The 215,868-nt window shown below is 42.4% G+C and overlaps 6 protein-coding genes, 1 long non-coding RNA gene, 3 other non-coding genes and 1 pseudogene across 24 annotated transcripts; 5 read left to right on the top strand and 6 right to left on the bottom strand.

Annotated features, from left to right (window-relative positions):
• Positions 1-5,450: 5,450 nt before the first annotated feature.
• On the bottom strand, positions 5,451-34,560 carry LOC117023551 (uncharacterized). The gene is made up of 3 exons (XR_004423229.1): positions 34,431-34,560; positions 24,291-24,461; positions 5,451-6,378 (listed from the first exon to the last, which is right to left on the bottom strand). It is a non-coding gene; the product is annotated as an uncharacterized LOC117023551 (long non-coding RNA).
• TRNAI-AAU (transfer RNA isoleucine (anticodon AAU)) lies at positions 7,958-8,031 on the bottom strand. The gene has a single exon. It is a non-coding gene; the product is annotated as a tRNA-Ile (tRNA).
• LOC117030482 (small nucleolar RNA U13) lies at positions 16,504-16,606 on the bottom strand. Its single transcript, XR_004424404.1, has one exon. It is a non-coding gene; the product is annotated as a small nucleolar RNA U13 (small nucleolar RNA).
• On the top strand, positions 23,358-33,794 carry LOC117023541 (rho-related GTP-binding protein RhoG). 4 transcript variants are annotated; one of them, XM_033108450.1, is made up of 3 exons: positions 23,363-24,161; positions 27,641-27,732; positions 27,914-33,794. In XM_033108450.1, the coding sequence occupies exon 3, from the start codon at positions 27,929-27,931 to the stop codon at positions 28,502-28,504; it is 576 nt and encodes a 191-aa protein (XP_032964341.1). In that variant the 5' UTR covers positions 23,363-24,161; positions 27,641-27,732; positions 27,914-27,928; the 3' UTR covers positions 28,505-33,794. The 4 variants fall into 4 exon arrangements, with proteins under 4 accessions (XP_032964369.1, XP_032964341.1, XP_032964360.1 ...); XM_033108469.1 differs by lacking the exon at positions 23,363-24,161 and adding an exon at positions 24,476-26,288; XM_033108478.1 differs by lacking the exon at positions 27,641-27,732 and having other exon boundaries at positions 23,358-24,161.
• A 262-nt stretch (positions 34,561-34,822) lies between the features above and the next one.
• Positions 34,823-116,939, top strand: TAF1 (TATA-box binding protein associated factor 1). Of its 11 annotated transcripts, XR_004423159.1 has the most exons (43): positions 34,823-35,053; positions 36,052-36,166; positions 36,274-36,390; positions 39,248-39,367; positions 40,486-40,727; positions 41,123-41,341; positions 41,734-41,952; positions 42,305-42,512; positions 44,239-44,415; positions 44,789-44,916; positions 45,011-45,118; positions 45,282-45,455; positions 45,906-46,079; positions 46,308-46,412; positions 48,033-48,233; positions 48,401-48,542; positions 48,925-49,055; positions 49,740-49,820; positions 53,732-53,881; positions 54,065-54,184; positions 54,451-54,626; positions 55,257-55,435; positions 56,877-57,090; positions 57,542-57,707; positions 59,030-59,241; positions 61,821-61,929; positions 62,205-62,303; positions 62,635-62,812; positions 66,777-66,844; positions 68,588-68,710; positions 69,516-69,608; positions 69,691-69,775; positions 82,144-82,211; positions 82,508-82,624; positions 82,775-82,780; positions 85,733-85,858; positions 86,970-87,126; positions 87,738-87,915; positions 110,828-110,971; positions 111,364-111,465; positions 112,479-112,703; positions 113,572-113,771; positions 116,881-116,939. XR_004423159.1 is itself a non-coding variant. In XM_033107362.1 (39 exons), the coding sequence occupies exons 1-39, from the start codon at positions 34,874-34,876 to the stop codon at positions 90,265-90,267; spliced, it is 5,691 nt and encodes a 1,896-aa protein (XP_032963253.1). In that variant the 5' UTR covers positions 34,823-34,873; the 3' UTR covers positions 90,268-91,942. The 11 variants fall into 11 exon arrangements, 5 of the variants coding, with proteins under 5 accessions (XP_032963253.1, XP_032963293.1, XP_032963263.1 ...); XR_004423162.1 differs by lacking the exon at positions 110,828-110,971; XR_004423156.1 differs by having other exon boundaries at positions 111,364-112,703.
• Positions 99,504-100,122, bottom strand: LOC117023021 (60S ribosomal protein L17). Its single transcript, XM_033107431.1, has one exon. It carries the CDS (start codon positions 100,089-100,091, stop codon positions 99,537-99,539), a length of 555 nt encoding a protein of 184 aa, XP_032963322.1. The 5' UTR covers positions 100,092-100,122; the 3' UTR covers positions 99,504-99,536.
• A 7,020-nt stretch (positions 116,940-123,959) lies between the features above and the next one.
• LOC117024913 (suppressor of cytokine signaling 6-like) lies at positions 123,960-127,780 on the bottom strand (annotated as a pseudogene).
• On the top strand, positions 127,763-168,196 carry OGT (O-linked N-acetylglucosamine (GlcNAc) transferase). Of its 2 annotated transcripts, none has more exons than XM_033105431.1 (22): positions 127,763-128,013; positions 130,718-130,868; positions 131,692-131,935; positions 138,181-138,249; positions 141,501-141,617; positions 143,911-143,990; positions 144,537-144,732; positions 144,987-145,127; positions 145,707-145,807; positions 145,977-146,130; positions 146,215-146,316; positions 146,522-146,701; positions 147,400-147,558; positions 147,713-147,802; positions 152,514-152,639; positions 153,055-153,225; positions 153,339-153,455; positions 153,558-153,728; positions 155,329-155,481; positions 162,249-162,501; positions 162,757-162,880; positions 165,943-168,196. In XM_033105431.1, exons 1-22 carry the CDS (start codon positions 127,977-127,979, stop codon positions 166,115-166,117), a joined length of 3,111 nt encoding a protein of 1,036 aa, XP_032961322.1. In that variant the 5' UTR covers positions 127,763-127,976; the 3' UTR covers positions 166,118-168,196. The 2 variants fall into 2 exon arrangements, with proteins under 2 accessions (XP_032961322.1, XP_032961234.1); XM_033105343.1 differs by having other exon boundaries at positions 130,688-130,868.
• LOC117030284 (U6 spliceosomal RNA) lies at positions 135,441-135,544 on the top strand. Its single transcript, XR_004424353.1, has one exon. It is a non-coding gene; the product is annotated as a U6 spliceosomal RNA (small nuclear RNA).
• A 1,696-nt stretch (positions 168,197-169,892) lies between the features above and the next one.
• GCNA (germ cell nuclear acidic peptidase) lies at positions 169,893-191,849 on the top strand. The gene is made up of 11 exons (XM_033122552.1): positions 169,893-170,054; positions 172,422-172,471; positions 179,341-179,384; positions 179,774-179,810; positions 180,986-181,068; positions 182,880-183,212; positions 184,082-184,139; positions 188,384-188,528; positions 189,669-189,804; positions 190,638-190,842; positions 191,144-191,849. The coding sequence occupies exons 2-11, from the start codon at positions 172,422-172,424 to the stop codon at positions 191,433-191,435; spliced, it is 1,383 nt and encodes a 460-aa protein (XP_032978443.1). The 5' UTR covers positions 169,893-170,054; the 3' UTR covers positions 191,436-191,849.
• Positions 191,850-194,111: 2,262 nt separating this feature from the next.
• CXCR3 (C-X-C motif chemokine receptor 3) lies at positions 194,112-196,393 on the bottom strand. The gene is made up of 2 exons (XM_033113596.1): positions 196,335-196,393; positions 194,112-195,481 (listed from the first exon to the last, which is right to left on the bottom strand). Exons 1-2 carry the CDS (start codon positions 196,344-196,346, stop codon positions 194,387-194,389), a joined length of 1,107 nt encoding a protein of 368 aa, XP_032969487.1. The 5' UTR covers positions 196,347-196,393; the 3' UTR covers positions 194,112-194,386.
• Between the last annotated feature and the right edge of the window lie 19,475 nt (positions 196,394-215,868).

Here is a 215,868-nt window from a genome sequence, read left to right as displayed (position 1 = left end):
ACATATCCTGTGTGGTCTTTTGTGACAGGCTTCTTTCACTTAGCATGATGCTTTCAAAGTTCACGCATGTTCTAACATGTATCAGTACTTCACTCCACTTTGTGAGGGGGTGCATTGTGTTGATCCATTCATCAGCTGAGGGACATTTGGGTTGTTTCTACTTTTTGGCTATTATAATGAACATTCATTTACAAGTTTTTATGTGGACATATGTTTTCATTTATCTTGGATATATACGTACCGTGTTTCCCCAAAAACAAGACCTAGCCAGACAATCAGCTCTAATGCGTCTTTTCGAGCAACAATTAATATAAGACCTAGTCGTATTTTACTGTAAGACCCGGTCTTATATAATGTAATATAAGACCGGGTCTTCTAGTAATTTTTGCTCCAAAAGACACATTAGAGCTGATTGTCCGGCTAGGTCTTATTTTCGGGGAAACCGGGTAGGGGTGGAATGGCTGGTTCAGGTACTAACTTTAACCTTTTGAGGAACTGCCAGACTGGTTCCCAAAGAGGACGCACCAAGTTCCATACCCACCAGCTGTTCCAGTGTCTCTACAGCCGCAGTAACGTGTGTCCTTTTCGCTGTAGCCCTCCTAGGGTGTGCAAGTGGGATCTCGCTGGGCTTTGATCTGTGTTTCCCTCAGGGCTAAGGACACTGGGCATCTCTGCATGTGCTTATTAGACATTTGTGTCTATTATTTGGAAAAATGTCTATTCATCGCCTTTGCCCATTTGTTTATTAGGTTATTTGTCTTTTTATTGAGTTGTGACTTTTTAAAACATTTTGGAGACAAGCCTCTTGTCGGATACATGATTTGCAAATATTTCTTCCCATTGTGTGTGTTGTCGTTCCATTTCCTTGTGGTGTCTTTTGATACACAAAAGTTTTTCATTTTTATACAGTTCAGTTTGTCTATTTTTCTTTCAGTTTCTGGTGCTTTTGAGGTTGTATCAAGAAACCATTGTCTCGTGCAAGGTTATGAAGATTTGCTCCTATGTATTCTTCCAAGAGTTTTATTTAGGTTGGTGCAAAAGTTATTGTGGTTTTTGCAATTATTTTTAACCTTTTAAGCCACAATTTCTTTTGCACCAACCTAATAGATTTAGCTCTTACATTTAGGACTTTGATCCATCTTGAATTAATTTTTGTATGTGACATGAGGCGGGGGTGGGGCGGTCCAACTTTACGTTTATGTATATGAATATCCAGTTGTCCCAGCACCATTTTTTGAAAAGACTCTTTTGTCCCCATTGAATGGTCTTGGCACCCTAGTTGAAAATCAATTGACCATGAATGTGAAGGGTAAGAAAAAACGTTTTGAATGGAAATTTGAAGAATGAGAAATTTGGATGGGTATGGAAGACAGGGAGAACCATGGGTTGTTTTCCTTTACTTTTCGTGTTTGAATTCTAAAAATAATACATTGTCACTGTAGAAGACTCAGTGCAGAAGTACTGAGAGTGAAAATTAAGTGTTCTTCAGATGCTCTCCAAGTTTAGTCCCTCTGCTGTTTGTGACCACTACTAACATACAGGGGGGTATGTTCAAGGGAGGGGACAAAAAAAGTGCAGTGCAGATAGATTGGGAGTAGCCCGAAATTCTAGATCAAGGATTTTGAACATGATTTAAGAGAGCGTTAAAAGGGCACTATAGGTCTTTTCTTTTTTAAATGCAGATTCTTAATCAGAGGAGACTCTTTTTTGAGTCTCCCTAGCGTCAAATACTCAACAGCATGGCCCAGAATCTGGGCTATTCAAACTCCAAGAAACATGGAACCAGGAAGTTCACCAAACCTCAGATGATCTCAAGTTATTTCCTAGCACCTGTTCCTCTTAGTTCAGACTCAAGGAACAGAAAGTTGCATGGGGAGATAGGTGGAGATGGGGGTGGGAGAAAGGGCAGCGAAGGTGAGGATCACAGCATAGCGTGGCTGAGAATCTGGAGGCGGAGGTAAGATTAGGGGGTCCTAGGGGATGAGTCCAGGGATGCCTCCCAGATCAGAGGTAAAGGGACCTCCTGGACCTCCAGGAGAGTGAACAATTCTCACTCAGATCTCTGCTCTCATTCTATGGATTTGAAGTACAAACAAACTTTCGCCCTTGAATGGAACCCTTCAGATGCTTTCGAACTCTGGCAGCAGTTCACTTTCAATGTCATTTTTCTGTGGGTGAGTTGACATCCGTAGGGGCTCTGGTGGACATTGAAAGTTATAGGGACACATAAAATGCATACAGATAAGTGCATCAAGTGCACTAATCTTAAATGTACAACTTTTTTCTGTCTTCTTATCAAAATCAGTGGACCAGCAACTACCCAGAAATCCTGGAGAGGATGGAGGTAAGGAATTAAAAAGTTCAAGTAACCCTTGCTGTATATGAACTTGATCTATACAATTTCAAGTGTACAGCATTAATAGTAGTATACCAGCTCATTTTACATAATAGCCCAAAGCCTAAAATGTAGCAAGTTTCAAGCAGGGGTATAACAATAACCATAGCTACCATTTCTGATACAAACTAACCTGCCAGGCACTATGCTAAATGCTTTGTGCAAATTATATAATTTATCCCAATTTCCCACCATGAAATCTACATATTTGTTCACATGAGCACAAATCCTCTCCCTACCTCCTTTTCCACTTCTCATTTCTTCCCACCGGGCTTTGTATCCTATCCCCTCACACCTTCCCAGAAACCTTACACTATATTAATTATCCTTCCTTTTTCCTATTTATTCAATCTTTTCCTCTCGGATTTTTTTCATTGGCATTTAAATATACTCGTCTCTTTTTCCTAAAACAATTTCCCGAGTTCACATCCCTCTCTAGCTACTACTTAATTTAACTCCCTTCTCTCCTTTATAACTAAACTTCTTGAAATAACTATTCCTTTCCATTTCCTTCTTTCTCATCCCTTGACAACACACTTCAGTCTGACTTCCAACCCCTCACTCTGTGGTGATAAGGTCATCACTGGCCACTGAGTCACTAAGTCCAATGCATACTTTTAGTCCTCATCTTGCTTGATCTCTGAAGCCACAGTGGACACCCATGATGCTTTCTTCCTTGAACTGCATTTCATACTTTGGCTTCTATGATCCATCGCTCCTCTTGGTTGTCCTCTGACATCTCTGGTCATTCTTTTCAGTCTCCTTTCCAGGCTCCTCCTTTTCTCCCCAGCCATTCAATGATGAAATTCCTCAGGACTCAGCCCTAGGCTTGCTCTCTTTGGACATGGAACTCTCTTCTAGATACTGTCATTTATGCCCATGACTTCCAATACCACCCACATGCAGATGAAACTTAAAAACAATCTCAGAAAACTTACCACTCACAGATTTTTGTCTCGAGGCCCTCTCTTTCCGTTGAGGTCCAGATCTGTGTACTAGAGTAGTGACAGGTAACGTGTATTTGGAACAGTGTCTGGCATATAGTAAGTACTATGTAAGTGTTTGCTGTTGTCAGTATTCCTACTATATCTCTTCACCAAAAGCTTTCACCACCTCAGCCTATTAGGAAAGTTTTGTTTTTCTTTCTTAGGAGGGACACATCTCCAATATCCAATTCTATGATGTTTGAGTAAGAAATGAGGATTTTCTTGACAGTCAGGTTGTGCTCGTCTATAAAGTGAGCACATATTTACCCTAACGTTGCATCAGCTTTGGGGATATTCACCTGCTGAGGGCAAACAGTACCATGTACCACTGGGCTAGGTGCTTTCACCCACATTATTTCACTTCATCTGCACACCTGCTCTGTGAATTTGGTAGATCTCCATTTTTATAGATGAGGAAACCAAGGCTCAAAGAAGGAAATAGCTTGCTCAAGGTCACATGGCTACTGATTAAAACCTCGGTCACTGCCAAGAGCCATCCTAGAGCCATTTGAGAACATCCCAAACCTAAGGACCCCACTGGGATCTGAGAAGAGGAACTTGACACCACACCCCTCTAGCCTCGCAGAGTCCCGGTGACAAGCCTGTCTGGAAACCAGTGAGGCCCTTGGCTGATCAATAATACCTCGCAGTGACAGAACGCTTTGCAAACAACCTGTGTCTGATCACGTCCTCTCTAACCTCAGTGAGCCTCCTGGTTACTTTACCTTTCTCTTCATCCGGATCAGTAGTTCTCCCAGTCACCAGATTCAGAGTTCCTGTCTCTGGGACCCCTGCCTCCACGTCCTCTTTCTTCCTGTCTGCTCCCAGAGTCCCAGAACACTGCTAGAAGGAGAACCCAGCAGACCAGTATGAATTCATGCTGTCCAATTTCAACTTGGCCCTCGCAGCTGCTCAGCACCCCTTCCACTTGTCTCGTACATTCCCTGGCACTGGCCCCACAGAGGCTGTTCCACACCTTCCTCTTTCTCCTCCAACTACAAATTCCAATCTCCCTGCTTCTATTTCCACAGACGTTGGATTAGGTACTTTCATCAGATTAACTGTCCCTCCTGCAACAAATCAATACTATCTTTCTCCCTTCCAGCTCTGTCCTCTGGCCACCCAGTTCCGTTCCCTTCCTGGGAAAGCAATCAATGATCTCTTATTTATCCTTTCAGAAAAATTTTATGACTCTACAAGGAAAAATATGGAACAGAGGGAACTTGCACTGGTTGTGAATGATAAGTAGGACTTGGATAGGGGGAGTGAAAGGAGATGACATTCCAAGAGGAGGAAATACCCTGGGTCAAAGCACAGAGGTGGGAATGAACAAGATATATTTAGAAAAGAGGGTACAGCAAGTAGAGTAATCCCCTGGGAAATAATCCCAGATGCTGCTCAAGTGCCACCTCTCCTTGTCCAGTTCTGACTTCGGCCCAACCGCTCCTCCCCCGCCCATCCCGCTCCACACCAGCAGAGGGGAAATCTGACACTGCATGGCCCCTCACCCGTCCTATCTCGCCTGGCCTTCTGTTACTATTTATTGAGCTTTGACCCCAACCATCTGTTTCAGTCCTGATAAAGAGGTCCTAGCTCCCTCCTGACTCACTCTCCAAGCCAGAATCCTTCCACTTCTTTGGTCCCATGGACAATTTCCTCACACCACTGAAAACAGGACAATGAAATCGAAGATGCATTGTACACATATTATTGATTTTACCAATATATACAACAAACAGAGGTCAAGGAGACATGTAAACTATACAACGGAGATGTAATCAGCAAAACCCAGACTGTGTGAAACTCTACTGAAAAACAATCCAATTTCCTCAACAAAAAATTGTAAGGAAAGGAAGAGATGAAGGGGAACCTTTAGTTTTAAAGTGACATGTAATACATATCCACCAATCACAATGTGTGGACTTTGGAGGCTGATTCAAACCAAAAAACTATAAAAAAATTCTTTGGACATTTATGAAACTAGGGGAAATTTAAACACTCAGACTTGGTATTTGATGATATTAAGGGATTATTGCTTGTTTATTTTATATGTGCTAATGGTATTACAACGGGCATTTTTTAAATAAAAAGATCCTTTTAAAGATACATACTGAAATATTAATATGTATATTAAACCACAATACGTATGTATATTAAACCACAATTACTTTTACACCAACCTAATATTTAGGTATGGAATGATATCACATCTGGGATTTGCTCCAAAACAATATGGGAGGGAGGAAACAGATGAAACAAGAGTACCCAAGAGTTGATGCCAGTTGAAGCTGAGTGGTAAATGGGGATCCATTATACTATCCTGTCTACTTTTGTACATTTTAAGTTCCCCATAAAACAGTTTTATAAAACAGTGTTACTCAGTTGCCACGCATCTGATGAAAGTATGTGTATTGGTCTGAAGGAGTGGAACAGGAGCTGGAATCTGAGAAGAGGAAGGTGTGGAACAGCCTCTGTGGGGCCAGTGCCAGGGAATGTACGAGACAAGTGGAAGGGGTGCTGAGCAGCTGCGAGGGCCAAGTTGAAATTGGACAGCATGAATTCATACTGGTCTGCTGGGTTCTCCTTCTAGCAGTGTTCTGGGACTCTGGGAGCAGACAGGAAGAAAGAGGACGTGGAGGCAGGGGTCCCAGAGACAGGAACTCTGAATCTGGTGACTGGGAGAACTACTGATCCGGATGAAGAGAAAGGTAAAGTAACCAGGAGGCTCACTGAGGTTAGAGAGGACGTGATCAGACACAGGTTGTTTGCAAAGCGTTCTGTCACTGCGAGGTATTATTGATCAGCCAAGGGCCTCACTGGTTTCCAGACAGGCTTGTCACCGGGACTCTGCGAGGCTAGAGGGGTGTGGTGTCAAGTTCCTCTTCTCAGATCCCAGTGGGGTCCTTAGGTTTGGGATGTTCTCAAATGGCTCTAGGATGGCTCTTGGCAGTGACCGAGGTTTTAGGCAGGTGGAATTCACCACTGAAACTGGAGCTTCTGCAAAAGGCATGGTGTAAGGAGTCATTAAAACATTAACAAAACTACTCTTTACTGAGCCTTTACTCTGATCCAAGCACTGTATATATATACATACACACACACACACACACACACACATATATATATATATATTTTTTTCCCCCTGTTCTCTCAGTCTCTATTATATATATACTGGGGTGCCAAAAAATGTATACAAGTGGACACTGGTCAACGTTGCTCAAGCTGTAGTTTGCTGTAATCAGAAGTGTCTGGACGCTGATGGGAACCACTTTGAGCACCTCTTGTAATTGCAGAAGTCACATGTGACTTGTATTCATCTTTTGTTACTGGTATGTATTATTAAAATCTTAATACAGTTTTCCTTTCTTAAAATGTGTATACATTTTTTTGGCGCTCTCTCTCCACACACACACACACACACACACACACACACACACACACACACACGGTGCCAAAAAAACGTATACACATTTTTAAAAAGGAAAAAACTGTATTAATTATAATATATACTGATAAAAGATTGATACAAGTCATGTTTGACTTCTGCAATTACAAGAGGTGCTCAAATTATAAGAGGTGCTGGTTACCATCAGCATAATTTTAATACAGTTTTTTCCTTTCTTAAAATGTTTTTAGATTTTTTTTGGCACCCTCTCTATGTATCTCAAATGAGAATACATATCCTCATTTAATTTTCACAACAGTATATTAAAAGCATTATCATTTTTTTTAATAGATGAGGAAACTGAAGCTCAGGGGAGGTTACATAATTTTCTGTAGGTCACACAGCTATCAAGTGTCAGAGCTGGGACTCAAAATCAGGGTTGACTACAAAGCCTGTGCTCTTTGATGTTCAGCAAACACTCCCCTCCATTAAATAAATCTTATTTTGCCAATGACATCTGTTATAAAATTATAGATTCACTTCCACCAGAGAGAATTACCCACTGAATTGTAAGCTTTTGGTGAGTAAGGAGTTCACTGATCCGGGTGGAAGCGCTGTTTGGAGACAGTGAGAGCAGCTGGACAACTGCAGTGGTTCAGGAGAGAAGATGAGACACCAGACTAATTTGGGGTGGTAGTAAGAATGGAGGAGACAGTAATGGACTTCAGAGATATGTCTTAGTTCAGTCTGCTAGAACAAAGTACCATGGACTGGGTGGTTTATACACAATGGAAATTGACTTCTTCCAGTTTTTGGAAGCTAAAATTCCAAGAGCAAGACGCCAGCATGGTTGAGATCTGGTGAGGGCCCTCTGCCAGGTGGAGAGCAGAAGCAGCACACTCTGTCATGACTTTTAAGGGCACTAATCCCCTTCGTGACCTCATCTAGTCCTAATGGCCCACCAAAGGCTATATACCTCCTAACACCATCACGTTGGGGGATAGGGTTTCAACATGCATTTTAGGGGCCTACATTCAGTCTCTAACAAGACAGTTCCACAGGCAGGAGTGAAAGTAACATGGCTGTGCTGGTCTTCCGTGTTCCCTGAACTAAATGCAGCTTGCTCCTTCCTCAGTGACTCTGTATTTGTTGTTCTTATTTATTTATTTTTAAGAAGGGCACAGCTCATAGTGGCCCATGCGGGGATCGAACCGGCAACCTTGGTGTTATTAGCACCACACTCTAACCAACTGAGCTAACTGGCCGCCTCTAGTGCCTCTGTATCGATCCTCGCCTGAAATAGTCTTCCTGCAGGTCTCTGAATACCTGGCTTCTTCTCGTCATTCATGTCTCAGCTCAAACATCACCTCTCATGATAGGGAACCAAATTATTACCTTGAAAATTCAGCAAAAAGGGGAGAGAACCAAGCAAATTCCTGCCTTTCCTAGATGAACGGGGAAACAGAAGAGTACGATGAGGGGACATGACTTTTTACAAAACTATTCCAATGAATAAAAACAAATAATAAACTTAGAATATCACCACTTTGCAACCCTCGGTAAATAGATAGAGACACTAAAGCATCAATAGCTTCTAAGATTACAGAGAGAGACATCAAACATTATGTCCATCCTATGGTCATACCAAAGGGATGGAGTGCGAGTTTGATTTAGTCTTTGGATCCAGCTGCCAGTTTGCAGGAAATAACAGAGAAACCAACTGCATGATGTCTGTGCAATTAGCAAAACCCAGGGTGAGAAAATGCTTGAGTTCTTCTGCAAAAAAAAAAAAAAAAAAAAAAAAAAAAAAAACACCTCTCAGAGAGGCCTTTCTTGACCATCCTCTAAATTAGTGCCTACTGCCCACGTTACTAACACAGCACCCTGTTTGGTTCTCCCAGAGCCCTTACCCTTATGTGAAGCTCTTACATAAGCAGCAATGTAGCGTGACAGTTAAGAGGACAAACTGTAACATCGGCTGTCCAGGTTCAAATCTTGACTCCTCCACTTACTAGCGATATATATGACCTTAAACTACTCAAGGGCTATGAGCCTCAGTTTCCCCAACTATAAAATGGGATTAAAGACAGTGCCTATATCCTAGGGTCATTAGTATTGAGTTCATGTATCTGAAGAGCTTAGTACGCACCTGGTACAGGATAAGCATTATGAAAAGTGTTACCAATATTATTGCACAATGATTTTGACCTGTACATTATTTCTCCCTTTCACTACAATGTAAGTCTATCTTTCTGCCCTGTTCCCAGCACCTAACACTGCCCAGCACATTCATAATATGTGCTCAAGAAATACTTGTTGAGTGAAGGGTCTGAATTAGGGTGGCAAAACATAGACAGGAAACAGCCGTGTATGGTATTACTTAACAAGAAGGGAAAAACCCTTGGGCTTGCTGATTTTTTCCCCCGATAGGGGAGGGAAGGGTGTAAGACGACTACTCCAAGGCTTCAAGCTTAAGGGACAATACTATCTGAATATTCTGATAATGACTTATTTTAGATATAAGCTTGAAATGATGGCAAAACATATGGAAATGCTAGCGGGGAGTTAACTGTAAATGTAGAATTGAAGTTCAGGAGAAAAGTCAGCACTGAAGATAGATTTGAGTATCATCTGCATCAATGTGACACTTAGATATTCAACTCTCTGATTGAGCATCCGTCCTCTTTAAAAACCAGACACTTGCAGAAGTGAATACAATGGAAAACAAAATATTTGAACCCTTAAATTTATTCTTCAGAGGAAGTCACTGTTAGCAGTTTGGTGTGTATCCTACACATTTTCTATGCATTTGCCAACATATTGGCATATGACATGTAGAGATATAGTAAAAGTCTGAGCGGATACCTACATACGCTCGTACACATGGAACCGTCTGTGTTTTCTTTTTGGCCAATCGGAATCATTCTGTAATATTTTTTTTTCTGTAACTTAATCGTTAAGCATATCACCTTATCGTCCTTGAAGACATTTCCATGTTAATATGTACAGATCTCAAAACAAAATGTACAGCTCTGACATTCTTTGTGCTGTACAGTACTTTATCATATGGATATGCCATAATTGATTTAACTGTTCCCCTATTGATGAACACTTAGGTTTCCAATTTTTATCACAAATTATGCAGAAATGAAAATCGCTGTATCTTTGAATATTTGTGCTAACATTTCTTGATAGATTCATAGAAGGGGGGTGGCTGGAAAAAAAGGATGCACATTCTTACCTATCTAAAATGTTAACAGATATTGCTCAATTTTCCTCCACAAAGGCCACTGCAATTTACATGGCAACGCAACAGTGTGTGAGGTACCAGTTTACCCAATACCCATCAATACTTTATCAATTTAAAAACTTTTTTTACCACCTACATGTGCAAATAATGGTATCTCATTTTTATTTTGCATTTCCTGATTACAGAAAAGGGTAAGAATTTTTTTTTACCGAATATTCATGTACAGACTTTCAATTAAACTCTTCTTTTCAGTCTCGTATGTCATGCCGATCCTCTGCTGTACCTGGTATCTTGGGTCCTGGAGCTTTCCCCAGTTTTAGTGGTAAAATGGCCCCTTCTCATCTGTATCCTTCCCTGCACTAGAGCAACGTTTCTCCCCAGCTACTATTTCAGCTACCATTTTCTAAGCGGCTTTCCTGCCTCTCGAGAACCCCTGCAACTTTTTGCCCTTTGGGATTTGTACATAATTTATGTATTATTTTCAGTGTATTTTTCATGATGTCCCAGAAGAGATTTGAAATGCTGTATTTAAATTCCCATATGTAACTGCTTCTCTATTCAATTCCATTGATCTATTTGTGTATTCTTGAACCATATCACAGCTTTATAGAATAATTTGATATCTGGTAGGCAGATCTTCCCACATGTCTATCTTTTAGAAGTTTCTTGGCTCTTTCTGTATATTCTTCCAGATGAAATTCAAAACCAGCTTGTCGAGTATTCCCACCCTATCCCCCAAAATCCCAATGAGATTGTTACAGCAATTTATAGTTACTTGAAATTCTTTTCAATTATGAAACTTCTCATTCAGGAATAGTGTACATCTATCCATTTCTCCTATCTTCATACTTGTAGCCTTTGGTAATATTTTGTATTTTAACGTAAATGCTTGTCAGGTTTATTCCTATCTTTTTTTTTCCCCCACTACTGTGAATGGGACCTTTCTTCTCCATTTGGATAACTGGGTCTTGTTTTTCTATAGAGAGTTATTGATTTAAAACCTAAACTCTTCTTCTGTTTAGTTTTCATACTCTTAGATTATCTATGTATCATATACAAACAAGGCCATTTTATGACTCTTCCCTTACAACATTTATAACTTTTATCTTCTTTTGTCTTAATGTTTTGACTAGAACCTGCAGAGCACTGCTGAGTAAGTACTTAAGTGTCTTACGTGTCCAATAGTTGTAAAAACAGGGCACCGTGTTTTCCTTCTGACTTTAAGGTGAATGCCCCTAGTAGTTCACTGTTTGATGCTCACAGCTGTTTTCTATATACTCTTTAGCAAGTTATAAAATTCTCCTATTCCTAGCCTACTGAGAAAATATTTTTAAGGTACTACAGACACAAGGTAAAAAATTCTAATAGTACAAAAGGGTATGTGAAGAGTGGCCCATCTCTATTCCCCCGTTTCCTGGTTCCCTTACTGACAGGCAATTCCTATCAACAATTTTTATGTGAACTACCATAAGCGATGCAAATATAAGCATATATGTGAATATGTTATTTTTTATACAAATAGTATAAAATAGTATGAAGCCTGTAACCAGGCTTCAGTGATTATTAACTGATGGCCAATCTCATGTCATTTACTATATACCCCTAAGCGCTGCTCTGCCACCCACACACCAAGGTTATTCTGAAGCAAACATCAAACATCACAGTATTTCATTTCATTCATAAATATTATAGTATATATCTAATATAAGGACTTTTTCTAAACATTACAAAACCACCACCTCTAGAAAATTACCCATTCTTTAATATCATCAAATGTACCAGTCACTGTTCAAATTTTCCTGATTGTCTCCTGTCTGTGTTTTAGTTTGCTTGAATCAGGATCCAAATAAGGACTATACACTGCAGTTGGCTGGTGTGTTTCTTAAATCTCTTACTCTAGGTGCCCCTTCCTTCCTTCCTTCCTATTGAAGAAACCTGGTTGTTTGTCCTATAGTGCTTCCCACAGAGTAGATTTTATTTAGTGCTTGCAGTCCTGTGGTGTTCCCGTACCTTGTGTTTCCCGAAGATTGATTAGATAGATCCAGAGGCCTGATTAGCTTTAGGTCCAGGTTCTAATTTTTTCCTCTTATGGGGGGTAAGGATAAATCATAGGTAGTATCTATACCAAAATATTTATGAATGAAATGAAATGCTGTGATGTTCGATGTTTGATTCAGAATAACCTTGGTGTGGGTGGGGAGCAGGGGTGAGGGGGTACAGTACTGTTACTTCCATAAATAGACAGTCTCTTCTTCCTTTTAAGATCTTCTCTTTGATGTTCTCAAGTTTCACTACAGTGTGTCTGGATGGAGATTTCTTTGTTTTCTTTTTCCTGCTTGGGATTCCTGAATCTTGAAGACTGGCCTCTTTCATCAACTCTCAGCTGCTTTCTCTTCCAGTACCACTGCCCCACTGTTTTCTCTATTCTTCCCCTGAACTCCAGTGAGACATCACCTGTAAGCATGAGGCCTGTACAACCGAGGCTGCAGGCCTCCAGGGATCAGATGCCGTCAGAGCACAAGTCGGCTCCAGCACTTGCCCAGTAGACTTACGGCTCTTTACTGTTTCTCTACTTTTCTGCCAGCGCATCGCGTGTGCGCGCGCGCATGGATGGCGATAGGTAGATCACCACACACACTTAAACATGTATCTTGCAGTTCATTCCATATCACTATGTAATTGACCTTTCGCCTTTTCGTTTTTTTATTTATTGAGGAACAACTTAGATTTATTAAGTTGGTGCAAAAGTAACTGCGGTTTAAAAGGTTAAAAATAATTGCAAAAACTGCAATTACTATTGCACCAACCTAATAGTAAAATGCAGGACTCTTAAGTGTCCATTTTTACATATGTATAAATCTGTGACCTTCCCCCAGGTCAAAATACAGAACATTTCCGGCACCACAAAAGGCTCCTCGTGCCCCCCCCACCCCCAAAGATTTACCACATTCTGCCTTCTAACATCATAGGTTTGTTTTGCCTGTATTTGAACTTCATATAAATGGAATTATACAGAGTATGTACTCTTCTGCCTCTGACTTCTTTCATTCAACACTGTCTGTGATCTTTATCTGTGTTGAAGATACCAATAGTTCTTTTACATTGCTGTATAGAACTCTAGCTTCTTAAACTTCTGTTTTATGTATATATTATAATTTAGTTAACTAATCTGCTGTTGATGGGTATTTCAATGGTTTTCAGTCTTTCATTACTACAAACACTACTGCAGTGCATATGTTTATTTTTTGTTTTAAATTACAATTGACATTCAAAATTACATTAGTCCTCAGGTGTACCGCATAGTGGTTAGACATTTATATAATTTATACATCGATCCCAGGGCATATGTTTGTTTATGCACCTTTGCCAATATATGTAAGCGTACCAGTAGGATAAAAATCCTAGCTGTGTAAGTGCTACGTGCAAGATTAGATACTGCCAAATTGCCTCCCAAAGAGGGTGTATTAATTTATACACCACACACAATATATATGAAGGCCTGCTACAAAACATTCTTGCTGACTATTAACAAATATTTTTATGTCTGACAATCTGATGTGTTAAAAATAGAAACCTATAATTAATAAATACTTTTGTTAACTAAAAATATATACATGGTAAAAAAAATTCAGGCAATATAAAAAGATATACAATGAAAGTTATATGCTACCCCTACTCCTATACCCTAGTTCCCTGGCCTTCCTTTCCAGAGACCACCACTATTGTGAGTACCTTCCAGATCTATTCTATACAAATCATGGATATACGAGTATAAATGGGTGTATATGTGTGTGTGCACGTGTTTGATATTTCCATCTAGTCTGGTTTACTGATGAGAATGGAAATTTACTTTCCTTTTTTTCATTTAAATATATTTATATCTATATATCTATCTTTTCTCCCTTTTTGGCACACATGGTAGCAGGTTGTTCACTCTGCTTTTTCACTTACTGTATCTTTGCAACTGTGTCATGTCAATACATTTAGGAGCTGCCTTACTCTTTCTTATGGCTACATCACAATTTATTGAACAGTCCCAGCCATTTCGGTTGTTTCCAATATCCTATTACAGTCTCCTTGAACATACGTGGTTGTGTACACGTGCCAGTGTATTTGTAGGATAAAGTACTGAAAGTAGAGTTCTAGGTCAAAGTATATCGTGACTGATGGGATTCCCTGCCACACATGCATTCCTGCCTTCCCCACTTGTAGCAGTCATAAAGTTTGAAGGGGTTGAACTGATCTCCCCCCCCCCCCGGCTTCTGGCAGGATGCACCACCTGCGTAACCCAATGGGGTACCCCATCCCCCATGCCTCAGTGTTTGGTTTAGGCAGCCCAAGCCTCAGCCAATAATGCACACCATTGTCCTGTCAAGGGGATTGTTCAGGAATGGGCCAGTGCCCAAATTCAAGTTAATGAAATGTTAGAGGATGTGTGTTGAAGTATTTGGGGGAAGAGGGTTTTTTTGTTTGTTTGTTTTTGTTCTTTGCCCTTTTGAGAAAGATAACAGAAGCCGGCTTTGTCTCTTCTTTTGGCCAGTGTGGTGTGGCTGATGTAAAGCCCTCAAATGCTGCAGCCCTTTTGCTACCAAGAAGGGAGTCAAATTTACGATGAAGCTCATACTGGAAGGCTGAACTGACAGATGGGAGGAAATTAGGCCTTTGGTGATATTGTTGATCCATGGAATCAAACCAACTGCAAAGCCTGCTCATCCCCTGGGATTTGCAGCTGTATGAACCAATAAATCCTCTTTATTGTTTAAGCCTATTGGAGCTGGGTTTTTAGTTACTAATAAGAAAGGCATATGTACTTTTAAAAATTTTTTGATAAGTTGCCTTCCAAAAGTTATACTAATTTACTATCCAACAAAAAAACACGAGAGTGCCTATTTCTCCACACCCTGGCCAAAACAATGTATTATCAAAGTTTCTGATATTGCCATTTTTATAGGAAAAGAGTGGTATCTCATTATATTTTAACACAATCTTTTTATCATGTGTAGAGTTAAGCTTCTCTCTAATATGCTAAGTCACATGTATTTCCTTGGTGTATGTGTGTGCGTCCGTATCCTTCGCCTAGTTTTCTATTTCTATTTATCATTTTCTTATGACTGTGTAAAAGCTATTTTTTAAAAAGAATATATACATTTTATTTATTTATTTAATTAATTTATTTATTTTGGAGGAGGGCGCAGCTCACAGTGGCCCATGTGGGGATCGAACCGGCAACCTTGGTGCTACCAGCACTAACCTCTAACCAACTGAGCCAACCGGCCACCCCCTTTAAAAGCTTTCTGTATACTAAGAAAATCAGGCCTTTATCCTATGGGTTGAGATATATTTTCTGAGTTTCTCCTTTAGCTTTTGATTTTCTTTTTGCATTTTTAAAGGCAAAATACATATAACATAAAATTTACCATTTTTAAGTGTAGAATTCAGTGGCATGAAATACATTCACAATGTATAACCATCACCACTATTTATTTCCAGAACTTTTTCATCATTCCAAAGAGAAACTTTGTACCCATTAAAAATAATTCTCTATTATCCCTTCCCAACAGCCCCTGGTGACCTCTATTCTACATTCTGTCTCTGAATTTGAGTGTTCTAGATACCTTAAATGAGTAGAATTACATATTTGAACTGTTGTGGCTGGTTTAATTTACCTAACATAGTGTTTTCGAGGTTCATATTTACTGTAGCATGGATCAGAATTTCCTTCCTTTTTAAGGCTGAATAATACACCATATTTTATTTATCTATTCATCTGTTAATAGACACGAGTCATTTCTACCTTTTTGCTATTGTGAATACTGCTGCTGCGAACATGGGTGTACAAGTATCTGTTTGAGTCCCTGCTTTCAGTTTCTTTGGATATATACCTAGGAGTGGAACTGTTGGGTCTTAGGGTAATTCTATGTTTAGCTTTCTGAGAAACAATGAAACTGTTTTCCACAGTAGCTGCAAACATTTTATATTTCTGTCAGCAATGCATAAGGGTTCTAATTACTTCACATCCTTACCAATACTTGTTCTTTTCCACTTTAGAAAACATTTTTTTAAATTGGGGAATATTGGGGAACAGCGTGTTTTTTCCAGGACGTGTCAGCTCCAAGTCCAGTTGCCGTTTTCAATCTTAAGTTGCAGGGGGCGCAGCCCACCATCCCATGCGGGAATTGAACCAGCAACCTTGTTGTTAAGAGCTTGCGCTCTAACCAACTGAGCCATCTGGCTGCCCCCTCCACTTTTTTTTTTTTTAATTTTTATCATAGCTATCCTAATGAGTATGATGTTGTATCTCATTGTGATTTGGATTTGCATTTCCCTGATGGCTAATGATGTTGAACATGTTTTTTTTTTCTTTTTTCTTTCTTTTTTCCTTTTTCTCTTTTTTCTTTCTTTTTTCTTTTTTTTCCTTTTTTCTTTTTTTTTCCTTCTTTTTCTTTTTTTTTCTATTTTTTTTTTCCTTTTCACGTCAGATGGGTAATGTCAGATGGGTAATGTGCCGATGTCATAACAAGGTTTGTGGGAGGCACATCTCACGCAAAAGTGTGACCACCCAATCATCACGCTTATAACTACAAAAGGATCTTGAATGTGTTTTTATGGGCTTCTTGGCTGTTTGTGTAGATATTTGAAGCACTACGAATTCTACAATGGATTTTTCTATTTCTTAAAAAAAAAAAAAAGAGCAATCCATTGGGACCTTGATTGGGATTGCATTGAATCTGTAGATTACTTGGAGGAGTATTTTCCTCATAACAATATTAAATCTTTCAATCCATGAACATGGGATGTCTTTCCATTTTTTTATGTCTTTTTTAGTTCAGCAATGTTTTGTGGTTTTCATTGCTTGTGTATAGAAACGCTACTGATTTTTTTGTGTTGATTTTGTATCTTACAACTTTGCTGAATTTGTTTATTAGCAAAGCAGTTTTTGTGGAATTTTTAAGGTTGTCTGCATATGAGGTCATGTCATCTGTGAACAGATACTTTTACTTCTTCCTTTCCAGCCTGGTAACCTTTTATTTTTTTCTTGTCTAATTTGCTGGCTAGAACTTCCATGATGGTGTCAAATAGAAGTGGCAAAGGTAGACATATATTTTTTAAAATTTCTTTTATTGGGGAATATTGGGAACAGTGTGTTTTTCCAGGACCCATCAGCTCCAAGTTAAGTCATTGTTTTCAATCTAGTTGTGGAGGGCACAGCTCACTGGCCCATGTGGGAATTGAACTGGCGACCTTGATATTATGAGCACTGTGCTCTAACCAACTACGCCAACCAGTGCCCTATAAAAGCAGATGTTTCTGATCTTGGGGGAAAAGCTTTAAGTCTTTCCCATTGTGTATGATGTTAGCTGTGGGTTTTTCATACATGACCTTTATCATGTTGAGGAAATGCCCTTCTATTCCTAGTTTTTTGAGTGTTTTTATCATAGACGAGTTTTGGATTATATCAAATGCTTTTTGTGTGCCTATTGAGATGACTGCGTGAGTTTTATCCTTTATAATGCTAATGTGGTGTATCACACTGATTGATTTGCATTATGTTGAGCCATCCTTGCATCCCAGAGATAAATCCCACTTGCTTATGGTATATGATCCTTTTAATGTGCTGTTGAAATAAGCTTGCTAGTATGTTGTTGAGGATTTTTGCATCCATGTTCATCAGGGATATTGGCCTGTAGTTTTCTTTTCTTGTGTTGTCTTTGTCTGGCTTTGGTATTAGTGTGATGCTGGCCTCCTGGAATGAGTTAGGATTTCCTCCTCTTTAAATTTTTTGGAAGAGTCTGAGAAGGATTGGTGTTAATTCTTTCAATTTTGGTAGAATTCACTAGTGACGCCATCTGGTCCTGAGCTTTTCTTTACTGGGAAGTCTTTACTGATTCAATCTTGTTACTAGTTATAGGTCTTCTCAGATTTTCTATTTCTTCAAGGGTTGGTTTTGGTAGCTTGTGTCTGAAAGGGATATACATGGTTCCTCTACCTATAGAACATTTCTGTATTTCCCACACCAAGCAATTCTCTAGGTCTTGGGCCACACCAACTGGGTGTTCTACAATTTAACTCAATTCTGACACTATCTACTTGGAGATAACATCAGATCCCACAAGTTAAGGGCTCAGTCCCACAAGTCTGTCCCCACTTCAGACAGCAATTGCAAGTCCAGGTTGTTATTTGTGCTTCTAACTGATCAGCTACATATTGGGGTTCCCACAACCCACTCCTTGGGTTTGATAATTGGCTAGAATGGCTCACAGACCTCAGAAAATGATTTGCTTACTAGTTTATTATAAAAGGATAAAACTCAAGACTAGCCAGATGGAAGAGATGCATGAAGGTATGGGGGCAGGAGTGCAGGGCTTCCATGCTTTCTCCAGATGTGCCACCCTCAGCACCTCCGTGTGTTCACTAACCTGGAAGCTCTCCGAACCCCTTCAATTAGCATTTTTATGGAGGCTTCATTACATGGTAGGATTGATTAAATCTCTGGCCAGCGGTGATTAAGTCCACCTCCAGCCCCTCTTTCTTCCCCAGAGGTCAACGGATGGGGCTGAGGATTCCAGTCCTTTAATCACAAGATTAGTTCCTCTGGCTACTACCCCTTCCTCAGGCTATTCAGAAGCCCCGAGCTTCCAAGTTGGTGAACACGTGGAGGTGCTGAGGGTGGCACATCTGGAGAAAGCACTCCTGCCCCCATACCTTCATGCGCCTCTTCCATCTGGCTATTCCTGTGTTTTATCCTTTTATAATAAACTACTGATCTAGTAAGCAAAACATTTTTCTGAGCAAACAGTAAGCAAACAGTCACCTGGTTTATTGTCTTGTTCAGGTTTTCTGTTTCTGCAGTACATAGCGACTGAAGGCTCCAACTTCCTGTAGAACTGTCTATTTCGCCCCTCGATTCTGTTAGCTTTTGCTTCCTATATATTATAGGGCTCTGTTGTTAGGTGAATATATGTTTAAAGTTATTATATGTTTTTGCTGGATCAAACCTTTTATTAATATGTAATGTCCTCTTTTTGTTTCTTGTAACCTTTTTTGATTTAAAGCCTATTTTGTCTTACAATAATATAGTCACCCCAGCTCTATTTAAAGTGAGTTTCTTAAAAACAGCATTTTTATTTTCTTATAGACAGCATTTTAAAACTTTTTATTGTGTAAAATGTCAAACATATACAAAAGAGAGAGAACAGTATAATGAACCACCATGTACCCATCACTCGGTTCAATAATAAATAACACCGTGTTACTATTGTTTTATCTTGCCCTCTCACTTACTAAGATTTAGCTGTAGTATTTTAAAACATATTCTAGGCATCACATCATTTCACTTTTAAATATTTTGGCTCTTATCTTTAAAAGATAAACACTAAAAAAATACAACCACAATACCATTAGGACACCCAATCAAATGTGTAATTTCTTAATATCGTCTAATACCTAGCTAGTCTGTGTTTAGTTTTCTCTTAGTATCTCAACAAAGATTTATTTTGCAGTTGCCAACCTATGGATCTTTTTATTGACAACTTCTAAAACTCTGCTTCTCCCACTCCTTGTTTCCCTTAAGCTCTTTTTCCTTTTTGACGTTGCTGGCTATTCCCTCTAAATTTTGAAGCTATTCTCGATGTTCTTCTGTTCTAAACCCTTTTCTATTTCTTTCTTGGCTCCTCTCCTTCCTCCTACTTGCATCTTTGACGGCCAATGTTGAACTCATTTCTCTTTTTCTCTAACTTTCCTTCTTTCAGGTAACAAATACACATTATTGTTTCAACTATCGCCTTTGCTGATGACTCTAAAATCTTCATCTCCAGCCCAGGCCTCTCACCCAAATTCAAGTTCTCTATTTCTAACTGCCTACAGGACATTGCTTTATGAAAACCCCATCATAAACTCAAACTGAAAATATCTAAGACTGAACTTATTATCTCCTCCCCCAAAATAACTCTTCATTTCATCCTCTGATAATGGCAACTTCATTCTCCCCGTTCTTAAACTTAACATCCTAGTTATTTCTAAACCATAATTCTCTTTCATCCTCCTTATTCAGTTAGTTACCAAGTTCTACTGATTCTTCCTTTGTAGTGTCTCGAGCTTCTCTCCAGTCTCTGTTATTCTCTGAAACCTAACCACAGACCTTCATAGGTAACTTAGCTACCATTTAGCATTAGGCTGGAAGTCTTACCCAACACAGTGAAATGAGAAATACTGGCAAGGTAAATATGGAATGGTCTTATTCCTAGTTGATAGGAAAATCTAAGAGAATGAACTTACAAGTTACTAAACACAAAAGAAAGTATAAAATATACCAGAATTAGTAACTTCCCTAAATATAAGTAATAGCTAAGTAGAAAATATTATAAAAAGGAATTCCATTCACAATACTAACAAAAGCTATAAAATACATAGGAATATCAGCAATGACCTCGTACATAGGAAAGGACCGAAATAAGCACTAAGCATAGAAGAAAAATTTGATTGGACATCATCAAAATTAAATTTGCAATTTCACTTAAGAAAATTAAAGGCAAGCCACAGAGTGGGAGAAAATATTCACAATACAAAAGTCTAATAAAGGATTTGTATCCCTAACCTATAAAGAACTTTCACAACTCAAAATAAGAAAACAAAAAACTGGGCTAAAGATTTGAACAGATACTTCTCAAAGAAAGGCATATGAATAGCCATTAAGTAAATGAAAAGCTGCTCAAATCACTAAGCATCAGGGAAATGCAAATAAAAACCACCATGAAATACCAGTATGTACTCACTCGAGTTACTAAAATTAAAAAGATTGACAATACTAAATGGTGGTGAAGATGTAGAGCCACTGGGACTCTCATGCATTAGAGCGTAAAATGGTACAACCACTTTGGTGTTCTGTTTGGTATTTTCTTATGATGTTAAATATACAAAATTAAACATACACCTACCCAAAGACACCTACACACTCCCAGGTATTCCTCAAGAGACATGAAAATGTATGTCTGCAAAAAGACTTATGTACAAATATTCATAGCACCTGTATCCATTATGGCCCCAGACTGGAAACAAACTGCTGTATATCCTTGCAACTGAATACTACTAAGCAATAAAAAGGAATGAACTACTGTTATGCCCAATAACATGAATAAATCTCAGAAACGTTATACTGAGCAAAAGGAGTGGACACAAAAGACTACATGATGTGTGATTCTATTTGTATGAAATTCTAGAAAGACATAATTAATCTTTAGCGACACAAAGCAGAACAGTGACCCTCTGGAGCTAAGGGTAGTGGAGATTGACTGCAAAGGGGTACAAGGGAACTATTTAGGATGATGGAAATGTTATGTTTTGATTGTGGCAGTAGTTACATGAGTGCATACATTTGTCAAAAGTCATCAAACTATAAACTTAAGGTGAGTTTTTTTAATGTCATAAATTATACCTCTATAAATTTGGTCTAAAGAGAAAAAAAAATACAATTCTGCAATAAAAAGGGACGAAATACTGATCCATGCTCCAAAGTGGACGAAACTCAAAAACATTATGCTAAGTGAAAGAAGCCAGATATATTGTGGGATACCATTTATGTGAAATGGTCAGGAAAGACAGCTTTCTACAGACAATAAGTAATAAGTGGTCGCCTGGGGGTTAGGAACAGGGAGTGAGTGACTGCAGCTGGGTGTGAGGGATCTTTTGGAGGTTATGCAAATTGTTCTAAAATTGGATTGTGGTGATAGTAGCACAACATTGTAAATTTACTAAATACCATTTCATTGTATAGTTAAAATGAGTGAATTTATGGTATGTAAATGGTATCTCAAGAAAACCTGTTTGAAAAAGGTAATTGGCCATATGGAGCAACAGTCATGCTCCAGGGTATTTCCCCAAATAAGCTAAAAACTCATGTCCACACAAAAGCCTGTACTTGGATGTTTATGGCACTTTATTCATAATTGCCCAAACTTGTAAACAAGCAAGATGTCGTTTAGCAGGTGATGGATAAATAAACTGTAGTCCATGTAGACCATGGAATATTAGCACTAAAAAGAAATGCGCTGTCAAGCAATGAAAAGACATGGAGGAACCTCAAATGCATGACTAAGTGAAAGAGCCCATCTGAAAAGGCCACACACTCTATGGTGCCAACTATGGGACATTCTGGAAAAGGCAAAACTGTGGAGACAGTAAAAAGATCAGTGGTTGCCAGGGGTCAGAGGGGAGGGGGAAGAATGGGTAGAGCACAGAGGAGTTTTAGGGCAGTGAAACTAACTCTGTATAATACTCTAATGATGGATACCTGTCATGATGCATTTGTCCAAGCCCACAGAAGGTACAACACTAAGAGTGAGCCTCATGTAAACTGTAGGCTTTGGACGATAATGATGTGTTGCTGTAGGTTCATCAATTGTAACATGTGCCACTCTGGTGGTGGGAACATTGAGATAGAGGGGAGGCTGTGCCTGTGTGGGGGCAGGGAGTTTATGGGAAGTCTCTGTACTTTCCACTCAATTTTGCTGGGAACCTAAAACTGCTTTAAAAAATAAGGTCTAGTTAAAAATTAACTGTTTAAACATTAATGGTAAGAAGATAGTGTGGGGTAAAAGTAAAATGCTAGTCCAGGAAGAGAGAAATGGAAATATATTAACATAAGGTTCTTACTCTCTCTGTGAAGTGGTCATTGGAAACATTTGTGCACCTACATAATATAAGAGCTTCAAAATACATGAATCAAAAACTGATAAACTGCAAGGAGAAATAGACAGATCCGCAATTCTAGTCAATTTCAGTACCCTTCTCCGAGTAACTGCTAGAAGAACTAGGCATCCAATCAGCCAAGATATAGTTCAAAGGATTCAAGCCATACAACATATATCCTCTGAAAACAATGGAATGAAATTACATATCAATAACAGAAAGATCTCTGGAAAATCCTCAAATACTGGAAAACTGAATAATCCACTTCTACATAACCCATGGGTCAAAGAAGAAATCAAAAAGGTAATTAGAAAATATTTTGAACTGAGTGAAGATAAAACCACAACATATAATGTATGGCATTCTGCTAAAGCAGTACTTAGGGGGCAATTTTAAAGCACTAAACACCTATATTAGAACAGAAGAAAGGTCTCAAAACAATGACTTCAGCTTTCACTTCAGTAAAAAGAAGAGCAAATAAAATTTACAGTATAAAGAAATATAATGCAGACCAAAGTGGAAATTAGTAAACTAGAAAACAAAAACAACAGAGAAAATCAATAAAACCAGATTCTTGTACCCAGTTACTGTGTTATTCACGCTAGTCGAAAGTTGGAAACAAGCCAAATGTCCAACATTCAATTAAATGGTAGCTAGAAAAGTCAAATTCATGGAAGCAAGAAAGCAGATTAAAGATTCGTTTCCAGGGGCTGTGGGAAGGAGGCAATGAGGGGTTACTGCTTAATGGGTACAGAATTTGTTTGGGGTGATGACAAGGTTTTAGAAATAGACAGGTGCTGATGGTTGCACAGCACTGTGGATGTCCTTAATGCCACTGAATTGTACACATAAAAACGGTTAAAATGGCAAATTTTGTTATATATACATTTACCACAAAAAATAGTTAATATACCCAAACCCATGAATTGTACGGATTAAATGGGTGAAATTCTATGGTATGTGAATTTATGTCAATAAGGCTGTTTTAGAAAGTGCATACTGAATGATTCAATTTATATAAAACTCGAGAAAATGCAAACTAGTATTTGGTGAAAGAGAGCAACCCCAATTTGCTCCTTACCTCATTTTCTTTGATCGCCTCCATCTTTCCTAACACTTTATGGGGGCTGGGAGGAGGGGTGCCTAACCTACAGTGCAAAGGTGAGGCTTGGGATTCCCCGCCCACAGAACCGGTACTGGCGTCAGGCCCTAAGCAATCTTGTTAACGGAGGTGGGAGATGTCGTTTAGGAGCCTGTGACATGCCGATGGCGAGGCGGGGCCCCAGAACTCCACTTCCCAGGAGGTCTTGGGCGCCGAGCGGAGACTGCGTCGACCACGGGGTGGGACTTGGTGGCTGCCGGATGTGGCACTCAGTCCGCCAACCCTGCCCAGCCCAGTGAGAAGCCGGGAGGCTGTGCCAGCGGCGGCTGAACGGCGCGGGAGCACGATCGCTTTGCCCGGTAATCTGTTGAGACCCCCCGGCGGTACCCACGTCTGCTCTCTTCCCCTGGGAAGGGCCGAGGCGTGTGTAATGGGAGGGGGAGCCAGCTCTTCCTATTGGGGCACCTCTGTGTCCCAGAATCACTCACCTTGGCTGGAGGAGGATGAGGGATGTGCCCAGCGGGCTCGTGCTATCTACTGATGGGCCTCTCGAGTTGCCTCTGCTTAAGTTGCTGGGCACAGGGGAGCCCCCGTAGCTCCGGGCTGCGCCTGTCCACTCGGCTGCCTTTGGCCCCAGAGGGCCGAAGTCTTCTTTGCACCTGAACCAAAGAAATCAATTTTCAATGTGGAAATGTCCCTGAATTGGTGACAACTCTGTTACAGAAAGTACTAAATAAAAATGGGGACTTCTGCTGAATTGTTTTGCTTTCAGAAAGTAAGATTTCAAGTGGATTAGACTGAGAGCTGCGGAAAGGGTGAGACTTGGAGAATGTGCTAAAAGACAGTAGTACTCTGAGCTGCATTCTTGTCTTGACTGTTGTTGGGTTTTTCATATTGTGTGTCCAACCTAGGCCAAAAGGGACTGCTGTGCAGAACTGGCCATGTGAAGAAGGATGCTTTGTCAGATGAGGTTGGAAGATTTACAAGAAACTGTAATTCCAAGGTTAACAGTGAATGACTGACGCGGAAGGGAGCCTTCTAGGGAGCTGGTCTATGGGCTCCAGGCCTGTCCCAATTTCCAATCCTAGAGGCCTAAAGATCTCTGAGAGGCCCTGATGCCACCTGACGGCTACTGTGAGGTTTAAATAACAAGATAGGTGGAAGTGCTTCACAGCCTGTGACAAGGCTCTCAATTTTTACTTTCCCTTTGCTTCCCCACAGCAACTTTTCCCCTCTGAGCCACGCATTACTGTGTATTAGTTTGCCTTTTCATCTAAGTCCTGCTTTTACCACAAGGTTGGAAGCTTCTGGCATTCTTTTTCTCTGTTTCTTCGAAGCCCATCTTGAGTCCCTCCTAGCAGTGCACTGCACACAGTCGTACGCGGGAGATTGCTAGATCTCGGAGCTGTGGCGAACACAGTATTTGCCTGTCTGCTCTAATCCCCAGCCTTCTCTCAGAGCTCCTAACCCTTTAAAAAAGTATGATTTTTATTTGTAGTATTTTTAACCATTTTAAGTATGCAGTATAGCAGTGTTAACTATATCCACTTTGCAATGGAGAGCTAGAATTTTTTTCAAAAATCTTGCAAAACTGAAACTCTATACCCATTAGAGAGCTCCCCATTCTCCCCACCCCCAGCCACTGGCAACCACCATTCTACTTTGTTTCTGAGTTTGACTGGTCTAGATACCTTGAATAAAGGGAATCATACAGTATTTGACTTTTTGTGACTGGCTTATTTCACTTAGCATAATGTTCTCAAGGTTCATCCATGGTGTAGCATACGAAAACATTTCCTTCTTTTTAAGGCTGAAATATCTCTATCTATACCTATACACCTCACATTTTCTTTATCTATTCACCTATCGATGGACATTTAGGTTGCTTCTACCTCGCGGCTATTAAGAATAGTGCTGCAGTGAACATGGGGATGCAGAGATCTCTTTGAGACCGTTTTCAGTTGTTTTGGACATATTTTTTAGTATTATTTTGAAACTTTTTAACTCTGGTGAATTTCAAACATACACACAAGTAAAGAAGATAGTATAATGAACATGTGGTCTGAATAAATGAGTCAGTTGTGCAAAGCAGCCCCCCACCCCAAATACCTGGGACTTTTGCTGACCCCTCCCTTTTGTAGAGCTGACTGCGGGTGAGGATGTTTTGAGTTTTCAGACCTAAGAAGTGCCAGCTGCACTCTGTCATCTGGACCCTCAGCCCTCAGTGTGACCTGAGTACCCGTCTACAGACAATATATACCAAGAGTGCTGGTAGACAGACAGAAACAAGTATTAACAGAAATGAGCGTCGATGCCTTCTCCTAGTGATGGACACGAGGGGCTGAGTTTGGGATGCAAAGTGGTCTTTGTGCCTACGAGTTTCGCTCTGGTTCAGCAGCCCTCACATGTACTGTTGGTGTGTCTGAAAGCAGCCACTTTGAGCAGAGATGCTGCACACTGGATGATACCTAGAGGAGGCTGGGAAGGTGAGCTGTACGGTGATGCTGTAGGAATTCAGACAAAGAAACTAATCCCGACTGAGAAAGTCAAGGAAGGAAGGAAGGCTATTGTCAGGAATGTGGTCGTGACTTTGCCCTGTTTCCACTGACCTTGTGCGTTTGATCCTTATGCCTGTTTCCAGATGGGAAAAAAGCAAAGCTGATGGTCAGTGAATACGCTGGGATGGTTGCCTGCTAGTCCTGAATTAAGCTCTGGACTTTGGCTGTGGGGCGTGTGCTAACGTGTGCTAACGAAGGCTTCTGGGGGAATGCCTCGTAGGTCAGAACTGGCTGTGTGGGCGGACAGCTACCCCTAGTGGGCCTATGTGAATCATGCTTGGACGGCCACCTTTTCTTTACCCTGACCCAAAAGGAGTTGCATTGTTTTTGTCTATATGATATGATATGGGCCTAATGTAGACCTACGCTAATAAGACAACAGGATGGAGGATGTCATGTCAAATCCACATGACAATTTACCCCCTTTGCTCCTTGTTCTGACACCTGAAGAAGTTAATGCTGTAAGGATCGGCTCTGAAATGAAGGCAGTAGTTAAGAAGCTAAAGAAATTGGGAGTGCGATGGGGCACTGCCAGGGCATTCACTGGGGCAGAAACATGGGAGCTCATAGTAAACATGCTGGGGGGATCATCTGTGCTGCGCCTCTCACTCCCAAACACTTGATTTATGAAGAAATGGACGGGAGTGTGTTGCTCTTTGATCCGTAGTTTTACTCAGATGATGTGGGAAGGGATGAGACCCCTGGTCTAACGTTGTCACCACATCATGAACTTTTGCCTTCCCCAGCAGAATAGAAGTTATGAAGTCACAGTAGCTTCTGACACTTAAGCACTTTCTATGTGGCAGGCACTACTAATTACTGAACATGCGATCCTTCACTTAAGCCTCAGGTTAAAAATCTGCCCAAGTTCACAAAGCTTAGGAATGGAGGGGACTGGTTTTGACTCCAGGTGGTCTGACTTCGGAGCCTAGACTCTTAACCAGCTCTGTCTCTGGCTCAGTCCAACTAGCCTGCCTTTCTCTCCAATATTATGGTATCGCTGTTTTTTAGGAGCAGAGGTTCCTTTGCTGAGTCTATTGCCACAGACCCAAAGTGAGAGCCTCTTTCTTTTGTTTCTGCTTTGGGAACCTTCTTTCTATACCAATTTTTAAAATTAGTGACCATTTATCGAGCACTTGCTATATTTTAACACCTTTGATGCCCATCTCCAGACCTCGACAACAATAGAACATAAATACCTGTCTACATATGGTGTTTAATCTTTTTGGGCTCACAGCCCTTTTTGAGAATCTGATAATAGCTTTGGATCTTCTTTCCAGAAAAATTCACTTATGCACATACATATACGATTGTACACAACTTCAGAGGTGGTTTTTGGGACCTACTGAAGCCTGTCCTCTAGCAGTCCACGGTAAGAACTCACCCTGTACCGCCCTTCCCAGCTGACTCTTCTGTGGTGTTAAGGGGCCGGGCAGTGGGGGGGAGGGGTGTCTCACCTCCTCTTTCTCCTTCAAGAGAAATGTTTATAAAGCATAGGCTCCCTACATGAACCGAGCCTCTGTGAACATTCGTTATTTCTCTCTTGTGCACAGGACTCCAAGGGAAGAATGCAGACGATCAAATGTGTGGTCGTAGGAGATGGGGCTGTAGGTAAGACCTGTCTCCTCATCAGTTACACAACTAATGCCTTTCCTGAAGAGTATATCCCCACTGTCTTTGACAACTATAGCGCCCAGACATCTGTGGATGGTCAGCTCGTCAGCCTGAACCTGTGGGACACAGCTGGCCAAGAGGAGTATGACCGACTGCGAACACTCTCCTACCCGCTGACCAATATCTTTGTCATTTGTTTTTCCATTGGCAACCCATCCTCTTATGCCAACGTGAGGCATAAGTGGCACCCAGAGGTCTCCCATCATTGCCCCAATGTACCTGTCCTACTGGTAGGCACCAAGAGGGATTTGCGGAGTGACCTGGAGACAGTGAAGAAGCTGAAGGAACAGAGCCTAGTGCCTACAACTCCTCAGCAAGGCACTTCCTTGGCTAAGCAAGTGGGGGCTGTGAAGTATCTAGAATGTTCTGCCCTGACGCAGGATGGGGTACACGAGGTATTTTCGGAAGCTGTCCGGGCTGTCCTTTACCCTGCCACAAAGAAGAACACCAAGAAGTGTGTCCTCTTGTAGCTTTCAGGGTGCTACTTGGGGACTGAACCTGAGGAGAATAAGGGGGGATTCCTTTGGCAGCATTCGGCAATGCCAGCGTGAGCCATTTGTCTCTTCTCCTGGAAACCCTAGGCTCCAGGGTACTTGGCTTTTGGAGGAACCAAGACAGGCTAGTGTGTACATGGCTGCTTTGAAGTTTGGTCTAAACCTTTTGGAGGAAGTTTGAGTGTGTGTGTGTGGTCAGAGCGCTTAGAAGAGACACCACGAGCGCTATTCTTTCCTGTCCTGACTGGGCAACAACTAAGCAGAGCAGCCTCGTACTGTTCTTTGTAGGCGTTTGTCTGCTTTAAAACCAACTCTCAGCTGCCCTGGCTGAAGTTATCACTGAGCAAGTGCCTCGCAGAAGGACAGGGCTCTCCTTTGCAAATCATTGCCTTCAACTTTCTGATATACTGTGTGAAAACCAGCTTGTATGTGATTCCTGGGTGTTACCAATGTTCACATGTTCTTGTCTCATTCTTGAGGCACTTCTGTTAAATTGGCTAAGCAGCATTTCCCAAAGTTCTGTGAGATGGTAACAGGTGTTCCTTAAAAGGGCTCTGTGGTCAAATAAGTCAGGGAGCAGCCATTTAAATAGAACTGAACAGGTTCCTCCACTGCAGGAATTTGTAACTTTTAGTAAGTACGCAACATTTCCCAAACTTATTTCACTGAATTTTTGGGGTCCTATGCAACACCTATTAACGTCTTTGGGAACAGTGTCAGAGATGCTGGTGAACAGGGACTATAATTCCCGTGGAGGCAGCTATGGAGAAGAGCGCAGTGTGGCCCTATTCTTTCTGATGTTTCCCTTTTTGTGCCTTTGAAAAAATCTTTGCCCGCCATGGACTTGTTACTGTTCCTCTTCCATCAAAGGAGGTGGATGTGGGATGTGGTGGTCAGATCCGCTATGTCTCTGAGGCTTCTCTGTGGCTCTTTTTGCCCCGTCACCTCCCATTTTAGGGAAATACCACTGAGGGTTAACCCCCTAAATAAAACCAAGCAAAATGTCCTGCCAGTCACTGTCAGGGAGTTCTGTGATTCCCTGAAACGTCTTTTCTGCCATCATTCCTGAGTCACTCTAATGGCTACCTTGCTCTCTTCCTGTTCTTCCATCCTGTGTGTGCACGCATGTTCAGCCCCGTGTGCCTTTTGAGGTCTTTTAGCTGCTCCAAGAGAGTGGGAGTCTGTTGGGTCTCTAGACCCCAGTGGGGAGTTTGCTGGAGCTGCTCAGCCTGCCTGGGCCCGTGGGAGTCAGGTTCCATATCCCAGTGTGCCTACTTCTCTGCCACCCTCGTATTTCTGACCTTCATTTGGTATGGAAGAAAAACTTACTTGCCCACCTGGCAGATAGCGGGTGACAACTCCACCGTGCACATACACTCGTCCTGCCAAAATAGCACTGGATTTTTGAGTGTGGGAAACGGAGCTGAAGGATCACATACGCCCCCCGTGGTTTGTGAAGTGTATTTTGCTCTGTGACAATCTTGCTGTGGTTTTTTGACAACATGTGATCAGAATGGCCTCCCTCAGACTAACTGAACCTCCCAGATAGGGTTGTCACATAAACCAGAAATATACATGACAGAGGAGACTAGACTTGGGGAGCACACAATGGGATAGACAGTATGGAATATGCAATTTGGGGGACATATTTACACTTACAAATCATTGGCAAAAGTAGATATTATTTGCTATTTATCTGAAATTCAAATTTAGTGGGATAGCCTGTATTTTTTATTTGCTAAGTCTGGCAGCCCTACTCTTGGAGAATCTGGAACCAGGAGGTCAAGCAGAAATCAAGTAATGACAGAAGAGAAAAGGTTATGTCAACTCTCCACTCTTCCTGCTTTGCTTCTCGTTTCCTTTTCCCTCACAAGGGACTCAAGTGTTTTGTTTTGCCTTCATTACCGCACTCCCCCACTTCATACAGTCCTTTGTTGGTGTTTCTACACGTTGTGTGTCTAAAGCCGTGGAGGAGCCAGGATGGACAGCGTTGCCTGGCATGTGCCTTCTCTCACTTGCAATGTACTGTATCTATTTTCCTGTGTGACCCAGGGCCTCCTGTGGTGGGTGGCAGGGATTCTGCAGGAGCAGTGTTAGCTGGGAGGGAGTGAGGGTGGCCCTCCTCAGCTCAGGCCCAGGAGCACTCTGGAAAGTGGGGCTGCTGCTGTCGTGGTGTGGTGACTAGGAGTCGGCTGTTCTTGTGGAGAGTCCCTGCGTTTCCCCACAGGCAGCCAGTGTCTTCCAGTCTCAGAATATTCTGTGGATGCTGCTGGGGTGCTCACAGGACTTCATGGTTCAATGGGGCTACAAACATGGCTGTCCCCTGTGTCTCTGGGAACTCTGTTTAGCTACTGAAAACCTTTTAAGTTGGCTTCGAATAGTGCCTCCTGCTCCCCTTTGCCTGGCCAATCCCCAAATGTAAGCCTAGGTTTGGTGTGGGCAAACTCGGGTCCACTAGGAAATGGAGGTGTGATCCACAAGTCGGAGAGGTTTTGTACTGGACTGATTTGATGGTCCCAAGCATACACTGACATCTTGATGTTTATACTTGAAAGGAATTTGTATGAAGACTAACATGCTAGTGTCCCTTTTAAATTATTCATGACGAATGGTAATAAACTTTTCTGACTTTACTAGCTCTGCTGTTTTCTAAAAATCAAAGCAATTCCTCACCCCCCGCCCTTTGCTTTGAGTGGTTTCTAAGTGCTTCTCAACTTGCAAAGGCTAGAATTACTGTAATTGTCATACTGAACACTGCACCTACCTGTAACTACGTATTTTTCTAGTCAGACAATCAGCGTAGGGAACCATCTGCCCTGCTAACAGGGATCCTCTAGCCGCACCCCACCACTCCCCCCACCCCCGCCCACCTATTCATTTCCAGGATTTAGCTTCATTTCCTGGTTTTCACTAATGACAGACCACTTAGTTCCCTGTCAGGGATCTTCCTCTTATATTACACTGCATTCAGCAAAAAATTACCAAGCTCCTACTGTGTCACAGGTATTACAGTATAAGGGCTGGGGTTGCAAAAATGAGACATTTAATGTCCTCTGCCTCCCCAGTTATCTCAGGAAAATTCCCTTCCTGTTTGCTATAAAAATGAATTAAACCATGGCTGTTAAGTATGCTGAGCTGCACTAGTAAGTGCACTAGCAAGGAAGAGCAAAACCACAATGTGTGTTTGCATGTGTAAATAGCTTTATTGAGGTATCATTTACATACCATACAATCCACCGATTTAAGGATTTGTACTAAATTTACTTACAGAGTCAGGCAACCATCACCCCAGGAGGGTCTTGGGTTAGTTAATTCCTGTCCCCAGCCCTAGGCAACCATTTATCTACTGTCTTTCCTGAACTTTACATATAAAGGGAATGAAACAATAGGTGGTCTTATCCATTTTAAAGCACACATGGGTACTTTAATTCCTTTTGTTGCTGAATACTACTCCATTGAATGGATAAACCATACTTGATCTACTCAGAGATGAGGGGCATTGGCTTGTTTCTACTTTCTAGCTCTTAGGAATGGTGCTGCTGTGAACCTTTGTGTACAAGGTTTTGTGTGGACCATTTCAATTCTCTTGGGTGGACACCTAGGAGTGGAGTTGCTGGGTCATATGGGAAATCTATGCACTTTGAGGCAAGAATGGCATCTTTAGTATTTGTAGTATCTGAAGTCCCTTTCCACATTCTACAAGCCTCCATCTACCTCTCATTGCATCTGCTTTTCCTCAAGCACAAGCACCCAAGAGGCAGGGTAAGGTACATTAAAATACATACTCTATCTTACGTTTTTGCCTTAAGTATTAGTACAGCAATAGTATTCTAACTTTTACTACCCGAGTGCAGCATTTCAGCTACTATGCAGGTTTTGGCAGTCTCTTATCATCTGGCCTAGAAATACAGCTGTTAAAATAGTCCGTTAAACATCCATGTAATGAAGTACTAAGCAGCCATTAAAAAGAATGAGGGAGGGCCTTGTGAAGTGATACAGTGTGACTTCCAGGCTATATTGTTAAGTGAAAACAAGCAAAGTGAAATGAAGAGAGTATATATAGTATGCTACCTTTTGTGTAATGAAAAAGGGAAAATAAGAATATATAGACTCCTTTGCTTAACTTTGCAAAACTAAGTACAGGAAGTACAGACAGTGAATCATGTTGTACACCTGAAACTCATGTTATATATGTCAATTAAGCTTCAATAAAAAATAATAAACACAGGACGGATAAACCAGAAATTAATGCAAATAGTTACTTACAGGGAGTGGGTGGGAATGGGGTAGAGGGTACAGGCACGGCAGCAAGACTTCTCTGGGAATAGCTTTTTATATAGTTTTCACCGGGTAAAGGTTTGCATATTTTAAAAATAAAATCATATAAAATAGGACAATAAAAACAAATCCTAAAGCTGAATACAAACACAAACATCTCCACGGAGGGAAAAAAATGATTCAAGTAATTTTTAGTATGTCCTCAGTAGGATATATTCTAAGGACGAAAAACTGCAAAGAACTTCTGAGCTTTGGTTTATCATTATAAGTGGCATCGGTCTTGTAATTTTGGAAAGGGTAAATATATTATTGCTGTTGGGAACCAGGGTTCTCATTGTAAGAGAAGCAAGATACAAATACGAAATGGGGGAAAGTGAGGGAGAACTCTGCGGCATTGGATCCGAATTGGAGATATCTGTATAAACTCATTACAGGTATTTATTTATTTTTTTACCTCTCTCCACTGATAGGGCATATAAACAATAATGCCCTAGTTTCTAAACACCATCCCACTAAAAGGAACCAGGGCTCCTGGAGAAATGGCTTATATCAGTCAGGTCCTGGACAGTGGATGTACGCAGTAAGCCTGGGACATCTTTCACCAAAAAGCAAGGAAGTGCTCACAGACTAATGGATCGTGTCCAGAGGACACAGAAGCCAAAGTGAAGTGGTTCCCACTGGAAAAATCTGGGACAGCTTGAGCATCAAAAAGGATGATGATGATGCTAGATTATAACACATTAACAATGCGAGAAGGGAGGTAAGAAAAGGGGAAGTTCTTCTTTACTGAGTAAGTCCAGTTAATAAATGTATAATGAATTTAAGAATTAGAAAAATCACCCTTTTGCACTCCCCCAGTATAAATGATTCAGGCAAAGATCATCTATGGATGCTAAACCCATTGTGGGTAAAGGCGATGGGAAACAGAATATTCACACGATCTCTAAGCATCACCCCATAGATTATTTACTGATTACAAAAGGAAAAACGTGCCTTTGCGATGGACAGACGTGGTTGTCACTTTTTGAAGTGATCAAATTTAGCATCACCAATATTGTGAGAACCTGACATTGTGCCTTCTGGCGGCCAGTAAAATATCTAACCTGAATCAATTTGAAGAAACAATCCTACGAATTCAGACTATAGAATATTTAAAGACCACTTGCCTGGATTCTTTTGAAAACGCAGTGCCGTGCAATACAAAGAAAAAGGCCAATGGATTCTGGATTAAGAGACTAAAGGGAGATAACCAAATGCAATGCATGAACCTTGAGTGGGTCCTGGATTGAAATGTAAAATGTTCCAATTAGGACAATTGGGGAAATTTAAACAAGCACTATGTATGTAAATCATAATTGGATTAATGTTAATTTTTAAATATGTGATAATGATATTGTGGTTATGGAGAAAATTGTCTTATTTTTAGGGGTGAAGAATCACGGTATCTGTAACACACTTTCAAATTATTCAGGAAAAAACCCTGGCAAAATGTTTACAATCGTGAATCTAGGTGAAGGATCGGCTATTCATGTTACTTATGTTTTACTTTCACATTTCCCGATATAAAACGGAGGGGACAATCTGGGGGAAATGTCAATTCTAAACAACCAAGTTACAAAGGTACCTCTGGCACAGGGCAATTAACGGCTGGTTTCTCTTTGGGACGCACCGGCGAATCGACGGACAGCACCGACGAGAAGGACGGGTTCTCAGCCGTCCGTGAACTGTAGCGTAGTGACCCGCACTTACGCACTCGTGGGCCACGTGATCCAGGCCCCTCCTCCTGATTGGTGGAAGATCCGGTACAATGAGATACCTCGCGTGCAGATAAGCGGAAGGGGGCGGGACCGAACATTTTGTTTGACCAATCGCTTTCCAGACTTCCAACCTCCTTGTTGCGTATGGTCGAATCAAATTCCGTTAGTAAAGTAGTAACACCAATTCTACTTTCTCGCAGGACGGGCGGTCCTTCCGGTTGTTTCCCTTATTCCGTTTCCGGTAGAGGCTGGTAAGGTCAAGGAGCGCTGTGAGTCACTTCTGAGCGACTAATGTTTTTATTTCCGGCCCATGGGACCCGGCCAGGATTTTATGCTACCCGCATCCGCTGTCAGTGTCGCCGCCGCCATCATGTCAGACACCGACAGCGATGAAGATTCCGCTGGAGGAGGCCCATTTTCTTTAACCGGTTTTCTTTTCGGCAACATCAATGGAGCTGGGCAGCTGGAGGGGGAAAGCGTCTTGGATGATGTGAGGGGGTGGGCATGGGGATAGGTCTGAGGGTGGTGTGACTAGGAGCAAGTGGAGTGAGGAGAGGAGAGGGTGCTTGGGAACCAAGAGTAGAGGGCGATGTCGCCCGCCCTTTGTGAGAGGGCGCCGTGAGTCTAAGAGGGACCGACAAACGGATGCCATCCTCGGAGACCTCACAGCTCAGTTCTGGACGAAGGAGGGGAACAGAGAGAAGGCGAGCCCCCGTAGGTCAGGGGCGCTGGTATGGGTGGCTTTGGAAATAGCCTTCTCTTGTCAGGCTGTAGGAAAAGTAGCAACTTACCCTACTGAGGTTGCTTTCAAACCGTTGCTGTGAGAACCTTCTTGGGGATTCTTGAAACTGCATTTCTGACATCGCTGCCCGGAGATGGCTCTAGAGCAGGAGAACTGGACAGAATCTGCAACAAAATCATGTGGTTCAGGCCCCAGTTCTTAGAACAATGAATGATCCAACCATCTGGGGAAGACCCTTCTGGTCCCAGTGCACTTCTTAGGCAGTTTTCCCAGGATTTACTGACATTCATGAAATCGCGCCCAGTGCCTGGCTGAAACCCACCTGCTTTCATTAAAGCTCATTTTCTGGAGAAAATACTGGCCAATATCCCTCCTCCCTGGCAACAGACAACACACACAAGGGAGCAAAGAAGTTCTTGCCTTTTTTAATCCAGCGTGACCTGTTGCCATAGCCTCTATTCAGAGAACTACTGTTCCATTCATTTACTCTTGCCGATGGTTTTTTTGAATAATCTTCTTACATTGCTTCTAAAGTATGGTGATAAAACTGGCCATGATATGTCAATAAAGATCTGATCAACTGGGAGTGTAGTGGAAGATTGACAGTCTTGAATGTGACGCTCCTTTTAGCATGCTGCGGAGTCATTTTTCATATGTCCAGCTTTGTGGACCAGGGAAGTAAGCCTTGGGGTGTGGGAAGCTTAGGTTTAGTTGTTATCTGCAACTGGTGCTGTCCCTTTTTCCAGGAGTGTAAGAAACATTTGGCAGGCTTGGGGGCTTTGGGTCTGGGCAGCCTGATCACTGAACTGACGGCAAATGAAGAACTGACTGGGACTGATGGTGCTCTGGTAAATGACGAAGGTGAAGTGTGGGTCATGGGGAGCAGGGTGGGGGAAGAGGCTACGTGTACTTCTCAGTGGGAATTACTTGTTCTTCATTGAGATCTGTTCTCCCCCTTTGATTTGTAGGATGGATCCGGAGTACAGAAGATGCGGTGGACTATTCAGACATCAATGAGGTAGCAGAAGATGAAAGTCGAAGATATCAGCAGACAATGGGGACTTTGCAGCCCCTCTGCCACTCAGGTGACTTTTTGGTGTCATTGACAGAACATTCTAGTGCATTTTCTTGCCGTGTACTCCAGTTTGTTTCTGTGCATGCTTTGTGCCGTTGTTCCTGCTCTCTCCCTTTGTCAGCTCAGTTCTAAAGGCTGCTGGCCTCTTGTGTTCTGGGGAAGTGTCACCATACGCAGGCTTTTATTCCTCATACTGGTTAGTCCCAAATTTTTGGTGAATGCCAAGTAAGGATGATAATGTTTTCCTCCTTGTCATCTGGTCAACTCAGTTAATTAGATGTTGATTGAGTACCCGTTATGTGCCCTAAACTGAGATAGGATGGTACAAAGGTAATAAAGTCCATTTTCCGATGTTGAGGAACTCAGTTCTGTGGTCCAGAACCTGGAGTTTATTCCTTCCATTGCCCCACACTACCTCCAGTGGCTTGAAACTTGTACATGAAGTTCATTGTTTATTCGTTGTCCACTGCTTTGAACTAGATTTCAGGCTGCTGCGAAGTGTACATAAAACCTCGGTAAATATTTAAACTTGATTTCTTCAGGGCCAGTTCATGGATTTGAGTGCTGCTTATGTAGAGAATGAACTGCACCTACATACACAAGAAGTAACTCAGAAAAATGGAAGATGTAGGCCTCACTCTCAGGGATATTAGCATTTGGGGGAGATGGGTAAATGAATGTAGTGTGATTATTTATCAGAAGAGGACAAACCAGCTACAAGCTCATGTTTCTGTGTAGAGTGTTGTATTTAGTTTTGAGGCGCTTGCAGAATAGCTAAGTCAAATAACATCGCTGTGATTTTTGAGCACCCTGATTTAGGGTAAGGGGAAGGTGGTAACAGCTCCGAGCTTTCTGGGATGTTGTAATTTTCAGGTTTGGGCTTACTGTCTTGGCTGGGGATGGTAAGAAGAGGATAGGTGGGGGTTTCCCAGTTGGGTTTTATGAGCTGACCTGAAAGAGGAGGATGCTGCATTTGATAAGAGTCTCAGAATTCTGGGATGTTCTTTCCTGAGTTCCTTATCCTCTGTGCCCTTCGCTTCCTCCTTCCCTGGCATTGGCCCCTTCACACAGCTTGATTTCCAAGGGTGCTTCTTTGGAGTAATTGGAAGTGGGTGGAGGTCATCAGAAAAGGCTTCATGGAGGTGAATTTTGAGTAAAATTTTGTAAGACAAGGTTTGATGAAGAAGGAACAGGGCGTTTTGGTTTGGAAACACAGCTTGTCTAAAAGTTTGAAGGTAGAAATAAGCGAGTAGTGTGGGGGAAATTGATCAGGTTTTCTTGAAAGGAGTGGAAAACATTGTCAAATAGCAAGAACCTAGGCTAGAGCGATTTGCCAGCACTTTTATGTATGTATTAGTTGGGGGTTGATGTCACAAAGGATTATAAACCAATACAAGGTTGTTAAGTAAGAGGCAGGGTGGTATAATGAAAAGAAAATGGACTTCGGAGTCAGAATGTCATAGGTTCAACTCCATATTTAGTTTGACCCTGGCGAAAGTTGCTGAATCTGAGGTTTGGATTTCTCGTTTGTAACAGTTCCGCAGTTTTCTTGTCTGCAATAAAGGTGAAAATACCTACCTCATTCATAGGGCTTTTGTGGGGATTTAAGGTTCATTCTCACATGGTGTGAAAGGACCTGCATAATGCAGTGTCATGGTAGATCTCTGTCAATATTAATTGCCTTTCCTTCCCACATGAAATCAAAAGGAACACTTGTTGCTTTGGGATTTTGATTAGCAAAAGGGTAAGGGGGCAGAGTTACTTGGAGACTGTTCTTGCAGTCTGTATGTAAAGTTCCCAAGATCTCGAGTAGGGTGACAATAGTGGAAAATGATAGGCGGTGTCAAACTTGAGGAGTTGCTGATAAAACATCAGTAGGATTTGGTGAGTGAGGAAGTGTGTTGGAAAGCGTACAGGCTTTGTTGTTGAACCAGGCTTGAATTCTGACTTTGTCACTTAAAACTGTATGACCCTGGGTAAGTTGCTTCACTTCTATTTCTCAGAATAATTCCTACATTGCAGCATTATTGGGAGGATTATAGGTAAAATAGCTACAAATACCTGGCACATAATGGGAGCTCAATAAGTGGAAGTTGCTATGATGACTACTTTCAGTGACTGATTGGAAAAGGTGTGTTGAGGGGTAAGAGATTGATGGAGACAGGAGACTAAAGTCATAAGCTGGGAAAATGAGGATGGCGGAGGTATTGGTAATAACAAGGGCATTGAAGAGGGGAAGGGCATTTCAGTGTACAGGGGAGGTGGCTGTTGAATGTTTGAGTGGGAAGGCTCTTCAGGAAGCAGAATGTGTTGCAGCTGTAGAGGGGGTAAGTCAGCAAGACATGCAGATTTGGGTTAAATCTGAAGAAAGGTGATTCTTGAAAAAAGGCATTGGAGAGTGTAGAGAGGAATCAAAGCAGAGTGTTCAGGACCAAGTACTGAGTGAGTGGTTAAAGGGCCGTGAAAACAAGCTGCAGAAGGTAGAAAAAAATGTGTCAGGGACTTGGGAGGTGAGAAGAGAGAAAGTCCAGTCTTAAAGTAAACAGAGAAGGAAGAATGTAAAATTTAATTATGAGATTGAACAGGGTGAAAATAAAAACTAAAACAGGATTTGATGGGGAGAGAGAGCAAAGCTTTTAAACCTTCTTGGGAGCTCCCGAAATTCCCGCGTGAGGTATACATAGCGTTACAGCATTTGGCGATACCATGATACCCTCTCTTTCTGAAGACGGGCTGCATCTCCTGTGTGTTCTTAAGGGGTCTGCATAGTGCTTCGTGTGATGCTTTAAATTCTCAAGTGAAAGGGAGCTCCAGGCTGTTCTGTGACATTCTGGGTATTGAGGAGCTGCCCTGCTTGGTTTTGTCAGATTATGATGATGACGACTATGACGCTGATTGTGAAGACATCGACTGCAAGTTGATGCCTCCGCCCCCTCCTCCCCCAGGACCGTTAAAGAAGGATAAGGACCAGGATGCTATTACCGGTGGTAAGCAGAGACTGGTTACTTTTGTCTAAGGAGCAGGTTCCGTTTCCTAGCCCAGGCCTTTGGCATCTGCACAGGGGGCTTTTAAAATGAAGCTACTGGCAAAGGATACAACTTCTGGAAGTGATTCATACAATTTTCAAATTTCTGTACGAAAGGGAAGTTTTACTTTTAGAACGTTTGGCATCAGTATTTTAGCATGTGCTCAAGAAAAAATTGACGTCAGTGATTCTCAAATCTGGCTGACCCTCAGAACACCACAAGTCTTTGAAAACATACAAATTTCTGCCTCTCACCCCCGGAAGGTCTGATTCAGAAGATTTGGGGTAGGCCCCAGGGATTTCAAAGCGTTCCCCAAGGAATTTCTGAAGCAGCTGATCTGCATACTGGTATCTGGAAGCTCCCTGTTTAGATGACGCTCTTGAAAAGAAGTGACTCAATAGTGAGGGCACTCTAGAATGTGTATGGATCCTATCGAGCCAACTACCAGGTTCAGAGATTTCAAAGACAGGGTCGTCAGTGATCATCTCATCCGTTCCTGTGTCTGCAACAGCAGCCAGCCTGTCCTAGGCTAGAAGGTGGGGGGAGAGCAGTGTCTTTGATCCTCCTGTGTTTTGAGGCTTATGTTATCCTCAATTCCTCCTGTTAGAGTCATTTCCTTTTTAGTCTGCAGGCTAAATAGCATCAGTTAACTTTATGTCATAGAGCATATTCATGCCAATAATTTCATTGTTTTCTTGTGGTCTTAAAAAAATTCTCCAGCTTATGGGTCCCTGAACCGGACATGATAGGCCTGACTGGTACAAAAGGGTTATAGAATTTTGCTATTGGTCACATTCCTTTCACTTGACATACCTACGGAAATCAGTCAAATGCAGTAAGTAATAGTGTCTGTTTTCTCTCATCATAACCCTAGGGTACCCGTTGCAAGGTGAGTTGGGGATGGTGGGAGATACTCAGTTTGAGTGAATTTTCTGGGTTGCATATTACTGGTAATCTGGGTGCTTGGAACTGTATCCCCTGCCATTGGGCCCTGCATATCGCCTAGAGTGGGTGTTGGCTGAATTCGTGGAAATATGCTCACAGTTACATGCCAAAGGGGTTTCTCTTCCTTGTTGCAGTGTCTGAGGATGGAGAAGGCATCATCTTGCCCTCCATCATTGCCCCTTCCTCTTTGGCCTCAGAGAAAGTGGACTTCAGTAGTTCCTCTGACTCAGAATCTGAGATGGGACCTCAGGAAGCAACACAGGCAGAATCTGAGGATGGAAAGCTGACTCTACCATTGGCTGGGATTATGCAGCACGATGCCACCAAGCTGTTGCCGAGTGTCACAGAACTTTTCCCAGAATTTCGGCCTGGGAAGGTACTTTCTATGGAGAATACCCACATTGCAAAGCACTGACCTCTTCTAAATACTGAGTTCTGTTCAGAAGCTGAATATAGAATGGATGAGATCGAGCTTTCCTTATTCAATGACATTATATCAGGTCTTTTTTTAAAGTTGTGTGTACGTTGCAGCACATGTGATTTATACAGTTCTCATTAGAAATTCTTTGTTGTCTTAAAAAAGAACCACTCTAAATTCCTAAGGGGCATGTCTTAACTTTTGGGGTAGATGTCATAAGTGTGAGTTCAGCACTCCTTGATCCCTCCTTGTTTGTTGAGTAGATCCCTTCCTCGAGGGAGTTTCCAGACCCACTTGCTGCTGTTTTCCTATCTGACACTGAGTCTGACACAGTAACGTGTTCTGTGTTCTAGGTGTTACGCTTCCTACGTCTTTTTGGACCAGGGAAGAATGTCCCATCCGTTTGGCGGAGTGCTCGGAGAAAGAGGAAAAAAAAGCACCGCGAGCTGCTACAGGAGGAGCAGATCCAGGAGGCGGAGTGCTCAGTAGAATCAGAAGTCAACCAGAAGTCTTTGTGGAACTACGACTACGCACCCCCACCTCCTCCAGAGCAGTGCCTCTCTGATGATGAAGTAGGCAAAATTGCGACCTGGGGTTAAGACCGACGAGGGGAGCAAATGAGTTCTGCCTAGCTTATGTCCAAATTGCAAATCACACCTTAGCAGGACGAGTCCTGTGCTGATTATCGCTGAGTAGTCATGAGTTCAACCCCAGTGGTGGCCCTTCTGTTGTAAGAGAAAAGTTGGGGGCAGGCAGACGGTAATACACACACTGGTGAATAGGACAGTTTGAATGATAGGCTCAGTGTGCCATGAGGTACCTCATTATTTATATGCGACCTCCAGTCCAGGCCTGTTCAGGAATCATCTTTATAGTTCCTCTGAGTTCCCCGCCTGCCTGTCGACTCCTTACAGCCTTGGGACATGAGGGATCAGGAACTCCTTCTCCCCTTCTTCTGTTACAGATCACAATGATGGCTCCAGTGGAGTCCAAGTTTGCTCAATCAACTGGAGATACAGATAAAGTGACAGATACCAAACCGAGAGTGGCTGAGTGGCGTTATGGGCCTGCTCGACTGTGGTATGATATGCTAGGTGTTCCTGAAGATGGCAGTGGGTTTGACTATGGCTTCAAACTGAAAAAGATGGAACATGAACCTGTGATAAAATGTAGAATGATGGAGGTGAGCAACATGTCTGTCAGGACGGCGTCGGTGTGCCCGGGCCCTTTTGCTGCTACTTGACTCTTCTCAGTTGGGAAGGTAGTGGGTGGGGTTTCTCTGGTGGGAGACAGGCGGCTCGGCCTTTTGCTGGCTGTGGTGTATCACCCTGGCGACTTGGCCCGTTGCTGTAGGACTGTGTTTGTGAACCGAGTGCTGTGCTAGACTAGGAGGAGGAGGAGGAGGCAGATCTTCCTCCATTATCAGGTTCTTCTGTCAAGTCAAGGAGCACATTTGATGTGTCTGATGTGGGATTTGAGGTGCAAACTTTGACCGGTGACCCTTCGGGATTGTTGTCCCTTCCCTACACCTACAGGACTGTAAGAAAGTCGAGGAAAGCAGCAGCACTGATCTTCTGGCTGATGAAAACTTCCTGATGGTGACACAGCTGCATTGGGAGGATGACATCATCTGGGATGGGGAGGATGTCAAACACAAAGGGACAAAACCTCAGCGTGCCAGCCTGGCAGGCTGGCTGCCTTCCAGCATGACGAGGAATGCCATGGCTTACAACGTTCAGCAAGGTGTGCCCTGTGTCCTGTGTCCAGCATGCTGTCCCCCACCTAGGGCACCCCGAGTGGGTGTAGCTGGGGTCTTGGCTGCTGCTGTGGGCCAGTGACGTTGTGTGGGTATGAGCCCTGATTCTAGTCCGTAATGACTTTTTTACACTGTTAACCGAGCTGGGATGGGACTCTGATTTCCCATTAGGAAAATGGGAAAACCGCTTTGAAGTTAAAGGTCTTTCTGAACTATAACAGTGCTTTATCTGTATAGTCCACTTTTGTTTCCACAGCCCCTTTGTCTTTATCATTCTAGAATTTGTTTTGTGTCTGCTTAAATATGGAAAAAAAAGGTACACCAAGTAGAAAACTTTGAAAATGCAATATAGTGTCAAAAATCACTGGTAATCCTATCCAGAGGTTATCACCTATTAACTTTTTGGTGTATTTTGTTTTTGATTTTCTGTCTTCTGTGTGTGTGTATGTAGGTGAGCTCATTTCTGTAGGTACAGTTTTGTATACTGTGCTTTTCTCTTAATGTAAATGTATGTCATTCACAGTTCTTCATAAATAATGTTTAATGCTATGGGAAGCTCATTTTAAATGGAAAAAAGATATTAAGTGGCATATTTAATATCCTTGTATAAATGAAAACGCACTATACAAACATAGAAAGCTGGCCAGAAAGAAATATACTACAGGGGTCACGGTGGTTATTTCTGGTTTGTAAGATCACAAACTAGTTTAGTCTTCTTCTTTATACCTTACTCTATTTTACAGTTTTTTCTCTTAATCTGGATGACTTATAATTTGGGGGAAAAACAAAAATGTCGTATTTTTTAAATCTAAGAAAAATTTCTTTTCTCCCATTCTGTCTAAACGCTTTATTGGTTGCATAGTATTCTTATATGGATGTTCTCATAATTTACAAATGATTAGTGTATTACTAATATATATTTTACTATCATGGTTAAGCATATCTTACCATGTTATTGATTACCATAATTTATTTCACTAGCCCCTAATTAAACAGTTGGTCATTCATATTTTGACTATTGCAAAAAATACTGCCATGAGCATTTTTGTGTGCAACATTTTATTAAAGCGAGAAATACACTATCTGTTAGGTTACTTTTCAGTAACGTGAGTAACTCTAATAATTTGCTCCTTGTCCCTTTGCTGGAATCATGATTGGAAGGAGTGTAAATGTTTTGTCTGTTACTGTTTCTTCCTTGTGGTTTTTTTTTTAAAGATTTTATTGGGGAAGGGGAACAGGACTTTATTGGGGGAACAGTGTGTACTTCCAGGCCTATTTTCCAAGTCAAGTTGTTGTCCTTTCAGTCTTAGTTGTGGAGAGTGCCGTTCAGCTTCAAGTTGTTGTTCTTTCAGTCTTAGTTGTGGAGGGTGCAGCTCAGCTCCAGGTCCAGTTGCCGTTGTTAGTTGCAGGGGGCGCTGCCCACCATCCCTTGCGGGAGTCGAACCGGCAACCTTGTGGTTGAGAGGATGCACTTCAAGCAACTGAGCCATTCGGGAGCTCAGCGGCAGCTCAGCTCAAGGTGCCGTGTTCAATCTTAGTTGCAGGGGGCGGAGCCCACCATCCCTTGCGGGACTCGAGGAGTTGAACCGGCAACCTTGTGTTGAGAGCCCACTGGCCCATGTGGGATTCGAACCGGCAGCCTTCGGAGTTAGGAGCAGGGAGCTCTAACCGCCGGAGCCACCGGGCCAGCCCTCTTCCTTGTGTTTTGACTAGGTTTTGCAGCCACCCTGGATGATGACAAGCCTTGGTACTCCATTTTTCCCATTGACAATGAGGAGCTGGTATATGGACGCTGGGAGGACAATATCATTTGGGATGCTCAGGCGATGCCCCGACTCTTGGAGCCTCCTGTTCTGACCCTTGATCCCAATGATGAGAACCTCATTTTGGGTATGGTACTGGCAGGGCCAATGTTCCTCCTCCATAATTGGCAGTTAGCTTGCTGCTGATGTCAAGGGACAGGAAGAAATCAGAAGGATTGGAAAGGTCAAGACTGGAAGCTTCTAGGTAGCAGTCTGAGAGTACATAGTTGTAGTGGTCTGTTTCTAGAATTTGTGTTGTTTAGGAAAAACTCACCATGTGGGAATGTTGGAAAGTAGTACCTTTGAGATGTCAGGAGTGTAGTTTGTTGGTTCGAGTGAATCACGGAGTAGAAGTGGTCTGGCATGGGGTGACAGATCTGGTTTGTACCTGCAAAGGTATCAGCAGGAAAGGTGGCTCTTCAGGGAAAGCAACTCCAGAGGGACTTTTGTTTCCTCCTCAGAAATTCCTGATGAAAAGGAAGAGGCCACCTCTAACTCCCCCTCCAAGGAGAATAAAAAGGAATCATCTCTGAAGAAGAGTCGAATTCTCTTAGGGAAAACGGGGGTCATCAAGGAGGAACCACAACAGGTCTGTGAAGGGAAAGGGGACTTGGTGTTTAGAACAAAGAAAGGTACTGGAGGAGGGAAGTCTGACTAAGGTTTATTTGATGACCTGTCATTAGAACATGTCTCAGCCAGAAGTGAAAGACCCATGGAATCTCTCCAATGATGAATATTACTACCCCAAGCAGCAGGGTCTCCGAGGTACCTTTGGAGGCAATATCATCCAGGTAAAAGGAGCCTTTGTTTCCTGTGGTGGATGGGAACCACCCATCCACCACATTGTTCTGATGGACGTTGTTCTGATGGGCATTGTTCTGATGGACGATGTGGGTAAGTCTTGCCAAGGCTGGAGGTGGTATATAATTTGAACCCTTGTATTTCCTGTCTTAGCACTCAATTCCTGCTGTGGAATTACGGCAGCCCTTCTTTCCCACTCACATGGGGCCCATCAAACTGCGGCAGTTCCACCGCCCGCCTCTGAAGAAGTACTCCTTTGGGGCACTGTCTCAGCCGGGTCCGCACTCAGTCCAGCCCTTGCTAAAGCACATCAAAAAGAAGGCTAAGGTATGATGGAATCCCAGTTAGGGAAAAAAAAATCTCTAAAAGACATTAAAGTATAAATTGGGAAATGAACTAGATATTAGATGATACTAGGAATTATTATTTCCTCAGCTGTGATAGAATGTTGTGGTTATTTAGGAGAATGTCCTTATTCTTAGATGCATGTGACAACACCTAAGGGCAAAGTGTCGTGATGAGTGCAACTTTAAAAAACGGTTCAGCAAAATCTAGAGAGATAGTTATAGATAAAACAAATATGGCAAAAATATAAAGAGTTAAATCGAGGCTATGGGATGATAAATGTTTATGTGTTTGAAAATTTGTGCAATGAAATTGAAAAACACAAGGCAAGGTAAAACTGTTTTTGGTGTCATTGTCTCAGAGTGAGCAACATCAGTGCATACAGTTGTTGTCCTGTCAGGAGCTGGACTGTATTCTCTTTGTTGTGAGCAGATGAGAGAACAAGAGAGACAAGCTTCAGGTGGTGGAGAGATGTTTTTTATGCGCACACCTCAGGACCTCACTGGCAAAGATGGAGATCTAATTCTGGCAGAATATAGTGAGGAAAATGGACCATTAATGATGCAGGTTGGCATGGCAACCAAGATAAAAAACTACTACAAGCGGGTGAGTCTCTGCTCCGAAAAATTTTTATTCATACAGCTGTAGTTAGATCTCCAGTGATTATCTGTCACTATGTATTTTGTGTCTTTTATATGAATTTCTTGGGAGAAAGGAGTGGTATCTTTTTTTGGAGTTAGTAATATTAGTAAAATGCCATGCTGACGGAATAGCTTGTGTAGGCTTATTGATTATGTTCTGTGATAGTAATTAGTTCTGCTGTTTTCCTTGTAGAAACCTGGGAAAGATCCTGGAGCCCCAGATTGTAAATATGGGGAAACTGTTTACTGCCATACATCTCCTTTCCTGGGCTCTCTCCATCCTGGCCAATTACTGCAGGTGAGGAATTCTTCCCTAAGGAAATTGACAGATGAGGCCCAAGTCAGCCCAGCAAGAGCCAATTCTAGTTGATTGAGATACTATTCATACATCAGTTATGAGGAAGATCAATATAGTCCCCCAGTTTGTTTTGGTCTCTTTTTTATTCAAGCTGGCTCCTAATTATTCATAAGCTAAATTTAAAATTATTGTTTCAAAGTACACATTGGCAAGAAGTCCAGAAACATGTGGGTGGCATAGGGAAGTCAACCTGGATTGATAATTGACTTCATTTTAATTTGTGTGTGTAAAATTGGTATGTTTGGTTATATCAGTTGTCATTTTGAGTATTGAACCACACCTGAACTGAGCAGTCCCCAGCCATAGTGAAATGGTTTGTTTCCCCCTCTTTGTTCTGATGGATGGAGAGAGGCCCTCTGGTAACCTAGCTTTTACATATTTCATTAAGGGCAGCTATGGAGGTCCACAGATGATGTGAGGCAATCTCACTAGCACTTTCCTTCCTTTGGCCTCCACTTTATTTTTCTTAGCAATCTTAACCACTTTCCTGCTTTAATACCATTATTGTGCATTCTCCAAAAGCGTCTGCAAAGTCTTTTTTTCCCTTATCCTTTCCGTCTATAGTCCTTTCCAACCATATCTTGAGTATTGTTTTTATACTATTCTTGGCATTCTTGCCCCGTAAGTTATTTTCTACATTTCACATTTAGAATTTTCTTTTCACATCCATATGTTGAAGTTCCTTCTTCTTTCCACTTTTCTGATTTTCTGAGAAATCTTTCCTTAGAATCACAGGCTCCTTGTGCAAGTTGATCCCTGTCTGGCTGCTACTTAAACCAGCTGAAATGTCTCTGTCCTGTGTGTTTAATCTGTCTTCTCTAGCAGGCTTTCTACTTCATTCGTTGCTTTTTGGTTTTTTATGAATTTATTTAACAGATGTTTTGATCTTACCTGCATTATGTCAGAGTCTATGCTGGTGTCTAGGGTAGCTAGTGTAGTAGTTGTTAATTTTTAAAGTGATTTTCTTGTGTAATCTTCATAGCAATCCTGTGAGGTGTAGGCATTTTAAGTATGTAGATGAGGAAAATTAAGCTCAGAGATACTATCTGATGTCATACCATGAATAGCAGAGCAGCCAGTGTCAATTTGTATCCAGATCCTTTAGCTTCCCCACTGCTGACTCTTAAAAATAGCCAGTGGGTAAAAAACGATCTGGGGAGGCTGGATGGCTCAGTTGGTTAGAGCCGGAGCTCTGAACAAAGTTGCCGGTTCAATTCCCGCATGGGATGGTGGGCTGCGCCCCCTGCAACTAAAGATTGAAAACGGCGACTGGACTTGGAGCTGAGCTGCGCCCTCCACAACTAGACTGAAGGACAATGACTTGGAGCTGATGGGACCAGGAGAAACACACCGTTCCTCGATATTCCCCAATAAAACTTATATAAGAAAAGGATCTAATCCCATTTGCTATTCCATATTGGAATTTGTTTATATTGCTGGGTAGATCTTAGATGGCTTAATGGACATGAAGAGCCCATAAGCTCGATTTTCCTTTGTCGTTAGTCACTGACTTTCCTACGGCTTCTCTGTATATAACTTCTGTGTTTTCACTTTTGCTAGGCATTTGAGAACAATCTTTTTCGTGCCCCAATTTACCTTCATAAGATGCCAGAAACTGATTTCCTCATCATTCGGACAAGACAAGGTTACTATATTCGGGAATTAGTGGATATCTTTGTGGTTGGCCAGCAGTGCCCCTTGTTCGAAGTTCCTGGGCCCAACTCCAAAAGGGCCAATACACATATTCGAGACTTTCTCCAGGTAAGAATGAGAGGATAGGGAGGGAATCAGGAAGCACCTGAAAGGCTATGTGTATTTGGAGGTACATCAGGAAAGAGCAAAACACATAAAGGCTTAGCAGGGAAGGCGCCCTGGTGAGGGCTTGCATCCTTTACTTGCTACATGAAAGCACTTGGTTTGTCGGGCAGGTTTTCATTTACCGCCTCTTCTGGAAGAGTGCGGATCGGCCTCGGCGGATCCGAATGGAAGACATAAAAAAGGCCTTTCCTTCCCATTCAGAAAGCAGCATCCGGAAGAGGCTAAAGCTCTGCGCGGACTTCAAACGCACAGGTCAGCAGCACTTGGTGGCTGATTACTCGTCCTCTCTGCCTCTTTCCAAGGAAGGAATTGGGGCTTTCAGTTAAAGGATAAGAATGCAGCTAATAAACTAGAAATAGCAATTGACAGTCATCAAAAGGAGGGGGTAGCAGATCATCTCCTGTTGGGAGCTTGGATTACTTTTTGATTTTGCCTGCCAGGAAATTCAGCACGATTGCCGGATGTCTTATGTGGGACTTGGGAAACCTAGCGGCTGGGCTTTCCTTGGCCAGGCAAGCTAACTGTGGCTAGGCCTGGTACCTTCTAGGACATTGCTTGGTTCAGCCTTAGTTTGCTGTCCCTGTTGCTGTCAGTAAAGGGCCTTTGGAATTCAGAGCGGGTCATTCTCTTCTAGGAATGGACTCCAATTGGTGGGTGCTGAAGTCTGATTTTCGTTTACCAACTGAAGAGGAGATCAGAGCCATGGTGTCTCCGGAGCAGTGCTGTGCGTACTACAGCATGATAGCTGCGGAGCAGCGACTGAAGGTGCGCGCCTGCCTCCTAGGCATTGCCTGTACCTCTGAGTTTTTCCAGAGAGACCAGATGAACACTGTTCTCACTGGTTGAGAAGCGATGGTTACTAGATTAGTACCAGTGATTTGCAAGCTCTACTCTGTGTGCACCGGTTCTGGGGGAGCTACAGTGTAGCTAAATACCAGTGGAAAGCTTCGTGAGGGTCTTGGGGCATATTGTTTTGCCTTGAACACGGTTGCTCATCCATTTGGGTGGCAACTTTAATCTTTGCTTTATAAGACAGGTATGGAAGCAGGGAAAGTACTTCTCAGTGGTTCTCCACAGCTTGCCAGGTGGTCAAAGATGATGGCGGTGCTCCACATGTGGTTTAGAGAAGCACAGCTGCTCAGGATACAATAGGCAAGGTCTGGTTATGGTGGGATAGTGCACCTCCGCCCCACTGGGTTCACGAGCATCTCTATTGAGCTTCCAAGGGGACTTAACCGCCCATGTATCAGCTGGTAAGGTCCTTGAAATGTGGCGATGCATCTTCTGATACCTAAGGAAGTAGAATGGTGAGAGATACACCGAGGACTTTACAGAATCCATTCTGTATGCAACTGTGCTTTGATACTCTCTACTTGCTGTTCAGTTAAACTTGTGCTTTGTGTTTTCCAATTCATTGATGGACGAATGGATGGATTTGTCCTCTTCCAGGATGCTGGCTATGGCGAGAAGTCCTTTTTTGCCCCAGAAGAAGAAAATGAGGAAGATTTCCAGATGAAGATTGATGATGAGGTGAGGTTTTTTTTAACTAACTTTTATTAGTGCATCCCATTTTTCCTTTCAAAAACAGCTTGTATCGAGATGTGACTGACAGAATAAACAGCCCATATTTAAAAGTGTACTATTTGGTATGTTTCATGTATGTTTATACCTGTAAAATTCTCAGGATAAGATAATGGGTGTATCTGTCACTCCCAAGAGTTTCTTAGTGCCCCTTTGAAATTCCTTTCTTCTCTCCACCGTCCCTGTTCTTTTGACAACCACTGGTCTGATTTCTGTCACCATAGATTAGCTTGCGTTTTATAGAATTTTACATAAGCAGAATCATATGGTATATACTAGTTTCTTTTTTTCAATTGTGGCAAAATGTGCATAATATAAAATTTACCATCTTAATCTTTAAGTATACAGTTCAGTAGTGTTGAGTTCATTCACATTGTTGTACAGCCAATCTCCAAAATGCATCACCTTGTAAAACTGAAGCTTCAGTAGCCATTAAACGATAATCCCTAGTCCTCCTTTGCCCAGCCCCTGGCAGCCGCCATTCTATTTTCTGTCTCAATGAATTTTACTCCTCTAGGTACCTCACCTAGAATCAGTGGAATCAGATTCCACTGGAATCAGACAGTATTTGTTTTTATGTGACTGGTTTATTTCCTGTAGCATAATATTCTCAAGACTCATCCATGTTGTAACACGTCAGAATTTCCTTTTTAAGGCTGAATAATATTCTATTGTATGGATAGACCACATTTTGCTTATTTATTCATCCATTGCTGGCCATCTGGGTTGCTTCCACCTTTTAGCTATTGTGAATAGTGCTGCTGTGCACACAAGTGTGCAAATACCTGTTCAAGACCCTGCTTTCAATTCTTTTATATAACTACCCGAAAGTGGGATTACTGGATCATATGGTAGTTCTAATCTTAGGTGTTTGAGGGACATCCATACTGCTTTCCAAAGCAGCTGCACCATTTTACACTCCTGTTCGTGGTATATGAGAGTTTCAGTGATTCCAGACTCTTGCAAACCCTTGTTATTTATTGGTTTTTTGATAGTAGCCATCCTAATGGGTGTGAGGTGGTATCTCACTGGGGTTTTGATTTGCATTTCCCTGCTGATCAGTGACGTCGAGCATCGTTTCATGAGCTCCTTGGCCATTTGCATGTTTTCTTTGGAGAAATGTCTATTCAAGTCCTTTGCCCATTTTGGAATCAGGTTATTTGTTTTTTGTTGTTGAGTTGCAAGATTTTTTAAATATATTTCTGGATATTAACCTCTTATTAGATGTCTGATATAGAAATATTTTTTCCCATTCTATAGGTTCTCTTTTCACTCAGTTGTGTCCTTTGAGGCAGAGACGTTTTTAATTTTGATGTACTCCAGTTTATCTAATTTTACTTTTGTTGCTTGTGCTTTTGGTTCTGTATCCAAGTAATCATTGCCAAATCCAGTGTCACAAAGCTTTCCCCTTATGTTTTCTTTTAAGAGTTTTATATTTTCAGTTCTTATGTTTAGGTCTTTGATCAGTTTTGTTAATTTTTATATATGGTGTATGGCGAAGGTTCAACTTCGTTGTTTTAGGATATTCTGTTTCCCCAGTACCATCTGTTGAAAGTATACATTCTTTCTTGTCTTTTCTCTTTAAATCTAGAATTATGTTGAGACTCATCCAGGTTGTGTGTGTTAATAGTTTGTTACTTTTTATTGCTGCATAGTGTCTCACAGTATGGATGTACCACAGTTTGTCTAACTAATAACCCATCGAAGGACATTTTGTTTGTTCTCGGTTTGGGGCTATTATGAATAAAGCTGCTGTGAATATTTATGTGTAAATCTTTTTATGGACATCTGTTTTCTTTTTCTTGTGTGAATCCCTAAAAGTGGAATTGCTGTGTCATATTCTAATTTTGTGTTTAACTTTTGGAGGAACTGCCAGAGTATTTTCTGCAGCGGCTGCACCACTTTCACTCCCACTAGCAGTAGACGAGGGTTGCAGTTCCTCCATGACCTTGTCAATGCTTGTTATTTTCCAGTTTTTTTATGGCCCTTGTGGGTGTGAAGTGGTCTCACTGTGGTTTTCGTTTGCATTTCCCTAATAGCTAAGGATGTGTAGCTTCTTTTCATGTGCTTATTGGTCATCCAGATACCTTCTTTGGTCAAGTGTTTGTTCATCTCTTTCGCCCATTTTTATTTTTAATTAGTTGCTGTTTTCTTATTATTGAGTTTTGAGAGTTCTGTATGTATTCTAGGTCTGAGTCCTTTATCAGGTAAGTGATTTGCAAAGATTTTTCTCCCATTCAGTGGCTTGTCTTTTAATTTTCTTAACAATGTCTTTTGAAGAGCAAAAGTCCAACTAATCAGTCTTCTCTGTTGCTTGTGATTTTGGTGTTGTAGCTAAGAAATTTTTATCTAACTCAAGGTCACAAAGAATTTCTCTTATGTTTTCTTCTAAAAGGCTTATTGTTTTAGATCTTATGTTTAGATCTGTTTTGAGTTAATTTTTTATAGAGTGCACGCTATAGATTAAGGTTCTCTGTCTTTTTTTTTTTTTTTTGGCATTTGAACGAATGTCCGGTTAGTCTAGCACCATTTGTTAAAAAGTTGAATGATCTTTTAAAACAAAAAGTTGATCATATCAGTCTCTTGGGTCCTTATTTCTTTCAGAAAGAGGTACTTAACATGATTTACAAGGATCTGTATGATTTGGGTCTTGTATATAACTCTAACCTCCTCTCATCTCCTTTCATTGCCCATCTTGTACTCTAAGCTCCAAACACTAAAGTTCATTCAGTTTCTTAAATTTCTTTCTGTTGCCTTCCAGGATTTTGTAACTGCTATTCCCTCTGCCTAGAATATTTTCTAATTTTTCCTGACCTTCATCTGCAAGTTATATTCTCTTGGAAGCTTTCCCTGACTCTTGCCCTCACTTCTGCCCTTCATTCAGATAAGACCACCACCATCCTTCTCTTCTTTATGGACGTGTAGCACTTCTTACTTTCCTATCATGGCAATGATCATGCAGTATTGAATTTGGTTAGTTGGCTGTCTCTTCCTCGTAACATGAGGTCCGTGAGAAAGTAGTGCTGATCTGTGGTAGATGCTCAATGAATGAATGAATGAGTGAGTGGAGTGAGTGAATGATTGTAAATGCATTCAGGCAGAGCAAGTAAAGAAGCATCATTGTACTATTTTTTTGAGGTCGGAGTAAAAAATGAGTGAATGTCTAAGAATTCTAGAAATTAAGTGTTCTGTTGAATGACCTTCAAGACTGAATCTTGAATAGAGAATTGGCCACTTTCTAGCTCATCGTGAATACTCTTGACTGATCCATGTGGACAAGCACATTCCCCTTGTCTTAATTCCCAGATTGTTTTGTGGGGTCAGTGAACACTTTAGGGTCCCTGGAGAAGACAGGCCCTTCGGACCAAACGAGTGGCAGAGGTAAATGGTCTTTGGTTTAGTGCTGTTGGGGTTGGGGCCAGTGCTTTGTAAAGCACGCTTCCTGTCTACTTATGAGACTATATAAGTCATTCTAAAGAACCCATTTGAGCAATTGGACAATCAAATGCAGTCGTCAGTGTAATTCACCTCTTTGAGTATCATGAGGGTGGGGTCCACACTGCCTTTGACCACTCTAGTTAAGCCCAAGGGATGGGGGCGGGCTGAAGGGTTGCCACTATGCACATATTTCTTCTTACGCTGTCTGAGATCTTGACCTCTATTTAACGACGTGATTTAAGTACCATAGGAAAGAAGAATAGCAAGCTGAGTACTGGGCGGCTCTATGTAACTGTTGATCGTTGTAGAGAGTTTAAGAAAGCATCCAATTGTACAGTATTGTAATTATTCCAACCTTCTGAGTATGGCTAGACATACAGCAAAGTTTCCCACAGCCCTTAGGATCTTTCTCTGCACCTCAGGTCCGCACCGCTCCTTGGAACACTACAAGGGCCTTCATTGCTGCCATGAAGGGCAAGTGTCTCCTGGAGGTGACTGGGGTGGCAGATCCCACTGGGTGTGGTGAAGGATTCTCTTATGTGAAGATTCCAAACAAACCAACACAGCAGAAGGTAAGACTGTCTGAATTTCTAGAAGGTGAAAATCAATTCTAGAGGAAATGGAGGTTAAGGAGTGGAGATGAATGGGGCAGAGGGTCTGGAAAGCAGTGACGTTGACAGGAAGAACTTAGATGCGTCCTCTAAGGAGTTGAACTTCATGGGATTCTTACCTGTTTTCTTTTGTTTCTGAGGTAGGATGATAAGGAGCCTCAGCCAGTGAAGAAGACAGTGACAGGAACAGATGCAGACCTCCGTCGCCTGTCTCTGAAAAACGCCAAGCAACTTCTCCGTAAATTTGGCGTGCCTGAGGAAGAGGTCGGTGTGGAAAAGGAAAACTTAGGGGCTCCTAAGGGCTTTGTCTAAAGAGGGAAAAGCGGGGCGGCAGATGGAAGGAACTCTGAAGAATTTTGTGGTGTAGGTTTTACTGGACTGGACCTTGGGTACTTTTGCAGCAGTTAACTTTCCCAAAGCTTTCTGTGTAACCTGCTTTGGGTGATTTTTTTTCTTGTCTATCTGTGTAACCGTGTACCTTGGTTTGTCCTTGAATGGCTTGTGTGTATGTGTGTTTGTCTCTCTTGTAGATTAAAAAGTTGTCGCGCTGGGAAGTGATCGATGTGGTCCGTACAATGTCAACAGAACAAGCCCGCTCCGGAGAGGGGCCCATGAGTAAATTTGCCCGTGGATCCAGGTTTTCTGTAGCTGAGCATCAAGAGCGTTACAAAGAGGAATGTCAGCGCATCTTTGACCTACAGAACAAGTACGTTTTAGTGCTAAAGGAAATCCAAGCCCGAAAAGCGGGATGGGGGGGTGGGGGGAGTGCCAGACACCATTATAATGACTAGGAGGTCACCTAATAATGAGTAGGTGGTCAGGTATCTGAGATTCCAGGGTGGTATCTGTTTATAAGACTGCTAGACTACCTGCTAGACTACCTTCAAAGCAACTTGACAAAGGTTTTGTATGTCAAGAGGTGCTAGGTTTGAGCTTTGGTTCTGTGACAACTTATGTAGTTTCTTTGGGTCTGGCAGCCCAAAGAGAGTGGAGGTAGGAGATGGGTAGTGTTTTTTCTGAAGGCTTGCTGGTGAGAGGATGGTAATGCCCTACTAAAAATGAGGAGTGTGCTGATTTGTTTCTCAGGCTTTCTCGAGGAATCCTGAATATGAAATGCTGTACTAATTACATATTTCAAACTTGCCTTGTTGACTAAATATCTAGGAGCACTTTTTACAGCTTTTCTGTTGAGGGCCGCATATCTTAGTGGATTTTGAGTATTCCTTTTTAAGGTTGATTTCCCAATTTCCTACTCTTGCCTAAAACCGTATTTCTTCAGCTCTTTCTGCACTTTAATGTTTTCCCTCATCTTAATCTAACATTGCTTTCTTTTTAGGGTTTTGTCATCAACTGAAGTCCTATCCACTGACACAGATAGCAGCTCAGCTGAAGACAGTGACTTTGAAGAAATGGGCAAGAATATCGAGAACATGTTGCAGAATAAGAAAACCAGCTCTCAGCTGTCACGTGAACGGGAGGAGCAGGAGCGGAAGGAACTACAGCGGATGCTACTGGGTGAGGGCAGTGGCTTCACAGACAGCCAGATTAAAAAGAGAAGGACCAAAATAGTGTAATAAATAACTTCAGACTAATAACTGAGGCAAAGCTGGAAGCAGACAAGTAGGGGATGAGTGTAGAAAAGCCTGGAGATGAGGTAGAGATGAGATTACTGAAAACTGGGCTCTGGGTTTGTCTGTGAGCACAAATTGAAGAGATGCTGCCAATCTCCTGCTGCCTCTGTCTGTGTCAGGCCTGGCCAAACCAGGGCTTATCAGTGCTGTACGTCAAGTTAGCTTTCTGAGCATTCATCCTAGAGGGAAGCATTTTTAATACAGAATCTGTGGATGAATTTGAGGGGTTGTAGTTTTTCTCCAACTCTCTGAAATCACATGTAAAATTCTGTGCAAATGTTCCTTTTCTGAGGAGAAGATCCATGCTTTCAGAAGATTCTCCGAGGAGTCTTAGACCCTCAAAGGAGTTTCAAATAACCAACCAGAAATTGTAGAAGTTGAGGGTGGGGGTGATAAAGACCTGTACTAGTTTGGGATATGGACACTGGGAATGAAAAGAGGAGAAAAACCCAGGTGGACTTAATATTTCTTTTACTCTGGGCTTGCTAGAAACATGGTGGTACCATTGATTAAAGTAGAAATTTCAAACAAAGAAATGGGTTTAAGAAGGGAAGGTGTAATGTGTGGGGTTTGAGGTCCCCATGACCCTTTCCAGAATGGATGTCAAACAGGCCATGGAAAACTTAGATGTAGACACTGAGAGAGAGAATAAAGGCTGAAGACAAAGGTTTAAATGACTATTCTCACTCATAATAGTTCTTCCCTTTGTTGCCTTCTCTCTGAAAAACTTTGTATAGTTTTTTTGTCCTGATTACTGTGTGGTCCTGGACCAGTGGTATTTACACCACATGGGCATTTGTTATAATAGACATGCAGGGTCTCACCCTCACCCCACACCTACCGAAGGAGAAGCTGTAGTTTCATGAGATCCTCAGGTGATGGCTATTTATTCAAATTAAAGTTTGAGATGCATACTCTAGGCCTTAGGACTCTGAACTTGTTTCTGTGGTGCCATTTTTCCCCTTGGCTGCTTGGGTGCTTTTCTTTAATGTGCTCACCACTGCTCCCCGCTTGGATTTTCCTCTTGCACTGTTGCTCAGAGGAGTTCGTACAGCTTCTGCTCTTCTGTCCCTTGTAGCAAATACGCAGTTTTCTGAGATCCTTTCAGAACTTTTTGGACTTCTAAGAATGGGAACTTTGGCAGTGGTAAAATGAAAGCAGGAAAGGACAACTCGGTATATTTGGGGGGCTAGGGGAACTTTAATGCTTTCTGTAGAACCATAGTTTTGTGTGGCATGTTGAGCTTCAGGGTGTTCAATCAACCCCAAGAAAATGGCCATTGGGGTGGTAGGGCGAATGTGTGGAAATTTTTTTCTGCCTTGCAGCAGCAGGCTCAGCAGCATCAGGAAACAATCACAGAGATGATGACACAGCTTCTGTGACTAGCCTTAACTCCTCTGCCACTGGCCGTTGTCTCAAGATTTATCGCACATTTCGAGATGAAGAGGGGAAAGAGTATGTTCGCTGTGAGACAGTCCGAAAGCCAGCTGTCATAGACGCCTATGTGCGCATACGGACCACAAAAGATGAGGAGTTCATGTGAGTTTGGCTCCCCCCCATCCGTGGTAAGGATGATAAGAATGGTGGGGAGTGGGGTGAGGGTGGCTACTTGAGTTATAGCGACAGGATTCCGCACAGGTGTCCCTGGAAGGCTGTTAATTGGGAACTATCTTGCCTTTTAGATCTTTGGGTTAGAACAGCACCAAATTACAAGGAGAATTCCAAATCTGATGCCAAACAAAGGCGGATTTTCAGTCCTCTGCGTTTTGGCTGTTTGGTTGGCAAAACTCTTCGGGATCACTGTCATTCTGAGAGAGGCGCCACTCTGCAAATGGAAGGCTCACGAGTGGGGCAGATGGGAGTGGCCGGTAGCATTTCATTTCAGTATGGGTGGATTACTTGAGTTGAGAGATGTTTAGCTCTTTGGACAGTGCTCTTGGTTTAGATTTGCTTATGGTCCTGTGATGTGTTTTTTCCCCTTGTTATCCAGTCGAAAATTTGCCCTTTTTGATGAACAGCATCGAGAAGAGATGCGAAAAGAACGGCGGAGGATTCAAGAGCAACTGAGGCGGCTTAAGCGGAACCAGGAAAAGGAGAAGCTTAAGGGTCCTCCTGAAAAAAAGCCAAAAAAAATGAAGGAGCGCCCTGACCTAAAAGTAAGCGTAGTGTGGCGTGATGGTAACTACCAAAGCGAAGGTCCTCTTATCTTGTGGCATCCCCCCCTTACTTGAAGTGAGCACATTCTCATAGAAAGCTAGTTTGAATTGATGGGACAACTTGGGTATCTTCAGCACTAGAATGACAGGTACCAACAGCACCAGACCTAACCTGGTGCCGCTGGGTGTCATTTCATACTTCATCCATTGGAAGTATTTTCTAGGAGGTGAGGTAGGTTTAGTGGATTTTTTTTACATGTATGTTTCTGTACCTATGTACATATGTGTACATGCATATATACACATAAACGTCTTGTTTTAAAATTATGTGTATTAAAAGAAGCAGCAGAAGCAAACATGAAATACGGGTTGCTTTGCATAACTCAGGTAGGATTTCAGAGGTTATTGTGCAGCGTAGCTATAACGTGCACCATAAAAGGAAGTACCTGGGATACATTGAGAAGAGCCGTGGACTTGCAGACAGAAGATTGGGATTCAGGGCTGGTTTGCCATTTAATAGCTCTGTGACCTTAACTTCTCCAAACCTGTTTTCTATAAAAGCATACCTGTCTCAGTGTTGTATAGTGCATAGGGAGCATTTTGTAAACTATGAAAGTCCCTGCAGATACAAACTATTGTTGACACATACTGCAGTCATTACAGTATTTTAATGTCCCTTCTTGTATATGACCTTATATGTAAACACATACAGTACTGGCGCCATTTTGCAGGTGGAGCTGGGGTCAGTTGTAAACTGAGATGGAGACTTGGTATTGAGCCTTTTCCTTGGGGCTGGGAATATGTCCGTGTTACCGAATGCAGCCATGGGCTTCCAACATCCTTTCTCCTGCATATTTAATATTTTCATAGTTTACTATTAAAACTGGGTGTGGAAATCCTCTCCCTTTTCTTTCTTACTTGATTTTTTAAAAAAGTATTCAGTGTCTGGGGCCGGCCCGGTGGCTCAGGCGGTTAGAGCTCCATGCTCCTAACTCCGAAGGCTGCCGGTTCGATTCCCACATGGGCCAGTGGGCTCCCAACCACAAGGTTGTCAGTTCAACTCCTCGAGTCCCGCAAGGGATGGTGGGATGCGCCCCCTGCAACTAAAAAAAAAAAAAAAAAAAGTATTCAGTGTCTGGATTTTCTTGAATGTGTCATTTTCACTTTTGTCCAGTGGCTTCTGGTTGAAAGGTGTATAACAATTCTTTGAGAACAAAAGTTCTGAGCCTGCCTTTGTTTTTCTCCTGCCTTGTATGTATTTCTTCACGCTACCATCGTGCAGCCTGCTTACTGCTGACATATTGATACTTTTCCTTTTGCAGCTCAAATGTGGGGCTTGTGGTGCCATTGGACACATGAGGACAAACAAATTCTGCCCCCTGTATTATCAGACAAATGCCCCACCTTCCAATCCTGTTGCCATGACAGAGGAACAGGAGGAGGAGTTGGAAAAGACAGTCATTCATAATGATAATGAAGAACTTATCAAGGTTGAAGGGACCAAGATTGTGTTGGGCAAACAGCTCATTGAGAGGTAAGGGGTAGCAGGCAGGAAGTGCCGTGGGAGAGCTCTGTTGGAGGTTGGTGATACTGATGGCTGGCACAGTTGGATGTGTTCTCTGACGTGGAACTGAGGGCAGAGGAACTTGGATGGATTGTCCTTGGTAATTGTTGCCAATAATGAAAATTACAGGCTTGCCCTTGGGCATGCTACCTGGCTTTTCTAAGTAAGTTTCCTTATTTGCCATATTTGCCATATAAAACTGCCCTTACCAGGGTGGTTCTGAAGGTAAAACTGAGAGACTATATAAAGCACAGTACCTGGCGTATAGTAGATGCTCTTCCTGTTCTGTGTCAGGCGCTTGTAAGATTTGGAAGGTCCCTAATCTTAGAATGTTCTAGTAATGGACCATCCAGAAAGAGTAAGAGACATAAATTATGCCTCTGCCTACCTGTCTCTTGCCCTCAGAGAATTTAATAGGTGATCAAATGGAGAGGTTTTTAAATTAAACAAAAAATTTCCCGTAACTTTTTAGTTGGAAAATTGCAAGCCTACAGAAAAGTCGAAAGAATAATACAGTATACTGTTTCTCTCAATTTATCAGCTGTTAACATTTGTCACATTTGTTTCATCCTTATATATCTAAAACTTTTCTTTTGCTGAACTGTTTGGAAGTAAGTTGCAGGCATCATGACATTTCACTTATAAATCCTTTAGCATAAGGGTATAAAAACACGATACTATTATTACACCCAAGAAAAGAAGCATTAATTCAGTAGTATCTAACATTCAGTCCTTATTCAGGTATCCTTAGTTGTCTCAGTGTCCTTCGTTGCCTCTCCCCAAATTTAGGCTCTAATCCCAGTTCAAACAGTAAGTGTTTTTGAGTCTCTCTCCAGCTAGACTGTCCTCCCCGCCTTTTTTGTTTTCCATGACATTGAATTTTTTGAAGCGTCCAGGCCAATTATCTCATAAAATATCCCACGTCTGCATTTGTCTGGTTATTTTCTCATTGATTGTATTCAGATTAAATGTCTTTGGTAAGATTACTACATAGGTGATACTGTGTGCTTAATATACCACATCAGCAAGCACATAATGTCAGGTTTTCTTACTATTTTAATCATCTTGTTAAAGTGATGATTCCCCAGATGCCTCTTTAATAAGGGTATGTTTTTCCCTTTGGAATTAATGTGTGGGTGAATATCTTGTTCCCTAACAGTCATTCTCTCAATAGTTTTAGCATCCCTTGATGATCATTGCCCAGCTCAGTTATACACTGGGGGTTATGGACAATGTTTTTGTTTTCCCCCTAATTCTAGCATTCTTTCTACATTAACTGGCATTCTGTAAAGAAGAACTTCCTTCCCTTTCTGAGTACTAGTATGGATTCTGCAATCTTTCCTTTGTAAACTTAGTGTAATTCATTAACCTCATTATTAATCTCGATGCCCATGTTGTCCCAGATTTGACTGCTTCAGGTCAGATCTTGTATCCTTTTGCAGTGACTCTATAATCTTTGAGAACCTCTTTGCTTTCTGGTACAAGATGTTCCGGGCTCTTCTTAAAATTTCCCTGTCCCAGACCTAGAATCAGCCATTTCTCCAAAGGAGCCCTGGTTCCATTTACTGGGGCGTGGTATTTAGAAACCAAGATCTAGACGTTAGGCATGCTCGTTGCCACTGAAAGGTCATTGCTTTTAGGCTGTTAGTGCACAAAACTGGGAAATATACATGTATTGTAAATCACAACTTCATAGCGATACCACCAATTCAAATTGTATCTACAGCTTCTCCTTCATCTACCCCCATTTCATATTAGCATATTTTCTCTGGTTCCCAGCATCAGTATATTGATTCATTTATTCTGTCCTATGATACATACAAAAAAAGTTTGAGAATTACAATACCAATACCACTACCGACAACAAACCTATAGAGTCAGTGTGTTCGCTAGCTTGTTGTTCTTGGATTATATGCCACTGAAGTTGTACAATCAGGGTATTCAAAATACACTTGAATTCTTTTTTGTGTATAATTTTTAATTTGATCCATACACAGTTCTGTTCATTTGTTTCTGTTTCTTTTAAGTTCTTGGTTCTTTTTCTGTCCTTGTTGATTTAATTTATCAATATCTGTAATAATCATGTTTTGAAGCACATTAGAAAAGGAACATGTAATATCTCGATCCCATACAACGGAAGGGAAGAAGGTGGATGGGCTTTTAATGATTGAGGGAAACTCAAACTAGATTTTCTTTTCAAACCAGTTTGATTTCTTCCTTGTTTCCATTCTGAGGAAGTTGTTTCCTAGCCCTTTAGCCTTAAGAGAATGTTGGAGCTAGAAGGATTCTTGAAATTCCTTTAGCCTACTTCCCTTATCTTCCAAATAGAAAACTGAGGTGAAGTTGTGGCTTGTCTAGCTTTTTATTAATTTGGAGATCCTATGAGGCCTTGCCTGATTTGAGCCTTAAAAGGTGGATGTCTGGCCTTTGGTTTGGCTTTTTCCTCCCCAGGCTCATGCTCAGGTACTTTGGACTTTTTCACTGTCGTTGCTTTTTTTCTGGGGACTAGAAATAGGAACTGCACGCTATAAAACTGTTATTGATTGCAGTGCAGATGAGGTTCGCAGAAAATCTCTGGTTCTCAAGTTCCCGAAACAGCAACTTCCTCCCAAGAAGAAACGGCGAGTTGGCACCACTGTTCACTGTGACTATTTGAATGTGAGTATTTGCGTTGCTCCTTTCTAACCAGATGGGCTTCTCATTGATTTCCTCAGCCCTCTAAGCCCCAGATGCCTCTGACACAGCCTTAGATTCTCCCTTTGGCCTGGCCCCAAAAAGTATGTGTACTGTTCATTACAAGATTTCCAAAATAGGTTTGTCTAGCTTGAAAATACTGGGGTTTGTTTTGTTTGTTTGTTTGTTTGTTTGTTGTGTGTGTGTGTGTGTGTGTTTTGAATCTATAAAGCATTCTGGTTTCCTTGTTTCTCCTTAAGAGACCTCATAAATCCATCCACCGACGCCGGACAGACCCCATGGTGACGTTGTCATCCATCTTGGAGTCTATCATCAATGACATGAGAGACCTTCCAAATGTGAGTTCATCACATTCATATCTACAGCAGGGGATAGGAAGGCTCTTTGTTCTGTCTGTGATTTCAGATAGAGGGCAGTATCGTCCTAGGTACCTGGAACCCCTACTTTCTTTGGGATGTAGTGTTTTGGTGGTTTTGTTTTGTTTTTGTTTTTTTGTTTTTGTTTCTTTTTTTGTTTAGCAGTTTAGTAGAGGAAACAGACCTGCTCCACCTAGAAAGACTCCTTTGAGAGTTGATGGCCAGGTAGACAGGTAAGATGTGAGAGAGTCTTCAGGAACTGGCTCTGACAAGTGTTCTTTGCTCGTGGTGGTGCTGACTCTTGTTTGCACAGACATACCCGTTCCACACTCCAGTCAATGCAAAGGTGGTAAAGGACTACTACAAAATCATCACTCGACCAATGGACTTACAAACCCTCCGTGAAAATGTGCGTAAACGCCTGTACCCATCTCGGGAAGAGTTCAGAGAGCATTTGGAGCTCATTGTGAAGAACAGTGCAACCTACAACGGTGAGAATTATCTATTCTTTGACTGCAGAGGGCACATTGCACATCCTTATTTGTCCCTTACTAGTCATAAACTCAGACTAGACTGGACTGAATGAAAGGACCCACAATGGATTAGTGTATTTTGGGGTTATGAAAATCAGGTGTAGTGTACATTTTAGTCATTTAATACACACTTAACCCTTTACCTGCGGGGGTCCGTTTATGTTCAGAGTTGTCAGTTGACCCTCACAGTTCAAACCACGTTGTTCAAGGTCAACTGGTGGTTGGGAATCCAAGGGTGCAGAGGGCTGCAGTAAGTTATACACAGATCTTCACCTGCAGGGGTAGTCAGCGCCCCTAAACTTGGCATTGTTCAAGGATCAACTGTAGATTGCTTCTTTTTATTTCCACTTTTAATGTATCCTCTGGAAAATGGGGAGTCTGTTGAAATGAAACAGTTGTATGCAGAGTAATGGGAGGAAGAAGTAGGCCTAGGAAAATAGACAGGAGAGACGTTCAGTGTGGACGAATGTGCCTGTGACTGTATTTGCTGTGTGCGAATCTGATTCGGTCTATAAACCTATTATAGGGGATGGCATATTTTGCTTACAAAGCTGGAAAGGCAAAAGAAATCTTTGTTAAGTCTTTAAAAGGGGAAAACAGTGCAGCTTCTGCATGTAGGGATCACATTTTCTGTTTTCCACCTGTGTCCTTGAGCACACATTCATATGTAAGTGTAGGGATTCAGAGTACAGACAGGGTATGAGTCATGGCTCTGCCATTTATTAATTGAGTTACCTTAGACAAGTTATTTAACCTCTCATAGCTTCCTCATCGTCTCATCTGTAAACATGGAACAGTAATACCTGGATTTGAAGACCTTTCACGAGCAGGCCCGACCCATTTATCTAGTCTCATCTCCAGTGACTGGCTCCCATACTCACTATAGACTCCTGCCATACTCAACAGTATATCTCACTAAATATGCTGTGCCATTTCTTCATTCCTTTGCATAGTCTTTGTCCTTTGTCTGGAATGCCCTTTTTTCCCTTTCAGTGGTGAATTTCCATTCATATTTCCAGACCAACTCCTATCATCTCTTCATGAAGACTTAGTCAGATTGCCCAAAATATCAATTATTTTATCTTCTGTGGCCTCCTAGCACAATCAAATCAAATTTTATAGCTCTTACTGTGTTATATATAATTATTTATATGTCTGATTCTCCCACCACTTTGTGACCTCCCAGAGACTATCTTATTCATCTTTGTATTCCCATGGCCTAGCAGAGTGCCACATACATACAAGGGAAGAATAAATTTGTTAGGCCCAACTGTCATTCAAGTGGCAAGGATCAAGACTTAAAACAAAAATCAGATTGGAAGGGGAATGGGAAGGTAAGAGTTGACTTTGAAAATACAGACTTTGAGATACCTATGGTTCATTTAGGTGGAGATGTTAGTAAAAAAATAGAAATTTGAAAGTTCTAACTTTCTCACAACCTTACATATATGGGAGGTACCAAAAAAAAAAATACACATTTTAAGAGATGTTAACACTGTGGTCAACGTTACTCAAGCAGTTCGCCATAATCAGAAGTGTCTGGATATTGGTGGGAACCACTTTTGAGCACCTCTTGTAATTGCAGAAGTCAAACGTGACTTGTATTCACCTTTTGTTAACGGTATACATTAATACAGTTTTTGCCTTTCTTAAAATGTGTATCCTTTTTTTTTTTGGCATCCTCTGTATATCGTGCATGAGTGTTAACTACAGTCATGTTGTACATTACATCCCTAATACTTAGTTATAACTGGAAGTTTGTAACTTGTGAGCACTTTCCTCCAATTCCCCTTCTCCCCACTCCCAACTCTGGTAACCACAAATCTGATTTTCTATGAGTTGGGGGGGTTGTGTTTTTGTTTCGGGGGTTTTTTAGTTTCCATATATAAATGAGATCCTACGGTATTTATCTTTGTTGTTGAACGTCTTTGCACGTGCTTAGAAATATCTTTCTTGAACTTTGGTGTATTTGGCACTATTGACCACTTTTTCCTTTGATACTCTCTTCTCTCTTTTTCAGGAATACTTTATTTAATCCCTTTTTAGCTTTTTCACTCTCGTGACGTAAGCTACTATAGATCCACTGGTATTACTATCTCCATCCAGTATCTCTGTACTCATGTTGCCCCTTACCTGCCACACATGACCCATTTTTCAGTGCCCTACTGGAAACTCTTATCTGATTGCCCTATTTAGATTGATGATATTCCCATCCCTGTAGTTGTGTAGCCTAGAAACGGGAGTCATCTTTGATGCCACCCACTCTCCCCCACACTCATAGAGCAGTAAGTCCCATGATTGTACCTTCTGTCTGCTGGAACACAGCCCTTCCGTTCAGTCTCCATTGCTACTGGCTTGTCATCTCTTATTTGACCTCTTGCAGCAGCTTCTAAACTTTTCCTCTGCTACTTGCCTTAATTCTTCACACACTGTTGACTGAGTATTTTCTTCTAAAACACAGACTTAAAAAATTATCCTCCAGCTTAAATCTTCAGTGGCTTTCTGTCACCTATGAGACCTTTGTAATGTGGCCCTTCCTGCCTTCCCAAGTTCCATTTCCTGCTTCTCCTCTACACATATCTGTATTCCAGTTGTATGAAACCACTTGCAGTTCCTCTTCTGAAAAGTGATGCTTCGTGAATTTGCTTACCTCTGTGTCTTTGCACTTTTTCTTCCTTCCCTCTGAAATATCTTTCTCCTGTATCGTCTACCTGATGAATTTCTACTCTTCCTTAATGAAACTGCTCAAATGTCAGTCACAACAAGCATTTCCTATGCCTCCCCAGTATGCAGATTTAATTGTTGTAAAACAACTTACAACATATTTCATATACAACCCCTCCATATTTTATAGCAAGTGGTATATTCCTTTATTCACACTGATACTCAGTTTTTTAAAACTTTCTTAAGGAAGTTGTCAGGCATATTCAGAAGTGGGGAGGGGAGTAAATAAACCTCAGTGTACTTACTCATCCAGTTCAACAATTGCTGGCATATAGCTGATGTCGATTATTGTTTAGTCTGTTATTTCCAGGTATCGTATCATTTCATCCATAGATGCTTCAAGCACTTATACTCGGTCTTACAGTGATTTAGTTTCACGTCATTCTCTTGACTAAACCAAGAACTAAGGTAGGAACTGTGTCTTATTTTCCCGTTAGTCTCATCATTGAACACATGACAGTCAGTCATTCAAGACTGAATGACTAAACACATGAATGCTAAATTAGTAGAGAATAGAGCTGAGGTTTAAGCTCTGGGGAACACTTACACGAAAGAATCGACAGAAGAAGATAATCAAGCAACTAATAATAAAGGAAGTAGTCTGAATTACTGTCTAGATGAAAAAGTTTTAACTATCCTGATGAGCTTAAATTAGAGCAGCCATAAGCAGGGAGTGTAGGAAATAGTTCGAGGATTTTCTGAAGCTCTTGTTAATTGATTTAAGGCAAACTAAAGTAATACTCTGAGGTGAAATAGAGATTCTTTTATGACAAAGGCTTTGGATTAGACATGTATTGGGAGGACATCACAAATCATACAAACAAAAGTTGCAGTCATAAATTCTATATGCTAAGTATGGAAAGATTATAAGTAATGCATTGCTCTCCTTAAACAAATTGTCATTCCCCATCCATACTATCATTTGCAAGGTATCAAAGGCGGAGTGTTAACAGTAGTACTATGTGTGGATATACACAAATAAGGGAGAGTTAAAATTAGTTTATTCATCCGTATTGTGTGTCTGCTATGTCTTAGGCACCAAAAGATGGAGATAAGACTGGTATATCTGTCCAACCCAGCAGCTGGTCTGGTGCCTGGCACATGTTCAGTGCTTAAGTAAATGTGTTAAAAGTCTAGAGAAGTGTTGGCAGCCTTGCTTCTCATTTGTAACAGTCCCATCTCTTATTCTCTAATTTAGGGCCAAAGCACTCACTGACCCAGATCTCTCAATCCATGCTGGATCTCTGTGATGAGAAACTCAAAGAGGTAAGACATTGAAAGTGAGACAACAGCAGGGGAATTTGAAGGTGGAGGTAGCAGGGTTAAGAAAGTAGGGATCGTAACGGAAGGAAGAGGAGAGAAATGTGGGAGTAGCAGATCTTTAGTATGTTAGAGTCTGGAAGGGACCTTAGAAATCATATAGTCCAATTCCTTCCTTTTGTAGACGGAAAAACGGAGGTCCATAGAAGAAAATGACTTGCCCTGGGCATCATGACTGTTAAATAGTAGAGCTGGGATTAAAGTCTAGAATCCACACAACTCTTTAGAAAAAAGGGCAAAGGAAACTGACTTCCCAGGGAGTCACGTGGAGCTCAGAGACTGTGTTTTCACAGGGCGGAATTTTAATTTTTAAAAGATAATCTATATTCCATCTTTTTACCGAAGAAAATAGGGTACCTTACAAGCTTACACAAATGCAAGTGCAATAACGATGTTAATGTTGAAGTGGACACTTCATAAAAGAGGATAGTCAAATGGCCAGAAAACATGGGAAGTTCTCAACCCGATTGGTCATTGGGGAAATGCAAATTGAAATCACAATTAGATACCACTACGTACCCACCAAAAGGCTAAAATTTAAAAAGACTTGAGAAAACGATTGACAATACTGAGTGTTTGTGAGGATATGGAGCAATTAGAATACAAACCTTTTCCTAGTATGGTCTGAAATGAGTTTATTGGGTTAGATTTCCTTACACAAAAGTCATTAATCAACAGTTATATGTTCAGTGTTTCCAGCAACACTTTTACAGCAAAAACAGTGTGATATTAAAACTAGGGTAAGGGGGTTGGGAGGTGGGAGATGAGGTTAAGGGGGATCAAATATATGGTGATGGAAGGAGAACTGACTCTGGGTGGTGAACACAATGTAATTTATAGATGATGTGATACAGAATTGTACACCTGAAATCTATGTAATTTTACTAACAATTGTCACCCCAATAAATTAAAAAAAACAACAACAAAACTAAACTTGGTGAAAGTGTTTTTGTTATGGAAGCTAAGGTTTGGATGCCAAGGGATGTATATTTTTGGTGATCTACAAGAATAAAATATAGAACACCTACAGGAATGATTGGATAAAGAAGATGGGGTATATACACACAATGGAATACTATTCTGCCATAAGAAAAGATGAAATCGTGCCATTTGCAACAACATGGATAGATCTTGAGATTATTATGCTAAGCGAAATAAGTCAGACAGAAAAAGTCAAGAACCACATGACTTCAGTGCTATGTGGGATATAAAACTGCAAGCAACAAAAGAACAAGACAAACAAATAATCAAAAACTCATAGACACAGACAATAGTTTAGTAGTTACCAAAGGGTAATGGGGGAGGAGGGAGAGAAGAAGGAAAAGGAGGTCAAATATATGGTGATGGAAGGAGAACTGACTAGGTGGTGAACATACAATGTGATATAAATGAGTGTATTACAGAATTGTACGCTTGAAACCTATGTAATTTTACTAACCATTGTCACCCCAATAAATTTTAATTAAAAAACAAAAAAGGAATACCTGAAGGAGTGGTTGGTGTATCCCTTTTACCAGAATGTCATTTATCTGGGCTTTTTGCTTCGAACGAACTGAATAGTTGACAATTCAGAATTAGACCTTTAGAGGCCAGGGCAGTAGACAACTGAACCTTAAATTATCTTTCATTTTCTATGGTGATCGCACCTCAGGGAAACCTCTGCCTTTCTTTTGTTTTGTTTCACATCAGAAAGAAGACAAACTGGCTCGTTTAGAGAAAGCTATCAACCCCTTGCTGGATGATGATGACCAAGTGGCATTTTCTTTCATTCTGGACAATATTGTCACCCAGAAAATGATGGCAGTTCCAGATGTAAGTGATCTCTGTACTACATATTGTGAAGCTAGTATAGGGAAAAGGAAAGGACCGTAGGGTGTGCATTTGTGTGTATGTCAGGGAGTCTGGAGGGTGGTGGTTGTCGATTCAAACTGATACATAATTTTGAAAACTGACTTTTTTTAAATTAAAGTTGATAAAAACCAACTTTTTTGCTGTATGAGTGCATTATCATTGAAATCAAAGAGGCCCGGAATCTCTGGACATAGAGAGGTTCTTTCTTCCTGTTGTTTACATTCAGTGTTTGAACACTCCTGAATGACCCTGAAGAGAAATTAGTATGCCAGCTAATGGGGAGCTTTTGGTCTAGCGGTGCTTCTTGGCAAATGACAGTTTGGTAATTACCCAGCGTTTGTTGTCTTTTGTTTCATTTTTTTTGTCTTTGGTAACTTTATGACAGGGCTACCATGTTGATTCTATGTATGATTTTGTTGTACTGATCCTGCCTAGGAATTCTGAACTAAGTTTCCTGTTGTGTTGTAGGCATATGTTGTATATGTGTAATTTTATAAAACTTCTGGGTGGGACTAGGGAATAACACATTTTAATTGTGAGTGTGGAGCAGGGGTTCTTACTCTATCTGCATAGGAACCCTTAAAGGAGTCCATGAACTCCTTAAATTACATATACAGAAGTTTTGTGTGATTGTGTGTCTTTCTGGCAAAAGGGTCTATCTATAGTTTTCGTCAGAGTCTCTTAGTATTTGTGACCCATTGAAGGTTGAGAATCTCCAGTAGAAAAAATGGTTTCCATCTAATTTCTTATGCTTTCTTTCTACTAGTCTTGGCCATTTCATCACCCAGTTAATAAGAAGTTTGTTCCAGATTATTACAAAGTGATTGTCAATCCAATGGATTTAGAGACTATACGTAAGGTGAGTGATTTGATCTCAGGTTTGTTTTTGGAATCAAGTTACTTTGTACGTTTATCTGAGTCCCTGATTCTTTTAACCACAGAATATCTCCAAGCACAAGTATCAGAGCCGAGAGAGCTTTCTAGATGACGTCAACCTTATTCTGGCCAACAGTGTTAAGTACAATGGTGGGTATGCTTCCTTATTTTTCTCTCCTTCCATTAATCCATCCATCTAACACTGGTGACCATTATTAAAATTTCAGTGCGTAACGCAGCCTTGAGCAGTGAGAGCAGAACCAGTGAGGCATCTTACGCTGCCTTTTTTTAAGCAGGCACTTACATTAGTGTCTATGTTCTGTAAAGTTTGTTAATAACTTTCAATAAAGAAAAAACAATGTACGTTTATTTTTTAAGCTTTGGAAAGTATAGAAAAATGAGATGAGAATAAAAGTCAAATGGATACCACTTTGGGCTCTGAGCCATCACTGCTTTCCATGAGATGTGAAAACTCACCTATGCCCAGGCTCTCAGATGGAGGTTAGGGAGCTGTGTAACTCGAGGCCAGGGTGAGCTTCCTCAGAGGGTGGAGTTTTGCTTGGTAAATAAGCTAATTGAATAATACATGCCAGATGCTCTGCTAGCTACTTAATCTACATGTAGGAAGGACGTAGTCACTGTGCTCGTGTAATTCACAGTCCAGTTGATGGAGAACAACAGTTAAAATGCCGCTTGACACAGGCTGTGTATTATTACAAGGATGTGCAGAGTGCACAGGCGAGGAAGTAGCACCTTTGCCTAGGGGCTGGGGAAGGCTTTGTAAACAAGCTAATAGACTTCACTTTTGAATGACTGACTTGGTAAGTAAACATTGATTGAGCACCTACTGTGTGCTGACACTGATAGATGCTACAAATATAAAATCAAATTAGATATGGTCCCTGCCCCCAAATGGGTTGTAGTTTAGTTGGGGAAACAAAAAAAAATTACAGAGCTTAAATATTACGCTAGATGAATGCCAGAGGAACACAGGAACAGGATATCTAAATCAGAGTGGGATTAAAGAAGCGCTCTGAAAAAGAGTTTTCTTAAGCTGAGTTCTAAAGGATCAGTGGAGTTTGCTAGGCAAAGAATGTGGAGGAGAAAACGTTCTAGGCAGAGAAAATAGTAATATGTAATGGCACAGAGCCCTGCAATTGCATTATAGGCTGAAGAAGCAAGTTGCTGGGATTGCAGTTTCAGGGCCCCGGTTGCTGGATGGCTGGTTATATATAGAGAGATAGATAGGAGTCACTTCTTAGAGGGCTTGTGTGCCATATGCCATACTTAATTAAGTGGGGAATAGACTCTACATGGACTCTGTTACTATTAATTAAAAACAGGCACATTCGTATCTGGCCAAACCAATAAAGTTTGATGCAAAAGTGTTACTTTGTGTATAGTACCTGCTAGTAGGACACATCTCACGTGCACCATTGACGCCACGGCGAATGTTCTTTTAGTACAAAAGATGTCATGTTTCATATCACATGACACTTAGCACCTAGCACTTGGGTGTCGGGCCATTAGGTAGCAAGTGGAAGATAGGGAGCACTCCATATAAAACTGCACCTGGAAGTACGCAGTACACACCAGAGGACCAGTCTTGCACTTCCGTGGTGGTGATGGACTGCACACTGTAAGTGTTCAAGCCTTTACGTCTTCCAGTTACAAACAACATAGGTGCTGAAGCGATCTCAGAGCCTTGTTTACCTGCAAATAACATTTGAAAAGAACGTTCCTCATCAGGGAACGCCCAAACTTGGAATTGGAGCTATTTGTAATAGTCTCAAAAGGCACACAACATTCCACGTCAGTGAAAGAAGAGATACAGATGAAGAAATCCCTTCTGCAAAACACAGCCCAAACTTTTGCCAGCCTCAACAAAGCCATACAGTCCTAAGTAGTTGGCAGAGGCCTTGTACTTAAATGCTTGATTAAATTGGCAATAAACTGAATAGTCTGTACCAGTCGGTGATGCCGAGCTAGTCACGGTCAGATCCCTTTTCCCAAAGAAGTTCCCAGCAAGGTTCCTCCTCTGGAGCTCTTCACACCGAAACCAGCTGGTAAGAAGCCGTCTTCAGGGCGGATCTGGGACAGGTAGACCATGTGTCATAAGACCTGAGAACCTAAGGCTTTAGAGTGCTCATTGGGACCCTACAATCTCAATTCCATGTGAAATACACGTACCCCCAAAATGTCCTGGGAAGGATTTTTCTACTTTTGGTTCAGTAACTCCCAACTCTGTGGGAGCTCTGATCATTGTTGTGGAGTCTGGTCCTATACACATGGAACTCAGTATTCAGCCGGAGACTCAAGGGAGCCTCTGCAGATCTTGAGTTATTTTCTGGTGGAACTCCCTCCTTTCCAGTTCTGCCCTGCAACTTCCAGCTGTCTGAGCCACCCCAGACTCCAGACAGGCTCTGTAGCTGCCTTGTGTGAGCCATGAGCAGCTGGAGGGCTCACTTTCTTTATTTCCCTTCTCTGAAGGATCATAGTCCTGCACTTCTGTTGGTCAGTTGTTTCATGTTTTTGTTTTGTTTTCAGTTTTCTGGTTACGTTGGGAAGACTAGTCCAATAGCCATTACTCCATCGTGCTCAGAGGTCTTTTCATTTTTGTAGTGTTTTCTGACATGGAGAAACTTCATTTTTTTTTTTTAAAGATTTTATTGGGGAAGGGGAACAGAACTTCATTGGGAACAGAACTTTATTGGGGAACAGTGCGTACTTCCAGGACTTTTTTCCAAGTTAAGTTGTTGTCCTTTCAATCTTAGTTGTGGAGGGTGCCGTTCAGCTTCAAGTTGTCCTTTCTGAGCTGTTGTGGAGGACGCAGCTCAGCTCCAGGTCCAGTTGCCATTGCTAGTTGCAGGGAGCGCAGCCCACCATCCCTTGGCGGGAGTGGAACCGGCAACCTTGTGGTAGAGAGCCTGCACTCCAACCAACTGAGCCATCTGGGAGCTCAGCAGCAGCTCAGCTCAAGGTGCTGTGTTCAATCTTAGTTGCAGGAGGCGCTGCCCACTGGCCCACGTGGGAATCGAACCGGCAGCCTTCTGAGTTAGGAGCATGGAGCTCTAACCGCCTGAGCCACTGGGCCGGCCCGAAACTTCATTTTTATGCAGTTACATTTATCAGTCTTTTCCTTTATGGTTTCTATCTTTGGTTTAGTTGTTTAAAAGATCTTCCCTACCCACAGGCTATCCAACCATATTTTCTTCTCATACATACAATATTTTAAATACTCGAATGCTTATCAGTTTTTTAAAAATGGAATCTAATGTGTAAGGTAAATATCTAACTTCTCTTCCAAATGATTAACCGAAGTGTCCAAGTTCTATTTATGGAACAGTCTATCCTTTTGTACTAATCGAAATGCTACCTTTATCATATATGAAATTCTTATATATCCTTGAACCTATTTGGGGGCTTTCTATTCTGTTTTACTTACCGGTTTGTTTAATTTGTATTATTATCACCAGTTGGTATTACTGTGATCATGAGTCAGACTTTATATTTTGAATCTCTTGGCTGTCTTCATCCAATTATTCTAAATAAACTCTAGGATCATTTTTGTTAGATTCTCACTTGTCCCCAAATAATAATATTGAAATCTATTTAACTCATGAATTAATTTGGAAAGAGTGTCTATAATAACTGCATTTCTTCATCTAGGAGCTTATGTTTCCTCATTTAGTCATATTTTCTTTTATGTCCTCAGTATAGGCTTGTAGTTTTCTTCTCATAATTTCTAGGTATCTTTTGTTTAATTTATTCCTATATATTTTTTACTTTTTGTTGCTATTGAGCGTCTACTTTTTTGTTGTTGAGTTTATTCCTAGGTAATTTAAAAGTGTTGCTGCCATTATACATGTGCTTTTTTTCCCCTATGTGGTTATTAAATCTAAAGGTTTCAGTCAGTTTGAAGAATATGAATAGATGATTCAGTAATGTTCATAGGTTAATACAATATTGACAGTATTTCCATATACAGTCATGCACCGCTTAACAACGGCGATACGTTCTGAGAAGGGCATCATTAGGTGATCTCGTCGTTGTGTGAACATCACAAAGTACACGTATACAAACGTAGATGATGTCGCCCATTAACATAAATGTATGGACTGTACTCTTATAGGATGGGCAACACACTAGGTTTGTTTACACCAGCATCACCACAAACACATGAGCAATGCATTGCACTATGACGTCACTAGGCGATAGGAAGTTTTCAGCTCCATTATAATTTTCATGGGACCACCGTCATGTATTTGGTCCATCACTGACCAGAATGTTGTTGATGCAGCACCTGAATGTACTAGTTTCTAAGTCTGTCTTATGAGACTATAAGTTTGGCTGTTAATAAATAATAAGATTCTTTTTTTTCCGTCAGTGACTCTTGAGATTGGGGCCAAGGCATAAATATTCTTATATAAAGGTTAAGTGTCTCATATCATTGAAGAGAATAAAATCTTCCTCAGTCCTGCTGCAGCCTCTTGGCTGTCATCCTTTCTCTTTCTCTTCACAGCCAGACTTTTGTTTTTATTGTAGCAAAATATACACAACATAAAAGTTTGCTCTTTTAACCATTTTTACATGTGCAGTTCAGTGGCATTAAGTACATTCACATTGTTGTGCAGCCATCATCACTGCCCATTTTAAAAACTTTTTCATCGTCTCTGACAAAAACTCTGCACCCATTAAACAATTAAAAAACAAACAAAAAGAAGCATTCTCCCAGCCCTTGGTAACCTCTGTTCTACTTTGTCTATGAATTTGCCTCTTCTAGGTACCTCATATAACTACAATCATACAATACATAGAACATTTGTCCTTTTGTTTCTGGCTTATTTTACTTAAGATGTTTTCAAGGTTCTTGCTCTTATGAGTATGTAGCATTGCTTCCCCGCCTCTTCACATGCCATTCATGTCTCACTTAGCTTTAATCTGGCTCCTACCCTGCCCACCATACCACGTGAGCAGGATCACATAATTGCCAGATTTAGTGGACATTTTTCAGTCTTTATGTGGACCTCACCCCAGAGTTTGACATCACTGCCTATTCTTCCTTGAAACTGTAGTGTGATTGGCTTCATAACAACTTCCAGCTCTCATATTCCTCCTACCTCTTAGGCCATTCCTTTTCAGTCTCCTTTGCAGAATGAAGTTCTGCCTGTTCCCATAACTGGAAGCACCACCCCTTTCCTGATGACTCTCAGCTCTGTCCTGGGCAAAGACCTATGTCCCAATCACCTGCTGAACATTTCCTTTTGGGTGTCCCAGTTGAACTGCAAACGTGCTTTAAACTCACATCGTTCTTTCCTTCTCTATTCCAGTTTTCTCCCTCTGTCCTTTACTCAGCTTACACCTTTACTATTTTCAATCTGGGTTTGCTAAGGCACTAGCGTCACACAGTAGCTACATGTAGAAACCTCACTTATTTTTTATTCTTTCCCTTGAATGAATCCCCAACTCCCAAGACATCACTAACGCCCTCGTATTTTGCCCAGATTATTGTAATAGTCACCTGGCCAATGTCCCAGCCTTCAGACTTACCTCTTTCTAACCTATCACTCACATTCCTGTCAGACCTATTTTTAAGAAAATAAAAAAATTCATATTTCTTATCAGGTCAAATAATATACCAATATATAAAATTAAAAATTAAAGCTTCTGCCTACTTTCCCATAGTTTCATTCCCCAGAGGGAACAGTTAGTGTATAGCCTTCCATACGTTTCTCTGCACTGATATAAAACATGTTTAAGAATTAGTTTTTTTAAATTTATTTTTTATAGAAGTTGCCATTTTTATTATTCTATAATTCTTTACTCATGAATATATCCTGATCTGCTTTTTTAAGCTTGTATTTTAAAATAATTATAAAAGAAAATTATAATCAAAAATTATAAAAACAATACAAAGATTATTTATTATCTTTCACCTACCTTCCTCCAGTGATGACATCTTGCGTAGCTGTAGTTCAAAATCAAAACCAGGGAATCAATATTGGTACATTACCATTAACTAGATTATAGGCCTTATTCAGTTTGCACCTTTTAAAAAAATCTGTATTCATTTGTGTGTGTGTGTGGTTTTATGCAGGTTATTCCATCGTGTAACCACCACCACAGTCAAAATTTAGAACTGTTTTATCACCACGAAAGAACTCCTGATGCTACTACTACTTTGTATCTGTAGCCCCCACATGCACCCACCACTGTCTTTGTCCCCTGGAAACCACTTATCTGATATCCATCTCTAGATTTTTGTTATTTAAACATGTTAAAGAATAATACAATGTTTTTGAGATTGACTTTTTTCACTAAGCATAAGTCTCTTGAGAGCCATCCAAATTGTTAACATGTATCAGTAGTTCATTTTTTAAAATTGTTGAGTACTGTTCCATCCTACCAGTTTGTTCAACTCACTGAAGGACATCAAGTTTCCAGTATTTTGCTATTACGAATAAAGCTGCTATAAACATTCATGTACAGGATTTTGTGTGAATATAAATTTTCATTTCTCTGGAATGTATGCCCAGGAGTATGGTGAATGTATGTTTAGTTTTATAAGAAACTGCCATACTTCTCTCCAGAGTGCTTGTACCATTGTACATTCCCACCAGTGATGTATGCATGATCCGGTTTCTCTGTAGTAGGTACACCACCTCTATTTTTAAAAATTGTACCTCTTCTCTCACTGTGGTTTTACTTTGCATCTCCCTAATGGCTATTGATGTTAAACATCTTTTCCTGTCTTCATTTGCCATCTGTGTTTTCTTTGGTGAAGTATCTGTTCATTTCTTGGCCCCAGTCTTAATTGTGTAGTTCTCTTGTTAATAATGAGTTTTGAGGGTTCTTTTGTATATTTTAGGTACATGTCCTTTATTGGATAAATGATTTACAAGGGTTTTTCTCCTGGTCTGTGTCTTGTCTTTTCAGTCTCTTGACAGTGTCTTTGGAATAGCAGAAATGTTTAAATTTGGTGAAGTCCAATTTATCAATTTTGTTTTATGGATTGTGCTTCTGGTATATCTCTAAGAAGTCTTTGCTTAGGCCAAGGTCACAAAGGTTCTCATATTTTCTTTTAAAACTTTGTAGTTTTAGTGTTTTACATTTAATTCCATGATCCATCTTGAATTTTTGTATACAGTATGAGGTTTAGGTTGAGGTTCATTTTTTTGTTTGTTTGTTTTGCCTATGGATGTCTAGTTGTTCCATTATCATTTTTTGAGAAGAGTATTCTTACTCTATTGAATTGTTTTGAGCACCTTTGTCAAAAATCACTTGAGTGTGGGTCTATTTCTGGGTTTATTTTGTTCCATTAATCCTACGTACTGTATCTACCCCTCTGCACACTGCCGTGATTACAATAGCTGTACAGTAAATCTTATCGTCAGGTAGAGTGAGTCCTCTCATTGTAGCCTTTTTCCAAATTGTTTTCTTAGTCTTTTGCCTTTCTACTTAAATTTTAGAAGAATCTTGTCTATCTAAAAAAAAGTCTTGGGATGGTCAGTTAAAAAGTCTTGGGATGGTCAGTTAGCTCAGTTGGTTAGAGCGTGGTGCTAATAACACCAAGGTTGCCGGTTCAATCCCTGCATGAGTCACTGTGAGCTGCGCCCTCTTTAAAAATAAACATATATACATATATACATTCATACATAAATGCAATACTTTAAAAAAAAAAGATTAGACTTTTGGGGCGGCCTATTAGCTCAGTTGGTTAGAGTGCAGTGCTCTTAACAACAAGGTTGCCAGTTCGATCCCCACATGGGCCACTGTGAGCTGCACCCTCCACAACTAGATTGAAACAATTACTTGACTTGGAAATGATGGGTCCTGGAAAAAAACAAATAAATAAAAGTTTTTAAAAAATAAATAAAATTAAGTCTTTACCAGAATTTTGATAGGAATTAAGCCTATGCATCAATTTGGGGAGAACTGACATCTTTACTGATTCTGTCTCATGTTAGTACATAGAGACACCTATCATTCTGTTTAATGTATTCCATGGCATAGATGTATGTATCATATTTAACCATTCCTCTTTTGGGCACTTAATGTATATAATGCTGGTTTGCAAGCAGCTTTTCACTAGTTTTCTGTTTCACTGATATCACTGCATGCTTGTAGGAATATTTCTATAGGAAATTTTGATAAATGTTCTGAAAGGTTTCCAAAAGGTTGTACCTGTTTACAGTAAAAACAGTGGAGAAGGCCTATTTTCCTAGAACCTCTCCAAACATTGGGAATTATCAGTGTTTAAAAATCTTTGTCAATCAAATTCTTTCAGTAAAATTCAAGTGTATAACTTAAACCAAAATTTTCCATCATAAATTACTCATTTAAAATTGCTCATCATAAAAAATTGCTCATTAAAAAAAAATCAAACCTTACAGAATTATATAAAGTGAAAAGGAAAAATCTCCCTGCCCTTTACTTCTTTCCATCCCTTTCTTTAGAGTAGCCAATTTCAGGTTTGATGTGAAGTACTTTGGACCTTTTTCTATATGTACCATATATTTTTTCTTTTTTAACAAAATAAATCCTATATTTACATTCTGTTCTACATTTTTTTTTCACTTGACAGTATGTTATGGGCAATTTTTCATCTGTGTAAGTATGTGGTTTTAAGTAATACCTGTATATATGTGACTCAAAAAAGCAAAGGAGTTAAGTGAATATCATTATGAATATTTCTGAAAAAATATCTAAATTGGATTTCTACTTTGTTTTTTAAAAAATACGGTGGCTGAAGTAGATTTCCCAAGGATTATTGTCATTTGACATTTCATTTCTAGGAGAATACTGCTTTGTTGTTCAAGAATTCAGTTTCTGCTTAAATTTGATAGGGAATAGACATCTGCTGGCTCTAACTCCCCAGCCCTCTTCTCGTACGTCCTGTATTGAGCTGGTAGATAGTGACATAGCAGTCGGGTGCAAGGCAGCAGTGGAAGTCCTGTACTTGTGCTGAGGGAGATAGTAGAATATGCCAGTAAACAAATACACTCCAGAAAAGACTAAGGCTACGGCAAAGTCCACATTTTAAAATTAGATTATTAGTTATTAAAAGAGAAAGGGGACACAGAAAAAGTCTTTCTTTCAGCCCTGGAGTTTCTGTAATGTATTTTCAAGGCAACTGTGTGGTGCCAGGAACAACAAAATAAAACGTTACCACAAGGGGTATATAGCAATGTTAACTTCCCCCGTGCTTACTCCATATAACCTATTGTAATTGGTATCATGTAGAGCTGGGCGAAGAGTACTGAAAGAAAAATGGGCACAGTTAGACTTAGTGGCCTAAATCGAGTGATTGCTGTCAGCCGGCAAGGCAGGAAGTGTTTCTGTCTTATTTCCCTAGTGCTTAGCATAATGCTTGCCACATAGTAAACACTCAGTAAGTATCTGTTGAATGAACTAATGACCAAAGATGGAGGTACCAGGAAAGAGTAGAGAGTGGTCTATAGGAGCCACGGGATTAGGGAGTTTCAAGGAAGAAGTGAATGGCAGTTGTGAATATAACACAGGGCTTCTAAGATTGAGTCTGAAGTGTTTACTGGATTCAGCAGTTAGCTTATCCCTGGGGGACCTGATGAGAACAGTTTCCATGAACTGCTCTTCAACACTAGCTCATTCTCTGACACAGCTATCGCTTTCTGTGCAGTCCCGTAGGACTTTGTGCATTACTGAAATTAGGAGTCTGTGTACATATTTCTTCCATGGGACCGTGAAAGGGCATCGAGGACGGGGACCTATCTCTTGGTTTTTCATTTGTTTGCTCTGTTTTGTTTTTTATTTTTGTATCACCAGAGCCTGGCACTAGACCTGGCTTATAGTAAATGCTTAAAAATGAAGAGTCAGGCCCTATTACAAATTTTAGTCTACAGGGAAAGGTGCTTTGAAGTGTCTACATTGTTACTTTTCTGATTGTTGTAGAGATATGAGATGAGTGTGTTTAGCCAAGATGCTGTATATACAAGGTGTGATCAAAAGATACAGTGACTACTGCTGCCGAGTGCCATCCAGTGGAAAGGCAGGGATCTTCAGTACGGGAAGCAGCGTGTCAAACCTTAGTAATAGTGTGTGACAAGTTTCAACTTGGTGCAGTCACTCAGGTGTGAGCTACGGTTGAGAGAAGGTGTGTTTTAAAGTGTGCCGTAAATCGTCCCCCATCAAGATGACACTCTGTGTCACACATCGCATCTGGTACGGCAATGTCTTCTGTCAAAAACATTATGGTGTGTCCTCATGCACCTTAATCACCAGATCTGGCACCATGCAACTTCTGGCTCTTCCCCAAAGTCAAAATGATTCAGGACATGGAGGCAGCCATGACAGTGCAACTAAAGACATTCACGAAAAAAAACTTCCAGAACTGCTAGAAAGTGGCAAGAACTAGGGGGTAAGTGTGTTTGAAGTGAGGGGGAGTATTCTGAGGGGGATTAGTGCCAATGTGTCTTTTACTGTAATAAATTTTTTTTCAACTTAAGCATTCACCGTATTTTTTGATCACACCGCACAATTTTCTTTCTGGTTTGTTGATATTTGGCACAGTCAGCTTGTGTGAGGATGCAGCTTTATTTTACATCTTTTGAAGAATAGATAGCCTATACTTGAGAGGTTTGAACTGAAAGAAACTTCTTTGTTCATATAACAGCTTGTAACAATCAGTAGGCATGGCATGAAAGTGTCATGTGCACATGTGGTATGTATTTTTTTATCTTTTACATCCTGATAAACAGTGGGTTTAACTCAGGGAGCACCTCCTCTATGAAGCCTTTCCTGATTTCTCTTTCCCTCTTACCTGCCAGAATTTGCCACTTCCTCTTCTCTGCCTCTACTGAACCCTGTGTGGGTTTTTTTTTACTGCATTGTATTGCCCTATCTGTTTATATTCTGTCTCACTGTGCTAGACTATAAACTTCTTGAGGACATATATGGTCTATATCTTGTTTGTGTGTGTAATGCTTGGCACATAAAAGGTACTCAAAAATGTTTTAAAGAATATTAGAAAGCACTGAAGGCAGAGATGAAAAACTCAGATGCCTTCAGGAGCAGGCATCAGTGAGGTAAGCAGGTCTGGGAGGGACTCTGGTAACCTGGAGAACACAGGCCTTATCTAAAAGGGCCAGCTCCTACTCAGTTCCAGCCAGTCGGTGCAAGGTGGGAATGCTGACCCTGTGTTGCCACATCTTTCAACTTTTTAAGAGAAGTTAGACATTTGGGTTTTTATATCAACTCTCTCGATTGTTGAATGTCAACTAATTCGGATTTTTTTTTTCTCAGTAAAGAACTGACTGTATTTGCTTTTTTTTTCTTTTTTAATTTATTGGGGTGACAATTGTTAGTAAAATTACATAGATTTCAGGTGTACAATTCTATATTACATCATCTATATATCCCATTGTGTGTTCACCACCCAGAGTCAGTTCTCCTTCCATCACCATATATTTGGTCCCCCCTAATTCGGATTTTTTTAAAACTTTATCGAGGTATGATTTATACACAAAAAGTGTATATATTGTGAGTGTATAGCTCAAGCATTTTCAAAAAACTGGATTGATTTTTTTATATAGGTCCAACAAAACTGGATTGACCTGCAAGCAACCAATTTTTGCAACTTGTGACAAAGGCCACATGGGGAACTCTATAGTTTACTTAAGAATCACCTAGTAGGTAAAGTGTCTTAAAGAGACACATCAGTCAAATGCAACGTGTGGACCTTATTTGGATTACGATTCAAAGAACTCAAACGTAAAAGAACGTTGATGAAATAATTAGGGAAATTTGAATGTTGACTGGCTGGGTTTTTTTTTTTCCTTTGGCTGTTGAATAATATTCAAGAATTATTGCTAATTATTTTGGATATGATATAGTTGGGGTTTTTTTATAGACTTTATTTTTCAGAGCAGTTTAGAGCAAAATTGAGCTGAAGGTCTAGAGAGTTCCCATATACCCTGTGCCCCCCACTGCCACAGGCACAGCCTCCCCCACCATCAACATCCTGATCTGAGTGGCGTATTTGTTCCAATTAGTGAACTTGCACTGACACATAGCTCTCATCCTGAGCCCACAGTTGACATGAGGGACACTCTTGGTGGTGTACATCCTATGGGTTTGGACCAATGTATAATGACACATATCTACTGTGTTACTGTCATACATGGTTATTTTTTTTAAGAGTCCTTAAAGATACTGAACAATTTATAGTGAAGTGAAATGATACTGGAATTTGCTTCAAAGTAATTTGGGAGGAGTGTGAGACTTCAGGCTTAAATGAAACAAGATTGACCATACGTTGCTAATCATTGAAGCTGGGTAGTGGATACAAGGGAGTTCATTATATTAGTATATTTTTTAATGTTTGAAATGTTCTAGTTCCAAAAGTAAAGCCAGAGTCCAAGTTACAGCGGAAGCGTGATTTTGGGGGTCTAGGATACTGGGGCAGCACTGCTAGTGACAGAATGTACATTTCTGGAACTTAAGTCTGCAAAGGTAGTAGCACTTTCTTTTTGCACTAATAGGGCCTGAAAGTCAGTACACCAAGACTGCTCAGGAGATTGTGAACGTCTGTTACCAGACATTGACTGAGGTAGGTGGTGAAAAGGTGGTTCCTTGGGAACTAGCTTTCTGGAATCCCTTTGTTCCCTTGGGTGAGGAGGCCTTCCCTGCCTATCCTATTTTAAAATGAACATCCTGTCCCCGTATCCTCATCCTGGATTCCTTAATTCCTTCCCGGGTTTATTTTCCTACCTAGACCAGAATGCGTCCTACTGCTCGAAAAGAAGCTCCATGAAGACAGGGATTTTTGTCTGCATTGTTTACTTTTGCATCCCCAGTGCCTCAAACACATGTTAAATGAATTCCCTAATTTTCTTTATTTCTCAGTATGATGAGCATTTGACTCAACTTGAGAAGGATATTTGTACAGCCAAAGAAGCAGCTTTGGAGGAAGCAGAGTTAGAAAGCTTGGACCCAATGACCCCAGGGCCTTATACACCTCAGGTGAGTTTGAGGAGTAGGAACCGCCTCTTAACAGTTTTCTTATTGGTTTGGGAAATGGGGAGCGTGTTAACAGATGTATTTACTGAGATACCCTTCTTCTCTGTCCTTCCTCTTCATATGCCTTTCGTGTGCTTTCTTGTCTTCTCAAAGGCTAAGGTGAGTGAGGGCCATGGGTCTTGGTGGCCTTGTTGAATCCAGAAGAGGCAGGTGTGGGATGAATGAGTGGGGTGGGGTCTCAGTTGCTTAAGCAGAATTCAGGAATACCAGATTCCTGACTAGGAGCAGAGACATTCCGATTGAGTCTCCTGAGCTCCCTTGCCCATGAATTGGGGCTCTGGGACTTCCCTGGAGTATAGACTTCTCAGCTAGAGCCATGGCCACATTGTTCCTGTGCCTTAGTGATGCCTGATAACTCATTCCCTCAGCAGTACCTCAGTGTAGCTCAGATGTTGCCCATTTTCCCGGATCGTCTCTCTCTCCTCGTAAATGAAGACAGGTAATCTTTCTAATGTTAAATTTATATGCCAAAAGACTAGAGAGTAGGATTAATAAGACATTTGTAATGTTTCTGTACTGACCCTTTGACATACTGAGTACATTACATCTGCACTGTACTCTTACAGGGTTGGTGGCATGTTTGAAGAATAGGACTTGGCAGAATAGCCGGTGCTGGGTTTCTGTATTGGAGGCACTATGGTGGAGTGGAAAGTCCATGACGCTTGGTATAAAACAAGCCTGTGTTTGGTTGGAGCTTAGCTCTGCTACTAGCTAGCTTTTTGTGAACTTGGGAAGTTAAGCTCTCTAACTCAGTTTCCTTTACTCTAAAATGTACTTTTCAAGATTGTCATAAGCATTAAATGAGTTAATTTGCCTGGCACATAGTAGACATTCAATAAATCTTTGTTTCCTTATCTGTATGAAAGCTGTCTACAGAGTTCGCAAAGGCCCTTTCAAATTGAACCAAATAGTTCAATGTAAAATTCTCCCTCTTCCCACTGGAAAACTTTTCATTCTACTCAGGTTTCACTCTGAACTGATAATGCAACCTACGTGACCTCTGTTGGGTTATTGCTGTCTGTGTCTCATTCCTGCATTCTCCCTATCTATCTTTTACTCTCTCATCCCCAAACCTAGGTTACTGAGGGGCCAAGTATAAAGAATCCTAAGATACTTAATCCAGGCCAGAGCAAGGAAAGACTCTTGGAGTGTGTGGGCAGATTGGGTTAATGGGGGTTTGGGTGATTGAGGCCTGTGTGTTAGCTGTCATTCCCCTGGAGAGTCTGGCCACGAGTGGTTTTGCTGTAGTCTGTAACAGTGGAAGCCTAGGTGAGTCAGAGGTTCAGACCCAAAAGTCTTCTTTCTTCTTTCGCTACCCCTCCCACACTGTCTCAAATGGCTGAAGAACACCTGGTAATTGTTCTCCCTCGTGAGCAGGGGCTGTAGTTTGGTGCAGTTAGAAGGTCTCCTGGGGAGAGTAGGGCATAGATAGTGCCTCTTCATTACTCCACTGCGTCCTCTCATCGTTGCCTTCGCTGCTTTGTCCACATTTGAAGCAGGAAGCCCAGTTCCTGATCTCTTAACCTGAGGAAGGTGCACGAGTGCCTGCCCTTCCTCATTGTTCCTGTCAAACCCAAATGTTATTAAGGAATGTGCGCGTACGTTTACCCTATCATAGTACCATTCTGGTTGTACAGAGACATAAAAGTAACCATATTTTGCTTGCAGCTGTAAGTGATGGTGTCCATAATTTGTTGTCACTCAGCTCTTTCTAGCCAGCTTCTGTTGCAACATACATTCAGCTTCATACTTTCATTAAAACTGCTCACTTTGTGGTTTCCCACATAACCTTTCTTTCCTGATTTTCCCTTCTGTTCCACAATTAGTTTATCTGCTCTGGAATCCTTTGAATTCTGTTTTGCCTCTTTCTCCAAAACCCTCTTCTCAATCAGTCTCTTGTTTGAAAAAATAAAACACCACAAAGTAACACATCTGTTGGTTTTTTGTTGATAAAGGTAACATTCATTTGGCAAATATAAAGAAGAAATAAGTTAGCTAAAAATCAAGGCCACCTCAGAAAGAACCAACCGCTGTGAACATTTTGGTGTGTTTCTCTCAAATCTGTGGGGGGCTGAGTGTGTGCACGCAAGTGTGTGTTTATAGACACACTTTGAAAGTGAAACTGGTCAAGATGGTTTTGGGTCCTGTCGTTTTCACTTTATATTGTATTCTGAGCATTTTATTTCATTAAGTAGCCTTTGAAAACATGATTTTTAAATAGCTTCGTATACTATTCCTACCCTCAGCCAGCTCTTTGGAGAATGCTTTCCTATTTCTCCAGCCTGTGCTTTGGTGTGCCCTCCTGCCCTCCTGTCCCTGAATAGTCCCTGTTCTCTTCAGGAGAGGGAAGAGAAGAGGGAAGGGATCTGTAAGTTACTGAATACCAGGCATTGGGTACGGAGCTTATGCATATCTCTTAAATGTCCCAACAACCTTGTGAGCTAGACATTATCGTCCATGTTTTACAACTGAGGAAACCAAGGCTTAGAGAGATGAAGTAATTTCTTAAAAGTTACTCAGCTAACAAGTGGTAGAGCCAGGCCTCAAGCGCAGGGCAGTTTCCTCCAAAGCCCATGGTTTTTCACCACACCATTTTGCCTCGTAGCATCCTCTGATCTCATAAGCTGTTAACCCATTCCATGCTCTTGTTGGGGTTGGAATGCCTTGATTCCATTTCCTATTAGACGTTTCTACACCAAACAATCAAAATAGCACTGGTAGGAAGCCCTGGGCCTAAACACAGTAAGATAAGGCTTAGAAGAAACTAGGTTATTGACCAGAAGAGCTGTTAGGACGTAGAAGTGCCCCATAAGTTTGATGCTTTCCTGCTTCTGGCCTCTGATCATGTACATCAAACGCCTCTTTGCTAGGATGAGGAACATTTGTAAGATCCCCCAAAACCTTCCCCCAGAGTTGTTTCAACTTACACTTTCTCGAAATGGATTGGTCTGCATGACCTCTTTCTGCAGGGAACGCTCTGAGGGGCAGTTTTCTCTGTATCTCTTACTCTCTTGCCTAAATAGAAGCTAAGTTGTATGATTTGTGCCACAGCCTCCCGATTTGTATGATACCAACACATCCCTCAGTATGTCTCGAGATGCCTCTGTATTTCAAGATGAGAGCAATATGTCTGTCCTGGATATTCCCACCGCCACTCCAGAGAAGCAGGTGACACAGGTAGGATATTCTTTTTCTCTTTGTGAGATTGGTGGTATGCTTTGGGGTGACGAGTGGAGGACTGCTGGGGTGATATATGACATGTATTAAGCATAATTGAGCTCCTTGGCCCTGGGAAGGAAGGCTTAAGAATGTGATTTCAAGGTGGTATGGTGGCAGGTCGCATGACTGGCATTGTCTGCTGTCTGTCCCCATGGGCAGTCAGGCACAGCAGAATCAGGGAAGGCACAAGTATGAAAAGTGTATGAGGCATCAGAGTGACCTGACAGGTGACTAGAAAGACCAACTTCCTTCACAGACAAGCGTTGGAAATATTTGCCCTGCTACTTTACTGTATGTATACTGTGCTCTAAAGGAAAATTAGATATAAACTGAGATGAAATTGGCCTTTTCTAGCGGTGGCAGAAGATACTCCTGACCTGAAGCCAGGAAGCCTGGCAGCTGATCTCAGTCAGGGTTCCCCTGGAGATTACAAAAGTCAGGAGGGCTTTTCTGTCCCAAAGAGTCCAACCCCAGCTAAAGAGAGTCTCCTTGTGATGCCACAGTAAGTGTAGGCCAAGGGCCATCCTATTCTTGGGGTTTTACCCTACCTGTGACTTCCAAAGAGGACATGAACATGCCCTGAGCTGTGTACACAGCCCCCACTAGCTGTGGGGTTGGCGGGGCTGTCAGGGAAGAGCCTCCGTCCTGGCTGAGCGCCCTGGGTCACTCCTGCCGCCGGCACGTCCCTCCATCATATGCCGTTTGCGTTCCTCACTCAGATGCGCCAGGGCTTAGGTAGGCTGGGCAAGGAAGCCTCCGATGTGGATATTGAAGGTGGCGGAGGGGAAACCTAAGGCTCCAGCCCCAGTAAGGATGCTTACCGAAAGCATACGGTTCCATTACACCCTGAGGTGATAGGAGCCCCCCCAGTGCAGGGCAGGCCACATCCCAGGGCATGACCAGGGTCTCCAGAGGGAGGCCCTGTCTGACTTCAGTCCTTGGAAGCAGCTAAAACAAGTCTACCCACCAAAGTTACTTGTGTTCTTGGGAGGCAGCAAGGGGGCTGGAGGGACTTGTGGTCTTCCTTGGGCGGTTGGTAGGACTTTGACCGTCAGCTGGTCTTACTCAGGAAGGTGAAGATGCAGATGGTGACCTTGCAGATGAAGAGGAAGGAACCGTGCAGCAGCCTCAAGCCAGTGTGCTATATGAGGATCTGCTGATGTCCGAAGGAGAAGACGATGAGGAAGATGCTGGGAGCGATGAAGAAGGAGACAATCCTTTCTCTGGTGGGTCTTGCTCCTTGCTTCTCTTCCTATGTGGCTCACATAGCACCCTCAAGGCTGGCGAGGGAGCTCTTGGCCGCATGTGCTGTTACCGGAAACTGCTCTCTTAGTGAAGTCCCATTAATCAAGCTCAGAGGCCTGAGCACACACTCATAGGATGATCGAGTTCATTAGCCTTTGAGGAAGTGAAGAACTACAACACAGGAGGTGCAAAAAATGGCGCTGGAACAGGCAGTGCCTAAGTGGCAGCTTTGATTTGAATACTTGATAAGAACCAAAAAGAAGTGATATGTGGCAGTACGGCAGAAGAATTCAGGAAAAAAGGTCCTGCTTTGAGGTGTTTCCGGGATCGGTGGCAGTGACAGGAAAAGCAGAGGAGGAGATAATAGGAAAAACCCAGATAGATTGGATTGAGATGGGAAAAGGCAGTGGTTATTTAGATTCAGTTTCCAAACAGCAGATCTTGCCAGTGTTGACCCTAAGCCCTCCTCCGAGGTGAGGGGTCCAGGCAGGGCACCTGTGTAGATATGTGGGGTAACTAGTTTGGGAAGACCAAGCCAAAGATGTTGATTCTGTCCCGCTTATGTCAGGATCTGTCTCTCTTCTTTTCACAGCTATCCAGCTAAGTGAAAGTGGAAGTGATTCTGATGTGGGATCTGGTGGGATAAGACCCAAACAGCCCCGCATGCTTCAGGAGAACACAAGGATGGGCATGGAAAATGAAGAAAGCATGATGTCCTATGAGGGAGACGGTGGGGAGGCTTCTCGTGGTTTGGAAGATAGCAACATCAGGTAATCGGCAGCAGCATGCTCCAGGGCTGTGGCATCAGTGCCCAGCAGTGATGTCAGAGGGCCCAGCATCAGATTACCTCCATCCATCAAACACCTCCTGAGCACCTCCTAGGGCCAGGCACTGTGCTAGGCCCTTGGGGATCCACAGAGGAGCAAGAAGTACCCTGGCCTTGAGGAGCTCACAGTCTAGTGGAAGAGACTGATCCAAACAAAATCACTACCAATGCAGTGTGCTAAGTGCTGTAGCATAAGCTAAGTACCAAGTCCCAAGTCACCACTGACAAGGGAGTGTCTCCCTCTGCTTGGGAGTCATCAGGGAAAGTTTCACAGACAAGGGAACATTTGAACTGGTCCTTACAGGATGAATAGGAGTCTACTAAGCAGATAAGTGGCAGCAGGTGAGGAGATCCTTAGAGCTGGAGCAGTATGTTCACAGGCACAGAAATTAACCAAGTGTGGTCCACAGCAAAGGGAAGTCCGTTGGCAGTTGTGGCTCCAGAAGTAGCAACGGATTATATTGCAGAGGACCTTAAATGGCATGCTAAGACATTTGGATTTGGGGTAATGGGAATCATTATCTAAAGAAAAGGAAATAATGTCAAATCTGTGTATTAAATAACTAGGGCAGTGATAAGGATCTCAACTGGATCTGTTAGAAGGGGAGGGAGGGACGGACATATTCAAGAGCTATCTAGAGGGTAGATCGATTGGATGCGGGAGGTAAGGAGATCAGCTGTATAATGAATAAGAATGTCAGTGAGCTAGGAAAGAGGACAAACAGACATTAGATGGGGTCGGAAAGAAGGAAAACCTGAATTTGTCTTTGGACATGTTGGACTTAAGGTACAGATACATCTAGCCAGAGGTATCCAGGGAGTGGCGAGAGTCTATTTGCTCATTCAGCAAATACTTATCACGAGTACAAATGTAACTAAGATGTGGTCCTTTCCTTCAAGGAGTTCAGTCTAATGGGAAACCTAAACCAGGTAAACAGGTGATTGATTGATCATAGTGTAACATGAAAAGTGCTGTGATAAGCAACCACGGGGTTTTTCTGGGACCTGGGTGGGAGTGGGTTGGGGGAGCTGGTTAAAGAAGGAAACTGAACTGAATCAGAAATCAAAAATTTTGAAAATGTGTATCCCCTTTAGCCCCAAATTTCAGGTCTAGGAAATTTTTCTACGGGAGTAATAAAACACCTTAATCAAGATGTTTGTACAAGGATGTTTATCACAGCATTGTTTCTAATAGTGGGAAAACTGGAGACAGCTTAAATGTCTTAGTGAGTGACTGTTAAATAAATCTTGTTATGGCCATACAGTGGAATACCATGCAGCTATTGAAATGTTGCTATAGATGTATGTTTATAAAGATGTTCATTATTAGTGAAAAAAGCAGACTCCTAAAGAGTATGTAGAGTATTCTAATTTTGTAAATTAAAAAAATGTTTAAACATCTAAGTGAAGTACGTAGGAAAAAAAATTGGAAAGTCGTATACCAAAAGATTACCTCTGGGTAGTGGAGTTATTGGTGATTTTTTTTCTTTTTCTCTGGTTGTACCAGTTTTTTTTTTAAACCAGTGAACGTGCATTTCTTACGTGATTTTTTTTTAAGTAAAATTAAGAATAAACAAACAAACAAAAAATAAAGAGCACTCTGGCAGAAGTATGAAGAATTAATTGGAGGAGAGCAAGACTGGAGGCATGAGGACTGATTTCAGTGGTGTAGGCCAGAGATAGTGAAGTACAAGCCAAGGGCCTGCAGGGTAGGGATGGAAGGAGGGGACTGAAAGGGCCTGTTGATTGACCAACTGAAGATGTAGATGCGTGAAGCTGTGCTAGATGGAACCATGAGGCTGTCAGAGCATTTGTGGTCACGTGCCAGAAGCTGGCAGAGTGTTGTCCAGGTGTCAGGGAGTTTCTTTCAGGTTCTTGTGTATATGCAGTTGGCAAGTGGATGTTTTCGAACAGGATCATTTTTCTCTCCGGGGCCTGTAGAACAGTCGAGAAGCAGTCATTTTAGTGTCCAGGGGAGGTGAGATGGGCTGACCCCTTGGTGGCAGCAGGAATGGGACTGGTCAGATAGCTGGTGCCCGAGCTTGAGAGATGACATGTTTCTCTTCTCAGTTATGGGAGCTATGAGGAGCCTGAGCCCAAGTCGAACACCCAAGACACAAGCTTCAGCAGCATCGGTGGGTATGAGGTTTCAGAGGAGGAAGAAGAGGAGGAGGAGGAGGAGGAGCAGCGCTCTGGGCCGAGCGTGCTAAGCCAGGTCCACCTGTCAGAGGACGAGGAGGACAGTGAGGATTTCCACTCCATTGCTGGGGACAGTGACTTGGAGTCTGATGAATGAGGCCTCCTTTGGGCGTCCTTGGTCACCTTCCCTGGTCTGCAGCCTAGGTGATTCACCTTTCCCCAGTCTGTTATATCTGTGCGCTGTCTCATCCTGCAATCGCCACATTAACTCATACCTTAGCCTTGACAAATAGTAAGTAAATGATAACGAATTGCTTCTCTTGATCTTCCTGGGGCAGGGTCACCCTTTGATTAAAACCAAGCAGACCCCCTTCCCCACTAACAAAAGTAGAGCAATCTCCTCCTTGTCCAGTGCCCTCCTCTAACTCCACTTACTGCTCTTGGTATCATTTTCCCTGGGGAAGCAGGAGAACTGATGAAAGGACTAATCATTTTATGTCCTCTTGGTGGATTAGACATTTTCCAAGCACGATATCATCTCAGTTTTCTAATTTGCAGGCTGGAGCAGGTGCCAGCACCCCTGCTGGGACAGAGAATTGGGTTCTTTCTGGTGGACTCTGTGCCACACTGAAAACAAACCTATTGGACAAACTGTCCATTATTTTATTATTTGATTAGAAAATGCCTTGTTTCTAAGTGGATTTCAGGCAAACGGCTATGTAAATCTTTGAAACAGGCTATATGTCAGAAGTGGTATGTTGCCATGGAAATGTGTTCCGTCCTTCTACCCCCAGGGGAAATGATAGGAAAATGGTGAGTTCCTCAGGGCAAGGTTGTATCTTCTGTTCTTTTCATGCTTTAGGATACAGTTTTGTGCATAGTACGCACTCAGTAAATATTCCTAGGATCACAAAATTCTCAGCAGATGCTCCGTGATGAGCACTCTACCAGATCCTTGAGGTGCAAAGGTCAGTAAGACACAGTCCTTTTCCCCAAAGAGCTCACCGTCAAGCTGGGGAGACGGGGAGTGGGATTCAGAACATGTCAACACATTATATAGTACTGTGAGATAAGTGCAATTAATGAGCTATCAAGTACAGAGGAAAGCAGAGGAGTGTGATTATGTCTGAAAAAGTCAGGGAAGTCTTTCTAGAGGTCATTTTTAAGCTGATTGATGAAGAATCAGTAGAAGCTTGCCAGATAGGAAAGTCCAGGCAGTGTAAGAAGTGAAAAGGCCGAAGTCTAGAAATGACAGAGTGTGTTCCTAGTTTGTTTGTTTGTTTGTTTGTACCTGCCTTCTTCCATAAAGAATTTAAGATGATTTAGTTCCAGTCCTTTAATGCTGGAATGGCTAAAGATGAGACTGAAAGATGGGCAGGAAGCATACTATCATGAAAAGCTTCAAATTTGATGCTAACGATTTTGTATTCTAGGAAATAAGGAGCTCTAGTGGAGTGATGTAATCGGATTTGTGTGTTAGAAATTTTCTATGTGAATGAAGGAAAATATTGAAGAATCATAGGTAACAGACAAGTGTGACCCCATTTTTGGAAAATGCAGAATTATGTGTAAATTAATACGTGATTATGTATACTTGTATATGCAAAGGGAAGGACCTGAAAGGATATACGCTAAACTATTCACAGTGATAGCCTCTGGGGGATGGCATTGGAGGGCAGGGGGTCATGTGGGTATATGTATCCCGGCGGGTGTATTGTGCTTTTATTTCTGTATTGTTTGAATTTTTTTACAGGTATGTATTATTTTTGTAATAAAAAATGTTTAAAAAAATTTAAGCAGTAGTGTGGAGAATGGTTTGGAGAAGAGCAAATCTAGTTCAAGTGAGGGGTAAAGGGATCCAAACTTGGGCTGTGGCCTTAAGATGGTAGGGGAATGGTGAATATGAGAGATCTTTAGGGGGTACAGTCAAGAGGACTTGGTGACCAATTGGCATTTGGGGGTGAAGGAGGGGGTGTGGAAGGTGGCTTTTAGAATTTAGTTTGGGAGAGTGGATGGATATGTGGTATTCATGTGTTCATTCAACATTTATCAAGCCACCTGTTTTTATCAAGCAGTCTGCTAGGTGCTGATACAGAAGCAAGATGTAGTCTTTGATTGCAGGGAGCTTAAGGTCTAGGATGAGAGACATGTAAATAAATAAGTTTAATAAAATGTGATCATTGCAATGAATATTGACAAGGTTCTGTGGTGAAAGGAAGGCCTTTCTACCAACTCTGCCTGTGGAGTGAGTGGGAAGGCTTCAAGAGCAGCCCCTTGAGCTAGACCATGAAGAGGAGGCATGGAGGAGTTTGCCAGACAGTCACAGGGGAGGGGCGGGGGGCAGGAGGACAGTCGAGGCGCAAGGAGAGTGCTTAGGGCCATGAAACTACATGGGTTGTCGTGGAACAAGTGGTTTCGGAGGGGCAGCAGGAATATTGGGAGCATAGGTCGGGGAGCGATTCCAAGGCTAGGATGAAACGCTCATTTGAGAGAGATGGCTCTCGCAGCAGTGTGTCAGCGGATGGACTGGGAGGGCTGATGCCAGGTGAAGGTGATGGGGTGCATTTGGTGACTGGATAATGGAAAATAAAACGGCACCTAAGTTTCTGACTTAGGTGACTGGGTAAATGGCAGTGCCATTAACGACAAGTTGAGTGGAAGGTAGGAGAAACAGCTGAGTTCGGTTGGAAGCATGTAAATGGAAGACTGAGGATTGGTGCACCCCTGGCAGTAGGTGAGGACACCCAGCAGGCATGTGGAGTCAGAAGAGCACGGAGGACAGAACCCTGGTGAAGACCAGTATTGAGAAGTGGTCACAAACCGAAGGAAAACCTGAAGAGTGATGTTTTTTCCAAACCAAGGAAGGCGTTTTAAGGAGGGAAAAGACATATATACCACAGCAAGAAGTCACATGAGGCCCGAGAAACAGCCTTTGGGTTTGGCAGCTAGGAGGGCCATGGTGTCTTTAGCTAGCATAAGAATTTTAGAGTAGTGAGGTTGGAAGTCGGCCAGCCGCAGGGTGAGGAGCAGATGGAAGATGAGGAAGTGACAATAGAGATCACAGACGACTCTGTCAAGAAGCTAGGCTGCGAGGAGTAGAAGAGGGAGAGTCTTAAGATGGAAGATAAATCAGCATGCTTGCATAGGCTTAGGGGAGAAAGCAATGGAGTAGGAGAGGTTGGAAAAAAGCAAGAGAACAATTATGGGAAAGATGTCTGTGAAAACAGGAGGGAATGTTACGGTAGCATAGCTAGCATTCCCTCCGTGGGGCCAGAGATCTTGCTCGAGATAGAGGAAAGGATGGAGGGCACTTGCAGATCAGTGTGTAGATAAGGCAGATAGGAAGCTGAAGGAGATCACGCTTCATAGCTCCAGCTTCCTCTGGGAAATAGGGAAGATCATAAGGGAAAATGGGGAGGGAGCTCGGATACAAGTGTTGAATACTGAGGGGGAGAAGGAAAAACTGGAAACCAGCTACGTGTCCATCAGTGGCAGAGATGTTGAATTATGGTACATCCACTCAGTGGGCAAACACGCAACTGTTAAAAACAATGAGGAAACTCTAGATGTGCTAATATGGAAAGATACTCCTTTTTTATTCAATGAGTTTCAGATGGACAGCATTATAATTCGATACCCGTATACACTGCAACGTGATCACCCCCAAAAGTCTAGTTACTGTCCATCTCCATGCAGTTGGCCCCTTCACCCCTTTTGCACACCCCCCACCCCGTCTCCTCTGGTAGCCACTGATCTGTTCTCTGTATCTGAGTTTCTTTCTGTTTTGTTTAGTTTTGTTCATATTTTTAGATTCCTATTATGAGCGAGCAAAATCATCCTTGTTTCACTTAGTACTGTACGTTCAAAGATATTCTGGGGAAAAATAAGCGATAGACTAGTAGGCAGTGTTTGGTTTCATTCATTTGGGGGACAAAGGATGTCAATCTGTTTTCATATTCACAGAAAGTATTTTTGGCAAGACACACTTGAAGCTGTTAACACCTGTGAAGCAGAGTAGGAAGAGGGTTCACTCTTTTCACTGCAAACCCTTCTATTAATGTTTAAGTGTTTCTTCTTTTTTTAATGGTCACTGCGGGAAATGGTGGAGGGAGCTGACTAGGCATCCGTAAAAGGATTGCTGGCTCTTGAATGCGCAAATCAGGTTAGAGAATTTTAAATGGTACCAGTTTACTTCATTGTGCGATTTTTCTCCAAAGGGACTTAGCAACTGAGCTGCCAGGGTATAGATGCAGAAAAGGTAAAGTGATTTGGGCTGGAGACCCGGATTTGAGAGGCAGATGGGTGGATTTCCTGTCAACCACCAGTTCCTGACCTAGCTGTACCGAGCGCTCTGCTGGTGTTGTGAACGCAGTGCTGGAATGGATAAGTCCACACAAGAGCACGATAAATGACATGATAAGCGCAGTGTCCCATAAAGGTGCTGAGGAGGACACATATCCCCAACTCTGGAACCAAGGGCCAGACCTTCTCAGACGTGACCAGTATGAGTTAGCCAGGCGAAGCAGGTACCTGGGGGAGGGGCAGGCACCATTCCAGGCAGAGAAGAGAGCATGTGACTGAATGGTTCATTCGTCCGTCCGTCCGTCCCTTAGTTAGCCGGAGGGTACAGCATGGTGCCCGTGGGAGGGGCCGGCAGGAGCTGAAACTCGTTAGCCAGGTCCAGGTCAAGGAGAGCCTGGCGGGCTTTGCGAAAGAATGTGGACGCAATCCTAAAAGTTATAGGGATGCATGGAAGGGCTTGGGTGGCTTCAGCAGCACTTTGCAGTATGGATTGTAGGAGAACAGCCCTGGAGATGGTGTGACAGTCACTTAGGCACGACATGAGTCAGCTGTAGACAGAGCCTGAGAACTTAGGAGGCGATGGATAATGCCAGGCTTGCAGTCAGCCAGCCACTATTGATGGAGCCTAGTTGGTGCCAGGCGTTGTTCTAGGTCTCTGCCTGCAGCAGTGAGCACAACAGCCCCTTCCCTCAAAGAGCTTCGAGTTTAGTTGGGGCAGTAGACAGTCACTGAGGAAGTAAGAGTGGGGAGTACTGTGAAGAACAGCAAAGTGAAGGGAGAGGGTGCTAATGCGATGGCCCAGGAAGCAGTCCCTCCCCCCGAACCCCCCCTCCCCGCAGCCGTCATTGGCATGTAAAGACGCATGCATTACCTTGATACAGGTCAAACGTTTTCTAAACAATTTGAAAGGTGAGCAATGAAAGAACCACAAAAAAATACTTTAAAAGACTGGCCAGACAAGTATGAGGAAACCAGACGCACTGTGTTAAGGAGAATTCCAAAGGAGGGAGGGAGCGGTGGGCAAAGGCGGGCACCTGCAGAAAAGTCAGCCAGAAAGGGTGGAAATGGGCATTTAGACTTGGCAGTTGGTGAGCCTCATGAGAAAAGTGTCTTTGCAACCGGGGGTGCAGAAGCCAGATGATGAGTGGGTTGAAGAATTGAATGTGAGGAAGTAGAAACAGCTTGATTCGGTTAAATACTAGTGACCATTCACTGTGCAAGCCTCTGTGCAGAGCTCTTCCTACCCGACCCCATTTAGTCCTGAACCATTTGAGACAGGTGTTGTTATTCCCAGTTTACAGATGAGGAAGCTCGTTCAGGGGCGCACAGGGTAGAGAGATTAGCCTTGGACTAGAGAAGGGCCACCTTTAAATTAATACCAGAAAGATAGATAATGGAGGGCTGTGTGTGTGTGTAAGCAGGACGAAGGGGGCAAACCCTGCTTCTGGGCATTGTAGACTCTAATAAGGAGTTTTGTCTTTATCCTAAAAATAGTGGGAAACTTCTCATTGGGAGTGGGGTGGACTTTGAGAAGGTAATCTAAGGTTTCTGTTTCCAAAATGTCGGTTCCGTATCAGTGTAAAAATAGCTAGTTTTTGTTCCTGTTGATAGTTTGAGCTTCTTTTGCAATTCCAGGGTCTTAGATATTATATAGTACAATATTTCTAAATATAGTAATCTAACTTGTTTCCCCAACTTGGAAGAGAAGCAGCGGGTGTGCTTGTTAAAAAATACTGCTTCCTGGGCCCCAGTTCAGCCCCCTTGAGTGAGAATGGTGAAGAAGGCTGGTGGTCCATCTATGTTACGGACGGCCCAAGCGATTCTTACCTGGGAAGTTTGGGAAACTGATCCAGCAACAGCCCCAAATTAATGTTACCCTCAGCTGTTCTTAAACTAGTATGTATCAAAATGGGACTAGGGTTGGCCTGTTGCAAATTTAAATTCTTGGACTTGGAACGTGCATTTTTAGTATTCACTCCTGTAATTCTGATGCAGATAGTCCTTAAAGTAGTAAGAGCAGCCTTTGGTGAACATAAGTGCTTTAGAAGAAGTACAAAATTGTAATTTTTAAGCATCAGGTATATAATATTGCAAGGTTATCCTTTGCTTCTTGGTTCCTAATAACTTAATAGCCAAGGTTTTTTTTTTAAAAAAATACTACCTTTAAGAATATGTATCTCATCTATTTATACATATCATACAAATTACAAATGCTGCAGGTTGCTTTAAATAGATGAAGACTTTCAAAATCATTTCTCTTAAATTTTGCCTATGTAGGTTTGGAACTTGGAATCCAGTGTTTTCAGTCAACTCCCTATTACAACTTTTCAACTTTTAAAATACCCATTCATCCTGATTTACAGTAAAATAAAAATGTGTATTTACATCCTGTGTTTCTCTCTCACTTATGTAGTCCAAATAAGACTTTTTATCGACCAAAATTTGACTCAGTTATCTGTGATATATGTAAGCAGGGGTCAAATCACAGAGTAAGCAAAATTAAATTACATTTTAGTAGGTGGATGGTATGTCATTATCAGTGTCGCAGAATTATTCACTCTTCCTGTGTGTCTTCTCATGAAATCAGGAGTACTTTAAGGGGAGGAAAGGACTACATTGGGAAACTGGGGGCAAATAAATGCTTGAAACTAGAGAAATAAATACTTAGGATGGAAAATGAATTTATGAATGAGAAATAAAAATTGCTAGGGCACCAGATGTATTTTGCTTCACTTTACCAACTGTAAATATATCAGAAGAAAGTGTATCAGTAGTACATGTATTAGACGCTGTTTATTTTAGACAAGTCACTTCCTAAATTGCTTTATCCTGAAATTGACATCCTGCCTATCTTTGAAGTAATGTCAACGTAGTGCTGAGTACATTTTGTGGCCATGAAGGCAAGGGTTTAAATCTGCCTTTTTATTTGTTTCTTCCCCCAAGACAAAGGTTCTAGCTTCTCAAGGGTGGTACATTTCGGATATGTGGTGCGGGAGAAGCTCACCAGAGTCCGGGAGGAGGAATTTTTTAAAGCCTCCCCAGTGATGGGAAGGCCTGCTCCCCTCTTCCCAAATCCCTGATTTAGACAATTTGGTGATGTTTTTCCAATGTTACAAACATTTTTTAAGTCTTGATACTTAAATTCAAAACCTGTTGATTCCTTATCAGTAAGAAATGTTCAGCCTTTTTATTCTGCTCTATCAGATAGCTCTCAAACTGTCAACAGTGGTTAAATAATGGATCTTAACCTGTTTTTGGGGGGGGTGGAAATTTTTGAAAACGTGGTAAAACCTGTGAACTCTCTCTCCAGAAAAAAGATATAAATACTTAAAGGTTTTTTATGTAATATCAGATGTTTCTTGGATTCCTGGTTAAGAAATAAATTTAGAAAGAGGTGTAGTTTGAGGTTTAAAGTAACTTTCTCTCCAAAGGTGTCTAAGTCAAACAATAGAGCATAATTTAAATATGCCTAAATCTTAAGGGAAAAAATCATAAGCAAATTATAGGCTCGATTGCCAATTTACAACAGAAAGAGAAGTTCATCTTGTTCTTTTGTTGCTTTCAGTTTTATATCCCACACATGAGTGAAGTCATTATGGTTCTCGACTCTCTGTCTGACTTATTTCGCTTAGCATGATCCTCTCAAGGTCCATCCATGTTGTCGCAAATGGCAGTATCTCATCTTTTCTTATGCTCAACACACAATGCAATATACAGCTGACGTATTACAGAATTGTACACTTGAAACCTATATAATTTTATTAACCAGTGTCACCCTAATAAAAACAAAAAAAGAAAGAGAAGTTGGGGGCAGCACATTTTCATTTTCTTGAGGTAAATTTACATTGATTTCAACCTTCTAAGTGCCAGCTGGAACCCCAGATTCTAGTAGAATCTCTCTGTGGACTGCGAGGGGAAAACATTTCAACAAAACCCCACATTTCAGATTCAAATGTCTTAGAAAAGCATAGTGGGGGGGTTCGAAATACAGGCATGAGTGTCATATGGGGCCTCCACAACTTACTAGCTGCGTGACCTTGAGCAGTTCACTAAGGTTCCAAGCTGACAGGTTTGTAGTGAGAATTAAAGGAGATAATGCATGTGGAGTGCTTAGCACAGTACTTGGCGCACAGTACACGCCCAGCAGACATTGGCTATTCTGAATGACACTAGTGCTACCTGTAGACCAGTGCAAGGTACTCTGACTCCTGAAAGTGAAATCTAACGTGAAATTCCAAACACCACTTAGTCTTCTTGTATCCCGACTAAGTAGAAGTTCTCAAGAGAGAAGAAGGCTTTGTCAGAATTACCTGAGAGCCTTTTTCAAACTCCCATGGCCCCATTAATCTTCCACTATCACCCACAGTTGCATTACCCCCTTGGCTGAAAGTCAGTGCCCTGGTGAGCCGCGTTACAGATGAAAATGGGGGGCAGGAGGGGCGCTTAAGAACCACATATCAACTTTACCTCCCATTCTGGCAGGGTCAGAAAATAGAACCTTTCAATTTACTTGACTCTCCTGTATTTAAAATAAACTCTTTATGACATAAATAAAAGTAAAACAAACACTTGAAGACTCTGGACAGCTCCATGCATGATTTACAGCTCCAAGTACTATCATACAGCCAAACTGTGTTGCAGATATGAAAAAGGCATAAGAATTTGTTCAACAGTAACTTTGTAATTTAAACATTATTTTAGCTTTTCTTCCAGGTTTCTTAATGTGTTACCAAAATTCGAGTTTAGAATACAAATTTTGGTTTTTGTAAGGTTTGCTTCTCATTTTTCTTTTCATATAATTTCATTTCTTTTTACTTTAAAATCAAATTATAAACTATCACATTTACCTCTCAGATCAGAAAGTATGGCTTTTCTTTGAGCAATAAACATCAGACTGGGCAGAATTTGTGACCAGAAAATGTAATGTAAATTCTTAAAAAAGTAAGATGAGGGGTAGCCGGTTAGCTCAGTTGGTTAAAGCGTGGTGCTAGTAACACCAAGGTTGCCGGTTTGATCCCTGTGTGGGCCACTGTGAGCTGTGCCCTCTTTAAAAAAAAAAAAAAGAAGAAATTTCTTTTTTTTTTTTTTTTTTTTCCTTTTATTAGCATTTATTTGATGTTGAATTTACTCCCGGGCCATAAGTTTTTGTTTCTTCAGTTTCTTCTGGGAGATCTTCTTCTTCTGAGCAACCTCCTCTTCTGGTTTCGGAACAATTTGTTCTTTTTCAGTGAGGATCATCTCAATGTGGCAGGGAGAGCTCATGTATGGGTTAATCCGCCCGTGAGCTCTGTAAGTTCTGCGCCGCATCTTGGGAGCTTTGTTCACTTGGATGTGCTCGATGACCAGAGAGTCTACATCTAAGCCCTTAAGTTCAGCATTACTCTCTGCATTTTTAAGCATGTGCAGTAAAAATTCTGCACTCTTTTTGGGCCAACGACCTTGTGTCCAACCCCACTGTTTGGCCTGGGCACATCTCCCAACTCCACCATTGTAACGACGGAATGGCACACATTGCTTTTGTAATGTGACATCCTTTAAATACTTGGTGGCTTTTCGGATATGCATCCCCTTGATGGCCTGCGCAGTTTCACGAGTGTTCTTAAAATGAACCCGCAGATTTGAACCTCTCGATTTACATGATTTTGTAGGGTTCTCTGGGTCAAGCGAATAGCGAACCATTTTCAGAGGTCACCTCAGGCCGCTTTCGGGAAAAAAAGGAGAAGAAATTTCTTACAATTAAACTGGAAGTTCCCTTTAACTCCATCCTAGTATGATGACTTTTTAAATCATTATTTAGAAGTAAGTTATCACATAGTAATACATCCATTCAATTAATACACATTTTACATCCCTGTTTAGTCAGCTGACTTCTAGTTTCAAGGGCACCTCATTTTATAATATATAAATTCTATATTTTTCCATGCAAACTTGTAATTATTAACATTTCAAGACCTCAAAATGCTTTGGGTGTCAGTTGGAGCTGTGTAAAGAGGACTGCCTGGAGCCTTCCCTAGGTAGCAAGTCTTCCCATAGATAGTACCCCAAGACTTAGAAGATAGTCTCTCAACATGTAGGTAAAAGGGCTTACACCCCCCTGCCCCCTGCCCCCAGTACTCATTACAAAAGAGGAACGGACTTTCCACGAACTCTTCTGTTCTCCAACATAGCTATCTTTGTGCATTTTACCTGGGACATGAGTTTACTTGTCTGGTCTGTAATAAGCTACTTCAGAGCCTAGAGACAGGTCAGAGACATTCATGTGCATGATTTACAAAATAATTAGACTTTTGGCATTGTTTTCAAATTAAGGTAATATGTCATAGGCCTGAGAACATGGCTTTGAAGTCGAACTCCTGTGCTCAAACTCTGGGGCTTTAGGCAAGTCCCCTGGGCCTTCGTTTCCTCATCTGTAAATGTAAGATAGTAGGATCACTGTAAAAATGCAATGAAATAATATATTGTGAAGTGCTTAGAATAATGTCTGCCAGATAGTAAGCACTCAGTATGTGTAAACTGTTTTATTATTACAAGTAACAATGAGTAGGAGAAGGGAGGTGGACCTCCCCTGGTTCTAATTCCACAGCTCGCCAATTCCTAAATCACATTCCACCAGTGTTGTAGTTCAAGTGCAACAGCAAGGCATTCTGGTAAACCAGTGAATGCAGAACCATTGGAAGCTAGTACATCCACTCAGGAAAGACCAGATGACCACCCAGTTAGCCAACCACAGGTAGCCTTCATCGGAAGCTGTGTCCTGACCTTAAATGAAACTGATATGTAAACATTTACTAATTGATTACCCCGCAGTGAGAAGTGTAACTCGTATTTGCTCATTAGTGCGTGCCCTGCTAGTTGACAAATCTACATGAGAACACATGGTAATCAGAATGTTGCTTAGTGAGGAGAAAATCAGAACCTGGACAGTGAGTTGGACTTGACTTTGAACTTTGTACTGTGGAAAATTCCAAACGTGCTTAAAAGTAGAAGAGTATAATGAAGCCCTCATCTAACTTGAACAGTTATCAACAATTTGCCAGTCTTCTCTCATCTATCCTATCCTCTTTCTTGCAGGGGGTCTGGAGTATTTTAAAACAAATGCCAGACATCGTGTTTTGCCATTAAATTCTTCAGTATGTATCTCTCATGGATAAAAAAACAAAACAAAACAAAAACAAAAAACCAACCCTCTACCTTTATCTCATACTTGACACCTAAGTGAAATCATATAAAAAGGCCTGAAGTTTTTCTTTAGGAGATTATCTCTGCTTATTTCTTTTAAGTATTGGGGCTTTCCATAAGGATGCCATTCATTTCTATCATTCTGCTTCCATAATAATTTCAGTAGCTACCATTTAGTGACGTGATATGCTAGATACTGTTTTATGTATTAGGTTGAACCCTATGAAAAACATTTTTGGAGGTCAAAAAGAGATTGAATGTTGGCAATTTCATATGGTTCAACTTAACACATTCTCTTCTTTAATCCCCACAATGGCCCTGAGGGTAGGTGGTAGTATGCCCATTTTTACAGATGAGAAAACTGAAGCTCAGAATCACTAAGTGACTTTCCTAAAGTCCCGTATTTATAAATGGTAGAGCCAGGATTTGGATGCAGGCCTATCTGTTTCTAAAAACCCATGTTTTTAAGCACAATACTGCTTTTAAAAATGTTATGATGAGGATGTGATAAAGCAGGCCCTGACACACTGTGTGTGGGAGTGTAACTCAGTAAAACTTTGCCGGAAAGCTACTTGACACTGCATGAAGAGCCTTAAGAATTTTCATCTTAAGTAACTCCATTTCTAAAAAAATAATGAGATAGCAAGATTTATTGTAAAGCAATCATTAAGAGAATTTGGAATTGGCACAGGAATAGGCAGAGGTAACAAGGGAACAGAATAGAGAGCTTAGTAGACAGTGGTGACATTTCAGGTCAGTGGGGAGAGTGTGGACTATCTGTGTACAGGGCAGGAACAGTTGATTATCCCTATAGGAAAACAAATGAAATGAGATCGCTGCCTCCTTCTGCACACAAAAATCAGTTGTGGATGGATCAAGCTCAGATGTGCTGAGCAAAACGTTTTAACTTTATAGAAGAAAATATGAGAGAATGTTTCTATAGCCTCAGTCTAGGGAAGGATTTCTTAGACAAAACATACAAAGCACAAACCATAAAAGAAAGTTTGGTATATTTGACGATGTTAAAAACAACTGCTGTTCATCAAAAGACATCATTTAAAAAAATCTTATCTGGCAAAAGATATTTGCAATTCACATAACTGATAAAAGGTAACTATCCTGTGTGTGTGTGTCTGTGTGTGTGTGTGTACACATACATACATATGCATATATACATATATATTTTTTTAAAAAACTAGTGTATGTCAATAAGAAAAAGAGAAGCCACCCAATAGAAAATTGACCAAAAGACGTGAACAGGCATTTCACGGAAGAGGAAACAGAAGTGACCAATAAGCAATGAAAAGATGAACTACCTCATCAGTAATCAGGGAAATGCACAGTCCATCTACAATGTGCTTCATTTTATACCCGTCAAACTGAAAAATACTAAAGAGTCTGATAATACCAGTGTTGTCGGGAGGCTGTGCAATAGAAATCGTAATAGCAGAAGTGGACCATCACTTTGGATTCATTTTGACATTTAGTAAATGTGAACATGGTTACAGGCGTCCTGGTTTTAGTGGGCTTCACAGATGTTGTGTCTTTTACAAATTGAAGGCCAGGGCCCGGCAATGTAGCTCAGGCGGTTGGAGCTCCGTGCTCCTAACTCCGAAGGCTGCTGGTTCGATTCCCACATGGGCCAGTGGGCTCTCAACCACAAGGTTGCCAGTTCAACTCCTCGAGTCCCACAAGGGATGGTGGGCTCCGCCCCCTGCAACCAGCAACGGCAACGGGACCTGGAGCTGAGCTGCGCCCTCCACAACTAAGACTGAAAGGACAACAACTTGAAGCTGAACGGCACCCTCCACAACTAAGATTGAAAGGACAACGACTTGGAAAAAAGTCCTGGAAGTACACACTGTGCCCCAATAAAGTCCTGTTCCCTTTCCCCAATAAAATCTTTAAAAAAACAAAAGGCTTGTAAGATAAGAGCATGTTTACAGGTTTCATTCAACAAACATTTATTGAATACCAACTATATACCTGATACTATGCCGGGCCCTGGGATACAGAGATATATTTATTCAATTAGGTAGTTACTGTCCTAAGAACTAGCAGTCATTAATTCATTCGTTCAGCAAATATTTATTGAATGAGTGAATACCATGTGCCAGGCAGTGATCTAAGTGCTGGGATACAGCGTCAGGCAATAAATAAATACATAGAAGGTGGTGATAAGTAGCACGGGAAAAGGGGAAGTATGGTATAGATAGTGGGCGTGAGGGCAAGTTGCTATTTTAGATCAGGTGCTCGGGCAGTAGATCATACAGCTATCTGAGGGCAGATCATTCTGGCCAGAGAGAACAGCCAGCAAAAGGACACTGGCACAGTGGGGGAGGCCACCCTGTCTGGTGCAGCGTTAGCAAGCGCAGAGTGGTAGGACATGAGGTCATACGGGTTTCTAGGACCAGATTCTGTAATTCCTTGTGGCATGGGAAGCCATTCGAAGATTTTAAGCATGGAGTGACATGATTTTATTTATGGTTTGAAAAGGATCACTTAGGCTTTGTGGTAAATACTAGGAGGTGATGATGGAAGCAGGGAGACTGCTTAGTAGGCCATTGTAGTGATCAGGCAAGAGATGGTGGTGGCTTGGATGAGGCTGGTAGTAATGGAGCTGATGAGAATGAGTAGGGATGGATTCTGAAGGTAGAACCAACAGGAGAAGCTGATGGCTTGGATGTGAGGTAGGAGGCAGAGTCAGGGATGCTGTGTAATGAAATGGAGACCATGGAGGGGAAAGAAGGTTGGGGGCAGGGGATAGAGAGTCCTGTCTTTAGGTGGAGGTGCCATTTAGACATCCATGTGGAGAATGTTGAATAAGCAATTGACTAATGAGTCTGGAGTTGAGGGGAGTGGTTGAGGCTAGGCCTAGAAATTTGGAAGTCGTCATCACGTAAGTGGTGTTTAAAACCACGGGATTAGGTGACAGCGCCGAAGAATTGAGTGCAAAGAGGAGCTAGAGGTTAAAGGACTGAGTGAGTCCTGGGGGTACCCGAACAAATACAGAGACCAAGAAGATGCAGAGGACTCCTTGCAGACTGTGAAGAAGACGACCCGGGGATGGGAGGACAGTTCCCAGAATTCCAAAAAGGAAGTCGTGATCAACAGAAAACGCTGCTGAGAGGTCCAGTACGATGATGCCTGAGAGCGGAGATCACGGTAGAAGATGCATCTGGAAAGGAAATAGGAGCCAAATCTTGATAGATACCAATATGCGCTTCCATGAAGAATGGACTCTAGCCTGAAATTGATGGGTTTGAAGTAGGAAAGTGACATGGTGATATTTGTGTGGCTGTAAGTTCCAGAGAACTTGACCTAAACAGGGATTTGTTATTCTCACATAAGAAATCCAGAGATAGGTGGTTGCTGGTATTGATTCAATGGCTTCGCAATGGCATCAAGAATTCAATCTCTGTCTTTATATTCAACTTTCATTAGCATGTTGGCTTTTTGCCCTCATGCTTGTTGCCTCATGGTCACAGAATGGGTGCTACAGCTCCAGGAATCATATTCATGTATGGGGAAGGAAAAAGGGACAAAGTGACACCAGCTCTGGCTGTCCTTTATGTCATGAAAGCAGGAGCTTTCTCCCACAATCAACACGCTGCCCTTTATCTCGTGGCCTAGGGCATATTTCTTCCCCGCGTACATCTGAGTTCTCTCAGCAAATAAGAAGTCAGGGAAACCAATGTGAAAGTTATTGTAATAATTCAGACAAGAAACAGTGAGTGAGGATAAAGGACAAAAGGAACGGATTAACTAGATCTTGAGGAATACTGATAACCAAATGAATAATGGGAATTAGGAGAAGGTAGAGAAGGACCCCATATTTATATCGGAGGAGGTGGTTATACCATTAACAAAGACAGGGAACTCCAAAAGCAAAATATATATTTGGCAGGTGTGGTAGAGGGATATAATAAGGTGTTTTCTTGTACTTTATGGAATAAAAGTTTGCTTTACTTAGTTTTAATACATTTTATTATAAAATTTTTGTAATAGATAATACATATTTTATCAAAGTGGAGGTCATACTATACATATTCTGCAACTTTCTTTTTACACTTAATATATTGTGAACGTCTCACACACACACACACACACACACACCTCATTCTTTTGTAATTGAAATTTTTATTGAGATGATTGTAAGAGACAATAAGAGGTCTCTTGTATACTTTGTCCAGTTTCTACCGATGGCAGCATTTTGCAAAACTATAGTATAATGTCACAGCCAGGATATTGATATTGATACAATGTACCAATCTTTATTTAAATTTGCCCGTTTGCCTAATTTTTTTAACATCTTATTAATGGACATTTAATTTTCCAATTTTTTTCTCTTAGCAATGCTTGCATCTCCTGGACTCTATGCAGTTCTGTTTAATCTTTTTGTTTATTTCTGGACCACTATAAAATTGTTTTAATTGCTATACATTTCATTATATCTGGTGGCTCAAATGACCGTATTACGCATCCTTTAAAGTATTTTCTATGGCTACTGTGGTAGACAGGTCCCTCCAATGATGCCCATGTCCTGGTATTCTTGCCTTTGTGTAATCCCTTCCTCTTGAGTGTGGACGGGACCTAGTGGCCTAAAAATAGAAGACAGCACAGGTGATAGGATATTGCTTCCAAGACTAACTTAGAAAAGACTTAGAAAAGACCATGACTTCCACCTTGCTAGGACTCTCTTGCTCTCTCTTGCTTGCTCCTTCTGAGGAAACCAGCCACCATGTTTTGAGCTGCTTTGTGGAGAGGCCAAAATGGCAAGTACCTGAGACCTTCAGTTCCAGCACTCCACAGAAAACCGGATCCTGTTATCAAGCACAGAGTGAACGTGAAAGCACATCTTTCTCCGATTGAACCTTGAAAAGAATGCAGCCCTGGCTGATACTTCGCAGCCTTGTGAGATACTGAGCTGTAGAGCTTAGATAAGCAGTGCCCAGTTTCCTGCCCCGTAGGAACAGTAAGATACTAAATGTATGGTTTTGCTTTAACTTTTTATTTTGAGACAGCTGTAGATTCACAGACAGTTGTAAAAAAGAAATACAGAAACCCCAATACCCAATACCCTTCACTCAGTTTCCTCCGGTGGTAACGCTGTACAACCAGGAAATTGACCTGGATGCAATTCACAGACCTTATTCAGATTTCACCAGCTTCACATACACTCTTGGGTGTATGTGTGTGTGTGTGTGTGTTATATGTGTAGATTTGTGCGACCACTACCACAGTCAAAATACAGAGCACTTTCATCACTGGATGGTTCATTTTACCCTTGCATGGCTACTGAGCGTAGCATCTAGGTTGGCGGGGTTTTTTCAGTATTTCAGAGACGTTGCTCCACTGACTTCTGGTTTGCATTTTTTCTGACAATAAATCGTAATCATTCTTATCTTTATTTCTCTGTACATAATATTTCTTGTTTCCTCTGGCTGCTTTTAAGATTTTCTCTTTATCACTGGTTGTAAGCAATGTAATTATGATGTGCTGCAGTACGTGGGTTTTCTAAAATAGTGGATATATATATATGTATATATATATACATATATACATATATATATATATATATATATATATAAAGTTTGCCATTTTAACCATTTTTAAATGTACAGTTCACTGGCACGAATTACACAATCTTGTGCAACCATCACCAATATTCCAATAATAAATTCCAACTATTTCCAATAATACCCTTTACCATTCGAAATAAAAAGTCTGTACACATTAAGCAGTAGCTCCCCATTTTCCCCTGCCCCCAGTTCCTAGTAACCACCATTTTACCTTCTGTCTCTATGAATTTGCCTACTCTAAGTACCCCGTATGAGTGGATTCTTACAGTATTTGTCCATTGGTGACTGGCTTGTTTCCCAGGTTTGAACGTGGATTCTTTAGGGGTTTTTTCCCCCTCTGTATAAAATCATGTCATCTGTATGAATGGAGATGGTTTTATTTTTTTCCTTTCCACTTTGAATGCCTTGTACTTCTTGCCTGATTGCTCTGTCTAGAACTCCCTGGATTAAATAGATGTGGTGAGAGTGGACATCTTTGCCTTGTTCCAGATCTTAGGGAAAAAGCTTTTAGTCTTTCACCATTGAGTGTGATGTTAGCGGTGGGTACTTCAAATACCGCCTTTATCAGGTTGAGGAATTTCACTTCTATCCTAGTTCATTGAGTTTGTTGTTGTTGTTGTTGTTTTCGTGAAAAGGTGTTAGAGTTTTCCAAATGCTCTTTTTGCATCAATTGACATGATGTGTCTTTTTCCTTCATTCCCTTAATGTGGTGTTCTACATTGATTGAATTTCATGTGTTGAACTACTCTTGCATTCCTGGGATAAATCCCACCTAGCCAGGGTGTATAATCCTTTTCATATGCATCTGAATTTTGTTTTCTATTATTTTGTTGCAGTTTCTGAATTTGTATTCATAAGGGATACTGATCTGTAGTTTTCTTGTAGTGTGTTTGTCTGGCTTTGGTGTCAGAGTGATGCTGGTTTCATAGAATGAGTTAGGAAGCATTCCCTTACTCTTCAATTTTTTCAGAGTCTGAGAAGGGTTGGTGTTAATTCTTTAAATGTTTGGTAGAATTCACTACTGAAGCATATGGCCCTGGGCTTTTCTGTGTTGAGAAGTTTTGATTCCTGATTCAGTCTCCTTACTTGGGTAGTCAGATTTTCTATTTTTTCTTGATTTAATTTGGGTAGTTTGCGTGTTTCTACGAATTTGTCTATTTCATTTAGGTTATCCAATTTGTTGGCATACAGTTTCATAGTAGTCTCTTATAATCCTTTTTATTTCTGGAAAGTCTGTAGTAAAGTACCCTCTTTCATTTCTGATTTTAGTAGTTTTGAGTCTCCTCTCTTTTTTTTTCTTAGTCTAGCTAAAGGTTTGTCAATTTTGTTGATATTTTCAAAGAAACAACTTTTGGTCATATGGAATCTCTGTATTGTTTTTCTGTTCTCTGTTTAGTTTACCTCCTCTGACCAACCTTCCTTTCTTCATTCATTCTTCCCTCCCTCCCCCCGCCCTCCCTCCCTTCGTTCCTTCCTTCCCCAGCTTTGGGTTTGGTTTGCTCATCTTTGTGGAGTGCAGTTCATTGGGATAACTTTCATCAAATTTGGAAGGATTTCTCTTTGTATTGATTGATTTTTACCCCTCATTATGGGTCACACTTTCGTACTTCTTTACATGCCCATTAATATTTTATTGGATGCCAGACATTGTGAATTTTACCTTGTTGGGTGTTGGATATTTTTGTACTATTATAAATGTGCTTAAGCTTTATTCCGGGAAGTTAAGTTACTTGGAAATGATTTGATGTTTTTGAGGCGTGTTTTTAAAGCTATTTTGAAAGCCAGAATCAAAGCAGCCTTTTAGTTTCAGGCTAATTTTGCTCCACTAACCAGGTAAAACCCTTCTCAGTATTCTACCTGGTGTCTTGCGAATTACGAAAACTATCTGGTTCCTGTATGAGCTCTGAGTATTTTTCCCTCTAATCCTTTCAGGTGGGTCTTTCTCCAGCTTTAGGTAGTTTCTTTACATGTATTCACTACCCAGTACTCAGCTGAAGTCTCAAGGGACATCCTCTGCATATCTCCAGAACTTTCTGTTTGTGCAGCTCTTTATTCTCCAGTGCTCTTCTGTGAACTTGAGTTACCTTGGCCTCCTTAGGCTCCCAACTCTCTCTCCTCAACTCAGAGAGCCTGCTGGGCTCTGCCTGGGTTTCACCACTCTGCACTGTGGCTTAGAAACTCTCCAGACATGGGCTAGGGCAATCGCAAGACTCATGTTGTTTGTTTCTCTTCTTTCTTACCATGTGTTGCCTGATGTTGAATACCCGAAAACTGTTGTTTCATATAGTCTGTCCATTTGTTGTTTTTTTTCAAGTAGGAGGATAAATTATTCAATGCTGGCTGGCCACAAGTGGAAGTCCCCTCTGGTTTTTTCTGAGACTGGGGTTTGAGATCTCAGACGTCATGTTTTTCTGGGTAATTTAGAAACCCAACATGTGGCCCTGAGAGTAAAGGCTAAAATGGAATGGAAAACAAAAGTTCCTGGAGTAAAGGCGGAACAGGAAATGGAAAGCTAGATTGTTAAATGAGTCACTCACATGGATGCTTAACAGGCACAGTAGGTGGGGGTGGAACTGGCATTACCTAGGAGGATGAGAACAGGCAGAGGGCCTGGAAGAATAAATTAGCAGTGGCTTTGGAGACCTGGAAAGTATTTTTCTGACATAGCAGAAGCCACGTCAGGAAATAAAGTACACCAGTGATTATATTTGAAGGACACTGTCATGCTGAGGAATTGGGATGTTTTCTTGAAGGCAATTGAGAAAGTGAAGAAATTGTGAAGCCAGGAGTCAAAGAGTCATCTAGTTACTTCTGGAGTCTTTTAGCTGATTACAGGACATGAGGTAGGAAGGAAAACTGAAAGCTAGATTCCAAAATTCTTACTGAATAAGAAGGCTGGGATGATAGTTTTAAGGTTGCAGAGACAGTTACAGAGCCAGATGTCATGAGCCTTAAAGGGACAGAAATTGTTTACCCGTAAGTGGTGGACTTGGCAACAGGGAGAAAGAAGAAAGCTTCGCTCGTCCTCAGTCCTCCCTGTCTGTGGTCGTCCGAGTGTGAGAAAAGAAGCTGTCTTCTCCTGGAGAGGGCTGCAGGAAAGCAGGAGCCTCAGGAGAGAGCCCCCATTCAGTTAAGGCAAGGGCTGGAAGGGCAAGTTCAGTGAAGAAAACCGGGGGGTGGGTAGTTGGTTTCTCATAGAGCATAGTGGAAAGGGCTCTGAGAAGAGCAAACAGCCGGAACAACCAGGCATTCGATAGTAGGCCCCCTTATCTGCAGCTTTGCTTTGCGCTGTTGCAGTTCCCTGTAGTTTGAAAATATGAAATGGAAACTTTCAGAAAGAAACAATTCATAAATTTGAAATTGTGTGCCATTCTGAGGAGCGTGAGGAAATCTCAGGCCCATCCTACCTGGGATATGAGTCGTCCCTTTGTCCAGCATCTCCATGCTGCATACATTCCCTGCCCGTTAGTCACGTTAGTCACGTTAGTCACTTAGTAGCCGTCTCCGTTACGTATGAGGTTGATCATCAGAGAGAGAGAGGCCACATTCACACAACTTTTATTACAGTATATTGTTATAACTGTTCTGTTTTATTGTTAGTTACTGTTGTTAATCTCTTGCCATGCCTAATTTATAAATTAAACTTTATTTTAGGTACGTATGTATAGGAAAAAACAGTCTATATAGAGTTCGGTACTATCCACGGTTTCAAGCATCCACTGGGAGTCTTGGAATGTGTCCCCCTGGGATAAGGGGTGACTGCTGTATCGTCATTCTTTCTTCAATGCCATTCTTCAGGTGCTCCATTACAATCAACTTTAGTTTCACTTGAACATATTTCTAACTCTTTGTTTTCTGTTTAAAATCCATAGAGTCAAAAAAAATAAAAATAAAAATCCATAGAGTCAGGTTAGGATGTCTCCAAGTAAATAATCTCTATAGCCCTTATGAAATATGCTCTCTCTGTGGCAAAACACTCTCATTCTAAAACCATAAGTCATGACCCAAAGGGCCAAAGTGTTTTCTCTGACACTATCAAATGGCTCTGCATTCACCACTCCGTGCTCGGATAGTCCCTGCTCTTCCACAACCCCTACTTTCAGTTGGGTGAAGAAATGGAAATGCCCCCTGTGCTCCTGAGGTCTTCAGCCCTGCCCAGGCAGTGTCCCGAAGAAGTGCTTTCTTTGCAGGTTACTTGTAGAAGTGCCACTCAGCCCTGTATGAGGCACCGGGGGCAGATGGCGGTCAGCAAGTTTGGGAAGACAGCACCTCATCCCCTTTCAACACATACGGTATTTAACTTTGTATAGTGCAAACATTCAAATCTACAGAAAAGTATGTAGTAAAGAGTAAGTTTCCCTCTCTCCTCTGTTTCCCAGTTCACTTCTCACTTCCCCTCCCTAGAGGCAACCACAGCTATCAGTTTCTGGTATCATCTTTCAGAAATACCTGATGTATTTATCAACATGTATCTAGATATTCCTTGGGAAACACCTCACCGATGGTAGCATGAGATGCCCACTGCTCTGCACTTTGCTTTTTTCACTTAACAGCGTATCCTGGAGATCTTCCCAAGTCAGTCCATATAGAGCTGCTCATTATTTTGGGGACCGTATGGCTGTACCACAGTTCATTTAATCCATTTCCTACGGCTAAACTTTTAGGTTACTCGCAAGTTTTTAATCTTGCAAGCAGTGTTTCAGAACCTGTGTTATTTCAGTATTTTTCAACATTTTTGTACCTGTGTTATTTCAAACGTGTTTGTAGACTATATATAGAATAAATAAATACAGAATACATCCTTTGAGGCAGAACTTCTAGGTCAAAGTCTGTGGCGCTGATTTTTGATTGGCCATAAGGAGGATCTGCTGCTGCTGTCAGGGCAACTGTCCCCACTTCTTTTTGTTTCCACTTACAGAATCCCCCTCTTCTTCTGTGCATTTACGATAAAATGTCATGTTTAGTCACTCTGTTTAAATCCTTCGCAGAGAGTGCTTTGTATCTGGTGTAATGCATCTAGTTCATCTTGTTTTTCTTTTCACATCCTACTTCTCATCATAACCTCAGCTATGGAAACCCTCTGCCGACCTCCTGGCATCTTCTTTGTCCCTTTTCTGTTTTTCCTACACCTCTTTCTCCTTTTCCTCTTCCTCCTCCTCCCCCCCCTCCTTATTTTCCTTTCCCTTCTCCTTTGTCTCCTCCTCCTCTCCCCTCTTTCTCCTCCTTTGTGCCAGTTGTTTGATGTGTCCCCTTGGCTAGGCTATAGTTCCATTATTAACTAACTGATCTTGGTGTTCCTGTGTAGGTATTTGTAGATGTCATTAAAGTCCATAACCAGTTGACTTTAAGTGAGGGAGATTATTCCAGATAATCTGGGTGGGCCTGACTCAGTCAGGTGAAAGCCCTTAAGAGCAGAGCTGAGGCTTCCCTGACGAAGAAGAAATTCCTGCTGTGAACAGAAGATCCATCCTGCCCTTCCTCACAGACTGCCCTATGGATTTTGGACTTGCCTAGCCAGCCCCACAACTATGTAAGCCTGTTTCTTGCAATAAATCCCTGTTATCTGTACCTTGGGGGGAAGATCATAAATACTTACAGAGAGCCATCATGGCCTCTGATAGGAAGGAGAACATGCTTAAGGTCCCAGGAAGTAGTCTCCAGTGTCAGGAACCATGTGCTAGGTTGTCAAGTGAACCGCCTGGTTATTATTGGTTAGTTGGGTGGTCGATGCCAGACTGCTGTTGATTGCATTAAAATAAAAGGTAAAAATTAGCATAAAAATGAGAGTGGGCAAAGTATAAAATAATGTCTATGGCTCCATAAATAAGTGACTTATTGACTAAATAGATAGATAAATGCAAGAGACAAATCTCCCAAGCAGAAGAATCCCAAATAATTTATTTAGCTACTCTTCCCTCTAGGAGGTGGAGCATTACTCTCAATTTCCTTTTTTCTTTTTTTTTTTAAGCAAGGAGGAAGGAAGCTCATTTGGTATTTTTTTTAGGAGTCAGTAGGAGCCAGGCATGGGTCCTGGGGGCGAAGGTCAGCACAGGGTAAGGAGGCTGCCCTACAACAGCCCTGGGACTCAGATCAGGTGGTGAGCCTGGCATGGTTTGTTACTGGGCAGCAGGCTGAGCCAGCGTGGGAATGTGCAAGAGTGACTCCGTGCCCCCTCAGCCATCCCCACATTGGGTGTGCACAGTGACTTCTTTTCAGAGAAGACAGTGTGAAAGGGGGGACAGAGAGTGACTTTGTAGTGGAGAGGCACGCACAGCCCAGTCAGGTGATCATGCTTAGCACAGCACTGAAATGGCATGTTGATAATATGTATCGTACTAGGATGCAACGAAAATGCACTTTACCTGTATGCTCTTCCTCCCTAAAATCCATAATCCCAGTCTAACCATGAGAAAAACATCAGCCAAGTCCCACTGAGGCCCAGTCTACAAATACCTGACCAGTACTCCTCAGACCTGTGAGTCATCAAAAACAAGGCAAGTCTGCGAAAGCGTCACAGCCAAGAAGAGCCCAAGGAGGCATGATGACTACCTGTACTGTGGTGTCCTGGATGGGATCCTGGAACAGAAAAAGGACAGAGGTAAGAACCGAGGAAGTCAGAGGCAAGTATGGGCTTTGGCTAATAATGACGCACAGTGTCGGTCCATTAGCTGGAACTCCTGTACCTTGCCAATGTAAGGTATTAATAGTGGGGGAACTGGTGTGGGGTCTGCGGTGACTCTATTATCTTCTTAGTTGTTCTGCAAATATAAAACTGCTCTAAAAAGAAAGCTTACGTATGGAGACAATAAAAAGACCATTGGTTCCCAGAGTTTCAGGGGGAGAAGGAGGGGAAGGTTGAAGAGGTGGAGCACAGGAGTTGTAGGGCAGTGAAACTATTCCATGGTACTGTAATGGTGGGTACATGTCATTATACATTTGTCCACTCCCACAGAGTGTGCAACACATTGACCCCCCCTAATGTAAACCATAAGCTATTAGATTATAACAGTGTATTAATAGCGGTTCATTAATTGTAACACACATGCCACACTATTGCAAGATGTTCCTAACTGGGAAACTGCATGTGGAGGGGAAAGTGGGTGGGGTGGGTGCAGTATATAGACTTCTATGTAATGTCTGCCCAATTCCGTAAGTCTCAAACTCTACTAAAAAATTAAGTGTACTGAAATAAATGAACAAAGGACTCCAATAGACATTTCTCCCAAGAAGACATGCAAATGGCCAACAGACATATGGAAAGGTGCTCAACATCACTAACCATCAGGGAAACGCAAATCAAAACCACGGTCAGATACCACCTCACACCCACTAGTATGGAGATATATATATATATATATATATATATATATATATATATATATTTTTTTTTTTTTTAAAGGACTATAAGTGTTGGTGAGGATATGGGGAAATGGGAACCCTCATGTATTGCTGATGGGAACGTAAAATTGAAACTGTGGAAAAGCAGTTTCATGATTCCACAAAAAGTTTTTAAAAAATAGAATTACTATATGATCTGGTAATTCCACTCCTAGGTATAGACCCAAAAGAATTGAAAACAGGTATTCAACCTAAAACTTCTGCATAAATGTTCACAGCACTGTTCACAATTGCCAAGAAGTGGAAACAACTGAAATGTTCATGAATGGATGAACAGATAAACAAATGTCGTCTATCCATACAATGGAATTTTACTCAACCCTAAAAAGGAATGAAATACTAATACACACTATAACCTGCCTGAACCTTGAAAACAATATGCTATGTGAAAAAAAGACAAACACGAAAGGTCACATATTGTATGATTTCATTTTTATTAGATGTCCAGAATAGATAAATCCATAGAGACAGAAAGCAGATTAGTGGTTGCCGGATGCTAGGGGGAGGGGAGGAATGGGAAGTGACTGCTTAATGTATATGGGGTTTCCCATGGGAGTGATGAAATGTTAGGGAACTAGATACAGGTGATGGTTACACAATATTGCGAATATATTATGTGCTGCCGAATTGTATATTTTAAAATGGTTACTTTTATGTTATGTGAATTTTACCTCAGTCAGGAAAAGAAGTGTACAAAGTGTGTAGAGGAAGGAACCACTAGCTGCTTTAGGAGATGTCCAGAAGATGGGAGCATGGGCAAGCTTAAAGAAATTTTCAGAGACGTGCTATTTGAATTGTTAATGAGTTTATGAATCAGTGATCAAACATTGTGTGCATACTAAATGCCATTGAGGAGATTTTATTTGCCTCTCAGAGAGCTCACGATTTAGGTGGGGGAGGCAGATACATGAGTAGGCAGTGGCCGCGCCTTGTGACACGCACAGTGATAAATGTATGTGCAAGGTATGATGAAACTAAGGAGATGAGGACGAGAGTCACCATCATAGCCTTGGGGATATTTGGAAAATATGCAGGAAGTGGCCAAGTGAAGGAGGAGAAAGGTCATGTTAGTCAGAGGGACCAGCACAAGCAGAGGCATGGAACCAAGGGATAGAAGGGTGTGTGTGTGTGCGTGCGCGCGTGCGTGCGTGTGCACTCATGCGCATGCACGCGCGCGCGCACGGAGTAATTACACGTGGTTCCATGTTGTAATAGCAAAATTTTTCAAAATAGGAAGTGGCAAGAAATGAGGTTTAAAGCAAGTGAAAGACACAGTCAGCCTTGTATTTCAGAGAAATCCCGCTAGTTAACAGCGTGGAGGCTAGGGTTGGAAGGGGGCACGACTGGACGCAGTCTCCAGTCCAGCCTCCAGTAGGAGGCTGTTGCAGCGGTCCGGATGAAAAATTCCAAGGGTCTGAAGCAGGGAAGTGGTCATTGGGAAAAGAGGCAGGGTCGGAATCAAGGATTTGTCAGCGATATCGTTCATAGCAAATGAGGAGGGCAGCCACAGGTCTGACTGAGGCTGCTGCTCCCGACTAACGCCTAGAAGACTAGAGCCAGGAGAAGAGGACTGAAACTCGAGTCCAGGTGTGGTGTGGCAAATAAGCCTTCCCTGGGTTTCTCGGCACCGTGGGAAAAGCCTCAGCCACCTGAGACCCAGGATGTACACAGTATAGACAGGCAATGTTTGATTTCACTTCCCCCAGACGCATTTCACTTTTCACATACCATGACAGCGATATCTCTAGCCATTTGTCTGGTTAACTACTGTGATCCAAGTGGATAACAAAACTTATCTTCCCAAGCAATCCGAATGGTTACAGCCAGGACTAATTCCCCTGGTGAAAGTCCCAAGGTGCCAGGAAGACTGCAGCTATATCCGTAGGTATTAGGACTTCAAAAGGGATGAGGCCCAGACCTTGGAGACTTCCCCGGGTTGTAAAAGCTGGAGATGCAGAGCTTATCTGGCCCCTGGAAAGACGTGTTAACATTACAAAGGCAGTGTAAAGACCAGGATCCTTTTCATTCTGTTCAAGGAGCCCAGGACTTTCTCTCTCCTTTCTGAAGACTGCAGGATGGCTGTCCTGCCCCCAGATAGAAATGCAGAAAATCCATTGTTCTCCATTCCTCAGCCTGTGGCTGAAACGTGCCACTCATATAGATTTCCATAAGTTTTCATTTTGTCACCTGTGGGTCTGGGTGTGGGGGCCAACGTGGCAGAGCTACTCTCATCATTGATCTGGTTGAATTAATAAAAAACTTTTTCCCTGATCCAGGGACCTTGTGTTTCTTTCTTTTTTTAAATTTAGCTTATATGGGCTGGCCTGGTGGCTCAAGCGGTTAGAGCTCCATGCTCCTAACTCCGAAGGCTGCCGGTTCGATTCCCACATGGGCCAGTGGGTTCTCAACCACAAGGTTGTCAGTTCGATTCCTCGAGTCCCGCAAGGGATGGTGGGCTGCGCCCCCTGCAGATAGAAACGGCAACTGGACCTGGAGCTGAGCTGCGCCCTCCACAACTAAGACTGAAAGGGACAACAACTTGACTTGGAAAAAAGGCCTGGAAGTACACACTGTTCCCCAATAAAGTCCTGTTCCCCTTCCCCAATAAAATCTTTAAAAAAAATTTAGCTTATATTTTAATTCACTTGTGTTTCTTTAGTATTCACACGTATAAAGTACATAACTGTGCAAGTGGGGTAATGTCTCAGTCCCTTCACAGTTTTTGACAAAAGATTGGGGAACATTGACATTTAAGTGATGGAAGGAGGAAGAGATTTAAAAAAGAGAGAGAACAAACAGGAATGGTCAGAGAAGTACAGAATAACCAAGAAACTGAATTAATTCAACGTGGTAAAAACCTCGGAACAAGAATGTTTCGAGGGGGAGGCAATTATCAGCAGTGTGAAATATATAGAGAAGTCTTTTGGTGACTTCTGCCAAAAGAAACTTCAATGGAAACATTTTTCAGTAGGTTTGAGGCATGAATGGATTTGAGGAAGTAGAGAGCAAATATAGACTACTATTGGGAGAAACTGAGAAGGTAAGGAGAGAAACTGGCACCTGATGAAGATCAGGTCAAGGGAGAGTTTTTGTTTTTTGTTAAAAAAAATGTTAGATTTTTTTTGTTTGTTTTGAACTGAGCATTGATTATTTTTCAGTTACAATTGATATTCAGTATTATTAGTTTTCCGGTGAACAGCACGGTGGTTACATTGTATGATTAATGAAGTGATCCCCCTAATAAATCTAGTACCTATTTCACCCGTAGTTACTACAATGTTACTGACTGTATTCCGTGTGCTGTACTTTACGTCCCTGGAACTATTTTGTAATTACCAATTTGTACTTCTTCATAAGGGAGAGTTTTGTTTTTTTAAGGGGAGAGACCCATGCATGTTTAAGGCTGAGGAAAAGGCACTGCGGATTGAAATCAGAGAGAAAGGATAATTGATGGAGCAGGGTTCTGAAAGAGAATGAAATAGATGGCACTCAGGGCACAGGTGGATAGGTGGACCTTGAACAGGAAGACGGAATGGAGATAAGGATGGGTGTGAGTGTAATGTTCTTTGTAGAAGAGATTCAGCCGAGGCTGAAGACCATGGATTTATAGTGGCACTAATTTATGTGGTTTTGTGGATTTTCTGTAGCAGGTACCAATGCCCAGGTGAAGGAGGGGAGAAGGGTGCTTCATAGTGCCAACCCAAGATGAGGGGTTTGTGTGGCTGGTTTGGCAGACAGGAATGCAAAGGGCAGAGTGGTTCAGGTGATCGAGCACGGGGTTAAGAAAGGTTGGGAAGGGAAGGAAAAGAGGCCAGGAGGGGCTGACAAACGGAGAAAATGGAGGGCTCAGAGGACTAAACGGGTCTGTATAAGGTTAAACAAAACGCGTGTCAAGTGGCTGAGGGCCTGAGGGAGCAGGTAGGAGAGGAGCTTGAGGTCAAAATGGAATAGTGGAGGGATAAATGCTAGAGGTGAGCAGTTCTGAGCCACAATAAAGTTCAAGTTTTTTTGTTTGTTTGTTTTTTGGGTGTGGGTGGCTGAAGGGGAATGGACAAGGTCATTGCGAGTCAAAAGACTGAGAGGTTGTTGGCTGTAATCTCCATGGACAATGAGGTCCCCTAGTATGAGCGCCAGCAACTAGGTTTGACATCATGGACTGGTTCCAGTATCTTTACTTAAGGAGGAGTGTGAAGGATATGTAAGAATTTTCTAGGCAGACTGGGATGGAGTAGATGGCCATTCTAGATAGAAAAGATTGGGAAAAGGCATGGTTGGTCTGTGAAACAGCCATGGGGAGTTTAAAACAGAGTATTGCCTTAATTCTGATTTGTAGTTTAGATGTTCTAAGGTGACGTGGAAAATTAGAGTGAGGTAGGCCTAGAAAGCACTTGGAGGGCTGTTGCAATCAGCCAGGCCAGTCCAAGGGGAGTGGCACTGACAACGCAGGCAGAAGGTGAATTCCAGAGCTGTTTGGATGTCACACGTGTTCTTGCTGCCCCTATACCCTTTCACCTGTTTGCAGCCTGGTAGATTCATCCTTTCAATGTATGCTTTGATGGCCCAGCTCTTCACCCCAGAAGTGGCCGGGAGGACCTTTGAGAATAAGATCGTCATCACAGTATCTCCACGTTGCCCACCCACCGCGTGGGGCAGGGGATGCAATGACCGAAGGCTTTTGGTCTTGGATGATTTTTCTTACTTGCTTTTGTTTCCCTCGCCCAAATCCTCCACTTTATCGGAGGCAAGAATTTGCTATCTGGAACAATACGGGATCAGTCTGTTTCATTCTTTTTCAGTGCCTTCTTGACGAGGTACACATGTAGCAAATTGAAAGGGCTCATATGGTATATGAGAGTTGAACTCTGTGTGTGAAAATGACCGGCACCAGTTAGCACTCTCCCTCCTTGTTCAGGTTACTCTGCCATTTGTGGTAGGCAATTCTAACATGGCCCCTAAGATTCTTGCCACCCCCCTGCCCCCCAATGGGCACACATCTCCCAGCTGTTTGGTCAAAATCTAGGCGCTGCTGTGAAGGGATGGTGGAGATGTAATTAAGGCCCCAAATCAACTAACTTTAAGAAATAGAGATTATCCTAGGTGAGCTGACCTAATGAGGTGAGCTCTCAAAAGGGAATGGTTTCTTCCTTCACGAAAGGACAAATATGTATGAGTCCACTGATAGGAGGTATCTAAAGTAGTCGTATTTATAGAAACAGAAAGTAGAATGGTGGTTAGCAGTGGTTGGGGGTGGGGAGATATGTAATGAACACAGAGTTTCACTTTTGCAAGATGAGAAAGTTCTGGAGAGTTGTTGCACAACACTGTGCATATACTTAACACTGCTGAATTATGCGCTTAAAAATGGTTAAGATGGTAACTTTCATGTGTGTTTTTTGAATCAAAAATTTTTAAAGAATGGGAGGGACTGAGCTCTTTCTGGTGAGATTCGAAGTATGAGAGGAGTTTGACGTGAAGAAGACTCTCCATTGCTGACTTTGAAGATGGAGGGGCCCATGAGGCAAGAATAGAGCTGACTGCCATGAAGGATAGTGGGAACCTCAGTCCAAGATCTCCAGGAACTAATTCCTACCACAAACGCATGAGTTTGGAAGAGGCCCTAATCCTCAGAGCTTGGAGCCTAAATGACACCTTCATTCTAGTCTGTGAGACCTGGAACAGACGGCCCCATCATCCTGTGCCCGGATTCCTGATCCATGGAAACTGTGACAAAATAAGTGTAATGTGTGTGTGAGTATGTGTGTGTGTGTGTTAATTTTTACTTATACACTGTATCTAGAAGCAGATACGTAAATTCTTATACAATTTCCAGAAAGGTGCAAGATATTACTCTCATTTGTTTATAAGCCAAACCACATATTACAACCAATGGACTTGGTATGATTCATTCTGTGGGGTTCTAAGTACAAATGGTACACACCTGACTTGAAACATACAGAAAAGTATAAACTACAGCAGTCTGGATTGGAAGTATTACTTTCATGACACTTCAAAATGGCTATAAAATTTCCTTAACCCAACATGTATACTTACAAAATTCTATAAGAATTTTTCATCATCTCTAGATGTAGAGTTTGTAACACTTTTCAGAAATAGCAACTGCACATTTTGCCATGTCATGATTGATTAATAAAAAGGATGTTTACAAAAAACTTTCTTTACAGAATTAAAAAAATATTAAAAGCAACTAAATTTGTGATTGCTAATGTACCACTTTATTTTAGAAATTTTAAAGTTATGTATGGGACTGGCAGTTGTTCCTTATTAGACTATTTAACAAAATTGTCTATTGTTGGTAGTATGATTTGATTTTCAAATTAAGAATTCCTATTTGATGGTGAGCCATTAAGACTTAATATACTGGGGTGCCAGAAAAATGTATACAAGTGGACACTTTGGTCAACATTGCACAAGCAGTAGTTTGCTGTAATCAGAAGTGTCTTGGAGTGGCAGGTTAGCTCAGTTGGTTTAGAGCGTGGTGCCAATAACGCCAAGGTTGCCGGTTTGAGCCACTGTGAGCTGTGCCCTCCTTAAAACACACACACACACACACACACACACACAACAGTGTCTGGACGCTTACAGTAACCACTTTGAGCACCTCTTGTAATTGCAGAAGTCAAACGTGACTTGTATTCATCTTTTGTTAATTGGTACATGCTGAATATTACAATTTTAACAGATTTTCCTCTCTTAAAATGTGTATACATTTTTGGCACTATATATATATATATATATATATATTATATTTTGAATCACTCACAAAGCAACATCTCTCATATAACATGAAATGTACAATAATTAAAATTGCCATTTCTGAAGGCATTTAAAAACAAAATGTTTAGACTTGTAGCATTAGCAGAGACATTGGACATAACCTATTTAAGATTTTAGTAACTTTTACCCTGTTTCAACAGTACAGGTTCAGAAGTTATAATGTGTACTTTCTAGTTTATTTCACACAGGCCAATGATTTAGCCTTTTGGCAAATGATTTTCTTCAAGAGCAAGATGGTTGCCCTGTGTAACTGGTTTCCTTAAACCTATTTTCAGTTCTAGCATCTCCTGTGATAAATATTTTGACCTTCTAAAATTTCAGATTATTGCAGCAAGTAGAAAGAGAGCAGTTTTTCTTAGACAGAGAGAGAGAGAGAGAAAGAGAGAGAGAGAGAGAGAGAGAGAGAGACAGAGAAATTTTCCAAATTCTTCGGCCACCATATTTTGTGATGAAGCATTTGACCAAAAAAGAACTGGATCCATTTACTATGGCAAATAAACACAACTTTCCTGTTTTCCTTTTTTGTTTTGAGCTCACATTTTTAGAAGCACATATTTAAAAATCAAGTACAGGTTTTTCCATATGTCATTTAAGTCACCATTCCATAGAATCCTAAAATATAATCATAATGTACTTAGACCAAACTCAAGGATGAAGTTTTCTCTTTTTCCCCTTCCATTATTAACGAGACTATGTATCATACAGTTAACCTTTAACATTGTTTGCTACCCATGTCAAATGGCTATCATTCTATATAAAAGCAGAAAATATTGCAATATCCCTTTCTTTCTGTTTATAAATATAATGTCTTGACAAATGCTTTTATTTTTATCGCTACATTATCAGAAACTAACAATTTCAGATTGCATTATAACAGTGTATTTCTTTAAAGGATTTTATCTCATTATGGATATACCAAGGCACATCAAAAACTGGCATTCTGAAAAGACCAGGATTAACATTTGCCCTCCAAAACAACGCAAAATAGAAATTTTAAAACATTTAGACTAAAATCAGAATAATCCTAACGACACTAAATAGCTAGATCTTATGCACACGGCATCACATGAGGAATACGTGGGGAACATGCTGTGTACACAGGATGCAATGGGGTCCCCAAACAGTCCAGAAACCTCTGTATGCTGTGCTTTCACAAATAGAACGTGTAAATGCTTCTAGAAATAGAGAAGTTATTTCGACAGTTGTCATTAATGTACAGTGGCCCTCTGCCTGCCTGCCATTTACTATAGATGCACAAGGATTTTACATCTGCTATAGATGCACAAGACTTAGCTAAATTAAAAAGAAAAATCTTTTTTAAAAGTATGTATGGTAGGCAAGAAGACTTCCATATATCTGATAGGGTTTTAATATTTTTCTTAATGCTTCCCAATTTCCACTTTTCCAACTAGAGTATAAGGGCAGGGGTCAAATCTAGCACATTTTACTAGTGACTACGTTAAAGAAAAATATAAATCCACTGCAAAACAATGTTTTTAAAAATCTAAATCAATCCAAAACTTCATATAAACTTTAATGTTGCAAGAGAATCCAATCCATTTGTGAAAATTAGTTGTACAACTAAGTTCTACCCAAGAAAATGACTAAGCTGAAGTTGAGACAAAACATTTGCCAAAGGAAAGGATAGATAACACAAAAAACTATCGTAGGAATCTAAGATCATGTGATACTTCTTTAATAATAGTTCTGGTTTCATAGGCCTTTATATAATGCCAATTTGTATCAGAGTTTAATGACAGAAAAGGTTACAATTTCTCAATTGGTGACACATTTCTTTTAAGATTTTTTTAATGTAAGTCTATTTTTAAAAAGTATACAAACCACTAGATAAAAATGAAGGCAACAGAAAAATTCAACTTTTTACAACCAAAATATCAGCACAACCTTAAAAATAATTTAGAAAAGGGTGTTGTAAAACACATGTCATAGATCTGCACTGTATTAGCTAAGGTTATGTGAATTCATTCGAAATCTTTCTAAAGATAAAAAATCATTTTCAGTGTATATGTAAATTCAGCATTTTATCACATGGGTATGTATCTTCAACACTATGTTTTGAAAATGGACCACTTAAAGAGACAACAATTTTCTCAAAATTGCATTCAACTGTATTTTTTTAAATTAACTTTATTTTTTAATTAAAGTTTATTGGGGTGACAATGGTTAGTAAAGTTACATGGGTTTCAGGTGTACAATTCTGTAATACATCATCTATATATCAACTGTACTTTAAGATTGAATACACATGAAATGTGCTCTAAATGCATGAAAATCACAGTTCATAGTAGAAAAGGATTTGGGGGTGGATTAAGGACAATCAGATAAAATTCACATTGTGATTATTTTGCACACGATGGAGACAAGACAATTCACACTTCCAAAACCTCAAGACTTTCCTCCTTCAAGAACCAAAAATAAACTCAAAGACGCCTTGCCCACTTATCTCCACCCCTCAACTAACTTTTCACCTAAAGCTGAAAGTTATGGCCAGCAAAAGACTTTGATAGCAATGCAAGTTTGTAAACTATACTTCCATCTCTTTTTCTTGAACCCAAAGTGTTTTCTTCATGTTTCAGTAGTGCTTCTCCTGTCAGTGAGCCTTCATTTTGTTGGGCAATGGCAGTTTGGGAAATGTCTATTCTACTGTACCAACGTACAGGAAAACGACATAGGTTTTGCAAAGAACACTCCTTCATGAATGGTGATACTCGATTGGTAAATTGCAGATCCAGGCAACCGAGACCTTGAAAAACAAAAGGCTCCATTTTCCGAGTCCCTGGTTGAGTGTTTCATTGGGTCAGTGAATTGTCCTTCCACATGTGGTGGTTCATAAAATCGCAACCTACCGTTTGAGTGCTCAACTCTAGTGTGAAGTGTTTTGCCAGGGGAGCGAAAACTGGAGCTTAAAAGTAATGGCCATCAGAACTATCCCGAACAAGAAAAGAACCATCTGGCACATTTACTAGGTTCCCTTCTGCCTCCCAGCATGAGATTGGTCCCTAATACCACCGTAATTTCGCCAGATTTTTCAGCTCCTCTGTAAGGTTTGTCACAACCCCGAGACCACAACTTTCCATTGAGTCATAAACTCTTGTAACCCCAGGAGCAGAGTCAGGACCAAAATTGAAATGATAGCACTTCCTTTCAACCACATGGACATCTGTGCTGGTGTTCCTGTGGATTTAATTATTCTGTTCTGGAAGTGGCAATGGCAAGCATGGGAGGGACCTCATCGTGACTGGCTCTTGGACTCAGTACTGCGATGCCTGTGGTGCCAATGAATAAGCCATTGACTGACGCACAGAGATTTCTGGTCTACCCGACTAAAGTTTGGGGAGAGAGTTCTCTCCCACTTGAGAAGGAGCTGCAGAAACTCCCATGGGAGAAGCTGTACAGACAGCAGCAGGCAGTGCTTCCCAAGGATACATGCCCTCACCTGGGGCCCAAAGCTTTGACTCTCGCCTCCTCCATTTTGATACTTGTCTCCTCAGTTTGTAGGTCAAGAGGCCACGGGTAGGACGCCCGAGAAGATTGCGACGGAAGTGGACCTGATTGGGCCCTGGGAGGTCCCATCTGTAGGGACTATTGGCGCCCGGAGAGGAAAGCGTGTCCCTGGGCGGCGTGGCTCCCAGAGGGTGTGCCCCCCTTGCCTGGCTGCTTTTGTTTTGCAGAAAGCGCCTTTGAAAGAACCCGTTAGGCTTTTACTCTTTGATCTATTATTGTGCCTTTTTCATCCTCACTGCTGAGGTGGCAGCTGGCCACATCTTTCCCAGAGCAGCCACCGAATAAGGAGTGCTGTTTCCCAAACTCACCAGCTAGGCTAGTGATGGTGGTTGTACTCCCATGAAATCCCTTTATTCTTTACTTTTATTCCGGCTCAAAGATTTCTGGGAGGTTTGAAGACCCATTTTCTTCCTTATGCTAGTTGCCCAGTCCAGGGGGCTCAATCTCTTTCTGGAATGTTATCCCAAACATCTGGAGAGCCTGCGCTGCTACACGCACGTATTTTCCCAGCTTCATTTAACCTTCGGAGCCATTTTTCCAGCGGCGGCGGTATCGGCGGCGACAGCGGCCAGAGCGTGTTCGCCGCTCACTCGCTCAATCAGCGCGCCGCGCGACTGCTGCCAAATGTGTGCTATTTTAAGCGCTAAATCTGCGGTAATTTGTTACCAGTAACAGAAAACGAATACACCACTACGGGTGTTATTAGAGTGTCAAGGTTTGGGATTGTAAATAACAATAAAATAATTATTTCAGACGATTCTGCATTTAGAATTGCTGCAGTAAAAGAGAGCCCCCCCCCCCAAGGGAGCTCCCCCCCACCCCGAAATCAGCGTTAATGAGTAGCACAAAAGTATCTCCTTGAATGCCCAGGCCAGGCTCCCTCGTCAACTTCCTCCATCCTTAAGTCACTCTTCCCTGCCTAGATATTTATAGACAGTAATGTGTTTTATCACCTAAACAACACTCTTCTGTTTTATGCTCTAGTGGCTTTTTGTGTGCACCTAAAGTTCCTTGAGGGCAAAGAGCTTGTTGATTTTTGTGTACCCCACAGTGCCTTGCACAGAGATGTAAATGTTACTTAACTGGACAAAGAAAGTCTGTTTTTATCCGATGAGTAAGTCCTTCAAACTAAGCCCTCCTGTTAAGTTGCTATTCCTGGAAGGTACCTGGAGGGGTTTATTGAGACTCCAACAGGGGCTTTTTTCCTTATTAAACCACTGTGAGCTCCACCATCCAGCTTTCCATAGCAGGGAAATGTATTATAACTGTCCTCCGATTCTTCTCTCAGGATAAGGGCCACAAGGTTAAAACACAGCATGGTTGGACCAAATAAGCCTGCCTGACTGGGAACATGACCTGGCATCTTACAACAAAAATAGTTTTATTTAATTAGCTCGAGCCCACTAATCAGTAAGGCCTAAACATCTGCTAGTGGAATCCGAGAAGTTCATTCTAACAGTTGAAAAGCTGAGTTTATTCAGCACAGATGGGGGCACTTGTGTGGGGGGGGAGGTTTTACCAGTTAAATCTAATTAAGCGGTAGGTGCCCAATTTCCAGGAGAGCTTGTGTAGTGGATGTGGTGGAAGAAATGATCGATATTATGAGTTTTCTCAGTGTTCATATTCACAATTAACAATTTGTGAACTGTCTCAAAGAAATTGACACACAAGTTAAGGACTTGTTTTTTTGTTTGTTTTTAATGTAGTAAAATGGCTAGGTAACAGAAACGTTTTGGAGAAATTCATTGACCTGTTTTGTTAGATCAAAGGCTTTTTGAAATAAAAAGGCCCTGAGAGATCCAACTTATTGCCTCCATTGTTTTATAGTAATTTCTTGCTGATGTGGCAAGCTACATTAAAACTTTCTAGAACAAGAGATAGGTATATATTAATACCAACATTACAATGTATCTGCACAGTGGACTAGAAACTGCAGGTGGATCTTAAGAGCTGATTTGTTCAAGAAAGTGGAGGCAATTCAGACTCTATGTAGAGGTGTGGTTTATGTAGACGGTGGGCAAGTGAATTCATTTGTCATTGTGGCCTTAGACTAAGTTAAATCACCGATTGTCATGATGTGCAAAGCTATTTGATGGGAATGAAGTCAGAACTTAGAAAAAAAAGTGATAGATTTTGACAAATAATCACCTTCAACATTTATGGCTGCCTTTGAAGTGCAAATTTTCAACATGTCCGTTAATTAGGAAGCGTTTGCCCCAATGCTATGGACAGAAGCATCTTAACACCAAAACGGTTTTGAAGTTTCAGACTATATGTCCCAAATATGAAATGTTTGGGTTCATTTGGCACTGTGAAAGGACCAGTCTTTTCGTCGAAGTGCTTAAATCAATGGCTGGAGTCAGAACTAAGACGTTGAAGTTGGAACCTTTTCCCCCACCGTTTCGAGCAGCTCAGTCTTTGAAATGTAACCATTTAAAATACATTTGTTCAGAACTGACACATCAGCCTTGTAACTATAGGTTTTTGTACGAATGAAGTTGATTCAACTTAGTAGCCGCCTTTGGCATTTATGTTAATATCTACATTCTTGGCTAGGCGATAGAGACTACCACTTTAGCAAAAATGTGTCGGTCACGTGTGTGGCTTTCTTTTTAACATTTCGCCTCACAGTTAAGAAACTTGGACGCTCCTGCTCCAGACAGTGCCCTGACCGCGAGCCGGGTTGACAGGGTTGCTCGCATGCGCTCTGGGCACCATCGTGTTTGTCGCAATGGGTCCTGCGCGGAAGGCTACCCAAGAGCCAGAGACTTTGATTATAGTCGTTTTGTTGGTGGCGCTGGTTACCTCGCTCCTTCCGCGCTGGTACTCGCTTGTAACAGAAAGTAGTTCCGGCCCGTGTTGTTTCGGCGGAGGAGCCGTCGCCGCCATTTCAAGACCGTGAGAGGTAGCTGGCCAACCAGAGCTCTTAAGGTTCGAAGCCTGTACCCGCTGCCGCCACTCGAGCCTGCCAAAGCGCTTGGTACAGCTGCTGCCCTCTCACTACTACCTCTAGAAACAGTCTTGCCAGTAGTGGCGGCAGCGAGACCCAATCACCCCCTTCTCGCCCATCCTCAAGAAGCTCCAGATGGCGTCTTCCGTGGGCAACGTGGCCGATAGCACAGGTACCGCTGTCCGTTCTACCTCGGCAGATGCCCCGTTGGGGTCTCGCGCCGTCCTCTACCTTGCATCACTCCCTCCCTTCCCTTAAGCCATCCCCATGACATCAGTGGCATCGCTGAGCCTCCCGCTGCTCACCGGCATCTGATCGGGTTTTCCACTGTCGCCCACTCCTCAAACATTTCCTCTTCTTCGCTTGCTTTTTGCTTCCTTTCTTGCTTTTGAATTTCACAAATGTCCTAGCTTTCCACTCTCTCGGGACGCTTCTGTCACACGTGCGCTCTTACAATGTCTGGGAACGGACTGCGTTGGAATCCCTGCCCTTCCACTTTCCTTCCTTGGCTCCCCTAATTCAGCGCAGCCCCCACTCCTCATCCCCTCCCTTCCAGCCCTTTCTCCATAGCCCGATTCGGTCCTCCTGTGGCCTTCGGGGCGGGGGTGCCGTTCCGATGTAATCAGAGCCTTACTTTGCATCACCCAAGGACCGGTGTGCTCCTAGTAACCGCGACTGGAGGGTCTACTGAGCAGCACCCTGCTGGGCAGCGCCCGGCTGGTGTTCCTTCGGCTTAGGATTTAGATGGGAAATTTCCAGCACTTCCGTTTGCCATCGCCCAGTCCCCCCCTCTGCCCCCAGTCTGGGTTTCCCACCGGCCCTCTGTCCCCTCCCGCGGGGAACCACACCCTTTCCTCGCGACGTTGCCAGCCTGCGGTCCACTTCCTACCCTTGGGCAGAAACCAGCTCGGTGCCGGTGCCTTGGCGTGGACCACGTTGCCGGCCGGATTCTCGCTTTGTGTTACTTTCTCCCTGTATTCCTCCGCCGCCGCCTCTGGGTCCTCCATCCCCATTCTTGAGCTCAGTTACCTCTTTATTCACAGGGCATGCATTTTTTTTAAGTTTTCATTCCTGCTTGAAGAGTTTGTAAAGCAACTGGAGTGTGGCTGCACAAGTGCAAGGCGGTTGCCCTTTAGACAATCCAGTCGAGAGCATTTGGTACTAAAAATAAGAAAACAACCAAATTCATAGGAGTGCCCTTCAGCTGCCTTTGCCTATTGAGGCTATCGGGGCGGGGCGAGGGATTGGGCTGCAGTTCTAAGGTTTCTCAGCAGGTTTTTTTTGTTGTTTCTCACTTGAGATCTGTCAAGGGTTTTATTTATTGTTTTCGGACATTGTGCAGTAAGCCGTATCTTATCCTTGATTGTGGGATGAATAATCAGCGTTCCCCTCCCTCCCAGGCATTTTTGAAGATTTCAGATTTCTGCTAGCTTGCCCTTTTCTGAATGTTATTTTGAGGAAGTTGTCATTTCAAAGGTGAAAAAATACATAAGACGCTTTGACAAGCAGTGTGCTAAAATGAGTTAGGAACTTCTAAAGAGTTGTCTGAAATGTAATTTTTAGTTTCCATTAGAGATAGATACAATGTCTCCCAGATTTGCGTGCAAGTCTTTCTGCTCTTCTGTTAGTGGTCAGTTATGTATTCTGTTCAGGAAATTTGCTTCACTTTTCTGAGTATACAGGTCACTTGCCAGCTCTAATGATTGTAGAGCTCGGCTTAAATTTGAGCTGGCCACTATGACCTTGCTAGCATTTAAGTAATTTGTACAGTTTCCCATTCCATCCATCTGGTTACATTCTCAGTAATGTATCCTCGTTTAAGTTCAAGTATCACAGTTGAGACTTAGGCAGTTTGTTGTGTCCCAGGGGAGGGGGGGCTTTAGCTGTGCCCTTTATCTGAATGAAGTCACTCAAGACACGGCACTTTATCCAATGGTTTCATGTTTTAGCTTTTTCCCATGCTTTGTAAAAATCATTGCAGTTATAGGTAACTGCTTGGTTTATATTGGGTTGTTTGCAGTGTCTTCGTCAGTCCTTTAGTCAGTGTGAGCTCTTTGCAAAATGCTAGTGTTAAACCAGCGTGGGTGGGATTTAGCTAATTCGGTCTCACTGTGAGTTTGGGGTACTAGGGGAGCAGTATAATCCTGTGTCTTTATTTAAAATGTTTGATGACCCCTTTAAATGTATTGGCTCTTGACAGATGAATTCACCTTGTTTATCATCTGTTTTAAAAATAGCACCTTGACTTGTATTTTTTTCTTCCCTTATGCTTATTACTGGTGTCCTTAATTAAAACCAAGTAAGTTGTGAAATACACAAAAACATCAAGGTAATTTTAAGAGTTAAAACACATCTGGCTTCCCCACACAAGTTAAGAGATGGCTTATTACCAATACCCTGCCCTCCACAAATCCAACCTAAAACATGAGGCAAAGTATTGCGTTTCCCAGTAGGTTATTCTGATGTCATCAAATCTTTGTGATGTGCAAATGACATGTTTTATATTTTGTTTTTATGTTAACTATAAAGGAATAATGTTTAGTGATTCTTTAGGATCTCTGATTTATAATTTACAAAGTTTTTCTGGTCATAAAATGTAATCTCATTTGGAAACATTTTTGTCTAGTCTGGGAAAGAAAGTTAATGGGTGAACTCTAAAAATGCCAACTCTGCACCTGAGGTTAATGTAGGGGTATAAATAATGCGCAGAACACTCTAGTGCTTTACATAGTTTCAAGCATTTTCATCTTTAAGTTTAATAGACCATGTTTTTGCATTTTTTTGTTTGCATTTCTAACTTTTTGTTTTCCCCCCTCCTTCCCTCAAATGTTTTGATGATTCTCCAGAACCAACGAAACGTATGCTTTCCTTCCAAGGGTTAGCTGAGTTGGCACATCGGGAATATCAGGCAGGAGATTTTGAGGCAGCTGAGAGACACTGCATGCAGCTGTGGAGACAAGAGCCAGACAATACTGGTGTGCTTTTATTACTTTCATCTATCCACTTCCAGTGTCGAAGGCTGGACAGGTAGGAGACGTGGGTGCCTCTGCTGGTTGCTGCCTCTGGGTGCTGAGCTTGAAAAGTGATCCTTAAATATTTGAACTGGAAATTTTCCCAGCACTGGGTTTCAACTGAGCCACCAACGCACATCTGCTCTCGTGTCCACTTGTGACATGCCCAGCTGCCAGTTTTTCTCCCTCCTTTTGTGTTGGTGGTTATATTATCAGTATGACTAGGGACCTGGTCTAGGTTTTTCCACCTATTTCTGCTGCTTTCTTAACTCTGTTCACGTAATAAATATTAGTATACATCTGAGCATCCAGTCTCACCTTTGTAAGACAGGTCATCTGAAGAGGCGGAATACTCAGAAATCATGGCTTATATGCTGTGGTAGGAGGCACCCTTATGGTTCAGGTCGCAAAGGCCATCCGTCATTAAGTCGTTTAGCTAATGAAGGGAAGAATCTTCTTAGCTTTCTAATAAATTGTCATTCTGGTTTATTTACATATTTAAAGATGGGTGCAATTAAGTCTTAACAGATGGAAAATGAGACTCATGCACGTAGCATTTTCAGTCTTGGTTTCCAGTGCAGCAGTTTGGGAAGAAGACTCTAGAAGGCATTTTATCTCATAAAGAAAAAGGGTGTTCCAATTTGAAATCTGGAGTACCTCCACTTCTGAAAAACTTAGATTTTCAAATTTTTTCCAACATGCTAAAGTTAAAAGATGATGTTATTGTTACATAATTAGCAATAGCATAGGGTCTTCAGAAACTGTTTGAGTTGCATATGGGCCATACATTCTTTCTCTAACATGCACACCCATCCATCAACACTTTTCGCCTTTTCCAGATCTGCTCACTTTAGCACTCTGGCAATTAAACAGAACCCTCTTCTGGCAGAAGCCTATTCGAATTTGGGGAATGTGTACAAGGAAAGAGGACAGTTGCAGGAAGCAATTGAGCATTACCGGCATGCATTGCGTCTCAAACCTGATTTCATCGATGGTTATATTAACCTGGCAGCCGCATTGGTAGCAGCAGGTGACATGGAAGGAGCAGTACAAGCTTACGTCTCTGCTCTTCAGTACAATCCTGTGAGTACAGTTTTAATGGTTATTTTTTTCTCTTCACAAAAGCCCGGAAATAATCATAGTTTGATATTTCAGGCACTAAAATAGGTTTTTGCATGGGACAAAGTCAAGAGATTAGAAATGTTTGCCTACTTAAAATGGTGAAATTGCTTTGACCAGGTCTGTGTCATGTTTTTAAAAATATGTTTTATCTAGCAAGTTATGTTAGAAAGCACGAACGTTATCCTTATTGCAAGAAACTATGTCTATTGTTACAAGGCCTGCAAAAGTACAGCACACACGACATTGTTTCTTTGGGCTGTTTTCATTATACTTGGGTAAATTCTGATAGGTGTTTGCAATAGTTAGTTGATTTTCAAGGAATAGTGGATAAAGGGCCTTAATCTTATAATATAGAATAATTAAAACAAGATGCCAATATATGGATCAGTGTCAGGAAAACTAGGCTGCAAAATTCATTCCTCAATGTCCTACTCTCATTCTTTTTCAACATAATTAGAAGTGGTAGAGTTGAAGTGATAGTATCTGCAGCAGGCTTTTGATTAGTTCTTAAAAACAGCTAAATTGCAGGTGTTTTCTGGGGAACAAGTGAGGCCCAGCTGGCAGACATTAAGTTCTGTATTAGGGTCTCTGAGAGATACACAAAAAGAGTAAGACTTGCCCTCAGAAGTTTTGATGTAGTTAGGGAAAGAAGATAGATACAAACTTAAGACGGAAGTGGTAAAGAGGGATGGAAGGAATCTAGAAAAAATTTAAGAATACATTTCCAAGCTACATTGTCAACATTTAGTTTTGCAACAACCCTGGAAGTGGTTAATGATGAACTATTATAACTACCATTTATTGGATGTTTACTTTGTGCTCAGACGCTGTGCCAGTTGCTTCCGACATCAGACATTGCTCTTAATGCTCACAATGGTTGTTCAAAATATGTGTTGTTATTTTCAGATTTACCAAGTAAAAAAAACAGCCTCAGGGGTTATGTAATTTTCTTGGGATCACACAGCTAGTAGTGGTGTTGGGGATATTAAAACCTGAGCGTGAATATCTTGAAAGCAAACATTGAGGAGAGAAGAAAAAATAAAAAGGGGATGATGATGTGCTCAGAGGGTACCCACCCCCCAAGGCAGCCCTTGAGCTGTGTGAAACCCATTAATCTTACCCTGCTCTGCCTTAATCTCTATTCTACAGGTTAGGGAACTGAAGCTTCATTTAGTAGTTTGCGCAAAGTTCTGAATTCACTTTTTATCATGACATCTGTTACCAGTTACTTTTTCAGTTAATTCGGAGAGTTTAAAATTATTATTTTTTTTAATTCATTGCGTTTTGTGTGGATACAGTGAAAAGTCTCCCAGCTACCCTTCTTGGAGGTAGCCAAGGAAACCAATTTCTTATGTATTCTTTCAGAGATACTCACTGCATATCGATGTAAATTCGAGTGCGTTTTTGTAATTTTTATTGTACTATCCAGTGAGTTACCCACAAAAAGTTTCAGAGACCCCTGTTGCATGTGCTGCCACTGGGGCTCGCTCGGATCCTGTTCTTGCAAGGCCCAGGGCTCACTTGTGCATGTACCTAGTTGTCATAGTAAGTTCTTTCCCTTTACTAATCAGGGTTGGTTTCAACCTTCACTTGTCCATTGAGAGTAAGCTCATGTGTGCCGTCTTCCAGAGCTGTGGCCCTAAACATCTTGAACTCCAATCCCCTTGGCTCAGGTTTCTAGTTACCTACATGTGTAGCAGAGCCATTGTTGCCACTCGCAGTATACCAAACCGTAGGGGTATGATGAGAAGGGAAACCTGAAGTGGGAGACAGAACCATGCTTTTCAGTGTCTAACCTGTTAACAGGAAGCTTCTCATTCTGCCCTACCGAAGACGGAAGATACATGTTTCCCCGGAAATAAGACCTAGCCGGACCATCAGCTCTAATGAGTCTTTTGGAGCAAAAATTACTGTGAGACCCGGTCTTATTTTACTTTACTATACTATCAAATAATAATTATAAATAATATAATATAATACCAGGTCTTATAGTAATTTTTATTCCAAAAGATGCATTAGAGCTGATGGTCCGGCTAGGTCTTATTTTCAGGGAAACACGGTAGTACTGAAATAAGTCACGGGACTGCCTGCCTTTCCCAGTAAGATGAAAAGGGGATTGTGTACACTGCCTTGATTTCACCTAAACGTGCCATAGTGATCACGTTTTATTTCAGGATATCCAGTCTTAACTAGATTTTTTAGCGTCCAAAGCCTTTGTTAGTGCAGTACTGACAGAATCTTGAGTCTGTTCCTAAATTGTGCTCTTGTTGGCAGTGCATTGTTGGCCCGAATCACAGATGTAGTTGACTTTCTCTCAGAAATATTGAAAGAAACTCAAGAGTATTTTGGTTTTGCGGCATGTTAAGGTAGTGTTCTTGGTAACATGTTTCAGCAGTGTTTATCTTTTTAGGTGAATGATGTGTCAATTTAGAAGTTGTTTTGTGACTTCATTGTAGAAGTGACTTTTAAGACACATAGAGCTAGTCCATATTTTTACATTCTGGATTGTCTTTTGTCCTGTTGGATGACTTCATAATGTCACTAGAATTTTAGTCCATCGTATTTGACGATTCTATTGTAGCTGGTAACCTTCACATGATAGCTCACTAGAGTTGCCCATACCCGCCTATCCCTTTTATGAATTATCTCTACAGTGTCCTTGTCAATGGCTGTAGTCCTGAATTCTCTGAGGAGCTGTTTCTGAGTCTATGGGTTGTTGAACCATCTCTTCTGCTTTGATTGTGGATGCGTAGCACTGAGGTACTGGCATCCTGGCCATAAAGTTACTGTCCCAGCCATCCTGACCAGTAACTTGTTACTGTCACAAGCCTCACGTACACAGCTACACTGTAGAAAACCACTTATTTCTATTCCTTTCAGCTCTGCTGTTGAAATTTGCCGTGCAGATGTCACATTTAAATATTTGAGTGCTTACTGTGTGTACAGGGCTTTGTTAGGAACTGGGGAGACGAGTTGGGGAAAAGTTGTGGGTTATGAAACAGGACCTGACCCATGAAGGATAAAAGATGTAAGCTCCTCGCATGATTATTGTTAGAGAATACGAATCAGAAGACTTTCTTGAGTGGGTGCTTCGAACTTAAGCATTCTGTAGGAAGGTCAATAGCAAGTAGACTTTCTTGGCTGAAGTGGTGAGTCAAGCAGTAACAAGAAGTGAAGGTAAGGGAGAGTCAGTTGGGAGATTTAGAAAGAAAAGAGGCTGAGGAGTTTGAATTTAATTTGAGAGGTACTTCAGAACTGTAGGTTTTCATCAACCTGGTTTTACTTCATGAGTATGTGTGTGTACAGCTAGGGGGGTGGGGGGCCCCTAGGAGGAAGTACAGGAAGTAGATGCTGTCTAAGGAGGGGTGGTCATACAGGAAATTCTTACTCATTTCCATCTCCTTTATTCATACTATTTTTCCTTGTTGACAATGCCCTCCTCCTTTGTCTCTTAAAAATCCTACTTGTGCTCGCTTCGGCAGCTCATGTACTAAATTTGTAACCATACAGAGATTAGCATGGCCCCTGTGCAAGGATGACGTGTAAATTCGTGAGACGTTCCATATTTTTGATACAGAAAACAAGCTGATGGTTGCCAGATGGGGGGCTAGGTGAGAAAGGGGAAGGGATTCAGAAGTACAAATTGGTAGTCACAAAACTGTCATGCGGATGTACAGCACAGGGAATAGAGTCAATAATATTGTAGTAACTGTATGGTGCCAGGTGGGTACTAGACTAATTGGGGGGATCACTTCGTAGGTTATATAAATGTCTAACCACTACACTGTACACCTGAAACTAATGTAAAATAATATTGAATGTCAACTGGAAAAAATAAGTCCTACTCATCTTTTAAGGCCCAGCCTACATTTCTTTTTTGAGGTCATTCTCTAAAATTCTCTACCACCATGTGGGCATTTAATATCTATGTGTCTTGTCTTTCCACATAGATTGTAATCCCCTCTAGGGTAAGGATTCTATTAATTTCTTCCCTCTACAGTTCCAAGCATATTATTGAATTGATTAAAGGTTTGCATTAAAGGTATTAACTTGGGAATGGATAGAATGGGCCAGGTTTGAGAAATGTAATTCTCTTAGCAGACACGGTTTTTTGTTTTTTATTTTTTGATGAATGAAGCAGAATTGATGTCTTAGGTTTTGAACTTTTGGGAGAATAGATGTATTTTTGAATTTTCTAGAAATTAGCTGTTCATGCATAAAGGTTTAGATCCCCAAGTGGGAGAATTGGATTTCACTGTTATATTTAAGATGATATGTTTTGCCTTTTCCTAAAACTTCCTTATTGATTATCTTACAGTGAGCTTGAAGATAATCTACTTTTACTATGGTCATTGTGTTAACTTGCTTTAGCGTGCTCTAATGGAACTGGATGACTATATATAGATGCGTACACTGTCAGGTCTTAGATGGCATTCATCCCAGAGTATGGAAACTAGAGGGTAAAATTATGCAACAGTTGGCTACAATGTATAGCCCATTAGGTCATTGTGGAAGAATTATTACAAGCCTTCTGATTATTATGGCCCAGAAAAGACAGAGGGGTTGGTAAAAGTCCAAAGCTGTGCATAACCACAGTAATCAGGTGTAGTAGAAGGAGCTTGCATGAGCAGATTGGATTGTTCAGTCATGGTCCGCCAAAACAAAGGGTAACCCTTAAAGCTTAGGGAGGAAATCATACAAAGTATAGATAGCAAGGTTATAGAATTAATTACTTCTGAGAGTATGAATAGGGTTAAAAAGTGCTTCGGCTCATTAGTGGAGGAGAAGTATGTAATAAGATTAATGGGCATCTATGATGTTTGGAGAGTTAATATTAGCTTCTTGTGCCTGAGGTTGTTGGAGATTGCCATCCTCTCCCAAACAGCAGTCGTTGCTCGATGGATAGTCACATTGGGGTGATCATGGAGCTGACTCCTGTGGCCAAGCACAGGGTTCCGTGGCAGCCTGTCGGCTGGCTGACATTTGGTTCACCTGATAGATGATAATATACAGTCAGAAAAACTGTTTGTTGGTACAGTGAACCACCTGATTCTGGAAACCAGATACAGTTGCACATAGAATAATACATATGAGATGCTTCGGCGCAGTTCACAAAATTTCACTTTCTAGGCCTTAATTTAAGGCTCTCCCACCCATGTAACAGTTTGGAATGATGAGTCTGCCCCTATTGCCATTATCTCTGCTTGTGGACTGCTTTGAGTGACAAAGGCAAATAAGGACATAAAAATTTAAGCTCACTGTTCTCATGACGTGTCTTTCATACTAATGAAGGGACTGGTGAGTCAGATGAGTAGCTACACAATTGTGCTGCTAATCAAAAGCAGAGTCAACTGCTTTTCATTATTCACCCACTCAACTCTAATGGCCCTTAATACTAATGGGTAATCTAGTGGCAGGTGCCAGGATTGAAGCTTTGGTTGGATGGTAATCTTAATGGTGAAATGAAGTCAGGGTTTCTAAATATGTTTGAGAGTCTAAGGGTAGGTCTGAGAGCTAATCATGGCTAAATCCTTTTTCCCACTATAGAAAATTTTTGGCCCTTGACAATAGGAATGATTCATCCTAATCTTGAACAAAATAGTTGAACAGACACTACATTTTTTTTTTTAAGCACGACTGACATTTGGGGAGAGGAAAAGCTATACTGTGTTTTCCTGAAAATATGACCTAGCTGGACAATCAGCTCTAATGCGTCTTTTGGAGCAAAAATTAATATAAGACCCGGTCTTATTTTACTGTAAGACCGGGTATAATACAATATGATATAAATCTTTTATCTGAAACTGTTGGGATCAAATGCATTTCAAAATTCAGAATTTTTAGGATTTTAGAAAGATGGTAATAGCATGTATGAAACTCCCAGGTGGGTCTGGAGCAGCACCTTCTAGTAAAACACATTCATATTTCTGCAGCAAAAGGTCTGAGTATTTACACCAAATGGGATCAACAAACTCTGTGAATAACTTTGTACCCGTTCAGGTCAGGATTAATCATCAGATGAGTTTTAGGAACTTTCTGGAATTTGGAATCGAGGGTGAGAGATTGTCGTTCTGTACTTAAATTTGTCATGCAGTGTCTTCAGTTGACAGAATAAAATGATAGGAAGCTAGATGCGGAAATAAGTATTTCAAGATATTTTTGGTCGAGAAAGAGTGTAATTAATGACGGTATCTCTGGGTTTCTAGGATTTGTACTGTGTTCGCAGTGACCTGGGGAACCTGCTCAAAGCCCTGGGTCGCTTGGAAGAAGCCAAGGTAGGTGTTTGATAGAACACATTTAAACATCAGTGTTATGAAAATGTGTACTTTTTGCCAAGTCTTCAACTCTCCATTGAGCTATCTTCACAAACCAGTCCTATGAAACCGAGGAAAACTGACGGCACGAAGCGCCTCAGACTAGAGCAGGGCCAGGCTTTGGCATATCTGTTCTAAATCTGGGGGTAAAGCATGAAGCTGAACATTTGGGAGCCTTTCTGCTGAGCTAGATCATCTCTATAACAGTGGGCTCCGTCATGCTCTTATGTGGGAATAAATAACATTGCTTCAAATCTGAGGCTTGCCTGCTGGGTGACAAGCAGAGCGCCTGTGATTTGGCTCAAGACTCCTATATGATGCAGGTGCCATTGAAAGTGCTGCTCTTCTAAGTCCTTTGTGGCTTGTAAGTGGAGAAGAATTTCATCCAAATGTTACCCTGTAATACTGGCATTTAAATTCTTGTTTAACCTTCCTCCCTTCATCTTCCTCACCCTTTTTACAGTGGAAGAAAGGCTGTTAAAATGATTGCAAATTAATAATTGGAACATCCTGTCCCTTCTTGTCTCCCCCTCCCCCAAGTTCCTTTCCTCCCTTTTCCAGTCCTAGTTGTCTACCTTCTTTTCTTTACTTCCTTCTTTTACTCCTCCCCACCCTACCTCCTTAAAAAAAAAAAGTCAGAAGGACAAAGCTGGTTTGTTTGGGAAATGGACTGATCGAAAGAAAACTTGCCAAAGTGGAAAGGTGGCTTTTAGCATTCTGTGTTTCCAAATAATGAATTTGAACACCAGGTTGGGTTATTAAAGCTTTTGGCATAATTTTAAATTAAATTTATAAATGAAATTGTCTTGTTACAAGCCACCTTACGCAACCGCGCTGCAGGGGTGAGGAGTGGGGAGAAACCAGAATGCTTCTGAAACTCCCACCTGTTGCTCTGAGCCCCACGCGCATGCTGATGCGTGGAGTGTATGCGCAGCGTAGCTGTCTGTTTGACTGCTTCACCCAGGGAGGGAGAAGGCTTTTCAGCACCACATCGTGGTAAAAGGCACTAGTTTTAAGTGCGTAGCTCATAAATTCTGCTGACACTTTGGATTAACCTTATGTAGGTTTCCATCTGATGAACTCTAATTGATTTCAATCTTACCTGACAAATGCAATTGGTAATTTATAGAACAAATATTTGATAAGCTCCTATTAATTGTCACCCCACCAAGCGGACAGCTAACATGAATTGCACTTCACTGCAGCTTTAGAGATCGGTTTAGGCTGAGACATTGCGCCTGCCTTAGGTTGCTGACTTCTTTATTTCAGAGCTCTGGAGACACCTAGTTTGAAAAATGTTATTCTGTTTTTGTGAGAACTTAGTGAACAAGAAAATACTCTTGAGTGAAATGCAATGTATTTCTTTTGTAATCAGTGCATTTGAAAATTCAAGCCAGCATATTCCTAGTAGATGAAGCAAAATTAACTTGTCTTTGTAGAACACGCAGAGCCTTTCTTCCAGCAAAAATCCCTGCTGTATGCAATAGCCCTGATTAACCCTCTCCCTTCTGCATGTTCCCATGTTACAGACTTGAGACTGTCCTCATTCCCATATGTAATAGACATCCAAAGAATTTCAATTGCTTTGTTGAACTTTTACTAATGATCTTGTTTTTATTTTCTCTCTTGTTTTTGGTTTTTCACCATTGATATTGTATTTAGAAGGTTTCAGGTGGGTGAAACCTCCTATTCCATGCGTAAGGTGCCTCGCTGAAGGGAGCTCGAGGCCTGGATCTAGGGCAGACACACACCTCCTCCTCTTCCAGCAAGGAACGCACCGAAAAGTCACATGATGGGAAATATGGTAACGGGTTTGTAACTGCCACAGCAAAACGATTTGCCTCCATGCCTGAATCTTCTGTCTTGTGGCTTCAGAAACAGCTTAAAATAATTTTCTTTACAAGCAAGTTATGTAAGAGAATGTTTTATACTATAGCCACAATTCTGTCAAAGATAAGTAAAAGTTAATTGATATTAAAAATGATTAGAGATAATTTTCTAGTAAAAGCTTCTAACTCTTCTCGTTGTTCATTTTTTTCCTTTTTTCTTCTTTGTTTGGATTGCAGCATTCTGCTCTTCTGATGATGCGCTGTGACCCTGCAGTAGCGCAAAGGCTGCGCAGCGTTAATGCGCCATGCGTGCGAATGAGCCCCTGTGAACGGTTGACTAGATGAGTAATCTGATTGACTGGCTCCCTCAGTCCTATTCTGTAGCCTTTTTGGATAAAATTGGGTTGTAACATACCTCGAGTCCAACTAATCTCATGAAACAAATATTCTCTATGGGCCTGTCTAGTAGATTAATGGATCTGGTTGGCCGTTTGCTGCGTCTAGGGGTGTTCTATGGAGCGCAGCAGTTCGCAGCGACCGCGCAGTGCGATGCTGTTAGGTTGCGCAAGCGATGTTTGCGCTCGCATTACAGGGACCTCAACCTAGGTGCAATCCTGTCATACGAGGTTTCAGCTTCAGTCCCCAGTGGGAGATAGGGGCATTGGGAGGATGTGACTTGGAGCCTGTCTTTAGGATATCTGACTTGGCACGAAAACGTTTCTCAGCGTAGTTTTGGTGTTAGTGAGGAATATTACTGGTTAGAGCAGCATTTCCCAAAATGTGTTGCACAGTATTCTAATCAAATGCCCAGTGAAAGAAGAGGTCCATGGTCAACTGAGGTCAGGGAACCCTGTATGTGCTATTCAAGGCCTAGGGAAGCCCCTTAGTTTTGTTTTCCTAGTTGATTTGATCATGAACTCCTTTTTTTCCCAGTGATGCCTATTAACACCTCGGAGGACACACTTTGGGAAAGGGGGGTGGGGGTGGTGGGAAGACTTGGCCTTAAGTGGTGCCCTCTAGCGATCACTTGAGAACATGACAAGAGCCCCTGCGTGTTGCGATAAGATAAGCGGAGCATAGTCTTCAGGCAGCTGACTTCTCGGATGAGTGCCAGTGTAAGGGTTGGTCATTGGTTGGCAGAACTGAACATGGTGGTTTGCACCTGGGTTCTGGTGGCGCAGGCGCAGGAGCAGCCAGCTGTGGCAGCGCATTAGTTTTGGCGCAAGCGAGCCTATGCTGCAGGGTCACTTTTGGCTGGTCAGAGAAGGAATAATGATATCACCTTCTTCCTCCCCCCCCCAATCTTTTTTTTTCCCTTTACAAATTTTCCCCTTTCCCTTTACCTCCTTCCCCTCCCATCTTCTTTCATTAACCCCTCCTAAGGCGTGTTATTTGAAAGCAATTGAGACGCAACCGAACTTTGCAGTAGCTTGGAGTAATCTTGGCTGTGTTTTCAATGCACAAGGGGAAATTTGGCTTGCAATTCATCACTTTGAAAAGGTTAGTCATTAAATTAAAAATTGGTATTCATAAAGTTCATGTTTGCAGGATGTTTTTACTAGAACTAAATAATGGGCCTTACTTAAGCAGTGTTACAACACCTTTGTTTCTCTGACACTATCGCAGTGTTTGTTGGGTTGTATATGATATGGCAGTTTCCACTTTTGCATTGGAAATGTACTTTAGTAAATAAAAACCCTGTTTTTAAAAATAGGCAGCTTTACTGTAAAGAAGCAGGGCTTCTTGGCAAAAAGGCTGATTCCAGCTATTGGACAGGAAATGTACAAAATGAATCTGGAGTGTCTCGTCATATCAGAAAGCAGGGAAGCTTTGATATATTACTTTGATTGTGTCGAAAGGACTCAGGAGGCAGCTGGAAGAGGCTCCCACTGGCTAAAAATGGGACTTAAGCATCAGTAGGAATCGTCACTGAAGTACAGTGAAACTTGTCAAATATGTTGAAATCCATGAATTCATAATTATACTCAGAAGAAATTCAGTGGTCACCTTTGGAAGATAAGGAGCAACTCATTTTGAAAACTGGTTGGAAAGAGAAGAATAAATCATATGACCCCCTCCCTTGTATGAACCGGACCTCAGGATAACCCAGTAGTCGATAAGAGGAAGGTTCTCTTTGCACAAGTCGTACAGCTACTGGATGAAGAAGGATTGATAGAATCAGAGTATCGCCTCTAATAGAGTTAGAAATTTACCAGTGACAGAAAAGGGACAGTCTGACATTCTGTACCTTGTGGTAGAGTAAACAGTTCCACCAGGGAAGTGGCCTTAAAGAAAAAGAAAAGAACCCAAATCTGATTAAGCTTGTGTCTCTACCAATTTACAGGGAATACGTGGGATAGGGGAACATGTTAAAGGATGCTATAGGGATGCAGCGGGCAAAATCAAAGTCATGGCCAGCTGCACAGGACAGTGACCGGATTTTTTTCAGCAAATTACAGAAATAAAAATGGAGGCTTAAAGCACATTTAATTTAAAAGATGAAAAGAAACTCACAAAGACATGTTGACAAATTGTATGGGTCTTATTTGGATCTTGAATCAAAGTTGGTCAGGAATTGGACCACTGAATGGATATCTGGTAGAAGGAATTGCTGTCACTTTTTTAGGTGTTACATTGGTACTATGGCTATGTTGGGAGGAAAAAGTATTCTATCTAGTCCCTGAGATACATTCTGAAATATTTTCGGGTAGACTGAGATGTCTGGGATTAGCTTCAAAATGATCTGGGAAGAGAGGGAGTTAGGTTGCTAAATAAGATTTAATATGATTTATTAATTGTTGAAGTTGAATAACGGAGACCTGGGAGTTTGTTAGATTCCTCTGCTTTGGTACATGTTTGAAATTTTTCCTAATAAAGAGTTAAAAGTTTGGGGGTGGACATCTGTCACTGTAGCCAATCTTAAGTTAAGTGCATCATGCAGTCTTTAGTATAGAGTTGTCATCTGAGTGACGCAGAGGTGTTCTTCATGAATCTTGAATGTGTTCACAGTTAACTGCCTTTGCCTCTTCAGTGTTCGTTATTACATGAGAGCAGCACCTACCTCTCTTGCTCAGTGGTTCTCTACCTTGGTTGCACATGAGCAGCTCATAAAAGATACGTATGTCCTGGCTCCATCTTCAGAGGGTCTGATTTAACTGGCCTGTCATGGAGCCCAGGCACCTTTTAGGAGGTGAATTCTTCGTATACTGCCAGGGTTGAAAATCACTGCTCTAGATATAGCTGGCCATGTTTTAAGACAACTTCACAACTACTTGGATGAAACCATTTAATGGTTAGTATCTCCTTGAAGTAATGTACCTTACTGAGTATAGAACTCTTAATTCCATAGCTTACTGAGGTCTTACTGAGCATGCAGTTGTAGTTACTGGGGTACATATTTTTTTTCAGTTAGAGCTTGCTGCTGCTTCCTGCCATTATGTTTTAGAAGAATTAGGTTGATTAATCGTGAATAAAATAGGGCCAACCATCGGAAGTATTCAGCTCGATGAAATTGGAGTAGACCCAATTTAAAATTTTTCCCTTCAGGACACGATTTGCTCTTATATTACATGAGAAGTTATTTTGATAACATTGAGATTTGTGAATAATGAACAATGAGTAGGTACTAAAATAATTGCGTTTTGAAAATGAAAGACATAAGATTTAATTATACTAGAAAATGTAATTTGTTAGAGGTCTAAATGTATCTCAGAATAAAAAAAAAAAACACCTGTAATTCAGAAGTTGATCTGAAATCCTAACTTGCTCTAAGTAATTGTTTTATAATTTTTAGGCTGTCACACTTGATCCCAATTTCCTGGATGCTTATATTAATTTAGGAAATGTCTTGAAAGAAGCACGGATTTTTGACAGGTGAGAGGATGTTCTATTTGATAGATTTTTCTGTAGTCGTATTGACACTTGAGAGTTTAGACTGAAATTATGACAGTGGTCCATTGAAATAACATTTCCCTTTCTAGTATGTTGCTTTTCCCTGATCGTGTCTGCTGTGTTACCTTTTATTTATAAGTATTGTTGCCTGACTTCACTGTTGGCCTTCCACAAACCCATTATCTTTCTCACTAGTTCAGTTGAAATTTTCTTTCTTGTAGAAATGTCGAAATGGTTATTTTTTAGACTAACTTATTCCTTTGATCCGAGTCAGAAAGCTAAGTAAATCCTGACTTTCAACTTTTTTTGTTGGTGTCAACGGAAAGCCTATTTCTTGTGTGGGAATAGAAAACTTTTCAGTGTAAAGGTGTATTTCATAAAGGTGCAATTTTGACTTGAGGTTAAGTATAGGATAGCATGAATGAATGGTAACTAATTACAGTTGATATTCATTGGTATAGTGTAGCATGAATTAATTGTAGCAGAGCATCCATTGGAAGTCAGCTGCATTGTGTGTGTCATTTACAGAGCTGTGGCAGCTTACCTTCGTGCCCTGAGCCTGAGCCCCAATCACGCGGTGGTGCATGGCAACCTGGCTTGTGTATACTACGAGCAGGGCCTGATCGATCTGGCGATCGACACCTACAGGCGAGCTATTGAACTGCAGCCACATTTCCCCGATGCTTACTGCAACCTCGCCAACGCGCTCAAAGAGAAGGGCAGTGTAAGGATTTTTTTCACTCTATTTCCTTGTTACCTGGTCGGATTAAAAAAGTCTGTTTTGGTACATGTTGTGTTAAGTATTGAGGCGGTAAATTGTTTTCCTTTGGAGTTTCGGTTGAGAGGAAAAAAGCAGAAATACTGATTTTTCTGGAATCTTACCAGCCATTAGGCTTAACGAAGCAATTGTAGAATAATATCAGTGGTGGTCCTGTGTTTCCTCTGTACAAGTTTTGAATAGTTCATTTTGTGTTCTAGGTTGCCGAAGCGGAAGACTGTTACAATACAGCTCTCCGACTATGTCCCACCCATGCAGACTCGCTGAATAACCTCGCCAATATCAAACGAGAACAGGGGAACATTGAGGAGGCAGTCCGCTTGTATCGCAAAGCATTAGAAGTATGTTGAGGGTGGTGTGGCTGGGTGTTTTGTCTATGTGATAGCAGACGGAAGGCAGTTAAGTTCACCATGTCCTCCACCTCTTGGAAAACGAGTGGTTGAATCATTCATTGAACCAATAATCGAGTACATAAGGGATGAGTGAGGTCCTGTGTGACGTTTAAGAAAATCCCTACATTGAGTTGATTATTCTGTGGGTAGATAAGATCTGCACAGAAAAATTGGACCATAAGCTACACTTCAAGAGAAGTTGCCGATAAGGACATCATTTCAGTGCCTGATGGCTGTCATGGTGGTTGGTAGGTGGGGCGGGAGTTCAGAAGCCAGAGGTGTCAGAAGACAGAGACTCTGGAGTGACTGGCGCCAGCTAAGATGAAGAGAGGTCTACTTCCTGTTTTGAATGGGGAGAGGTGTGAAATAAAAATAAAGAAGAGGCAGGCTTTGGGCTCCTGGGCTTTGCAGGACGAAGAGACTTGGAGAAGGTGGAGGAGAGAATGGTGGGGATGTGAAGGTGTTGCAGTGAGTACCACTGCTGTTTGAGCAGCTTTTGTAAACCTCAATTTTCTGGACTCTTTCTAGGTCTTCCCAGAATTTGCTGCTGCCCATTCAAATCTAGCAAGTGTACTGCAACAGCAGGGGAAACTGCAGGAAGCCCTGATGCATTATAAGGAGGCTATTCGGTGAGAGACTCCCAGCCTTAGTTCATTTTCTTTACGTTTTTAAATGTTTGGCATTTGCATATTTGGCTTGTGGTGAAATAAACAGACTTGGTAACCACAGACTAAACTCCCATTGCAGGGAGTTAAGGCTTCTATACTGGGTAAACACAACCTGTGTCCTCTCCTTTAGAATCAGCCCCACCTTTGCTGACGCCTACTCTAACATGGGGAACACGCTAAAGGAGATGCAGGATGTCCAGGGGGCCTTGCAGTGCTACACTCGTGCCATTCAGATTAACCCTGCGTTTGCAGATGCCCACAGCAATCTGGCTTCCATTCACAAGGTACTTCCGTTTACTGTAATATGCCATCTTAGTGCCTGATGTTTAATGTTAGGAAAAATTGTAACCATTCCACTCTATTTCTAGGATTCAGGGAATATTCCAGAAGCAATAGCTTCTTACCGCACTGCTCTGAAACTTAAACCTGATTTTCCTGATGCTTATTGTAACTTGGCTCATTGCCTGCAGGTAAAGAATAATAGGCCAGTAATTGGCTTTTAGTGTTGCAATCACTTTTGAATTGTTATGTACCATATTAATCAAAGGCTGCCTGGAGACAGGAGACAGTGTTTTTAGAAGGTTATCTAACTGACAGTACTTTAGGCCACAGACACATAAAATGTTACATCCTGGGCTAGGGCTTTCTGTATAACTTCTTTTTTGCCTTCTCTAGATTGTCTGTGATTGGACAGACTATGATGAGCGAATGAAGAAGTTGGTCAGTATCGTGGCTGACCAGTTAGAGAAGAATAGGTTGCCCTCTGTGCATCCTCACCATAGCATGCTGTATCCTCTTTCTCATGGCTTCAGGAAGGCTATTGCTGAGAGGCATGGGAACCTCTGCTTAGATAAGGTGCGAGTCTTTTAATCTTTTTGTTGAAAATTAAAGCACAGACAGAAACCACATGAATCAAATATATTGCTCTGTGAGTTATCACAAAGTGTGAATACCATCTAAGATGAGAAATGAAACTTTGTCAGCCACCCAGAGGCCCTTTCTTCCATTGTGTCCTGTTTCAGTCAGAGCCCAGTCCACCCATAAAGTGGAATTCTTAATTGAAATACTAACGATAGACTGGTGGTGTTTTTCCTTTAATATGAAAACTAATGTTTAATAAAGTGTTTGGTATTTTATACCACTCACCTTTGAGAATCAGAGCACTACATACTTGATCAAAGGTGGGAATTTGCTCGGCATGATATATTGGAGTGCTAGGTGTAATTCTGTGGTTGGTTGGTTTGTTTTTTTAAATGCTTCCCTACAGAATTTTCTAAAATGCAGGGTATGTCATGCTTTGTCTACACTGCCTCCTTTCTACAAGTTTTAGATTTGCTCGGGCTATTTCTGAGGGAACATGTCAAAGTATGAAGCATAGTATATAAAATGCTAAGGTTGCATTGAACTGGCTATATGAATTATATGAAGTATTCTGGGCAAACCATGCCCAACAGGTGTGAGGTACAGGTTTGGTGTGTTTTTAGTCATTTTTCCTAGGTGAAAATTTACATATAGATGCAACTTGACTAACAAGCGTTGGATTCCATTGGTAGATTAATGTCCTTCATAAGCCACCATATGAACATCCAAAAGACTTGAAGCTCAGTGATGGTCGACTGCGGGTAGGATATGTGAGTTCTGACTTTGGGAATCATCCTACTTCTCACCTTATGCAGTCTATCCCTGGCATGCACAATCCTGATAAATTTGAGGTAAGACTAGTATTTCCCTAGGGTCGCTATTGGTTCATAAAACACAACAAACAAACCCACAGTGGTGGCTTTATTGTCACCATTGGGGATTCAGCCCCGTGTCTTTTGGAAAGATTTGAGCCAGGGTTAGTAAACACAGTGTGCTGCCTTTCAGGTATTCTGTTATGCCCTGAGCCCAGATGATGGCACAAACTTCCGAGTGAAGGTGATGGCAGAAGCCAATCATTTCATTGATCTTTCTCAGGTAGGTGAAACGCTTACACTTCCAACTTTTAATTTTCAGCAAATAGTGTATGAAACTATTGGCGTATAGCTTGTGTTTTTCATGACAGGTATTTAACCTCAGCTACAACATATGGGCAGTTGCTTTGATCTTAATTCTTTGATCATTTACATTTGTAATCTGCATGGATTTTGCTGAGGTTGCAAATGAAAAAGAAATGTGGTATATTTGGGCTTGAACATAAAATGTTTCTGAAGATTGAGCCAGGACTTGTGACACTTGATACTAAATACTACTTGAATCAATTGAACAAAATGGTGGCTTGGAAGAAGACTTAAATAAATAGGTCATTTAAAGAAAGTAGATATACCTTCTTTAGATGACCTGTTTTTCATGGGCCTTTGGTTATCTTTATTTCTATATTTGGCTCTATTGCTATTTCGTCTAGGAGTGTAAGTTTTGTGGTAAATTAAAAGATTGAAACCTTGTGAGGGAATTAATTTGCTGAGGGTGTAGACTAGAGTTTTTTTTTTGGGACTCCGTTGGCTGCTTTGGTAACTAATAGTGGTATGCAGTATACAGTACATCTAGTAATTAATACATGAATCATTGAAGCCCTAGCGGAAGGGTTGTGAGACTCGTCATTTAATAAATAATATGCAATAGAGCTGTTGCTTTGGAAATATACCCGACCATTTTTGATGTAGGGTTGAAGTCTCTGTGACCAAGAAGCAAATCGCCGTCCACTTCTGAGGTCTTTAGGGCCTCACTACTTATTGACTGAAGTCTGAACTCTTCAGCATAGCCTTCACAACCTTTCTTAAGTTTGACCTCAACCTTGCTTGCCAATACTTTTCTTTTTTAAAAAAACTTTTATTTATTTAAGTGTGTTTTTCCGGGACCCATCAGTTCCAAGTCAAGTATTTGTTTCAATCTAGTTGTGGAGGGCACAGCTCACAGTGGCCCAGGGGGGGTTGAACTGGGAACCTTGGTGTTAAGAGCGCAGAGCTCTAACCAACTGAGCTCACCGGCCGCCCCCTGCCAATACTTTTTAACCACCCATCACCCATGTATACCCTATACAGAATGGAAGTGATCTACTCACCGTTTTTTAAACCTACCATACACTATACTCTGGTTCTGTATTTATACTATTCTCTACCAAGATTGTATTCTGTGCAGCTCCCTCAAACTCCTGTCCATCTTTGAAGGCCCATTTCAGATACTAACTCCTCTATGAAGCCTTGGTACTCGTTCGATGTAGAAGTAAACTCTTCTGTACAGTTGACCCTTGAACAATGCTGGGGTTAGGGGTACCGACCCCCATGCAGCCAGAAATCCACGTATCACTTTTCACTGCAGAAACTTAACTACTACTAGCCTACTGATGACTGGAAGCCTTACTGATGATAGAAACAATCAATTAACACCTATTTTATGTGCTACATGAATTATATACTGTGCTCTTATAATAAAGTAAACTAGAGAAAATCATAAGAGAAATTACATTTACAGTACTATATTGATACTGTAAGTTTATGTCGTCTGTTTACAGGATAAATCGTCTTTCTGTCAGTACCTACATCAATATCATCTGATACGATGCAAAACACTGTGGATGTTATACATATTACTAACACTAGACCTCAAAACTGAAAAGATAATGTAAAAAAATAAACATTTATTTACAGGTATAACGATTCATGCATTGGGAATGAGGAAGCAGCAGTGTGATTGCTTTATGGCAGCCTAGTGTCATTGATACGATTGGTTCACAGTAGCCTAGCCTGTACACTAATCACTGACTCCTTATAAAATATTTATGACATACAGTATTACAGTCATAGTCATAATACACTATTGGAAACATTGTTTCATTTTTAAAAAAAAAATCAATCACCTGTAATGATAGGCTGATACGCAGTTTTTTCAATTACAAGAGAGAGGCATACTATATGGTAATGTAATTCTTTGAAAGCAAAGTTATAAAACAGTAAGGAAACTAGCACCTTAATTTTATAGTACATAGCCCTTACCTTGTGCCTACATAAGGATAGGCGATCCATGTCCACTCAAATCTTGCACACGGTGTTCTACAGTGATGAATACTTAGGCGACAATGATGGTGGCACAGAACCGTCTCATACAGTTCTTAGATTTTCACACGAAGACACCCGCACACAACAGATAAGTGTATTAACTGTACCGCATGATGACGCTTTCCTGTGAAGTGGAAGTGGATCATCATGAGGTCTTCATTCTCGTGGTCTTCACGTTGAATAGGCGGAGGAAGAGGAGGGGCTGCTTTTGCCGGCTGGGGGTGGAGGCGGGGGAGGTGGCATGGGAGGCAGCAGAGGCAGGTACCCTTGGTGTAACTATGGAAGGACATTTTGCTTTTTCATTTCCCTCAAAATGTTTCTATATGGTCCCACTCCTTCTTCCACCGTTTGCTGTAGTTTCAGTGCCCGTGTCATAAAAGAAGTCAGAGGCAGTCCTGAGTAATCAGCTCCCTCCTGCCCACTGTCTAATGTCAGTTGTTCTCCGGCACTGCTGTTTCTCCGTCGTCTTCTCGTCGCCTGGCCCTGGTTCGGAAGCGCTCATTGCCACCAAGTCATCTTCTGTTAATTCCTCTGGTGTGGTGGCTGATAGCTCTTGAATTTCTCCAAGATCCATATCTTGGAACCCCCCACCTTTTTGCCACATCTACAGTCTCTCCCGTGATTTCCTCGATGGGCTCTGTCGTGAATCCTGTGAGGTCATGCAGCATCTGGACTCGGTTTTCTCCAGCAGGAATTAATATTGTTCCGGGCTTCATGGCTTTCACGGCTTTTTGTGTAACAACAATGCACCTTCGGTGATGTAATCCTTCCAGACTTCCACGATGTTCTCTCTGTGGGATTCTCTTCCCTGGTGTTGACAGTCCTTTCCATAGAGACCATGTGTGATGAGCCCTAACGTCCTATGACCCCCTGAGCTAGAGGCTGAATTAGAGATGTTGTGTTTGGGGCAAGGAGGTCGCTTCAGTGCCTTTGTGTTGAAGTCATGGTGTCCTGGACTGCCAGGGGCGCTGTCCAGCATCAAAAGGACTTAAAGGCAGTCCCTTGTTGGCCAGGTACTTCCTGACCTCAGGGACAAAGCATTGACGGAACCAATCCAGGAAAAGGGTTCCTATTGTCCAGGCCTTCTTGGAAAACCAAAAGCCTGGCAACTGGTGTTATCTTTTCCCTTCAAGGCTCCAGGGGAGCAGCTTACAGATCAGGGCAGTCCTGATCATTAACCCAACTGCGTTGGCACAGAACAGTAGAGTTAGCCTGGCCCTTCCTGCCTTAAATCCTGTGCTCACTTCTCTTCCTTACTAAGGAATGTCCTTTGTGGCTTATTTTTCCAGAAGAGGGCGCTTTCTCTGCATCAAAACCTGTTCAAGCAGATATCCTTTCTTCTTAGTGATTTTTCCGAATGGCGTCTGGGAACTCGTCTGCTGCCTCTTGGTTGGCAGTAGCTGCTTCTCCTGTTATCCTGACTTTTTTTTAAGCAAAAACTTCTTAATAAAATTATCAAACCATACTTTGCTGGCATTGAATTCTCCAACTTGAGCTCCTTCATCTTCCTTTTGCTTCGTCACATGATGATGACTTCGCTTTTTCTCGAATCATAAGTCACTAGATAAGCCTTTCTTAGAGCAATCCTGCACCCACATAAAAGCTGCATTTTCAGTATGAGATAAAAAGGTATTTCACAAAACATGCAAGGTTTTTGAGCCTGCTGGCAAAGCTGCAGTGATGACTTCACGAATGCCTTTTTTATTTTATCATGGTCCTTATGCTGGATTCATTCATCTTGAAATGGTGGCAACCACAGCTGCAGACCTCAATCTACGGTACATACCAAGCAATTGAACTTTTTCTTGTAATGTCATGACTTTTCTCTGCTTGGGAGCACTGCCAGCATCACTGGTGGCACTTTGTGGGTCCCAGGTTTACAGTATTGCACTAAACACGATGCAAAATATGCGAGAACCACAAGAGATCGCTTTTCACTGTGACATGCAATTCACTGGAGAAACGAACTGCTTGCGCTGATGGGACTAGTGTCACGAGGCGTTGTAAGCCGACACTTAGCAACAGTTGAGCTCATGGCACTTCGTAGGAAGGTAGCTACGAAATTATTGCAGTAGTGTGGTGTGTCCTACAGTTAATTTTACGCAGTTATGATGTAATACTGCATCTTTGTTTACATTTCTCTCAATTGCAGATGGAGTCATGTATGGTGTGTGTGTGTGTGTGTTGATGAATTTTAACTATAGTTTGTATGTTTATGGTAGTAAATGATAAAATGGACTAATGGACTAGTATCTACATATATTTTATGCATTCATGGCATAGCTAACTTTTTCTCATTTTTTAAAATAGTTCTAGGCTATATGATTTGTCTGGGAGTTTTTTCAAATTGTCACAAATCTCCAAAAAATTTTCCAGCATATTTATTGGGAAAAAACCCCAGGTATAAGTGGACCCTCATGATCCAAACCTGTGTTGTTCAAGGGTCAACTATATTCTGTTTCTGTAATGCTTTGGGGCCTTTTAATGGCACTTAACCATATTTTTACCCTACACTAGTGTAATTTGTGCACCTAACACTTCGGCATCTGGGAATGTGAGTTCTCTTTAGTGCCATTAAAACTAATTGAATCAGTCTGAGAGTATACATAGCGAGTTCTTTTTTTATTCCATAGATTCCATGCAATGGAAAAGCAGCCGATCGCATCCATCAGGATGGCATACACATCCTTGTAAATATGAATGGTTATACCAAGGGTGCTCGAAATGAACTCTTTGCTCTCAGGCCAGCTCCTATTCAGGTAAAGAAATTAATAGTAATTGCTCACAATGTGTATTGGGCTAAAAAGACAGTGATGTGCTTTGCCCCTCTGGTTGCCTGTCATTGGAAGCACTAGGGAGGACGTGCTTGACTAGGGGGTGGGGTGGGAAGCATAGTTCTTGATAATGCACGGGATCAGAGAACTGTGTAAGTAGAACACAGTGGCCACAGATACGTATATACGGAGACGTGCAGGTCACAGTTGGCTATAAATAGTTGTTCTGTTTTATGAATTGGAAAAACATTTTAGCACTTAGAAGGTTAAGTCTAAAATACTACTTGACTGCTCTTGACAACTGAAGTCAGTCCTCCTTGTTTGTCTGTCTGTTTATTTAATTTTGAACCGTTTGGATGAAGGTTCTTAGTTTTTGATCGGATTTTTTTTCCCCTTTTAGGCAATGTGGCTGGGATACCCTGGGACTAGTGGTGCACTTTTCATGGATTATATCATCACTGATCAGGAAACTTCACCGGCTGAAGTTGCTGAGCAATATTCTGAGAAACTGGCTTATATGCCCCACACTTTCTTTATCGGTGATCATGCCAATATGTTCCCTCATCTGAAGGTAGGTAGAAAAACAGTGCTATGGGGGAATCGCAAAGAACTGTAGTCATTTATTTTCTTGCTGTTGTCCCTATGCATCCTAAAAGACATGTCTGAAATCTGTTTTTCCCTTAGAAAAAGGCAGTCATCGATTTTAAGTCCAATGGACACATTTATGACAATCGGATTGTTCTGAATGGCATCGACCTCAAAGCATTTCTTGATAGTCTCCCAGATGTGAAAATTGTTAAGGTCAGACCCTGGTCAATATTGTCACTGAAATGAAGTTATCTGCATTTGGGAATCTTTTCCCTAATGAGACACATTTTGTGTGATTTTTTTTTTTTTTTAAAGATGAAATGTCCTGATGGAGGAGACAATGCAGACAGCAGTAGTACAGCTCTTAATATGCCAGTTATTCCTATGAATACTATTGCAGAAGCAGTTATTGAAATGATTAACAGAGGACAAATTCAGATAACAATTAATGGATTCAGTATTAGCAATGGACTGGCAACTACCCAGGTGAGAAGAGAATACTAGAACATAACAGGTACTACCAAGTGTGCATTTATCTCCTTTAAATTGCATAATAAGTCTAGGAGGTAAGCATCATTATTCCTGTTTTATAGATGAGGAAATGAATTCACTAGAAATTAGCATCTTGTTTGTGATTTTAAGTCTCCTGGATTGAGCCAGCAGTTTACTTAATGAGAGTTTGTGTTAATAATCTTGTTATTCCTGGCCTGCTGCTTTACTTTTAATAATGGGGAACTTGCTTCTGTAGCTAACTCATCCTCTCCTTAGTTAACTCTGACTCATCTTTAAGACTTTTAGTTTAGAGAGTTCCTCCAGGAATCCATTCCTGTCTTTATCCCCAGATTTCTTTGGGTATATTCCCAGGAGTGGAATTTCTGGGTCATGTGTTAGTTCTATTCTTAATGTTTTGAGGAGCCTCCATACTGTTTTCCATAGTGGCTGCACCAATTTACGACCCCACCAACAGTGCATGAGGGTTCTCTTTTCTCCACGTCCTCACCAGTACTTGTTTGTGGATTTATTGATGATATCCATGCTGACAGGAGTAAGGTGATACCTCATTGTGGTTTTCATTTGCAGTTCCCTGGTGTACTGTAACTGTAACTGTGTACTGTATAGTCACTGTGTACTGTAACTTCTGTAATATTTGGGATATATCTTTACATCCAGCACAACACATTATAATTGACTGGTTTTGTATTTGCAACTGAATTGAATTACTTCAGGGGCCTGTGTTAGCCACAGTAATGTAGTATGTGCTCAATAAATACTATATATTGCATACTTGAGTGACTATGTAAGTATGTCAAGATCGTAAGGCAAAGACCTTTGACCTCTTAGGAGTTAACAGTTTAAGTGTCCAACAGTTTACACAATGGGTGCTCAAAATGAAGTCTGCTCACAAGCGAGCTCCTTAATAGGAGCTAAGGGAATTAATAATAATCGCTCCCAATGTGTGTCGGGCTGCAAAGACTGATAGGTTTTTTCCCCTCTGCTTGACTGGCATTGGAAACACGAGGGCAGACATGCTTGACTTTAAAAAAAGTATAGTTCTTGAAATGCACAGGGACAAAGGATTGTGAGTGCAGAACACAGTGGCCACGGGTATGAAAGGTCCATACACGCCTGGAATGGTTACACAGCAGTGTACAGCAAGCAGTACCCCAGTGTGTGGAAGCTGCAGGGTGAGACTACAATTGGGCACATAAGATGCTCAGAAACAGTGATCAGCGTGCAGGGACACACAGTCTTTGTGGAGATTGTCTGGAGTGATCATTTAAGGTCAGTGTTGGAGGGTGGGTGTAATTTAGAAAAGGGCATTTCATTCGTGAAGACAGTGAGCAAAAGCTTGCTGTTGAGTTCATCGGGCTTTGAAAAGCACTTTTTCACTAGAGAAGTTTCATAGTACCATACCCCAAATTAAGATTATGCCGTAACTTTTTTTCTTTTCAACTTAATACACCATGAATATTTTCTCATGACAAGAATTAATGGTTATACCATTTTAAAGGATTCTTTACTGATTAAAAAATACCGAGCTATGCTGACTTTAAATATAATCGTCACATTCTTTTTCTTATTCTAGATCAACAATAAGGCTGCCACTGGAGAGGAGGTTCCCCGTACCATTATTGTGACCACGCGTTCTCAGTACGGGTTACCCGAAGATGCTATTGTGTACTGTAACTTCAATCAGTTATATAAAATTGACCCTTCTACTTTGCAGATGTGGGCAAATGTGAGTATGTGGAGATGTGTATACAGGCTATCTTGCTGAGGTTACCCCCACCCCCATTCAGGAGCTGCTGTGCCCATTGTTTTTAAATTCGTTTTCCAATTAGAGTTGACATACAATATTAGTTTCAGGCATACAACATAGTGGTTAGACATGTAACTTATAAAGTGATCCCCCCACTAAGTCTAGTACCCATTTGATACCATACATAGTTATTACAATATTTTCAACTATATTCCCTATGCTGTATTTCACATCCCTGGGACTATTTTGTAACTACCAGTTTGTACCTCTTAATTCCTTCACCTTTCTCACCCAGCCCCCCAAACCCGCTTCCATCTGGCAACCATCAATTTGTTCTCGAGTCTGTTTCTCTTTTGTTTGCTCATTTATTGTTTATTAGATTCCACATATAAGTGAATCGTATGGTATTTGTGTTCCTCTGACTTATTTCACTTAGCATAATAAATTTCTAGGTCCATCCATGTTGTTGCAAGTGGCAAAATTTCATTCTTTTTGTGGCTGAATAATACTCGATTTCTGTGTGTGTGTGTGTGTGTGTGTGTGTGTGTGTAACATCTTTATCCAATAGTCTATCAATGGACAGTTAGGTTCTTTCCATATCTTGGTTATTGTAACTAATACTGCATCCCGGGAATAAATCCCACTTGATCGTGCTGTATGATCTTTTTAATGTGTTGCTGAATTCAGATTGCTAATATTTTGTTCAGTATTTGTGCATCTATGTTCATCAGGGATATCAGCCTATAGTTTCCTTTTTTTGTAATGTCTTTGGTTTTGGTATTAAGGTAATGCTGGCCTCGTAAAATAAGCTTGGGAGCCTTCCCTCTTTGAACTTCTGGGAATAGTTTGAGAAGCATAGGTGTTAATATCTTCTTTGAACGTTAGGTACAATTCACCTTTGAAGCCATCTGGTCCAGGGTTTTGTTTGTGAGTTACTTGATTACTGACTTGATTTCATTAATAGTTATCAGTCTGTTCAGATTTTCTCTTTCTTCCTGATTCAGTCTTGGAAGATTTATGTTTCTGGGAATTTATCCATTTCTTCCAGGTTGTCCAATTTGTTGGCATATAACTAACTGTTCATAGCATTTTCTTTATAATCCTTTGTATTTCTGTGGCGTTGCTTGCCTTCTATTTCATTTCTAATTTTATTTATTTGGGTCCTCTCTTTTTCTTGATCAATAAGGCTAAAGGTTTATCAATTTTGTTTATCTTCTCAAATAACTGGCTCTTGGTTTCATTGATTTTTTTCCCCCGATTTTTTTTTAAAGAATCTGTTTCATTTATTTCTGCTCTGATCCTTATTATTTCCTGCCTTCTACTCACTTTGGCCTTTTGTTGTTGTTGTTCTTTTTCTAATTCCTGTAGGTGTAAAGTTAGATTAAGTTTTCTTTTTTCTCGAGGTAGGCCTGTATTGCTATTTATTTCACTCTTAGAACTTCTTTGCCTGTGTCCCATAGATTTTGGGTTGTTGTGTTTTCATTTTCATTTGACTCAAGGTATCCTTTCATTTCCTCCTTGATCCTTCTTGTTAGCACATTCATTGTTTAATAGAATGTTAATTAGCCTCTACATGTTTGTATGTTTTTCGCTTTTCTTCTTGTAATTGATTTCTAGTTTCAGACCATTGTGATCGGAGAAAATGCTTGGTACGATTTTAATCTTCTTAAATTTATTCAGACTTGTTTTGTGGCCTAACATGTGGTCCATCTTGGAAAATGTTCCATGTGCACTTGAAAAGAATGGCTATTCTGCTTTGCGGTGAAATGTAAAAATATCAGTTAAGTCCATCTACTCTAATGTGTCATTTAAGGCTGCTGTTTTCTTGTTGACTTTTTGTCTGGAAGATGTAACCTGTGATGTTAGTTGGGGTGTTAAAGTCCCCTATGATGACTGTGTTACTGTTGATCTCCCTTTATGTCCATCAGATTTGCTTTATATACTTAGGTGCTCCTACCTTGCATGCATGTGTGTTTATAAGAGTTCTACCTTCTGGTTGAATTGATTGTTTTATCATTATGAAATGTCCTTTGTCTCTTGTTGCAACCCTTCTTTTAAAGATTATTTTGTCTGATATAAGTATTTTATTTGTTTCCATGTTCATGAAATAGCTTTTTCCATCCCTTTCCTTTTAGTCTGTGTTTGTTTTGATCTGAAGGTAGGTCTCTTGTAGGCCACATATGTATGGGTCTTGTTTTTAATCTATTCAGCCACCCTGTGTCTTTTCATTGGAGCATTTAGTCCATTTACATTTGAAGTAATTATTGATAGGTATGTAGTTGCTATTTTATTGTTTACTGATTTTTTTTCCTCCAGTTTGTTTCTTATTCTCCTGCTTTCTTGTATGTTGATGACTTTCTAGTGTTATGCTTGGATTGCTTTCTCTTTATTTCTTGCATATCTCTTAGAGATTTTTGGTTTGTGGTTAGCATGTGCTTCACATATAACAAGCTGTGTTTGTAGCCGTCTATTTTAAGTTGCTGGATGCTTAAATTCAAACACATTCTAAGTTCACTACAACTTTTACTCACCCCCTTCATGTTTTGTTTTTGTCATTTTTAATATCTTTTATGGATGTGTTTATGTGTATTCCTTAATTTATTGTTGTAATTACATATGACCTTCCTATTTTTGTTTTTTTAACCTTTGTACTGCTTTATAATTGATCCGTTGCTTTTGTTGTTTGCTTTTGTCAGTGAGATTTTTTTCTTTTCTATATTTTCTTATTCATATTTTGATCTTTTGTTTTCTACTTAAAGAATTCCTTTTAACATTTCTCGTAATACTCGTTTAGTGATGATGAACTCCTTTAGCTTTTTCTTGTCTGGGAAGCTCTTTATCTCTCCTTCAATTCTAAATGATAGCTTTGCTGAGTAGAGTAATCTTGGTTGTAGGTCCTTGCTTTTCTTCACTTGGAATATTCCCTGCCAATCCCTTCTTGCCTGCAAAGTTTCTGTTTAGAAATCAGCTGACAGCCTTATTGGGGGCTCCCTTGTAGGTAACTAACTGCTTTTCTCTTGCTGCTTTTAAAATTCTCTTTGTCTTTAACTTTTGTCATTTTAATTAATGATGTGTGTTGGTGTGGGCCTCTTTGGGTTCATCTTCTGGGACTCTGTGCTTCCTGGGCTTGTATAGGTCTATTTCCTTTGCCAGGTTAGGAAAGTTTTCAGTCATTATTTTTTCAAATAGGTTTTCAATTCCTTGCTCTCTCTCTTCTCCTTCTGGTACCCCTATGATGTGAATGTTTTTAGCACTTGAGGTTATCCCAGAGGCCCCTTAAACTCTCCTCCTCATTTTTTGGATTCTTCTTTTTTCTCTCTCTCTTTTTTTTTTTTTTTTGCTGTTACGATTGGGTGTTTTCTGCTACCTTCTAAATCGGTTCGATCCTCTGCTTCATCTAATCTACTGTTAATTCCCTCTAACGCATTCTTCATTTCAGTTATTGTATTCTTCACTTCTGGCTGGTTCTTTTTTTATGTTTCCTATCTCTCTGTTGAAGTTCTCGCTGAGATTACTGAGCATCCTTATAACCAGTGTTTTGAACTCTGCATCTCATGGATTGCTTGTCTCCATTTTGTTTAGTTCTTTTCTGGAGTTTTGTCTTGTTCTTTCGTTTGGGACATGTTTCTTTGTCTCCCCATTTTGGCTGCCTCCCTGTGTTTGTTCTATGTATTAGGTAGGGCTGCTAAGTCTCTCAGTCTTGGCAGTTTGGCCTTTTGTAGTTGGTCCTGTGGGGCCCTGGCAGTCTTCCTGGTCACCTGAGCCGGGTGCTCCAGCTGTGTCCCTTGTGTGCCTTCCTGCTGTAGTTGGGCCTCAGTTGCTGCTGGCATGTTAAGTGGATGGGATTGATCCTCAGGCTGACTGGATGTGAGGGTTGGCTGTGACGACAGCAGACAAACTGATGCGAGGGAGGCTGACCTCTCAGAAAAGGAGTCACTTTAGCAAGACTCTGGTGCCAGCCGAGTTTGTCCTTTGGGCAGGTTGAATGGTGTTAGCCAGATTTATGGAGAGCACAGATTTGGTGTGTGCCTGCACCTGGCCGGCTGGGTGGGAGGAGAGCTCCACAAAGCAGCAATGGCGCCTGCCAGCACTTCCGTCCTCAGAGAGCGTTGCTCTGACCCCTGCCCCTCCGGCCCTTGCCCCGAAGTTAGTCAATTCAGTTCCTCCCTGTGTGTCCTTGGTGCTTTTCGAGCTGCTGCTCCTGTGCTGGAGTTTAGAGCAAGTGAGTTTGTGTGCCAGCCATTTAAGAGCAGCATGTCCCGGTCTCCTGCAGCCCTTTGTCTCTCTGAGACAGGATTCCTGCTGGTTTTCACAGCCAGATGTTACAGGGACTCCTTTTCCTGGCACTGGTGCCCTGGGTTGAGGAGCCTGGTGTGGGGCTGGGACCCCTCGCTCTGCAGAGGGACCTCCGCAACTAGACAGCCCATTTCCCAACCACCACATGTGAGTGTGAGGCCTGCCTCGTCCATGTCTCCGCCCCTCCTACCAGTCTCGAGGTGGCTTCTTCTGCACGTCCTTAGTTATAGGACTTCTGTTCAGCTAGAAGTTATAGGACTTCTATAGGACTTCTGTTCAGGTGGTCCTTACGATGGTTGTTCTGTCATTTAGTTGTGATTTTGATGTGGTCCTGAGTGGAGCCAGCACAGTGTTTACCCCACTGTCTTGACTGGAAGTCTCTTGTACTCATTTTGACTCTCCAAAAGCGTTGTAGCTTTTTCAGCCATTTTTTAAAATTTCTCTTTCCAGTGTCTAAATATTACCTTATGAACGTTTTAAATTTGTGTGTTCAAACCCAGAGATCAGCAAACATTTTCTTAAAGGGCCAGATGGCAGATATTTTCAGTTTTGCAGTCTATGCTCTGTCAGATCTACTCAACTCAGTCACTGTAGCAGGAAAACACCATAGACATTATATAAATGAATGCATGTATGTGTGTTCCAATAAAATTTGACTTACAGAAATTGGCAACATGCCCGATTTGGCTCACAGGCTGTAGTTTGCCAACCTGTAGTCTAAACTGATAGCAACAGCTGTCATGCACATGCATCGTGTTTAACTTTCTCATGATATTGGAGACTTATAACCAGGAAGGAATCAATTTATGCCATTACCTTTCTTACTTCATCAGACCAGTGTGCATAAGCAGGATCTCGGAGGGTTCTCAATTTTGCTATCCATAATTGGTTCTTATCCCATAGAGCTAATAAAATGGAGATAACTCCTGGTTGCTTTCTTTTCTGATTAATGTCTATTTGTTATTTTTTTTTCCTTGGGAGAGGAAGGTGGAGGAGAAGAGGGAGCAGATGAGTGTAGGTTTACTATCCCTTAATCTTCACTTCCCAGTGTTCAGAAAAATCTGAAAACCAAAATTGTTGCCATAAGTTTGTGGCAAGTTGACTTGGCAGCCAAACTGCTTGAACTATGCTGTTTGTGGTCTTTTATTTATTTCATTTAGTGTGACTATTCCTATGTCTTAGTGCAGAGGTACTTAAGTGTTTGTTTACAGGGAGTTGCTGCTGAGGGTGTTATATAACATATATACACTGCACAACTTTTTAAAAATCTGAAATTCATCTGTCCCCATGCCTTTTAGAGAAGGAATGATGAACTTCTATGATACATTGAGTAGATGCAGATCGAAGTTGGTGGTTGGCAAACTGGCCTGTGGGCCAGATCCACCCACTGCCTGTTTTTGTAAATAAAAATTTTTGTAAACTAACTTTATTGGGGAATATTGAGGAACAGTGTGTCTCTCCAGGGCCCATCAGCTCCAAGTCATTGTCCTTCAATCTAGTTGTGGAGGGCGCAGCTCAGTTTCAAGTCCAGTTACTGTTTTCAATCTTAGTTGCAGGGGGCACAGCCCACCATCCCATGCAGGAATTGAACCGTCAACCTTGATGAGAGCTCACGCTCTAACCAACTGAGCCATCCGGCCACCCCTCCGGAAGCTCAGCGACAGCTCTTTGTCTTTAATCTAGTTGTGGAGGGCGCAGCTCACTGGCCCATGTGGGAATTGAACCGGCAGCCCTGTTGTTCAGAGCTCAGGCTCTAACCAACTGAGCCGTCCAGCCGCCCCATAAATAAAATTTTATTGACACACAACCACACACCTACTTGTTTACATATTGTCCAATGACAGTGGAAAATCGAGCAGTTATGACAGAGTCCATGTGGCAGCAAAGCCAAACATACTTGCTCTCTGGTCTTTTACAGAGAAGTCTACTGACACCTGATCTAGATTAGGCCAGTGTGAGCTTACTCTTTGATGTGTTGTGGTGGGGGATTTAAAATAGGAAATGGCAAATTCCTGTCTGCTCAACAAAACTACCTCTGGTATTAGTTCCCATAGGGCACAGCTGCCTCAGATTTTGCCAATTAGCTGGTTTTATGTCTTCTTTACCTCACTCTTCTCATTCTTGTAACTTTGGGGACAGCTTAGCAGAACAGGAACCTACAATTCAGTTGATCTAATTTGTCTATGTGAAGGAAAGACTCAGTTCACAGTAGGCTGCTATCTGGATGAGAAGAATAGTGTGTGGTAGAATGTTCTGTCACAACAAACATTAAAGCAACCTTTTCATTAACTGCTTTTAAAAATGCACATGAGTGTTCCAGCTTCTGGTTCTAAAGTAATAATTCTCTCCTTGCTTTATCTCCCAGCCATCTGTTTATTAGCGATCTATAGGAACCTTTCTGGAGAAAGACAGAGCTGTTCTTAATAATTATTCTTATTTCCCTGTTTTAGATTCTGAAGCGAGTCCCTAATAGTGTGCTGTGGCTGTTGCGTTTCCCAGCCGTAGGAGAACCCAATATTCAACAGTATGCACAAAACATGGGCCTTCCCCAGAACCGGATCATTTTTTCACCTGTTGCTCCTAAAGAGGAACATGTCAGGAGGGGCCAGCTGGCTGATGTCTGCCTGGACACCCCACTCTGTAATGGGCACACCACAGGGATGGATGTCCTCTGGGCGGGGACACCCATGGTGACTATGCCAGGTAAGTTGTTCACAAATCGTTGTAGTCTTACTTGTTCTTTTTAGAATCTCCTTTGGGGAAGGCAGTTCCAGGTGAAGTTGTGCACACGAGAAGCACCATTTGGGGCAGGATGATCAAAAAAGAGACTTGTTCAAGTCTGAGCACTTGGCCCCATTCTTCCCCCCATCTGCATTGTGTGGATACTTAATATAAATAACACTAATAACCACGTGCTATTTGCATTCTCAGTTGTGCGGTTGTTCTTTCTTATTATAGGAGAGACTCTTGCTTCTCGAGTTGCGGCTTCCCAGCTCACTTGTTTAGGTTGTCTTGAGCTTATTGCTAAAAACAGACAAGAATATGAAGACATAGCTGTGAAACTGGGAACTGATCTAGAATAGTAAGTAAACTTCTCTGTGAACAAATCGTATGGCAAAGTGAAGGGGCTCAGGAAAATTTAGAGAGAATATAGGTGTTATAAAATGCAATTAAAATAGGTCAATTAGTTGTATGATCACTGGATGGAACAAGAACTTTCTAAACTTTCCTAAATGAACTTATCAATAGATTTTACTGTGTAAAGAGTAAATGTGGGGGTGGGAGATGAGGGTAAGGGGGATCAAATATGTGGTGATGGAAGGAGAACTGACTCTGGATGGTGAACACATAATGTAATTTATAGATGGTGTGATACAGAATTGCACACCTGAAATCTATGTAATTTTATTAACAATTGTCACCCCAATAAATTTAAAAAAATAAATTAATTTAAAAAAAAGTAAATGGCTGAATGAAAGTAAGTCAAAAAAAATTAAAAGGCAAATAAGAGGGGAAAAAGTCTTTGTTTTTTATGTCAAATGTTAGTAGCCTGGCTATACAAAGACATTTTCATTTTAAATCCCTTAATAGGAAAGTAAATAAGGAAATGACCAGACAACCCACTGAAGTAGAAATACAAATGGTTGACAAGAGAAAGTTTCAGCCTCTGTAGTAGAAATGTAAATTAAAATAACATTGAGGCATACCCATTATTTGCCTATAAAACGAAAGATTTTTAATATGATACCAGTGATGAGTGAGCATTGAGTCGCTGGCCTTTTCATACATTGGTGAATAAATTGGTACAACCCTTCCTCAGTTTTAAGATCCTTAAAAAAAAAAAAACGTTGACACTGATAATGCCATATCTTCACTGTAGCATAAGAAAAAAAGTGTAACATAAGAAAACTGTAGCATAAGAAAAAAAGTGTAAATGCCCCCCAAATGGGTGGGAATTAAAGGGGTGATGCTTAGATACATGATGCTTTATCCGTACAGTGAAGTAAGTGTTTATCTCTTAACTGAAGTTTTTCCTTGGGCATTAAGGGTGATTTTTTTCTTTGTGTTTTTCTGTATATTATATAGAACTTGAAGGAAGCACCCTCTTTGAATCAGATTGCCTGAATTTCAATCCAGGCTCTCCCACCTACAAACTGTGACTTTGGGCAAATTAGGCTCTCTGTGCCTTGGTTTTTCCACCTGAAAAATGGGGATGAATGATAGTACCTACCTTGCAGAGTTGGGAGGGTTAAAAAAAGATGGTCCACGTAAAACACAATAGTTATTGGTACATAGTAGGTATTCAACAGATGTTAAGCATTCATTTATTTTCACAATTTTCTCCATTGATCATCATATACATCCAAGAAAAGTGAGTGAAAATTTTGAGCTCAGGCATTAAAAAGACTAAGATCCATGTCCATCATCCCAGAGATAACTACAGTAAATAATTTAGTGGGTTTTTGTTTGTTTGTTTTTTTTACTTTTTTGGAACATAGTTGATTTCATACAGTACTTTATCCCAAGATTATGTTATGAAAAATATTAATTTTATACTTCCATACCTACCATCTAGAGTCTACCACTAACATTTACTATGCTTACTTTATCAAATCATATCCATCTGTTTATTCTTCTATCCGTCTATTCATTTAGCATCCATCTTCATACATTTTGAAGTAAATTGCAGGCATCAGCACTTCTTCTCCCTAAATACTTCAGCATGGACATCATCAGCTAGAGTTTAATTTTCCTTTGAGGTGGAATTTGTATACAGTGGAATATACAAGTCTTACGTTACTTTTGAGAAATACCTTTATAACCCAAACCCCTAATAAGATAGAGAACATTGCCATCACGTCAGAAAGTTCCTTCATGTTCCTTCTCATTTGGTCCCCTCCGCAAGCCTCAGATAAGCACTATGTTCTGAATTTTTTTCCCACCGTAAATTAGTTTTACCTTATACAAATGGAACCATGTAGTCTGTATACTTAAAGGCTTCTGTCACTCAGCATAATGTTTTGAGATTCATCCATGTTTTGGCTTTCATCAGTATTCATTCCTTTTTATTGCTGAGGAGTATTTCATTGTATGGATGGACCACAGTTTAACCATTCTCCTATCGACATACAGAACTTAAAAAAAAATAGAACACAAAACGTTTTTATTTGGAAGGTAGCATTCATAATGGTCATGGTTGGGTTGAGAGCAGGTAAGATATGCACAGCCGTTTTAGTAGTTCTGTCACAACAAACATTAAAGCAACTTTTTTATTAATTGTTTTTTAAAATGCACAGAAGTGTTCCAGCTTCTGGTTCTCAAGTAATAATTCTCTCCATCTAAGAATAATCCCATGACAAATGATATATTCAGAAGGGGGAACAGAGGGGTTCTCCCCTCTGTTCCCAGAATTGATTTTCTTCCCGTTTCTGAACAGAACCAGTCCTGGTGATATTAGGAGCACTTTTTTTTTATATCTAAATGAACAGCTCTGTTCATATACAAGTGAAAAATTATGGCAGTAGACATACTGCATTTTCCCCTTTGAGTGTTTTTCTATTTCCTCAAAATATTCGTCAACTGAATACTTCCTCTTATGTCTGTCTGTGCCTTAGTTATTGTAAATGGTGCTTCAGTGAACATCTTTGCAACGCCGGGAGTCTGCATCTCCAATTATTTCTTTTCGATAGACTTTAAAGTGTTATCGATGGTCAGAGGGCTATGAACATTTAAGGTTCTTAACATACCCATTGCTAAGTCGCTTACCAAGAGGGTAAGCAGTTTACGTTTTTGCCATTGGTACATAGGACTAGACCTGTGTCATTGCCGATTCTTGTTTTTATTTTAAAGGTAGAAATGAGGTGAAATGGAGACAGTGTGGTATCTCTTGGCTATACTTGTTCAGGAAAGAACTACATTTTTTCAGAGGGTGTCGAAGGTGAACTCGATTACAAGTGTTAGCATTGTGTTAGGTGCGAGCCTCCCCTTTTCAGCATTGATGTAAAGGAGCCAGTCAGAAGAGAACATGCTGTGCAGTTTGGTCGTCTGTGTCACCCGCAAGGTCACTAGGGACTTACGGGGACTAGTTCTGAATTTCTGCGCTGTCTGTAAACTCGGCCCTCTCTTTTTGTTTTAATTACCCAGCCTGAAGAAGATTCGTGGCAAAGTCTGGAAGCAGAGAATATCTAGCCCTCTGTTCAACACCAAACAGTACACAATGGAACTGGAGCGGCTGTACCTACAGATGTGGGAGCACTATGCTGCTGGCAACAAACCTGACCATATGATTAAGCCCGTTGAAGTCACTGAGTCCGCCTAAAGAAAAGCTATGCACGGGAGAAGTACCCCTGTACCTGAGCCTCAGGCTTCTGGGGAAAGGGAACTGATGATGTACTTTTTACTTGTCTGGACAGTACCGTGTTGCAGATGGGTGACAGAATGAAAATAGAATAGCACAGCCAGACTTGCTTCCTGCATGATAGGGAAAGATGCAAGAGATGGGAAACTGCTGTTGCACAAGAATCGCCATAGAATTCATTGTCAGCAGCCAGGCGATGCAGAGGTCTGGAAGGTCTGCTCTCTCTACTCTTCCATGGGATGGTCAATACGGAGGGAGACTGAGATTGTCCAGCCATTGTATGATTCCAATGGATTGATTGAATCTTCTGAATTAATTCTTTTCTTTATATTTGGGGTATTGGAACTTTTAAAAATGTTTGGTTTCAGGTGTTTTTATTCATGTGGAGTGTATATGATTCTCTTCAGATAAGGTTTTAACCTAAAGTGTCGCTCCTTTAGTTTCTGAACTCGACCGATTAATGGGGACTTTGCTGGTGTAGTCTTTTTATAGGTTTTATAAACCACTTGAGCCTATATCAGTTGTTTTAGTGTCTGACCTAATGTTTGGAGCTATCAGTGCTTTGTTGGTGATGATTCAGAATTGTTTCCTGGTCCATTTCCTTCTCTTCCCCTCCCCCGACTTTAAAAATTCTCCTGGAACTCAGCTAACAAAACCCAGTCGGATACAGAACATCCCAGAGTGTTTCTCTAAAACACATCATCTGGTGCCAAATGAAAATTCTTAGGAATGATTATTAATTATGAAGGGCACAGTTGTGGTACTGTCATTGATGATAATAGAGATTTTTTTGGCCTAGTTTTGACCTATTTCACCAGTGTTTGACCTTCAACTGCCCATCTATGCTGCTTCCAGAAGAGATAGTATGTGATAAGATTTTTACCTTCCTTTCTAAGGTTTGTTTTTTAAAGTGAGTCCTGTTCTTCCTATTTCTGTCAGCAGAAATGAAATCCCAGGTAAGTATTCAAATATTTGATCATAAGTCACAATTAGTGTGAATACATTAAGTAACTTTCATCAAAAAGCATGTTCTAGGTAAAAAGCTCTGAAGGACCAGCTATGTATATGAGTAATTTTTTCAGACCTTATAGGGTATTTTATAATAACTGTCTTCTGGACGTGGTCTTGAAGTCTATGGACTCGGCCGCAGTAGTAGCACCCTGTACTGCTGCTAGGTTTGGAGTACAAATTAGACTTGAGCCCTCCTGGAGCTTGAGTTCTTGGTATTAAAAACCATAGGAATAAAATTACTGAATTTCAGCAAAGGATTGAGGGCTTGAGGCTTAAACAGGCCAACATATGACTGTGTGTTTGTCTTGCTGTACTGCACTTATGCTATCCAGTAACAGGTCATTTTTTGTCTGCTAGTAGTGTTCTAGATTATACCGTCTTTCCAAAGCACTGAGGCACTGCACCTATTCTGTAGTTGCGGCTGATGCCTGAATGTACCCTAGCTGACAAATTATTGATTAATAAGAACTTGAATTTCTGAGAGGTTCTTATTACTGTTAACCAAAACTTGAGCAAGGAGGCTCAAATGTAATTCTTAGCCAGAATTACATGGTAATGAACTGTGTACTTTTTAATGATGTAAATCATGGAACATCAGTTTAAGGATTTCTTAATTTATTTTTACCTGATTAAAATATCAATTAAAGGTTGTCAGCATGGTTGCAGGTAAACTGATGTTTGAAATTCACCAAACGACTTAATGTGGAATAGGATAATATACTTCTAGTGCCCTCAAGGCTGTGACCTTACAGCCATTTTACATAGCACATCATTCCTCCTATAGGGATGAACTTTTCCTGGCACGAGAAGTAGCCGCTCTGGATAAAGCTTTGCTTATTGTAACAGGCTTTTGTTTCCAGGTAACATGTCTGTGGAAGACTTAATTCTGAATAGAGATATAGCTATTACTGGAGACTAATTGTTTATTATACGCTGCTTTATCAAAAAAGTAAAACATTTAAATTGTGCTACAGAAATCCAGATGTTGTCTTGCGATCTTTAAACAATAAATGAATGATTTGCCCTTAATGTGGCTGATGTAGTCTGTGTTCTCTTGAGTGATGGACAGAATCATGGGGTCATCCAGTAATGAAACCTGCCTTTGGACAGCTCCAAACAGCAAAAGGACCAGATTTCCCTAGTGCAGCTGTGGTATTATGAATGATTGGGTTTTCTCAGCCTAGGGTGGCGGAGGGGTGGGAGTGGCATATGATCCTTTAAGGTGACCACAAAGCCTGCATCTCACAGCATACCCATTTACGGTTGTTCCTTTTTTGCTTAGGACCGTGCTGGCGTCACTACCCTGTAGTTTCATTCTTTGTGTAGACTGTTCCTTCCTGCTCCGTATGGTGGTTGAACTTGGCCACCTTGTTGACGGAGGGACCAAACCAAGTAGCAATGCATCAGGGACCAGAACAGGCTCGGCTGTGTTTTTTCTCAGATATAAATGAAAATTGCTTTAAATAAAATTTCAGGTAATTTACCTCCCAATTTCTGTGGGTTGTGACCTGCAAAGCCCTAACGTGGATTAGTTTATTTCCTAAAAGATAGTGGGGGGAGAAGGGCATCCACTAGCCTGCTCATAAGAGCTCTGACCCCCACTGTCTTTATTAGGACCCTGCATTAGTTATTTCTGGTCTACTTCAGCTACTGCCTCCAGTCTGAAGGAATTGCTTGTGCACATTGAATAAATTTGTGTAATTTAAGATTGGATTCCAATCCTGCCCCACTCATTACTTGAAGCACAGAGCTCTTAACTATAGCTAACGTGCAGGTTTTTCACCTGAACCAATCTCTGAGGCTCACAGTTCCATAATCCTGGTGTTTATAGAAGGGGCTTGTAGCGGTAAACTTGCAAGTTGGTGGGGCACATAAGGTTATAACGATAAGCCCCTTTTATCCAATTCCCTGTCTACTCAAAGCACCTTTATATGTGTAGACAGTTAGGTGCCTAAGAGTTTAGGTTTTGGAACGAGTGCTGCTGGCGTTTGAATCCCAGCTCTGCCACTTAGCTGCGTGTATGATCGCCGTGAAGTATCGAGAGTGCCCGCACCGCCTGTGTAAAGTGTCGTAAGGATTAAATCCACATAAAACACTTGGAACGAACAGTGCTTAGTGTGAAGCAAACTGCTATTAGTATCTTTAAATGCAGGGATGTTTGATTTGTATTCTATGGGCCAAATGCTTAAGTTAGAAATTGTACAGGTGTCTGTTAGACAAACGGGCACGATCGAGAAAGCATGCGCTTCCCCCATTTTCTTTTTCTCCGTGTTTGGAGCGAGCGCCAAAAAAGGCTTAAAGTAACCAACCCCTGTTTATCTCCAGGGTTCCCGGGGTTTTGGAAGCAAACATCAGTGCTGCCAGGCACTGCTGGGTTGCTGCTTTACTCTCAGCTCGGCGGACTTTGGTGGCCAGGCAAACAGAGGTTTGGGCAGTTCAAGCAAGAAACAAACCGGCCTCGCTTATCCCAAGTCCTCACCAGGAAAAACAGAGGATTCAACTCAGTTTTCCTGTCACCCAAAAAGTTAATTTCGGGATTTCCAAACTACTGAAACAGATTTTGGGGGGGGATGTCTGAGCCCTGCACAAAATGGTGCTTTCGGGATAAAGAAATAATAACCCCTGCAAATCATGGACTTGATTCCGGAAGCAGTACGACTGGGTTCAAAATTTTGAATTCAACGTGCAAAGTTTAAATTTGCCCGGTGACTGCTCTTTGATAGGTGGTCACGGAGGACTGTGATAGGTGGGTACGGGGAGGATGGCAACATATCAGTACTGCCCACTAGCAGTTCTATAAAAACCATTGCAGGGGCTGCCATTTTTCTACTCGCTCGGGATCTCGGAGGTGAACGGTGACCACCCACTCCGGAGGCGGCAGGAGCAGGTAGGCAACTGGGCCTGGCGTGGATTGTGAAGTGGAAAAAAATCTTGAAAGCTCATCCTAGTTGAGACTTAATTTAGTTCAGGACTACCAAATGCCCTAGACACTGTCCATGAACCTTGGGACTGACATTGTGACAAAATATTTCGCCCGTTTCCAGTTTTTAAAAAGGGCTTTCAGAAGAAATGGGTTTTTTTTGTTTGTGATACCCACTGCTAGGTCAAAGATGGGGAATGGGGGGGTTTGGAGGAGTGGCAGCATGAGGGAATAGAGGCCTGGGAGGCGGCGTGTGGTTGTGTGTGTGTGTGTGTGGGGGGGTCTAGGCCTGAGTAGTGGAAGAACGGTTGTGGAGTGAGGCGGGTGTCTGTGGGGTAAGATGGAGGGCTAGTGGGAGTGGGGGGGGTTGTCGATACCTACTCTGGAAGGCCGGCCGACTAAGGTTGGAGTTGGGGGTTGGGAGTGGGGGAAGCTAGGAGTTTGTGGTGGGGGGTCGATGCCTGATTGTTGCCTGATAGGTACACGGTGAGAGGAGGGTGTAAGGGGGGGGCGAGTGGTAGATTCGAGGCCTGATTGGTGCAAGACTGACCGTGGGGGTGAGAGGTGGGGTGAAGGGTCTCGGCCCGAGGAGGAGCGCCGGGAACAGTGGGGGTTGGGAGCATGGGCGAGGTGAGTGAGAAAGGTGAGTCCTGATTGGTGTAAGATTGGTGAGGGGGGGGGGTCTCGGCCTGATGGTCCTGTAAGAGCTGAAGAGGAAAGGCGGGAACAGTGGGGGTGGGGAGCATGGGCGAGGTGAGTGAGAAAGGTGAGTCCTGATTGGTGTAAGATTGGTGAGGGGAGGGGTCTCGGCCTGATGGTCCTGTAAGAGCTGAGGAGGAAAGGCGGGAACAGTGGGGGTGGGGACACGGGCGTGGTGAGTGGGGAAGGCGAGTCCTGATTGGTGTAAGATTGGTGGGGGGAGGGGTCTCGGCCTGATGGTCCTGTAAGAGCTGAGGAGGAAAGGCGGGAACAGTGGGGGTGGGGGCACGGGCTGGGTGAGTGGGGAAGGCGAGTCCTGATTGGTGTAAGATTGGTGGGGGGAGGGGTCTCGGCCGGAATGGTCCTGTAAGAGCTGAGGAGGAAAGGCGGGAACAGTGGGGGTGGGGGCACGGGCGGGGTGAGTGGGGAAGGCGAGTCCTGATTGGTGTAAGATTGGTGGGGGGGAGGGGTCTCGGCCTGATGGTCCTGTAAGACTGGAGGAGGAAGGGCGCGAACAGAGGGGTGGGGGGTGAGTGGAGGAGTCAAGTCCTGATTGGTGCAAGACTGGTGGGGGGAGGGGGCCTCAGCTTGATGGTCATGTAAGACCTGAGGAGGAGTGGTGGGAACAGGGGAGTGAGTGGTATGGGCGGGGTGAGTGGGGAAGGTGAGCCCTGACTGGTGCAAGACTGGTGGGGGGAGTAGTCTTGGCCTGATGGTCATGTAAGACTGAGGAGGGGCGGTGGGAACAGTGGGGTGGGGGTCATGTGCTGGGTGAGTGGAAGATTCGAGGCCCAATTGGGGAAAGACTGGCGAGAGGCTAGGAGAGAGGTCTGGGCCTGATGCTGTAAGACCTGAGGAGGAGTGGTAGGGGATGGGCTAGGTAAGTGGAGGAGTCCAAGTTTGACTGGAGCAAGATTAGTTGGAGAAGAAGGAAGTGTGGAGGGAGAGTGGGGCGGGATTGGGGGTAGGGATTACCTGATTGGTGTAGATGCAGAGACAGGATGGGGGTGGGGAGGATGGAGGTTGGATAGAGGTGTGTGTGGGGTGTGGTGGCCAGGTGTGTGTGAGACTGGTTGGGAGCAGGAGTAGGGTGTTGGAGGGTTGAGGGAGGGTAATGTGGTTGAAGCCTGATAGGTAGAAGACTTCCTTGATGTCTGAGAGGAGAGGAAGGGAGGTGAAGGTGTAGGGAGAGTGGAGGGCCTGTGGTGATGTGGGGGGTAGGAATCTGCGGACGAGAGAGCGTTGAGCTGGGGACTGAGTGGGGTTAGTGCATGCTACAGCCTTACAATGTGGAGAAAATCTATCTGGCGGCTCATAAATGATGGTATTCCTTGCACATCTCCATAACGTGGCGGTTGAGGTGACAACATCAGGGCTGCCATGTGCTTTGAGCTTTCCGATTGATCTGCGAAGGCTTTCTGATTGCTGGGGCAAGGAGAGTGGTGTGTTACTCCTTGTCTATAGTTTTCTCCATCCAGTAAGTCTGCAACAGAAATTGGAACACTTGCCATTTCACAGAGCCAAGTTTTGGCCTTAAATCAGGGTGAAGAAGATGCTCAAGGATAAATACTGAATGTCGAAATGTGTTATTGGTTCTGGTTTTCTCTAAAAAGTATAACTTTGTCTTGACTACAGATGGACGTTTCGAAAGAAGGGCCTGGCCAATCGAAGGTCAAGGATGATTGGTGAGATTTGAAAAATCTATTTTCTATTAGTTTAGTCCTACGCTGTTGGCAAAATGACTTTCTCAAAACGTGTATGTTTATTTCATTTAAAGTCTGCAGAGTGTAAGATGAGAATTTTAAAAAGGGATCTTAGAATCATAGGAGTCCAGCCTCCTACCCAATGCGTGAATCCTCTATCTAACCTCTCTGTTAGTGGTCAGGAACATACAGCTCCATTAAGCAGCACAATATGTTGTTAATACATGTACAGGGTAATTGTTAGAAAGTTCTTCATTCTGAAGAACTTCACACCTGTCCTTATGTTCCTTCCACCCCGTTTTTCACAGTGCTGCCCTCTAGAAATATGCAGATGTAGTATTTTTCTTCTCCATGATAAGGAGGTATTTTAAGAGAGTTGTCTTAGCTCCTCTAAGTCTTCTCTCTCCTGGAACACTGCCCTGTTTTCCTCTTTCACAGATAAGCATATAAGTGTATGATATGGGAGAAAGAAAAAAACCATAGGACACAGTCTGGAAGTAGACACAAACGCATAAAAAAATGGAGTTCATGATAAAAATGACATTTCAAATCAGTGGAGAAAAGATAGATTGATCAACAAATAATTTGAACATAATTGGATGACCATTTGGGAAAAAAAATAAGAATTGGATTCTTACCTCATCACTCCTTATACCAAAATAAATTACACATGGATGAAATATTTAGAAATTAAAAAATGGAACCATTAAAAATATTAGAAAAAATAGGTGGATTTTGTTTCCAATAATTGTGGAGTGGGGAATGCCTTTCTAAGTTTGATATTAAATGAAAGCATAAAATGACAAATAGCAAACAGAAAAATATTTGTAATACCTATGATAAAAGGCTATTTTCCTTATTCTACAAAGAAATTTTACATATCAATTTTAGAAAGGTAAAAAAAGATAGAAAATGGGTAAAAAAGATATAGAAGGTAGTACTCAGGGAAAAAATATAAATGGTCCATAGACATTAAAATTTATTCAACTTTTAATTATATTACTTATGTTGAAAGAAATGAAAACTTTTAAATGCGGTATTATTTTTCACATATCAGATTGGCAAAAATTAAAAAAATTTTGATCATACCCAGAGTTGGCAAATTTGTAGGGAAACTGGCAACTTCATGCAGTCATGGCGGGGATATAAATTGATGCAACCTTTTTGGAGGGCAATTTGGCAATATCAAAATTTTACATGCACATGTGCTTTGATCCAGTAGTTCTACTAGGACTTTTTATTTTATTTTTAGAAAAATTTTATTTAATTTCTGTATACATATACTCACAAATGCGTAAGTGCTTAAATAGTCGTACATGCTGTTTTTATAGTTCACTCTTATTTTTTCTAGATTCCTTTCCCCCTTGGGACTTCCTTCTCCCATGTCCCTTCTCTTGGTTCCTCCTGTTCATTTAATCATTTATAAACGTATACAGGCTGTTTTGGTCTTTGTCCAGTTCTGTGGAAGAAGAATGCATTACTTAATTACTAGTATACAGAGAAATGCATACAAGGATGTTCACTGCAGCATTGTTTGTAGTAGCACAAATTAGGAAGGAGCTTAAATGTCCTAAGAGTGTTGTTGAATAAATTATGGTTCATCCAGAAAATGTGGTAATAGCTATATGTGCTAGTAATGGAGAGACTGGGATACAGAAAGTGAAAAACTGCAAGTTGCAGGACAATCCATAGGGCATAATACTATTTATTGGAAAGTGCACTTGAGGGGTGGCTGGTTAGCTCAGGTGGTTAGACCGTGGTGCTAATAACACCAAGGTTGCCGGTTCGATCCCCGCATGGGCCACTGTGAGCTGCGCTCTCCTTTAAAAAAAAGAAAGAAAAGAAAGTATACTTGAATTGTGCTCGTAAGTGCTTATGCTTAAGAACATTCTAGAAGAATAAGACACACTGTTTATCTCTGGGGAGTGCGACTGTTGGAAAAACAGGGACATAGTATTCCTCTTCCTCATTCTTTTCAGTGTTCTTTATCTGTCACAAAACTATCTGGTAAACATTATTTTCTGATAGTCATTAAAATGGAAGGAGATTAGCAAGAGTACAGCAAACAAACCTTGGAAAACATATGCTAATTTTAAATTTATTTACCTATTAAATGTGCAAATTTACAATATTTAATCCTATTATAGCAATGCTACTGACATTGTAAACTGATATAACCCTTTGGAAACGATTAAGCAAATGTACCAAGAGCTATAAAATTGGTCACACTTTTGATTGAGTAATTTGACTTTTGGGAAACAATCCCAGGAAAATCCAGTTTGTGAAAGTAATTAAATGCATGAAGATGCTCGTTGCAACATTCAACTAAAAAATTAGTGTGTGTGTGATAAAAAATTCACAAGGTAGCATCCTGACTGTCTCCATGACCCTCAATCACTTGCCCCATTTTAGGGAGTGCCCAGGGCAGATGGTTGGCATTAGTTCTCCTGAGAAGTGAACAGGCACTCTGGTTTATCAGTCAGCCCCTTGCAAATTCGGTTAACGGGAGTCACTCATCTAGCACTTGAAGAACTGAGAAACCTGGGTTCCTGAACCTACAGATACAAGACCAGATCCTGAATTTCCAGATCACGAGCTGCCAGTCTCTACCCACTCCGGCTGCAAGTTGGGGCCATTACAGCTCAGGGTCTGGGCCCTGTGTTTTCATTAATGCAGATACTATTGTTAGTTTTTCGTTTGTTTTTACTTTGGACTCTATACCTCAAACCTGCAAATAAGTGGGCATCTATGTATAATTTTTTAAATAGAGAAAATTATTATTTAGTGAGATGTGGTAGGCAAAATCCTTTAAAAACTGAGGTTCTATGGGCGTGTAGGTGGGAGGGTGGAAATATTAAAAGGGGTCCTTGGAACCACCTTTTGAGATTCATTCGTTCATTCAACAAATACTTATTGAGTACTGACTTTGTAGTGAACAGTGTGAAGCAGATATCCTGCCAAATCCTTGCACAGCTTACTGCCTGGGATGGGAGACAGAAACATGTAAACAGGTAGTTACAGGATAGTGTGAGCAGTGCTGTGATGGCGAGTACGTGATCCTGTCAGAGGGCAGAGCTAGTCCTGTGGCATCTGCACAGTAGCCCTATGAGATGAGTGGTTCTTTTACAACTGAGGCTCAAGAACTTGATTTACAGAAGTTTGATGAGAAGTGATGGCGGCTTAGAGGAGGGTGGCAGTAGTGGATGGACTTGGAGAGGTTTGGATGAGGGGAGGATGTGTGGTAATATAGCAATTCTGAGACTTTTTTACATTTCAACATTTCTGAAATTGGGATCCATCATATGTTTGATAGCATGTCATCATTTGAGGGTGTTTTTTTCTTTCTTAGAGGTACATATTATAATGTCGTAGATTAGATTGAAATAAACTCTAGAGGTAGAGCCCACAGGTCTTGCTGATAGATTGGATGTGGAGGCGAAAGAAAGGGAGAAATCAAAGATGACTTGTAAGTTTTTGGTTTGTGTTACTGGGTGGATGGTAGTGCCATTGACTGAGATGGATAAGACTGGTACAGGAACAGGACGGAGTGGGGACATCAGGAGTTCTATGTTGACCATGTTATGTTTCACATGCTTAGTAATGTCCAAGATATTACACAGACAGCTGGAGTTCAGTGGAGAGTGCAAGGCTAGAAATATAAGACTGGGGGACATAGCGTCTAGGGACAGTAGAACAAATGATCCAGGAGAGAGGGGACAATAATGCAACACAGAATGGAAAATTGCACGAGTAAAATCTTTGACAAGGCTAGAGGGGGGATGAGATCCAAAGTACAAGGGAGGGCTCAGCCTTAAATAGTGGTAGGGACACTGCGTTCACTGTTGAGGACAGAGAAGGCAGTCAGGTGTAGTTACAGAGGTCCACACGACTGTTGGTGGGAGGATGAGGGAGTTCCTGTCTGATTGCTTCTGTTTTCCCAGTGACTTAAGAGACAAAGTCATTAACAGAGCGAAGGGGGTTTTGGCAATTTGAAGGCAGAAGTGCTACTGGAATACAAGGGGTAGGGGACTGCTTTTCATTGATCAATCAAAGCCTAATTAGTACTTTCTGATGCCCAATGACTAGTCTTTAGCCCAGATTCTTTGTTTTGTTAATACAACCACAAGATAGCCTTGGTGACATGCAGAAATAACCATATTTTAAAAATTACCCTATTATCCTTAGGTTAAAATAACTGGATCAGAAAAGCAAATGTGTCACCTAGTGGGCTGGTCATGGTACATGCTCAATAAATGTTGAATCAATGAATAAATGAACCACAGATGTGCCCATCATAATTACAACATTTACTGAGTTTCATAAATTGCCAAGGGAATGCGGGCCTGTGGTAAAAATAAATAATACAGAAGCATCTAAAGCAGGGGTGTCCAAACTTTTTTCAACGTTTTTCACCAAGGGCCATATGCGGTAAAATACACAAACAGCCGGGCCACTCACTCGAGGTGAAGTACGTATTGCCTCACCTGGTTTATTTAAGTAAACTAAATATATTTTTGGAATTTGCTGCAGGCCAGTTAACAATGGATTGAGGGCCGCAGTTGGCCCGCGGGCCGCAGTTTGGACACCCCTGCTCTAAAGTAAAAAGTGAAAGTCCACCCTCACACTTACACACCCTCCCATTCTTCTGAGAGAACAGTTATTCATAATTTGGTGTTGTTCTTCTAGATCTTTCTCTGTAGTTATATGAAAGCACACAATGTTTATGGTTTCTGGGCCCAGTTTTAAAGGAGAGATCTTTGGATACTGTATAGTTTTTGTTTGATGTATTTTCAAAGCCTTCTAATGTGATTTATTCATCCTTTCATGATAGACTTCTGGTTAAGCCAACTGGGTTTTCCCAGGTGTATATGTTTTCTCACAGCAGTGACAGGAGCCTTGAAACATTTTCTATGGACTTGTACTCCTGGTGGTGAATTTGACTTGGAGAAGGCATCTATCAAATTCTGCCTCCTTTTTGACCACTCGATTCTTCCTTGGCACTCTCCTCAGACTACTTTTCCTGTTGGTTACTATCCAACCTGGAATTTGGTAGTTTGTCTTTAGGGATTGTAGCGGGGCTTTTTGTTGTGTAATTTTTTGTGTCATGTTTCCAATCCCGTATTCTTTTTGCCTGACTTCTAAATAAATGTGTGTATATGTAACACAAAAATATGTAAGAAAATCGATGAAGTATACAGTTTAGTTTGTATACAGAGCTATTTACTTTTTATTTTTATCTTTTTCCCCTTTCCCCCTCCCCTCCCCGACCCCCAAACTCCGAGTCAAGCCGTTGTTCTCAGTCTAGTTGTGGAGGGCTCAACTCACTGGCCCATGTGGGAATCCAACCGGTGTTAAGAGCACAGTGCTCCAACCACCTGAGCCATCCAGCTCCCCCTACAGGGCTATTTATTGAAAATAGGTTTGAAGATAACCAAGATCACATTTTGCCTCATATCTGGGAAACCTTACAACTAGTGAGAATTTTCTTTCCTGATTAAAAAACAAAATGTGAAGCCTCCTACTCAATAAGTCCAGTGTACAGGGATGGATAAATGAATAAGAAATTTAATCAAGGGACTGAGCCAGCATGTGTCATGAAAGACTGAAAAGTATGCAGTCAGCCCAGTAATCAACCTCAAGGCCAAAATAAACCGCAAGGCTCTGACTTTTCTCTGTTGATTATTTTGCGACGTGTAAGCCCTCAAGCCTGACAGCAGTTGCAGTCCTCAAGAAGTGGTTAAGGCTGCCTTTTTATATGTCAACCCTTGTAAGTATTGTGTAAAACCTTGTAAATGCCATGTAAAACCATATAAATATGCGAATCCTTTGAGCTATCACATCTACCTTTAGCACTTTTCGTATCCTCTGTGAGCTCCGTCACAATAACCAATGAAAATATTGCCTATGACCAGGTGCTGGGATGTAGCCAGGTTCCAGCCCTGAAGGGATGCCTATTGTCACATGACTCCTCCGAGCTGGGTTTTGGGTGTGTATCGTGAATGGCAGACCATGGGCTATCCAGTCAGCTGCTGTCTGGTGAGCTGAAGGATCCTGAGCCAGAACGTGCTTTGGCATCACTTCAGGCCCAGCAGCATGCCACAGGGAGCAGTGCTAGGGCCTCTGGCAAGTTGTGAGGCAGAGAAGCAAGGGGCCCAACACGGTTCACAGCAGGGAGCAGTTGCAGCTTTGAAATCACCCTCTGTTTGCTCCCCAACAAATGGACTCCAGCATTTCTCCTGGTAGTTAGCTAGTAGGCGCTCTTCAAGCAATAAAGTCCGAAGAGATGTCCTCCTTGCCCTGTTGCCCTTTTCATTTCTAACCATATTCTCTTCATCCTTGATTCCTCTCCCCTGTGGCCCCTTTCTCAGAATCCACATTTCTCTCTTTAAACAGAAATAAATCACTTGGCAGAAAAACAGGGTTCTCACTGGGAGCTCATGGTACTAACTAACATTCTTCCCCATCTTTGTGCAGTAAAAACTGAGCAAGCCCGTTGCTCCGCCTTTTTCTTCACCTCCCCACTGTGATCTTCATTTCGTTACCCTTAGGACCTTTCTGCATTTCAGAAACTCGGGTGGTTCTCTTTTGAGATTTTTGACATTTGGTTGCTTATGATGTTAGTGGCCTTCCTTTAAAACAGTATGTACTTTATTTTTTTAAACTTTTGATTTATTTAAGTGTGTTTTTCCAGGACCCATCAGCTCCAAGTCAAGTAGTTGTTTCAATCTAGTTGTGGAGGGTGCAGCTTACATAGTGGCCCATGTGGGGATAGAACCGGCGACCTTGTTGTTAAGAACACCGCACTCTAACCAACTGAGCTAACCGGCCACCCCTGTATTTTATTTTTGCAGTTGCATTATTATTTTGGACTCCAGTGATGAAGAATTTGAGCCCAGTAAGTACAGTCCACTCATAGTAGTAATTTACATGCTAAAATGTAACTTAAACAAGTTTTTGTGGAGATGACTGAAATGTGATTTGGGACATTTGGTGTGAGCCAGTCCTAGGTTCATCTCACCTAGGGCTCTCTCGAGACTGATGAAAGAAAGTTTGTTTCTTCACTGTGAAGAGCGGAGGAACTTCTCTGTGCTCCTTTACCTTTTTCATTCTAGGTCTCCTAACTTTCATTTCCTCTCTATCTCTCATGGGAATTGTAAGAGTCCACCGTAAATTTTAACCAGCTCTAATTTATGGACTTTGGTTTTAGGGAGTTAACGACATGGGTAACCAGATTTGGTCATATTTCAGATGCTTTCTGATGCCCTCTCTCTTTCTCTGATTTAGTTGAGGCTGGACCTAGCACGCAGAAAAAAGACGTTGGGTGAGTAGGAGAATTAGTGAAATTTGATGCTTTTTAAGGAACGACATTCTGGGTAAGAAAATGTGCAAATAAGCATCACATTTCCTCTTGTGAACACTATGTTCTGGGTCACGATATGTGTTTGATCTCACAACCAGGTTCAAAATAGGAGACTTTGATAAAGTCTTTGCTTTATGATAAATTTAAAAGCATCCAATTTTTAAATAGAAAAATTGGATTCTTCCTGCCGGTCCTGGGTGGCTTTCCTGTATGGGATACTGAAGGAAGGGTGGGTTTGGGGAGGAAGGTGAGGAGTTCAGTCTGGGGCATGTTGAAATTAAGGGGCCAATTGGCAGGACTGATATCCAAAACAGATGCCATCAATCAACAGTTGGTAAGGCAATTCCTGTGTATGCTAACTAAAAACCGGCCCTACACACAGGATATCCAGGTAAGAAGTTGCAGCTAAGGGGCTGGAAGTCAGAAACAAAGTTGGGCTGGATAGAATGGATTGGGCTGGTAGGAACCGTGTCTCCTTGAAAATAAGACAGCCAGACAATTAATTCTAATGTGTGTTTTGGAGCAAAAACTAATATAAGACCCCGTCTTATTTTGCTATAAGGTAAATCAGGCTTGAAGGTAGATCAGGCTTGTGGTACACTGTTTGGAAAATACAGAAAGGTGGTGAATTTCAACTTTCTGGAACCTCTGACCCAGATACCGTGGGTGGCACTGGAAGTGCCGAGGTTGACTCCTGTCAGAGCAGTCTGTCCATTAGGGAGGGTGGTCCTGTGTTCAGGCACCCAGGAGAGACCTCCCTGCTCTAAGGCTGTGCCCTCTACCCTTCTCAGGCAGCTGGGCCTCAACATTGATAAAGAAAAAATGGTGATGAAGTAGCTGTTTCCCAGAACAGTTCCCCCACCCCAAACTGTTTGAATACATGCCCTCTGACAGCCCATTTCACTCTCAGTGCTTGGCAGATACCTCCTTTTGAAAGGATTGAGACGGATGGAAAGATTGTGTAGAAAGATGGAAAATCAGGAATAATGACTGAGTAGCTCCAGAGGAGGGAAACAGAGTTGTTGCAGGAAACAAACCAACAAAACACTTCAAAGTGGTCATGTTCATTGTAGAAAAGGCCACAAAAGGCAGCACGTTACATTCATGTTTCTCTGGTTTTTCCTCTCATCACTCAGCTGCGTGGTGATTGACTCGGACTCTGATAACGAACCCTTGCCTGAGGGAAAGAGAGCGAAGGTCTCCAAGACCTGTGGCGAAGGCAAGTATCCCAGTAACAGAGAGGGAGCGGGGCCCTGCAGGCCTTTCAGGATGAGAGGCAGTCACGGTTTGGTTGGGCGTCACTTAGTAGCGAGTGCCAGCATTTCTTCCTCCTACATGCTGGATGTGGATATGGCCGGCTATGGACACCCGTGGTAAAACCTCCTAACATTGCTGCCTTAGGCCCTGGGCATTTCCCTCAATAGAGTTCTCACGTACCAAGCACTCCATCAAGGGAGCAGAGGGACAAAAGTCAAGAGGAGACTGAGAAGGATGGAGGCTGCTCGGCTCCCCCCCCCTTCCGCTCTTTTCCTCATTCTCCGTGGACAGTGACACAGAGGAGGAGAGACTTGGGTGGGTGGTACTGGTGGGCCAACAGGGGGTGACTTCTCAGGGGAGTCCTTGCTTTCTCCAACTAGTTGTTCATCTTTTCCTTCTGCTACTCCCTTTATACTGTCTAGAGATTCCCGAGATTTTTCTTGTAGCCTGTTTTCCACAATAGGTCCTTGGCTTTTTGGACCCAGCTCAGGACCTGCTTAGTGGGTGTGAAGTGAGCAGGTTCTAAGCTGGGTCCAAATTATGGGATCGTAAGCATATGTAGGAATTATGGATCGTAAGCAGTGTGGCCCTACTATTGGTGTTTTTTAAATTTCAGCTGCAGATGGGAAATCTTTAAATTTTCTAGGAAGAATGACTTTTACCACAGGAACACCTACTTTTTTCTCTTTCCTCATTGTATATCTAAAGTTCTTTGATAATTAATTCAAACAATAGATGAGCCTCTCAATATATTTTATCCCAAATCTGCAATTATAGGATAAAGAGTTTTTGCATCATAAATGTTTTCGCATCTTGCCTATGCGGTGGTTTATGTTTTTGCCATCTAGAATCATAGAAACCTAGAAATTCAGCTCTAAACAGACTCTAGAGCACATGTGGTGTTAGACAGGCTGCCTGCCCCACATTTCCAGGTGAAGGGATCTTCAAGTGAGGGCCATGACATTCCAAACGTCCCCAAGGCCTCTTAATGCTGATATTAGGACTTAACTCCTCACTCTTACGTCAGGGGTTCTGAGAGCTTTGCACTTATGGACTAATATGAAAACTAAATTGTAGTGGCAAGCATAGAGTTGCCAATTTTGAGTTTGTCTAATGATGAAACTACATTCCAACTGCCATCTACTATCAGCACAATTTCATAAAGTAAAGAGCACCAAGAGTTTAGTGGGTTTACTAACAATTGTCACCCCAATAAATTTTAAAAAATAAATAAATAAATTACATATTAATTAAATGATATCATCCTTTTTAAGTGCTCAAGATACCATAAGAGCTCAATAAATACTGTACACACACACATAAACACAAAAAGAGTTTAGTGGGGACATAATCTCAAAAGAGAAAGGACAGTCCTTTAAAGGATAGAAATAGAACTTGATAGGGGAGAAAAACCTTTTATTGTTCTAATGGCTTTTATTTTTTGGTGGACAGTGAAGATGCATGAGTCAGTAGACCTGTGTTTGGGGAACCACTGAGCACCCACATTGTGAAATCTGAAAATTGCCACTGGACTTGGACTGCTGTTTTGTCTGTCACTGCTCTCTCTAAAGTAAAAAAAAAAGTGATAGCGGGAAAATAGCCTAAAATAACTGATTCTTAAGTGTGATTCATAATGTCACAGTTCCTGGCCTGTTTAATTTGTGTTCCATAGTCCCTGTTGGCTGTGAGCAGGGGGTCATGATTGTCCCTTAACATGATTGTCCCATGCTAAGAGGAAGTCTATTTATACGCGATGTGTCTCTTGAATTTCAGATGACATTCTGGTGTTATCTGACACTGATGAGTCTTCAGTAATTGTCATTGATGATGATAGTGATATGGAGAGCCCCGTGATAATAGAAGATGGTTCATGTGAGGAGGGCCAAATTTCATCAATTAAAAAGGAAATTGAGGACTTTACTATCTCCAAACACAATGCATCTGATGATAATGGTGAGCAGGATGTTGGTGAAAAACTAGTAAATGATCCTGAAGCTAAGCTGCAGATTTCAGATACAAAGATGGTAACTGATGAAAAGGTTGTGGCAGTGGCGGAGCAACCAAGGAAGAGGAAGTGTAAAGGCAGAAATACATGTGTGACCCCTGGTAAGTCAATTCAGCCAGGTATGCTTGTCCACCCGAGTGTGCCTAGCCCTCCAAGTGTGCCAGCCTTGTCTGCCTTGCCCTTTCCCCTGGGTATCTTTCTTGTTGTGTATGTCCTGCCTACCAACCTTCCACCATTTCAGCAGCTGCCTGGTGGCCAGGGAGGCTCCCCAGTAGAGAGGAATGGCCGTCTTAGTATCCGCCATTGCGGCCGCCTGGAGTGCTTTCTCGCTACACTTTTTGTCCCGAGGATGTCCCATTTTCCTTAGGAACCAACCCAGTTGTTATTTCCTGTAGGAATCTATAAGTCGGAGTTCTCCCTCCTGGGTTCCCATGGTTCCTAGACCCCGCCTCTACTAAAGCACTCACATGGCTGTGTTACATTCCTGAATCTGGCCCCTCAGTTACTCATCTTTCAGCATCTCCCAGGGTCTAGCCTGGTGTTTGACACATAACAGATGCTTAATAATTTTTTACATGAATGCATGGCACTAATACAGAAGTCTGGTTAGAGCTACTGGCAGTACGGCTGCCAGACAACGGTGGAAAGACTTGGCTTGCATACTGGGTGAAGGTTACGAGCCACTTCCCTCAGCAAGTGTGTGAGCCATCCATACCATTCCTTATACTGCACACACCTCAGCTGCCCCACACGATAGCCTCATTAGAGGCTTATTCTGCAGGCAGCTCTGAGTCATGTGGCTAACATACTTCATGCTGACGTATGGAACAGTATGCAGGCTTCAGACAAACGGTGTCCTTTATAGATGCTGCTCTGGGCTTGGTTGTGGGGGCTTCTGGGTTTCTGTCAGTTGCTTGATGGTACCAGTTTTCAGGGTACAAATGAACTATTATCTTTTCATCTGTTAAAGCATTTGGGCCTTCAACTAAGAATCTCACCGTGGCAAACCATGGAAACCACGAGAATGGGTATGTATCACTCATGTTCAACTGAACAGAAATTGATTGCGTGATTGTCACATGTGAAGCAGTCCACTGGGCACGTGTCGGGGATACTCAAGGGGGGTGAAGGAGTCTGGTGGGGGAGGAGGACATGGTTTCCATCCTTGAACTGGGAGGCATAAGCAGGAGGAGCAGGAGGTACCCTGCCACTGCCTCAGAGCTGGGCACTCTGCAAAGACCCCTGCAGTCCCCCAGGCACACTGGAGCCCTCTTGCCAGCACAGCAGCTCTGGCCTCTGGGGTTTCCTTTGCCCTGAAACTCAGGTTAAAGAATGATGTGTAGCCAAACAAGATACTCTTTTTTTCAGACTAGGTACAGCCTCCAGTTTGCACTAAACCAAAGCAAATGCAGTGGAAATGGTGAGAAGGCAGACCCAACATGTTCCAATCCACTGGAGTCAGAGGGAGGGCGGTCAAGATTGTCTTCCAGATTTTTCTAGTTCTTTGGGCGAACCCATTTACTATTTGTATACATTCTTGCAAAATTTTAAAGCTTTATTAAACATTAGGGTAAAATAGATTTGCTTATAGTTCCTTTATTTTTATTTATTTATTTTTATTGGGTAACAGTGTGTTTTCTCCAGGACCCATCAGCTCCAAGTCGTTGTCCTTCAATCTAGTTGTGGAGGGCGCAGCTCAGCTCCAAGTCCAGTCGCCGTTTTCAATCTTTGTTGCAGGGGGCGCAGCCCACCATCCCATGTGGGAATTGAACCGGCTACCTTGTTGTTGAGAGCTCGCGCTCTAACCAGCTGAGCCATCCAGCTGCCCCTCTGGGAGCTCAGCGGCAGCTCATTGTCTTCAATCTAGTTGTGGAGGGCGCAGCTCACTGGCCCATGTGGGAATCGAACTGGCGATCTTGGTGTCATGAGCACTGCGCTCTAACCAAGTGAGCTATCCTACCACACCTAGTTCCTTTATTTTTATTAAGCCATTTATAATTGATACTGAAAACAATATGCCATTTAAACCAAAGACATACTAATACTTAAAGCAAAAAAATTAATACATTTTCTCATTTAGACTCAAGGAACTTCTCACTTTTTTCCCTTAGTAATATGATGTAGTAAGCATGAGTTTGTTTTTGCTTGCATTCAGGAGTAATATATACTTACATCTGAATTACCTTACAAGAGAAGGAATATACATGGCATGATCAAAAAATATGGTGAATGTTTAAATTAAAAAAAAATTACCGTAAAAGACACGTTGCTATTAATCGCCCTAAAAATATTCCCCCTCGCTTTGAACACATCCCATCGTTCTTGCTGCTTTCTGAAGCAGTTCTGGAAGTCCTCTTTCGTGAGTGTCTTTAGTTGTGTTGTCATGGCTGCCTCGATGTCCTGAATCAATTCAAAATGTTTACCTTTCATGATCATTTTGACTTTGGGGAAGAGCCAGAAGTCGCACAGTGCCAGATCCAGTGAATAAGGTGGATGAGGACACATCGTAATGTTTGTATTTGACAGAAATTGCCATTACCAGAAGTGAGGTGTGACATGGAGCCTTTCCATTGTGATCAAAAGACATGGTGAATGCTGCTGCCGAGGGCCATCCAAGGGAAAGGCAGGGATCTTCAATACGGGAAGTGGTGCGTCAAACCTTAGTAACAGTGTGACAAGTTTCAACTTGTTAGGTGCAATCGGCCAGGCGTGATCTATGTTTGAGAGCAGGTGTGGTTTAAAGTGTGCCGTAAATTATCCTCCATCATGACAATGCTCTGTGTCACACATCGCTTCTGGTATATGGCAATTTCTGTCCAATAAAAACATTACAATGTGTCCTCATCCACCTTAGTCACCAGATCTGGCACCATGCGACTTCTGGCTCTTCCCCAAAGTCAAAATGATTCAGGACATGGAGGCAGCCACGACAGTGCAACTAAAGACACTCATGAAAAAGGACTTCCAGAACTGCTTCAGAAAGTGGCAAGAACGATGGGATAAGTGTGTGAGAGGGATTAATGGCAATATGTCTTTCACTGTAATATATATGTTTTAATTTAAACATTCACTATTGTTTGATCGCACCTTGTATTTGGACTGTATGTTTATTTTTTTTTACCTGCATTTCGGGACAATGGATGCATCTTAGGGGGAGAAGAATGATGTGTGATGCACGGGGCAAAACAGCGACTTGGACCTGAGCACAAGGGCTCTGTTGTTGTACCCCACACTGGGTGAGGCAGCTCATAGCCATCTGGCATGTTCCCTCTTCCATGGAACCGCTTTCAGCAAAGTTTCTTCTCTAGATTCCTAGATACACATTTCAGCTGCTTTGCTTACAGGAACGTGTGTTTGGGGTAGCTCCCAGGTTGCTTGGCTAGAATATGACAAAAGAAGGAAGAAGCTGTCCCTTTCCATTGTCCTGTGCACCATCCGAAGGAGGCTAGCCTGTTTAGACGCCTCATTGTTGTCTCGGGACTTCCTGTTTCAGTCTGTAGGCTTCCTGTTGTGCTTACCTTTGTTCCTGTGTAAGTTGCTTACTGGTGTCATGGTGTGTGACGTACACATTTGGAGTCTTGTTGACTCTGATGTGGAGATGCTCCACCTGCAAGGCAGTGGCGCAGACACTGAAGTGAAAGTCTGCTAAGCTGCAAGGCCTGCTGGATGTGAGCACAAACACATTCTCAGCTGAGCTCTACAGATGGTTTGTGTCTTCATCTGCCACCTTTTCTGATGTAAATTTGCTTTCAGAACTAAGTAATTTGAGGCAGGAATGTTAGTCACCCATATCAGGCTTTGGGATGAAGACCCTTCCTTTAGCTGCCTTTGCCTGGTTGGGTACTTTTTCCCTCTCCCCACCCCAGCCACCTCACATTGGGTTTATTTTGTGACATAAGGGTTAATAAGTGTCCTGGCAAGATCTCTGTTAAATCAGAAACCCACTTCCCTGTGCTCATTCCTATTTTCTCTCTCAAGCTCTGTGAGCTCATCTCTTTAGACTTGGGGATTGTTGTAGCCAAGATAAAACTGTTCCAGGTTCAATAAGTACTTATTACAAGTGTGAGTCCTTTATGTGCTCAGCATTATTCTTTGTGCATTTGAATTAGGCCTTGAAACATGGGGCAGCAATAATGGTCTAATGGAAAGACCGTGAGATTTGGGTCAGAAGATTCACTGTGTCTGTGAACTTAGGGTAAGTTACAACCTCTGAGCTTCAGTTTCCTTATCTGCAAAGTGGAGATCTAAGACTGGTGATCAAAAAAAGAAAAAAAGAAAAAGAACAAAACCAAAAAACTGAAAAAACAACAGCAAAAACGTAAGACTGGTGATCATTTCTTTGGAGGGTGGTTCTGAGGATTCACTATGATAATGCAAGAGGAAGTTCTTGGCACATGATAAAACGCTACACTGGTGGTTCTCAATGAGGTGGAGATGTGGTCATTCTAGGCCACGCGCAAATAGGTTGTACCGAGGCCTGAATGAACTGTGGGAAATGACAGTTCATGCCCAGGGAATGTTCAAGTTGCCTACTTGGGGCAGAGTGGGAAGGACAGCTGGAAATAGAAGTCAGGACCAGCTTGACGTGGGCCTTGAACGCCAGGCCAAGAAGTATGTGAAAGGCCAGAAGGGGACATAATTGGAACATGGCCTAGGAAAATTAATCTGGAGGTATGTGTATGGGTTGCATTAGAATAAAAAGAGCCTGGAGGAAAGGAACATGGATGGATGTTGTAATATCAGTGACTGAAGGGGAGGAGAAGAACTTGGCCAGGGTGGTGACAGTGGGGTGGGAAGGACGGGCTGGATGGAAGAGGTGATGGGACGAGATAGCGGTCTGCCCTTCTGCCTAATTGAATATAGGGCAAAGGAGAAATGAGTTAAGAAATGACTCATGTTTTCAGCCTGTTAGAACAGAGGTTGGATAATTAAACACATTGAGCTGGAGACATGGTCATGTCCGTCAGTTGGAAATTTGCATCAGGCAATTGTAAACTCAGAACGCCATCTCAGGAGAGAGATGGGGACTGAAGGAAGATACGGGTGTGGGCTCACTTCTTTAGCGGTTGAAAGCGTGGGGTTCACATCTCAGAATATGCAAGGGATGAAGAGAAAAAGGCTATGAATGGAACCTTGGGAAATGCCCGCATAGGAGGCTGGAAGGGAGAGGGGCCAGCAAGTTTCCCAAGTTCTGTTGACATGACTTGTATGTATGCATTTCTGCTATTTCGTTCCTTAGCTATATGCAATCCAGTTGATTTTACCTTTGCAGGAATTCCAATTGCAATATACCTGGGTGTTTCTTCCGTGACATTGAAAAGTCCAAGATGTATTCTGGAAAGAATTTCAACAAAAATAAGGATGAACTGGTTCAGAGAATCTACATCCTCATGAACGAGACTGTCTTTAATAATAAGGTAGAAGCACTTACTGGGTCCCTGCCCCGTGCTGGGTGCTGTGAGGTGTGCAGATGCACTGGCGGCGTGTTTTCTGCCCTAGACATGTGTCAGTGTAGATGGGGAGAGGAGATGTGCATGTGGGAAAGAAACAACATTTGTGGGTTAGAATATATGGCACAGACTGGGACTACCACAGGAGAGCAGCAGATGGAGAAATCACCGAGAGCCTGCGCGGGTAGGAAATAGGATTCCCTGGAAGAAGTGAAACTTGCCATGCCTCTTGAAGGCTAGTAAGGGGAGAGCAAAACAGGGAGGGGGACAGGACACGTGTTGAGGCCTGACTATCTGCAAGAGCAGGTTCCTGTTGAAGAATAATGGGAAGGAGCTGTGTGATCTTGGGCAAGTTACTTCACCCCTGTTTGCCTCAGTTTGCTCATCTATAAAATGGGGACGATGATAGTACCAACTACTTCATGGAATTGTTGTTTGGCCAAATAAGTTAACACACCCAAAGTGCTTAGAACAGGGTCTGTGACATACTCAGCAATACATGTTAGCTCGTTATTTTTTGATAGTGTAGGACTACATAATGGGCCTTGGGAATCGGGTTGGAGGAACTTAAAATCAATAGGCACCCCTGCACAGGGATGTGATATGACATGAGAAGGCTGCTGAAGAGCAGTACTCTGTCACATGTGGGGGTATGGACTGGGTTGCTGAGAATCTGGAGGCAGGGACCCACTGGTCATCAGGTTTTCCCGACTACTGTTTCTGATGACGAAACTTCAGGGAAGTTCTTATATCTTTCTAAAGGTTCTCCATTCTTTGTTACATCAGATGACTGATTAGCGGAACCATAAGTGTTCTGAGTTGCATTTTCAATTCTGCCTCACCACTGTCAGACATAGGTTATGTCAGCTGGCTTGTACTTCTCACCCGGGCTGCCCCTGACTTTGCTTCCTTGCAAGGGAGCACAATCCTGCACTCACAGGTTCTCAACAGGCTCCCTGTGTCCTGCTGGCCTGTTCGTTGTCTCCAGCTGGCCTTCAACTGGGCTTTTATTTTCCCCAGAATGCTTAGAATTGCAAACCTTTTGAGTGGATATGTTTGGGTCTGCTTGGAACTGCTTTCTGATTCACTCTGCTTGCTTGTTCTCAGATGCCGCCAAAAATAAATGTCAACTGGAATAAAAAGATGCTGAGAACTGCTGGCATGTACCGCAGTCACGACCCAAATAATTTGAACAAGAATTTTGGTACAATTCAGATTTCTATGAAAGTCTGCGACTCTGCAGGTGATGGCAGGAACATGACAGCTTTCCCACTGCCCTTTCCTTCAGACACAGTGCCTGCTCAGTGACTTTCAGGTGCTGTGATTGTCCAGCAGCCTGTGTCACAGCTCTGCCTGTCATTCCTGGGTGGACAGGCCTACTGTGTGTTGCTTCGAGGACATTACTATTAGATGTGTCAGCATCCCTGAGAATCCAAGTCATCCATCTCCCGCACACCATTGTGTTAACCTTCCAGCTAGGAAATCAAGGGCTTGCCAGTACCCGAAGCCCAGCACTCGAGGCCGCTGCAGCCCACCCCTGGCCAGTCTTGGCTCTCAGTGCTCCAGTGATACTTCCCGCACACTGGCTTTAAGGAGGGACCACACGCTTTCCTGGCCTCAATCTTGGCTCACATTCTTCACACTTAGAGTGGCTTTCCTGCTTTTGCAAACCCAGTCAGTTGTTAAGGGCCCAGCTCAGGTCCCAGTTTCTCCATGGCACTTCTGATCAAGTCCTAGGGCCATGTCCATTGCCCCCCACCCTGTCCACTTACATCCCTGAAGGGTGGAGACCAGATCTTGGCTAGATGTGTTTCTAGCAGCGTCCCATAGAAGAGCAGGCAGGTCGGAGATGCTCCAACAAGACTCAGTTACCCAAGGCTCAGCCATAAACAAAATCAGGTTGATGTGGGCAGGAGTTTTTACTTTCAGCATCCTGGGATGATAGCACGCATGGCTGTGTGCAAGTGCTTATATATAAGATGGCTTCTGTCTAGGGGGTTGAGTCTAGGGCTGGTCGGGTAGCAGCCCAGAAAGGATTTGCTTTCAGTGCTCATGATTTCTCTTCATTCTTCCAAGACCGAGTCCGGGATACTTTGATCCATGAACTGTGCCATGCAGCCACCTGGCTACTCCATGGCATCCATGATGCTCATGGTAAGACATGGCAGTATTATGCCAGGAAATCGAACATGGTGCACCCGGAGCTGCCGATGGTCACCCGCTGCCACAACTACAAGATTAACTACAAGATTTATTATGAGTGTGTTCGCTGCAAATACAGGTGAGATCCTTCTCCGCAGACTCTTTCCAATTATGTTTTTTCTACGGCCTCCCAGTGGCTCTTCAGTGATTTTATTAGGACGTACACATACGTGGCACTCTGACTCGAGGAAAAAAATCTCTCTAGTCCTTTCCATGCCCTCTTCCTCCACATTTTGAGCCAGCCTGACCACTGCCACTACTTGGTGCCCCCCTCTCTGAGGACCCCCAAGAAGTCTGGCTTTGGGCGCAAGGCCAGACGTGGGGAGAGGAGGCTGAGTTACAGTGACTGATTCTTCTGCTCTGTGCTCTTTCCTTGTTAGGCTCGGCCGCCACACCAAGTCGCTAGACACCAACCGCTTCATGTGCGCCCGGTGCAAGGGGCCTCTGTCCCTGGTGCCGCTAACTCGGAAGGACGGCACCCCCATTCGGCCCCACGTGAGGCCATTTGCTAAGTTTGTGCAGCAGAATTATAACATTGTTCAGTACCTGATACCCGGGATCAAACATAAGCAAGTGATGAGAACGCTCAGCCAGGAATTTTTAATCATGAAACAAATACAAAAGCTGTATGGGATGTATGGGCCCCATCCTCTACTGGCAAACAGGTTTTAGAAAAATGTCTTTGTATTATGAAGTTATGAATATTAGAATTTAAGTCTGTTTTAAAGCTTCGTGCTGTTAATATGATTGTTCTTTAGGCAATGATTCTATCGCTAAGCATTTTGTGCCCTTGGAAGCCCTCCAGATCGCCTTGGGTCTTAGACGCCATAGTTGAACATGTAGAACACAATGCAAAAGAGAAATTAAATTCTGAGAGTTGTCACTTGAGATAATGAGAGTAAGGCTGGAAAGAGAACACATGCTAAAGGCAGCAGTTCATTTAAAAGCAAGGCTGCTGGCAGGTGAAACATGTCACACCTACCTAGAAAGACAAACATGTATTGTTAACTTAGTTGCCCTTGACATTGAACAAAGCCATTTGAGCCCATGTTATTGTTAATAAAAATTTTAAAAAAACAATAAAATGTTTTCTGCCCTTCACTTGTTAGCAAAGTTTCTTTATTGACAATGTGTGCCGAAAGCAGAACAAACCCCCAGGTCATTTGTCCAAGACCCTGGATGTATGACACTCTGGGATGTGCCTGGAAGAGTGTCCTCCATCCTGGGTTTCTTTGATTTTTGTGACTGCTCACAAGTACTTCTGCAGCCCTACCACCCCCATGTCTGGGAGCTATCTGAGGTGTAGACTGGAATCATGTTTTTATTTGTTCCCTATTGCTGCTATAACAAATTAGCACAAGCTTAGTGACTTAAAACAACACACGTTTTATCTTGGAACTGTGCAGGTCACAAGTCTGGTGCAGACCTCACTGGGCTAAAATCTAGGTGTGGGTAGGGCTGCGTTCCACTCTGGACGCCCTGGGGGGATCCATTTCCTTATCTTTGCCAGCTTCTTCTCCATGTCCTTAGTTATAGGACTTCTGTTCGGCTGGTCTTCAGGTGGTTCTCAATGATGGTTATTCTATAATTTAGTTGTAATTTTGATGTGGTTGTGGAGGAGGTGAGCACAGTTTACCCACTCCACCATCTTGACTGGAAGTCCCCCCAGAGGGAGTATTAAATGTTGCTTGTATTAAATATGAATAATATATAAAGGTATAAAATTTCCTATGATAATAAATAATAGTTTGAGTTAGTTTCTGTATTTCTGTGAATTCTAGAATATTTTATGCTTACAGCAACATCTCTTTGACTCTTCCCCTCACCTCTTTTGACCCTCCCTCTTTCACTTTTCAGGACCGTCTGACGACACTGGGCCCACCTGGATAATCCAGGCGGCTCTTATTTTAAGGTCAGCTGATTGGCAACCTCAATTCCCTTCCACAGAAGGAAACGCTTCTGAATTCTGGGGATTAGAGTGTGGACGTCTCTGGGGACTCGTTCTTCAGCCTGCCACACACATCTTTACTAGTCTGGCATCATTGCTAGTTTTTAGGGGCTGGATGTGTTCTGTCATTTCCCCTCCTTCCATCGTTTCTTCATTTTGCAGGCGCTGAGTGTTCTTTTAATGGCCATAAACAGAAGCCTAACCAGCAGTCTAGATGGCACTGGATGTGTACACAGGGTGGTAAGAGCTTCCCCAGCTGAATCCTTGGGTCTCTGTATAGTACCACCTCCAGTCAGATCTGTAGACTCTGAAGGCCCAGCTGGCCCGTGAAACTGGGTCGTGGCACGTTGGTGATTTAATTAGGGAAAGTGACAGTGCAGTGGTTCCATGTCTACCTTAACTCAGTAGCCCTGTCACCTGTCTTTCTGGGGAGCCCTGGTCATTTCCTCCACTCACTTCCACCCCAGCTATAGCCATGGGACAATGCTTCCTACAGCCCATGGGTGCCTCCAGGTGGCCTATGTGCTCATGACTGTAAGTCACTTTTCTTCAATTCCAATAACATTTCCCTCATAAAAGCCGGCATCACCTCTGACCGCTAACCTTTGATGGCCTCCTAATTGGTCTCTGATACCATCACCTGATCCCAAAGTCACCTTCAGTCTTATTTTCAACCGTTGCCCTACCTGAACCCTTAACGCCAGCCAGTTGGGACCCCTTACAATTCCCCCAATAAGCATTGCTATGTTTACCCATTGTACTTTTGCTTCTGCCCTCCCTTCTGCCTGGAAGTACCATCTTTCCTTCTCTCTGCCCTTGGAAATACGACTTGCCCTTTAAGGTCTGCACATCTCGGTCTTCAGGAAGCCTTCCTAGGTGGCTGCAGCCACAATGCTCTGAGCTTCAGGTTCACTGCCTGTGTCTCGTATTTGCCTCGTGGCCTAGACTGCTCGGTATTGTTACTTCTCAGCACCCTTCCCTGCCCGCCTCAGCTTCTGGGCTGCAGGGACTATGTCTTGTTTATGGTGGAAGGTCCCTGCCCCAAAGCATGCCTACACAGTGTCCAGCCAGCCAGTTGAGTCACTGCTTACCCTGCACCCATGTACCTAGGTGCTTCCTGTGAGTGACAGCAGTGCCCAGGAGGGCAGAGAGGAGGCCAGACAGATATTAGTAGGTGGCATTGGCCGGCACGGCCCCAGGGCCAGGCAAGGAGAAGCAGGAAGTACGTCTCCGGAGCCTGGGCAGAGCTGGCTGTAATGATGCACTACTCCCACACCTTGGTCCTGATTTTCTTGTTTATTGAAAAGTTTTAGGCAGAATTTTAGACATAAAAATAACAGCGAGCAAATACAGAGGTCTTGGGGGCCACAGGCAGTCACTGCTGGGCCGGAGGCCTGGGCCAAGGCCCCAAAGGGGCAGCTTCCACCATGCTGTTTGCCTTGTGCTCCCTGCATATGGGGAAGGCCAAGGTCTAGTTACTGAATCAGAAGGCTGGTGGGACTTGGGGCCGAGGCAGCCAACTCTGAAGGGGCACGGTGGGGCTTGGCAATGAAGGAGCAGCAATGGCAAAGTCCCAGAGCCAGGGAGGGTTGCGAGGCCAAGGGCGGAAGGAGGGAGGAGCCTGGAATGTGGGGGAGTCAGGCTGCATGGTGAAACGGGAGCCCCCAGCCTACCCTCACAAGCCTGAGTAGGAGGCCTCTGTGGTCTCGGACCAGGACGAATCCCGGCGGGAAGACGGTGAGTGCCGCTGCTGCCAACTCTGGCCAGGGCAGCCCAGGCGCACGAGGAGTATCCACATGCGCTCACGGAACTTGACACCCACAAAGGCATAGAGCAGTGGGTTAAGGCAGCAGTGCATGTAGCCCAGGCCTGACGTGACCGACTTGGCCACATTCACATGGTTCTCTTGGCTGCAGTTGCGCGGCAAGACCCCCAGGTCCAACAGGATGTCCACCAGTATCGCCAGGTGGTAGGGGGTCCAGCAGAGGGCAAAGGCCACCACTACCACCACCACCAGCCGCATGGCTCGCAGCCGCCGCTGGCCCCTGGAGGCCAGCAGCACCGCCAGGATGCGGGCATAGCAGTAGGCCATGACCAGCAGGGGCACCAGGAATCCAGCCACCAGCTGCAGGAGGCGCAGAGCTGAGCAGCTCACAGGTGGGAAGTTGTGCTTGCAGTGGGTAGCATTGAGTTGCTCATCACGGTGGGCCGACAGGAAGATGAAGTCGGGGAGGGCGAAGAGCAGACAGAGCCCCCAGACGACCACACAAGTGAGGGCCACGCGGCCGGGGGGGCCCCGGCGGTAGAGCTGGGTGGCATGCACGATGCTCAGGTAGCGGTCAAAGCTGATGCAGGCCAGCAGGAGGGCCCCCGCACAGAAGTTGATGTTGAACAGGGCGCCTGCCACTTTGCAGAGCGCTGACCCGAAAACCCACTGGACCGCAGCCTCCACTGCCCAGAGCGGGAGGGTCAGCACCAGCAGTGCGTCAGCCACCGCCAGGTGCAGCAGGAAGGTGTCGGTGCTGCTCAGGGCGGCACGCTGGCTCAGCAGCACAGCAGCCACAGCGCCGTTGCCCAGCAGCCCCAGCACAAAGACTACGCTGTAGAGGACCGGCAGGAAGGCCCGGTCAATGTTCAGGCTGAAGTCCTGGAGGCAGGGCTGCGACTCACAGCACAAGTCACTCTCGTTTTCAGTCCCGTACTCATAGCTAGAGCTGAAGTTTTCCAGGTAGCCGAAGTCAGAGCCTGCGAACTCCTGGCGTTCACTGAACTGTGGAGGGAGGGAGGGAACGGACTGTGTGGAGGCCTTGCAATCACTGCATCTGAGATCAGCCTTTTCTCTGAGCAGCATCTCTGTGAGGCTGGCCCTGAGGCCTGGGCCGCACCATCATTGTCCCCGCTTTTCTTCCAAGGCCACACCTCCTGGGCTCTGGGATGTAACTTTCCTTCTCAAACGCTCATTTCTCTCTCACCCTCTGAGATTGGCCCAGGACTGTGGGCCAGAGGAAAGCTTCCCACCTGGCGGGGAGCCCTCCTTCCCCCTCTCTTCCTCCACACCTAGTTCCACCACCCACTCACTGGCCCTTCTCTTCCCTCCTCAGCCCTTGTCTGGGGACCCCCAATTTCCTGCCCCAGTGAAGTCCCTCTACAAATCATTGTGCCCCTCCCAATGCACGCTTTCTCCCCTGTCCTTCCCCCTCCCTTACACCAAGGCCTGCCACCCTCTGAGGGCCCCTCCACCAAACTCTAGCACACATATTCCTCCCACACCCCCCACAAAGCACCCACAGCTGCAGGCCTGCACATTGCCAATTCAGTCCAGGACCAAAGAGTCTGAGTTCCAAGTCAGAGCTGAAGGGAGCACTGGAGGCCGTGCAGGGCCAGCCTCTACCTCCTACACTCCGCAGGTCAGGGCAGTGACTCACTGGTGGGCAGTGGCACAAGTCAGTGGCCACGGTCAGGTCTCAATCCACGGTCCAGTGGCCCTTCTACACAAGCCCTGCCTTCTCTACCTACTCACCCAGCCCTCTGGTAGCCCCGGCTGTGACGCAGCCCTGACACTCCCCTGCTCTCCTGGGCTTTCCACACTGAGCGGTCTGGCCTGGCTGGGCAGCAGCACTTACCTCAGGGAACATGGCTGGGCTGGTGCTCTGGTTGCCAGGCGCGTGCTGCCTGCCCTTCAGCTTTGGTGCTTGTGGTTGGGAACCTGCACAACACAGAGGAAGTGAGGTTTCACAGTTCTCAACAGCCACTTCTTCCATGGGTTGTTTCCAAAGACCTCCCTAGGCCTGGTGCCGTGGAGTGCCCATGGTTGCCATTCCCTTGGCCAGGAAAGTAACCTTAGGAAGCGCAGAGGGTGGCTGAGCGGGGAGGGCTCCGAAGTATTGCAGAGCAGCTGGGAAAGGAAGGACTGCTTCTCCTGCACTGCTACCATCAAGGCTCAACAAATGAAAAGTGCTCATCTGGCCTGCATGATTGCAGACTGGATCATTAAACATGTTAAGTCTGTAAAGGAGATCAACTTTACAACATCGCAATATTTAAAAGAAATCCATTACACTAAATCTAGTCCTTTACTATTGCCCCACACCCGCCCTGTCCCTGCTAATCAACAGGGGCAAGGAAAGGGACTTACTAGTAATGAACTTGCTATGTGCCAGATGTTGCTTTAGGGGCTTTCTCTGTCACAACTCCCTCATTAGGAGGGGTTATCCCCATGAGTAACCAGAAAGTGGAAAGGTCTTCACCAGACACAGCCAGTAAGTGTGGGTGCTAGGAATGGACCCACGGCTGTCTGACTCGCCTTTTACCGCTCATCACACTGCCTTCAGTTTTTGGGTTTTTTTTAATGGATAAACTACGATACATTCATGCAGTTAAAAAACAAGTGAACTAAAGCTATATATTTTAACATGAGCGCATCTAGAAAATCCAATGACCACATGGTAGAAGAGGCAAGTTACAGAATAGTGTGTATAGCTTGCCACCACTTACGTAAGTTCTAAAAACCACACATAGAAAAACAATACTGTATTGTTTTGGATACAGCTATTTGTTCTAGAAGTTTAAGAGAGACTGGAGATACCACAAATTCACAAGAGCAGTTGCTTCTGGGACAAGAAGAAGGGGATTAGGGTTGGGAACGAGTACACAAGGACCTCCTGATTTTAAGGAAAAACTGCAAATAGCATTTATTGAGCAAATCAGTCCTTTTATGGCTGCGCACGCTAACAGTTCCTGTCCCAATCTGTCCCCCCAGATGACAAGGAGAGGCAGACAGAGGCAACGCTAGCCCATGGCCTTGGGGTCCATTTTCCAGCCAGAGTGCTTCACAAGAGACTCCAGTCGAGGGCTTGGAATTCAGCTCAAACATATTAACAAGATGCGCACTTTGAAGCCCCATGGCCCTTCTCTGCCTTCTGTGGACAAAAGATGTGACTATCATTGCTCTAAACAGCTTGTCACCTGCAGAGTCCAGGCCAGAAGAAACTGAGGGCCCGGAGGAGGTCAGATTCAGTGTAAGCTGAGGGGACTGGAAGGATTCCAGAAGCAATGGCAGTTAGGATGGACTTGGCAGGTGACCGCCTGGAAGACGAGGAAGAGGGGAGCTGAGAGCACAGTTTCCTGATGCTGTTGGGTGAAGCTTCCATTCCCTGGGCTTCTACACGTGAGAGAAATGAGGACAACAAAAAGCTCTATTTCTTCAATGTAAAGGAGGGTCTTGTATTCTGCAAGTTTGGCCTTCATCTCCTTTTTTGGTATTAAAAGGAGGTTTTCTTTATGAGATGATGGTGGAAATCGCTGATAGTTTTAGAAGTATGTGACAACCCACTGTGGGTCCTCCACATATATGTTGGAATGTTGGCACTTCAGCGTCTAGGGACCCCTGGTCTCCTTCCTGTGCCCCAGTCTCCTCATTGGTCACATGGGGACAATGCTCCCCACCTTCCCTGCTTGCTGGGAAGGAGAAATGAGAGCACATCAGACAAGACAGGGCAGCCTGGATGGTGGGGCAGACAACTCTCGCTACCTGCTGTGGTGTACGGCCGTGTGTCCTGATGCGGTGGGAAGAATGCTGAACTCTGGCCCTGACTCCATCCTGTTTGAGGTGTGCAACCTTGGGCAAATGACATAAGTGTTTTAAGCTGGTCTCCTCAGCAGAGTTATTATAAAACTAACTGAGAGGGGCTGGCCCGGTGGCTCAGGCGGTTGGAGTTCCGTGCTCCTAACTCCAAAGGCTGCCGGTTCGATTCCTACATGGGCCAGTGGGCTCTCAACCACAAGGTTGCCGGTTCGACTCCTCGAGTCCCGCAAGGGATGGTGGGCTGTGCCCCCTGCAACTAAAATTGAACACGGCACCTTGAGCTGAGCTGCCGCTGAGCTCCCAGATGGCTCAGTTGGTTGGAGTGTGTCCTCTCAACCACAAGGTTGCCGGTTCGACTCCCACAAGGGATGGTGGGCTGCGCCCCCTGCAACTAGCAACGGCAACTGGACCTGGAGCTGAGCTGCGCCCTCCACAACTAAGACTGAAAGGACAACAACTTGAAGCTGAACGGCACCCTCCACAACTAAGATTGAAAGGACAACGACTTGGAAAAAAGTCCTGGAAGTACACACTGTGCCCCAATAAAGTCCTGTTCCCCTTCCCCAATAAAATCTTAAAAAAAAAAACACCAAAAACAAAAACAAACTGAGATATCCAACACTGTAAGTCCCCTGGCACAGGTCCCAGTTGAGAATGCTGAGTGAGACAGGTATTGGCTACAAAGCTCCAGTCACCGGGCACATTCATGCCAGGGGAGCCCCAGCATAGAGTGTACTGCCTTGAGGGGCATTCACACATTTGTCTGGCCTGAGGGTGGCTCCCCCAGAAAGACTGCCCCTTGCCTTAGCTGGGAGGGTTTGGCCAGTCCTGGCCGAATCTCCTGGCTGCCCAGCTGCATAATTGCAGGCAAATCATTTCACCTCTCTACCTCAGTTTCCTCATCTGAAAAGTAAGCATAAAGACAGTACATGTGTGGTAGGGTTGCTCTGTGGACTGATTGGTACATGATAGGTGCCCAGCAAGCGGCACTTTCCTCTCCTTCTAGTAACTTTTAAAATCATCCCCTCCCAGGCCTCAAAATGACAGGTCTGCAATGGGCTTTCACAGCCAAGATGCCTTGGCAGCTGCCTGTGTCGTGGTGCTGAGCCCAGCCTTTGTCTGGCCCTCTAATTAGCTCATCTCCTGTCCCAAGCAGCCCTCAGACCAGGTTAGAGGCAGAGGCAGGCCAAACCCTTGGGGACACCCCTACAGCCAGGGTCCTGCACTCTGACTTCTGGTAGAGGCTTAAGGAGGAAGTTAGTCAGAGTGAAGCTGCTCCGGGCCCCACCTGTGGTCAAGGTGTGAAATGTGCACCTGGCTCTTCACTGCCACCCCTCCCCCTGTTTTTTTATTTCTTTCACATCTCTGGGCTGTGGTTTGGGGAGATGGGAGGGTCGGAGGTCTGAGCCTTGAGCCCAGTGCTTCACAGGAAGGCCTCCACAGTCAGGGAAATAGGCCATTTCCTCCTCCTTCACAGAGGCCTCCTCTCACAGCCTCTCTTGCAGTTCCTCACATGGGCTCTTGGAACCCTGCTCCAAATGTTCCTGGACTCGGCCACCAGTCCCAGGCTGTGAGGGGAGCAGGCTCAGTGAGGCTTTCTCTCATGAAAGTAACAAGAGTCCCAGCCTCACGAAGGGGCGTGGGTCTGCCCTAGACTGTTCTGGGGCTCTGGGCCTCCTGCTGGCTCGGAATTTCCCAAGAGAAGGAGAGCTTAAGTCACAGGGAGGCCCAGGGACCAGGGACCATCCTTCTGCCCCTCCTCCTGGTAGGTACTCCCTTTCTAAGTGCTAGGGCCAGAGTCTGCCAGGCCCATGGGGGCGAGTTCCCAAGCTATAGGCCGCTCATTCTTTTTGGGACCAGGGAAGTAGGATATTGCTGCCATTTGTCAGGTGGCAAAGGGAGACAAGGCAATTCAAGCTGTGGACATAGCAGGGGCCAAGGCAAGGAAGTAAGGAAGAGCTTGTCAGTCTATGGGCCATCAATCTTGTTGGAAAAGAAGGAATGTGCGAAAGCAGGAGGGTTGAGGGGGTTGGAGGTACTTCAAGACCCAAGCCCCACCACCAAGCAGAATGACTTTCCTGTCATCCTGTCCCCAGAAGTGCCTGGAATCTGTTAAATAAAAATAGCTTCCATTCAGCAAGCCCATAGTTCCATACACATGATCTCTTCTAAACCTGGGGACGCAGAATTGAGGTGGAGGTTCAGAGAGGTGAAGTGACTTGTCCCGGGCTAGTCAGCCAGTAGGATTTCTGTCAAGATTCCTATCCAGGCTGCTTTCTAATGTGCTAAACCGATCGCTGGGGCTGGAGACCCTGCTCCTCCCCTTATGCAAGCATGCTGCTGCCCAAGGACTGGTTCTTGTAGGAGCCACAGCTGACTCACCACACAGCCCCATAGAGGGAGCATTGGTAAACCTCAGCGCACCCCCCACTGTTCTCGCTCTGCTCCTACCCACTTACCAGGGAGAGGAAATGTCAGACTCTCCAGGATGAGGGGCCTGGAGGAGCAAGCAATAATCTGCCGAGCGCCAGACCTGTTTTGCAACACCCCCAAGAGAGTGTATAGTGCTCCCAGAAACCTCCATTCCGTTGCAGGCCAGCTCCCAAAGGCCTGGCTTGGAAAACCCCCCATGTCTGGGGTTGCTGTGCATCAGTTCCCACGCCGCCCTGTATCAGGGATGCCACCCCAGCTTGGGCCTGTCCACACTCTCCAGAGGTGCAGGGAACAACACTGCACAAAAAGCTGATGATGGAAGCCTGACCTTGATGGATTCTTGAGTCCTAGTCGCTCCCACAGGGAACAGGTGGGGGCTAGTCCCCTACACTGCTCAGCTGGACCACCCCTTGCAATGAAGTCATCGGCAGGTTCACTTCTTGCGTTCCCTCAGCTAGCCCCGTGGCGTGAGATCAAACAGGATAATACTAACAGCTGCTGTTCATTGATTACTTAGCTATGTGCCGGGCACTGTTCTAAGACTTTTACTGGGATGAATTCATTCAATACCCACCACTACACGTACCTATGACATTGTTACTATTATCATTCTTGTCTTACAGAAACACAGAAAGTTTAAGGAACTCGCCTGAAGCCACACAGCCAGCAAGTGGCAGAGGCCTCATGCTCTTACCTGTTACACTATGGTGCCTTTTAAGGTTAGAGGGCCTGGGATGGAAAGTGGTGTTCACCGAAGATTTCTTTGGCCTTATCTGTAATATTTTACACAGAGACTGTATTCCAGTATTTGCTTGTGATTAAAAAGCCATCAAAAAGGAAATCAAAATTAAGCTAAAAGCTGGGACAATTGGTGAAATTTGAATAGAGCTTGGGGATTACATAGAAACCTTATATCCGTGCTATTTTGCTAATTTTGACCATGTGAAAAAAAAGTCTTTGTTTATAGGAAATACACATTGAGGCATCCAGGGGTCAAGGGCTATCACATCTGCCACTTTCATGTGACTTGGAAAACAGATATACAGAGCTAGAGAGGATGTACAAAGTATGAAGCAAATGGGGAAACATGCCAACAGTTAGTGATGGGGGAAAGGGTACAACAGAGTTCTTTGTACCATTCCTGCAACTTTTCTGCAAATTTGAAATTATATCAAAATAAAAGGTCCTGAAAGAATGTCTCTGAGGCAGGATAGTTTTGGTGTCAGATGGTCCTGGTGCTATTCCCACCTGGTGCTATTCTTCTTGTGAGAAGAAAGTGGCGGCAAGGCTGCCTGGGAATAAGCACTCCCTGTCTGTGGCCTTATGCTTCGGAAGCACTGCTCCCTTCCACAGTTCAGTCCCCACCTGCCCTCCCAGTGGGCTCACTTTGCTTCCAGATGCCTGGGCTTCTTCCCTTTGCCCACTGTCTGGCGACCTCCAACCTCTCAGTCCCTCAGAGGACATACGCTATGCCTGAGGCTCTTGGGGTGACTCCATGAGAAGGGATTGGGGCCTGTGTCCTTCAGAGGGTGTCACCAGCTGAGAGCCTGGGGTCCTTTTTCCCAGATGGAAGTGAGGCTGCCAAGCTGGGGGAGGCCCCTGCCAGGAAGGTCGCTCTCCCTAAGGAGCAGGCAGTCTGGGCTGCTGGGCTCTCATGAAGAAAAGGCACAGCCTGGAAACCCTGGTGCCCAACCCACAGGTACTCACTGAGCAAAGGCTGCTGGGTAGTGTCCCTCCATGTGTCCTCACCTTGGAGGGTACTCAGTTGTGTTTTAGGCTGCCTTCCCAGGACCCTGCATGAGGCCCCTTGATGATGGGATGTCTGGCCTCCTGGAAAATGTGTCAAGCAGCCAAATGGATTTCCTAAAATCCTACCAGCATGTGCTGTCGGCTTTGTCTCCAGGTCCTGCTTAGCTCTGCCATGGCCCAAGCCCTGCCTCCTATTAGTGTGGAGCACATATTTCTCCAACTAGGCACTAAGGCAACTGCCCAGGTGCACGTCCTCATGGGTGATGGGTTGGGAGGTCTCTTCCAGAGGCAGACCCCAGCTGGGTGGGCTGCCTACGCTGAGCTGCAGGTACAGAAGGGACTGTGCCTGAAAGCTGGACTTAGAAGGAACTCGAGGAGACACCTCATTGAAAACACCCACAAGTTCCTCACTCACAGAATCCTACATTGACAACTCAGCCACAATGTCTGTGGATGACCTGACGGATGGGCCACAAAAACAATAGTCTTTGAGGTAGGTTCTAGTTCTACTCCTATTTTAAAGATGAGGAGACAGACTCAAACACTTAGGTAACTTGCCCATGGCGAGTTAGTGACAAAGCCTGGATTTCAAACCAAGGCTCTGGCTGCAAAGTCCACACTCTTAACCACCCCGTTCTACTGTCTCGCTTGTAAAAGGCCATTCTGTGAAGTTAAGAGGAGCAGAGGGGCACAAAGCTGGGCCTGGTGATGGGTGTGTTGCCCATTATGCAAATCCCCAAGCCAGGTTCCAGAGCGGCTGAGCAGGAAACCAAGTCAGGGCCCCTTCCTGCAACAAGCTCCTCAGGCATTCCACAGTTGGGCTGGGCGCCTAGACAGAAAATGAGCGACAGGAGTCCGGAACTAGAGAGAGTTACCATGGAAACCAACAGTGTGCTAAAGCTCAAAGCTGAGCCTGTCTGGGTTTTAAAAAAAGCAAATGATATTTTTTAAAATTCTAGAGTTTGAGGAGGATAGCTTTGGTAAGAAAGCCCTCTGTGGAACTCGGATGAATGGTTTTTACATATTTGCCAGTGAATAGTGGTCTTTCACATGACTACTCAAAGTATTTATAAATCACTGTAGCTTATAGTGTAGCTAGAGCTATTGCTTGCATATGAAGGGGCCTAGGGTGGGATGGCTGAAGAGGATGGAGGGGGTGGGGTTAAGGAAAGAGCTGGAAGAAGGGGGATGGTTTGGGGGCAGGTAGGTGCAGGGACACAAATTAGAGGGAGGTTGTAAGCTGAAGTGGGGGTAGCAGGGGTGGCAGGGAGGGGAGAGAGAAGGTGATTTAGAATGGGATCTACAGCTCTGAATGGCTACCCCCAGCCCACTCTGCCTCTAGTGCATGTCCATCCATCTTCGCCATGAGCATGGCATCCCCTGTGCCCTCATGTCAGGTCTGGGAAGTCTGGCATAAAAGGGATCTGTTTAGCTTCTTTGAACTCCAACTTATTGACAAGGGACCTTAACTTTCTCACACAAACCCCCTTCCTGTTACTGATATTACTATTCCAAAGCACCAGTTTTTTGCAGGACATTATTTGACACATACCAGCCCAGAGAATGGAGGCTGTTCTCCTGGCCTGCCTTTAAGGTCTTCCATGATCTAGCCCCAGCCTCCTGCTTGGCCTGATTCTCTACTCACTAGAATATTCTATCCAGACTGGGCCACATGCTGTTGCGAGCATACCCCAAGTTTTCACTGGCTGGTGTCTGCCCAAGTCCTACACAACCTTCAGCTCAGAGCTATGAAGGCATAAACAGTTCGTTCAGCTGGTCCCCGGGACTCTGCCCTGAGGGCCCCTGGTGATGGGGCAAGGACAGAAAGGAGAGGTGAGAAGACCCAAGGGAGGAAGCAGGAAGTTTCAGTACTCTGTGCCTACCTTCCAAACATAGAAATAAGTTGAAGTAATTTTGCAGGGCAAGTCTCTGACTAGAAGTATCCTTGCCATTTGATCTCCTGCCTGCAGCCTTCTCACCCTCGGAACCATCCATTCCACTGGGAATCACTGAACAAGTATAGAAAGGCCAAGGCAGGCTCTGCAGGATGTCAATGCGAATCTGACTGAGTACAGGAACCATGTAGCATGCTGGTAGTAAATGGGCTTTGTTTGGTGTGCAACAGGCCTGGCTTGCAATCCCATGTTAGCCACTTAATAGCTGTATGATTTAGGAAAATTGCTTCACTTCTCTGAGCCTTTAATTCCTCATCTGCAAAGTGGAGATAAAAGCTACATCTTATGACAAGGATGAAATTATTGTTGAGAGGATCACATGAGATCAGTGTAGGTAAATCACCTGGTGCAATGCCTGGCCTTCTCAGACACACACTGGATAGTAGCCACCCCGTCCTTCTCTATCCTTTAGCTTGTTTTATAGTCTTCACAGCATCTGCTATTTATTTGATTATTGGTGTATTGACGAATATACCTTTGACAGGAGATATGATTTGGGTTTTTCATATCACTATATGCCCAATGCTTTCAATCGTTTCTTTTCTTTTCTTTTTTTTTTAAAGTTTGTTGGGGGTGACAATTGCTAGTAAAGTTACATAGATTTTGACTGTACAATTCTGTAACATGTCATCTATATATATATCACATTGCATGTTCACCACCCAGAGTCAGTTCTCTTTCCATCACCATATATTTGATCTCCTTTACCCTCATCTACCACTCTGTCCCCCTGCCTTAAATAGTTTCTGATACAGAGTAGGTGCTTATAAATATTTATTGAATGAGTTCATACATGAATGGATAGTAGGTTCTGAAAGGGTAGATATAGCTCTCTGCGTCATGTGTAAATGTCTTGTGTCATAGCTGCTGGCTAGCCTGTGACCTAGCACCAGATGTGTCCTGGGGAGCACTTGTCCAGGGCCTGTGTTTAGGAAACAATGCTCATTACCATAGGAAAGATTTCAGGAAAGTTCTGCCATAAAGACAAGAGTTACCGAACTCATTTGATGACTGTATTAGCTTCTCAAGGCTGCCATAACAAATTACTATACTGGGTGACTCACAGCAACAGAAATTTGTCACAGTTCTAAAGGCCAGAATTCCAAAATCAAGCTGTTGGCAGGGCCACACTCCCTCCAGCAGTCTAGTGAAGAATCCGTTCTCTGCCTCTCCCAGCTTTTGGCAGCTGCTGGCCAGCGTGCCTTGGCTTGTGACCATTCTAATCTCTGCCTCTGTCTTCATATGGCCTCTCCCTCTTTTGTGTGTCCAGTCTCCTGTCTCTCTCTTATACGGACACTTGTGATGGCATTTAGAGCCCACCCAGATAATCTAGGATAGCATCTTAATCTCAAATCTTTAACTTAATTACATCTATAAAGACCTCCAAATAAGATAGTAGTATTCATAGGTTTTGGGGTCTGAAACTGGACAGATCTTGGGAGCCATTATCAGCCAACCACAGCCACTAACTCCCCTATTTTCTACAGCTCTCCTACGATCACTATAGAGCATACTTGGAGAAATGGTGATTTGACAAAAATGAGCTTTTAGAGAGAATGAGAGTGGAGATGGGAGTACAGTACAGAAAGAAACAACTTGAAAATTTAAAAGGTTACTGCAGTTGACAGGCCCTGCTCAGGCTGGAAAGGATGGGATGGATATTGACTAAACTCTCCTGCTGATTCTTTGTGTGGGTCAAGTACTGGGACCCACTGCGTACAAAGACATGGAGAGCTAATTATGCCTGCTGGAGAGCAATGACTGTGCTGTGCTTCTCATGTAATTAGGTCACAGAGCTTGTCTGGGTATGGGTGGTTTTCAACAGCTCTCCAGGTAATTATAATGCACAGCAAGAGTGGAAAACCACTAGACAATAATATCGAAGCAATGAGAACTTCAAAATACAGCTGTTAATGAACATGATCTTCAGAAGTAGTAACAAGGTTCACAATGTCGACATCAATAATTAACCCTCTTGACCATCTCAGTGAGATAATAACAAATAGGGAAGTGTCAGGAGCACTGGCTACCTATGGGGAGTGGAGAGCGGGGACCTTGGCAAGTGTTAGGTGCAGAGGGAAAGCAGCCACTGATGTTCAAGGGCCTCAGTCTCCAGATTGACACTACAGGGCCAGGGCTGGGGGGACATAGGGAACCAGCAGAGAACTGCCAAGAGTTGCCAGGAAGAAAGGGACGATGTTGTTTATTTTTAAACTTTTTAAAATTAAATTTATTGGGGTGACATTGCTTAATAAAATTATACAGCTTACAAGTCAACAATTCTGCAATACATCATCTGTATATTGCATTGTGTGCTCACCACCCAAAGTCAAATCTCCTTCCGTCACCATACAGTTGATCCCCTTTACCCTTTTCTTCCTCTCCCTGACCCTTTTACCCTCTGGTAACCACTATACTATTGTCTGTATCTATGAGTTTTTGTTTGTTTGTCTTGTTCATTTGTTGCTTTCCTTTTTTCCTGCTTTTTATTATTTATATTTTTAAAATATTTTTTTATTTTTCAATTACAGTTGACATTCAATATTATGTTAGTTTCAGGTGTAGAGCATAGTGGTTAGACATTTATATAAAGTACAAAGTGATCCTCTCAATTACTCTAGTATCCACCTGGCACTATACATAGTTTTTTTCTCTTTCCTATCCTGATTGGGTGTTTTCTGCTACCTTGTCTTCCAAATTACTGATTTGATCCTTTGCTTCATCTAACCTACTGTTGATTCCCTCTAATGTATTCTTTATTTCAGTTATTGTAGTCTTCATTTCTGACTTTTTAATGTTTTCTATCTCCATTTTTATGTTTCCTATCTCTTTGTTGAAGTTCTCACTGAGGTCATTGAGCATCCTAATAACCAGTGTTTTGAACTCTATCTGGTAGATTGCTTGTCTCCATTTTGTTTGGTTCTTTTTCTGGAACTTTGTTCTGTTCTTTCATCTGGGACATGTTTCTTTGTCTCCCCATTTTGTCTGCATCCCTGTGTTTGTTTCTATGTATTAGGTAGGGCTGCTATGTCTCCTGGTCATAGAAGAGTGACCTTATATAGTAGGTGTCCTGAGGGACCCAGGGGTGCAGACTCCCTGGTCACCAGAGCTGGGTGCTCCCAGTGTGTCCCTTGTGTGGGTTGTGTGTACCCTCCTGTTGTAGTTGAGCCTTAGTGGTTATCTGCATGTCAAGGGGAGGGACTGACCCTCAGGCTGATTGGTTGTGAGGACTGGCCGTGACTACAGTGGAGGAGCTGTGGTGCAGGGGCTGATCCTACAGAGCAGGATTTGCTTTAGCAGAGCTCTCGTGCCTGCCAGGTCTGCCCTTTGGATGTGTCGTCTGTGGAGGTGATTGGGTGGTGCTCTGGTGTGGTATGAAGCCGGTCACCTAGTGTGTTGGTTCTAAGGCCTCTTGAGAGGGGCTCTGTTGCAGGCCAAGTGCAGCAGCTGCCTGTGCCCTGCCTGGGGCCCCTTGGTATGAGCTACAAAGTGATCTGCAGATGGTTGCCACCTGCGCTGGACTTAGAGGTGCCTGGGAGAGGCTAAGTTGTGAACTGAGGTCAGCTGCCACTAGTACTGGGCTTGGGGCTGCTTAGCAAAAGGTACAGGGCATGCCAAGGCCAGCTACCACCCCCCTGGGGTCCGCAGACCCTTGAGAGTTATCCAAGGAAGATTGCAGCATGGGCTGGGGTGGCTGCCCGCCATGGAAAGAGCCTGTGGTGATGCCTGAGTTGGGTGGGGCAGGGTCCCAGGGATTCATCAGGGCAAAGTGAGTGGAGCTGACCAGGCCAATCAGATTCAGATTTGACTGCGTGGGGGAGGGCTCAACACAGGAAAGATGGCGCCCGCCTGCTGGCTGCATAGGAGGAGAGCTTGACACAGGGACAATGGGTTCTGTCCCTCCAGCCCTTGCTCTGAGGCTACACAACTCAATCTCTCCCTGTATGTGTCTGGCACCCTCCGAGCTGCTGTCTCTCCACCGGAACCCAGGGTGAGTTCCTGCGAACGAGCGAGTCTGTGTGTGGGCCCATTAAGGGGATGTCTGGGTTTCCTGCAGTTATCCGTATCACCTGGATGGATGGAATTCCAGTTGGTTTTCACAGCCATCTGTTGTGGGGCTCCTCTTCTCAGCACTGGAACGCTGGGCTGGGGAGCCCAGTGAGGGTATACAACCTCTCACTCCTCAGGGGAGTCCTCCGTAGCCGAGATATCCCTCCTGATTTTTAATGGTCACACGCAGGTGTGTGACCAGCCTGATCCGCGTCTCTGCCCCTCCTACCAGTCTCGCCGTGGCTTCTTCTGTATGTCATTAGAGGTAAAACTTCTGTTCAGACTTCAAGGTGGTTCTCAATGATGGTTGTTCTGTAGTTTGGTTGTAATTTTGATATGGTCATGAGAGAAGGCCAGCACAGCATTTGCCTACTCGTCTTGACCGGAAGCCTCATTTGTTGCTTTCAGTTTTATATCACACATATGAGTGAAATCATATGGTTCTCAACTTTTCCTGTCTTACTTATTTTGCTTAACATGATAAGGTGTTGTTTATTAAATAAAAAAGGGGAAAGCCTTTGGTCTGGGCCCAGTGGTCAGTGGCATTTACTCCCTTCTGCCCCAGCAGGATCGAGCAACCCTGCCACGACTGCTGAGGTCAGAGCGGTGGTTCTTTGGCAACTCTACTGATTCCCATAGGTAGAGAAGTTGGCCTTTAGGATGGGCCAAATCCTTTTGGAGCCAAATTATTAAATATACTTGTGAGGTTCAAGCTAACTGGTATGAGACTGCACAAAGGGTGAACTAAACCTTTTTGAGGTTGGGGCTTCCAAAAAGGAATCCTTCTTCATTTCTCTACAAGGTCTTATCCAGGGCTTATCAAGGGTCATTCCTATCCATATCTCCCTAAGCCCCCTATCTCTCTGGGGAGATAAGCCAGGCAGGCGTTATTGCTATTTTTTCTCATTTTAAAAATTGTGGTAAATATACACAACATAAAACTTACCATTTTAACCTTTTTTTTTTGGACAGGGAATCATAGATAAATTTTTATGATAGGTAATGTATTCTTCGTATATAGAACATCGCATTTACCTTAAAATCCCAAGTCATTTCAGCATATTGAAAGGATAAAATGGGATGATGACTTTGAAGCTGCTTTTTGTAAACTTTAAAGTTCTAGATTATTTTGAATAATTATAAAGATCAGGAAGAATGCACTATTTATTACATTTTATGTCTGACTCTCAGCCTTCTCCCCCCACAATTATGGGGGGGGGAGTAAGAACTATATGTCAACATGGAATCAGATTCTTTGTGGGTTTTTTTTTTAATTTTTTATTGGGGAATATTGGGGAACAGTGTGTTTTTCCAGGACCCATCATCTCCAAGTCAAGTCGTTGTCCTTCAAACTAGTTGTGGCGGGCGCAGCTCAGCTCCAAGTCCAGTTGCCATTTTCAATCTAGTTGCGGGGGGTTCAGCCCACCATCCAATGCGGGAATTGAACCGGCAACCTTGTTGTTGAGAGCTCGTGCTCTAACCAACTGAGCCATCCGGTAGCCCCCGATTCTTTGTTTTGAGTTATTTAATTTAGACACTTATTATTTTAATGCAAGTGCTTTTACTTTGGTAGCTCCTTACCAATGACCCCAGTTTCCAAGCATGCTGCAAACTCCTGTCTGCGCCTCAGTGCATGCTCCTCCCTAACTCAGGGGCCTTCTCAGCCATCATGAAGTCTTCCTTTCAGAAGCTGGCCTGCAATGCAGTAGTAGTTGCTTCTGCTTTGGGCTCTCAGTATGGTGTGTACCTGAATGGAACAGAAATCGTAATTTTAGAAACCTGAATGGAACAGAAATCCTCCACTGATGAGTTCTTTGAAGGTACAGGTTATGCCTGTCATCTCCATATTGCCACCATTTTCTAAGATTCTCAATAGTTCTCTCCAAGGATGTGGTTTCAGGTACATGGGGCTCCTCTTTCTTTCCAATCACCTCCTTCTGGTCTCGGTCACCTTAGGCTAAAGGTGCTGGATCTGGAGATTTCCTCCTGTCACTTAGGTGGCTCAACAAAAGAACACAGTATTGGACTGCATGCCTACATCTGTCACTTCTTGGGCCACCATGGGAAAATCAGTCTTGGAGCTTCTGTTTCTTCTCAGTAAAATGAGCATAATAATACTAGCTTCCCTCAGAGACTGTCGTGAGGGTACTGAGACGAAATGAAAGTGCTTTGCCAATTGTCATGTGCCACACACTAATAATCCAAAGATCTGCTCTAGTTAAAAGGGGCCCAGAAAAGAGACAGAAAACCTAGGTCCCTAATTTACGAACTTGGTTCCTACAGATGAAAGCCTTCCTATTCCTTCTCCACTCTTCAGACTAACTTCGTACTTAATTCTGCCTTCACCTACAGGACATTGGCCATCTTTTTTAGCCTATCCCCAATGATAGAAAAGCACCATGTTTCTTCCATGACGCGGTCAGCTGGGTATTGGAGTCACAGTTCTGACTTCAGATCTCAACTCTGCCATTTTATGGATGCATGACTTTGGATGGGCTACTTAGCCTCCCAGGGCCTCTGTTTCTTCATCTTCTACTTCCTAAGTATGTGATGAGGAATAAATGAGGCCATCTAACTGTTCCTTTCGATTTCACTAATCTTCACATCTACTCTTATTCAGCCTCCCACACGTTTAATCACACCTAGGATGCCTTCTTCACTCAGCCAAAGTTTCATTTTCAAGATTTTAAACTTGGAAATCCTCCTTTCTGAGAATAACCTCTGGTTCTTTCAGTTCTCTCCCTTCCACCAAAGACTGCTTTCAGCTTGGCTTCTAGCCCCTCAAACCACCGTCATTTTCCCAGACCACCTTGGTCTGGTCTCAGCCACCCGCTCTGACAAGCCAGAACCCCATAGCCAGACACGTCATCGTGCTCTTACTGCCACCTGGCCTTTCCACACTCCCTTTCTCCGGATGACTTCCGGGCCACGATAACCCCCTGCTTACTGTTTTGGCTTCCAAATGTCCAAGTTTAGAGGAGAAAAAGTTGTTCCCTCCTATGCTATGGGAGCACCCTCATGACTAGAAAAGTCTGCCTGCTTCTGCCTGATGTCCTCTTGCCTTGGCTGAGGAAGAATTGTTCCCTTCCTTGCCCACAGTCTCCCCTGCTGGGTGTCCTGGCTGCCACTGCGTAGTATCTCCTCCAGGTCTTGCCTCAACAATGATCCCCTATGTCACTTGCCTCTTCAGTTGTCCTTTCTACGTCTCCTCAGCATACAACAAACTCAGATCTCCTCCATTCTAAAACCACTTCTTGGCCCTTCACTCAGATACCACCCATTTGGCAATCCATCTGAACATAAAACTTCTTCAAAGAATATTCTACACATGCTCCCCACCCACTTATCACCTGCCTACTCACTTGTTAATTCCTTACGATATGACTTCGGCTTTCACCACTTTCTTTGGTTGCAAACCTAATGACCACTAACGGTCTCCTAGCTGCCAAACTAAGATGGCTTAGCTGTCTTTTGTGAAGCACTCTCCTTCCTTGATCTCCATTGCTGCCTCATTATGGTTCTCCTTCTGTGTGTTCTCTTCCTGAGCCCTTAGCCATGATACTCTTCTCTCAACACCACTCACTTGGTGAGCACTTCTACTCTCGTGGCTTCAACTGATAGTTGGCAGACTTTTTCTTACAGGTCAGAGAGTAAATATTTTCGGCTTTGTGGGCCAAGAGGCAAAATCAGGCCTACTATGTAGCTACTTATAGAAACATTTAAAATGTTAAAAACTATTTTTAGCTCACAAGCTGTACAAAAACAGGTTGTGGGTTTGATTTGATCTCTGGGCTGTAGTTGACCCCTGGTTTCAACCAGCACTTCTAAGCAGAAAACTCCCCTATCCACACCTCCAGCTCCCACCTCTCTGGAGGGAACTCTGCTGAGTTCCACTCTTGTGCTTCCAATTGCCTACTGGACATCTATACTTTGTTATCCCATGTGCTCCTCAAATTCAGTATATTCAAAATTACCTAGTACAAAAATAAGTAATTCAGGAAAAGGAAGTGATTTGAAGGGGGATGAATTTTGTTTTGAACATACTGAATTTTAGGAGTACATGGGATAGCGAAGTATAGATGTCCAGTAGGCAATTGGAAGATAATCATAATTATCTCAGTCACCTATGACTTTTCTCTCCTTCTCTAAACTACTGGCAGTGTTACTTCCTAACCATCTCGAAAATCTCACCTCTTCTCCATTCCATTCAATTTGTCCTGGTCCAGGCCCTTAGCATGTCTTCCCTGGACAATTGTCATAGCCTCCTCACTGGACTCCCTGTCTCCAATCTGTGCCCCAATTCAAGCCAGGCTCTATACTGCAGCCAGGGATTTTCTTTTTAGGCCATTTTTTATTGTGATATAAAAACACATAACATAAAACAAGATTTGCCATTTTAATAATTTTTAACCATACAGTTCAGTAATGTTAAATATATTCACATGGTTGTGAAACGGACCTCCAGGAGTTTTCATCTTGCAAATCTGAAACTTTATACCTGTTAAACAACAAATTCCCTTTCTCCCTTTCCCCCAGCCTCTGATAGCCACCATTCTACTTTCTCTTTCTATGAATTTGACTTCTTTACATACCTCATATAAGTGGAATCATGCAATATTGGTCTTTTTGTGACTGCCTTATTTCCCTTATCATAATGCCCCCAAAGTTCATCCACGTTATAGCATGTATCAGAACTTCCTTTTTTTCAAAAGGATGAATAATAGTCTACTGTATGTATATATCACATTTTCTTCATTCATTCATTCATTGATGAACACTTGTATTGCTTCCACCTCTTGGCTATTGTGAATCATACTACGATGAACACGGGTGTACAAATATATTTTTGAGACTCTGCTTTCAAATCTTTTGGATATATACCCGGAAGTGGAATTGCTGGCTCATATGACAGTTCTAGTTTTAATTTTTGAGGAAACTCCTGACTGTTTTCCATAGTGGTTGCACCATTTTGCAGTCCCACCAACAGTGCCCAAGAGGTCCAATTTCTCCACATTCTCACCAACGCTTCTTGCATTTTTTTAAATGGTAGCCATCCTAATGAGCTGATATCTCATTGTGGTTTTGATTTGCATTTATCTTATAATTAATGACATTGAGCATCTTTTCATGTACTTTACGGCCATTTGTATATCATCTTGGAAAAATGTCTATTCAAATCCTTTATGTTTTTAAATTGGGTTATTTGATTTTGTTGAATTTAGGAGTTCTTTATATATCTGGATATTAACCCCTTACCAGATACATGATTTGTAAATATTTAAGTATTTTCTCCCATTTGGTAGGTTGCCTTTTCACTCTGTTGCTTGTGTTTTTTGATGCACACAACTTTTTAAGTTTGATGTACTTCCATATGTCTTTTTTGCTTCTGTTGACTATGCTTTTGGTGTCATAGCTAAGAAATAATTGCCAAGTCCAATGCCATGAAGCTATTCTCCTATATTTTCTTCTAGGAGTTTTATATTTTCAGGTCTCACATATATTTTTAGGTCTTTATTTTTAGTTAATTTTTGATATGGTATAAGACAAGGGTCCAACTTCATTCTTTTGAATGTGGATATCCAATTTTCCCAACACTGTTTGTTGAAGAGACTGTCCTTTCCCCACTGAATAGTTTTGGTGCCCTCGTCAAAGGTCATTTGACCCTAAGTGAGAGTTTATTTCTGAGCTTTCTACTGTATTCCATTGGTCTATTTGTATGCCAATATGTTAGTACAGCACCATTTTGATTTCTGTAGTGTTGTAATAGGTTTTGAAATAAGGAAGTGTGAGTCCTCCAACTTCGTTCTTTTTCAAAATTATTTTGGCTATTCAGGGTCTCTTGAGATTTCATATAAATTTTAGGATAAATGTTTCTATTTCTGCAAAAAAAATGCCATTGGGATTTTGACAGGGATTGTATTGAATCTGTAGATCACTTTAGGTAGGGTATTAGTCAGGGTTCTCCAGAGAAACAGAACCAATAGAATGAGTGTGTGTGTGTGTGTATATAATATATATATATTGTATACACACACACACATATATATGTATATATATATATATATATATATATATATATATATATATATATAGATTATGATAAGAAAATGCTTCATGTAATCATGGAGGCTGGTAACTCCCAAGATTTGAAGGGTGAGTTGGCAAGCTGGAGACCCAGGAGAGCCAATGGTTTAATTCTAGTCCAAGTTAGAAGGCCTAAGAACCAGGAGAACCGATGTTTCAGTTCAGTCCAAAGGCAGGAAAAGAAGCTGATGTCCCAGTCCAAAAGCTTTCATGCAGGAAGAATTCTCTCTTACTCAAGGAAAGTTTAGACTTTTGTTCTACTTAGGCCTTCAACTGATTAAACAAGGCCCACCCACATTACGGATGGCAATCTGTTTTACTCAGCAGGCTGATTTACATGTTAATCTCATCAAAATACCCACACAGAAACACCCAGAATAATGTTTGACCAAATGTCTAGGCACCCTGTGGCCCAGTCAAGTTGACACATGAAACTAACCATCACAGTTAGTATGGATATTTTAACAATATTAAGTCTTCCAATCCACGTACACAGATGCCTTTCCATTTATTTGTGTCTGCTTTGATTTCTTTCATCAATATTTTGTAGTTTTCAGTGTACATGTCTTTCAACTCCTTCAGTCTATTCCTAAGTATTTTATTATTTTTGATGCTATTTTAAATGGAATTATTTTCTTAATTTCTTTTTCAGATTGTTCATTGTTAGTGTATAGAAATGCAACTCATTTTTGTTTGTTGCTTTTGTGTCGTACAACTTTCCTGGATTTGTTTATTAGTTCTAATAGTTTATTTTTTGTGGAATATTTAGGGTCTTCTACATATAAGATCATGCCATCTGCAAACAGAGACAATTTTATTTCTTTCTGATTGATGCTTTTTATTTATTTTTCTTGCCTAATTGCTCTACCTAGAACTTCCAGTACTATGTTGAATGCAAGTGTTGAGAGTGGGCATCCTTTCCTTGTTCCCTACCTTAGAAGAAAAAGCTTTCAGTTTTTCATTATTCAATATGATATTGGATGTGGGCTTTTTATATATGGCCTTTATTACGTTGAGGTAATTTCCTTCTCTTCATAGTTTGTTCAGCGTTTTTTGGTTTTTGTTTGTTTGTTTGTTTGTTAATCATGAAAGGGTGTTAAATTTTTCAAATGCTTTTTTATGCATTGGTTGAGATGATCATATGATTTTTATCCTTCATTATGTTCATGTGCTGTATCACATTGATTTTTGTGAGTTATCCTTGCATCCAAGGGATAAATCCATCATGGCCATGATGTATGATCCTTTTAATGTGCTGTCAGATTCATTTTGCTAGTCTTTTGTTGAGGATTTTTGCATATA

Source organism: Rhinolophus ferrumequinum, chromosome X (assembly GCF_004115265.2).
Source record: "Rhinolophus ferrumequinum isolate MPI-CBG mRhiFer1 chromosome X, mRhiFer1_v1.p, whole genome shotgun sequence".
In the NCBI taxonomy this organism is placed as follows: domain Eukaryota; kingdom Metazoa; phylum Chordata; class Mammalia; order Chiroptera; family Rhinolophidae; genus Rhinolophus; species Rhinolophus ferrumequinum.
This window is presented reverse-complemented; position numbering and strand designations above follow the sequence as displayed.

What these genes read in the sequence shown, in the direction of transcription:
- LOC117023541 (XM_033108478.1), top strand. Translation starts at nt 27,929, where the DNA reads ATGCAGACGATCAAATGTGTGGTCGTAGGAGATGGGGCTGTAGGTAAG.
- TAF1 (XM_033107362.1), top strand. Translation starts at nt 34,874, where the DNA reads ATGGGACCCGGCCAGGATTTTATGCTACCCGCATCCGCTGTCAGTGTC. An exon ending in CCAGGATGCTATTACCGGTG is followed by an intron (nt 39,368 to 40,485) that starts GTAAGCAGAGAC and finishes TCCTTGTTGCAG; the next exon opens with TGTCTGAGGATGGAGAAGGC. An exon ending in CTGCGGAGCAGCGACTGAAG is followed by an intron (nt 49,056 to 49,739) that starts GTGCGCGCCTGC and finishes GTCCTCTTCCAG; the next exon opens with GATGCTGGCTATGGCGAGAA.
- LOC117023021 (XM_033107431.1), bottom strand. Translation starts at nt 100,091, where the DNA reads ATGGTTCGCTATTCGCTTGACCCAGAGAACCCTACAAAATCATGTAAA.
- OGT (XM_033105343.1), top strand. Translation starts at nt 127,977, where the DNA reads ATGGCGTCTTCCGTGGGCAACGTGGCCGATAGCACAG. An exon ending in CTGCTCTTCAGTACAATCCT is followed by an intron (nt 131,936 to 138,180) that starts GTGAGTACAGTT and finishes CTGGGTTTCTAG; the next exon opens with GATTTGTACTGTGTTCGCAG. An exon ending in GGAACCTCTGCTTAGATAAG is followed by an intron (nt 146,702 to 147,399) that starts GTGCGAGTCTTT and finishes TTCCATTGGTAG; the next exon opens with ATTAATGTCCTTCATAAGCC.
- GCNA (XM_033122552.1), top strand. Translation starts at nt 172,422, where the DNA reads ATGGACGTTTCGAAAGAAGGGCCTGGCCAATCGAAGGTCAAGGATGAT. An exon ending in CATGGAAACCACGAGAATGG is followed by an intron (nt 184,140 to 188,383) that starts GTATGTATCACT and finishes TTACCTTTGCAG; the next exon opens with GAATTCCAATTGCAATATAC. An exon ending in AGACTGTCTTTAATAATAAG is followed by an intron (nt 188,529 to 189,668) that starts GTAGAAGCACTT and finishes GCTTGTTCTCAG; the next exon opens with ATGCCGCCAAAAATAAATGT.